Source organism: Eucyclogobius newberryi, unplaced genomic scaffold, assembly GCF_026437365.1.
Source record: "Eucyclogobius newberryi isolate DKJ021-1_F unplaced genomic scaffold, fEucNew1.0.hap1 SCAF_18, whole genome shotgun sequence".
NCBI classification, from domain to species: domain Eukaryota; kingdom Metazoa; phylum Chordata; class Actinopteri; order Gobiiformes; family Gobiidae; genus Eucyclogobius; species Eucyclogobius newberryi.
The window spans coordinates 1,160,227-1,427,726 of NW_027315812.1; the positions used below are offsets into that span (position 1 = coordinate 1,160,227).

At 47.4% G+C, this 267,500-nt stretch overlaps 5 protein-coding genes across 5 annotated transcripts in view; 1 reads left to right on the forward strand and 4 right to left on the reverse strand.

Moving 5' to 3' along the window:
- Positions 1 to 7,276: 7,276 nt before the first annotated feature.
- Positions 7,277 to 24,317, reverse strand: riok3 (RIO kinase 3 (yeast)). The gene is made up of 13 exons (XM_072450377.1): positions 24,000 to 24,317; positions 22,831 to 22,946; positions 20,812 to 20,954; positions 13,767 to 13,874; positions 12,154 to 12,263; positions 11,480 to 11,623; positions 9,393 to 9,520; positions 9,141 to 9,323; positions 8,443 to 8,602; positions 8,253 to 8,333; positions 8,051 to 8,140; positions 7,581 to 7,691; positions 7,277 to 7,507 (listed from the first exon to the last, which is right to left on the reverse strand). The coding sequence occupies exons 1-13, from the start codon at positions 24,027 to 24,029 to the stop codon at positions 7,397 to 7,399; spliced, it is 1,515 nt and encodes a 504-aa protein (XP_072306478.1). The 5' UTR covers positions 24,030 to 24,317; the 3' UTR covers positions 7,277 to 7,396.
- A 5,291-nt stretch (positions 24,318 to 29,608) lies between these two features.
- clvs2 (clavesin 2) lies at positions 29,609 to 142,418 on the forward strand. Its single transcript, XM_072451252.1, has 7 exons — positions 29,609 to 29,725; positions 63,918 to 64,088; positions 66,707 to 66,825; positions 88,096 to 88,270; positions 141,407 to 141,517; positions 141,882 to 142,069; positions 142,319 to 142,418. The coding sequence occupies exons 1-7, from the start codon at positions 29,627 to 29,629 to the stop codon at positions 142,395 to 142,397; spliced, it is 942 nt and encodes a 313-aa protein (XP_072307353.1). The 5' UTR covers positions 29,609 to 29,626; the 3' UTR covers positions 142,398 to 142,418.
- Positions 142,419 to 148,636: 6,218 nt separating this feature from the next.
- LOC140364905 (aspartyl/asparaginyl beta-hydroxylase-like) lies at positions 148,637 to 196,006 on the reverse strand. Its single transcript, XM_072451286.1, has 19 exons — positions 195,938 to 196,006; positions 195,805 to 195,889; positions 195,123 to 195,164; positions 193,591 to 193,623; positions 193,488 to 193,523; positions 193,290 to 193,325; positions 193,166 to 193,213; positions 192,804 to 192,884; positions 160,238 to 160,323; positions 159,993 to 160,079; positions 157,560 to 157,710; positions 156,238 to 156,374; positions 155,585 to 155,683; positions 155,407 to 155,496; positions 153,107 to 153,247; positions 150,978 to 151,113; positions 150,739 to 150,830; positions 150,086 to 150,219; positions 148,637 to 148,841 (listed from the first exon to the last, which is right to left on the reverse strand). The coding sequence occupies exons 1-19, from the start codon at positions 196,004 to 196,006 to the stop codon at positions 148,691 to 148,693; spliced, it is 1,734 nt and encodes a 577-aa protein (XP_072307387.1). The 3' UTR covers positions 148,637 to 148,690.
- A 9,154-nt stretch (positions 196,007 to 205,160) lies between these two features.
- LOC140364285 (uncharacterized) lies at positions 205,161 to 206,576 on the reverse strand. The gene has a single exon (XM_072450378.1). The coding sequence runs from the start codon at positions 206,501 to 206,503 to the stop codon at positions 205,229 to 205,231; it is 1,275 nt and encodes a 424-aa protein (XP_072306479.1). The 5' UTR covers positions 206,504 to 206,576; the 3' UTR covers positions 205,161 to 205,228.
- LOC140364906 (uncharacterized) overlaps positions 206,500 to 267,500 on the reverse strand; it is a 65,017-nt gene continuing 4,016 nt past the window's right edge. Inside the window, exons 2-8 of the mRNA XM_072451287.1 lie at positions 247,979 to 248,182; positions 243,259 to 243,303; positions 216,336 to 216,404; positions 214,716 to 214,948; positions 214,359 to 214,620; positions 210,196 to 212,129; positions 206,500 to 208,770 (exon numbers count right to left, since the gene is read on the reverse strand). Of these exons, the coding sequence (XP_072307388.1) occupies positions 206,590 to 208,770; positions 210,196 to 212,129; positions 214,359 to 214,620; positions 214,716 to 214,948; positions 216,336 to 216,404; positions 243,259 to 243,303; positions 247,979 to 248,182 (4,928 nt within the window). The 3' untranslated portion in view covers positions 206,500 to 206,589. The remainder of the gene's footprint in view (positions 208,771 to 210,195; positions 212,130 to 214,358; positions 214,621 to 214,715; positions 214,949 to 216,335; positions 216,405 to 243,258; positions 243,304 to 247,978; positions 248,183 to 267,500) is intronic.

Genomic DNA, 267,500 nt, shown 5'->3' on the forward strand with positions numbered 1-267,500 from the left:
ACCCTCATAGTCATGACGACTCCACCCTCATCACCACGACAACACCACCCTCATCACCATGACGACGCCACCCTCATCACCATGACGACACCACCCTCATCACCATGACGACACCACCCTCATCACCATGACGACGCCATCCTCATCACCATGACGACGCCACCCTCATCACCATGACGACGCCACCCTCATCACCATGACGACACCACCCTCATCACCATGACGACGCCACCCTCATCACCATGACGACGCCACCCTCATCACCATGACGACGCCACCCTCCATCACCATGACGGTACCACCCTCATCGTCATGACGGTACCACCCTCATCACCATGACGACACCACCCTCATCACCATGACGGTACCACCCTCATCGTCATGACGACACCACCCTCATCACCATGACGACACCACCCTCATCACCATGACGACACCACCCTCATCACCATGACGACACCACCCTCATCACCATGACGGTACCACCCTCATCACCATGACGACACCAACCTCATCACCATGACGACACCACCCTCATCACCATGACGACACCACCCTCATCACCATGACGACACCACCCTCATCACCATGACGACACCACCCTCATCGTCATGACGACACCACCCTCATCACCATGACGACACCCCCCTCATCACCATGACGACACCACCTCATCGACATGATGACGCCACCCTCATTACCATGACGACGCCACCCTCATCACCATGACGACGCCACCCTCATCACCATGACGACACCACCCTCATCACCATGACGACACCACCCTCATCACCATGACGACGCCACCCTCATCACCATGACGACACCACCCTCATCACCATGACGGTACCACCCTCATCACCATGACGACGCCACCCTCATCACCATGACGACACCACCCTCATCACCATGACGACACCACCCTCATCACCATGACGACGCCACCCTCATCACCATGACGACGCCACCCTCATCACCATGACGACACCACCCTCATCGTCATGACGACACCACCCTCATCACCATGACGACACCACCCTCATCGTCATGACGACACCACCCTCATCACCATGACGACACCACCCTCATCACCATGACGACACCCCCCTCATCGTCATGGCGACACCACCCTCATCACCATGACGACACCACCCTCATCACCACGACGACACCACCCTCATCACCATGACGACACCACCCTCATCGTCATGACGACACCACCCTCATCACCATGACGACGCCACCCTCATCACCATGACGACGCCACCCTCATCACCATGACGACACCACCCTCATCACCATGACGACGCCACCCTCATCACCATAACGACACCACCCTCATCACCATGACGACACCACCATCATCACCATGACGACACCACCCTCATCGAAATCCATCACCTCCTCCATCACCTCCTCCTTCACCTCCTCCATCACCTCCTCCATCACTTCTTCCATCACCTCTTCCATCATCTCCTCCATCACCTCCTCCTTCACCTCCTCCATCACCTCTTCCATCACCTCCTCCGTCACCTCCTCCGTCACCTCCTCTGTCACTTTCTCCATCACCTCCTCCATCACCTCTTCCATCACCTTCTCCATCACCTCCTCCTTCACCTCCTCCATCACCTCCTCCTTCACCTCCTCCATCACCTCTTCCATCACCTCCTCCTTCACCTCCTCCATCACCTCCTCCTTCACCTCCTCCATCACCTCTTCCATCACCTCTTCCATCACCTCCTCCATCACCTCTTCCATCACCTCCTCCATCACCTCCTCCACCACCTCTTCCATCATCTCCTCCATAACATCCTCCATCACCTCCATCACCTCTTCCATCACCTCCTCCATCACCTCCTCCATCACCTCCTCCATCACCTCCTACTTCACCTCCTCCATCACCTCTTCAATCACCTCCTCCATTACCTCCTCCATCACCTCCTCCATCACCTCCTCCATCACCTCTTCTATCACCTCCTCCATCACCTCCTCCGTCACTTCCTCCATCACATCCTCCATCACTTCCTCCATCACATCCTCCATCACCTCCTCCATCACCTCCATCACCTATTCCTTCACCTCCTCCATCACTTCCTCCTTCACCTCCTCCATCACCTCTTCCATCACCTCCTCCTTCACCTCCTCCATCACCTCCTCCGTCACCTCCTCCTTCACCTTAACTTCATCCGTCACCTCCTCCGTTACTTCCTCCATCACCTCCTCCATCACCTCTTTCGTCACCTCCTCCGTCACCTCCTCCATCACCTCCTCCATCACCTCTTCCATCACCTCCTCCATCACCTCCTCCATCACCTCCTCCATCACCTCCTCCATCACCTCTTCAATCACCTCTTCCATCACCTCCTCCATCACCTCCTCCATCACCTCCTCCATCACCTCCTCATCCATCACCTCCTCGTCACCTCCTCCATCACTTCCTCCATCACCTCCTCCATCACCTCCTCATCCATCACCTCCTCATCCATCACCTCCTCGTCACCTCTTCCATCACCTCCTCATCACCTCTTCCGTCACCTCCTTCACTTCCTCCATCACTTCCTCCATCACCTCCTCCATCACCTCCTCGTCACCTCCTCCATCACCTCCTCCATCACCTCTTCATCACCTCTTCCATCACCTCCTCCATCACCTCCTCAATCACCTCCTCCATCACTTCCTCCATCACTTCCTCCATCACCTCCTCCGTCACCTCCTCCATCACCTCTTCCGTCACCTCCTCCGTCACATCCTCCATCACCTCCTCCACCTCCTCCTTCACCTCCTCCTTCACCTCTTCCATCACCTCCTCGTCACCTCCTCCATCACCTCCTCCATCACCTCCTCCTTCACCTCTTCCATCACCTCCTCCGTCACCTCCTCCGTCACCTCCTCCATCACCTCCTCCATCACCTCTTCTATCACCTCCTCCATCACCTCCTCCGTCACTTCCTCCATCACATCCTCCATCACTTCCTCCATCACATCCTCCGTCACCTCCTCCATCACCTCCATCACCTATTCCTTCACCTCCTCCATCACTTCCTCCTTCACCTCCTCCATCACCTCCTCCATCACCTCTTCCATCACCTCCTCCGTCACCTCCTCCGTCACCTCCTCCATCACCTCCTCCATCACCTCTTCTATCACCTCCTCCATCACCTCCTCCGTCACTTCCTCCATCACATCCTCCATCACTTCCTCCATCACATCCTCCGTCACCTCCTCCATCACCTCATCACCTCTTCCATCACCTCCTCCATCACTTCCTCCTTCACCTCCTCCATCACCTCCTCCGTCACCTCCTCCGCTACTTCCTCCATCACCTCCTCCATCACCTCCTCCGTCACCTCCTCCGTCACCTCCTCCGTCACCTCCTCCATCACCTCCATCACATCCTCATCACCTCTTCCATCACCTCTTCCATCACCTCTTCCATCACCTCCTCCATCACCTCCTCCATCACCTCTTCCATCACCTCCTCCATCACCTCCTCCATCACCTCTTCCATCACCTCCATCACCTCCTTCATCACCTCCTCCATCACCTCCTCCATCACCTCCTCCGTCACCTCCTCCGTCACCTCCTCTGTCACTTTCTCCATCACCTCCTCCATCACCTCTTTCATCACCTCCTCCTTCACCTCCTCCATCACCTCCTCCTTCACCTCCTCCATCACCTCTTCCATCACCTCCTCCATCACCTCCTCCTTCACCTCCTCCATCACCTCCTCCTTCACCTCCTCCATCACCTTTCATCACCTCTTCCATCACCTCCTCCATCACCTCCTCCTTCACCTCCTCCATCACCTCCATCACCTCCATCACCTCCTCCATCACCTCCTCCATCACCTCATCCATCACCTCCTCCATCACCTCTTCTATCACCTCCTCCGTCACTTCCTCCATCACATCCTCCATCACATCCTCCATCACCTCCTCCATCACCTCCATCACCTATTCCTTCACCTCCTCCATCACTTCCTCCTTCACCTCCTCCATCACCTCCTCATCACCTCTTCCATCACCTCCTCCTTCACCTCCTCCATCACCTCCTCCTTCACCTCCTCCATCACCTTTCATCACCTCTTCCATCACCTCCTCCATCACCTCCTCCTTCACCTCCTCCATCACCTCCATCACCTCCATCACCTCCTCCATCACCTCCTCCATCACCTCATCCATCACCTCCTCCATCACCTCTTCTATCACCTCCTCCGTCACTTCCTCCATCACATCCTCCATCACATCCTCCATCACCTCCTCCATCACCTCCATCACCTATTCCTTCACCTCCTCCATCACTTCCTCCTTCACCTCCTCCATCACCTCTTCATCACCTCTTCCATCACCTCCTCCATCACCTCCTCAATCACCTCCTCCATCACTTCCTCCATCACTTCCTCCATCACCTCCTCCGTCACCTCCTCCATCACCTCTTCCGTCACCTCCTCCGTCACATCCTCCATCACCTCCTCCACCTCCTCCTTCACCTCCTCCTTCACCTCTTCCATCACCTCCTCGTCACCTCCTCCATCACCTCCTCCATCACCTCCTCCTTCACCTCTTCCATCACCTCCTCCGTCACCTCCTCCGTCACCTCCTCCATCACCTCCTCCATCACCTCTTCTATCACCTCCTCCATCACCTCCTCCGTCACTTCCTCCATCACATCCTCCATCACTTCCTCCATCACATCCTCCGTCACCTCCTCCATCACCTCCATCACCTATTCCTTCACCTCCTCCATCACTTCCTCCTTCACCTCCTCCATCACCTCCTCCATCACCTCTTCCATCACCTCCTCCATCACTTCCTCCTTCACCTCATCACCTCTTCCATCACCTCCTCCATCACTTCCTCCTTCACCTCCTCCATCACCTCCTCCGTCACCTCCTCCGCTACTTCCTCCATCACCTCCTCCATCACCTCCTCCGTCACCTCCTCCGTCACCTCCTCCGTCACCTCCTCCATCACCTCCATCACATCCTCATCACCTCTTCCATCACCTCTTCCATCACCTCTTCCATCACCTCCTCCATCACCTCCTCCATCACCTCTTCCATCACCTCCTCCATCACCTCCTCCATCACCTCTTCCATCACCTCCATCACCTCCTTCATCACCTCCTCCATCACCTCCTCCATCACCTCCTCCGTCACCTCCTCCGTCACCTCCTCTGTCACTTTCTCCATCACCTCCTCCATCACCTCTTTCATCACCTCCTCCTTCACCTCCTCCATCACCTCCTCCTTCACCTCCTCCATCACCTCTTCCATCACCTCCTCCATCACCTCCTCCTTCACCTCCTCCATCACCTCCTCCTTCACCTCCTCCATCACCTTTCATCACCTCTTCCATCACCTCCTCCATCACCTCCTCCTTCACCTCCTCCATCACCTCCATCACCTCCATCACCTCCTCCATCACCTCCTCCATCACCTCATCCATCACCTCCTCCATCACCTCTTCTATCACCTCCTCCGTCACTTCCTCCATCACATCCTCCATCACATCCTCCATCACCTCCTCCATCACCTCCATCACCTATTCCTTCACCTCCTCCATCACTTCCTCCTTCACCTCCTCCATCACCTCCTCATCACCTCTTCCATCACCTCCTCCATCACTTCCTCCATCACCTCCTCCGTCACCTCCTCCGTCACCTCCTCCGTCACCTCCTCCGTCACCTCCTCCGTCACTTCCTCCATCACCTCCTCCATCACTTCTTCCATCACCTCCTCCGTCACCTCCTCCATCACCTCTTCCATCACCTCCTCCATCACCTCCTCCATCACCTCTTCCATCACCTCCTCCATCACCTCCTCCATCACCTCCTCCATCACCTCTTCAATCACCTCTTCCATCACCTCCTCCATCACCTCCTCCATCACTTCCTCCATCACTTCCTCCATCACCTCCTCCATCACCTCCTCCATCACCTCCTCATCCATCACCTCCTCGTCACCTCTTCCATCACCTCCTCCATCACCTCTTCCGTCACCTCCTTCACTTCCTCCATCACTTCCTCCATCACCTCCTCCGTCACCTCCTCCGTCACCTCCATCACCTCTTCAATCACCTCTTCCGTCACCTCCTCCGTCACATCCTCCATCACCTCCTCCACCTCCTCCTTCACCTCTTCCATCACCTCCTCCGTCACCTCCTCCATCACCTCCTCCATCACCTCTTCAATCACCTCCTCCATTACCTCTTCCATCACCTCCATCACCTCCATCACCTCTTCCATCACTTCCTCCATCACCTCCTCATCCATCACCTCCTCGTCACCTCTTCCATCACCTCCTCCATCACCTTTTCCGTCACCTCCTTCACTTCCTCCGTCACTTCCTCCATCACCTCCTCCGTCACCTCCTCCATCACCTCTTCCGTCACCTCCTCCGTCACATCCTCCATCACCTCCTCCACCTCCACCTCTTCCGTCACCTCCTCCATCACCTCCTCCATTACCTCTTTCATCACCTCCTCCATCACCTCCTCCATTACCTCTTCCGTCACCTCCTCCATCACCTCTTCCATCACTTCCTCCATCACCTCCTCGTCACCTCTTCCAGGCCGTGTGACTCATGAACACTGTCACTTTCTGCTCTTCATCTTTAAATGTTCTGAACATTTAAATATTTTTTTATTCATAGAACCTGTAACGCTCCCGTGACTCCCTCTGGTGGTCAGAGCCTGTAACGCTCCCGTGACTCCCTCTGGTGGTCAGAGCCTGTAACGCTCCCGTGACTCCCTCTGGTGGTCAGAGCCTGTAACGCTCCCGTGACTCCCTCTGGTGGTCAGAGCCTGTAACGCTCCCGTGACTACCTCTGGTGGTCAGAGCCTGTAACGCTCCCGTGACTACCTCTGGTGGTCAGAGCCTGTAACGCTCGCGTGACTCCCTCTGGTGGTCAGAGCCTGTAACGCACCTGGACTGACTATTCAATTCTATTTTTGTGATGCACAAAATCACAATTCGTTTCCTCGACAGTAAAAAACAGATGAAACAATGTTCAGAGTCCTCTGCCCTTAGCCCCTCCCCCTGGAGGTGAAGAGATCTAACTCACGGATAAATATAATAAACGACACAAACACAATGTTTTGTAGATTTTATCAGTTTTTCTTGACGTGATCAACACAAAACAGGTTCAAGTCGACATTTGGCCCTTTGGCCTTTTCACCTTTAATAAAGACATTTTATCTCTTTAACCCTTAAACATCCGTTTAAAGCTTTATTTTGGACGTTCTCACGTTTTTCATATTCAAACCGTTATAAATCTAGAGCTGAGATACTGGTCAGCCATTGGACGGGGGGCGTCATGTGACCTGTTGGCTGGCTCTGATTGGCCGCAGATGAGGAAGTCCTCTCTCGTTAGACGTCTTCGTTAGCGTGTTTGTTGTTAGTCGTCAGAGTCGGGTTTGAGCGGACGATCGTCTTCACTGTTCACGGGAAACGTCTTCTTCCCTCGTCTCTGAACGTGATCCTCGTTTCTCTTCTCCAGCGCCACGATCTGCACAGGAAGTGAGGTCAGCACACACAGGAAGTGAGGTGAGCACACACAGCTCAGAGGGAGGAGCTTGTACCTGGGACATGAAGCCGGCCTCGTCGTCGCAGATGGACAGATCCAAACCTGAGACAGCGTTAAACAAGTGGAACTCACTCAGAGCGTCGGACACGCCCCTGCGCCGGAAGAACTGAACACAACAACAACAACAACAACAACAACAACAACAACATCAGTGGCTGAAGCGTCTGGGGAGAGAAGTTCTTCGACACTGAGAACATTAAAGCTGTTTAACTTTTGTAATCGAGCTTTAGATTGGTTTAGATGAGTGTGTGACACGTCCAGGGGGCCCGGGGGGCCCCGAGGGCCCATTTTGGGTCTGCTACTTTTCTGCTCATGTCAGAAATGTGCGAAGACACTAAATGTGTCCAAACAGGCCGTTGCCATGACGACTTCCTCTGGAGAGTCACATTCAGACATATTCTCTCTTCAGTCACATGTGTTTCAATATTAGATTCATCGTTGCAGAGTTCAGTTTGTCGTCGTTACCGTGGCGACGTTCCGACAGTCTCTGAAGAGGAACTCCAGTCCGTGAGGATGAGTCGGCTCCACGGACTGGCTCACATCGATCACCCAAACCTGAAACACCACCAAGTGTTAGAGCTGGGGCCCGTCCGGCCCCTCCCCCTCTGGCCCCTCCCCCTCTGGCCCCTCCCCCTCTGGCCCCTCCCCCTCTGGCCCCTCCTCTTACCTTCCCCTGGTGCCACAGCAGGTTGTACTCGCTCAGATCAGCGTGGACCAGATTACACTCAGAGAACATGGTCTTCATCATCTGAAAACACCAGAGTCAGTGAAGCAGCACGTCCCTGTCCCTTATCCCGCCCCCTGTCCCTTATCCCGCCCCCTGTCCCTTATCCCGCCCCCTTGTCCCCGTCCCTCACGTGCAGGACTTGGTGGTAGGCCGTGGTCATGTCGTCCTCGTTCAGTCTGGCGTCCTTGAGTTTTGGCGCTGGGACGTGTCCTGCTCCGATGAAGGACATGACGAGGACGTGTTTCTTCAGCAGAACCACATCAGGACACGAGATGTGGGCCCGCCTCAGTCTGGAACCAGAACATGAACACGTGGTCAGGGCGTGGTCAGGGCGTGGTCAGGACGTGGTCAGGACATGGTGAGGACGTGGTCAGGACGTGGTCAGGACGTGGTCAGGACATGGTGAGGACGTGGTCAGGACGTGGTCAGGGCGTGGTCAGGACGTGGTCAGTACCTGGTCAGGACGTGGTGAGGACGTGGTCAGGACATGGTCAGGGCGTGGTCAGTACCTGGTCAGGAGGTGGTCAGGACATGGTCAGGGCGTGGTCAGGGCGTGGTCAGTACATGGTCAGTACCTGGTCAGGAGGTGGTCAGGACATGGTCAGGGCGTGGTCAGGGCGTGGTCAGGGCGTGGTCAGTACATGGTCAGTACCTGGTCAGGAGGTGGTCAGGACATGGTCAGGGCGTGGTCAGGGCGTGGTCAGTACATGGTCAGGAGGTGGTCAGGACATGGTCAGGGCGTGGTCAGGGCGTGGTCAGTACATGGTCAGTACCTGGTCAGGAGGTGGTCAGGACATGGTGAGGACATGGTCAGGGCGTGGTCAGTACCTGGTCAGGTTGTGCATCTCCTTCTCCGCCCACAGGCGGATCACCTTCCTGGGGTTGAGTTTGCTGAATCGTTCCTTAAAGCGATAATCGTCTTTGATGTAGCGGTCGCGGTTCTTAAACTCGTTCAGAGTCGTTTTAAACACTTTCAGCACCACCTCCGACGGAACAGGCTCCTCCTCCAGGCTGTGGGCGGGACAGAGAGAGACTTAATACATGCCCCGCCCCCTCGTGCACACAGGCCCCGCCCCTCACCTTCCCCCGTCGGCGTGGAACACCACGGACTCTTTCCCGGTGCTGATGCAGCCGTTAATATTCTCCAACACGCCGGAGCTCACCATCTTATACATGAGGAGGCGAGTGCGAGGGTCCACGGCCTGTTCCTATGGCAACAGAGGCAACACACATGAGGCCGCGCCCACATCACACATGAGTCCACGCCTTCAGTCACACACACAACATGAGGCCACGCCTTTAGTCACACACACACACATCACAGAGGCCACGCCTTCAGTCACACACACAACATGAGGCCACGCCTTCAGTCACACACACACACATCACAGAGGCCACGCCTTCAGTCACACACACAACATGAGGCCACGCCTTCAGTCACACACACAACATGAGGCCACGCCTTCAGTCACACACACATCACAGAGGCCACGCCTTCAGTCCCACACACAACACAGAGGCCACGCCTTCAGTCCCACACACAACATGAGGCCACGCCTTTAGTCACACACACATCAGAGGCCACGCCTTCAGTCCCACACACATCACAGAGGCCACGCCTTCAGTCCCACACACAACATGAGGCCACGCCTTCAGTCACACACACATAACATGAGGCCACGCCTTCAGTCCCACACACAACATGAGGCCACGCCTTCAGTCACACACACATAACATGAGGCCACGCCTTCAGTCCCACACACATCACAGAGGCCACGCCTTCAGTCCCACACACAACATGAGGCCACGCCTTTAGTCACACACACACAACATGAGGCCACGCCTTTAGTCACACACACACCTCACAGAGGCCACGCCTTCAGTCCCACACACATCACAGAGGCCACGCCTTCAGTCACACACACAACATGAGGCCACGCCTTCAGTCACACACACATCACAGAGGCCACGCCTTCAGTCACACACACATCACAGAGGCCACGCCTTCAGTCACACACACAACATGAGGCCACGCCTTCAGTCACACACACATAACATGAGGCCACGCCTTCAGTCCCACACACAACATGAGGCCACGCCTTCAGTCACACACACATAACATGAGGCCACGCCTTCAGTCCCACACACAACATGAGGCCACGCCTTCAGTCCCACACACATCACAGAGGCCACGCCTTCAGTCCCACACACAACATGAGGCCACGCCTTTAGTCACACACACAACATGAGGCCACGCCTTTAGTCACACACACACATCACAGAGGCCACGCCTTCAGTCCCACACACATCACAGAGGCCACGCCTTCAGTCACACACACAACATGAGGCCACGCCTTCAGTCACACACACATCACAGAGGCCACGCCTTCAGTCACACACACAACACAGAGGCCACGCCTTCAGTCACACACACAACATGAGGCCACGCCTTCAGTCACACACACATCACAGAGGCCACGCCTTCAGTCCCACACACATCACAGAGGCCACGCCTTCAGTCACACACACAACATGAGGCCACGCCTTCAGTCACACACACATCACAGAGGCCACGCCTTCAGTCCCACACACAACACAGAGGCCACGCCTTCAGTCACACACACATCACAGAGGCCACGCCATTAGTCCCACACACATCACAGAGGCCACGCCTTCAGTCCCACACACATCACAGAGGCCACGCCTTCAGTCCCACACATCACAGAGGCCACGCCTTTAGTCACACACACAACATGAGGCCACGCCTTTAGTCACACACACAACATGAGGCCACGCCTTTAGTCACACACACAACATGAGGCCACGCCTTTAGTTACACACACAACATGAGGCCACGCCTTTAGTCACACACACAACATGAGGCCACGCCTTTAGTTACACACACAACATGAGGCCACGCCTTTAGTCACACACACAACATGAGGCCACGCCTTTAGTCACACACACAACATGAGGCCACGCCTTTAGTCACAGACAGAACATGAGACCACGCCTTTAGTCACACACACAACATGAGGCCACGCCTTCAGTCACACACACAACAAACATGAGGCCACTTTGACCTTAATATAGTGACTCAACCAACACGAGCAGAGGTCAACGGTCAAAGGTCTGGTGTGTGGTGCAGATGTGGAGGTGCTACGTACGGCGGTGGAGTGCTCCTTCTTGTCATGCACTCGAGCGCTGCGTCTCTGCTCACTGTGCACGTGCTCCTTCAGAGAGTTAAACACCTGATTGGACAACTTCAGATCCATCCCCAAACCATCTCCAACCTGCACCTCCGGAGCAAACTGTGGAGAGACCAGGAGAAGGAGGTCAGAGGAGCAAACTGTGGAGAGAGACCAGGAGAAGGAGGTCAGAGGAGCAAACTGTGGAGAGACCAGGAGAAGGAGGTCAGAGGAGCAAACTGTGGAGAGAGACCAGGAGAAGGAGGTCAGATGAGCAAACTGTGGAGAGACCAGGAGAAGGAGGTCAGAGGAGCAAACTGTGGAGAGAGACCAGGAGAAGGAGGTCAGAGGAGCAAACTGTGGAGAGAGACCAGGAGAAGGAGGTCAGAGGAGCAAACTGTGGAGAGAGACCAGGAGAAGGAGGTCAGAGGAGCAAACTGTGGAAAGAGACCAGGAGAAGGAGGTCAGAGGAGGTCAGAGGTGGTCCCGAGAAGAGGTCGTTAGAAGGAGGTCAGAGAAGGTCAGGAGAAGAGGTCGTCAGAAGTAGGAGGTCAGAGGTCAGGAGAAGGAGGTCAGGAGAAGAGGAGGTCAGGAGAAGGAGGTCAGAGGAGGTCAAGAGAAGGAGGTCAGAGGAGGTCAGTGTGTTGTCTCACATGGTCCATTCTGGCCGTGTTCTTGCGTCCACACACGACCTCGTCATGTTTGGTGGTGATGTTCTTTCCTTTTCCCACAAAACCTTTACGAGGAGTCATCTGAGGCTTCACTGCAGCACAAACCACATCATTAGCACCTTATTACTTTATTATTTTATTATTGTATTACTTTCTTATGTTATTACTTTATTATTTAATGAAGCATCGTCAAGTTTTCGCCTTTTTGACTCCAGGACGAAAAAAACAAAGTGTTCTTAGTCTCGCCACCTCCCTCAGAGGAGGTGCAGTTCCATACCTGGCCTGTAGGAGGTGCATGTAGGAGGTGCAGTTCCATACCTGGCCTCTAGGAGGTGCATGTAGGAGGTGTCGTTCCATACCTGGCCTGTAGGAGGTGTCGTTCCATACCTGGCCTCTAGGAGGTGCATGTAGGAGGTGTCGTTCCATACCTGGCCTGTAGGAGGTGCATGTAGGAGGTGCAGTTCCATACCTGGCCTGTAGGCGGTGCATGTAGGAGGTGTCGTTCCATACCTGGCCTGTAGGAGGTGCAGTTCCATACCTGGCCTCTAGGAGGTGCATGTAGGAGGTGTCGTTCATTACCTGGCCTGTAGGAGGTGCATGTAGGAGGTGCAGTTCCATACCTGGCCTGTAGGAGGTGCATGTAGGAGGTGCAGTTCCATACCTGGCCTGTAGGAGGTGCAGTTCCATACCTGGTCTGTAGGAGGTGCATGTAGAAGGTGTAGTTCCATACCTGGCCTGTAGGAGGTGCATGTAGGAGGTGCAGTTCCATACCTGGCCTGTAGGAGGTGCATGTAGGAGGTGTAGTTCCATACCTGGCCTGTAGGAGGTGCATGTAGGAGGTGCAGTTCCATACCTGGCCTGTAGGAGGTGCAGTTCCATACCTGGTCTGTAGGAGGTGCATGTAGGAGGTGCAGTTCCATACCTGGCCTGTAGGAGGTGCATGTAGAAGGTGTAGTTCCATACCTGGCCTGTAGGAGGTGCATGTAGGAGGTGCAGTTCCATACCTGGCCTGTAGGAGGTGCATGTAGGAGGTGCAGTTCCATACATGGCCTGTAGGAGGTGCATGTAGAAGGTGTAGTTCCATACCTGGCCTGTAGGAGGTGCATGTAGAAGGTGTAGTTCCATACCTGGCCTGTAGGAGGTGCATGTAGGAGGTGCAGTTCCATACCTGGCCTGTAGGAGGTGCATGTAGGAGGTGTAGTTCCATACCTGCCCTGTAGGAGGTGCATGTAGGAGGTGTAGTTCCATACCTGGCCTGTAGGAGGTGTAGTTCCATACCTGGCCTGTAGGAGGTGCATGTAGGAGGTGTAGTTCCATACCTGGCCTGTAGGAGGTGTAGTTCCATACCTGGCCTGTAGGAGGTGCATGTAGAAGGTGTAGTTCCATACCTGGCCTGTAGGAGGTGTAGTTCCATACCTGGCCTGTAGGAGGTGCATGTAGAAGGTGTAGTTCCATACCTGGCCTGTAGGAGGTGCATGTAGGAGGTGTAGTTCCATACCTGGCCTGTAGGAGGTGTAGTTCCATACCTGGCCTGTAGGAGGTGCATGTAGGAGGTGTAGTTCCATACCTGGCCTGTAGGAGGTGTAGTTCCATACCTGGCCTGTAGGGGTCGTGCCTGGTGTCCTGCCAGTCCACCTCGTCCTCAGAGCTGTCACTGTCCTCGTAAGGATGGACCATGCGGTAATTCTCAAAGGAAATGGACACTGGACAGAAGAGAGGGGTCAGAACAGAGGGGTCAGAACAGAGGGGTCAGAATAGCACTTCCTGTCTTAATCGTGGACTTCCTGTCTTAATCGTGGACTTCCTGTCTTAATCGCGGACTTCTCGGTTCATCGCGGACTTCCCGTCTTAATCGTGCACTTCCCGCCATAATCGCACACTTCCCGTCATAATCGCGCACTTCCCGTCATAATCGCGCACTTCCCGTCATAATCGCGCACTTCCCGTCATAATCGCGCACTTCCCGTAATAATCGCGCACTTCCCGTCATAATCGCAAACTTCCCGTCTTAATCGTGCACCTTCCCGTCTTAATCGGGCACTTCCCGTCTTAATCGCGGACTTCCCGTCTTAATCGTGCACCTTCCCGTCATAATCGCGCACTTCCCGTCATAATCGCGCACTTCCCGTCATAATCGCGCACTTCCCGTAATAATCGCGCACTTCCCGTCATAATCGCGGACTTCCCGTCTTAATCGTGCACCTTCCCGTCTTAATCGGGCACTTCCCGTCTTAATCGCGGACTTCCCGTCTTAATCGTGCACCTTCCCGTCTTAATCGTGCACTTCCCGTCTTAATCGGGCACTTCCCGTCTTAATCGCGCACTTCCCGTCATAATCGCGGACTTCCCGTCTTAATTGTGCACCTTCCCGTCTTAATCGGGCACTTCCCGTCTTAATCGGGCACTTCCCGTCTTAATCGCGCACTTCCCGTCATAATCGCGGACTTCCCGTCTTAATTGTGCACCTTCCCGTCTTAATCGGGCACTTCCCGTCTTAATCGGGCACTTCCCGTCTTAATCGCGCACTTCCTGTTTAATCGCGCACTTCCTGTTTAATCGCGGACTTCCCGTCTTAATCGTGAACTTTCCGTCTTAATCATGCTCTCCTGTTTAAAGATGCCATAACGTGCTTTTGTTCACGTTTCGTAGTCTATCCTAAGTGTATCATTGATAATAATAAGTGTTGTGCAACACCCTTAACATAATAGTTCAGAAATATCACCCAGACCTTGGACCCTTCACCAACCCGGAAATGCAGACGGCTTGGTTTGATATTCGCCCCCACCCTTGCGAAGAGCCATCTGGCTCCCCGGCCCAACCCGTGACGTAGTCTCAGAGCGCGCGTGTGCCCCGCCCACCCGTGACGTAGTCTCAGAGCGCGCGTGTGCCCCGCCCACCCGTGACGTAGTCTCAGAGCGCGCGTGTGCCCCGCCCACCCGTGACGTAGTCTCAGAGCGCGCGTGTGCCCCGCCCACCCGTGACGTAGTCTCAGAGCGCGCGTGCCCCGCCCACCCGTGACGTAGTCTCAGAGCGCGCGTGTGCCCCGCCCACCCGTGACGTAGTCTCAGAGCGCGTGTGCCCCGCCCACCCGTGACGTAGTCTCAGAGCGCGTGTGCCCCGCCCACTCGTGACGTAGTCTCAGAGCGCGCGTGTGCCCCGCCCACCCGTGACGTAGTCTCAGAGCGCGCGTGTGCCCCGCCCACCCGTGATGTAGTCTCAGAGCGCGTGTGCCCCGCCCACCCGTGACGTAGTCTCAGAGCGCGCGTGTGCCCCGCCCACCCGTGACGTAGTCTCAGAGCGCGTGTGCCCCGCCCACCCGTGACGTAGTCTCAGAGCGCGCGTGTGCCCCGCCCACCCGTGACGTAGTCTCAGAGCGCGTGTGCCCCGCCCACCCGTGACGTAGTCTCAGAGCGCGCGTGTGCCCCGCCCACCCGTGACGTAGTCTCAGAGCGCGTGTGCCCCGCCCACCCGTGACGTAGTCTCAGAGCGCGCGTGTGCCCCGCCCACCCGTGACGTAGTCTCAGAGCGCGTGTGCCCCGCCCACCCGTGACGTAGTCTCAGAGCGCGCGTGTGCCCCGCCCACCCGTGACGTAGTCTCAGAGCGCGCGTGTGCCCCGCCCACCCGTGACGTAGTCTCAGAGCGCGCGTGTGCCCCGCCCACCCGTGACGTAGTCTCAGAGCGCGCGTGTGCCCCGCCCACCCGTGACGTAGTCTCAGAGCGCGCGTGTGCCCCGCCCACCCGTGACGTAGTCTCAGAGCGCGTGTGCCCCGCCCACCCGTGACGTAGTCTCAGAGCGCGCGTGTGCCCCGCCCACCCGTGACGTAGTCTCAGAGCGCGCGTGTGCCCCGCCCACCCGTGACGTAGTCTCAGAGCGCGCGTGTGCCCCGCCCACCCGTGACGTAGTCTCAGAGCGCGCGTGTGCCCCGCCCACCCGTGACGTAGTCTCAGAGCGCGCGTGTGCCCCGCCCACCCGTGACGTAGTCTCAGAGCGCGTGTGCCCCGCCCACCCGTGACGTAGTCTCAGAGCGCGTGTGCCCCGCCCACCCGTGACGTAGTCTCAGAGCGCGCGTGTGCCCCGCCCACCTGTGACGTAGTCTCAGAGCGCGTGTGCCCCGCCCACCCGTGACGTAGTCTCAGAGCGCGTGTGCCCCGCCCACCCGTGACGTAGTCTCAGAGCGCGCGTGTGCCCCGCCCACCCGTGACGTAGTCTCAGAGCGCGCGTGTGCCCCGCCCACCCGTGACGTAGTCTCAGAGCGCGTGTGCCCCGCCCACCCGTGACATAGTCTCAGAGCGCGCGTGTGCCCCGCCCACCCGTGACGTAGTCTCAGAGCGCGCGTGTGCCCCGCCCACCCGTGACGTAGTCTCAGAGCGCGCGTGCCCCGCCCACCCGTGACGTAGTCTCAGAGCGCGCGTGTGCCCCGCCCACCCGTGACGTAGTCTCAGAGCGCGTGTGCCCCGCCCACCCGTGACGTAGTCTCAGAGCGCGTGTGCCCCGCCCACTCGTGACGTAGTCTCAGAGCGCGCGTGTGCCCCGCCCACCCGTGACGTAGTCTCAGAGCGCGTGTGCCCCGCCCACCCGTGACGTAGTCTCAGAGCGCGCGTGTGCCCCGCCCACCCGTGACGTAGTCTCAGAGCGCGTGTGCCCCGCCCACCCGTGACGTAGTCTCAGAGCGCGCGTGTGCCCCGCCCACCCGTGACGTAGTCTCAGAGCGCGTGTGCCCCGCCCACCCGTGACGTAGTCTCAGAGCGCGCGTGTGCCCCGCCCACCCGTGACGTAGTCTCAGAGCGCGTGTGCCCCGCCCACCCGTGACGTAGTCTCAGAGCGCGCGTGTGCCCCGCCCACCCGTGACGTAGTCTCAGAGCGCGTGTGCCCCGCCCACCCGTGACGTAGTCTCAGAGCGCGCGTGTGCCCCGCCCACCCGTGACGTAGTCTCAGAGCGCGTGTGCCCCGCCCACCCGTGACGTAGTCTCAGAGCGCGCGTGTGCCCCGCCCACCCGTGACGTAGTCTCAGAGCGCGTGTGCCCCGCCCACCCGTGACGTAGTCTCAGAGCGCGCGTGTGCCCCGCCCACCCGTGACGTAGTCTCAGAGCGCGCGTGTGCCCCGCCCACCCGTGACGTAGTCTCAGAGCGCGCGTGTGCCCCGCCCACCCGTGACGTAGTCTCAGAGCGCGCGTGTGCCCCGCCCACCCGTGACGTAGTCTCAGAGCGCGTGTGCCCCGCCCACCCGTGACGTAGTCTCAGAGCGCGCGTGTGTCCCGCCCACCCGTGATGTAGTCTCAGAGCGCGCGTGTGCCCCGCCCACCCGTGACGTAGTCTCAGAGCGCGCGTGTGCCCCGCCCACCCGTGACGTAGTCTCAGAGCGCGCGTGTGCCCCGCCCACCCGTGACGTAGTCTCAGAGCGCGCGTGTGCCCCGCCCACCCGTGACGTAGTCTCAGAGCGCGTGTGCCCCGCCCACCCGTGACGTAGTCTCAGAGCGCGTGTGCCCCGCCCACCCGTGACGTAGTCTCAGAGCGCGCGTGTGCCCCGCCCACCTGTGACGTAGTCTCAGAGCGCGTGTGCCCCGCCCACCCGTGACGTAGTCTCAGAGCGCGTGTGCCCCGCCCACCCGTGACGTAGTCTCAGAGCGCGCGTGTGCCCCGCCCACCCGTGACGTAGTCTCAGAGCGCGCGTGTGCCCCGCCCACCCGTGACGTAGTCTCAGAGCGCGTGTGCCCCGCCCACCCGTGACATAGTCTCAGAGCGCGCGTGTGCCCCGCCCACCCGTGACGTAGTCTCAGAGCGCGCGTGTGCCCCGCCCACCCGTGACGTAGTCTCAGAGCGCGTGTGCCCCGCCCACCCGTGACGTAGTCTCAGAGTGCGCGTGTGCCCCGCCCACCCGTGACGTAGGCCCCACAGCTGTCCATAGATAGATAGATAGATAGATATCGAATGATCGATATCTATCTATCTATCTATATCTATATCATAGTAGAAAAAGATATAAGTTCAGGTCCACAGAGTGCCGTGCATCTCCATCTTGAAGCCTCTAATCACTCGTTTGAAGACGGTGAGGTGAAGGTTTTAAGCAGGAGAAAAGATGGTTTGAAAGAGGAGTTAAGGAAGCTATTTTTGTTAAAAAAGAAAGACCTTCTTTAAACAGAAACGGAGGGCTAAGATTCAACCTTCCTGTAGTTTACAATGGGATCCTGAACCCCTGGAGAGGTAGAGGACCAGTACCAGGACATTTAGATGTTAATCAGGTCCTCAGGGTGAGCCAGGGTCTCACAAAGACAAAGAGGAGACTAATAGGTTTGAATAGGCTCGGTAGATACCAAGAGGGTAAGTTTCTGTTGTAACAAACAACTCTTTCCTCTTCAGGAGGCTCCGCCCAATGGGCTGGACTTACCACAGAATAGTATAAATATCGGAGTTCTCGACCTAAATTCTTTTATTGACAATGACTCTTGGATGAGAGTCGAAACGTCTATTTTTTCTAACTGAGTCCAGATGAAACAACTGAAGCTTTTTCTACGATGGAACACGCCTGGACGAATGAGGGATATATCTATATATAGATATATCTATATCTATATCTATATATAGATATATGTCCATCGCGCTCTTATTTCCTGGTTTTTCGGTATCGGATAGAACTTCCCTCCGTCTATTTTCCCGTTGCTGCATCAACTGCCACATAAACCTTCACCATTGTGATAATAGTAAAGAGTGTGATATCATGAATGACATTTTGGGCCTCTTTGAACCGTGTTTCCTCGTAAATCGAAGCAGAAAAACTCCGGAATGGGCTTGTGGGGAGACAGCAGCGCGGAGCCGGGGGGAAGGGGGCGGGAGGCGGCAGGCAGGAGGGGAGGGGGGTGGAGAGGGGGGATGGTGACGCGTGCTTGCCCTTATGACGGGGTCTTGCACCCACCCACCGTCAGTTTGGAGATTTGAGGAAAGGAGATAGTCTGTACTATAGCTAAACACGGCAGGAATCAATCTAAAAAACACTCTGGACATATATGAAGCACAAATAGCAGTGTAAGAAGGTTAAAAGCTCTGAAAAGTCGATTTTGCATGTTATGGGACCTTTAATCGTGGACTTCCCTGTTAACCTGTTACCACCCACCTGTCCGCCGGCGAGCATTTTCTATATCTCAAATATTCTCTTACATCATCACTTTTATTTCCGTGGTCAATACCAGCAAGCCATACATCATTTTAAAGCTTATTTTCTCAACAAAACGAATATGTCATTGATTTACATTGAATAATATGCCCCAAGAAGCAATTGCCAATAGTTTGTGAGAAAGTCTCAACTTTTACAAACGCATGTCCTGTTTGCTGTTTATGACGGACGAAACGGCTTTAATTCTGTACATCCTTGTGCTCAGTCTGTCCGTAAGGAACCATTGAAAAACAATATCCACTTGTATTTTTCCTGAAGTTTTCCCATTTTGAGATATTGTCAAGTAAACAAACTTTTCTTCGTTTCTCGCCGGACGAGAATGCGCTTGTCCGGCGCATTTCTCCGTCCATAACAAATGACCTGTTCGACCTATAAAATAATGTTAAAGACGTAGCAGGCTTTGATTGACATATTATTCTATCCAATCAGATTAGCTTTCGAAAGAGGGGCGGGACAAAGGCCTTATTGACACAGAATCTTCTGTATTCTCGTGCGTAAGGCTCCGGGAAGGCTGTAAAGAGCCAGATTTCACGGCAGGATTTTGCGCATAACGTTTTCTGAGTTTATTAGCCTTTTGGACGTGCATTTTGTTAGATATATGTATTATTATACCAATACAAAAATAAAATAAAAATATTATAATTTTTTTTTTTTTTTTTAACCTCTATATGGGAAATTCATGGGTAAACTCATTTACACATTTTCACATATATTGTTTTTAGCAGTTATAATTGCTATTAGTGGCCTACAAAACATCAAAATGTATGTTTTATGATCATAGAGGAGCTAAAATTGTAATAAAACAGTTTGGCACAGTTGGCACATATTTGGATCACTTGTTCCGAATATACTTTTTGATACAAAAAGGTCAACAGCACCAAAATGCCTGTTCCTAGAGATCTGAAACTGTACACAGTTGTTGTCATGACAACAGCATGTACAGTGAACAGCATATGCACACAATAAAGTATGTCCTGCTCAGGACCATTACAGATGGACAATATTCAGGCGAGATTAAAAAAGGATGTTTTGTTTATGTTTGGGCCTCTGTAGTGTAAGTTCTGAAGCCCTAACAGTGTTCATGTGCACATCTGCAGAAACTAGAAGGCCTAAGCTTTCTAATGATGCATCACACTCACATGTGGAACATAAGATCCTCTTTTAATAAGCAATGCCATTTGGGTCCAACCATTGTGCACAGGGCGAAAGAGGTGGATGGTAACAGGTTAATCGTGCACTTCCTGTCTTAATCGTGCACTTCCTGTCTTAATCGTGCACTTCCTGTCTTAATCGTGCACTTCCTGTCTTAATCGTGCACTTCCCGGTTAACCGTGCACTTCCCGGTTAATCGTGCACTTCCCGGTTAATCGTGGACTTCCCGGTTAATCGTGGACTTCCCGGTTAATCGTGGACTTCCCGGTTAATCGTGGACTTCCCGGTTAATCGTGGACTTCCTGGTTATAGACACACCTTTGCTGTCTCCGTTGAACTTTCGCTCCTCCCTCTTGAGTTGGTCGTCAAACTCTCGGTCGAACTGCATCTGAAGCATCTGAGCCAACATCAGGTCTGAGTCGGTCTCCGGGCCGTCCTCCAGGGGGCGCTCCAAGACCAGCCTGAGGCACATCAGGGGACAGAACTATGAGACGCCATCTACTGGCAGCATGGTGACGAGACGGAATGAGATGAGGGACAAGGTAATGAAGATGAGGGACAGAGTGATGAAGATGAGGGACAGAGTGATGAAGATGAGGGACAGAGTGATGAAGATGAGGGACAGAGTGATGAAGATGAGGGACAGAGTGATGTGATGAGGGACAGAGTGATGAAGATGAGGGACAGAGTGATGAAGATGAGGGACAGAGTGATGAAGATGAGGGACAGATGAGGGACAGAGTGATGAAGATGAGGGACAGAGTGATGAAGATGAGGGACAGAGTGATGAAGATGAGGGACAGAGTGATGAAGATGAGGGACAGAGTGATGTGATGAGGGACAGAGTGATGAAGATGAGGGACAGAGTGATGAAGATGAGGGAGAGTGATGAAGATGAGGGAGAGTGATGTGATGAGGGACAGAGTGATGAAGATGAGGGACAGAGTGATGAAGATGAGGGACGGAGTGATGAAGATGAGGGACAGAGTGATGAAGATGAGGGACAGAGTGATGAAGATGAGGGACAGAGTGATGAAGATGAGGGACAGAGTGATGAAGATGAGGGACAGAGTGATGTGATGAGGGACAGAGTGATGAAGATGAGGGACAGAGTGATGAAGATGAGGGACAGAGTGATGAAGATGAGGGACGGAGTGATGAAGATGAGGGACAGAGTGATGAAGATGAGGGACAGAGTGATGAAGATGAGGGACAGAGTGATGAAGATGAGGGACAGAGTGATGAAGATGAGGGACAGAGTGATGTGATGAGGGACAGAGTGATGAAGATGAGGGACAGAGTGATGAAGATGAGGGACAGAGTGATGAAGATGAGGGACAGAGTGATGAAGATGAGGGACGGAGTGATGAAGATGAGGGACAGAGTGATGTGATGAGGGACAGAGTGATGAAGATGAGGGACAGAGTGATGTGATGAGGGACAGAGTGATGAAGATGAGGGACAGAGTGATGAAGATGAGGGACAGAGTGATGAAGATGAGGGAGAGTGATGAAGATGAGGGAGAGTGATGAAGATGAGGGACAGAGTGATGAAGATGAGGGACAGAGTGATGAAGATGAGGGACGGAGTGATGAAGATGAGGGACAGAGTGATGAAGATGAGGGACAGAGTGATAAAGATGGACAGAGTGATGAAGATGAGGGACAGAGTGATGAAGATGAGGGACGGAGTGATGAAGATGAGGGACAGAGTGATGAAGATGAGGGACAGAGTGATAAAGATGGACAGAGTGATGAAGATGAGGGACAGAGTGATAAAGATGGACAGAGTGATGAAGATGAGGGACAGAGTGATGTGATGAGGGACAGAGTGATGAAGATGAGGGACAGAGTGATGAAGATGAGGGACAGAGTGATGAAGATGAGGGACAGAGTGATGAAGATGAGGGACAGAGTGATAAAGATGGACAGAGTGATGAAGATGAGGGACAGAGTGATGAAGATGAGGGACAGAGTGATGAAGATGAGGGACAGAGTGATAAAGATGGACAGAGTGATGAAGATGAGGGACAGAGTGATGAAGATGAGGGACAGAGTGATGTGATGAGGGACAGAGTGATGAAGATGAGGGACAGAGTGATAAAGATGGACAGAGTGATGAAGATGAGGGACAGAGTGATGAAGATGAGGGACAGAGTGATGTGATGAGGGACAGAGTGATGAAGATGAGGGACAGAGTGATAAAGATGGACAGAGTGATGAAGATGAGGAACAGAGTGATAAAGATGGACAGAGTGATGAAGATGGACAGAGTGATGAAGATGAGGGACGGAGTGATGAAGATGAAGGACAGAGAGATGAAGATGATCATAATTACTCAGAGGGTTGGATGAAGAGCACGTTCTCCTCGTCCAGTTGTTTGGCCAGCTCTTCACTCATGACGTCAGACAGCGAGGAGGCAGGGGGCGCCACTGAGACACAAGCCCACGGACTCTGAAGCAAACACACATTACGTCACCATCTGAAGCCCCTCCCCTAGAGGAGGAGTCTGCTCCAGATGCCCCACCTCAGACTCGTCTGCAGATCATCTGCCTGAGGACTCTCTCCGCTCCGCTCTAGATGAACCTCCCTCTTCTCCGCTCTAGATGAACCTCCCTCTCCGCTCCGCTCTAGATGAACCTTCCTCTCCGCTCTAGATGAACCTGCCTCTTCTCCGCTCCAGATGAACCTGCCTCTTCTCCGCTCTAGATGAACCTCCCTCTTCTCCGCTCTAGATGAATCTCCCTCTTCTCCGCTCTAGATGAACCTCCCTCTTCTCCGCTCCAGATGAACCTGCCTCTTCTCCGCTCTAGATGAACCTCCCTCTTCCCCGCTCTAGATGAACCTGCCTCTTCTCCGCTCTAGATGAACCTCCCTCTTCTCCGCTCTAGATGAACCTCCCTCTTCCCCGCTCTAGATGAACCTCCCTCTTCTCCGCTCTAGATGAACCTCCCTCTTCTCCGCTCTAGATGAACCTCCCTCTTCTCCGCTCTAGATGAACCTCCCTCTTCTCCTTGAAGTTAAATGCGTTTATTGTGACGTCACTGCGTCAGACGTGTCCAGACATGTCCACTACAGCCACGCCCACCCCGTGACGTCACCGAGCCTCAAACTAAAGTTATTTCATCAAATGAAATTGATTTGAAAGATTGTTGTGATTAAATGTGTTTAATAATTCAGATAAATAAGTGAAGCTGAATATTAAAATAACATTATCAGGGTTAAATCATGTAAGAGTTCAGAGTGAGTTTAAATGTGTTTAATCTCTGCAATATTAAACATGTTTCTGTAAATGTCAGTTTTATTAAACACCATTTTCACACATATTTCACCAATATTCAGCCTGAGTCAATAAAGTGTCACGTCTGAACGAGCTAAGTCAAGCTAATGCTATTTCTAGATTTTGTAAATTATTGAGTGTGTGTATATGAGTTATATATATAATGTCCAGACCCGGGGACATGTCCAGACCCGGGGACAGGTCCAGACCCGGGGACATGTTCTTACCTTTGGAGCCGCGAGCCCAGCTTGATCCATGATTTTATGAGTGTTTTTTACGCGTTTGTTGGAGAAAAAGAGAGATGCTAGTTAGCCTCGGAGCTAACGTGAAGCTAACGTGAAGCTAGCAGAGAAGTACGGCACAAAAATCTCACTTTCAAAGGGCAAAACAGAGACTTTTCCACGTGACAGGCACAAAACGCGGCAGCTCCGACTTCACTTCACGCGATTATAAAGTTCCACAAAACGAGTTATAGGTTTTAGAGCGAGTTTTAAAGGTTTAAAACGAGGTAGTTTAAAGAGACGTGAGCTCAGCGTCAGCGAAGGACTGTGTCATCACGCAGCCCCGCCCACCGCTAAAATAAATCAATCATTTATTAATTTATGAAAAATTGATTAACAAATAACCTACTTCACAACTTCAGCTCCTCCTTCTATGATTGATGTATATTTATGGAAACAAGTCAATGTCATTATTTATGATATATATATAAATATAAATATGATGAGATATGAATGACGTAGAGAGGGAAGTGTCTGGGGAGGGGGAAGTCTGGAAGTCCTGTTGAGACCAGAGACCAGAGAAAATAAATCTAGGATTTCGCACTTGAAAATAACCCATAACTATTATTTATTTCCTGAACGTGAAATAAAATCATACATTTGATTGGACTTCAACAGCATCTGCCTCTTTCATATTTATTCATTGTAGAAAGTAAACAAAACCGTCTTTTCGCTTTTATTTTGTCGGTTTTGACCGGATGTGGAAGTATGAGTATAAATAAAGCTCTAGAGAGACAGTCGCCATGGTAACCAATTCCAGCTCCAGCAGCCGCCATGTTCTGACCAGACGTGAGCAGGACCAACGTAATTACGATGAATGTTAATATCACAGAATTATATTTATATTTAGACTTTTAATATCGTGAATAAGTTCCACGTTAAAACTGCTGTTCATGAATTGTACTTTGTTACAAGTTGAAACAATCTAACCAAGAACATTGTGGATAAGAAGTTTGTATTGTCCCATTTAGTCTGACTAGTTTTGATTCTAAACTGACAACATTAATTAAGTACTTTATTAAATGTTACTTTTACGCGTTATTAGCATGTTCCTGTACTTCAAAATCCAAGATGGCCGCGGCGGTTACCAGGGCAACAGCGCCCTCTGTGGCTCTAGTGTTCTATAGCAGTCCGTGTCCTCAGCATCCTTTTCTCCCGAGCATCCTCCGTCTGCGTCCCGCGCTACGCAGCTCCGCGTCCTCCGCGTCCTCTGCGTCCTCCGCGTCCTCCGCGTCCTCCGCGTCCTCTGCGTCCTCCGCGTCCTCCGCCTTCACCCCGGCCTCAGGCGGCCTCAGCGCGGCCTCCTCTCCGCTTCGCTCGGTGCGTTTGTCCGGTGGTCTCGGGTCTTCTCCGGGGCTTTCTCCGATGGCCGGGCCCAGCAGCCACAGCGCGCCCGCGGACAGAGCACCAGACGCGGCCGCGGATGAGACGGTGAGTCGCCCTCGTTTCAAACAAAAGCTCCACAATAAACGTCAAATCCTCAAGTTATTTTATGAAAATAATTCAAAACGAAACGAGGAAAAGTTTAATGAGAAAATATGATTCCATCGTGTGACATGTTAGCATGAAATGTAGCTTTGTATGCTAACTCAGGACTAAACCAGGTCTAAACCAGGTCTAAACCAGGTCTAAACCAGGTCCAAACCAGGTCTAAACCAGGTCTAAACCAGGTCCAAACCAGGTCTAAACCAGGTCTAACTCAGGACTAAACCAGGTCTAAACCAGGTCTAAACCAGGTCTAAACCAGGTCCAAACCAGGTCTAAACCAGGTCTAACTCAGGACTAAACCAGGTCTAAACCAGGTCTAAACCAGGTCTAAACCAGGTCCAAACCAGGTCTAAACCAGGTCTAAACCAGGTCTAAACCAGGTCCAAACCAGGTCTAAACCAGGTCTAACTCAGGACTAAACCAGGTCTAAACCAGGTCTAAACCAGGTCCAAACCAGGTCTAAACCAGGTCTAACTCAGGACTAAACCAGGTCTAAACCAGGTCTAAACCAGGTCCAAACCAGGTCTAAACCAGGTCTAACTCAGGACTAAACCAGGACTAAACCAGGTCTAAACCAGGTCTAAACCAGGTCCAAACCAGGTCTAAACCAGGTCTAACTCAGGACTAAACCAGGTCTAAACCAGGTCTAAACCAGGTCTAACTCAGGACTAAACCGGGTCTAAACCGGGACTAAACCGGGACTAAACCGGGACTAAACCGGGACTAAACCGGGTCTAAACCGGGACTAAACCGGGTCTAAACCGGGACTAAACCGGGACTAAACCGGGTCTAAACCGGGTCTAAACCGGGTCTAAACCAGGTCTAAACCAGGACTAAACCAGGACTAAACCAGGACTAAACCAGGTCTAAACCAGGTCTAAACCGGAACTAAACCGGGACTAAACCGGGACTAAACCGGGTCTAAACCGGGACTAAACCGGGTCTAAACCGGGTCTAAACCGGGTCTAAACCGGGACTAAACCGGGACTAAACCGGGACTAAACCGGGACTAAACCGGGACTAAACCGGGTCTAAACCGGGTCTAAACTAGGTCTAAACCAGGACTAAACCAGGACTAAACCAGGTCTAAACCAGGTCTAAACCAGAACTAAACCAGGACTAAACCAGGACTAAACCAGGTCTAAACCAGGACTAAACCAGGTCTAAACCAGGACTAAACCAGGTCTAAACCAGGACTAAACCAGGTCTAAACCAGGTCCAAACCAGGTCTAAACCGGGTCAAAACCGGGACTAAACCGGATCTAAACCGGATCTAAACCGGGACTAAACCGGGTCTAAACCGGGTCTAGCCCGGGTCAAAACCGGGTCAAACCCGGGTCAAACCCGGGTCAAAACCAGGACTAAACCAAGTCTAAACCAGGTCTAAACCAGGACTAAACCAGGTCTAAACCAGGTCTAAACCAGGTCCAAACCAGGTCTAAACCAGGTCTAACTCAGGACTAAACCAGGACTAAACCAGGTCTAAACCAGGTCTAACTCAGGACTAAACCAGGTCTAAACCAGGTCTAACTCAGGACTAAACCAGGACTAAACCAGGTCTAAACCAGGTCTAACTCAGGACTAAACCAGGTCTAAACCAGGTCTAAACCAGGTCTAAACCAGGTCTAACTCAGGACTAAACCAGGACTAAACCAGGTCTAAACCAGGTCTAACTCAGGACTAAACCAGGACTAAACCAGGTCTAAACCAGGTCTAACTCAGGACTAAACCAGGTCTAAACCAGGTCTAAACCAGGTCTAAACCAGGTCTAAACCAGGTCTAAACCAGGTCTAACTCAGGACTAAACCAGGTCTAAACCAGGTCTAACTCAGGACTAAACCAGGTCTAAACCAGGTCTAACTCAGGACTAAACCAGGTCTAAACCAGGACTAAACCAGGTCTAAACCAGGTCTAACTCAGGACTAAACCAGGTCTAAACCAGGTCTAAACCAGGTCTAAACCAGGTCTAAACCAGGTCTAACTCAGGACTAAACCAGGTCTAAACCAGGTCTAACTCAGGACTAAACCAGGTCTAAACCAGGTCTAAACCAGGTCTAAACCAGGTCTAACTCAGGACTAAACCAGGTCTAAACCAGGTCTAACTCAGGACTAAACCAGGTCTAAACCAGGTCTAACTCAGGACTAAACCAGGACTAAACCAGGTCTAAACCAGGTCTAAACCAGGTCTAAACCAGGTCTAAACCAGGACTAAACCAGGACTAAACCAGGTCTAAACCAGGTCTAAACCAGGTCTAACTCAGGACTAAACCAGGTCTAAACCAGGTCTAAACCAGGTCTAAACCAGGTCTAACTCAGGACTAAACCAGGTCTAAACCAGGTCTAAACCAGGTCTAACTCAGGACTAAACCGGGTCTAAACCGGGACTAAACCGGGACTAAACCGGGACTAAACCGGGACTAAACCGGGTCTAAACCGGGACTAAACCAGGTCTAAACCGGGACTAAACCGGGACTAAACCGGGTCTAAACCGGGTCTAAACCGGGTCTAAACCGGGTCTAAACCGGGTCTAAACCAGGTCTAAACCAGGACTAAACCAGGACTAAACCAGGTCTAAACCAGGTCTAAACCGGAACTAAACCGGGACTAAACCGGGACTAAACCGGGTCTAAACCGGGACTAAACCGGGTCTAAACCGGGTCTAAACCGGGTCTAAACCGGGACTAAACCGGGACTAAACCGGGACTAAACCGGGACTAAACCGGGTCTAAACTAGGTCTAAACCAGGACTAAACCAGGACTAAACCAGGTCTAAACCAGGTCTAAACCAGAACTAAACCAGGACTAAACCAGGACTAAACCAGGACTAAACCAGGTCTAAACCAGGACTAAACCAGGTCTAAACCAGGTCTAAACCAGGACTAAACCAGGTCTAAACCAGGACTAGACCAGGTCTAAACCAGGACTAAACCAGGTCTAAACCAGGTCCAAACCAGGTCTAAACCGGGTCAAAACCGGGACTAAACCGGATCTAAACCGGATCTAAACCGGGACTAAACCGGGTCTAAACCGGGTCTAGCCCGGGTCAAAACCGGGTCAAACCCGGGTCAAACCCGGGTCAAAACCAGGACTAAACCAAGTCTAAACCAGGTCTAAACCAGGACTAAACCAGGTCCAAACCAAGACTAAACCAGGTCTAAACCAGGACTAAACCAGGTCTAAACCAGGACTAAACCGGGTCTAACCCGGGACTAACTCGGGACTAAACCGGGTCTAAACCAGGACTAAACCAGGTCCAAACCAAGACTAAACCAGGTCCAAACCAGGTCTAAACCAGGACTAAACCAGGACTAAACCAGGACTAACTCGGGACTAAACCGGGTCTAAACCGGGACTAAACCAGGTCCAAACCAGATCTAAACCAAGTCTAAACCAGGACTAAACCAAGACTAAACTAAGTCTGAACCAGGTCTAAACCAGGTCTAAAGCAGGACTAAACCGGGACTAAACCGGGACTAAACCGGGACTAAACCAGGACTAAACCGGATCCAAACCAGGACTAAACCGGGTCTAGACCAGGACTAAACCAGGACTAAACCAGGTCTAACTTGTTTCTTCTTCTGTTTTCAGAAAGCTTCAGAGCGACTCTTCCGTCTTTGAACTCAACGACACAAACTTTATGAATGTATCAAAAACGATGTAGAAATGATGCTGTAAAATCTGTAAAAATCCACAAATCTGAATGGATTTCTAAATTCTGAATGTTCCTGACACAAAACTGTAGAAACTTCCAGAAGAAACCCACGATTGTCTTCAAAGCCTCTCGCTCACGTTAAAGCGTTCAGGAACGATATCACACGTCTGGATTGTACTCAAGTGGTTTGGAACATCTGGACGTTTGAAACATCTGGACGTTTGAAACATCTGGACGTTTGAAACATCTGGACGTTTGGAACATCTGGACGTTTGGAACATCTGGACGTTTGAAACATCTGGACGTTTGGAACATCTGGACGTTTGGAACATCTGGACGTTTGGAACATCTGGACGTTTGAAACATCTGGACGTTTGAAACATCTGGACGTTTGAAACATCTGGACGTTTGGAACATCTGGACGCTGTTGAAAATGAGTAAACCTCACTCGGGTCTGAGCTCCGAGGCCACGGAAAAGGCCCGACTGGAGCTGAACGAAAACCCGGACACACTTCACCACGACATCCAACAGGTCAGTCTGCTCGTCACGTGTGTAATGTACGTGTGTAATGTACGTGTAATGTACGTGTGTAATGTACGTGTGTAATGTATGTGTGTAATGCGTCGTCGCGTGTGTAATGTACGTGTGTAATGCGTCGTCGCGTGTGTAATGTACGTGTGTAACGCGTCGTCGCGTGTGTAATGTACGTGTGTAATGCGTCGTCGCGTGTGTAATGTACGTGTGTAACGCGTCGTCGCGTGTGTAATGTACGTGTGTAACGCGTCGTCACGTTTGTAATGTACGTGTGTAATGCGTCGTCACGTGTTTAATGTATGTGTGTAATGCGTCGTCACGTGTTTAATGTATGTGTGTAATGCGTCGTCACGTGTTTAATGTATGTGTGTAATGCGTCGTCACGTGTTTAATGTATGTGTGTAATGCGTCGTCACGTGTGTAAGGTACGTGTGTAACGCGTCGTCGCGTGTGTAATGTACGTGTGTAACGCGTCGTCACGTGTGTAATGTACGTGTGTAATGCGTCGTCACGTGTTTAATGTATGTGTGTAATGCGTCGTCGCGTGTGTAAGGTACGTGTGTAACGCGTCGTCGCGTGTGTAATGTACGTGTGTAACGCGTCGTCGCGTGTGTAATGTACGTGTGTAACGCGTCGTCACGTTTGTAATGTACGTGTGTAATGCGTCGTCACGTGTTTAATGTATGTGTGTAATGCGTCGTCACGTGTTTAATGTATGTGTGTAATGCGTCGTCGCGTGTGTAATGTACGTGTGTAATGTACGTGTGTAACGCGTCGTCGCGTGTGTAATGTACGTGTGTAACGCGTCGTCGCGTGTGTAATGTACGTGTGTAATGCGTCGTCACGTGTGTAATGTACGTGTGTAACGCGTCGTCACGTTTGTAATGTACGTGTGTAATGCGTCGTCACGTGTGTAATGTATGTGTGTAATGCGTCGTCGCATGTGTAATGTACGTGTGTAATGCGTCGTCACGTGTTTAATGTATGTGTGTAATGCGTCGTCGCGTGTGTAATGTATGTGTGTAATGCGTCGTCACGTTTGTAATGTACGTGTGTAATGCGTCGTCGCGTGTGTAATGTACGTGTGTAATGCGTCGTCGCGTGTGTAATGTATGTGTGTAATGCGTCGTCACGTTTGTAATGTACGTGTGTAATGCGTCGTCGCGTGTGTAATGTACGTGTGTAATGCGTCGTCGCGTGTGTAATGTACGTGTGTAATGCGTCGTCGCGTGTGTAATGTACGTGTGTAACGCGTCGTCGCGTGTGTAATGTATGTGTGTAACGCGTCGTCGCGTGTGTAATGTACGTGTGTAACGCGTCGTCGCGTGTGTAATGTACGTGTGTAACGCGTTGTCGCGTGTGTAAGGTACGTGTGTAACGCGTCGTCGCGTGTGTAATGTACGTGTGTAACGCGTCGTCGCGTGTGTAATGTACGTGTGTAACGCGTTGTCGCGTGTGTAATGTACGTGTGTAATGCGTCGTCGCGTGTGTAATGTACGTGTGTAATGTACGTGTGTAACGCGTCGTCGCGTGTGTGATGTATGTGTGTAATGCGTCGTCGCGTGTGTAACACGTCGTCGCGTGTGTAATGTACGTGTGTAATGCGTCGTCGCGTGTGTAATGTACGTGTGTAACGCGTCGTCGCGTGTGTAATGTACGTGTAACGCGTCGTCGCGTGTGTAATGTACGTGTGTAACGCGTCGTCGCGTGTGTAATGTACGTGTGTAACGCGTCGTCGCGTGTGTAATGTACGTGTGTAACGCGTCGTCGCGTGTGTAATGTATGTGTGTAATGCGTCATCGCGTGTGTGATGTATGTGTGTAATGCGTTGTCGCGTGTGTAATGTACGTGTGTAACGCGTCGTCGCGTGTGTAATGTACGTGTGTAAAGCGTCGTTGCGTGTGTAATGTACGTGTGTAACGCGTCGTCGCGTGTGTGATGTATGTGTGTAATGCGTCGTCACGTTTGTAATGTACGTGTGTAATGCGTCGTCGCGTGTGTAATGTACGTGTGTAACGCGTCGTCACGTTTGTAATGTACGTGTGTAATGCGTCGTCACGTGTTTAATGTACGCGTGTAACGCGTCGTCGCGTGTGTAATGTACGTGTGTAATGCGTCGTCGCGTGTGTAATGTACGTGTGTAACGCGTCGTCGCGTGTGTAACACGTCGTCGCGTGTGTAATGTACGTGTGTAACACGTCGTCGCGTGTGTAATGTACGTGTGAAACGCGTCGTCGCGTGTGTAATGTACGTGTGTAACGCGTCGTCGCGTGTGTAATGTACGTGTGTAACGCGTCGTCGCGTGTGTAATGTACGTGTGTAACGCGTCGTCGCGTGTGTAATGTACGTGTGTAACGCGTTGTCGCGTGTGTAATGTACGTGTGTAACGCGTTGTCGCGTGTGTAATGTACGTGTGTAATGCGTCGTCACGTGTGTAATGTACGTGTGTAATGCGTCGTCGCGTGTGTGATGTATGTGTGTAACGCGTCGTCGCGTGTGTAATGTACGTGTGTAACGCACGTGTGTAACGCGTCGTCGCGTGTGTAATATACGTGTGTAACGCGTCGTCGCGTGTGTAATGTATGTGTGTAATGCGTCGTCGCGTGTGTAATGTACGTGTGTAATGCGTCGTCGCGTGTGTAACGCGTCGTCGCGTGTGTAACACGTCGTCGCGTGTGTAATGTATGTGTGTAACGCGTCGTCGCGTGTGTAATGTACGTGTGTAACGCGTCGTCGCGTGTGTAATGTACGTGTGAAACGCGCCGTCGCGTGTGTAATGTATGTGTGTAACGCGTCGTCGCGTGTGTAAGGTACGTGTGTAACGCGTCGTCGCGTGTGTAATGTACGTGTGAAACGCGTCGTCGCGTGTGTAATGTATGTGTGTAACGCGTCGTCGCGTGTGTAATGTATGTGTGTAACGCGTCGTCGCGTGTGTAAGGTACGTGTGTAACGCGTCGTCGCGTGTGTAATGTATGTGTGAAACGCGTCGTCGCGTGTGTAATGTACGTGTGTAACGCGTCGTCGCGTGTGTAATGTACGTGTGAAACGCGTCGTCGCGTGTGTAATGTATGTGTGTAACGCGTCGTCGCGTGTGTAATGTATGTGTGTAACGCGTCGTCGCGTGTGTAAGGTACGTGTGTAACGCGTCGTCGCGTGTGTAATGTATGTGTGTAACGCGTCGTCGCGTGTGTAAGGTACGTGTGTAATGCGTTGTCGCGTGTGTAATGTACGTGTGTAATGCGTCGTCGCGTGTGTAATGTACGTGTGTAATGCGTTGTCACGTTTTTTAATGTACGTGTGTAATGCGTCGTCACGTGTGTAATGTACGTGTGTAACGCGTCGTCGCGTGTGTGATGTATGTGTAATGCGTCGTCGCGTGTGTAATGTATGTGTGTAACGCGTCGTCGCGTGTGTGATGTATGTGTGTAATGCGTCGTCGCGTGTGTAACACGTCGTCGCGTGTGTAATGTATGTGTGTAACGCGTCGTCGCGTGTGTGATGTATGTGTGTAATGCGTCGTCGCGTGTGTAACGCATCGTCGCGTGTGTAATGTACGTGTGTAACGCGTCGTCGCGTGTGTAATGTACGTGTGTAACGCGTCGTCGCGTGTAATGTACGTGTGTAACGCGTCGTCGCGTGTGTAATGTACGTGTGTAACGCGTCGTCGCGTGTGTAATGTACGTGTGTAACGCGTCGTCGCGTGTAATGTACGTGTGTAACGCGTCGTCGCGTGTGTAATGTATGTGTGTAATGCGTCGTCGCGTGTGTGATGTATGTGTGTAATGCGTCGTCGCGTGTGTAATGTATGTGTGTAATGCGTCGTCACGTTTGTAATGTACGTGTGTAACGCGTCGTCGCGTGTGTAATGTACGTGTGTAACGCGTCGTCGCGTGTGTAATGTATGTAACGCGTCGTCGCGTGTGTAATGTATGTGTGTAATGCGTCGTCACGTTTGTAATGTACGTGTGTAATGCGTCGTCGCGTGTGTAATGTACGTGTGTAACGCGTCGTCGCGTGTGTAATGTACGTGTGTAATGCGTCGTCGCGTGTGTAATGTACGTGTGTAACGCGTCGTCGCGTGTGTAATGTATGTGTGTAACGCGTCGTCGCGTGTGTAATGTACGTGTGTAACGCGTCGTCGCGTGTGTAATGTACGTGTGAAACGCGTCGTCGCGTGTGTAATGTATGTGTGTAACGCGTTGTCGCGTGTGTAATGTACGTGTGTAACGCGTCGTCGCATGTGTAATGTACGTGTGTAACGCGTTGTCGCGTGTGTAATGTACGTGTGTAATGCGTCGTCACGTGTGTAATGTACGTGTGTAATGTACGTGTGTAACGCGTCGTCGCGTGTGTGATGTATGTGTGTAATGCGTCGTCGCGTGTGTAACACGTCGTCGCGTGTGTAATGTACGTGTGTAATGCGTCGTCGCGTGTGTAATGTACGTGTGTAACGCGTCGTCGCGTGTGTAATGTACGTGTAACGCGTCGTCGCGTGTGTAATGTACGTGTGTAACGCGTCGTCGCGTGTGTAATGTACGTGTGTAACGCGTCGTCGCGTGTGTAATGTACGTGTGTAACGCGTCGTCGCGTGTGTAATATATGTGTGTAATGCGTCATCGCGTGTGTGATGTATGTGTGTAATGCGTTGTCGCGTGTGTAATGTACGTGTGTAACGCGTCGTCGCGTGTGTAATGTACGTGTGTAAAGCGTCGTTGCGTGTGTAATGTACGTGTGTAACGCGTCGTCGCGTGTGTAATGTACGTGTGTAACGCGTCGTCGCGTGTGTAATGTATGTGTGTAATGCGTCGTCGCGTGTGTGATGTATGTGTGTAATGCGTCGTCACGTTTGTAATGTACGTGTGTAATGCGTCGTCGCGTGTGTAATGTACGTGTGTAACGCGTCGTCACGTTTGTAATGTACGTGTGTAATGCGTCGTCACGTGTTTAATGTATGTGTGTAATGCGTCGTCGCGTGTGTAATGTACGTGTGTAATGCGTCGTCGCGTGTGTAATGTACGTGTGTAACGCGTCGTCGCGTGTGTAACACGTCGTCGCGTGTGTAATGTACGTGTGTAACACGTCGTCGCGTGTGTAATGTACGTGTGTAACGCGTCGTCGCGTGTGTGATGTATGTGTGTAATGCGTCGTCGCGTGTGTAACACGTCGTCGCGTGTGTAATGTACGTGTGTAACGCGTCGTCGCGTGTGTAATGTACGTGTGTAACGCGTCGTCGCGTGTGTAATGTACGTGTGTAACGCGTCGTCGCGTGTGTAATGTACGTGTGTAACGCGTCGTCGCGTGTGTAATGTATGTGTGTAATGCGTCGTCGCGTGTGTGATGTATGTGTGTAATGCGTTGTCGCGTGTGTAATGTACGTGTGTAACGCGTCGTCGCGTGTGTAATGTACGTGTGTAACGCGTCGTCGCGTGTGTAATGTATGTGTGTAATGCGTCGTCGCGTGTGTGATGTATGTGTGTAATGCGTCGTCACGTTTGTAATGTACGTGTGTAATGCGTCGTCGCGTGTGTAATGTACGTGTGTAACGCGTCGTCACGTTTGTAATGTACGTGTGTAACGCGTCGTCGCGTGTGTAACACGTCGTCGCGTGTGTAATGTACGTGTGTAACACGTCGTCGCGTGTGTAATGTACGTGTGAAACGCGTCGTCGCGGGTGTAATGTATGTGTGTAACGCGTCGTCGCGTGTGTAATGTACGTGTGTAACGCGTCGTCGCGTGTGTAATGTACGTGTGTAACGCGTCGTCGCGTGTGTAATGTACGTGTGTAACGCGTTGTCGCGTGTGTAATGTACGTGTGTAACGCGTTGTCGCGTGTGTAATGTACGTGTGTAATGCGTCGTCACGTGTGTAATGTACGTGTGTAATGTACGTGTGTAACGCGTCGTCGCGTGTGTGATGTATGTGTGTAACGCGTCGTCGCGTGTGTAATGTATGTGTGTAACGCACGTGTGTAACGCGTCGTCGCGTGTGTAATATACGTGTGTAACGCGTCGTCGCGTGTGTAACACTTCGTCGCGTGTGTAATGTATGTGTGTAACGCGTCGGCGCGTGTGTAATGTACGTGTGTAACGCGTCGTCGCGTGTGTAATGTACGTGTGTAACGCGTCGTCGCGTGTGTAATGTACGTGTGAAACGCGTCGTCGCGTGTGTAATGTATGTGTGTAACGCGTCGTCGCGTGTGTAAGGTACGTGTGTAACGCGTCGTCGCGTGTGTAATGTACGTGTGTAACGCGTCGTCGCGTGTGTAATGTACGTGTGTAACGCGTTGTCGCGTGTGTAATGTACGTGTGTAATGCGTCGTCGCGTGTGTAATGTACGTGTGTAATGCGTTGTCACGTTTTTTAATGTACGTGTGTAATGCGTCGTCACGTGTGTAATGTACGTGTGTAATGTACGTGTGTAACGCGTCGTCGCGTGTGTGATGTATGTGTAATGCGTCGTCGCGTGTGTAATGTATGTGTGTAACGCGTCGTCGCGTGTGTGATGTATGTGTGTAATGCGTCGTCGCGTGTGTAACACGTCGTCGCGTGTGTAATGTATGTGTGTAACGCGTCGTCGCGTGTGTGATGTATGTGTGTAATGCGTCGTCGCGTGTGTAACACGTCGTCACGTGTGTAATGTACGTGTGTAACGCGTCGTCGCGTGTGTAATGTACGTGTAACGCGTCGTCGCGTGTGTAATGTACGTGTGTAACGCGTCGTCGCGTGTGTAATGTACGCGTGTAACGCGTCGTCGCGTGTGTAATGTACGTGTGTAATGCGTCGTCGCGTGCGTGATGTACGTGTGTAACGCGTCGTCGCGTGTGTAACACGTCGTCGCGTGTGTAATGTACGTGTGTAACACGTCGTCGCGTGTGTAATGTACGTGTGAAACGCGTCGTCGCGTGTGTAATGTACGTGTGTAACGCGTCGTCGCGTGTGTAATGTACGTGTGTAACGCGTCGTCGCGTGTGTAATGTACGTGTGTAACGCGTCGTCGCGTGTGTAATGTACGTGTGTAACGCGTTGTCGCGTGTGTAATGTACGTGTGTAACGCGTTGTCGCGTGTGTAATGTACGTGTGTAATGCGTCGTCACGTGTGTAATGTACGTGTGTAATGTACGTGTGTAACGCGTCGTCGCGTGTGTGATGTATGTGTGTAACGCGTCGTCGCGTGTGTAATATACGTGTGTAACGCGTCGTCGCGTGTGTAATGTATGTGTGTAATGCGTCGTCGCGTGTGTAATGTACGTGTGTAATGCGTCGTCGCGTGTGTAACGCGTCGTCGCGTGTGTAATGTACGTGTGTAACGCGTCGTCGCGTGTGTAATGTACGTGTGTAACGCGTCGTCGCGTGTGTAATGTACGTGTGTAATGCGTCGTCGCGTGTGTAATGTATGTATGTAACGCGTCGTCGCGTGTGTAATGTATGTGTGTAATGCGTCGTCACGTTTGTAATGTACGTGTGTAATGCGTCGTCGCGTGTGTAATGTACGTGTGTAATGCGTCGTCGCGTGTGTAATGTACGTGTGTAATGCGTCGTCGCGTGTGTAATGTACGTGTGTAATGCGTCGTCGCGTGTGTAATGTACGTGTGTAACGCGTCGTCGCGTGTGTAACACGTCGTCGCGTGTGTAATGTACGTGTGTAATGCGTCGTCGCGTGTGTAATGTACGTGTGTAATGCGTCGTCGCGTGTGTAATGTACGTGTGTAACGCGTCGTCGCGTGTGTAACACGTCGTCGCGTGTGTAATGTATGTGTGTAACGCGTCGGCGCGTGTGTAATGTACGTGTGTAACGCCTCGTCGCGTGTGTAATGTACGTGTGTAACGCGTCGTCGCGTGTGTAATGTACGTGTGAAACGCGTCGTCGCGTGTGTAATGTATGTGTGTAACGCGTCGTCGCGTGTGTAAGGTACGTGTGTAACGCGTCGTCGCGTGTGTAATGTACGTGTGTAACGCGTCGTCGCGTGTGTAATGTACGTGTGTAACGCGTTGTCGCGTGTGTAATGTACGTGTGTAATGCGTCGTCGCGTGTGTAATGTACGTGTGTAATGCGTTGTCACGTTTTTTAATGTACGTGTGTAATGCGTCGTCACGTGTGTAATGTACGTGTGTAATGTACGTGTGTAACGCGTCGTCGCGTGTGTGATGTATGTGTAATGCGTCGTCGCGTGTGTAATGTATGTGTGTAACGCGTCGTCGCGTGTGTGATGTATGTGTGTAATGCGTCGTCGCGTGTGTAACACGTCGTCGCGTGTGTAATGTATGTGTGTAACGCGTCGTCGCGTGTGTGATGTATGTGTGTAATGCGTCGTCGCGTGTGTAACACGTCGTCGCGTGTGTAATGTACGTGTGTAACGCGTCGTCGCGTGTGTAATGTACGTGTAACGCGTCGTCGCGTGTGTAATGTACGTGTGTAACGCGTCGTCGCGTGTGTAATGTACGCGTGTAACGCGTCGTCGCGTGTGTAATGTACGTGTGTAATGCGTCGTCGCGTGCGTGATGTACGTGTGTAACGCGTCGTCGCGTGTGTAACACGTCGTCGCGTGTGTAATGTACGTGTGTAACACGTCGTCGCGTGTGTAATGTACGTGTGAAACGCGTCGTCGCGTGTGTAATGTATGTGTGTAACGCGTCGTCGCGTGTGTAATGTACGTGTGTAACGCGTCGTCGCGTGTGTAATGTACGTGTGTAACGCGTCGTCGCGTGTGTAATGTACGTGTGTAACGCGTTGTCGCGTGTGTAATGTACGTGTGTAACGCGTTGTCGCGTGTGTAATGTACGTGTGTAATGCGTCGTCACGTGTGTAATGTACGTGTGTAACGCGTCGTCGCGTGTGTGATGTATGTGTGTAACGCGTCGTCGCGTGTGTAATGTACGTGTGTAACGCACGTGTGTAACGCGTCGTCGCGTGTGTAATATACGTGTGTAACGCGTCGTCGCGTGTGTAATGTATGTGTGTAATGCGTCGTCGCGTGTGTAATGTACGTGTGTAATGCGTCGTCGCGTGTGTAACGCGTCGTCGCGTGTGTAATGTACGTGTGTAACGCGTCGTCGCGTGTGTAATGTACGTGTGTAACGCGTCGTCGCGTGTGTAATGTACGTGTGTAATGCGTCGTCGCGTGTGTAATGTATGTATGTAACGCGTCGTCGCGTGTGTAATGTATGTGTGTAATGCGTCGTCACGTTTGTAATGTACGTGTGTAATGCGTCGTCGCGTGTGTAATGTACGTGTGTAATGCGTCGTCGCGTGTGTAATGTACGTGTGTAATGCGTCGTCGCGTGTGTAATGTACGTGTGTAATGCGTCGTCGCGTGTGTAATGTACGTGTGTAACGCGTCGTCGCGTGTGTAACACGTCGTCGCGTGTGTAATGTATGTGTGTAACGCGTCGTCGCGTGTCTAATGTACGTGTGTAACGCGTCGTCGCGTGTGTAATGTACGTGTGTAACGCGTCGTCGCGTGTTTAATGTACGTGTGAAACGCGTCGTCGCGTGTGTAATGTATGTGTGTAACGCGTCGTCGCGTGTGTAAGGTACGTGTGTAACGCGTCGTCGCGTGTGTAATGTACGTGTGTAACGAGTTATCGCGTGTGTAATGTACGTGTGTAACGCGTTGTCGCGTGTGTAATGTACGTGTGTAATGCGTCGTCGCGTGTGTAATGTACGTGTGTAATGCGTTGTCACGTTTTTTAATGTACGTGTGTAATGCGTCGTCACGTGTGTAATGTACGTGTGTAATGTACGTGTGTAACGCGTCGTCGCGTGTGTGATGTATGTGTAATGCGTCGTCGCGTGTGTAATGTACGTGTGTAATGTATGTGTGTAACGCGTCGTCGCGTGTGTGATGTATGTGTGTAATGCGTCGTCGCGTGTGTAACACGTCGTCGCGTGTGTAATGTATGTGTGTAACGCGTCGTCGCGTGTGTGATGTACGTGTGTAATGCGTCGTCGCGTGTGTAATGTATGTGTGTAACGCGTCGTCGCGTGTGTAATGTACGTGTGTAACGCGTCGTCGCGTGTGTAATGTACGTGTGTAACGCGTCGTCGCGTGTGTAATGTACGTGTGTAACGCGTTGTCGCGTGTGTAATGTACGTGTGTAACGCGTTGTCGCGTGTGTAATGTACGTGTGTAATGCGTCGTCACGTGTGTAATGTACGTGTGTAATGTACGTGTGTAACGCGTCGTCGCGTGTGTGATGTATGTGTGTAACGCGTCGTCGCGTGTGTAATGTACGTGTGTAACGCACGTGTGTAACGCGTCGTCGCGTGTGTAATATACGTGTGTAACGCGTCGTCGCGTGTGTAATGTATGTGTGTAATGCGTCGTCGCGTGTGTAATGTACGTGTGTAATGCGTCGTCGCGTGTGTAACGCGTCGTCGCGTGTGTAATGTACGTGTGTAACGCGTCGTCGCGTGTGTAATGTACGTGTGTAACGCGTCGTCGCGTGTGTAATGTACATGTGTAATGCGTCGTCGCGTGTGTAATGTATGTATGTAACGCGTCGTCGCGTGTGTAATGTATGTTTGTAATGTACGTGTGTAATGCGTCGTCGCGTGTGTAATGTACGTGTGTAACACGTCGTCGCGTGTGTAATGTACGTGTGAAACGCGTCGTCGCGTGTGTAATGTATGTGTGTAACGCGTCGTCGCGTGTGTAATGTACGTGTGTAACGCGTCGTCGCGTGTGTAATGTACGTGTGTAACGCGTCGTCGCGTGTGTAATGTACGTGTGTAACGCGTCGTCGCGTGTGTAATGTACGTGTGTAACGCGTCGTCGCGTGTGTAATGTACGTGTGTAACGCGTCGTCGCGTGTTTAATGTACGTGTGAAACGCGTCGTCGCGTGTGTAATGTATGTGTGTAACGCGTCGTCGCGTGTGTAAGGTACGTGTGTAACGCGTCGTCGCGTGTGTAATGTACGTGTGTAACGCGTCATCGCGTGTGTAATGTACGTGTGTAACGCGTTGTCGCGTGTGTAATGTACGTGTGTAATGCGTCGTCGCGTGTGTAATGTACGTGTGTAATGCGTTGTCACGTTTTTTAATGTACGTGTGTAATGCGTCGTCACGTGTGTAATGTACGTGTGTAATGTACGTGTGTAACGCGTCGTCGCGTGTGTGATGTATGTGTAATGCGTCGTCGCGTGTGTAATGTACGTGTGTAATGTATGTGTGTAACGCGTCGTCGCGTGTGTGATGTATGTGTGTAATGCGTCGTCGCGTGTGTGATGTACGTGTGTAATGCGTCGTCGCGTGTGTAATGTATGTGTGTAACGCGTCGTCGCGTGTGTAATGTACGTGTGTAACGCGTCGTCGCGTGTGTAATGTACGTGTGTAACGCGTCGTCGCGTGTGTAATGTACGTGTGTAACGCGTTGTCGCGTGTGTAATGTACGTGTGTAACGCGTTGTCGCGTGTGTAATGTACGTGTGTAATGCGTCGTCACGTGTGTAATGTACGTGTGTAATGTACGTGTGTAACGCGTCGTCGCGTGTGTGATGTATGTGTGTAACGCGTCGTCGCGTGTGTAATGTACGTGTGTAACGCACGTGTGTAACGCGTCGTCGCGTGTGTAATATACGTGTGTAACGCGTCGTCGCGTGTGTAATGTATGTGTGTAATGCGTCGTCGCGTGTGTAATGTACGTGTGTAATGCGTCGTCGCGTGTGTAACGCGTCGTCGCGTGTGTAATGTACGTGTGTAACGCGTCGTCGCGTGTGTAATGTACGTGTGTAACGCGTCGTCGCGTGTGTAATGTACATGTGTAATGCGTCGTCGCGTGTGTAATGTATGTATGTAACGCGTCGTCGCGTGTGTAATGTATGTTTGTAATGTACGTGTGTAATGCGTCGTCGCGTGTGTAATGTACGTGTGTAACACGTCGTCGCGTGTGTAATGTACGTGTGAAACGCGTCGTCGCGTGTGTAATGTATGTGTGTAACGCGTCGTCGCGTGTGTAATGTACGTGTGTAACGCGTCGTCGCGTGTGTAATGTACGTGTGTAACGCGTCGTCGCGTGTGTAATGTACGTGTGTAACGCGTTGTCGCGTGTGTAATGTACGTGTGTAACGCGTTGTCGCGTGTGTAATGTACGTGTGTAATGCGTCGTCACGTGTGTAATGTACGTGTGTAATGTACGTGTGTAACGCGTCGTCGCGTGTGTGATGTATGTGTGTAACGCGTCGTCGCGTGTGTAATGTACGTGTGTAACGCACGTGTGTAACGCACGTGTGTAACGCGTCGTCGCGTGTGTAATATACGTGTGTAACGCGTCGTCGCGTGTGTAATGTATGTGTGTAATGCGTCGTCGCGTGTGTAATGTACGTGTGTAATGCGTTGTCGCGTGTGTAACGCGTCGTCGCGTGTGTAATGTACGTGTGTAACGCGTCGTCGCGTGTGTAATGTACGTGTGTAACGCGTCGTCGCGTGTGTAATGTACGTGTGTAATGCGTCGTCGCGTGTGTAATGTATGTATGTAACGCGTCGTCGCGTGTGTAATGTATGTGTGTAATGCGTCGTCACGTTTGTAATGTACGTGTGTAATGCGTCGTCGCGTGTGTAATGTACGTGTGTAATGCGTCGTCGCGTGTGTAATGTACGTGTGTAATGCGTCGTCGCGTGTGTAATGTACGTGTGTAATGCGTCGTCGCGTGTGTAATGTACGTGTGTAATGCGTCGTCGCGTGTGTAATGTACGTGTGTAACGCGTCGTCGCGTGTGTAACACGTCGTCGCGTGTGTAATGTATGTGTGTAACGCGTCGTCGCGTGTGTAATGTACGTGTGTAACGCGTCGTCGCGTGTGTAATGTACGTGTGTAACGCGTCGTCGCGTGTGTAATGTACGTGTGAAACGCGTCGTCGCGTGTGTAATGTATGTGTGTAACGCGTCGTCGCGTGTGTAAGGTACGTGTGTAACGCGTCGTCGCGTGTGTAATGTACGTGTGTAACGCGTCATCGCGTGTGTAATGTACGTGTGTAACGCGTTGTCGCGTGTGTAATGTACGTGTGTAATGCGTCGTCGCGTGTGTAATGTACGTGTGTAATGCGTTGTCACGTTTTTTAATGTACGTGTGTAATGCGTCGTCACGTGTGTAATGTACGTGTGTAATGTACGTGTGTAACGCGTCGTCGCGTGTGTGATGTATGTGTAATGCGTCGTCGCGTGTGTAATGTATGTGTGTAACGCGTCGTCGCGTGTGTGATGTATGTGTGTAATGCGTCGTCGCGTGTGTAACACGTCGTCGCGTGTGTAATGTATGTGTGTAACGCGTCGTCGCGTGTGTGATGTATGTGTGTAATGCGTCGTCGCGTGTGTAACACGTCGTCGCGTGTGTAATGTACGTGTGTAACGCGTCGTCGCGTGTGTAATGTACGTGTAACGCGTCGTCGCGTGTGTAATGTACATGTGTAACGCGTCGTCGCGTGTGTAATGTACGTGTGTAACGCGTCGTCGCGTGTGTAATGTACGTGTGTAATGCGTCGTCGCGTGTGTGATGTATGTGTGTAATGCGTCGTCGCGTGTGTAATGTACGTGTGTAACGCGTCGTCGCGTGTCTAATGTACGTGTGTAACGCGTCGTCGCGTGTGTAATGTACGTGTGTAAAGCGTCGTTGCGTGTGTAATGTACGTGTGTAACGCGTCGTCGCGTGTGTAATGTACGTGTGTAACGCGTCGTCGCGTGTGTAATGTATGTGTGTAATGCGTCGTCGCGTGTGTGATGTATGTGTGTAATGCGTCGTCGCGTGTGTAATGTACGTGTGTAACGCGTCGTCGCGTGTGTAATGTACGTGTGTAAAGCGTCGTTGCGTGTGTAATGTACGTGTGTAACGCGTCGTCGCGTGTGTAATGTACGTGTGTAACGCGTCGTCGCGTGTGTAATGTATGTGTGTAATGCGTCGTCGCGTGTGTGATGTATGTGTGTAATGCGTCGTCACGTTTGTAATGTACGTGTGTAATGCGTCGTCGCGTGTGTAATATACGTGTGTAACGCGTCGTCACGTTTGTAATGTACGTGTAATGCGTCGTCACGTGTTTAATGTATGTGTGTAATGCGTCGTCGCGTGTGTAATGTACGTGTGTAATGCGTCGTCGCGTGTGTAATGTACGTGTGTAACGCGTCGTCGCGTGTGTAATGTATGTGTGTAACGCGTCGTCGCGTGTGTAATGTACGTGTGTAACGCGTCGTCGCGTGTGTAATGTACGTGTGTAACACGTCGTCGCGTGTGTAATGTACGTGTGAAACGCGTCGTCGCGTGTGTAATGTACGTGTGTAACGCGTCGTCGCGTGTGTAATGTACGTGTGTAACGCGTCGTCGCGTGTGTAATGTACGTGTGTAACGCATCGTCGCGTGTGTAATGTACGTGTGTAACGCGTTGTCGCGTGTGTAATGTACGTGTGTAACGCGTTGTCGTGTGTGTAATGTACGTGTGTAATGCGTCTTCACGTGTGTAATGTACGTGTGTAATGTACGTGTGTAACGCGTCGTCGCGTGTGTGATGTATGTGTGTAACGCGTCGTCGCGTGTGTAATGTACGTGTGTAACGCACGTGTGTAACGCGTCGTCGCGTGTGTAATATATGTGTGTAACGCGTCGTCGCGTGTGTAATGTATGTGTGTAACGCACGTGTGTAATGCGTCGTCGCGTATGTAATGTACGTGTGTAACGCGTCGTCGCGTGTGTAATGTACGTGTGTAACGCGCCGTCGCGTGTGTAATGTACGTGTGTAACGCGTCGTCGCGTGTGTAATGTACGTGTGTAACGCGTCGTCGCGTGTGTAATGTACGTGTGTAACGCGTCGTCGCGTGTGTAATGTATGTGTGTAACGCGTCGTCGCGTGTGTAATGTACGTGTGTAACGCGTCGTCGCGTGTGTAATGTACGTGTGTAACACGTCGTCGCGTGTGTAATGTACGTGTGAAACGCGTCGTCGCGTGTGTAATGTACGTGTGTAACGCGTCGTCGCGTGTGTAATGTACGTGTGTAACGCGTCGTCGCGTGTGTAATGTACGTGTGTAACGCGTCGTCGCGTGTGTAATGTACGTGTGTAACGCGTTGTCGCGTGTGTAATGTACGTGTGTAACGCGTTGTCGTGTGTGTAATGTACGTGTGTAATGCGTCGTCACGTGTGTAATGTACGTGTGTAATGTACGTGTGTAACGCGTCGTCGCGTGTGTGATGTATGTGTGTAACGCGTCGTCGCGTGTGTAATGTACGTGTGTAACGCACGTGTGTAACGCGTCGTCGCGTGTGTAATATATGTGTGTAACGCGTCGTCGCGTGTGTAATGTATGTGTGTAACGCACGTGTGTAATGCGTCGTCGCGTATGTAATGTACGTGTGTAACGCGTCGTCGCGTGTGTAATGTACGTGTGTAACGCGCCGTCGCGTGTGTAATGTACGTGTGTAACGCGTCGTCGCGTGTGTAATGTACGTGTGTAACGCGTCGTCGCGTGTGTAATGTACGTGTGTAACGCGTCGTCGCGTGTGTAATGTACGTGTGTAACGCGTCGTCGCGTGTGTAATGTACGTGTGTAACGCGTCGTCGCGTGTGTAATGTATGTGTGTAACGCGTCGTCGCGTGTGTAATGTACGTGTGTAACGCGTCGTCGCGTGTGTAATGTACGTGTGTAACGCGTCGTCGCGTGTGTAATGTATGTGTGTAATGCGTCGTCGCGTGTGTAATGTACGTGTGTAATGCGTCGTCGCGTGTGTAACGCGTCGTCGCGTGTGTAATGTACGTGTGTAACGCGTCGTCGCGTGTGTAATGTACGTGTGAAACGCGTCGTCGCGTGTGTAATGTACGTGTGTAACGCGTCGTCGCGTGTGTAATGTACGTGTGTAACGCGTCGTCGCGTGTGTAATGTACGTGTGTAACGCGTCGTCGCGTGTGTAATGTACGTATGTAACGCGTTGTCGCGTGTGTAATGTACGTGTGTAACGCGTTGTCGTGTGTGTAATGTACGTGTGTAATGCGTCTTCACGTGTGTAATGTACGTGTGTAATGTACGTGTGTAACGCGTCGTCGCGTGTGTGATGTATGTGTGTAACGCGTCGTCGCGTGTGTAATGTACGTGTGTAACGCACGTGTGTAACGCGTCGTCGCGTGTGTAATATATGTGTGTAACGCGTCGTCGCGTGTGTAATGTATGTGTGTAACGCACGTGTGTAATGCGTCGTCGCGTATGTAATGTACGTGTGTAACGCGTCGTCGCGTGTGTAATGTACGTGTGTAACGCGCCGTCGCGTGTGTAATGTACGTGTGTAACGCGTCGTCGCGTGTGTAATGTACGTGTGTAATGCGTCGTCGCGTGTGTAATGTACGTGTGTAACGCGTCGTCGCGTGTGTAATGTATGTGTGTAACGCGTCGTCGCGTGTGTAATGTACGTGTGTAACGCGTCGTCGCGTGTGTAATGTACGTGTGTAACACGTCGTCGCGTGTGTAATGTACGTGTGAAACGCGTCGTCGCGTGTGTAATGTACGTGTGTAACGCGTCGTCGCGTGTGTAATGTACGTGTGTAACGCGTCGTCGCGTGTGTAATGTACGTGTGTAACGCGTCGTCGCGTGTGTAATGTACGTGTGTAACGCGTTGTCGCGTGTGTAATGTACGTGTGTAACGCGTTGTCGTGTGTGTAATGTACGTGTGTAATGCGTCGTCACGTGTGTAATGTACGTGTGTAATGTACGTGTGTAACGCGTCGTCGCGTGTGTGATGTATGTGTGTAACGCGTCGTCGCGTGTGTAATGTACGTGTGTAACGCACGTGTGTAACGCGTCGTCGCGTGTGTAATATATGTGTGTAACGCGTCGTCGCGTGTGTAATGTATGTGTGTAACGCACGTGTGTAATGCGTCGTCGCGTATGTAATGTACGTGTGTAACGCGTCGTCGCGTGTGTAATGTACGTGTGTAACGCGCCGTCGCGTGTGTAATGTACGTGTGTAACGCGTCGTCGCGTGTGTAATGTACGTGTGTAACGCGTCGTCGCGTGTGTAATGTACGTGTGTAACGCGTCGTCGCGTGTGTAATGTACGTGTGTAACGCGTCGTCGCGTGTGTAATGTACGTGTGTAACGCGTCGTCGCGTGTGTAATGTACGTGTGTAACGCGTCGTCGCGTGTGTAATGTATGTGTGTAACGCGTCGTCGCGTGTGTAATGTACGTGTGTAACGCGTCGTCGCGTGTGTAATGTACGTGTGTAACGCGTCGTCGCGTGTGTAATGTATGTGTGTAATGCGTCGTCGCGTGTGTAATGTACGTGTGTAATGCGTCGTCGCGTGTGTAACGCGTCGTCGCGTGTGTAATGTACGTGTGTAACGCGTCGTCGCGTGTGTAATGTACGTGTGTAACGCGTCGTCGCGTGTGTAATGTACGTGTGTAACGCGTCGTCGCGTGTGTAATGTACGTGTGTAACGCGTCGTCGCGTGTGTAATGTACGTGTGTAACGCGTCGTCGCGTGTGTAATGTACGTGTGTAACGCGTCGTCGCGTGTGTAATGTACGTGTGTAACACGTCGTCGCGTGTGTAATGTATGTGTGTAATGCGTCGTCGCGTGTGTAATGTACGTGTGTAATGCGTCGTCGCTCGTGTAACACGTCGTCGCGTGTGTAATGTATGTGTGTAACGCGTCGTCGCGTGTGTAATGTACGTGTGTAACGCGTCGTCGCGTGTGTAATGTACGTGTGTAACGCGTCGTCGCGTGTGTAATGTACGTGTGTAACGCGTCGTCGCGTGTGTAATGTACGTGTGTAACGCGTCGTCGCGTGTGTAATGTACGTGTGTAACGCGTCGTCGCGTGTGTAATGTACGTGTGTAACGCGTCGTCGCGTGTGTAATGTATGTGTGTAACGCGTCGTCGCGTGTGTAATGTACGTGTGTAACACGTCGTCGCGTGTGTAATGTATGTGTGTAATGCGTCGTTGCGTGTGTAATGTACGTGTGTAATGCGTCGTCGCTCGTGTAACACGTCGTCGCGTGTGTAATGTACGTGTGTAACGCGTCGTCACGTGTTTAATGTATGTGTGTAATGCGTCGTCGCGTGTGTAATGTACGTGTGTAACGCGTCGTCGCGTGTGTAACACGTCGTCGCGTGTGTAATGTATGTGTGTAACGCGTCGTCGCGTGTGTAATGTACGTGTGTAACGCGTCGTCGCGTGTGTAATGTACGTGTGTAACGCGCCGTCGCGTGTGTAATGTACGTGTGTAACGCGTCGTCGCGTGTGTAATGTACGTGTGTAACGCGTCGTCGCGTGTGTAATGTACGTGTGTAACGCGTCGTCGCGTGTGTAATGTACGTGTGTAACGCGTCGTCGCGTGTGTAATGTACGTGTGTAACGCGTCGTCGCGTGTGTAATGTACGTGTGTAACACGTCGTCGCGTGTGTAATGTATGTGTGTAACGCGTCGTCGCGTGTGTAATGTACGTGTGTAACGCGTCGTCGCGTGTGTAATGTACGTGTGTAACGCGTCGTCGCGTGTGTAATGTATGTGTGTAACGCGTCGTCGCGTGTGTAATGTACGTGTGTAATGCGTCGTCGCGTGTGTAACGCGTCGTCGCGTGTGTAATGTACGTGTGTAACGCGTCGTCGCGTGTGTAATGTACGTGTGTAACGCGTCGTCGCGTGTGTAATGTACGTGTGTAACGCGTCGTCGCGTGTGTAATGTACGTGTGTAACGCGTCGTCGCGTGTGTAATGTACGTGTGTAACGCGTCGTTGCGTGTGTAATGTACGTGTGTAACGCGTCGTCGCGTGTGTAATGTACGTGTGTAACACGTCGTCGCGTGTGTAATGTATGTGTGTAATGCGTCGTCGCGTGTGTAATGTACGTGTGTAATGCGTCGTCGCTTGTGTAACACGTCGTCGCGTGTGTAATGTATGTGTGTAACGCGTCGACGCGTGTGTAATGTACGTGTGTAACGCGTCGTCGCGTGTGTAATGTACGTGTGTAACGCGTCGTCGCGTGTGTAATGTACGTGTGTAACGCGTCGTCGCGTGTGTAATGTACGTGTGTAACGCGTCGTCGCGTGTGTAATGTACGTGTGTAACGCGTCGTCACGTGTTTAATGTATGTGTGTAATGCGTCGTCGCGTGTGTAATGTACGTGTGTAACGCGTCGTCGCGTGTGTAACACGTCGTCGCGTGTGTAATGTATGTGTGTAACGCGTCGTCGCGTGTGTAATGTACGTGTGTAACGCGTCGTCGCGTGTGTAATGTACGTGTGTAACGCGTCGTCGCGTGTGTAATGTAAGTGTGTAACGCGTCGTCGCGTGTGTAATGTACGTGTGTAATGCGTCGTCGCGTGTGTAATGTACGTGTGTAATGCGTCGTCACGTTTTTTAATGTACGTGTGTAATGCGTCGTCACGTGTGTAATGTACGTGTGTAATGTACGTGTGTAACGCGTCGTCGCGTGTGTGATGTATGTGTGTAATGCGTCGTCGCGTGTGTAATGTATGTGTGTAACGCGTCGTCGCGTGTGTAATGTACGTGTGTAACGCGTCGTCGCGTGTGTAATGTACGTGTGTAACGCGTCGTCGCGTGTGTAATGTACGTGTGTAACGCGTCGTCGCGTGTGTGATGTATGTGTGTAATGCGTCGTCGCGTGTGTAATGTATGTGTGTAACGCGTCTTCGCGTCTGTGATGTATGTGTGTAATGCGTCATCGCGTGTGTAACACGTCGTCGCGTGTGTAATGTATGTGTGTAATGCGTCGTCGCGTGTGTAATGTACGTGTGTAATGCGTCGTCACGTTTGTAATGTACGTGTGTAATGCGTCGTCACGTGTGTAATGTACGTGTGTAACGCGTCGTCGCGTGTGTGATGTATGTGTGTAATGCGTCGTCGCGTGTGTAATGTACGTGTGTAACGCACGTGTGTAACGCGTCGTCGCGTGTGTAATGTACGTGTGTAACGCGTCGTCGCGTGTGTAATGTACGTGTGTAACGCGTCGTCGCGTGTGTAATGTACGTGTGTAACGCACGTGTGTAACGCGTCGTCGCGTGTGTAATGTACGTGTGTAACGCGTCGTCGCGTGTGTAATGTATGTGTGTAACGCACGTGTGTAATGCGTCGTCGCGTGTGTAATGTATGTGTGTAATGCGTCGTCGCGTGTGTGATGTATGTGTGTAACGCGTCGTCGCGTGTGTAATGTACGTGTGTAACGCGTCGTCGCGTGTGTAATGTATGTGTGTAACGCACGTGTGTAATGCGTCGTCGCGTGTGTAATGTATGTGTGTAATGCGTCGTCGCGTGTGTGATGTATGTGTGTAATGCGTTGTCGCATGTGTAATGTACGTGTGTAACGCGTCATCGCGTGTGTAATGTATGTGTGTAACGCGTCGTCGCGTGTGTAATGTACGTGTGTAACGCGTCGTCGCGTGTGTAATGTACGTGTGTAACGCGTCGTCGCGTGTGTAATGTACGTGTGTAACGCGTCGTCGCGTGTGTAATGTACGTGTGAAACGCGTCGTCGCGTGTGTAATGTACGTGTGTAACGCGTCGTCGCGTGTGTAATGTACGTGTGTAACGCGTCGTCACTTTGTAATGTACGTGTGTAATCCGTCGTCACGTGTGTAATGTACGTGTGTAACGCGTCGTCGCGTGTGTGATGTATGTGTGTAATGCGTTGTCGCGTGTGTAATGTACGTGTGTAACGCGTCGTCGCGTGTGTAATGTACGTGTGTAACGCGTCGTCGCGTGTGTAATGTACGTGTGTAACGTGTCGTCGCGTGTGTAATGTACGTGTGTAACGCGTCGTCACGTTTGTAATGTACGTGAGTAATGCGTCGTCACGTGTTTAATGTACGTGTGTAATGCGTCGTCGCGTGTGTAATGTACGTGTGTAATGCGTCGTCACGTTTTTTAATGTACGTGTGTAATGCGTCGTCACGTGTGTAATGTACGTGTGTAATGTACGTGTGTAACGCGTCGTCGCGTGTGTGATGTATGTGTGTAATGCGTCGTCGCGTGTGTAATGTATGTGTGTAACGCGTCGTCGCGTGTGTAATGTACGTGTGTAACGCGTCGTCGCGTGTGTAATGTACGTGTGTAATGCGTCGTCACGTTTGTAATGTACGTGTGTAATGCGTCGTCACGTGTGTAATGTACGTGTGTAACGCGTCGTCGCGTGTGTGATGTATGTGTGTAATGCGTCGTCGCGTGTGTAATGTACGTGTGTAACGCACGTGTGTAACGCGTCGTCGCGTGTGTAATGTACGTGTGTAACGCGTCGTCGCGTGTGTAATGTACGTGTGTAACGCGTCGTCGCGTGTGTAATGTACGTGTGTAATGCGTCGTCGCGTGTGTAATGTACGTGTGTAATGCGTCGTCACGTTTTTTAATGTACGTGTGTAATGCGTCGTCACGTGTGTAATGTACGTGTGTAATGTACGTGTGTAACGCGTCGTCGCGTGTGTGATGTATGTGTGTAATGCGTCGTCGCGTGTGTAATGTATGTGTGTAACGCGTCGTCGCGTGTGTAATGTACGTGTGTAACGCGTCGTCGCGTGTGTAATGTACGTGTGTAACGCGTCGTCGCGTGTGTAATGTACGTGTGTAACGCGTCGTCGCGTGTGTGATGTATGTGTGTAATGCGTCGTCGCGTGTGTAATGTATGTGTGTAACGCGTCTTCGCGTCTGTGATGTATGTGTGTAATGCGTCATCGCGTGTGTAACACGTCGTCGCGTGTGTAATGTATGTGTGTAATGCGTCGTCGCGTGTGTAATGTACGTGTGTAATGCGTCGTCACGTTTGTAATGTACGTGTGTAATGCGTCGTCACGTGTGTAATGTACGTGTGTAACGCGTCGTCGCGTGTGTGATGTATGTGTGTAATGCGTCGTCGCGTGTGTAATGTACGTGTGTAACGCACGTGTGTAACGCGTCGTCGCGTGTGTAATGTACGTGTGTAACGCGTCGTCGCGTGTGTAATGTACGTGTGTAACGCGTCGTCGCGTGTGTAATGTACGTGTGTAACGCACGTGTGTAACGCGTCGTCGCGTGTGTAATGTACGTGTGTAACGCGTCGTCGCGTGTGTAATGTATGTGTGTAACGCACGTGTGTAATGCGTCGTCGCGTGTGTAATGTATGTGTGTAATGCGTCGTCGCGTGTGTGATGTATGTGTGTAACGCGTCGTCGCGTGTGTAATGTACGTGTGTAACGCGTCGTCGCGTGTGTAATGTATGTGTGTAACGCACGTGTGTAATGCGTCGTCGCGTGTGTAATGTATGTGTGTAATGCGTCGTCGCGTGTGTGATGTATGTGTGTAATGCGTTGTCGCATGTGTAATGTACGTGTGTAACGCGTCATCGCGTGTGTAATGTATGTGTGTAACGCGTCGTCGCGTGTGTAATGTACGTGTGTAACGCGTCGTCGCGTGTGTAATGTACGTGTGTAACGCGTCGTCGCGTGTGTAATGTACGTGTGTAACGCGTCGTCGCGTGTGTAATGTACGTGTGAAACGCGTCGTCGCGTGTGTAATGTACGTGTGTAACGCGTCGTCGCGTGTGTAATGTACGTGTGTAACGCGTCGTCACTTTGTAATGTACGTGTGTAATCCGTCGTCACGTGTGTAATGTACGTGTGTAACGCGTCGTCGCGTGTGTGATGTATGTGTGTAATGCGTTGTCGCGTGTGTAATGTACGTGTGTAACGCGTCGTCGCGTGTGTAATGTACGTGTGTAACGCGTCGTCGCGTGTGTAATGTACGTGTGTAACGTGTCGTCGCGTGTGTAATGTACGTGTGTAACGCGTCGTCACGTTTGTAATGTACGTGAGTAATGCGTCGTCACGTGTTTAATGTACGTGTGTAATGCGTCGTCGCGTGTGTAACACGTCGTCGCGTGTGTAATGTATGTGTGTAATGCGTCGTCGCGTGTGTAATGTACGTGTGTAATGCGTCGTCGCGTGTATAACACGTCGTCGCGTGTGTAATGTACGTGTGTAACGCGTCGTCGCGTGTGTAATGTACGTGTGTAACGCGTCGTCGCGTGTGTAATGTACGTGTGTAACGCGTCGTCGCGTGTGTAATGTACGTGTGAAACGCGTCGTCGCGTGTGTAATGTACGTGTGTAACGCGTCGTCGCGTGTGTAATGTACGTGTGAAACGCGTCGTCGCGTGTGTAATGTACGTGTGTAATGCGTCGTCGCGTGTGTAATGTACGTGTGTAATGCGTCGTCACGTTTGTAATGTACGTGTGTAATGCGTCGTCACGTGTGTGATGTATGTGTGTAATGCGTCGTCGCGTGTGTAATGTATGTGTGTAACGCGTCGTCGCGTGTGTGATGTATGTGTGTAATGCGTCGTCGCGTGTGTAATGTACGTGTGTAATATGTCGTCACGTTTGTAATGTACGTGTGTAATGCGTCGTCACGTGTGTAATGTACGTGTGTAACGCGTCGTCGCGTGTGTGATGTATGTGTGTAATGCGTCGTCGCGTGTGTAATGTACGTGTGTAACGCGTCGTCGCGTGTGTAATGTACGTGTGTAACGCGTCGTCGCGTGTGTAATGTACGTGTGTAACGCGTCGTCGCGTGTGTAATGTATGTGTGTAACGCGTCGTCGCGTGTGTAATGTACGTGTGTAACGCACGTGTGTAACGCGTCGTCGCGTGTGTAATGTACGTGTGTAACGCGTCGTCGCGTGTGTAATGTATGTGTGTAACGCACGTGTGTAATGCGTCGTCGCGTGTGTGATGTATGTGTGTAACGCGTCGTCGCGTGTGTGATGTACGTGTGTAACGCGTCGTCGCGTGTGTAATGTACGTGTGTAACGCGTCGTCGCGTGTGTAATGTATGTGTGTAACGCGACGTCGCGTGTGTAATGTACGTGTGTAACGCACGTGTGTAACGCGTCGTCGCGTGTGTAATGTACGTGTGTAACGCGTCGTCGCGTGTGTAATGTATGTGTGTAACGCACGTGTGTAATGCGTCGTCGCGTGTGTAATGTATGTGTGTAATGCGTCGTCGCGTGTGTGATGTATGTGTGTAATGCGTTGTCGCGTGTGTAATGTACGTGTGTAACGCGTCGTCGCGTGTGTAATGTACGTGTGTAACGCGTCGTCGCGTGTGTAATGTACGTGTGTAACGCGTCGTCGCGTGTGTAATGTACGTGTGTAACGCGTCGTCGCGTGTGTAATGTATGTGTGTAACGCGTCGTCGCGTGTGTAATGTATGTGTGTAATGCGTCGTCGCGTGTGTAATGTATGTGTGTAACGCGTCGTCGCGTGTGTGATGTATGTGTGTAATGCGTCGTCGCGTGTGTAATGTATGTGTGTAACGCGTCTTCGCGTGTGTGATGTATGTGTGTAATGCGTCATCGCGTGTGTAACACGTCGTCGCGTGTGTAATGTATGTGTGTAATGCGTCGTCGCGTGTGTAATGTACGTGTGTAATGCGTCGTCACGTTTGTAATGTACGTGTGTAATGCGTCGTCACGTGTGTAATGTACGTGTGTAACGCGTCGTCGCGTGTGTGATGTATGTGTGTAATGCGTCGTCGCGTGTGTAATGTACGTGTGTAACGCACGTGTGTAACGCGTCGTCGCGTGTGTAATGTACGTGTGTAACGCGTCGTCGCGTGTGTAATGTACGTGTGTAACGCGTCGTCGCGTGTGTAATGTACGTGTGTAACGCACGTGTGTAACGCGTCGTCGCGTGTGTAATGTACGTGTGTAACGCGTCGTCGCGTGTGTAATGTATGTGTGTAACGCACGTGTGTAATGCGTCGTCGCGTGTGTAATGTATGTGTGTAATGCGTCGTCGCGTGTGTGATGTATGTGTGTAACGCGTCGTCGCGTGTGTAATGTACGTGTGTAACGCGTCGTCGCGTGTGTAATGTATGTGTGTAACGCACGTGTGTAATGCGTCGTCGCGTGTGTAATGTATGTGTGTAATGCGTCGTCGCGTGTGTGATGTATGTGTGTAATGCGTTGTCGCATGTGTAATGTACGTGTGTAACGCGTCATCGCGTGTGTAATGTACGTGTGTAACGCGTCGTCGCGTGTGTAATGTACGTGTGTAACGCGTCGTCGCGTGTGTAATGTACGTGTGTAACGCGTCGTCGCGTGTGTAATGTACGTGTGAAACGCGTCGTCGCGTGTGTAATGTACGTGTGTAACGCGTCGTCGCGTGTGTAATGTACGTGTGTAACGCGTCGTCACTTTGTAATGTACGTGTGTAATCCGTCGTCACGTGTGTAATGTACGTGTGTAACGCGTCGTCGCGTGTGTGATGTATGTGTGTAATGCGTTGTCGCGTGTGTAATGTACGTGTGTAACGCGTCGTCGCGTGTGTAATGTACGTGTGTAACGCGTCGTCGCGTGTGTAATGTACGTGTGTAACGTGTCGTCGCGTGTGTAATGTACGTGTGTAACGTGTCGTCGCGTGTGTAATGTACGTGTGTAACGCGTCGTCGCGTTTGTAATGTACGTGAGTAATGCGTCGTCACGTGTTTAATGTACGTGTGTAATGCGTCGTCGCGTGTGTAACACGTCGTCGCGTGTGTAATGTATGTGTGTAATGCGTCGTCGCGTGTGTAATGTACGTGTGTAATGCGTCGTCGCGTGTATAACACGTCGTCGCGTGTGTAATGTACGTGTGTAACGCGTCGTCGCGTGTGTAATGTACGTGTGTAACGCGTCGTCGCGTGTGTAATGTACGTGTGAAACGCGTCGTCGCGTGTGTAATGTACGTGTGTAACGCGTCGTCGCGTGTGTAATGTACGTGTGAAACGCGTCGTCGCGTGTGTAATGTACGTGTGTAATGCGTCGTCGCGTGTGTAATGTACGTGTGTAATGCGTCGTCACGTTTGTAATGTACGTGTGTAATGCGTCGTCACGTGTGTGATGTATGTGTGTAATGCGTCGTCGCGTGTGTAATGTATGTGTGTAACGCGTCGTCGCGTGTGTGATGTATGTGTGTAATGCGTCGTCGCGTGTGTAATGTACGTGTGTAACGCGTCGTCGCGTGTGTAATGTACGTGTGTAACGCGTCGTCGCGTGTGTAATGTACGTGTGTAACGCGTCGTCGCGTGTGTAATGTATGTGTGTAACGCGTCGTCGCGTGTGTAATGTACGTGTGTAACGCACGTGTGTAACGCGTCGTCGCGTGTGTAATGTACGTGTGTAACGCGTCGTCGCGTGTGTAACACGTCGTCGCGTGTGTAATGTATGTGTGTAACGCACGTGTGTAATGCGTCGTCGCGTGTGTAATGTATGTGTGTAATGCATCGTCGCGTGTGTGATGTATGTGTGTAATGCGTTGTCGCGTGTGTAATGTACGTGTGTAATATGTCGTCACGTTTGTAATGTACGTGTGTAATGCGTCGTCACGTGTGTAATGTACGTGTGTAATATGTCGTCACGTTTGTAATGTACGTGTGTAATGCGTCGTCACGTGTGTAATGTACGTGTGTAACGCGTCGTCGCGTGTGTGATGTATGTGTGTAACGCGTCGTCGCGTGTGTAATGTACGTGTGTAACGCGTCGTCGCGTGTGTAATGTACGTGTGTAACGCGTCGTCGCGTGTGTAATGTACGTGTGTAACGCGTCGTCGCGTGTGTAATGTATGTGTGTAACGCGTCGTCGCGTGTGTAATGTACGTGTGTAACGCACGTGTGTAACGCGTCGTCGCGTGTGTAATGTACGTGTGTAACGCGTCGTCGCGTGTGTAACACGTCGTCGCGTGTGTAATGTATGTGTGTAACGCACGTGTGTAATGCGTCGTCGCGTGTGTAATGTATGTGTGTAATGCATCGTCGCGTGTGTGATGTATGTGTGTAATGCGTTGTCGCGTGTGTAATGTACGTGTGTAACGCGTCGTCGCGTGTGTAATGTACGTGTGTAACGCGTCGTTGCGTGTGTAATGTACGTGTGTAACGCGTCGTCGCGTGTGTAATGTACGTGTGTAACGCGTCGTTGCGTGTGTAATGTACGTGTGTAACGCGTCGTCGCGTGTGTAATGTACGTGTGTAACGCGTCGTCGCGTGTGTAATGTATGTGTGTAATGCGTCGTCGCGTGTGTAATGTACGTGAGTAATGCGTCGTCACGTGTTTAATGTATGTGTGTAATGCGTCGTTGCATGTGTAATGTACGTGTGTAATGCGTCTTCGCGTGTGTAACGCGTCGTCGCGTGTGTAATGTACGTGTGTAACGCGTCGTCGCGTGTGTAATGTACGTGTGTAACGCGTCGTCGCGTGTGTAATGTACGTGTGTAACGCGTCGTCGCGTGTGTAATGTACGTGTGTAACGCGTCGTCGCGTGTGTAATGTACGTGTGTAACGCGTCGTCGCGTGTGTAATGTATGTGTGTAATGCGTCGTCGCGTGTGTAATATACGTGTGTAATGCGTCGTCACGTTTGTAATGTACGTGTGTAACGCGTCGTCGCGTGTGTGATGTATGTGTGTAATGCGTCGTCGCGTGTGTAATGTATGTGTGTAACGCGTCGTCGCGTGTGTGATGTATGTGTGTAATGCGTCGTCGCGTGTGTAACACGTCGTCGCGTGTGTAATGTATGTGTGTAACGCGTCGTCGCGTGTGTAACACGTCGTCGCGTGTGTAATGTACGTGTGTAACGCGTCGTCGCGTGTGTAATGTACGTGTGTAACGCGTCGTCGCGTGTGTAACACGTCGTCGCGTGTGTAATGTACGTGTGTAACGCGTCGTCGCGTGTGTAATGTATGTGTGTAACGCGTCGTCGCGTGTGTAATGTACGTGTGTAACGCGTCGTCGCGTGTGTAATGTACGTGGTAACGCGTCGTCGCGTGTGTAATGTACGTGTGTAACGCGTCGTCGCGTGTGTAATGTACGTGTGTAACGCGTCGTCGCGTGTGTAATGTACGTGTGTAACGCGTCGTCGCGTGTGTAATGTACGTGTGTAACGCGCCGTCGCGTGTGTAATGTACGTGTGTAACGCGTCGTCGCGTGTGTAATGTACGTGTGTAACGCGTCGTCGCGTGTGTAATGTACGTGTGTAACGCGTCGTCGCGTGTGTAATGTACGTGTGTAACGCGTCGTCGCGTGTGTAATGTACGTGTGTAATGCGTCGTCGCGTGTGTAATGTACGTGTGTAATGCGTCGTCACGTTTGTAATGTACGTGTGTAACGCGTCGTCGCGTGTGTGATGTATGTGTGTAATGCGTCGTCGCGTGTGTAATGTATGTGTGTAACGCGTCGTCGCGTGTGTGATGTATGTGTGTAATGCGTCGTCGCGTGTGTAACATGTCGTCGCGTGTGTAATGTATGTGTGTAACGCGTCGTCGCGTGTGTAATGTACGTGTGTAACGCGTCGTCGCGTGTGTAATGTACGTGTGTAACGCGTCGTCGCGTGTGTAATGTACGTGTGTAACGCGTCGTCGCGTGTGTAATGTACGTGTGAAACGCGTCGTCGCGTGTGTAATGTACGTGTGTAACGCGTCGTCGCGTGTGTAATGTACGTGTGAAACGCGTCGTCGCGTGTGTAATGTACGTGTGTAATGCGTCGTCGCGTGTGTAATGTACGTGTGTAATGCGTCGTCACGTTTGTAATGTACGTGTGTAATGCGTCGTCACGTGTGTGATGTATGTGTGTAATGCGTCGTCGCGTGTGTAATGTATGTGTGTAACGCGTCGTCGCGTGTGTGATGTATGTGTGTAATGCGTCGTCGCGTGTGTAATGTACGTGTGTAATATGTCGTCACGTTTGTAATGTACGTGTGTAATGCGTCGTCACGTGTGTAATGTACGTGTGTAACGCGTCGTCGCGTGTGTGATGTATGTGTGTAACGCGTCGTCGCGTGTGTAATGTACGTGTGTAACGCGTCGTCGCGTGTGTAATGTACGTGTGTAACGCGTCGTCGCGTGTGTAATGTACGTGTGTAACGCGTCGTCGCGTGTGTAATGTATGTGTGTAACGCGTCGTCGCGTGTGTAATGTACGTGTGTAACGCACGTGTGTAACGCGTCGTCGCGTGTGTAATGTACGTGTGTAACGCGTCGTCGCGTGTGTAACACGTCGTCGCGTGTGTAATGTATGTGTGTAACGCACGTGTGTAATGCGTCGTCGCGTGTGTAATGTATGTGTGTAATGCATCGTCGCGTGTGTGATGTATGTGTGTAATGCGTTGTCGCGTGTGTAATGTACGTGTGTAACGCGTCGTCGCGTGTGTAATGTACGTGTGTAACGCGTCGTTGCGTGTGTAATGTACGTGTGTAACGCGTCGTCGCGTGTGTAATGTACGTGTGTAACGCGTCGTTGCGTGTGTAATGTACGTGTGTAACGCGTCGTCGCGTGTGTAATGTACGTGTGTAACGCGTCGTCGCGTGTGTAATGTATGTGTGTAATGCGTCGTCGCGTGTGTAATGTACGTGAGTAATGCGTCGTCACGTGTTTAATGTATGTGTGTAATGCGTCGTCGCATGTGTAATGTACGTGTGTAATGCGTCTTCGCGTGTGTAACGCGTCGTCGCGTGTGTAATGTACGTGTGTAACGCGTCGTCGCGTGTGTAATGTACGTGTGTAACGCGTCGTCGCGTGTGTAATGTACGTGTGTAACGCGTCGTCGCGTGTGTAATGTACGTGTGTAACGCGTCGTCGCGTGTGTAATGTACGTGTGTAACGCGTCGTCGCGTGTGTAATGTATGTGTGTAATGCGTCGTCGCGTGTGTAATATACGTGTGTAATGCGTCGTCACGTTTGTAATGTACGTGTGTAACGCGTCGTCGCGTGTGTGATGTATGTGTGTAATGCGTCGTCGCGTGTGTAATGTATGTGTGTAACGCGTCGTCGCGTGTGTGATGTATGTGTGTAATGCGTCGTCGCGTGTGTAACACGTCGTCGCGTGTGTAATGTATGTGTGTAACGCGTCGTCGCGTGTGTAACACGTCGTCGCGTGTGTAATGTACGTGTGTAACGCGTCGTCGCGTGTGTAATGTACGTGTGTAACGCGTCGTCGCGTGTGTAACACGTCGTCGCGTGTGTAATGTACGTGTGTAACGCGTCGTCGCGTGTGTAATGTATGTGTGTAACGCGTCGTCGCGTGTGTAATGTACGTGTGTAACGCGTCGTCGCGTGTGTAATGTACGTGGTAACGCGCCGTCGCGTGTGTAATGTACGTGTGTAACGCGTCGTCGCGTGTGTAATGTACGTGTGTAACGCGTCGTCGCGTGTGTAATGTACGTGTGTAACGCGTCGTCGCGTGTGTAATGTACGTGTGTAACGCGCCGTCGCGTGTGTAATGTACGTGTGTAACGCGTCGTCGCGTGTGTAATGTACGTGTGTAACGCGTCGTCGCGTGTGTAATGTACGTGTGTAACGCGTCGTCGCGTGTGTAATGTACGTGTGTAACGCGTCGTCGCGTGTGTAATGTACGTGTGTAATGCGTCGTCGCGTGTGTAATGTACGTGTGTAATGCGTCGTCACGTTTGTAATGTACGTGTGTAACGCGTCGTCGCGTGTGTGATGTATGTGTGTAATGCGTCGTCGCGTGTGTAATGTATGTGTGTAACGCGTCGTCGCGTGTGTGATGTATGTGTGTAATGCGTCGTCGCGTGTGTAACATGTCGTCGCGTGTGTAATGTATGTGTGTAACGCGTCGTCGCGTGTGTGATGTATGTGTGTAATGCGTCGTCGCGTGTGTAACACGTCGTCGCGTGTGTAATGTACGTGTGTAACACGTCGTCGCGTGTGTAATGTACGTGTGTAACGCGTCGTCGCGTGGGTAACGTACGTGTGTAACGCGTCGTCGCTTGTGTAATGTACGTGTGTAACGCGTCGTCGCGTGTGTAATGTACGTGTGTAACGCGTCGTCGCGTGTGTAATGTATGTGTGTAACGCGTCGTCGCGTGTGTAATGTACGTGTGTAACGCGTCGTCGCGTGTGTAATGTACGTGTGTAACGCGCCGTCGCGTGTGTAATGTACGTGTGTAACGCGTCGTCGCGTGTGTAATGTACGTGTGTAACGCGTCGTCGCGTGTGTAATGTACGTGTGTAACGCGTCGTCGCGTGTGTAATGTACGTGTGTAATGCGTCGTCGCGTGTGTAATGTACGTGTGTAATGCGTCGTCACGTTTGTAATGTACGTGTGTAATGCGTCGTCACGTGTGTAATGTACGTGTGTAACGCGTCGTCGCGTGTGTGATGTATGTGTGTAATGCGTCGTCGCGTGTGTAATGTACGTGTGTAACGCGTCGTCGCGTGGGTAACGTACGTGTGTAACGCGTCGTCGCTTGTGTAATGTACGTGTGTAACGCGTCGTCGCGTGTGTAATGTACGTGTGTAACGCGTCGTCGCGTGTGTAATGTATGTGTGTAACGCGTCGTCGCGTGTGTAATGTATGTGTGTAACGCGTCGTCGCGTGTGTAATGTACGTGTGTAACGCACGTGTGTAACGCGTCGTCGCGTGTGTAATGTACGTGTGTAACGCGTCGTCGCGTGTGTAATGTATGTGTGTAACGCGTCGTCGCGTGTGTAATGTACGTGTGTAACGCGTCGTCGCGTGTGTAATGTACGTGTGTAACGCGTCGTCGCGTGTGTAATGTACGTGTGTAACGCGTCGTCGCGTGTGTAATGTACGTGTGTAATGCGTCGTCACGTGTGTAATGTACGTGTGTAACGCGTCGTCGCGTGTGTAATGTACGTGTGTAACGCGTCGTCGCGTGTGTGATGTATGTGTGTAATGCGTCGTCGCGTGTGTAATGTATGTGTGTAACGCGTCGTCGCGTGACTCGTTACTGCAGTATTTGTGGATGTAGTAGTAGTATTTATACGTGTACTTGCGCTCACAGGTGCGGGACATGATGGGGACTCATTACTGCAGTATTTGTGGTTGTTGTAGTAGTAGTATTTATACGTGTATTTGCGCTTACAGGTGCGGGACATGATGGGGACTCGTTACTGCAGTATTTGTGGTTGTTGTAGTAGTAGTATTTATACGTGTACTTGCGCTCACAGGTGCGGGACATGATGGGGACTCGTTACTGCAGTATTTGTGGATGTAGTAGTAGTATTTATATGTGTACTTGCGCTCACAGGTGCGGGACATGATGGGGACTCGTTACTGCAGTATTTGTGGTTGTTGTAGTAGTAGTATTTATACGTGTACTTGCGCTCACAGGTGCGGGACATGATGGGGACTCGTTACTGCAGTATTTGTGGTTGTTGTAGTAGTAGTATTTATACGTGTACTTGCGCTCACAGGTGCGGGACATGATGGGGACTCGTTACTGCAGTATTTGTGGTTGTTGTAGTAGTAGTATTTATACGTGTATTTGCGCTCACAGGTGCGGGACATGATGGGGACTCGTTACTGCAGTATTTGTGGTTGTTGTAGTAGTAGTATTTATACGTGTACTTGCGCTCACAGGTGCGGGACATGATGGGGACTCGTTACTGCAGTATTTGTGGTTGTTGTAGTAGTAGTATTTATACGTGTATTTGCGCTCACAGGTGCGGGACATGATGGGGACTCGTTACTGCAGTATTTGTGGTTGTTGTAGTAGTAGTATTTATACGTGTATTTGCGCTCACAGGTGCGGGACATGATGGGGACTCGTTACTGCAGTATTTGTGGTTGTTGTAGTAGTAGTATTTATACGTGTATTTGCGCTCACAGGTGCGGGACATGATGGGGACTCGTTACTGCAGTATTTGTGGTTGTTGTAGTAGTAGTATTTATACGTGTACTTGCGCTCACAGGTGCGGGACATGATGGGGACTCGTTACTGCAGTATTTGTGGTTGTTGTAGTAGTAGTATTTATACGTGTACTTGCGCTCACAGGTGCGGGACATGATGGGGACTCGTTACTGCAGTATTTGTGGTTGTTGTAGTAGTAGTATTTATACGTGTACTTGCGCTCACAGGTGCGGGACATGATGGGGACTCGTTACTGCAGTATTTGTGGTTGTTGTAGTAGTAGTATTTATACGTGTATTTGCGCTCACACGTGCGGGACATGATGGGGACTCGTTACTGCAGTATTTGTGGATGTAGTAGTAGTATTTATACGTGTATTTGCGCTCACAGGTGCGGGACATGATGGGGACTCGTTACTGCAGTATTTGTGGATGTAGTAGTAGTATTTATACGTGTATTTGCGCTCACAGGTGCGGGACATGATGGGGACTCGTTACTGCAGTATTTGTGGATGTAGTAGTAGTATTTATACGTGTACTTGCGCTCACAGGTGCGGGACATGATGGGGACTCGTTACTGCAGTATTTGTGGATGTAGTAGTAGTATTTATACGTGTATTTGCGCTCACAGGTGCGGGACATGATGGGGACTCGTTACTGCAGTATTTGTGGATGTAGTAGTAGTATTTATACGTGTATTTGCGCTCACAGGTGCGGGACATGATGGGGACTCGTTACTGCAGTATTTGTGGATGTAGTAGTAGTATTTATACGTGTATTTGCGCTCACAGGTGCGGGACATGATGGGGACTCGTTACTGCAGTATTTGTGGATGTAGTAGTAGTATTTATACGTGTACTTGCGCTCACAGGTGCGGGACATGATGGGGACTCGTTACTGCAGTATTTGTGGATGTAGTAGTAGTATTTATACGTGTACTTGCGCTCACAGGTGCGGGACATGATGGGGACTCGTTACTGCAGTATTTGTGGATGTAGTAGTAGTATTTATACGTGTACTTGCGCTCACAGGTGCGGGACATGATGGGGACTCGTTACTGCAGTATTTGTGGATGTAGTAGTAGTATTTATACGTGTACTTGCGCTCACAGGTGCGGGACATGATGGGGACTCGTTACTGCAGTATTTGTGGATGTAGTAGTAGTATTTATACGTGTACTTGCGCTCACAGGTGCGGGACATGATGGGGACTCGTTACTGCAGTATTTGTGGATGTAGTAGTAGTATTTATACGTGTACTTGCGCTCACAGGTGCGGGACATGATGGGGACTCGTTACTGCAGTATTTGTGGATGTAGTAGTAGTATTTATACGTGTACTTGCGCTCACAGGTGCGGGACATGATGGGGACTCGTTACTGCAGTATTTGTGGATGTAGTAGTAGTATTTATACGTGTACTTGCGCTCACAGGTGCGGGACATGATGGGGACTCGTTACTGCAGTATTTGTGGATGTAGTAGTAGTATTTATACGTGTACTTGCGCTCACAGGTGCGGGACATGATGGGGACTCGTTACTGCAGTATTTGTGGATGTAGTAGTAGTATTTATACGTGTACTTGCGCTCACAGGTGCGGGACATGATCGTCACTCGTCCGGACATCGGTTTCCTCAGAACAGACGACGACTTCATTCTTCGTTTTCTTCGAGCGCGGAAATTCAACCAATCAGAGTCGTTCAGGCTGTTGAGTCAGTACTTCCTGTTCCGCCAGCAGCATCTGCACATCTTCCACAGCTTCAAGGTGAGAACACTCTGTCTCCATGACAACAGCATCACAATCACAAAAGGTTCAGTGCCAATGAACAGAATTCACAAACACAGGAACATGAATACGTTTAAGTTGAATCTGCTGAAGGATCAAAACAACAATAAGGCTTCAAAAGTTCACTAAATATACGCCTGAGGGGAGTGGCCTCCTGCCTGAGGGGAGTGGCCTCCTGCCTGAGGGGTGTGGCCTCCTGCCTGAGGGGAGTGGCCTCCTGCCTGAGGGGAGTGGCCTCCTGCCTGAGGGGAGTGGCCTCCTGCCTGAGGGGTGTGGCCTCCTGCCTGAGGGGAGTGGCCTCCTGCCTGAGGGGTGTGGCCTCCTGCCTGAGGGGAGTGGCCTCCTGCCTGAGGGGTGTGGCCTCCTGCCTGAGGGGAGTGGCCTCCTGCCTGAGGGGTGTGGCCTCCTGCCTGAGGGGAGTGGCCTCCTGCAGAGATGGAAGTCTGCAGCTGATCACCTCAGCAGAGGGCGCTGTAGTCTCTGTTTGTCCCTGTCTGTGGCTCCAGCGTACTGTGATGGAGGAGGTGATGGAGGAGGTAACGGAAGAGGTGACGGAGGAGGTGATGGAGGAGGTGACGGAAGAGGTGATGGAGGAGGTGATGGAAGAGGTGACGGAGGAGGTGACGGAGGAGGTGACGGAAGAGGTGATGGAGAAGGTGATGGAGGAGGTGACGGAAGAGGTGACGGAGGAGGTGATGGAGGAGGTGATGGAAGCGGTGATGGAGGAGGTGATGGAGGAGGTGACGGAAGAGGTGATGGAGGAGGTGACGGAAGAGGTGATGGAGGAGGTGATGGAAGAGGTGATGGAGGAGGTGATGGAGGAGGTGACGGAAGAGGTGATGGAGAAGGTGATGGAGGAGGTGACGGAAGAGATGATGGAAGAGGTGACGGAGGAGGTGATGGAAGAGGTGATGGAGGAGGTGACGGAAGAGGTGACGGAGGAGGTGATGGAAGAGGTGATGGAGGAGGTGATGAGATGATGGAAGAGGTGACGGAGGAGGTGATGGAAGAGGTGATGGAGGAGGTGATGAGATGATGGAAGAGGTGACGGAGGAGGTGATGGAAGAGGTGATGGAGGAGGTGATGAGATGATGGAAGAGGTGACAGAGGTGATGGAAGAGGTGATGGAGGAGGTGATGAGATGATGGAAGAGGTGACAGAGGTGATGGAAGAGGTGACGGAGGAGGTGATGAGATGATGGAAGAGGTGACAGAGATGATGGAAGAGGTGACAGAGGTGATGGAAGAGGTGATGGAGGAGGTGATGAGATGATGGAAGAGGTGACGGAGGAGGTGATGGAAGAGGTGATGGAGGAGGTGATGAGATGATGGAAGAGGTGACAGAGGTGATGGAAGAGGTGATGGAGGAGGTGATGAGATGATGGAAGAGGTGACAGAGGTGATGGAAGAGGTGATGGAGGAGGTGATGAGATGATGGAAGAGGTGACGGAGGAGGTGATGGAAGAGGTGATGGAGGAGGTGATGAGATGATGGAAGAGGTGACAGAGGTGATGGAAGAGGTGATGGAGGAGGTGATGAGATGATGGAAGAGGTGACGGAGGAGGTGATGGAAGAGGTGATGGAGGAGGTGATGAGATGATGGAAGAGGTGACAGAGGTGATGGAAGAGGTGACGGAGGAGGTGATGAGATGATGGAAGAGGTGACAGAGATGATGGAAGAGGTGACAGAGGTGATGGAAGAGGTGATGGAGGAGGTGATGAGATGATGGAAGAGGTGACAGAGGTGATGGAAGAGGTGATGGAGGAGGTGATGAGATGATGGAAGAGGTGACGGAGGAGGTGATGGAAGAGGTGATGGAGGAGGTGATGAGATGATGGAAGAGGTGACAGAGGTGATGGAAGAGGTGACGGAGGAGGTGATGAGATGATGGAAGAGGTGACAGAGGTGATGGAAGAGGTGACGGAGGAGGTGATGAGATGATGGAAGAGGTGACAGAGATGATGGAAGAGGTGATGGAGGAGGTGATGAGATGATGGAAGAGGTGACAGAGGTGATGGAAGAGGTGATGGAGGAGGTGATGAGATGATGGAAGAGGTGACGGAGGAGGTGATGGAAGAGGTGATGGAGGAGGTGATGAGATGATGGAAGAGGTGACAGAGGTGATGGAAGAGGTGATGGAGGAGGTGATGAGATGATGGAAGAGGTGACGGAGGAGGTGATGGAAGAGGTGATGGAGGAGGTGATGAGATGATGGAAGAGGTGACAGAGGTGATGGAAGAGGTGACGGAGGAGGTGATGAGATGATGGAAGAGGTGACAGAGGTGATGGAAGAGGTGATGGAGGAGGTGATGAGATGATGGAAGAGGTGACGGAGGAGGTGATGGAAGAGGTGATGGAGGAGGTGATGAGATGATGGAAGAGGTGACAGAGGTGATGGAAGAGGTGACGGAGGAGGTGATGAGATGATGGAAGAGGTGACAGAGGTGATGGAAGAGGTGACGGAGGAGCTCCCTCCTCACTGATGACATCACAATGCCCTGGGCGTGGCTTCAGCACGCTGTTATGCACCAGTGGAGGATTCTTAAAGCTGCAGTTCTCTATCAAAGCTGAGGCTAACACGTGACCTTTGACCTCAGGTGGACGACCCGGGCATCAAGCGCGCCCTCATGGACGGGTTTCCTGGAGTTCTGGAGACGCCGGACCAACACGGACGAAAGATCCTGCTGCTGTTCGCCTCCAACTGGGACCAGAACAGGTAAGAACTGACCAGAACCTCCTCAGACTCTGACCTCCTCTCTGCTCCTCAGACTCTGACCTCCTCTCTCCTCCTCAGACTCTGACCTCCTCAGACTCTGACCTCCTCTCTGCTCCTCAGACTCTGACCTCCTCTCTCCTCCCCAGACTCTGACCTCCTCAGACTCTGACCTCCTCTCTCCTCCTCAGACTCTGACCTCCTCTCTCCTCCTCAGACTCTGACCTCCTCAGACTCTGACCTCCTCTCTGCTCCTCAGACTCTGACCTCCTCTCTCCTCCTCAGACTCTGACCTCCTCAGACTCTGACCTCCTCTCTGCTCCTCAGACTCTGACCTCCTCTCTCCTCCTTAGACTCTGACCTTCTCAGACTCTGACCTCCTCTCTGCTCCTCAGACTCTGACCTCCTCTCTCCTCCTCAGACTCACCTCCTCACTCCTCCTCAGACTCACCTCCTCAGACTCACCTCCTCTCCTCCTCAGACTCACCTCCTCTCTCCTCCTCAGACTCACCTCTCTCCTCCTCAGACTCACCTCCTCTCTGCTCCTCACTCACCTCCTCTCTCCTCCTCAGACTCACCTCCTCTTTGCTCCTCAGACTCACCTCCTCTCTCCTCCTCAAACTCTGACCTCCTCTCTCCTCCTCAGACTCACCTCCTCTTTGCTCCTCAGACTCACCTCCTCAGACTCACCTCCTCTCTCCTCCTCAGACTCACCTCCTCTCTCCTCAGACTCACCTCTCTCCTCCTCAGACTCACCTCCTCAGACTCACCTCTCTCCTCCTCAGACTCACCTCCTCTCTCCTCCTCAGACTCACCTCCTCTCTGCTCCTCACTCACCTACTCTCTCCTCCTCAGACTCACCTCCTCTCTCCGCCTCAGACTCACCTCCTCTCTCCTCCTCAGACTCACCTCCTCTCTCCTCCTCAGACTCACCTCCTCTCTGCTCCTCAGACTCTGACCTCCTCTCTCCTCCTCACTCACCTCCTCTCTCCTCCTCAGACTCACCTCCTTTCTCCTCCTCAGACTCACCTCCTCTTCTCTGCTCCTCAGACTCACCTCCTCTCTGCTCCTCAGACTCACCTCCTCTCTCCTCCTCAGACTCACCTCCTCTCTCCTCCTCAGACTCACCTCCTCTCTCCACCTCAGACTCACCTCCTCTCTGCTCCTCACTCACCTCTCTCCTCCTCAGACTCACCTCCTCTCTCCTCCTCAGACTCACCTACTCTCTGCTCCTCAGACTCGCCTCTCTTCCTCTCTGCTCCTCAGACTCACCTCCTCTCTGCTCCTCAGACTCACCTCCTCTCTCCTCCTCAGACTCACCTCGCTCCTCCTCAGACTCACCTCCTCTCTCCTCCTCAGACTCACCTCCTCTCTCCTCCTCAGACTCACCTCCTCTCTGCTCCTCAGACTCACCTCCTCTCTGCTCCTCAGACTCACCTCCTCTCTCCTCCTCAGACTCACCTCTCTCCTCAGACTCACCTCCTCTCTCCTCCTCAGACTCACCTCCTCTCTGCTCCTCAGACTCGCCTCCTCTCTCCTCCTCAGACTCGCCTCCTCTCTGCTCCTCAGACTCGCCTCCTCTCTCCTCCTCAGACTCACCTCCTCTATCCTCCTCAGACTCACCTCCTCTCTCCTCAGACTCATCTCCTCTCTCCTCCTCAGACTCACCTCCTCTCTGCTCCTCAGACTCGCCTCTCTTCCTCTCTGCTCCTCAGACTCACCTCCTCTCTCCTCCTCAGACTCACCTCCTCTCTCCTCCTCAGACTCACCTCCTCTCCCCTCCTCAGACTCACCTCCTCTCTCCTCCTCAGACTCACCTCTCTGCTCCTCAGACTCACCTCCTCTCTCCTCCTCAGACTCACCTCCTCTCTGCTCCTCAGACTCACCTCCTCTCTCCTCCTCAGACTCACCTCCTTTCTCCTCCTCAGACTCACCACTCACCTCCTCAGACTCACCTCCTCAGACTCACCTCCTCTCTCCTCCTCAGACTCACCTCCTTTCTCCTCCTCAGACTCACCACTCACCTCCTCAGACTCACCTCCTCAGACTCACCTCCTCAGACTCACCTCCTCTCTCCTCCTCAGACTCACCTCCTCTCTGCTCCTCAGACTCACCTCCTCTCTCCTCCTCAGACTCACCTCTCTCCTCCTCAGACTCACCTCCTCTCTCCTCAGACTCACCTCCTCTCTCCTCCTCAGACTCACCTCCTCTCTGCTCCTCAGACTCGCCTCTCTTCCTCTCTGCTCCTCAGACTCACCTCCTCTCTCCTCCTCAGACTCACCTCTCTCCTCCTCAGACTCGCCTCCTCTCTGCTCCTCAGACTCACCTCCTCTTTGCTCCTCACTCACCTCTCTCCTCCTCAGACTCACCTCCTCAGACTCACCTCCTTTCTCCTCCTCAGACTCACCTCCTCTCTCCTCCTCAGACTCACCTCCTCTCTGCTCCTCAGACTCACCTCCTCTCTCCTCCTCAGACTCACCTCCTCTCTCCTCCTCAGACTCACCTCCTCTCTCCTCCTCAGACTCACCTCCTCTTTGCTCCTCACTCACCTCTCTCCTCCTCAGACTCACCTCCTCTCACCTCCTCAGACTCACCTCCTCAGACTCACCTCCTCTCTCCTCCTCAGACTCACCTCCTCTTTGCTCCTCAGACTCACCTCCTCAGACTCACCTCCTCTCTCCTCCTCAGACTCACCTCCTCTCTCCTCCTCAGACTCACCTCCTCTCTCCTCAGACTCACCTCTCTCCTCCTCAGACTCACCTCCTCAGACTCACCTCTCTCCTCCTCAGACTCACCTCCTCTCTCCTCCTCAGACTCACCTCCTCTCTGCTCCTCACTCACCTACTCTCTCCTCCTCAGACTCACCTCCTCTCTCCGCCTCAGACTCACCTCCTCTCTCCTCCTCAGACTCACCTCCTCTCTCCTCCTCAGACTCACCTCCTCTCTGCTCCTCAGACTCTGACCTCCTCTCTCCTCCTCACTCACCTCCTCTCTCCTCCTCAGACTCACCTCCTTTCTCCTCCTCAGACTCACCTCCTCTTCTCTGCTCCTCAGACTCACCTCCTCTCTGCTCCTCAGACTCACCTCCTCTCTCCTCCTCAGACTCACCTCCTCTCTCCTCCTCAGACTCACCTCCTCTCTCCACCTCAGACTCACCTCCTCTCTGCTCCTCACTCACCTCTCTCCTCCTCAGACTCACCTCCTCTCTCCTCCTCAGACTCACCTCCTCTCTGCTCCTCAGACTCACCTCCTCTCTCCTCCTCAGACTCACCTCGCTCCTCCTCAGACTCACCTCCTCTCTCCTCCTCAGACTCACCTCCTCTCTCCTCCTCAGACTCACCTCCTCTCTGCTCCTCAGACTCACCTCCTCTCTGCTCCTCAGACTCACCTCCTCTCTCCTCCTCAGACTCACCTCTCTCCTCAGACTCACCTCCTCTCTCCTCCTCAGACTCACCTCCTCTCTGCTCCTCAGACTCGCCTCCTCTCTCCTCCTCAGACTCGCCTCCTCTCTGCTCCTCAGACTCGCCTCCTCTCTCCTCCTCAGACTCACCTCCTCTATCCTCCTCAGACTCACCTCCTCTCTCCTCAGACTCATCTCCTCTCTCCTCCTCAGACTCACCTCCTCTCTGCTCCTCAGACTCGCCTCTCTTCCTCTCTGCTCCTCAGACTCACCTCCTCTCTCCTCCTCAGACTCACCTCCTCTCTCCTCCTCAGACTCACCTCCTCTCCCCTCCTCAGACTCACCTCCTCTCTCCTCCTCAGACTCACCTCTCTGCTCCTCAGACTCACCTCCTCTCTCCTCCTCAGACTCACCTCCTCTCTGCTCCTCAGACTCACCTCCTCTCTCCTCCTCAGACTCACCTCCTTTCTCCTCCTCAGACTCACCACTCACCTCCTCAGACTCACCTCCTCAGACTCACCTCCTCTCTCCTCCTCAGACTCACCTCCTTTCTCCTCCTCAGACTCACCACTCACCTCCTCAGACTCACCTCCTCAGACTCACCTCCTCAGACTCACCTCCTCTCTCCTCCTCAGACTCACCTCCTCTCTGCTCCTCAGACTCACCTCCTCTCTCCTCCTCAGACTCACCTCTCTCCTCCTCAGACTCACCTCCTCTCTCCTCAGACTCACCTCCTCTCTCCTCCTCAGACTCACCTCCTCTCTGCTCCTCAGACTCGCCTCTCTTCCTCTCTGCTCCTCAGACTCACCTCCTCTCTCCTCCTCAGACTCACCTCTCTCCTCCTCAGACTCGCCTCCTCTCTGCTCCTCAGACTCACCTCCTCTTTGCTCCTCACTCACCTCTCTCCTCCTCAGACTCACCTCCTCAGACTCACCTCCTTTCTCCTCCTCAGACTCACCTCCTCTCTCCTCCTCAGACTCACCTCCTCTCTGCTCCTCAGACTCACCTCCTCTCTCCTCCTCAGACTCACCTCCTCTCTCCTCCTCAGACTCACCTCCTCTCTCCTCCTCAGACTCACCTCCTCTTTGCTCCTCACTCACCTCTCTCCTCCTCAGACTCACCTCCTCTCACCTCCTCAGACTCACCTCCTCAGACTCACCTCCTCTCTCCTCCTCAGACTCACCTCCTCTTTGCTCCTCAGACTCACCTCCTCAGACTCACCTCCTCTCTCCTCCTCAGACTCACCTCCTCTCTCCTCCTCAGACTCACCTCCTCTCTCCTCAGACTCACCTCTCTCCTCCTCAGACTCACCTCCTCAGACTCACCTCTCTCCTCCTCAGACTCACCTCCTCTCTCCTCCTCAGACTCACCTCCTCTCTGCTCCTCACTCACCTACTCTCTCCTCCTCAGACTCACCTCCTCTCTCCGCCTCAGACTCACCTCCTCTCTCCTCCTCAGACTCACCTCCTCTCTCCTCCTCAGACTCACCTCCTCTCTGCTCCTCAGACTCTGACCTCCTCTCTCCTCCTCACTCACCTCCTCTCTCCTCCTCAGACTCACCTCCTTTCTCCTCCTCAGACTCACCTCCTCTTCTCTGCTCCTCAGACTCACCTCCTCTCTGCTCCTCAGACTCACCTCCTCTCTCCTCCTCAGACTCACCTCCTCTCTCCTCCTCAGACTCACCTCCTCTCTCCACCTCAGACTCACCTCCTCTCTGCTCCTCACTCACCTCTCTCCTCCTCAGACTCACCTCCTCTCTCCTCCTCAGACTCACCTACTCTCTGCTCCTCAGACTCGCCTCTCTTCCTCTCTGCTCCTCAGACTCACCTCCTCTCTGCTCCTCAGACTCACCTCCTCTCTCCTCCTCAGACTCACCTCGCTCCTCCTCAGACTCACCTCCTCTCTCCTCCTCAGACTCACCTCCTCTCTCCTCCTCAGACTCACCTCCTCTCTGCTCCTCAGACTCACCTCCTCTCTGCTCCTCAGACTCACCTCCTCTCTCCTCCTCAGACTCACCTCTCTCCTCAGACTCACCTCCTCTCTCCTCCTCAGACTCGCCTCCTCTCTCCTCCTCAGACTCACCTCCTCTATCCTCCTCAGACTCACCTCCTCTCTCCTCAGACTCATCTCCTCTCTCCTCCTCAGACTCACCTCCTCTCTGCTCCTCAGACTCGCCTCTCTTCCTCTCTGCTCCTCAGACTCACCTCCTCTCTCCTCCTCAGACTCACCTCCTCTCTCCTCCTCAGACTCACCTCCTCTCCCCTCCTCAGACTCACCTCCTCTCTCCTCCTCGGACTCACCTCTCTGCTCCTCAGACTCACCTCCTCTCTCCTCCTCAGACTCACCTCCTCTCTGCTCCTCAGACTCACCTCCTCTCTCCTCCTCAGACTCACCTCCTTTCTCCTCCTCAGACTCACCACTCACCTCCTCAGACTCACCTCCTCAGACTCACCTCCTCTCTCCTCCTCAGACTCACCTCCTCTTCTCTGCTCCTCAGACTCACCTCCTCTCTGCTCCTCAGACTCACCTCCTCTCTCCTCCTCAGACTCACCTCCTCTCTCCTCCTCAGACTCACCTCCTCTCTCCACCTCAGACTCACCTCCTCTCTGCTCCTCACTCACCTCTCTCCTCCTCAGACTCACCTCCTCTCTGCTCCTCAGACTCACCTCCTCTCTGATCCTCAGACTCACCTCCTCTCTCCTCCTCAGACTCACCTCTCTCCTCAGACTCACCTCCTCTCTCCTCCTCAGACTCACCTCCTCTCTGCTCCTCAGACTCGCCTCCTCTCTCCTCCTCAGACTCGCCTCCTCTCTCCTCCTCAGACTCACCTCCTCTATCCTCCTCAGACTCACCTCCTCTCTCCTCAGACTCATCTCCTCTCTCCTCCTCAGACTCACCTCCTCTCTGCTCCTCAGACTCGCCTCTCTTCCTCTCTGCTCCTCAGACTCACCTCCTCTCTCCTCCTCAGACTCACCTCCTCTCTCCTCCTCAGACTCACCTCCTCTCCCCTCCTCAGACTCACCTCCTCTCTCCTCCTCAGACTCACCTCTCTGCTCCTCAGACTCACCTCCTCTCTCCTCCTCAGACTCACCTCCTCTCTGCTCCTCAGACTCACCTCCTCTCTCCTCCTCAGACTCACCTCCTTTCTCCTCCTCAGACTCACCACTCACCTCCTCAGACTCACCTCCTCAGACTCACCTCCTCTCTCCTCCTCAGACTCACCTCCTTTCTCCTCCTCAGACTCACCACTCACCTCCTCAGACTCACCTCCTCAGACTCACCTCCTCAGACTCACCTCCTCTCTCCTCCTCAGACTCACCTCCTCTCTGCTCCTCAGACTCACCTCCTCTCTCCTCCTCAGACTCACCTCTCTCCTCCTCAGACTCACCTCCTCTCTCCTCAGACTCACCTCCTCTCTCCTCCTCAGACTCACCTCCTCTCTGCTCCTCAGACTCGCCTCTCTTCCTCTCTGCTCCTCAGACTCACCTCCTCTCTCCTCCTCAGACTCACCTCTCTCCTCCTCAGACTCGCCTCCTCTCTGCTCCTCAGACTCACCTCCTCTTTGCTCCTCACTCACCTCTCTCCTCCTCAGACTCACCTCCTCAGACTCACCTCCTTTCTCCTCCTCAGACTCACCTCCTCTCTCCTCCTCAGACTCACCTCCTCTCTGCTCCTCAGACTCACCTCCTCTCTCCTCCTCAGACTCACCTCCTCTCTCCTCCTCAGACTCACCTCCTCTCTCCTCCTCAGACTCACCTCCTCTTTGCTCCTCACTCACCTCTCTCCTCCTCAGACTCACCTCCTCTCACCTCCTCTCCTCAGACTCACCTCCTCTCTGCTCCTCAGACTCACCTCGCTCCTCCTCAGACTCACCTCTCTCCTCCTCAGACTCACCTCCTCTCTCCTCCTCAGACTCACCTCCTCTGTTCCTCAGACTTGCCTCTCTTCCTCTGCTCCTCAGACTCACCTCCTCTCTCCTCCTCACCTCCTCTCTCCTCCTCACCTCCTCTCTGCTCCTCAGACTCACCTCCTCTCTCCTCCTCAGACTCACCTCCTCTCTGCTCCTCAGACTCGCCTCTCTTCCTCTCTGCTCCTCAGACTCACCTCCTCTCTCCTCCTCAGACTCACCTCTCTCCTCCTCAGACTCGCCTCCTCTCTGCTCCTCAGACTCACCTCCTCTTTGCTCCTCACTCACCTCTCTCCTCCTCAGACTCACCTCCTCAGACTCACCTCCTCTCTCCTCCTCAGACTCACCTCCTCTCTCCTCCTCAGACTCACCTCCTCTCTGCTCCTCAGACTCACCTCCTCTCTCCTCCTCAGACTCACCTCCTCTCTCCTCCTCAGACTCACCTCCTCTCTCCTCCTCAGACTCACCTCCTCTTTGCTCCTCACTCACCTCTCTCCTCCTCAGACTCACCTCCTCTCACCTCCTCAGACTCACCTCCTCAGACTCACCTCCTCTCTGCTCCTCAGACTCACCTCGCTCCTCCTCAGACTCACCTCTCTCCTCCTCAGACTCACCTCCTCTCTCCTCCTCAGACTCACCTCCTCTGTTCCTCAGACTTGCCTCTCTTCCTCTGCTCCTCAGACTCACCTCCTCTCTCCTCCTCACCTCCTCTCTGCTCCTCAGACTCACCTCCTCTCTCCTCCTCAGACTCACCTCCTCTCTGCTCCTCAGACTCACCTCTTTGCTCCTCAGACTCACCTCCTCTCTCCTCCTCAGACTCACCTCCTCTCTCCTCCTCAGACTCACCCCCTCTCTGCTCCTCAGACTTGCCTCTCTTCCTCTCTGCTCCTCAGACTCACCTCCTCTCTCCTCCTCAGACTCACCTCCTCTCTGCTCCTCAGACTCACCTCCTCTCTCCTCCTCAGACTCACCTCCTCTCTCCTCCTCAGACTCACCTCCTCTCTCCACCTCAGACTCACCTCCTCTCTGCTCCTCACTCACCTCTCTCCTCCTCAGACTCACCTCCTCTCTCCTCCTCAGACTCACCTACTCTCTGCTCCTCAGACTCGCCTCTCTTCCTCTCTGCTCCTCAGACTCACCTCCTCTCTGCTCCTCAGACTCACCTCCTCTCTCCTCCTCAGACTCACCTCGCTCCTCCTCAGACTCACCTCCTCTCTCCTCCTCAGACTCACCTCCTCTCTCCTCCTCAGACTCACCTCCTCTCTGCTCCTCAGACTCACCTCCTCTCTGCTCCTCAGACTCACCTCCTCTCTCCTCCTCAGACTCACCTCTCTCCTCAGACTCACCTCGCTCCTCCTCAGACTCACCTCCTCTCTCCTCCTCAGACTCACCTCCTCTCTCCTCCTCAGACTCACCTCCTCTCTGATCCTCAGACTCACCTCCTCTCTCCTCCTCAGACTCACCTCTCTCCTCAGACTCACCTCCTCTCTCCTCCTCAGACTCACCTCCTCTCTGCTCCTCAGACTCGCCTCCTCTCTCCTCCTCAGACTCGCCTCCTCTCTGCTCCTCAGACTCGCCTCCTCTCTCCTCCTCAGACTCACCTCCTCTCTGCTCCTCAGACTCACCTCCTCTCTCCTCCTCAGACTCACCTCTCTCCTCAGACTCACCTCGCTCCTCCTCAGACTCACCTCCTCGCTCCTCCTCGGACTCACCTCCTCTCTCCTCCTCAGACTCACCTCCTCTCTGCTCCTCAGACTCACCTCCTCTCTGCTCCTCAGACTCACCTCCTCTCTCCTCCTCAGACTCACCTCTCTCCTCAGACTCACCTCCTCTCTCCTCCTCAGACTCGCCTCCTCTCTCCTCCTCAGACTCACCTCCTCTATCCTCCTCAGACTCACCTCCTCTCTCCTCAGACTCATCTCCTCTCTCCTCCTCAGACTCACCTCCTCTCTGCTCCTCAGACTCGCCTCTCTTCCTCTCTGCTCCTCAGACTCACCTCCTCTCTCCTCCTCAGACTCACCTCCTCTCTCCTCCTCAGACTCACCTCCTCTCCCCTCCTCAGACTCACCTCCTCTCTCCTCCTCGGACTCACCTCTCTGCTCCTCAGACTCACCTCCTCTCTCCTCCTCAGACTCACCTCCTCTCTGCTCCTCAGACTCACCTCCTCTCTCCTCCTCAGACTCACCTCCTTTCTCCTCCTCAGACTCACCACTCACCTCCTCAGACTCACCTCCTCAGACTCACCTCCTCTCTCCTCCTCAGACTCACCTCCTCTTCTCTGCTCCTCAGACTCACCTCCTCTCTGCTCCTCAGACTCACCTCCTCTCTCCTCCTCAGACTCACCTCCTCTCTCCTCCTCAGACTCACCTCCTCTCTCCACCTCAGACTCACCTCCTCTCTGCTCCTCACTCACCTCTCTCCTCCTCAGACTCACCTCCTCTCTCCTCCTCAGACTCACCTACTCTCTGCTCCTCAGACTCGCCTCTCTTCCTCTCTGCTCCTCAGACTCACCTCCTCTCTGCTCCTCAGACTCACCTCCTCTCTCCTCCTCAGACTCACCTCGCTCCTCCTCAGACTCACCTCCTCTCTCCTCCTCAGACTCACCTCCTCTCTCCTCCTCAGACTCACCTCCTCTCTGCTCCTCAGACTCACCTCCTCTCTGATCCTCAGACTCACCTCCTCTCTCCTCCTCAGACTCACCTCTCTCCTCAGACTCACCTCCTCTCTCCTCCTCAGACTCACCTCCTCTCTGCTCCTCAGACTCGCCTCCTTTCTCCTCCTCAGACTCACCACTCACCTCCTCAGACTCACCTCCTCAGACTCACCTCCTCTCTCCTCCTCAGACTCACCTCCTTTCTCCTCCTCAGACTCACCACTCACCTCCTCAGACTCACCTCCTCAGACTCACCTCCTCAGACTCACCTCCTCTCTCCTCCTCAGACTCACCTCCTCTCTGCTCCTCAGACTCACCTCCTCTCTCCTCCTCAGACTCACCTCTCTCCTCCTCAGACTCACCTCCTCTCTCCTCAGACTCACCTCCTCTCTCCTCCTCAGACTCACCTCCTCTCTGCTCCTCAGACTCGCCTCTCTTCCTCTCTGCTCCTCAGACTCACCTCCTCTCTCCTCCTCAGACTCACCTCTCTCCTCCTCAGACTCGCCTCCTCTCTGCTCCTCAGACTCACATCCTCTTTGCTCCTCACTCACCTCTCTCCTCCTCAGACTCACCTCCTCAGACTCACCTCCTTTCTCCTCCTCAGACTCACCTCCTCTCTCCTCCTCAGACTCACCTCCTCTCTGCTCCTCAGACTCACCTCCTCTCTCCTCCTCAGACTCACCTCCTCTCTCCTCCTCAGACTCACCTCCTCTCTCCTCCTCAGACTCACCTCCTCTTTGCTCCTCACTCACCTCTCTCCTCCTCAGACTCACCTCCTCTCACCTCCTCAGACTCACCTCCTCAGACTCACCTCCTCTCTGCTCCTCAGACTCACCTCGCTCCTCCTCAGACTCACCTCTCTCCTCCTCAGACTCACCTCCTCTCTCCTCCTCAGACTCACCTCCTCTGTTCCTCAGACTTCCCTCTCTTCCTCTGCTCCTCAGACTCACCTCCTCTCTCCTCCTCACCTCCTCTCTGCTCCTCAGACTCACCTCCTCTCTGCTCCTCAGACTCACCTCCTCTCTCCTCCTCAGACTCACCTCCTCTCTGCTCCTCAGACTCGCCTCTCTTCCTCTCTGCTCCTCAGACTCACCTCCTCTCTCCTCCTCAGACTCACCTCTCTCCTCCTCAGACTCGCCTCCTCTCTGCTCCTCAGACTCACCTCCTCTTTGCTCCTCACTCACCTCTCTCCTCCTCAGACTCACCTCCTCAGACTCACCTCCTTTCTCCTCCTCAGACTCACCTCCTCTCTCCTCCTCAGACTCACCTCCTCTCTGCTCCTCAGACTCACCTCCTCTCTCCTCCTCAGACTCACCTCCTCTCTCCTCCTCAGACTCACCTCCTCTCTCCTCCTCAGACTCACCTCCTCTTTGCTCCTCACTCACCTCTCTCCTCCTCAGACTCACCTCCTCTCACCTCCTCAGACTCACCTCCTCAGACTCACCTCCTCTCTGCTCCTCAGACTCACCTCGCTCCTCCTCAGACTCACCTCTCTCCTCCTCAGACTCACCTCCTCTCTCCTCCTCAGACTCACTTCCTCTGTTCCTCAGACTTGCCTCTCTTCCTCTGCTCCTCAGACTCACCTCCTCTCTCCTCCTCACCTCCTCTCTGCTCCTCAGACCCACCTCCTCTCTCCTCCTCAGACTCACCTCCTCTCTGCTCCTCAGACTCACCTCTTTGCTCCTCAGACTCACCTCCTCTCTCCTCCTCAGACTCACCTCCTCTCTCCTCCTCAGACTCACCCCCTCTCTGCTCCTCAGACTTGCCTCTCTTCCTCTCTGCTCCTCAGACTCACCTCCTCTCTCCTCCTCAGACTCACCTCCTCTCTGCTCCTCAGACTCACCTCCTCTCTCCTCCTCAGACTCACCTCCTCTCTCCTCCTCAGACTCACCTCCTCTCTGCTCCTCACTCACCTACTCTCTCCTCCTCAGACTCACCTCTCTCTCCTCCTCAGACTCACCTCTCTCTCCTCCTCAGACTCACCTCTCTCCTCCTCAGACTCACCTCCTCTCTGCTCCTCAGACTCACCTCCTCTCTCCTCCTCAGACTCACCTCCTCTCCTCCTCAGACTCACCTCTTCTCTGCTCCTCAGACTCACCTCTCTCCTCCTCAGACTCACCTCCTCTCTGCTCCTCAGACTCACCTCCTCTCTCCTCCTCAGACTCACCTCCTCTCTGCTCCTCAGACTCACCTCCTCTCTCCTCCTCAGACTCACCTCCTCTTTGCTCCTCACTCACCTCTCTCCTCCTCAGACTCACCTCCTCTCACCTCCTCAGACTCACCTCCTCAGACTCACCTCCTCTCTGCTCCTCACTCACCTCTCTCCTCCTCAGACTCACCTCCTCTCACCTCCTCAGACTCACCTCCTCAGACTCACCTCCTCTCTGCTCCTCAGACTCACCTCGCTCCTCCTCAGACTCACCTCTCTCCTCCTCAGACTCACCTCCTCTCTCCTCCTCAGACTCACCTCCTCTGTTCCTCAGACTTGCCTCTCTTCCTCTGCTCCTCAGACTCACCTCCTCTCTCCTCCTCACCTCCTCTCTGCTCCTCAGACTCACCTCCTCTCTGCTCCTCAGACTCACCTCCTCTCTCCTCCTCAGACTCACCTCCTCTCTGCTCCTCAGACTCGCCTCTCTTCCTCTCTGCTCCTCAGACTCACCTCCTCTCTCCTCCTCAGACTCACCTCTCTCCTCCTCAGACTCGCCTCCTCTCTGCTCCTCAGACTCACCTCCTCTTTGCTCCTCACTCACCTCTCTCCTCCTCAGACTCACCTCCTCAGACTCACCTCCTTTCTCCTCCTCAGACTCACCTCCTCTCTCCTCCTCAGACTCACCTCCTCTCTGCTCCTCAGACTCACCTCCTCTCTCCTCCTCAGACTCACCTCCTCTCTCCTCCTCAGACTCACCTCCTCTCTCCTCCTCAGACTCACCTCCTCTTTGCTCCTCACTCACCTCTCTCCTCCTCAGACTCACCTCCTCTCACCTCCTCAGACTCACCTCCTCAGACTCACCTCCTCTCTGCTCCTCAGACTCACCTCGCTCCTCCTCAGACTCACCTCTCTCCTCCTCAGACTCACCTCCTCTCTCCTCCTCAGACTCACCTCCTCTGTTCCTCAGACTTGCCTCTCTTCCTCTGCTCCTCAGACTCACCTCCTCTCTCCTCCTCACCTCCTCTCTGCTCCTCAGACTCACCTCCTCTCTCCTCCTCAGACTCACCTCCTCTCTGCTCCTCAGACTCACCTCTTTGCTCCTCAGACTCACCTCCTCTCTCCTCCTCAGACTCACCTCCTCTCTCCTCCTCAGACTCACCCCCTCTCTGCTCCTCAGACTTGCCTCTCTTCCTCTCTGCTCCTCAGACTCACCTCCTCTCTCCTCCTCAGACTCACCTCCTCTCTGCTCCTCAGACTCACCTCCTCTCTCCTCCTCAGACTCACCTCCTCTCTCCTCCTCAGACTCACCTCCTCTCTGCTCCTCACTCACCTACTCTCTCCTCCTCAGACTCACCTCTCTCTCCTCCTCAGACTCACCTCTCTCTCCTCCTCAGACTCACCTCTCTCCTCCTCAGACTCACCTCCTCTCTGCTCCTCAGACTCACCTCCTCTCTCCTCCTCAGACTCACCTCCTCTCCTCCTCAGACTCACCTCCTCTCCTCCTCAGACTCACCTCTTCTCTGCTCCTCAGACTCACCTCTCTCCTCCTCAGACTCACCTCCTCTCTGCTCCTCAGACTCACCTCCTCTCTCCTCCTCAGACTCACCTCCTCTCTGCTCCACAGACTCACCTCCTCTCTCCTCCTCAGACTCACCTCCTCTTTGCTCCTCACTCACCTCTCTCCTCCTCAGACTCACCTCCTCTCACCTCCTCAGACTCACCTCCTCAGACTCACCTCCTCTCTGCTCCTCAGACTCACCTCGCTCCTCCTCAGACTCACCTCTCTCCTCCTCAGACTCACCTCCTCTCTCCTCCTCAGACTCACCTCCTCTGTTCCTCAGACTTGCCTCTCTTCCTCTGCTCCTCAGACTCACCTCTCTCCTCCTCACCTCCTCTCTGCTCCTCAGACTCACCTCCTCTCTCCTCCTCAGACTCACCTCCTCTCTGCTCCTCAGACTCACCTCTTTGCTCCTCAGACTCACCTCCTCTCTCCTCCTCAGACTCACCTCCTCTCTCCTCCTCAGACTCACCCCCTCTCTGCTCCTCAGACTTGCCTCTCTTCCTCTCTGCTCCTCAGACTCACCTCCTCTCTCCTCCTCAGACTCACCTCCTCTCTGCTCCTCAGACTCACCTCCTCTCTCCTCCTCAGACTCACCTCCTCTCTCCTCCTCAGACTCACCTCCTCTCTGCTCCTCACTCACCTACTCTCTCCTCCTCAGACTCACCTCTCTCTCCTCCTCAGACTCACCTCTCTCTCCTCCTCAGACTCACCTCTCTCCTCCTCAGACTCACCTCCTCTCTGCTCCTCAGACTCACCTCCTCTCTCCTCCTCAGACTCACCTCCTCTCCTCCTCAGACTCACCTCTTCTCTGCTCCTCAGACTCACCTCTCTCCTCCTCAGACTCACCTCCTCTCTGCTCCTCAGACTCACCTCCTCTCTCCTCCTCAGACTCACCTCCTCTCTGCTCCTCAGACTCACCTCCTCTCTCCTCCTCAGACTCACCTCCTCTCTGCTCCTCAGACTCACCTCTCTCCTCCTCAGACTTACCTCTCTCCTCCTCAGACTCACCTCTCTCCTCCTCAGGCTCACCTCCTCTCTCCTCCTCAGACTCACCTCTCTCCTCCTCAGACTCGCCTCCTATCTGCTCCTCAGACTCTGACCTCCTCTCTCCTCCTCACTCACCTCCTCTCTCCTCCTCGGACTCACCTCCTCAGACTCACCTCCTTTCTCCTCCTCAGACTCACCTCCTCTCTCCTCCTCAGACTCACCTCCTCTCTGCTCCTCAGACTCACCTCCTCTCTCCTCCTCAGACTCACCTCCTCTCTCCTCCTCACACTCACCTCCTCTCTCCTCCTCAGACTCACCTCCTCTTTTCTCCTCACTCACCTCTCTCCTCCTCAGACTCACCTCCTCTCACCTCCTGAGACTCACCTCCTCTCTGCTCCTCAGACTCACCTCCTCTCTGCTCCTCAGACTCACCTCGCTCCTCCTCAGACTCACCTCTCTCCTCCTCAGACTCACCTCTCTCCTCCTCAGACTAACCTCCTCTCTCCTCCTCAGACTCACCTCCTCTCTCCTCCTCAGACTCACCTCCTCTCTGCTCCTCAGACTTGCCTCTCTTCCTCTCTGCTCCTCAGACTCACCTCCTCTCTCCTCCTCAGACTCACCTCCTCTCTGCTCCTCAGACTCACCTCCTCTCTGCTCCTCAGACTCACCTCCTCTCTGCTCCTCAGACTCACCTCCTCTCTGCTCCTCAGACTCACCTCCTCTCTGCTCCTCAGACTCACCTCCTCTCTGCTCCTCGGACTCACCTCCTCTCTCCTCCTCAGACTCACCTCCTCTCTGCTCCTCAGACTCACCTCCTCTCTGCTTCTCAGACTCACCTCCTCTCTCCTCCTCAGACTCACCTCCTCTCTGCTCCTCAGACTCGCCTCCTCTCTCCTCCTCAGACTCGCCTCCTCTCTGCTCCTCAGACTCGCCTCCTCTCTCCTCCTCAGACTCACCTCCTCTATCCTCCTCAGACTCACCTCCTCTCTCCTCAGACTCATCTCCTCTCTCCTCCTCAGACTCACCTCCTCTCTGCTCCTCAGACTCGCCTCTCTTCCTCTCTGCTCCTCAGACTCACCTCCTCTCTCCTCCTCAGACTCACCTCCTCTCTCCTCCTCAGACTCACCTCCTCTCCCCTCCTCAGACTCACCTCCTCTCTCCTCCTCAGACTCACCTCTCTGCTCCTCAGACTCACCTCCTCTCTCCTCCTCAGACTCACCTCCTCTCTGCTCCTCAGACTCACCTCCTCTCTCCTCCTCAGACTCACCTCCTTTCTCCTCCTCAGACTCACCACTCACCTCCTCAGACTCACCTCCTCAGACTCACCTCCTCTCTCCTCCTCAGACTCACCTCCTTTCTCCTCCTCAGACTCACCACTCACCTCCTCAGACTCACCTCCTCAGACTCACCTCCTCAGACTCACCTCCTCTCTCCTCCTCAGACTCACCTCCTCTCTGCTCCTCAGACTCACCTCCTCTCTCCTCCTCAGACTCACCTCTCTCCTCCTCAGACTCACCTCCTCTCTCCTCAGACTCACCTCCTCTCTCCTCCTCAGACTCACCTCCTCTCTGCTCCTCAGACTCGCCTCTCTTCCTCTCTGCTCCTCAGACTCACCTCCTCTCTCCTCCTCAGACTCACCTCTCTCCTCCTCAGACTCGCCTCCTCTCTGCTCCTCAGACTCACCTCCTCTTTGCTCCTCACTCACCTCTCTCCTCCTCAGACTCACCTCCTCAGACTCACCTCCTTTCTCCTCCTCAGACTCACCTCCTCTCTCCTCCTCAGACTCACCTCCTCTCTGCTCCTCAGACTCACCTCCTCTCTCCTCCTCAGACTCACCTCCTCTCTCCTCCTCAGACTCACCTCCTCTCTCCTCCTCAGACTCACCTCCTCTTTGCTCCTCACTCACCTCTCTCCTCCTCAGACTCACCTCCTCTCACCTCCTCAGACTCACCTCCTCAGACTCACCTCCTCTCTGCTCCTCAGACTCACCTCGCTCCTCCTCAGACTCACCTCTCTCCTCCTCAGACTCACCTCCTCTCTCCTCCTCAGACTCACCTCCTCTGTTCCTCAGACTTGCCTCTCTTCCTCTGCTCCTCAGACTCACCTCCTCTCTCCTCCTCACCTCCTCTCTGCTCCTCAGACTCACCTCCTCTCTGCTCCTCAGACTCACCTCCTCTCTCCTCCTCAGACTCACCTCCTCTCTGCTCCTCAGACTCGCCTCTCTTCCTCTCTGCTCCTCAGACTCACCTCCTCTCTCCTCCTCAGACTCACCTCCTCTCTCCTCCTCAGACTCACCTCCTCTCTCCTCCTCAGACTCACGTCCTCTTTGCTCCTCACTCACCTCTCTCCTCCTCAGACTCACCTCCTCTCACCTCCTCAGACTCACCTCCTCAGACTCACCTCCTCTCTGCTCCTCAGACTCACCTCGCTCCTCCTCAGACTCACCTCTCTCCTCCTCAGACTCACCTCCTCTCTCCTCCTCAGACTCACCTCCTCTGTTCCTCAGACTTGCCTCTCTTCCTCTGCTCCTCAGACTCACCTCCTCTCTCCTCCTCACCTCCTCTCTGCTCCTCAGACTCACCTCCTCTCTCCTCCTCAGACTCACCTCCTCTCTGCTCCTCAGACTCACCTCTTTGCTCCTCAGACTCACCTCCTCTCTCCTCCTCAGACTCACCTCCTCTCTCCTCCTCAGACTCACCCCCTCTCTGCTCCTCAGACTTGCCTCTCTTCCTCTCTGCTCCTCAGACTCACCTCCTCTCTCCTCCTCAGACTCACCTCCTCTCTGCTCCTCAGACTCACCTCCTCTCTCCTCCTCAGACTCACCTCCTCTCTCCTCCTCAGACTCACCTCCTCTCTGCTCCTCACTCACCTACTCTCTCCTCCTCAGACTCACCTCTCTCTCCTCCTCAGACTCACCTCTCTCTCCTCCTCAGACTCACCTCTCTCCTCCTCAGACTCACCTCCTCTCTGCTCCTCAGACTCACCTCCTCTCTCCTCCTCAGACTCACCTCCTCTCCTCCTCAGACTCACCTCTTCTCTGCTCCTCAGACTCACCTCTCTCCTCCTCAGACTCACCTCCTCTCTGCTCCTCAGACTCACCTCCTCTCTCCTCCTCAGACTCACCTCCTCTCTGCTCCTCAGACTCACCTCCTCTCTCCTCCTCAGACTCACCTCCTCTCTGCTCCTCAGACTCACCTCTCTCCTCCTCAGACTTACCTCTCTCCTCAGACTCACCTCTCTCCTCCTCAGGCTCACCTCCTCTCTCCTCCTCAGACTCACCTCTCTCCTCCTCAGACTCGCCTCCTATCTGCTCCTCAGACTCTGACCTCCTCTCTCCTCCTCACTCACCTCCTCTCTCCTCCTCGGACTCACCTCCTCAGACTCACCTCCTTTCTCCTCCTCAGACTCACCTCCTCTCTCCTCCTCAGACTCACCTCCTCTCTGCTCCTCAGACTCACCTCCTCTCTCCTCCTCAGACTCACCTCCTCTCTCCTCCTCACACTCACCTCCTCTCTCCTCCTCAGACTCACCTCCTCTTTTCTCCTCACTCACCTCTCTCCTCCTCAGACTCACCTCCTCTCACCTCCTGAGACTCACCTCCTCTCTGCTCCTCAGACTCACCTCCTCTCTGCTCCTCAGACTCACCTCGCTCCTCCTCAGACTCACCTCTCTCCTCCTCAGACTCACCTCCTCTCTCCTCCTCAGACTCACCTCCTCTCTGCTCCTCAGACTTGCCTCTCTTCCTCTCTGCTCCTCAGACTCACCTCCTCTCTCCTCCTCAGACTCACCTCCTCTCTGCTCCTCAGACTCACCTCCTCTCTGCTCCTCAGACTCACCTCCTCTCTGCTCCTCAGACTCACCTCCTCTCTGCTCCTCAGACTCACCTCCTCTCTGCTCCTCGGACTCACCTCCTCTCTCCTCCTCAGACTCACCTCCTCTCTGCTCCTCAGACTCACCTCCTCTCTGCTTCTCAGACTCACCTCCTCTCTCCTCCTCAGACTCACCTCCTCTCTGCTCCTCAGACTCGCCTCCTCTCACCTCCTCAGACTCGCCTCCTCTCTGCTCCTCAGACTCGCCTCCTCTCTCCTCCTCAGACTCACCTCCTCTATCCTCCTCAGACTCACCTCCTCTCTCCTCAGACTCATCTCCTCTCTCCTCCTCAGACTCACCTCCTCTCTGCTCCTCAGACTCGCCTCTCTTCCTCTCTGCTCCTCAGACTCACCTCCTCTCTCCTCCTCAGACTCACCTTCTCTCTCCTCCTCAGACTCACCTCCTCTCCCCTCCTCAGACTCACCTCCTCTCTCCTCCTCAGACTCACCTCTCTGCTCCTCAGACTCACCTCCTCTCTCCTCCTCAGACTCACCTCCTCTCTGCTCCTCAGACTCACCTCCTCTCTCCTCCTCAGACTCACCTCCTTTCTCCTCCTCAGACTCACCACTCACCTCCTCAGACTCACCTCCTCAGACTCACCTCCTCTCTCCTCCTCAGACTCACCTCCTTTCTCCTCCTCAGACTCACCACTCACCTCCTCAGACTCACCTCCTCAGACTCACCTCCTCAGACTCACCTCCTCTCTCCTCCTCAGACTCACCTCCTCTCTGCTCCTCAGACTCACCTCCTCTCTCCTCCTCAGACTCACCTCTCTCCTCCTCAGACTCACCTCCTCTCTCCTCAGACTCACCTCCTCTCTCCTCCTCAGACTCACCTCCTCTCTGCTCCTCAGACTCGCCTCTCTTCCTCTCTGCTCCTCAGACTCACCTCCTCTCTCCTCCTCAGACTCACCTCTCTCCTCCTCAGACTCGCCTCCTCTCTGCTCCTCAGACTCACCTCCTCTTTGCTCCTCACTCACCTCTCTCCTCCTCAGACTCACCTCCTCAGACTCACCTCCTTTCTCCTCCTCAGACTCACCTCCTCTCTCCTCCTCAGACTCACCTCCTCTCTGCTCCTCAGACTCACCTCCTCTCTCCTCCTCAGACTCACCTCCTCTCTCCTCCTCAGACTCACCTCCTCTCTCCTCCTCAGACTCACCTCCTCTTTGCTCCTCACTCACCTCTCTCCTCCTCAGACTCACCTCCTCTCACCTCCTCAGACTCACCTCCTCAGACTCACCTCCTCTCTGCTCCTCAGACTCACCTCGCTCCTCCTCAGACTCACCTCTCTCCTCCTCAGACTCACCTCCTCTCTCCTCCTCAGACTCACCTCCTCTGTTCCTCAGACTTGCCTCTCTTCCTCTGCTCCTCAGACTCACCTCCTCTCTCCTCCTCACCTCCTCTCTGCTCCTCAGACTCACCTCCTCTCTGCTCCTCAGACTCACCTCCTCTCTCCTCCTCAGACTCACCTCCTCTCTGCTCCTCAGACTCGCCTCTCTTCCTCTCTGCTCCTCAGACTCACCTGCTCTCTCCTCCTCAGACTCACCTCCTCTCTGCTCCTCAGACTCACCTCCTCTTTGCTCCTCACTCACCTCTCTCCTCCTCAGACTCACCTCCTCAGACTCACCTCCTTTCTCCTCCTCAGACTCACCTCCTCTCTCCTCCTCAGACTCACCTCCTCTCTGCTCCTCAGACTCACCTCCTCTCTCCTCCTCAGACTCACCTCCTCTCTCCTCCTCAGACTCACCTCCTCTCTCCTCCTCAGACTCACCTCCTCTTTGCTCCTCACTCACCTCTCTCCTCCTCAGACTCACCTCCTCTCACCTCCTCAGACTCACCTCCTCAGACTCACCTCCTCTCTGCTCCTCAGACTCACCTCCTCTCTGCTCCTCAGACTTGCCTCTCTTCCTCTCTGCTCCTCAGACTCACCTCCTCTCTGCTCCTCAGACTCACCTCCTCTCTGCTCCTCGGACTCACCTCCTCTCTCCTCCTCGGACTCACCTCCTCTCTGCTCCTCAGACTCACCTCCTCTCTGCTCCTCAGACTCACCTCCTCTCTGCTCCTCAGACTCACCTCCTCTCTGCTCCTCAGACTCACCTCTCTCATCCTCAGACTCACCTCCTCTCTGCTCCTCAGACTCACCTCCTCTCTCCTCCTAGGACTCACCTCCTCTCTGCTCCTCAGACTCACCTCCTCTCTGCTCCTCAGACTCACCTCCTCTCTGCTCCTCAGACTCACCTCCTCTCTCCTCCTCAGACTCACCTCCTCTCTGCTCCTCAGACTCGCCTCCTCTCTGTTCCTCAGACTCGCCTCTCTTCCTCTCTGCTCCTCAGACTCACCTCCTCTCTCCTCCTCAGACTCACCTCCTCTCTCCTCCTCAGACTCACCTCCTCTCTGCTCCTCAGACTCACCTCTCTCCTCCTCAAAATCACCTCCTCTCTGCTCCTCAGACTCACCTCCTCTCTCCTCCTCAGACTCACCTCCTCTCTGCTCCTCAGACTCACCTCTCTGCTCCTCAGACTCACCTACTCTCTGCTCCTCAGACTCACCTCCTCTCCCCTCCTCAGACTCACCTCCTCTCTGCTCCTCAGACTCACCTCCTCTCTCCTCAGACTTACCTCCTCTCCTCCTCAGACTCACCTCCTCTCTCCTCCTCAGACTTACCTCCTCTCCTCCTCAGACTCACCTCTCTCCTCCTCAGACTCACCTCCTCTCTGCTCCTCACTCACCTCCTCTCTCCTCCTCAGACACTCCTTCATGGACATCCTCAGAGCGATCCTCCTCTCTCTGGAGGTGCTGATAGAAAACCCGGAGCTCCAGGTGAACGGCTTCATCCTGATCATCGACTGGAGCAACTTCTCCTTCAAACAAGCCTCAAAGCTCACGCCCAACGTGCTGCGGCTCGCCATCGAGGGGCTGCAGGTACGCCCAGGAGGAGCAGGAGGAGGACATGCAGGAGGAAGACATGCAGGAAGATCCTCACGTTCTCCTCATCAGTCTTTGCTCCTCCTCCTCATGAGTCTTTGCTCCTCCTCCTCATGAGTCTTTGCTCCTCCTCCTCATGAGTCTTTGCTCCTCCTCCTCATGAGTCTTTGCTCCTCCTCATGAGTCTTTGCTCCTCCTGATGAGTCTTTGCTCCTCCTCATGAGTCTTTTCTCCTCCTCATGAGTCTTTGGTCCTCCTCATGAGTCTTTGCTCCTCCTCCTCATGAGTCTTTGCTCCTCCTCCTCATGAGTCTTTGCTCCTCCTCCTCATGAGTCTTTGCTCCTCCTCCTCATGAGTCTTTGCTCCTCCTCATGAGTCTCTGCTCCTCCTCATGAGACTTTGCTCCTCCTCCTCATGAGACTTTGCTCCTCCTCCTCATGAGTCTTTGCTCCTCCTTCATTATGAGTCTTTGCTCCTCCTCATGAGACTTTGCTCCTCCTCCTCATGAGTCTTTGCTCCTCCTCCTCATGAGTCTTTGCTCCTCCTCATGAGTCTTTGCTCCTCCTCCTCATGAGTCTTTGCTCCTCCTCCTCATGAGTCTTTGCTCCTCCTCCTCATGAGTCTTTGCTCCTCCTCCTCATGAGTCTTTGCTCCTCCTCTTCATCAGTCTTTGCTCCTCCTCCTCATGAGTCTTTGCTCCTCCTTTTCATGAGTCTTTGCTCCTCCTCATGAGTCTTTGCTCCTCCTCATGAGTCTTTGCTCCTCCTGATGAGTCTTTGCTCCTCCTCATTAGTCTTTTCTCCTCCTCATGAGTCTTTGCTCCTCCTCATGAGTCTTTGCTCCTCCTCATGAGTCTTTGCTCCTCCTCCTCATGAGTCTTTGCTCCTCCTCCTCATGAGTCTTTGCTCCTCCTCCTCATGAGTCTTTGCTCCTCCTCATGAGACTTTGCTCCTCCTCCTCATGAGACTTTGCTCCTCCTCCTCATAAGTCTTTGCTCCTCCTTCATTATGAGTCTTTGCTCCTCCTCATGAGACTTTGCTCCTCATCATGAGTCTTTGCTCCTCCTCCTCATGAGTCTTTGCTCCTCCTCCTCATGAGTCTTTGCTCCTCCTCATGAGACTTTGCTCCTCCTCATAAGTCTTTGCTTCTCCTTCATTATGAGTCTTTGCTCCTCCTCATCATGAGTCTTTGCTCCTCCTCCTCATGAGTCTTTGCTCCTCCTCTTCATGAGTCTTTGCTCCTCCTCTTCATGAGTCTTTGCTCCTCCTCCTCATGAGTCTTTGCTCCTCCTCCTCATGAGTCTTTGCTCCTCCTCCTCATGAGTCTTTGCTCCTCCTCCTCATGAGTCTTTGCTCCTCCTCCTCATGAGTCTTTGCTCCTCCTCTTCATGAGTCTTTGCTCCTCCTCATGAGTCTTTGCTCCTCCTCCTCATGAGTCTTTGCTCCTCCTCCTCATGAGTCTTTGCTCCTCCTCATGAGTCTTTGCTCCTCCTCCTCATGAGTCTTTGCTCCTCCTCATGAGTCTTTGCTCCTCCTCCTCATGAGTCTTTGCTCCTCCTCCTCATGAGTCTTTGCTCCTCCTCCTCATGAGTCTTTGCTCCTCCTCCTCATGAGTCTTTGCTCCTCCTCTTCATCAGTCTTTGCTCCTCCTCCTCATGAGTCTTTGCTCCTCCTTTTCATGAGTCTTTGCTCCTCCTCATGAGTCTTTGCTCCTCCTGATGAGTCTTTGCTCCTCCTCATTAGTCTTTTCTCCTCCTCATGAGTCTTTGCTCCTCCTCATGAGTCTTTGCTCCTCCTCATGAGTCTTTGCTCCTCCTCCTCATGAGTCTTTGCTCCTCCTCCTCATGAGTCTTTGCTCCTCCTCCTCATGAGTCTTTGCTCCTCCTCATGAGACTTTGCTCCTCCTCCTCATGAGACTTTGCTCCTCCTCCTCATAAGTCTTTGCTCCTCCTTCATTATGAGTCTTTGCTCCTCCTCATGAGACTTTGCTCCTCATCATGAGTCTTTGCTCCTCCTCCTCATGAGTCTTTGCTCCTCCTCCTCATGAGTCTTTGCTCCTCCTCATGAGACTTTGCTCCTCCTCATAAGTCTTTGCTTCTCCTTCATTATGAGTCTTTGCTCCTCCTCATCATGAGTCTTTGCTCCTCCTCCTCATGAGTCTTTGCTCCTCCTCTTCATGAGTCTTTGCTCCTCCTCTTCATGAGTCTTTGCTCCTCCTCCTCATGAGTCTTTGCTCCTCCTCCTCATGAGTCTTTGCTCCTCCTCCTCATGAGTCTTTGCTCCTCCTCCTCATGAGTCTTTGCTCCTCCTCCTCATGAGTCTTTGCTCCTCCTCTTCATGAGTCTTTGCTCCTCCTCATGAGTCTTTGCTCCTCCTCCTCATGAGTCTTTGCTCCTCCTCCTCATGAGTCTTTGCTCCTCCTCATGAGTCTTTGCTCCTCCTGATGAGACTTTGCTCCTCCTCCTCATGAGTCTTTGCTCCTCCTCCTCATGAGTCTTTGCTCCTCCTCCTCATGAGTCTTTGCTCCTCCTCATGAGTCTTTGCTCCTCCTCATGAGACTTTGCTCCTCCTCCTAATGAGACTTTGCTCCTCCTCCTTATGAGTCTTTGCTCCTCCTTCATTATGAGTCTTTGCTCCTCCTCATGAAACTTTGCTCCTCCTCCTCATGAGTCTTTGCTCCTCCTCCTCATGAGTCTTTGCTCCTCCTCCTCATGAGTCTTTGCTCCTCCTCCTCATGAGTCTTTGCTCCTCCTCCTCATGAGTCTTTGCTCCTCCTCTTCATGAGTCTTTGCTCCTCCTCTTCATGAGTCTTTGCTCCTCCTCCTCATGAGTCTTTGCTCCTCCTCCTCATGAGTCTTTGCTCCTCCTCCTCATGAGTCTTTGCTCCTCCTCCTCATGAGTCTTTGCTCCTCCTCCTCATGAGTCTTTGCTCCGCCTCCTCATGAGTCTTTGCTCCTCCTCTTCATGAGTCTTTGCTCCTCCTCCTCATGAGTCTTTGCTCCTCCTCATGAGTCTTTGCTCCTCCTCCTCATGAGTCTCCTCCTCCTCATGAGTCTTTGCTCCTCCTCCTCATGAGACTTTGCTCCTCCTCCTCATGAGTCTTTGCTCCTCCTCCTCATGAGTCTTTGCTCCTCCTCCTGAGTCTTTGCTCCTCCTCCTCATGAGTCTTTGCTCCTCCTCTTCATGAGTCTTTGCTCCTCCTCCTCATGAGTCTTTGCTCCTCCTCCTCATGAGTCTTTGCTCCTCCTCCTCATGAGTCTTTGCTCCTCCTCCTCATGAGTCTTTGCTCCTCCTCCTGATGAGTCTTTGCTCCTCCTCATTAGTCTTTTCTCCTCCTCATGAGTCTTTGCTCCTCCTCATGAGTCTTTGCTCCTCCTCATGAGTCTTTGCTCCTCCTCCTCATGAGTCTTTGCTCCTCCTCCTCATGAGTCTTTGCTCCTCCTCCTCATGAGTCTTTGCTCCTCCTCCTCATGAGACTTTGCTCCTCCTCCTCATGAGTCTTTGCTCCTCCTCCTCATGAGTCTTTGCTCCTCCTCCTCATGAGTCTTTGCTCCTCCTCCTCATGAGACTTTGCTCCTCCTCCTCATGAGTCTTTGCTCCTCCTCCTCATGAGTCTTTGCTCCTCCTCCTCATGAGTCTTTGCTCCTCCTCTTCATGAGTCTTTGCTCCTCCTCCTCATGAGTCTTTGCTCCTCCTCCTCATGAGTCTTTGCTCCTCCTCCTCATGAGTCTTTGCTCCTCCTCCTCATGAGTCTTTGCTCCTCCTCATGAGTCTTTGATCCTCCTCCTCATGAGTCTTTGCTCCTCCTCCTCATGAGTCTTTGCTCCTCCTCCTCATGAGTCTTTGCTCCTCCTCCTCATGAGTCTTTGCTCCTCCTCTTCATGAGTCTTTGCTCCTCCTCATGAGTCTTTGCTCCTCCTCTTCATGAGTCTTTGCTCCTCCTCTTCATGAGTCTTTGCTCCTCCTCCTCATGAGTCTTTGCTCCTCCTCCTCATGAGTCTTTGCTCCTCCTCCTAATGAGTCTTTGCTCCTCCTCCTCATGAGTCTTTGCTCCTCCTCTTCATGAGTCTTTGCTCCTCCACATGAGTCTTTGCTCCTCCTCCTCATGAGTCTTTGCTCCTCCTCCTCCTCATGAGTCTTTGCTCCTCCTCCTCATGAGTCTTTGCTCCTCCTGATGAAACTTTGCTCCTCCTCCTCATGAATCTTTGCTCCTCCTCCTCATGAGTCTTTGCTCCTCCTCCTCATGAGTCTTTGCTCCTCCTCCTCATGAGTCTTTGCTCCTCCTCCTCATGAGTCTTTGCTCCTCCTCCTCATGAGTCTTTGCTCCTCCTCCTCATGAGTCTTTGCTCCTCCTCATGAGTCTTTGCTCCTCCTCCTAATGAGACTTTGCTCCTCCTCCTCATGAGTCTTTGCTCCTCCTCCTCATGAGTCTTTGCTCCTCCTCTTCATGAGTCTTTGCTCCTCCTCATGAGTCTTTGCTCCTCCTCATGAGTCTTTGCTCCTCCTCCTCATGAGTCTTTGCTCCTCCTCCTCATGAGTCTTTGCTCCTCCTCCTCATGAGTCTTTGCTCCTCCTCTTCATGAGTCTTTGCTCCTCCTCATGAGTCTTTGCTCCTCCTCCTCATGAGTCTTTTCTCCTCCTCCTCATGAGTCTTTGCTCCTCCTCCTCATGAGTCTTTGCTCCTCCTCATGAGTCTTTGCTCCTCCTCCTCCTCATGAGTCTTTGCTCCTCCTCCTCATGAGTCTTTGCTCCTCCTCCTCATGAGTCTTTGCTCCTCCTCCTCATGAGTCTTTGCTCCTCCTCCTCATGAGTCTTTGCTCCTCCTCCTCATGAGTCTTTGCTCCTCCTCATGAGTCTTTGCTCCTCCTCCTCATGAGTCTTTGCTCCTCCTCCTCATGAGTCTTTGCTCCTCCTCCTCATGAGTCTTTGCTCCTCCTCCTCATGAGTCTTTGCTCCTCCTCCTCATGAGTCTTTGCTCCTCCTCCTCATGAGTCTTTGCTCCTCCTCCTCATGAGTCTTTGCTCCTCCTCCTCATGAGTCTTAGCTCCTCCTCTTCATGAGTCTTAGCTCCTCCTCTTCATGAGTCTTAGCTCCTCCTCTTCATGAGTCTTAGCTCCTCCTCTTCATGAGTCTTTGCTCCTCTTCATGAGTCTTTGCCCCTCCTCATGAGTCTTTGCTCCTCCTCATGAGTCTTTGCTCCTCCTCCTCATGAGTCTTTGCTCCTCCTCCTCATGAGTCTTTGCTCCTCCTCCTCCTCATGTGTCTTTGCTCCTCCTCTTCATGAGTCTTTGCTCCTCCTCATGAGTCTTTGCTCCTCCTCATGAGTCTTTGCTCCTCCTGATGAGTCTTTGCTCCTCCTCCTCATGAGTCTTTGCTCCTCCTCCTCATGAGTCTTTGCTCCTCCTCCTCATGAGTCTTTGCTCCTCCTCCTCATGAGTCTTTTCTCCTCCTCATGAGTCTTTGCTCCTCCTCCTCATGAGTCTTTGCTCCTCCTCCTCATGAGTCTTTGCTCCTCCTCCTCATGAGTCTTTGCTCCTCCTCCTCATGAGTCTTTGCTCCTCCTCATGAGACTTTGCTCCTCCTCCTCATGAGACTTTGCTCCTCCTCCTCATAAGTCTTTGCTCCTCCTTCATTATGAGTCTTTGCTCCTCCTCATGAGACTTTGCTCCTCATCATGAGTCTTTGCTCCTCCTCCTCATGAGTCTTTGCTCCTCCTCCTCATGAGTCTTTGCTCCTCCTCATGAGACTTTGCTCCTCCTCCTCATGTGACTTTGCTCCTCCTCATAAGTCTTTGCTCCTCCTTCATTATGAGTCTTTGCTCCTCCTCATGAGACTTTGCTCCTCCTCATAAGTCTTTGCTCCTCCTTCATTATGAGTCTTTGCTCCTCCTCATCATGAGTCTTTGCTCCTCCTCCTCATGAGTCTTTGCTCCTCCTCCTCATGAGTCTTTGCTCCTCCTCTTCATGAGTCTTTGCTCCTCCTCTTCATGAGTCTTTGCTCCTCCTCCTCATGAGTCTTTGCTCCTCCTCCTCATGAGTCTTTGCTCCTCCTCCTCATGAGTCTTTGCTCCTCCTCCTCATGAGTCTTTGCTCCTCCTCATGAGTCTTTGCTCTTCCTCCTCATGAGTCTTTGCTCCTCCTCCTCATGAGTCTTTGCTCCTCCTCATGAGTCTTTGCTCCTCCTCCTCATGAGTCTTTGCTCCTCCTGATGAGACTTTGCTCCTCCTCCTCATGAGTCTTTGCTCCTCCTCCTCATGAGTCTTTGCTCCTCCTCCTCATGAGTCTTTGCTCCTCCTCATGAGTCTTTGCTCCTCCTCATGAGACTTTGCTCCTCCTCCTAATGAGACTTTGCTCCTCCTCCTTATGAGTCTTTGCTCCTCCTTCATTATGAGTCTTTGCTCCTCCTCATGAAACTTTGCTCCTCCTCCTCATGAGTCTTTGCTCCTCCTCCTCATGAGTCTTTGCTCCTCCTCCTCATGAGTCTTTGCTCCTCCTCCTCATGAGTCTTTGCTCCTCCTCTTCATGAGTCTTTGCTCCTCCTCTTCATGAGTCTTTGCTCCTCCTCTTCATGAGTCTTTGCTCCTCCTCATGAGTCTTTGCTCCTCCTCATGAGTCTTTGCTCCTCCTCCTCATGAGTCTTTGCTCCTCCTCCTCATGAGTCTTTGCTCCTCCTCCTCATGAGTCTTTGCTCCGCCTCCTCATGAGTCTTTGCTCCTCCTCTTCATGAGTCTTTGCTCCTCCTCCTCATGAGTCTTTGCTCCTCCTCATGAGTCTTTGCTCCGCCTCCTCATGAGTCTTTGCTCCTCCTCTTCATGAGTCTTTGCTCCTCCTCCTCATGAGACTTTGCTCCTCCTCATCATGAGTCTTTGCTCCTCCTCTTCATGAGTCTTTGCTCCTCCTCCTCATGAGTCTTTGCTCCTCCTCATCATGAGTCTTTGCTCCTCCTCTTCATGAGTCTTTGCTCCTCCTCATGAGTCTTTGCTCCTCCTCTTCATGAGTCTTTGCTCCTCCTCCTCATGAGTCTTTGCTCCTCCTCCTCATGAGTCTTTGCTCCTCCTCCTCATGAGTCTTTGCTCCTCCTCCTCATGAGTCTTTGCTCCTCCTCCTAATGAGTCTTTGCTCCTCCTCCTCATGAGTCTTTGCTCCTCCTCTTCATGAGTCTTTGCTCCTCCACATGAGTCTTTGCTCCTCCTCCTCATGAGTCTTTGCTCCTCCTCCTCCTCATGAGTCTTTGCTCCTCCTCATGAGTCTTTGCTCCTCCTCCTCATGAGTCTTTGCTCCTCCTGATGAGACTTTGCTCCTCCTCCTCATGAATCTTTGCTCCTCCTCCTCATGAGTCTTTGCTCCTCCTCCTCATGAGTCTTTGCTCCTCCTCCTCATGAGTCTTTGCTCCTCCTCCTCATGAGTCTTTGCTCCTCCTCCTCATGTGTCTTTGCTCCTCCTCTTCATGAGTCTTTGCTCCTCCTCATGAGTCTTTGCTCCTCCTCATGAGTCTTTGCTCCTCCTCCTCCTCATGAGTCTTTGCTCCTCCTCCTCATGAGTCTTTGCTCCTCCTCCTCATGAGTCTTTGCTCCTCCTCCTCATGAGTCTTTGCTCCTCCTCCTCATGAGTCTTTGCTCCTCCTCCTCATGAGTCTTAGCTCCTCCTCTTCATGAGTCTTAGCTCCTCCTCTTCATGAGTCTTAGCTCCTCCTCTTCATGAGTCTTAGCTCCTCCTCCTCATGAGTCTTTGCTCCTCCTCCTCATGAGTCTTTGCTCCTCCTCTTCATGAGTCTTTGCTCCTCTTCATGAGTCTTTGCTCCTCCTCATGAGTCTTTGCTCCTCCTCTTCATGAGTCTTTGCTCCTCCTCATGAGTCTTTGCTCCTCCTCATGAGTCTTTGCTCCTCCTCCTCATGAGTCTTTGCTCCTCCTCCTCATGAGTCTTTGCTCCTCCTCATGAGTCTTTGCTCCTCCTCCTCATGAGTCTTTGCTCCTCCTGATGAGACTTTGCTCCTCCTCCTCATGAGTCTTTGCTCCTCCTCATGAGTCTTTGCTCCTCCTCATGAGTCTTTGCTCCTCCTCCTCATGAGTCTTTGCTCCTTCTCCTCATGAGTCTTTGCTCCTACTCATGAGTCTTTGCTCCTCCACCTCATGAGACTTTGCTCCTCCTCCTCATGAGTCTTTGCTCCTCCTTCATTATGAGTCTTTGCTCCTCCTCATGAGACTTTGCTCCTCCTCCTCATGAGTCTTAGCTCCTCCTCTTCATGAGTCTTAGCTCCTCCTCTTCATGAGTCTTTGCTCCTCCTCATGAGTCTTTGCTCCTCCTCCTCATGAGACTTTGCTCCTCCTCCTCATGAGTCTTTGCTCCTCCTCCTCATGAGTCTTTGCTCCTCCTCCTCATGAGTCTTTGCTCCTCCTCCTCATGAGTCTTTTCTCCTCCTCATGAGTCTTTGCTCCTCCTCCTCATGAGTCTTTGCTCCTCCTCCTCATGAGTCTTTGCTCCTCCTCCTGATGAGTCTTTGCTCCTCCTCATGAGTCTTTTCTCCTCCTCATGAGTCTTTGCTCCTCCTCATGAGTCTTTGCTCCTCCTCATGAGTCTTTGCTCCTCCTCCTCATGAGTCTTTGCTCCTCCTCATGAGTCTTTGCTCCTCCTCCTCATGAGACTTTGCTCCTCCTCCTCATGAGTCTTTGCTCCTCCTCCTCATGAGTCTTTGCTCCTCCTCCTCATGAGTCTTTGCTCCTCCTCCTCATGAGTCTTTGCTCCTCCTCCTCATGAGTCTTTGCTCCTCCTCCTCATGAGTCTTTGCTCCTCCTCCTCATGAGTCTTTGCTCCTCCTCCTCATGAGTCTTTGCTCCTCCTCTTCATGAGTCTTTGCTCCTCCTCTTCATGAGTCTTTGCTCCTCCTCCTCATGAGTCTTTGCTCCTCCTCCTCATGAGTCTTTGCTCCTCCTCCTCATGAGTCTTTGCTCCTCCTCCTCATGAGTCTTTGCTCCTCCTCCTCATGAGTCTTTGCTCCTCCTCTTCATGAGTCTTTGCTCCTCCTCATGAGTCTTTGCTCCTCCTCCTCATGAGTCTTTGCTCCTCCTCCTCATGAGTCTTTGCTCCTCCTCCTCATGAGTCTTTGCTCCTCCTCCTCATGAGTCTTTGCTCCTCCTCCTCATGAGTCTTTGCTCCTCCTCATGAGTCTTTGCTCCTCCTCATGAGTCTTTTCTCCTCCTCCTCATGAGTCTTTGCTCCTCCTCCTCATGAGTCTTTGCTCCTCCTCCTCATGAGTCTTTGCTCCGCCTCCTCATGAGTCTTTGCTCCTCCTCTTCATGAGTCTTTGCTCCTCCTCCTCATGAGTCTTTGCTCCTCCTCATGAGTCTTTGCTCCTCCTCCTCATGAGTCTCCTCCTCCTCATGAGTCTTTGCTCCTCCTCCTCATGAGACTTTGCTCCTCCTCCTCATGAGTCTTTGCTCCTCCTCCTCATGAGTCTTTGCTCCTCCTCCTGAGTCTTTGCTCCTCCTCCTCATGAGTCTTTGCTCCTCCTTTTCATGAGTCTTTGCTCCTCCTCCTCATGAGTCTTTGCTCCTCCTCCTCATGAGTCTTTGCTCCTCCTCCTCATGAGTCTTTGCTCCTCCTCCCCATGAGTCTTTGCTCCTCCTCATTAGTCTTTTCTCCTCCTCATGAGTCTTTGCTCCTCCTCATGAGTCTTTGCTCCTCCTCCTCATGAGTCTTTGCTCCTCCTCCTCATGAGTCTTTGCTCCTCCTCCTCATGAGACTTTGCTCCTCCCCCTCATGAGTCTTTGCTCCTCCTCCTCATGAGTCTTTGCTCCTCCTCCTCATGAGTCTTTGCTCCTCCTCATGAGTCTTTGCTCCTCCTCCTCATGAGACTTTGCTCCTCCTCCTCATGAGTCTTTGCTTCTCCTCCTCATGAGTCTTTGCTCCTCCTCCTCATGAGTCTTTGCTCCTCCTCTTCATGAGTCTTTGCTCCTCCTCATGAGTCTTTGCTCCTCCTCCTCATGAGTCTTTGCTCCTCCTCGTCACGAGTCTTTGCTCCTCCTCCTCACGAGTCTTTGCTCCTCCTCCTCATGAGTCTTTGCTCCTCCTCATGAGTCTTTGCTCCTCCTCCTCATGAGTCTTTGCTCCTCCTCCTCATGAGTCTTTGCTCCTCCTCCTCATGAGTCTTTGCTCCTCCTCATCATGAGTCTTTGCTCCTCCTCTTCATGAGTCTTTGCTCCTCCTCATGAGTCTTTGCTCCTCCTCTTCATGAGTCTTTGCTCCTCCTCCTCATGAGTCTTTGCTCCTCCTCCTCATGAGTCTTTGCTCCTCCTCCTCATGAGTCTTTGCTCCTCCTCCTAATGAGTCTTTGCTCCTCCTCCTCATGAGTCTTTGCTCCTCCTCTTCATGAGTCTTTGCTCCTCCACATGAGTCTTTGCTCCTCCTCCTCATGAGTCTTTGCTCCTCCTCCTCCTCATGAGTCTTTGCTCCTCCTCATGAGTCTTTGCTCCTCCTCCTCATGAGTCTTTGCTCCTCCTGATGAGACTTTGCTCCTCCTCCTCATGAATCTTTGCTCCTCCTCCTCATGAGTCTTTGCTCCTCCTCCTCATGAGTCTTTGCTCCTCCTCCTCATGAGTCTTTGCTCCTCCTCCTCATGAGTCTTTGCTCCTCCTCCTCATGTGTCTTTGCTCCTCCTCTTCATGAGTCTTTGCTCCTCCTCATGAGTCTTTGCTCCTCCTCATGAGTCTTTGCTCCTCCTCCTCCTCATGAGTCTTTGCTCCTCCTCCTCATGAGTCTTTGCTCCTCCTCCTCATGAGTCTTTGCTCTCCTCCTCATGAGTCTTTGCTCCTCCTCCTCATGAGTCTTTGCTCCTCCTCCTCATGAGTCTTAGCTCCTCCTCTTCATGAGTCTTAGCTCCTCCTCTTCATGAGTCTTAGCTCCTCCTCTTCATGAGTCTTAGCTCCTCCTCTTCATGAGTCTTAGCTCCTCCTCTTCATGAGTCTTAGCTCCTCCTCTTCATGAGTCTTTGCTCCTCCTCATGAGTCTTTGCCCCTCATGAGTCTTTGCTCCTCCTCCTCATGAGTCTTTGCTCCTCCTCCTCATGAGTCTTTGCTCCTCCTCTTCATGAGTCTTTGCTCCTCTTCATGAGTCTTTGCTCCTCCTCATGAGTCTTTGCTCCTCCTCTTCATGAGTCTTTGCTCCTCCTCATGAGTCTTTGCTCCTCCTCATGAGTCTTTGCTCCTCCTCCTCATGAGTCTTTGCTCCTCCTCCTCATGAGTCTTTGCTCCTCCTCATGAGTCTTTGCTCCTCCTCCTCATGAGTCTTTGCTCCTCCTGATGAGACTTTGCTCCTCCTCCTCATGAGTCTTTGCTCCTCCTCATGAGTCTTTGCTCCTCCTCATGAGTCTTTGCTCCTCCTCCTCATGAGTCTTTGCTCCTTCTCCTCATGAGTCTTTGCTCCTACTCATGAGTCTTTGCTCCTCCACCTCATGAGACTTTGCTCCTCCTCCTCATGAGTCTTTGCTCCTCCTTCATTATGAGTCTTTGCTCCTCCTCATGAGACTTTGCTCCTCCTCCTCATGAGTCTTAGCTCCTCCTCTTCATGAGTCTTAGCTCCTCCTCTTCATGAGTCTTAGCTCCTCCTCTTCATGAGTCTTAGCTCCTCCTCTTCATGAGTCTTTGCTCCTCCTCTTCATGAGTCTTTGCTCCTCCTCATGAGTCTTTGCCCCTCCTCATGAGTCTTTGCTCCTCCTCCTCATGAGTCTTTGCTCCTCCTCCTCATGAGTCTTTGCTCCTCCTCCTCATGAGTCTTTGCTCCTCCTCCTGATGAGTCTTTGCTCCTCCTCATGAGTCTTTTCTCCTCCTCATGAGTCTTTGCTCCTCCTCATGAGTCTTTGCTCCTCCTCATGAGTCTTTGCTCCTCCTCCTCATGAGTCTTTGCTCCTCCTCATGAGTCTTTGCTCCTCCTCCTCATGAGACTTTGCTCCTCCTCCTCATGAGTCTTTGCTCCTCCTCCTCATGAGTCTTTGCTCCTCCTCCTCATGAGTCTTTGCTCCTCCTCATGAGACTTTGCTCCTCCTCCTCATGAGACTTTGCTCCTCCTCCTCATGAGACTTTGCTCCTCATCATGAGTCTTTGCTCCTCCTCCTCATGAGTCTTTGCTCCTCCTCCTCATGAGTCTTTGCTCCTCCTCCTCATGAGTCTTTGCTCCTCCTCTTCATGAGTCTTTGCTCCTCCTCTTCATGAGTCTTTGCTCCTCCTCTTCATGAGTCTTTGCTCCTCCTCTTCATGAGTCTTTGCTCCTCCTCCTCATGAGACTTTGCTCCTCCTCCTCATGAGTCTTTGCTCCTCCTCCTAATGAGTCTTTGCTCCTCCTCCTCATGAGTCTTTGCTCCTCCTCTTCATGAGTCTTTGCTCCTCCTCATGAGTCTTTGCTCCTCCTCCTCATGAGTCTTTGCTCCTCCTCCTCATGAGTCTTTGATCCTCCTCCTCATGAGTCTTTGCTCCTCCACCTCATGAGTCTTTGCTCCTCCTCATGAGTCTTTGCTCCTCCTCCTCATGAGTCTTTGCTCCTCCTCCTCATGAGTCTTTGCTCCTCCTCCTCATGAGTCTTTGCTCCTCCTCATCATGAGTCTTTGCTCCTCCTCATCATGAGTCTTTGCTCCTCCTCTTCATGAGTCTTTGCTCCTCCTCCTCATGAGTCTTTGCTCCTCCTCCTCATGAGACTTTGCTCCTCCTCCTCATGAGTCTTTGCTCCTCCTCCTCATGAGTCTTTGCTCCTCCTCCTCATGAGTCTTTGCTCCTCCTCATGAGTCTTTGCTCCTCCTCCTCATGAGACTTTGCTCCTCCTCATGAGTCTTTGCTCCTCCTTCATTATGAGTCTTTGCTCCTCCTCATGAGACTTTGCTCCTCATCATGAGTCTTTGCTCCTCCTCCTCATGAGTCTTTGCTCCTCCTCCTCATGAGTCTTTGCTCCTTCTCTTCATGAGACTTTGCTCCTCCTCTTCATGAGTCTTTGCTCCTCCTCTTCATGAGTCTTTGCTCCTCCTCTTCATGAGTCTTTGCTCCTCCTCCTCATGAGTCTTTGCTCCTCCTCCTCATGAGTCTTTGCTCCTCCTCCTCATGAGTCTTTGCTCCTCCTCCTCATGAGTCTTTGCTCCTCCTCATGAGTCTTTGCTCCTCCTCCTCATGAGTCTTTGCTCCTCCTGATGAGACTTTGCTCCTCCTCCTCATGAATCTTTGCTCCTCCTCCTCCTCATGAGTGTTTGCTCCTCCTCCTCATGAGTCTTTGCTCCTCCTCATGAGTCTTTGCTCCTCCTCATGAGACTTTGCTCCTCCTCCTAATGAGACTTTGCTCCTCCTCCTCATGAGTCTTTGCTCCTCCTCCTCATGAGTCTTTGCTCCTCCTCTTCATGAGTCTTTGCTCCTCCTCATGAGTCTTTGCTCCTCCTCCTCATGAGTCTTTGCTCCTCCTCCTCATGAGTCTTTGCTCCTCCTCCTCATGAGTCTTTGCTCCTCCTCATGAGTCTTTGCTCCTCCTCCTCATGAGTCTTTGCTCCTCCTCTTCATGAGTCTTTGCTCCTCCTCATGAGTCTTTGCTCCTCCTCCTCATGAGTCTTTGCTCCTCCTCCTCATGAGTCTTTGCTCCTCCTCTTCATGAGTCTTTGCTCCTCCACATGAGTCTTTGCTCCTCCTCCTCATGAGTCTTTGCTCCTCCTCCTCCTCATGAGTCTTTGCTCCTCCTCCTCATGAGTCTTTGCTCCTCCTGATGAGACTTTGCTCCTCCTCCTCATGAATCTTTGCTCCTCCTCCTCATGAGTCTTTGCTCCTCCTCTTCATGAGTCTTTGCTCCTCCACATGAGTCTTTGCTCCTCCTCCTCATGAGTCTTTGCTCCTCCTCCTCCTCATGAGTCTTTGCTCCTCCTCATGAGTCTTTGCTCCTCCTCCTCATGAGTCTTTGCTCCTCCTGATGAGACTTTGCTCCTCCTCCTCATGAATCTTTGCTCCTCCTCCTCATGAGTCTTTGCTCCTCCTCCTCATGAGTCTTTGCTCCTCCTCCTCATGAGTCTTTGCTCCTCCTCCTCATGAGTCTTTGCTCCTCCTCCTCATGTGTCTTTGCTCCTCCTCTTCATGAGTCTTTGCTCCTCCTCATGAGTCTTTGCTCCTCCTCATGAGTCTTTGCTCCTCCTCCTCCTCATGAGTCTTTGCTCCTCCTCCTCATGAGTCTTTGCTCCTCCTCCTCATGAGTCTTTGCTCCTCCTCCTCATGAGTCTTTGCTCCTCCTCCTCATGAGTCTTTGCTCCTCCTCCTCATGAGTCTTAGCTCCTCCTCTTCATGAGTCTTAGCTCCTCCTCTTCATGAGTCTTAGCTCCTCCTCTTCATGAGTCTTAGCTCCTCCTCTTCATGAGTCTTAGCTCCTCCTCTTCATGAGTCTTTGCTCCTCCTCATGAGTCTTTGCCCCTCCTCATGAGTCTTTGCTCCTCCTCATGAGTCTTTTCTCCTCCTCCTCATGAGTCTTTGCTCCTCCTCCTCATGAGTCTTTGCTCCTCCTCTTCATGAGTCTTTGCTCCTCTTCATGAGTCTTTGCTCCTCCTCATGAGTCTTTGCTCCTCCTCTTCATGAGTCTTTGCTCCTCCTCATGAGTCTTTGCTCCTCCTCATGAGTCTTTGCTCCTCCTCCTCATGAGTCTTTGCTCCTCCTCATGAGTCTTTGCTCCTCCTCCTCATGAGTCTTTGCTCCTCCTGATGAGACTTTGCTCCTCCTCCTCATGAGTCTTTGCTCCTCCTCATGAGTCTTTGCTCCTCCTCATGAGTCTTTGCTCCTCCTCCTCATGAGTCTTTGCTCCTTCTCCTCATGAGTCTTTGCTCCTACTCATGAGTCTTTGCTCCTCCACCTCATGAGACTTTGCTCCTCCTCCTCATGAGTCTTTGCTCCTCCTTCATTATGAGTCTTTGCTCCTCCTCATGAGACTTTGCTCCTCCTCCTCATGAGTCTTAGCTCCTCCTCTTCATGAGTCTTAGCTCCTCCTCTTCATGAGTCTTAGCTCCTCCTCTTCATGAGTCTTAGCTCCTCCTCTTCATGAGTCTTAGCTCCTCCTCTTCATGAGTCTTTGCTCCTCCTCTTCATGAGTCTTTGCTCCTCCTCATGAGTCTTTGCCCCTCCTCATGAGTCTTTGCTCCTCCTCCTCATTAGTCTTTGCTCCTCCTCCTCATGAGTCTTTGCTCCTCCTCCTCATGAGTCTTTGCTCCTCCTCCTCATGAGTCTTTGCTCCTCCTCCTGATGAGTCTTTGCTCCTCCTCATGAGTCTTTTCTCCTCCTCATGAGTCTTTGCTCCTCCTCATGAGTCTTTGCTCCTCCTCCTCATGAGTCTTTGCTCCTCCTCCTCATGAGTCTTTGCTCCTCCTCCTCATGAGTCTTTGCTCCTCCTCCTCATGAGTCTTAGCTCCTCCTCTTCATGAGTCTTAGCTCCTCCTCTTCATGAGTCTTAGCTCCTCCTCTTCATGAGTCTTAGCTCCTCCTCTTCATGAGTCTTAGCTCCTCCTCTTCATGAGTCTTAGCTCCTCCTCTTCATGAGTCTTTGCTCCTCCTCATGAGTCTTTGCCCCTCCTCATGAGTCTTTGCTCCTCCTCATGAGTCTTTGCTCCTCCTCCTCATGAGTCTTTGCTCCTCCTCCTCATGAGTCTTTGCTCCTCCTCTTCATGAGTCTTTGCTCCTCTTCATGAGTCTTTGCTCCTCCTCATGAGTCTTTGCTCCTCCTCTTCATGAGTCTTTGCTCCTCCTCATGAGTCTTTGCTCCTCCTCATGAGTCTTTGCTCCTCCTCCTCATGAGTCTTTGCTCCTCCTCATGAGTCTTTGCTCCTCCTCCTCATGAGTCTTTGCTCCTCCTGATGAGACTTTGCTCCTCCTCCTCATGAGTCTTTGCTCCTCCTCATGAGTCTTTGCTCCTCCTCATGAGTCTTTGCTCCTCCTCCTCATGAGTCTTTGCTCCTTCTCCTCATGAGTCTTTGCTCCTACTCATGAGTCTTTGCTCCTCCACCTCATGAGACTTTGCTCCTCCTCCTCATGAGTCTTTGCTCCTCCTTCATTATGAGTCTTTGCTCCTCCTCATGAGACTTTGCTCCTCCTCCTCATGAGTCTTAGCTCCTCCTCTTCATGAGTCTTAGCTCCTCCTCTTCATGAGTCTTAGCTCCTCCTCTTCATGAGTCTTAGCTCCTCCTCTTCATGAGTCTTAGCTCCTCCTCTTCATGAGTCTTTGCTCCTCCTCTTCATGAGTCTTTGCTCCTCCTCATGAGTCTTTGCCCCTCCTCATGAGTCTTTGCTCCTCCTCCTCATGAGTCTTTGCTCCTCCTCCTCATGAGTCTTTGCTCCTCCTCCTCATGAGTCTTTGCTCCTCCTCCTCATGAGTCTTTGCTCCTCCTCCTGATGAGTCTTTGCTCCTCCTCATGAGTCTTTTCTCCTCCTCATGAGTCTTTGCTCCTCCTCATGAGTCTTTGCTCCTCCTCATGAGTCTTTGCTCCTCCTCCTCATGAGTCTTTGCTCCTCCTCATGAGTCTTTGCTCCTCCTCCTCATGAGACTTTGCTCCTCCTCCTCATGAGTCTTTGCTCCTCCTCCTCATGAGTCTTTGCTCCTCCTCCTCATGAGTCTTTGCTCCTCCTCATGAGACTTTGCTCCTCCTCCTCATGAGACTTTGCTCCTCCTCATGAGTCTTTGCTCCTCCTCCTCATGAGTCTTTGCTCCTCCTCCTCATGAGTCTTTGCTCCTCCTCCTCATGAGTCTTTGCTCCTCCTCTTCATGAGTCTTTGCTCCTCCTCTTCATGAGTCTTTGCTCCTCCTCTTCATGAGTCTTTGCTCCTCCTCTTCATGAGTCTTTGCTCCTCCTCTTCATGAGTCTTTGCTCCTCCTCCTCATGAGACTTTGCTCCTCCTCCTCATGAGTCTTTGCTCCTCCTCCTAATGAGTCTTTGCTCCTCCTCCTCATGAGTCTTTGCTCCTCCTCTTCATGAGTCTTTGCTCCTCCTCATGAGTCTTTGCTCCTCCTCATGAGTCTTTGCTCCTCCTCCTCATGAGTCTTTGCTCCTCCTCCTCATGAGTCTTTGATCCTCCTCCTCATGAGTCTTTGCTCCTCCACCTCATGAGTCTTTGCTCCTCCTCATGAGTCTTTGCTACTCCTCCTCATGAGTCTTTGCTCCTCCTCCTCATGAGTCTTTGCTCCTCCTCCTCATGAGTCTTTGCTCCTCCTCATCATGAGTCTTTGCTCCTCCTCTTCATGAGTCTTTGCTCCTCCTCATGAGTCTTTGCTCCTCCTCCTCATGAGTCTTTTCTCCTCCTCCTCATGAGACTTTGCTCCTCCTCCTCATGAGTCTTTGCTCCTCCTCCTCATGAGTCTTTGCTCCTCCTCCTCATGAGTCTTTGCTCCTCCTCATGAGTCTTTGCTCCTCCTCCTCATGAGACTTTGCTCCTCCTCATGAGTCTTTGCTCCTCCTTCATTATGAGTCTTTGCTCCTCCTCATGAGACTTTGCTCCTCATCATGAGTCTTTGCTCCTCCTCCTCATGAGTCTTTGCTCCTCCTCCTCATGAGTCTTTGCTCCTTCTCTTCATGAGACTTTGCTCCTCCTCTTCATGAGTCTTTGCTCCTCCTCTTCATGAGTCTTTGCTCCTCCTCTTCATGAGTCTTTGCTCCTCCTCCTCATGAGTCTTTGCTCCTCCTCCTCATGAGTCTTTGCTCCTCCTCCTCATGAGTCTTTGCTCCTCCTCATGAGTCTTTGCTCCTCCTCCTCATGAGTCTTTGCTCCTCCTGATGAGACTTTGCTCCTCCTCCTCATGAATCTTTGCTCCTCCTCCTCCTCATGAGTGTTTGCTCCTCCTCCTCATGAGTCTTTGCTCCTCCTCATGAGTCTTTGCTCCTCCTCATGAGACTTTGCTCCTCCTCCTAATGAGACTTTGCTCCTCCTCCTCATGAGTCTTTGCTCCTCCTCCTCATGAGTCTTTGCTCCTCCTCTTCATGAGTCTTTGCTCCTCCTCATGAGTCTTTGCTCCTCCTCCTCATGAGTCTTTGCTCCTCCTCCTCATGAGTCTTTGCTCCTCCTCCTCATGAGTCTTTGCTCCTCCTCATGAGTCTTTGCTCCTCCTCATGAGTCTTTGCTCCTCCTCCTCATGAGTCTTTGCTCCTCCTCTTCATGAGTCTTTGCTCCTCCTCATGAGTCTTTGCTCCTCCTCCTCATGAGTCTTTGCTTCTCCTCCTCATGAGTCTTTGCTCCTCCTCCTCATGAGTCTTTGCTCCTCCTCCTCATGAGTCTTTGCTCCTTCTCTTCATGAGACTTTGCTCCTCCTCTTCATGAGTCTTTGCTCCTCCTCTTCATGAGTCTTTGCTCCTCCTCATGAGTCTTTGCTCCTCCTCCTCATGAGTCTTTGCTCCTCCTCCTCATGAGACTTTGCTCCTCATCATGAGTCTTTGCTCCTCCTCCTCATGAGTCTTTGCTCCTCCTCCTCATGAGTCTTTGCTCCTTCTCTTCATGAGACTTTGCTCCTCCTCTTCATGAGTCTTTGCTCCTCCTCTTCATGAGTCTTTGCTCCTCCTCTTCATGAGTCTTTGCTCCTCCTCCTCATGAGTCTTTGCTCCTCCTCCTCATGAGTCTTTGCTCCTCCTCCTCATGAGTCTTTGCTCCTCCTCCTCATGAGTCTTTGCTCCTCCTCATGAGTCTTTGCTCCTCCTCCTCATGAGTCTTTGCTCCTCCTCCTCATGAGTCTTTGCTCCTCCTCCTCATGAGTCTTTGCTCCTCCTCCTGATGAGACTTTGCTCCTCCTCCTCATGAATCTTTGCTCCTCCTCCTCCTCATGAGTGTTTGCTCCTCCTCCTCATGAGTCTTTGCTCCTCCTCATGAGTCTTTGCTCCTCCTCATGAGACTTTGCTCCTCCTCCTAATGAGACTTTGCTCCTCCTCCTCATGAGTCTTTGCTCCTCCTCCTCATGAGTCTTTGCTCCTCCTCTTCATGAGTCTTTGCTCCTCCTCATGAGTCTTTGCTCCTCCTCCTCATGAGTCTTTGCTCCTCCTCCTCATGAGTCTTTGCTCCTCCTCCTCATGAGTCTTTGCTCCTCCTCATGAGTCTTTGCTCCTCCTCATGAGTCTTTGCTCCTCCTCATGAGTCTTTGCTCCTCCTCCTCATGAGTCTTTGCTCCTCCTCATGAGTCTTTGCTCCTCCTCCTCATGAGACTTTGCTCCTCCTCCTCATGAGTCTTTGCTCCTCCTCCTCATGAGTCTTATCTCCTCCTCCTCATGAGTCTTTGCTCCTCCTCATGAGTCTTTGTTCCTCCTCCTCATGAGACTTTGCTCCTCCTCCTCATGAGACTTTGCTCCTCACCATGAGTCTTTGCTCCTCCTCCTCATGAGTCTTTGCTCCTCCTCCTCATGAGTCTTTGCTCCTCCTCCTCATGAGTCTTTGCTCCTCCTCCTCATGAGTCTTTGCTCCTCCTCCTCATGAGTCTTTGCTCCTCCTCTTCATGAGTCTTTGCTCCTCCTCTTCATGAGTCTTTGCTCCTCCTCTTCATGAGTCTTTGCTCCTCCTCTTCATGAGTCTTTGCTCCTCCTCTTCATGAGTCTTTGCTCCTCCTCCTCATGAGACTTTGCTCCTCCTCCTCATGAGTCTTTGCTCCTCCTCCTAATGAGTCTTTGCTCCTCCTCCTCATGAGTCTTTGCTCCTCCTCTTCATGAGTCTTTGCTCCTCCTCATGAGTCTTTGCTCCTCCTCATGAGTCTTTGCTCCTCCTCCTCATGAGTCTTTGCTCCTCCTCCTCATGAGTCTTTGATCCTCCTCCTCATGAGTCTTTGCTCCTCCACCTCATGAGTCTTTGCTCCTCCTCATGAGTCTTTGCTCCTCCTCCTCATGAGTCTTTGCTCCTCCTCCTCATGAGTCTTTGCTCCTCCTCCTCATGAGTCTTTGCTCCTCCTCATCATGAGTCTTTGCTCCTCCTCTTCATGAGTCTTTGCTCCTCCTCATGAGTCTTTGCTCCTCCTCCTCATGAGTCTTTGCTCCTCCTCCTCATGAGACTTTGCTCCTCCTCCTCATGAGTCTTTGCTCCTCCTCCTCATGAGTCTTTGCTCCTCCTCCTCATGAGTCTTTGCTCCTCCTCATGAGTCTTTGCTCCTCCTCCTCATGAGACTTTGCTCCTCCTAATGAGTCTTTGCTCCTCCTTCATTATGAGTCTTTGCTCCTCCTCATGAGACTTTGCTCCTCATCATGAGTCTTTGCTCCTCCTCCTCATGAGTCTTTGCTCCTCCTCCTCATGAGTCGTTGCTCCTTCTCTTCATGAGACTTTGCTCCTCCTCTTCATGAGTCTTTGCTCCTCCTCTTCATGAGTCTTTGCTCCTCCTCTTCATGAGTCTTTGCTCCTCCTCCTCATGAGTCTTTGCTCCTCCTCCTCATGAGTCTTTGCTCCTCCTCCTCATGAGTCTTTGCTCCTCCTCCTCATGAGTCTTTGCTCCTCCTCATGAGTCTTTGCTCCTCCTCCTCATGAGTCTTTGCTCCTCCTGATGAGACTTTGCTCCTCCTCCTCATGAATCTTTGCTCCTCCTCCTCCTCATGAGTGTTTGCTCCTCCTCCTCATGAGTCTTTGCTCCTCCTCATGAGTCTTTGCTCCTCCTCATGAGACTTTGCTCCTCCTCCTAATGAGACTTTGCTCCTCCTCCTCATGAGTCTTTGCTCCTCCTCCTCATGAGTCTTTGCTCCTCCTCTTCATGAGTCTTTGCTCCTCCTCATGAGTCTTTGCTCCTCCTCCTCATGAGTCTTTGCTCCTCCTCCTCATGAGTCTTTGCTCCTCCTCCTCATGAGTCTTTGCTCCTCCTCATGAGTCTTTGCTCCTCCTCCTCATGAGTCTTTGCTCCTCCTCTTCATGAGTCTTTGCTCCTCCTCATGAGTCTTTGCTCCTCCTCCTCATGAGTCTTTGCTCCTCCTCCTCATGAGTCTTTGCTCCTCCTCCTCATGAGTCTTTGCTCCTCCTCCTCATGAGTCTTTGCTCCTCCTCCTCATGAGTCTTTGCTCCTTCTCTTCATGAGACTTTGCTCCTCCTCTTCATGAGTCTTTGCTCCTCCTCTTCATGAGTTTTTGCTCCTCCTCATGAGTCTTTGCTCCTCCTCCTCATGAGTCTTTGCTCCTCCTCCTCATGAGACTTTGCTCCTCATCATGAGTCTTTGCTCCTCCTCCTCATGAGTCTTTGCTCCTCCTCCTCATGAGTCTTTGCTCCTTCTCTTCATGAGACTTTGCTCCTCCTCTTCATGAGTCTTTGCTCCTCCTCTTCATGAGTCTTTGCTCCTCCTCTTCATGAGTCTTTGCTCCTCCTCCTCATGAGTCTTTGCTCCTCCTCCTCATGAGTCTTTGCTCCTCCTCCTCATGAGTCTTTGCTCCTCCTCCTCATGAGTCTTTGCTCCTCCTTATGAGTCTTTGCTCCTCCTCCTCATGAGTCTTTGCTCCTCCTGATGAGACTTTGCTCCTCCTCCTCATGAATCTTTGCTCCTCCTCCTCCTCATGAGTGTTTGCTCCTCCTCCTCATGAGTCTTTGCTCCTCCTCATGAGTCTTTGCTCCTCCTCCTAATGAGACTTTGCTCCTCCTCCTCATGAGTCTTTGCTCCTCCTCCTCATGAGTCTTTGCTCCTCCTCCTCATGAGTCTTTGCTCCTCCTCTTCATGAGTCTTTGCTCCTCCTCATGAGTCTTTGCTCCTCCTCCTCATGAGTCTTTGCTCCTCCTCCTCATGAGTCTTTGCTCCTCCTCCTCATGAGTCTTTGCTCCTCCTCATGAGTCTTTGCTCCTCCTCCTCATGAGTCTTTGCTCCTCCTCTTCATGAGTCTTTGCTCCTCCTCATGAGTCTTTGCTCCTCCTCCTCATGAGTCTTTGCTCCTCCTCCTCATGAGTCTTTGCTCCTCCTCCTCATGAGTCTTTGCTCCTCCTCCTCATGAGTCTTTGCTCCTCCTCATGAGTCTTTGCTCCTCCTCATGAGTCTTTGCTCCTCCTCCTCATGAGTCTTTGCTCCTCCTCCTCATGAGTCTTTGCTCCTCCTCATGAGTCTTTGCTCCTCCTCATGAGTCTTTGCTCCTCCTCATGAGACTTTGCTCCTCCTCCTAATGAGACTTTGCTCCTCCTCCTCATGAGTCTTTGCTCCTCCTCCTCATGAGTCTTTGCTCCTCCTCCTCATGAGTCTTTGCTCCTCCTCTTCATGAGTCTTTGCTCCTCCTCTTCATGAGTCTTTGCTCCTCCTCATGAGTCTTTGCTCCTCCTCCTCATGAGTCTTTGCTCCTCCTCCTCATGAGTCTTTGCTCCTCCTCCTCATGAGTCTTTGCTCCTCCTCCTCATGAGTCTTTGCTCCTCCTCTTCATGAGTCTTTGCTCCTCCTCATGAGTCTTTGCTCCTCCTCATGAGTCTTTGCTCCTCCTCTTCATGAGTCTTTGCTCCTCCTCATGAGTCTTTGCTCCTCCTCATGAGTCTTTGCTCCTCCTCCTCATGAGTCTTTGCTCCTCCTCCTCATGAGTCTTTGATCCTCCTCCTCATGAGTCTTTGCTCCTCCACCTCATGAGTCTTTGCTCCTCCTCATGAGTCTTTGCTACTCCTCCTCATGAGTCTTTGCTCCTCCTCCTCATGAGTCTTTGCTCCTCCTCCTCATGAGTCTTTGCTCCTCCTCATCATGAGTCTTTGCTCCTCCTCTTCATGAGTCTTTGCTCCTCCTCATGAGTCTTTGCTCCTCCTCCTCATGAGTCTTTGCTCCTCCTCCTCATGAGACTTTGCTCCTCCTCCTCATGAGTCTTTGCTCCTCCTCCTCATGAGTCTTTGCTCCTCCTCCTCATGAGTCTTTGCTCCTCCTCATGAGTCTTTGCTCCTCCTCCTCATGAGACTTTGCTCCTCCTCATGAGTCTTTGCTCCTCCTTCATTATGAGTCTTTGCTCCTCCTCATGAGACTTTGCTCCTCATCATGAGTCTTTGCTCCTCCTCCTCATGAGTCTTTGCTCCTCCTCCTCATGAGTCTTTGCTCCTTCTCTTCATGAGACTTTGCTCCTCCTCTTCATGAGTCTTTGCTCCTCCTCTTCATGAGTCTTTGCTCCTCCTCTTCATGAGTCTTTGCTCCTCCTCCTCATGAGTCTTTGCTCCTCCTCCTCATGAGTCTTTGCTCCTCCTCCTCATGAGTCTTTGCTCCTCCTCATGAGTCTTTGCTCCTCCTCCTCATGAGTCTTTGCTCCTCCTGATGAGACTTTGCTCCTCCTCCTCATGAATCTTTGCTCCTCCTCCTCCTCATGAGTGTTTGCTCCTCCTCCTCATGAGTCTTTGCTCCTCCTCATGAGTCTTTGCTCCTCCTCATGAGACTTTGCTCCTCCTCCTAATGAGACTTTGCTCCTCCTCCTCATGAGTCTTTGCTCCTCCTCCTCATGAGTCTTTGCTCCTCCTCTTCATGAGTCTTTGCTCCTCCTCATGAGTCTTTGCTCCTCCTCCTCATGAGTCTTTGCTCCTCCTCCTCATGAGTCTTTGCTCCTCCTCCTCATGAGTCTTTGCTCCTCCTCATGAGTCTTTGCTCCTCCTCATGAGTCTTTGCTCCTCCTCCTCATGAGTCTTTGCTCCTCCTCTTCATGAGTCTTTGCTCCTCCTCATGAGTCTTTGCTCCTCCTCCTCATGAGTCTTTGCTCCTCCTCCTCATGAGTCTTTGCTCCTCCTCCTCATGAGTCTTTGCTCCTCCTCCTCATGAGTCTTTGCTCCTTCTCTTCATGAGACTTTGCTCCTCCTCTTCATGAGTCTTTGCTCCTCCTCTTCATGAGTCTTTGCTCCTCCTCATGAGTCTTTGCTCCTCCTCCTCATGAGTCTTTGCTCCTCCTCCTCATGAGACTTTGCTCCTCATCATGAGTCTTTGCTCCTCCTCCTCATGAGTCTTTGCTCCTCCTCCTCATGAGTCTTTGCTCCTTCTCTTCATGAGACTTTGCTCCTCCTCTTCATGAGTCTTTGCTCCTCCTCTTCATGAGTCTTTGCTCCTCCTCTTCATGAGTCTTTGCTCCTCCTCCTCATGAGTCTTTGCTCCTCCTCCTCATGAGTCTTTGCTCCTCCTCCTCATGAGTCTTTGCTCCTCCTCCTCATGAGTCTTTGATCCTCCTCATGAGTCTTTGCTCCTCCTCCTCATGAGTCTTTGCTCCTCCTCCTCATGAGTCTTTGCTCCTCCTCCTCATGAGTCTTTGCTCCTCCTCCTGATGAGACTTTGCTCCTCCTCCTCATGAATCTTTGCTCCTCCTCCTCCTCATGAGTGTTTGCTCCTCCTCCTCATGAGTCTTTGCTCCTCCTCATGAGTCTTTGCTCCTCCTCATGAGACTTTGCTCCTCCTCCTAATGAGACTTTGCTCCTCCTCCTCATGAGTCTTTGCTCCTCCTCCTCATGAGTCTTTGCTCCTCCTCTTCATGAGTCTTTGCTCCTCCTCATGAGTCTTTGCTCCTCCTCCTCATGAGTCTTTGCTCCTCCTCCTCATGAGTCTTTGCTCCTCCTCCTCATGAGTCTTTGCTCCTCCTCATGAGTCTTTGCTCCTCCTCATGAGTCTTTGCTCCTCCTCATGAGTCTTTGCTCCTCCTCCTCATGAGTCTTTGCTCCTCCTCATGAGTCTTTGCTCCTCCTCCTCATGAGACTTTGCTCCTCCTCCTCATGAGTCTTTGCTCCTCCTCCTCATGAGTCTTATCTCCTCCTCCTCATGAGTCTTTGCTCCTCCTCATGAGTCTTTGTTCCTCCTCCTCATGAGACTTTGCTCCTCCTCCTCATGAGACTTTGCTCCTCACCATGAGTCTTTGCTCCTCCTCCTCATGAGTCTTTGCTCCTCCTCCTCATGAGTCTTTGCTCCTCCTCCTCATGAGTCTTTGCTCCTCCTCCTCATGAGTCTTTGCTCCTCCTCTTCATGAGTCTTTGCTCCTCCTCTTCATGAGTCTTTGCTCCTCCTCTTCATGAGTCTTTGCTCCTCCTCTTCATGAGTCTTTGCTCCTCCTCTTCATGAGTCTTTGCTCCTCCTCCTCATGAGACTTTGCTCCTCCTCCTCATGAGTCTTTGCTCCTCCTCCTAATGAGTCTTTGCTCCTCCTCCTCATGAGTCTTTGCTCCTCCTCTTCATGAGTCTTTGCTCCTCCTCATGAGTCTTTGATCCTCCTCCTCATGAGTCTTTGCTCCTCCACCTCATGAGTCTTTGCTCCTCCTCATGAGTCTTTGCTCCTCCTCCTCATGAGTCTTTGCTCCTCCTCCTCATGAGTCTTTGCTCCTCCTCCTCATGAGTCTTTGCTCCTCCTCATCATGAGTCTTTGCTCCTCCTCTTCATGAGTCTTTGCTCCTCCTCATGAGTCTTTGCTCCTCCTCCTCATGAGACTTTGCTCCTCCTAATGAGTCTTTGCTCCTCCTTCATTATGAGTCTTTGCTCCTCCTCATGAGACTTTGCTCCTCATCATGAGTCTTTGCTCCTCCTCCTCATGAGTCTTTGCTCCTCCTCCTCATGAGTCGTTGCTCCTTCTCTTCATGAGACTTTGCTCCTCCTCTTCATGAGTCTTTGCTCCTCCTCTTCATGAGTCTTTGCTCCTCCTCTTCATGAGTCTTTGCTCCTCCTCCTCATGAGTCTTTGCTCCTCCTCCTCATGAGTCTTTGCTCCTCCTCCTCATGAGTCTTTGCTCCTCCTCCTCATGAGTCTTTGCTCCTCCTCATGAGTCTTTGCTCCTCCTCCTCATGAGTCTTTGCTCCTCCTGATGAGACTTTGCTCCTCCTCCTCATGAATCTTTGCTCCTCCTCCTCCTCATGAGTGTTTGCTCCTCCTCCTCATGAGTCTTTGCTCCTCCTCATGAGTCTTTGCTCCTCCTCATGAGACTTTGCTCCTCCTCCTAATGAGACTTTGCTCCTCCTCCTCATGAGTCTTTGCTCCTCCTCCTCATGAGTCTTTGCTCCTCCTCTTCATGAGTCTTTGCTCCTCCTCATGAGTCTTTGCTCCTCCTCCTCATGAGTCTTTGCTCCTCCTCCTCATGAGTCTTTGCTCCTCCTCCTCATGAGTCTTTGCTCCTCCTCATGAGTCTTTGCTCCTCCTCCTCATGAGTCTTTGCTCCTCCTCTTCATGAGTCTTTGCTCCTCCTCATGAGTCTTTGCTCCTCCTCCTCATGAGTCTTTGCTCCTCCTCCTCATGAGTCTTTGCTCCTCCTCCTCATGAGTCTTTGCTCCTCCTCCTCATGAGTCTTTGCTCCTCCTCCTCATGAGTCTTTGCTCCTTCTCTTCATGAGACTTTGCTCCTCCTCTTCATGAGTCTTTGCTCCTCCTCTTCATGAGTTTTTGCTCCTCCTCATGAGTCTTTGCTCCTCCTCATGAGTCTTTGCTCCTCCTCCTCATGAGACTTTGCTCCTCATCATGAGTCTTTGCTCCTCCTCCTCATGAGTCTTTGCTCCTCCTCCTCATGAGTCTTTGCTCCTTCTCTTCATGAGACTTTGCTCCTCCTCTTCATGAGTCTTTGCTCCTCCTCTTCATGAGTCTTTGCTCCTCCTCTTCATGAGTCTTTGCTCCTCCTCCTCATGAGTCTTTGCTCCTCCTCCTCATGAGTCTTTGCTCCTCCTCCTCATGAGTCTTTGCTCCTCCTCCTCATGAGTCTTTGCTCCTCCTCATGAGTCTTTGCTCCTCCTCCTCATGAGTCTTTGCTCCTCCTGATGAGACTTTGCTCCTCCTCCTCATGAATCTTTGCTCCTCCTCCTCCTCATGAGTGTTTGCTCCTCCTCCTCATGAGTCTTTGCTCCTCCTCATGAGTCTTTGCTCCTCCTCCTAATGAGACTTTGCTCCTCCTCCTCATGAGTCTTTGCTCCTCCTCCTCATGAGTCTTTGCTCCTCCTCCTCATGAGTCTTTGCTCCTCCTCTTCATGAGTCTTTGCTCCTCCTCATGAGTCTTTGCTCCTCCTCCTCATGAGTCTTTGCTCCTCCTCCTCATGAGTCTTTGCTCCTCCTCCTCATGAGTCTTTGCTCCTCCTCATGAGTCTTTGCTCCTCCTCCTCATGAGTCTTTGCTCCTCCTCTTCATGAGTCTTTGCTCCTCCTCATGAGTCTTTGCTCCTCCTCCTCATGAGTCTTTGCTCCTCCTCCTCATGAGTCTTTGCTCCTCCTCCTCATGAGTCTTTGCTCCTCCTCCTCATGAGTCTTTGCTCCTCCTCATGAGTCTTTGCTCCTCCTCATGAGTCTTTGCTCCTCCTCCTCATGAGTCTTTGCTCCTCCTCCTCATGAGTCTTTGCTCCTCCTCATGAGTCTTTGCTCCTCCTCATGAGTCTTTGCTCCTCCTCATGAGACTTTGCTCCTCCTCCTAATGAGACTTTGCTCCTCCTCCTCATGAGTCTTTGCTCCTCCTCCTCATGAGTCTTTGCTCCTCCTCCTCATGAGTCTTTGCTCCTCCTCTTCATGAGTCTTTGCTCCTCCTCTTCATGAGTCTTTGCTCCTCCTCATGAGTCTTTGCTCCTCCTCCTCATGAGTCTTTGCTCCTCCTCCTCATGAGTCTTTGCTCCTCCTCCTCATGAGTCTTTGCTCCTCCTCCTCATGAGTCTTTGCTCCTCCTCTTCATGAGTCTTTGCTCCTCCTCATGAGTCTTTGCTCCTCCTCATGAGTCTTTGCTCCTCCTCCTCGTGAGTCTTTGCTCCTCCTCCTCATGAGTCTTTGCTCCTCCTCCTCATGAGTCTTTGCTCCTCCTCATAAGTCTTTGCTCCTCCTCCTCATGAGACTTTGCTCCTCCTCCTCATGAGTCTTTGCTCCTCCTCCTCATGAGTCTTTGCTCCTCCTCCTCATGAGTCTTTGCTCCTCCACTTCATGAGTCTTTGCTCCTCCTCATGAGTCTTTGCTCCTCCTCATGAGTCTTTGCTCCTCCTCCTCATGAGTCTTTGCTCCTCCTCCTCATGAGTCTTTGCTCCTCCTCATAAGTCTTTGCTCCTCCTCCTCATGAGTCTTTGCTCCTCCTCCTCATGAGTCTTTGCTCCTCCTCCTCATGAGTCTTTGCTCCTCCTCATGAGTCTTTGCTCCTCCTCCTCCTCATGAGTCTTTGCTCCTCCTCCTCATGAGTCTTTGCTCCTCCTCCTCATGAGTCTTTGCTCCTCCTCATCATGAGTCTTTGCTCCTCCTCTTCATGAGTCTTTGCTCCTCCTCATGAGTCTTTGCTCCTCCTCCTCATGAGTCTTTGCTCCTCCTCCTCATGAGACTTTGCTCCTCCTCCTCATGAGTCTTTGCTCCTCCTCCTCATGAGTCTTTGCTCCTCCTCCTCATGAGTCTTTGCTCCTCCTCATGAGTCTTTGCTCCTCCTCCTCATGAGACTTTGCTCCTCCTCCTCATGAGTCTTTGCTCCTCCTCATGAGACTTTGCTCCTCATCATGAGTCTTTGCTCCTCCTCCTCATGAGTCTTTGCTCCTCCTCTTCATGGGTCTTTGCTCCTCCTCTTCATGAGTCTTTGCTCCTCCTCTTCATGAGTCTTTGCTCCTCCTCTTCATGAGTCTTTGCTCCTCCTCTTCATGAGTCTTTGCTCCTCCTCCTCATGAGTCTTTGCTCCTCCTCCTCATGAGTCTTTGCTCCTCCACCTCATGAGTCTTTGCTCCTCCTCATGAGTCTTTGCTCCTCCTCCTCATGAGTCTTTGCTCCTCCTGATGAGACTTTGCTCCTCCTCCTCATGAGTCTTTGCTCCTCCTCCTCCTCATGAGTGTTTGCTCCTCCTCCTCATGAGTCTTTGCTCCTCCTGATGAGACTTTGCTCCTCCTCCTCATGAGTCTTTGCTCCTCCTCCTCCTCATGAGTCTTTGCTCCTCCTCCTCATGAGTCTTTGCTCCTCCTCTTCATGAGTCTTTGCTCCTCCTCATGAGTCTTTGCTCCTCCTCATGAGTCTTTGCTCCTCCTCCTCATGAGTCTTTGCTCCTCCTCTTCATGAGTCTTTGCTCCTCCTCCTCATGAGTCTTTGCTCCTCCTCCTCATGAGTCTTTGCTCCTCCTCCTCATGAGTCTTTGCTCCTCCTCCTCATGAGTCTTTGCTCCTCCACCTCATGAGTCTTTGCTCCTCCTCATGAGTCTTTGCTCCTCCTCCTCATGAGTCTTTGCTCCTCCTGATGAGACTTTGCTCCTCCTCCTCATGAATCTTTGCTCCTTCTCCTCCTCATGAGTCTTTGCTCCTCCTCCTTATGAGTCTTTGCTCCTCCTCCTCATGAGTCTTTGCTCCTCCTCATGAGTCTTTGCTCCTCCTCATGAGACTTTGCTCCTCCTCCTCATGAGTCTTTGCTCCTCCTCCTCATGAGTCTTTGCTCCTCCTCTTCATGAGTCTTTGCTCCTCCTCATGAGTCTTTGCTCCTCCTCATGAGTCTTTGCTCCTCCTCCTCATGAGTCTTTGCTCCTCCTCCTCATGAGTCTTTGCTCCTCCTCATGAGACTTTGCTCCTCCTCCTCATGAGTCTTTGCTCCTCCTCTTCATGAGTCTTTGCTCCTCCTCATGAGTCTTTGCTTCTCCTCCTCATGAGTCTTTGCTCCTCCTCCTCATGAGTCTTTGCTCCTCCTCATGAGTCTTTGCTCCTCCTCCTCATGAGTCTTTGCTCCTCCTCTTCATGAGTCTTTGCTCCTCCTCATGAGTCTTTGCTCCTCCTCCTCATGAGTCTTTGCTCCTCCTCCTCATGAGTCTTTGCTCCTCCTCATGAGTCTTTGCTCCTCCTCATGAGTCTTTGCTCCTCCTCATGAGTCTTTGCTCCTCCTCATGAGTCTTTGCTCCTCCTCATGAGTCTTTGCTCCTCCTCATGAGTCTTTGCTCCTCCTCCTCATGAGTCTTTGCTCCTCCTCCTCATGAGTCTTTGCTCCTCCTCCTCCTCATGAGTCTTTGCTCCTCCTCCTCATGAGTCTTTGCTCCTCCTCATGAGTCTTTGCTCCTCCTCCTCATGAGTCTTTGCTCCTCTTCCTCATGAGTCTTTGCTCCTCCTCCTCATGAGTCTTTGCTCCTCCTCCTCATGAGTCTTTTCTCCTCCTCCTCATGAGTCTTTGCTCCTCCTCCTCATGAGTCTTTGCTCCTCCTCCTCATGAGTCTTTGCTCCTCCTCCTCATGAGTCTTTGCTCCTCCTCATGAGTCTTTGCTCCTCCTCATGAGTCTTTGCTCCTCCTCCTCATGAGTCTTTGCTCCTCTCCTCGTGAGTCTTTGCTCCTCCTCCTCATGAGTCTTTGCTCCTCCTCATGAGTCTTTTCTCCTCCTCATGAGTCTTTGCTCCTCCTCCTCATGAGTCTTTGCTCCTCCTCATGAGTCTTTTCTCCTCCTCATGAGTCTTTGCTCCTCCTCCTCATGAGTCTTTGCTCCTCCTCTTCATGATTCTTTGCTCCTCCTCATGAGTCTTTGCTCCTCCTCCTCCTGAGTCTTTGCTCCTCCTCATGAGTCTTTGCTCCTCCTCATGAGTCTTTGCTCCTCCTCCTCCTCATGAGTCTTTGCTCCTCCTCCTCATGAGTCTTTGCTCCTCCTCCTCATGAGTCTTTGCTCCTCCTCATGAGTCTTTGCTCCTCCTCCTCATGAGTCTTTGCTCCTCCTCATGATTCTTTACGCCTCCTCTTCATGAGTCTTTGCTCCTCGTCTTCATGAGTCTTTGCTCCTCCTCATGATTCTTTACGCCTCCTCTTCATGAGTCTTTGCTCCTCCTCATGAGTCTTTGCTCCTCATGAGTCTTTGCTCCTCCTCCTCATGAGTCTTTGCTCCTCCTCCTCCTCATGAGTCTTTGCTCCTCCTCCTCATGAGTCTTTGCTCCTCTTCTTCATGAGTCTTTGCTCCTCATCTTCATGAGTCTTTGCTCCTCCTCTTCATGAGTCTTTGCTCCTCCTCATGAGTCTTTGCTCCTCCTCCTCGTGAGTCTTTGCTCCTCCTCTTCATGAGTCTTTGCTCCTCCTCATGAGTCTTTGCTCCTCCTCCTCATGAGTCTTTGCTCCTCCTCCTCATGAGTCTTTGCTCCTCCTCCTCATGAGTCTTTGCTCCTCCTCATGAGTCTTTGCTCCTCCTCATGAGTCTTTGCTCCTCCTCCTCATGAATCTTTGCTCCTCCTCATGAGTCTTTGCTCCTCCTCCTCATGAGTCTTTGCTCCTCCTCATGGGTCTTTGCTCCTCCTCATGAGTCTTTGCTCCTCCTCTTCATGAGTCTTTGCTCCTCCTCCTCATGAGTCTTTGCTCCTCCTCCTCATGAGTCTTTTCTCCTCCTCCTCATGAGTCTTTGCTCCTCCTCCTCATGAGTCTTTGCTCCTCCTCCTCATGAGTCTTTGCTCCTCCTCATGAGTCTTTGCTCCTCCTCATGAGTCTTTGCTCCTCCTCCTCATGAGTCTTTGCTCCTCCTCATGAGTCTTTGCTCCTCCTCCTCATGAGTCTTTGCTCCTCCTCTTCATGAGTCTTTGCTCCTCCTCATGAGTCTTTGCTCCTCCTCCTCATGAGTCTTTGCTCCTCCTCCTCATGAGTCTTTGCTCCTCCTCCTCATGAGTCTTTGCTCCTCCTCATGAGTCTTTGCTCCTCCTCATGAGTCTTTGCTCCTCCTCATGAGTCTTTGCTCCTCCTCCTCATGAGTCTTTGCTCCTCCTCCTCATGAGTCTTTGCTCCTCCTCCTCCTCATGAGTCTTTGCTCCTCCTCCTCATGAGTCTTTGCTCCTCCTCATGAGTCTTTGCTCCTCCTCCTCATGAGTCTTTGCTCCTCTTCCTCATGAGTCTTTGCTCCTCCTCCTCATGAGTCTTTGCTCCTCCTCCTCATGAGTCTTTTCTCCTCCTCCTCATGAGTCTTTGCTCCTCCTCCTCATGAGTCTTTGCTCCTCCTCCTCATGAGTCTTTGCTCCTCCTCCTCATGAGTCTTTGCTCCTCCTCATGAGTCTTTGCTCCTCCTCCTCATGAGTCTTTGCTCCTCCTCTTCATGAGTCTTTGCTCCTCCTCCTCATGAGTCTTTGCTCCTCCTCCTCATGAGTCTTTGCTCCTCCTCCTCATGAGTCTTTGCTCCTCCTCCTCATGAGTCTTTGCTCCTCCTCATGAGTCTTTGCTCCTCCTCATGAGTCTTTGCTCCTCCTCATGAGTCTTTGCTCCTCCTCCTCATGAGTCTTTGCTCCTCCTCCTCATGAGTCTTTGCTCCTCCTCCTCCTCATGAGTCTTTGCTCCTCCTCCTCATGAGTCTTTGCTCCTCCTCATGAGTCTTTGCTCCTCCTCCTCATGAGTCTTTGCTCCTCTTCCTCATGAGTCTTTGCTCCTCCTCCTCATGAGTCTTTGCTCCTCCTCCTCATGAGTCTTTTCTCCTCCTCCTCATGAGTCTTTGCTCCTCCTCCTCATGAGTCTTTGCTCCTCCTCCTCATGAGTCTTTGCTCCTCCTCCTCATGAGTCTTTGCTCCTCCTCATGAGTCTTTGCTCCTCCTCATGAGTCTTTGCTCCTCCTCCTCATGAGTCTTTGCTCCTCTCCTCGTGAGTCTTTGCTCCTCCTCCTCATGAGTCTTTGCTCCTCCTCATGAGTCTTTTCTCCTCCTCATGAGTCTTTGCTCCTCCTCCTCATGAGTCTTTGCTCCTCCTCTTCATGAGTCTTTGCTCCTCCTCATGAGTCTTTGCTCCTCCTCCTCCTGAGTCTTTGCTCCTCCTCATGAGTCTTTGCTCCTCCTCATGAGTCTTTGCTCCTCCTCCTCCTCATGAGTCTTTGCTCCTCCTCCTCATGAGTCTTTGCTCCTCCTCCTCATGAGTCTTTGCTCCTCCTCATGAGTCTTTGCTCCTCCTCCTCATGAGTCTTTGCTCCTCCTCATGATTCTTTACGCCTCCTCTTCATGAGTCTTTGCTCCTCGTCTTCATGAGTCTTTGCTCCTCCTCATGATTCTTTACGCCTCCTCTTCATGAGTCTTTGCTCCTCCTCATGAGTCTTTGCTCCTCATGAGTCTTTGCTCCTCCTCCTCATGAGTCTTTGCTCCTCCTCCTCCTCATGAGTCTTTGCTCCTCCTCCTCATGAGTCTTTGCTCCTCTTCTTCATGAGTCTTTGCTCCTCATCTTCATGAGTCTTTGCTCCTCCTCTTCATGAGTCTTTGCTCCTCCTCATGAGTCTTTGCTCCTCCTCCTCGTGAGTCTTTGCTCCTCCTCTTCATGAGTCTTTGCTCCTCCTCATGAGTCTTTGCTCCTCCTCCTCATGAGTCTTTGCTCCTCCTCCTCATGAGTCTTTGCTCCTCCTCCTCATGAGTCTTTGCTCCTCCTCCTCATGAGTCTTTGCTCCTCCTCATGAGTCTTTGCTCCTCCTCATGAGTCTTTGCTCCTCCTCCTCATGAATCTTTGCTCCTCCTCATGAGTCTTTGCTCCTCCTCCTCATGAGTCTTTGCTCCTCCTCATGGGTCTTTGCTCCTCCTCATGAGTCTTTGCTCCTCCTCTTCATGAGTCTTTGCTCCTCCTCCTCATGAGTCTTTGCTCCTCCTCCTCATGAGTCTTTTCTCCTCCTCCTCATGAGTCTTTGCTCCTCCTCCTCATGAGTCTTTGCTCCTCCTCCTCATGAGTCTTTGCTCCTCCTCATGAGTCTTTGCTCCTCCTCATGAGTCTTTGCTCCTCCTCCTCATGAGTCTTTGCTCCTCCTCATGAGTCTTTGCTCCTCCTCCTCATGAGTCTTTGCTCCTCATGAGTCTTTGCTCCTCCTCCTCATGAGTCTTTGCTCCTCCTCCTCCTCATGAGTCTTTGCTCCTCCTCCTCATGAGTCTTTGCTCCTCTTCTTCATGAGTCTTTGCTCCTCATCTTCATGAGTCTTTGCTCCTCCTCTTCATGAGTCTTTGCTCCTCCTCATGAGTCTTTGCTCCTCCTCCTCGTGAGTCTTTGCTCCTCCTCTTCATGAGTCTTTGCTCCTCCTCATGAGTCTTTGCTCCTCCTCCTCATGAGTCTTTGCTCCTCCTCCTCATGAGTCTTTGCTCCTCCTCATGAGTCTTTGCTCCTCCTCATGAGTCTTTGCTCCTCCTCCTCATGAATCTTTGCTCCTCCTCATGAGTCTTTGCTCCTCCTCATGAGTCTTTGCTCCTCCTCCTCATGAGTCTTTGCTCCTCCTCATGAGTCTTTGCTCCTCCTCATGAGTCTTTGCTCCTCCTCTTCATGAGTCTTTGCTCCTCCTCCTCATGAGTCTTTGCTCCTCCTCCTCATGAGTCTTTTCTCCTCCTCCTCATGAGTCTTTGCTCCTCCTCCTCATGAGTCTTTGCTCCTCCTCCTCATGAGTCTTTGCTCCTCCTCATGAGTCTTTGCTCCTCCTCATGAGTCTTTGCTCCTCCTCATGAGTCTTTGCTCCTCCTCCTCATGAGTCTTTGCTCCTCCTCATGAGTCTTTGCTCCTCCTCCTCATGAGTCTTTGCTCCTCCTCCTCGTGAGTCTTTGCTCCTCCTCCTCATGAGTCTTTGCTCCTCCTCTTCATGAGTCTTTGCTCCTCCTCATGAGTCTTTGCTCCTCCTCCTCATGAGTCTTTGCTCCTCCTCATGAGTCTTTGCTCCTCCTCATGAGTCTTTGCTCCTCCTCATGAGTCTTTGCTCCTCCTCCTCATGAGTCTTTGCTCCTCCTCCTCATGAGTCTTTGCTCCTCCTCATGAGTCTTTGCTCCTCCTCCTCATGAGTCTTTGCTCCTCCTCCTCATGAGTCTTTGCTCCTCCTCATGATTCTTTACGCCTCCTCTTCATTAGTCTTTGCTCCTCCTCATGAGTCTTTGCTCCTCATGAGTCTTTGCTCCTCCTCCTCATGAGTCTTTGCTCCTCCTCCTCCTCATGAGTCTTTGCTCCTCCTCCTCATGAGTCTTTGCTCCTCTTCTTCATGAGTCTTTGCTCCTCATCTTCATGAGTCTTTGCTCCTCCTCCTCATGAGTCTTTGCTCCTCCTCATGAGTCTTTGCTCCTCCTCATGAGTCTTTGCTCCTCCTCTTCATGAGTCTTTGCTCCTCCTCCTCATGAGTCTTTGCTCCTCCTCCTCATGAGTCTTTTCTCCTCCTCCTCATGAGTCTTTGCTCCTCCTCCTCATGAGTCTTTGCTCCTCCTCCTCATGAGTCTTTGCTCCTCCTCATGAGTCTTTGCTCCTCCTCATGAGTCTTTGCTCCTCCTCCTCATGAGTCTTTGCTCCTCCTCATGAGTCTTTGCTCCTCCTCCTCATGAGTCTTTGCTCCTCCTCCTCGTGAGTCTTTGCTCCTCCTCCTCATGAGTCTTTGCTCCTCCTCATGAGTCTTTTCTCCTCCTCATGAGTCTTTGCTCCTCCTCCTCATGAGTCTTTGCTCCTCCTCTTCATGAGTCTTTGCTCCTCCTCTTCATGAGTCTTTGCTCCTCCTCATGAGTCTTTGCTCCTCCTCCTCATGAGTCTTTGCTCCTCCTCATGAGTCTTTGCTCCTGCTCCTCCTCATGAGTCTTTGCTCCTCCTCCTCCTAATGAGTCTTTGCTCCTCCTCCTCATGAGTCTTTGCTCCTCCTCCTCATGAGTCTTTGCTCCTCCTCCTCATGAGTCTTTGCTCCTCCTCATGAGTCTTTGCTCCTCCTCATGAGTCTTTGCTCCTCCTCATTAGTCTTTGCTCCTCCTCATGATTCTTTACGCCTCCTCTTCATTAGTCTTTGCTCCTCCTCATGAGTCTTTGCTCCTCATGAGTCTTTGCTCCTCCTCCTCATGAGTCTTTGCTCCTCCTCCTCCTCATGAGTCTTTGCTCCTCCTCCTCATGAGTCTTTGCTCCTCTTCTTCATGAGTCTTTGCTCCTCATCTTCATGAGTCTTTGCTCCTCCACCTCATGAGTCTTTGCTCCTCCTCATGAGTCTTTGCTCCTCCTCCTCATGAGTCTTTGCTCCTCCTGATGAGACTTTGCTCCTCCTCCTCATGAATCTTTGCTCCTTCTCCTCCTCATGAGTCTTTGCTCCTCCTCCTCATGAGTCTTTGCTCCTCCTCCTCATGAGTCTTTGCTCCTCCTCATGAGTCTTTGCTCCTCCTCATGAGACTTTGCTCCTCCTCCTCATGAGACTTTGCTCCTCCTCCTCATGAGTCTTTGCTCCTCCTCCTCATGAGTCTTTGCTCCTCCTCTTCATGAGTCTTTGCTCCTCCTCATGAGTCTTTGCTCCTCCTCATGAGTCTTTGCTCCTCCTCCTCATGAGTCTTTGCTCCTCCTCCTCATGAGTCTTTGCTCCTCCTCCTCATGAGTCTTTGCTCCTCCTCCTCATGAGTCTTTGCTCCTCCTCATGAGACTTTGCTCCTCCTCCTAATGAGACTTTGCTCCTCCTCCTCATGAGTCTTTGCTCCTCCTCTTCATGAGTCTTTGCTCCTCCTCATGAGTCTTTGCTTCTCCTCCTCATGAGTCTTTTCTCCTCCTCCTCATCCTCATGAGTCTTTGCTCCTCCTCCTCATGAGTCTTTGCTCCTCCTCATGAGTCTTTGCTCCTCCTCCTCATGAGTCTTTGCTCCTCCTCTTCATGAGTCTTTGCTCCTCCTCATGAGTCTTTGCTCCTCCTCCTCATGAGTCTTTGCTCCTCCTCCTCATGAGTCTTTGCTCCTCCTCCTCATGAGTCTTTGCTCCTCCTCCTCATGAGTCTTTGCTCCTCCTCATGAGTCTTTGCTCCTCCTCATGAGTCTTTGCTCCTCCTCATGAGTCTTTGCTCCTCCTCATGAGTCTTTGCTCCTCCTCATGAGTCTTTGCTCCTCCTCCTCATGAGTCTTTGCTCCTCCTCCTCATGAGTCTTTGCTCCTCCTCCTCCTCATGAGTCTTTGCTCCTCCTCCTCATGAGTCTTTGCTCCTCCTCATGAGTCTTTGCTCCTCCTCCTCATGAGTCTTTGCTCCTCTTCCTCATGAGTCTTTGCTCCTCCTCCTCATGAGTCTTTGCTCCTCCTCCTCATGAGTCTTTTCTCCTCCTCCTCATGAGTCTTTGCTCCTCCTCCTCATGAGTCTTTGCTCCTCCTCCTCATGAGTCTTTGCTCCTCCTCCTCATGAGTCTTTGCTCCTCCTCATGAGTCTTTGCTCCTCCTCATGAGTCTTTGCTCCTCCTCCTCATGAGTCTTTGCTCCTCTCCTCGTGAGTCTTTGCTCCTCCTCCTCATGAGTCTTTGCTCCTCCTCATGAGTCTTTTCTCCTCCTCATGAGTCTTTGCTCCTCCTCCTCATGAGTCTTTGCTCCTCCTCATGAGTCTTTTCTCCTCCTCATGAGTCTTTGCTCCTCCTCCTCATGAGTCTTTGCTCCTCCTCTTCATGATTCTTTGCTCCTCCTCATGAGTCTTTGCTCCTCCTCCTCCTGAGTCTTTGCTCCTCCTCATGAGTCTTTGCTCCTCCTCATGAGTCTTTGCTCCTCCTCCTCCTCATGAGTCTTTGCTCCTCCTCCTCATGAGTCTTTGCTCCTCCTCCTCATGAGTCTTTGCTCCTCCTCATGAGTCTTTGCTCCTCCTCCTCATGAGTCTTTGCTCCTCCTCATGATTCTTTACGCCTCCTCTTCATGAGTCTTTGCTCCTCGTCTTCATGAGTCTTTGCTCCTCCTCATGATTCTTTACGCCTCCTCTTCATGAGTCTTTGCTCCTCCTCATGAGTCTTTGCTCCTCATGAGTCTTTGCTCCTCCTCCTCATGAGTCTTTGCTCCTCCTCCTCCTCATGAGTCTTTGCTCCTCCTCCTCATGAGTCTTTGCTCCTCATCTTCATGAGTCTTTGCTCCTCCTCTTCATGAGTCTTTGCTCCTCCTCATGAGTCTTTGCTCCTCCTCCTCGTGAGTCTTTGCTCCTCCTCTTCATGAGTCTTTGCTCCTCCTCATGAGTCTTTGCTCCTCCTCCTCATGAGTCTTTGCTCCTCCTCCTCATGAGTCTTTGCTCCTCCTCCTCATGAGTCTTTGCTCCTCCTCATGAGTCTTTGCTCCTCCTCATGAGTCTTTGCTCCTCCTCCTCATGAATCTTTGCTCCTCCTCATGAGTCTTTGCTCCTCCTCCTCATGAGTCTTTGCTCCTCCTCATGGGTCTTTGCTCCTCCTCATGAGTCTTTGCTCCTCCTCTTCATGAGTCTTTGCTCCTCCTCCTCATGAGTCTTTGCTCCTCCTCCTCATGAGTCTTTTCTCCTCCTCCTCATGAGTCTTTGCTCCTCCTCCTCATGAGTCTTTGCTCCTCCTCCTCATGAGTCTTTGCTCCTCCTCATGAGTCTTTGCTCCTCCTCATGAGTCTTTGCTCCTCCTCCTCATGAGTCTTTGCTCCTCCTCATGAGTCTTTGCTCCTCCTCCTCATGAGTCTTTGCTCCTCCTCTTCATGAGTCTTTGCTCCTCCTCATGAGTCTTTGCTCCTCCTCCTCATGAGTCTTTGCTCCTCCTCCTCATGAGTCTTTGCTCCTCCTCCTCATGAGTCTTTGCTCCTCCTCATGAGTCTTTGCTCCTCCTCATGAGTCTTTGCTCCTCCTCATGAGTCTTTGCTCCTCCTCCTCATGAGTCTTTGCTCCTCCTCCTCATGAGTCTTTGCTCCTCCTCCTCCTCATGAGTCTTTGCTCCTCCTCCTCATGAGTCTTTGCTCCTCCTCATGAGTCTTTGCTCCTCCTCCTCATGAGTCTTTGCTCCTCTTCCTCATGAGTCTTTGCTCCTCCTCCTCATGAGTCTTTGCTCCTCCTCCTCATGAGTCTTTTCTCCTCCTCCTCATGAGTCTTTGCTCCTCCTCCTCATGAGTCTTTGCTCCTCCTCCTCATGAGTCTTTGCTCCTCCTCCTCATGAGTCTTTGCTCCTCCTCATGAGTCTTTGCTCCTCCTCCTCATGAGTCTTTGCTCCTCCTCTTCATGAGTCTTTGCTCCTCCTCATGAGTCTTTGCTCCTCCTCCTCATGAGTCTTTGCTCCTCCTCCTCATGAGTCTTTGCTCCTCCTCCTCATGAGTCTTTGCTCCTCCTCCTCATGAGTCTTTGCTCCTCCTCATGAGTCTTTGCTCCTCCTCATGAGTCTTTGCTCCTCCTCATGAGTCTTTGCTCCTCCTCCTCATGAGTCTTTGCTCCTCCTCCTCATGAGTCTTTGCTCCTCCTCCTCCTCATGAGTCTTTGCTCCTCCTCCTCATGAGTCTTTGCTCCTCCTCATGAGTCTTTGCTCCTCCTCCTCATGAGTCTTTGCTCCTCTTCCTCATGAGTCTTTGCTCCTCCTCCTCATGAGTCTTTGCTCCTCCTCCTCATGAGTCTTTTCTCCTCCTCCTCATGAGTCTTTGCTCCTCCTCCTCATGAGTCTTTGCTCCTCCTCCTCATGAGTCTTTGCTCCTCCTCCTCATGAGTCTTTGCTCCTCCTCATGAGTCTTTGCTCCTCCTCATGAGTCTTTGCTCCTCCTCCTCATGAGTCTTTGCTCCTCTCCTCGTGAGTCTTTGCTCCTCCTCCTCATGAGTCTTTGCTCCTCCTCATGAGTCTTTTCTCCTCCTCATGAGTCTTTGCTCCTCCTCCTCATGAGTCTTTGCTCCTCCTCTTCATGAGTCTTTGCTCCTCCTCATGAGTCTTTGCTCCTCCTCCTCCTGAGTCTTTGCTCCTCCTCATGAGTCTTTGCTCCTCCTCATGAGTCTTTGCTCCTCCTCCTCCTCATGAGTCTTTGCTCCTCCTCCTCATGAGTCTTTGCTCCTCCTCCTCATGAGTCTTTGCTCCTCCTCATGAGTCTTTGCTCCTCCTCCTCATGAGTCTTTGCTCCTCCTCATGATTCTTTACGCCTCCTCTTCATGAGTCTTTGCTCCTCGTCTTCATGAGTCTTTGCTCCTCCTCATGATTCTTTACGCCTCCTCTTCATGAGTCTTTGCTCCTCCTCATGAGTCTTTGCTCCTCATGAGTCTTTGCTCCTCCTCCTCATGAGTCTTTGCTCCTCCTCCTCCTCATGAGTCTTTGCTCCTCCTCCTCATGAGTCTTTGCTCCTCTTCTTCATGAGTCTTTGCTCCTCATCTTCATGAGTCTTTGCTCCTCCTCTTCATGAGTCTTTGCTCCTCCTCATGAGTCTTTGCTCCTCCTCCTCGTGAGTCTTTGCTCCTCCTCTTCATGAGTCTTTGCTCCTCCTCATGAGTCTTTGCTCCTCCTCCTCATGAGTCTTTGCTCCTCCTCCTCATGAGTCTTTGCTCCTCCTCCTCATGAGTCTTTGCTCCTCCTCCTCATGAGTCTTTGCTCCTCCTCATGAGTTTTTGCTCCTCCTCATGAGTCTTTGCTCCTCCTCCTCATGAATCTTTGCTCCTCCTCATGAGTCTTTGCTCCTCCTCCTCATGAGTCTTTGCTCCTCCTCATGGGTCTTTGCTCCTCCTCATGAGTCTTTGCTCCTCCTCTTCATGAGTCTTTGCTCCTCCTCCTCCTCATGAGTCTTTGCTCCTCCTCCTCATGAGTCTTTTCTCCTCCTCCTCATGAGTCTTTGCTCCTCCTCCTCATGAGTCTTTGCTCCTCCTCCTCATGAGTCTTTGCTCCTCCTCATGAGTCTTTGCTCCTCCTCATGAGTCTTTGCTCCTCCTCCTCATGAGTCTTTGCTCCTCCTCCTCCTGAGTCTTTGCTCCTCCTCATGAGTCTTTGCTCCTCCTCATGAGTCTTTGCTCCTCCTCCTCCTCATGAGTCTTTGCTCCTCCTCCTCATGAGTCTTTGCTCCTCCTCCTCATGAGTCTTTGCTCCTCCTCATGAGTCTTTGCTCCTCCTCCTCATGAGTCTTTGCTCCTCCTCATGATTCTTTACGCCTCCTCTTCATGAGTCTTTGCTCCTCGTCTTCATGAGTCTTTGCTCCTCCTCATGATTCTTTACGCCTCCTCTTCATGAGTCTTTGCTCCTCCTCATGAGTCTTTGCTCCTCATGAGTCTTTGCTCCTCCTCCTCATGAGTCTTTGCTCCTCCTCCTCCTCATGAGTCTTTGCTCCTCCTCCTCATGAGTCTTTGCTCCTCTTCTTCATGAGTCTTTGCTCCTCATCTTCATGAGTCTTTGCTCCTCCTCTTCATGAGTCTTTGCTCCTCCTCATGAGTCTTTGCTCCTCCTCCTCGTGAGTCTTTGCTCCTCCTCTTCATGAGTCTTTGCTCCTCCTCATGAGTCTTTGCTCCTCCTCCTCATGAGTCTTTGCTCCTCCTCCTCATGAGTCTTTGCTCCTCCTCCTCATGAGTCTTTGCTCCTCCTCATGAGTCTTTGCTCCTCCTCATGAGTCTTTGCTCCTCCTCCTCATGAATCTTTGCTCCTCCTCATGAGTCTTTGCTCCTCCTCCTCATGAGTCTTTGCTCCTCCTCATGGGTCTTTGCTCCTCCTCATGAGTCTTTGCTCCTCCTCTTCATGAGTCTTTGCTCCTCCTCCTCATGAGTCTTTGCTCCTCCTCCTCATGAGTCTTTTCTCCTCCTCCTCATGAGTCTTTGCTCCTCCTCCTCATGAGTCTTTGCTCCTCCTCCTCATGAGTCTTTGCTCCTCCTCATGAGTCTTTGCTCCTCCTCATGAGTCTTTGCTCCTCCTCCTCATGAGTCTTTGCTCCTCCTCATGAGTCTTTGCTCCTCCTCCTCATGAGTCTTTGCTCCTCCTCTTCATGAGTCTTTGCTCCTCCTCATGAGTCTTTGCTCCTCCTCCTCATGAGTCTTTGCTCCTCCTCCTCATGAGTCTTTGCTCCTCCTCCTCATGAGTCTTTGCTCCTCCTCCTCATGAGTCTTTGCTCCTCCTCATGAGTCTTTGCTCCTCCTCATGAGTCTTTGCTCCTCCTCATGAGTCTTTGCTCCTCCTCATGAGTCTTTGCTCCTCCTCCTCATGAGTCTTTGCTCCTCCTCCTCCTCATGAGTCTTTGCTCCTCCTCCTCATGAGTCTTTGCTCCTCCTCATGAGTCTTTGCTCCTCCTCCTCATGAGTCTTTGCTCCTCTTCCTCATGAGTCTTTGCTCCTCCTCCTCATGAGTCTTTGCTCCTCCTCCTCATGAGTCTTTTCTCCTCCTCCTCATGAGTCTTTGCTCCTCCTCCTCATGAGTCTTTGCTCCTCCTCCTCATGAGTCTTTGCTCCTCCTCCTCATGAGTCTTTGCTCCTCCTCATGAGTCTTTGCTCCTCCTCCTCATGAGTCTTTGCTCCTCCTCTTCATGAGTCTTTGCTCCTCCTCATGAGTCTTTGCTCCTCCTCCTCATGAGTCTTTGCTCCTCCTCCTCATGAGTCTTTGCTCCTCCTCCTCATGAGTCTTTGCTCCTCCTCCTCATGAGTCTTTGCTCCTCCTCATGAGTCTTTGCTCCTCCTCATGAGTCTTTGCTCCTCCTCATGAGTCTTTGCTCCTCCTCCTCATGAGTCTTTGCTCCTCCTCCTCATGAGTCTTTGCTCCTCCTCCTCCTCATGAGTCTTTGCTCCTCCTCCTCATGAGTCTTTGCTCCTCCTCATGAGTCTTTGCTCCTCCTCCTCATGAGTCTTTGCTCCTCTTCCTCATGAGTCTTTGCTCCTCCTCCTCATGAGTCTTTGCTCCTCCTCCTCATGAGTCTTTTCTCCTCCTCCTCATGAGTCTTTGCTCCTCCTCCTCATGAGTCTTTGCTCCTCCTCCTCATGAGTCTTTGCTCCTCCTCCTCATGAGTCTTTGCTCCTCCTCATGAGTCTTTGCTCCTCCTCATGAGTCTTTGCTCCTCCTCCTCATGAGTCTTTGCTCCTCTCCTCGTGAGTCTTTGCTCCTCCTCCTCATGAGTCTTTGCTCCTCCTCATGAGTCTTTTCTCCTCCTCATGAGTCTTTGCTCCTCCTCCTCATGAGTCTTTGCTCCTCCTCTTCATGAGTCTTTGCTCCTCCTCATGAGTCTTTGCTCCTCCTCCTCCTGAGTCTTTGCTCCTCCTCATGAGTCTTTGCTCCTCCTCATGAGTCTTTGCTCCTCCTCCTCCTCATGAGTCTTTGCTCCTCCTCCTCATGAGTCTTTGCTCCTCCTCCTCATGAGTCTTTGCTCCTCCTCATGAGTCTTTGCTCCTCCTCCTCATGAGTCTTTGCTCCTCCTCATGATTCTTTACGCCTCCTCTTCATGAGTCTTTGCTCCTCGTCTTCATGAGTCTTTGCTCCTCCTCATGATTCTTTACGCCTCCTCTTCATGAGTCTTTGCTCCTCCTCATGAGTCTTTGCTCCTCATGAGTCTTTGCTCCTCCTCCTCATGAGTCTTTGCTCCTCCTCCTCCTCATGAGTCTTTGCTCCTCCTCCTCATGAGTCTTTGCTCCTCTTCTTCATGAGTCTTTGCTCCTCATCTTCATGAGTCTTTGCTCCTCCTCTTCATGAGTCTTTGCTCCTCCTCATGAGTCTTTGCTCCTCCTCCTCGTGAGTCTTTGCTCCTCCTCTTCATGAGTCTTTGCTCCTCCTCATGAGTCTTTGCTCCTCCTCCTCATGAGTCTTTGCTCCTCCTCCTCATGAGTCTTTGCTCCTCCTCCTCATGAGTCTTTGCTCCTCCTCCTCATGAGTCTTTGCTCCTCCTCATGAGTCTTTGCTCCTCCTCATGAGTCTTTGCTCCTCCTCCTCATGAATCTTTGCTCCTCCTCATGAGTCTTTGCTCCTCCTCCTCATGAGTCTTTGCTCCTCCTCATGGGTCTTTGCTCCTCCTCATGAGTCTTTGCTCCTCCTCTTCATGAGTCTTTGCTCCTCCTCCTCCTCATGAGTCTTTGCTCCTCCTCCTCATGAGTCTTTTCTCCTCCTCCTCATGAGTCTTTGCTCCTCCTCCTCATGAGTCTTTGCTCCTCCTCCTCATGAGTCTTTGCTCCTCCTCATGAGTCTTTGCTCCTCCTCATGAGTCTTTGCTCCTCCTCCTCATGAGTCTTTGCTCCTCCTCATGAGTCTTTGCTCCTCCTCCTCATGAGTCTTTGCTCCTCATGAGTCTTTGCTCCTCCTCCTCATGAGTCTTTGCTCCTCCTCCTCCTCATGAGTCTTTGCTCCTCCTCCTCATGAGTCTTTGCTCCTCTTCTTCATGAGTCTTTGCTCCTCATCTTCATGAGTCTTTGCTCCTCCTCATGAGTCTTTGCTCCTCCTCCTCGTGAGTCTTTGCTCCTCCTCTTCATGAGTCTTTGCTCCTCCTCATGAGTCTTTGCTCCTCCTCCTCATGAGTCTTTGCTCCTCCTCCTCATGAGTCTTTGCTCCTCCTCATGAGTCTTTGCTCCTCCTCATGAGTCTTTGCTCCTCCTCATGAGTCTTTGCTCCTCCTCCTCATGAATCTTTGCTCCTCCTCATGAGTCTTTGCTCCTCCTCATGAGTCTTTGCTCCTCCTCATGAGTCTTTGCTCCTCCTCTTCATGAGTCTTTGCTCCTCCTCCTCATGAGTCTTTGCTCCTCCTCCTCATGAGTCTTTTCTCCTCCTCCTCATGAGTCTTTGCTCCTCCTCCTCATGAGTCTTTGCTCCTCCTCCTCATGAGTCTTTGCTCCTCCTCATGAGTCTTTGCTCCTCCTCATGAGTCTTTGCTCCTCCTCATGAGTCTTTGCTCCTCCTCCTCATGAGTCTTTGCTCCTCCTCATGAGTTTTTGCTCCTCCTCCTCATGAGTCTTTGCTCCTCCTCCTCGTGAGTCTTTGCTCCTCCTCCTCATGAGTCTTTGCTCCTCCTCTTCATGAGTCTTTGCTCCTCCTCATGAGTCTTTGCTCCTCCTCCTCATGAGTCTTTGCTCCTCCTCATGAGTCTTTGCTCCTCCTCATGAGTCTTTGCTCCTCCTCATGAGTCTTTGCTCCTCCTCCTCATGAGTCTTTGCTCCTCCTCCTCATGAGTCTTTGCTCCTCCTCCTCATGAGTCTTTGCTCCTCCTCATGATTCTTTACGCCTCCTCTTCATTAGTCTTTGCTCCTCCTCATGAGTCTTTGCTCCTCATGAGTCTTTGCTCCTCCTCCTCATGAGTCTTTGCTCCTCCTCCTCCTCATGAGTCTTTGCTCCTCCTCCTCATGAGTCTTTGCTCCTCTTCTTCATGAGTCTTTGCTCCTCATCTTCATGAGTCTTTGCTCCTCCTCCTCATGAGTCTTTGCTCCTCCTCATGAGTCTTTGCTCCTCCTCATGAGTCTTTGCTCCTCCTCTTCATGAGTCTTTGCTCCTCCTCCTCATGAGTCTTTGCTCCTCCTCCTCATGAGTCTTTTCTCCTCCTCCTCATGAGTCTTTGCTCCTCCTCCTCATGAGTCTTTGCTCCTCCTCCTCATGAGTCTTTGCTCCTCCTCATGAGTCTTTGCTCCTCCTCATGAGTCTTTGCTCCTCCTCCTCATGAGTCTTTGCTCCTCCTCATGAGTCTTTGCTCCTCCTCCTCATGAGTCTTTGCTCCTCCTCCTCGTGAGTCTTTGCTCCTCCTCCTCATGAGTCTTTGCTCCTCCTCATGAGTCTTTTCTCCTCCTCATGAGTCTTTGCTCCTCCTCCTCATGAGTCTTTGCTCCTCCTCTTCATGAGTCTTTGCTCCTCCTCTTCATGAGTCTTTGCTCCTCCTCATGAGTCTTTGCTCCTCCTCCTCATGAGTCTTTGCTCCTCCTCATGAGTCTTTGCTCCTGCTCCTCCTCATGAGTCTTTGCTCCTCCTCCTCCTCATGAGTCTTTGCTCCTCCTCCTCATGAGTCTTTGCTCCTCCTCCTCATGAGTCTTTGCTCCTCCTCCTCATGAGTCTTTGCTCCTCCTCATGAGTCTTTGCTCCTCCTCATGAGTCTTTGCTCCTCCTCATGAGTCTTTGCTCCTCCTCATGATTCTTTACGCCTCCTCTTCATTAGTCTTTGCTCCTCCTCATGAGTCTTTGCTCCTCATGAGTCTTTGCTCCTCCTCCTCATGAGTCTTTGCTCCTCCTCCTCCTCATGAGTCTTTGCTCCTCCTCCTCATGAGTCTTTGCTCCTCTTCTTCATGAGTCTTTGCTCCTCATCTTCATGAGTCTTTGCTCCTCCTCATGAGTCTTTGCTCCTCCTCCTCGTGAGTCTTTGCTCCTCCTCTTCATGAGTCTTTGCTCCTCCTCATGAGTCTTTGCTCCTCCTCCTCATGAGTCTTTGCTCCTCTTCCTCATGAGTCTTTGCTCCTCTTCCTCATGAGTCTTTGCTCCTCCTCCTCATGAGTCTTTGCTCCTCCTCATGAGTCTTTGCTCCTCCTCATGAGTCTTTGCTCCTCCTCCTCATGAATCTTTGCTCCTCCTCATGAGTCTTTGCTCCTCATGAGTCTTTGCTCCTCCTCCTCATGAGTCTTTGCTCCTCCTCCTCCTCATGAGTCTTTGCTCCTCCTCCTCCTCATGAGTCTTTGCTCCTCCTCCTCATGAGTCTTTGCTCCTCATCTTCATGAGTCTTTGCTCCTCCTCTTCATGAGTCTTTGCTCCTCCTCATGAGTCTTTGCTCCTCCTCCTCGTGAGTCTTTGCTCCTCCTCTTCATGAGTCTTTGCTCCTCCTCATGAGTCTTTGCTCCTCCTCCTCATGAGTCTTTGCTCCTCCTCCTCATGAGTCTTTGCTCCTCCTCCTCATGAGTCTTTGCTCCTCCTCATGAGTCTTTGCTCCTCCTCCTCATGAGTCTTTGCTCCTCATGAGTCTTTGCTCCTCCTCCTCATGAGTCTTTGCTCCTCCTCCTCATGAGTCTTTGCTCCTCCTCTTCATGAGTCTTTGCTCCTCCTCATGAGTCTTTGCTCCTCCTCCTCGTGAGTCTTTGCTCCTCCTCTTCATGAGTCTTTGCTCCTCCTCATGAGTCTTTGCTCCTCCTCCTCATGAGTCTTTGCTCCTCCTCATGAGTCTTTGCTCCTCCTCATGAGTCTTTGCTCCTCCTCCTCATGAATCTTTGCTCCTCCTCATGAGTCTTTGCTCCTCCTCCTCATGAGTCTTTGCTCCTCCTCATGAGTCTTTGCTCCTCCTCTTCATGAGTCTTTGCTCCTCCTCCTCATGAGTCTTTGCTCCTCCTCCTCATGAGTCTTTTCTCCTCCTCCTCATGAGTCTTTGCTCCTCCTCCTCATGAGTCTTTGCTCCTCCTCCTCATGAGTCTTTGCTCCTCCTCATGAGTCTTTGCTCCTCCTCATGAGTCTTTGCTCCTCCTCATGAGTCTTTGCTCCTCCTCCTCATGAGTCTTTGCTCCTCCTCATGAGTCTTTGCTCCTCCTCCTCATGAGTCTTTGCTCCTCCTCCTCGTGACTCTTTGCTCCTCCTCATGAGTCTTTTCTCCTCCTCATGAGTCTTTGCTCCTCCTCATGAGTCTTTGCTCCTCCTCTTCATGAGTCTTTGCTCCTCCTCATGAGTCTTTGCTCCTCCTCCTCATGAGTCTTTGCTCCTCCTCATGAGTCTTTGCTCCTCCTCATGAGTCTTTGCTCCTCCTCCTCCTCATGAGTCTTTGCTCTTCCTCCTCATGAGTCTTTGCTCCTCCTCCTCATGAGTCTTTGCTCCTCCTCCTCATGAGTCTTTGCTCCTCCTCATGAATCTTTGCTCCTCCTCCTCATGAGTCTTTGCTCCTCCTCATGAGTCTTTGCTCCTCCTCATGATTCTTTACGCCTCCTCTTCATGAGTCTTTGCTCCTCCTCTTCATTAGTCTTTGCTCCTCCTCATGAGTCTTTGCTCCTCATGAGTCTTTGCTCCTCCTCCTCATGAGTCTTTGCTCCTCCTCCTCCTCATGAGTCTTTGCTCCTCCTCCTCATGAGTCTTTGCTCCTCTTCTTCATGAGTCTTTGCTCCTCATCTTCATGAGTCTTTGCTCCTCCTCTTCATGAGTCTTTGCTCCTCCTCATGAGTCTTTGCTCCTCCTCCTCGTAAGTCTTTGCTCCTCCTCTTCATGAGTCTTTGCTCCTCCTCATGAGTCTTTGCTCCTCCTCCTCATGAGTCTTTGCTCCTCTTCCTCATGAGTCTTTGCTCCTCCTCCTCATGAGTCTTTGCTCCTCCTCATGAGTCTTTGCTCCTCCTCATGAGTCTTTGCTCCTCCTCCTCATGAATCTTTGCTTCTCCTCCTCATGAGTCTTTGCTCCTCCTCCTCATGAGTCTTTGCTCCTCCTCATGAGTCTTTGCTCCTCCTCATGAGTCTTTGCTCCTCCTCTTCATGAGTCTTTGCTCCTCCTCTTCATGAGTCTTTGCTCCTCCTCTTCATGAGTCTTTGCGCCTCCTCATGAGTCTTTTCTCCTCCTCATGAGTCTTTGCTCCTCCTCATGAGTCTTTGCTCCTCCTCCTCATGAGTCTTTGCTCCTCCTCCTCATGAGTCTTTGCTCCTCCTCCTCATGAGTCTTTGCTCCTCCTCCTCATGAGTCTTTGCTCCTCCTCCTCATGAGTCTTTGCTCCTCCTCATGAGTCTTTGCTCCTCCTCATGAGTCTTTGCTCCTCCTCCTCATGAGTCTTTGCTCCTCCTCCTCATGAGTCTTTGCTCCTCCTCATGAGTCTTTGCTCCTCCTCCTCATGAGTCTTTGCTCCTCTTCATGAGTCTTTGCTCCGCCTCATGAGTCTTTGCTCCTCCTCCTCCTCATGAGTCTTTGCTCCTCCTCCTCATGAGTCTTTGCTCCTCCTCCTCATGAGTCTTTGCTCCTCCTCCTCATGAGTCTTTGCTCCTCCTCTTCATGAGTCTTTGCTCCTCCTCATGAGTCTTTGCTCCTCCTCCTCATGAGTCTTTGCTCCTCCTCATGAGTCTTTGCTCCTCCTCATGAGTCTTTGCGCCTCCTCTTCATGAGTCTTTGCTCCTCGTCCTCATGAGTCTTTGCTCCTCGTCCTCATGAGTCTTTGCTCCTCCTCCTCATGAGTCTTTGCTCCTCCTCCTCATGAGTCTTTGCTCCTCCTCCTCATGAGTCTTTGCTCCTCTTCTTCATGAGTCTTTGCTCCTCATCTTCATGAGTCTTTGCTCCTCCTCTTCATGAGTCTTTGCTCCTCCTCATGAGTCTTTGCTCCTCCTCCTCATGAGACTTTGCTCCTCCTCCTCATGAGTCTTTGCTCCTCCTCCTCATGAGTCTTTGCTCCTCCTCCTCATGAGTCTTTGCTCCTCCTCCTCATGAGTCTTTGCTCCTCCTCATGAGTCTTTTCTCCTCCTCCTCATGAGTCTTTTCTCCTCCTCCTCATGAGTCTTTGCTCCTCCTCCTCATGAGTCTTTGCTCCTCCTCTTCATGAGTCTTTGCTCCTCCTCTTCATGAGTCTTTGCTCCTCCTCTTCATGAGTCTTTGCTCCTCCTCATGAGTCTTTGCTCCTCCTCCTCATGAGTCTTTTCTCCTCCTCCTCATGAGTCTTTGCTCCTCCTCCTCATGAGTCTTTGCTCCTCTTCCTCATGAGTCTTTGCTCCTCCTCATGAGTCTTTGCTCCTCCTCCTCCTCATGAGTCTTTGCTCCTCCTCCTCATGAGTCTTTGCTCCTCCTCCTCATGAGTCTTTGCTCCTCCTCCTCATGAGTCTTTGCTCCTCCTCCTCATGAGTCTTTGCTCCTCCTCCTCATGAGTCTTTGCTCCTCCTCCTCATGAGTCTTTGCTCCTCCTCCTCATGAGTCTTTGCTCCTCCTCCTCATGAGTCTTTGCTCCTCCTCCTCATGAGTCTTTGCTCCTCCTCCTCATGAGTCTTAGCTCCTCCTCTTCATGAGTCTTAGCTCCTCCTCTTCATGAGTCTTAGCTCCTCCTCTTCATGAGTCTTAGCTCCTCCTCTTCATGAGTCTTAGCTCCTCCACTTCATGAGTCTTTGCTCCTCCTCATGAGTCTTTGCCCCTCCTCATGAGTCTTTGCTCCTCCTCATGAGTCTTTGCTCCTCCTCCTCATGAGTCTTTGCTCCTCCTCCTCATGAGTCTTTGCTCCTCCTCCTCATGAGTCTTTGCTCCTCCTCCTCCTCATGTGTCTTTGCTCCTCCTCTTCATGAGTCTTTGCTCCTCCTCATGAGTCTTTGCTCCTCCTCATGAGTCTTTGCTCCTCCTGATGAGTCTTTGCTCCTCCTCATTAGTCTTTTCTCCTCCTCATGAGTCTTTGCTCCTCCTCCTCATGAGTCTTTGCTCCTCCTCCTCATGAGTCTTTGCTCCTCCTCCTCATGAGTCTTTGCTCCTCCTCCTCATGAGTCTTTGCTCCTCCTCATGAGACTTTGCTCCTCCTCCTCATGAGACTTTGCTCCTCCTCCTCATAAGTCTTTGCTCCTCCTTCATTATGAGTCTTTGCTCCTCCTCATGAGACTTTGCTCCTCATCATGAGTCTTTGCTCCTCCTCCTCATGAGTCTTTGCTCCTCCTCCTCATGAGACTTTGCTCCTCCTCCTCATGTGACTTTGCTCCTCCTCCTCATAAGTCTTTGCTCCTCCTTCATTATGAGTCTTTGCTCCTCCTCATGAGACTTTGCTCCTCCTCATAAGTCTTTGCTCCTCCTTCATTATGAGTCTTTGCTCCTCCTCATCATGAGTCTTTGCTCCTCCTCCTCATGAGTCTTTGCTCCTCCTCCTCATGAGTCTTTGCTCCTCCTCTTCATGAGTCTTTGCTCCTCCTCTTCATGAGTCTTTGCTCCTCCTCCTCATGAGTCTTTGCTCCTCCTCCTCATGAGTCTTTGCTCCTCCTCCTCATGAGTCTTTGCTCCTCCTCCTCATGAGTCTTTGCTCCTCCTCTTCATGAGTCTTTGCTCCTCCTCATGAGTCTTTGCTCCTCCTCCTCATGAGTCTTTGCTCCTCCTCCTCATGAGTCTTTGCTCCTCCTCATGAGTCTTTGCTCCTCCTCCTCATGAGTCTTTGCTCCTCCTGATGAGACTTTGCTCCTCCTCCTCATGAGTCTTTGCTCCTCCTCCTCATGAGTCTTTGCTCCTCCTCCTCATGAGTCTTTGCTCCTCCTCATGAGTCTTTGCTCCTCCTCATGAGACTTTGCTCCTCCTCCTAATGAGACTTTGCTCCTCCTCCTTATGAGTCTTTGCTCCTCCTTCATTATGAGTCTTTGCTCCTCCTCATGAAACTTTGCTCCTCCTCCTCATGAGTCTTTGCTCCTCCTCCTCATGAGTCTTTGCTCCTCCTCCTCATGAGTCTTTGCTCCTCCTCTTCATGAGTCTTTGCTCCTCCTCTTCATGAGTCTTTGCTCCTCCTCTTCATGAGTCTTTGCTCCTCCTCATGAGTCTTTGCTCCTCCTCATGAGTCTTTGCTCCTCCTCCTCATGAGTCTTTGCTCCTCCTCCTCATGAGTCTTTGCTCCTCCTCCTCATGAGTCTTTGCTCCTCCTCCTCATGAGTCTTTGCTCCGCCTCCTCATGAGTCTTTGCTCCTCCTCTTCATGAGTCTTTGCTCCTCCTCCTCATGAGTCTTTGCTCCTCCTCATGAGTCTTTGCTCCTCCTCCTCATGAGTCTTTGCTCCTCCTCCTCATGAGACTTTGCTCCTCCTCCTCATGAGTCTTTGCTCCTCCTCCTCATGAGTCTTTGCTCCTCCTCCTCATGAGTCTTTGCTCCTCCTCCTCATGAGTCTTTGCTCCTCCTCCTCATGAGTCTTTGCTCCTCCTTTTCATGAGTCTTTGCTCCTCCTCCTAATGAGTCTTTGCTCCTCCTCCTCATGAGTCTTTGCTCCTCCTCCTCATGAGTCTTTGCTCCTCCTCCTCATGAGTCTTTGCTCCTCCTCCTCATGAGTCTTTGCTCCTCCTCATTAGTCTTTTCTCCTCCTCATGAGTCTTTGCTCCTCCTCATGAGTCTTTGCTCCTCCTCATGAGTCTTTGCTCCTCCTCCTCATGAGTCTTTGCTCCTCCTCCTCATGAGTCTTTGCTCCTCCTCCTCATGAGACTTTGCTCCTCCTCCTCATGAGTCTTTGCTCCTCCTCCTCATGAGTCTTTGCTCCTCCTCCTCATGAGTCTTTGCTCCTCCTCATGAGTCTTTGCTCCTCCTCCTCATGAGACTTTGCTCCTCCTCCTCATGAGTCCTATCTCCTCCTCCTCATGAGTCTTTGCTCCTCCTCCTCATGAGTCTTTGCTCCTCCTCCTCATGAGACTTTGCTCCTCCTCCTCATGAGTCTTTGCTCCTCCTCCTCATGAGTCTTTGCTCCTCCTCCTCATGAGTCTTTGCTCCTCCTCCTCATGAGTCTTTGCTCCTCCTCCTCATGAGTCTTTGCTCCTCCTCCTCATGAGTCTTTGCTCCTCCTCCTCATGAGTCTTTGCTCCTCCTCCTCATGAGTCTTTGCTCCTCCTCCTCATGAGTCTTTGCTCCTCCTCCTCATGAGTCTTTGCTCCTCCTCCTCATGAGTCTTTGCTCCTCCTCCTCATGAGTCTTTGCTCCTCCTCCTCATGAGTCTTTGCTCCTTCTCCTCATGAGTCTTTGCTCCTCCTCCTCATGAGTCTTTGCTCCTCCTCCTCATGAGTCTTTGCTCCTCCTCCTCATGAGTCTTTGCTCCTCCTCCTCATGAGTCTTTGCTCCTCCTCCTCATGAGTCTTTGCTCCTCCTCCTCATGAGTCTTTGCTCCTCCTCCTCATGAGTCTTTGCTCCTCCTCCTCATGAGTCTTTGCTCCTCCTCCTCATGAGTCTTTGCTCCTCCTCCTCATGAGTCTTTGCTCCTCCTCCTCATGAGTCTTTGCTCCTCCTCCTCATGAGTCTTTGCTCCTCCTCCTCATGAGTCTTTGCTCCTTCTCCTCATGAGTCTTTGCTCCTCCTCCTCATGAGTCTTTGCTCCTCCTCCTCATGAGTCTTTGCTCCTCCTCCTCATGAGTCTTTGCTCCTCCTCCTCATGAGTCTTTGCTCCTCCTCCTCATGAGTCTTTGCTCCTCCTCCTCATGAGTCTTTGCTCCTCCTCCTCATGAGTCTTTGCTCCTCCTCCTCATGAGTCTTTGCTCCTCCTCCTCATGAGTCTTTGCTCCTCCTCCTCATGAGTCTTTGCTCCTTCTCCTCATGAGTCTTTGCTCCTCCTCCTCATGAGTCTTTGCTCCTCCTCCTCATGAGTCTTTGCTCCTCCTCCTCATGAGTCTTTGCTCCTCCTCCTCATGAGTCTTTGCTCCTCCTCCTCATGAGTCTTTGCTCCTCCTCCTCATGAGTCTTTGCTCCTCCTCCTCATGAGTCTTTGCTCCTCCTCCTCATGAGTCTTTGCTCCTCCTCCTCATGAGTCTTTGCTCCTCCTCCTCATGAGTCTTTGCTCCTCCTCCTCATGAGTCTTTGCTCCTCCTCCTCATGAGTCTTTGCTCCTTCTCCTCATGAGTCTTTGCTCCTCCTCCTCATGAGTCTTTGCTCCTCCTCCTCATGAGTCTTTGCTCCTCCTCCTCATGAGTCTTTGCTCCTCCTCCTCATGAGTCTTTGCTCCTCCTCCTCATGAGTCTTTGCTCCTCCTCCTCATGAGTCTTTGCTCCTCCTCCTCATGAGTCTTTGCTCCTCCTCCTCATGAGTCTTTGCTCCTCCTCCTCATGAGTCTTTGCTCCTCCTCCTCATGAGTCTTTGCTCCTCCTCCTCATGAGTCTTTGCTCCTCCTCCTCATGAGTCTTTGCTCCTCCTCCTCATGAGTCTTTGCTCCTCCTCCTCATGAGTCTTTGCTCCTCCTCAGGACAGTTTCCCGGCGCGTTTTGGAGGAATCCATTTTGTGAACCAGCCGTGGTACATCCAGGCCATGTACACCATCATCAAGCCTTTCCTGAAGGACAAGACACGCAAACGGGTTTGTACCTCCTCCTCTCTCCTCTCCCCTCCTCACCCCTCCCTCCTCCTCCCCCCTCTTCCCTCTCCTCCCCCTCCTTTCCTCTCTCCTCCCCCCTTTCCCCTCCCTCCTCCCCCCCTCGCCTCCTCTCTCTCCTCCCCCCTCTCCCCTCCTCACCCCTCCCTCCTCCTCCCCCCTCTTCCCTCTCCTCCCCCTCTTTTCCTCTCTCCTCCCCCCTTTCCCCTCCTCCTCTGCTCCCCCTCCCTCCTCTGCTCCCCCCCTCGCCTCCTCTCTCTCCTCCTCCTCTCCTCTCCCCCTCGCCTCCTCCTCCCCTCCTCACCCCTCTCCTCCTCCCCCTTCCTCACAGTGTGTGTGTGTGTTTCAGATCTATCTCCATGGTAACAACCTGACGTCCCTGCAGCAGCTCATTGGTGTAGAGTGTCTTCCTTCAGAGTTCGGTGGAGCTCTTCCTCCGTACGACGTCGGCCTCTGGGCCAGAACTCTGCTCGGTCCAGACTTCAGCGACGAGTCCGAGTACACGCTGACCTACGACGCCCTGCACGTCATCAACAGGTGCTGACCAGACCCAGGTCCAGACCCAGGTCCAGACCCAGGTCCAGACCCAGGTCCAGACCCAGGTCCAGACCCAGGTCCAGACCCAGGTCCAGGTGCTGACCAGACCCAGGTCCAGGTCCAGGTCCAGACCCAGGTCCAGACCCAGGTCCAGACCCAGGTCCAGACCCAGGTCCAGGTGCTGACCAGACCCAGGTCCAGGTCCAGGTCCAGACCCGGTCTCTTGTTAACCCTGTTCTTCTGTTCCAGGTCTCAGTCGGTGGTGGAACCTGGCACTCTGAAATCTGCCGACAGAGAAACCAGCACTCCTCTGCTCGCTCTGGACTGAAAGTATCACATTCTGCCACAAGTACTTCATAACGCCCCAAAAGTACACATCAAGTCTTAACGGAGGACTTTTGTGTCGCCTGATTCACCTTTAGTCCAGAAATGTAAAGTCACAACTGCTTTAGACCGGGTTTAGACCGGGTTTAGACCCGGGTTTTGACCGGGTTTAGACCCGGGTTTAGACCCGGGTTTAGACCCGGTTTGGACCCGGTTTGGACCCGGTTTAGACCCGGGTTAGACCCGGTTTAGACCCGGTTTAGACCCGGTTTAGACCGGGTTTAGACCCGGTTTAGACCCGGGTTTAGACCCGGGTTTAGACCCGGGTTTAGACCCGGTTTGGACCCGGTTTGGACCCGGTTTAGACCCGGTTTAGACCCGGGTTAGACCCGGTTTAGACCCGGTTTAGACCGGGTTTAGACCCGGTTTAGACCCGGTTTAGACCCGGGTTTAGACCCGGGTTTAGACCCGGTTTGGACCCGGTTTGGACCCGGTTTAGACCGGGTTTAGACCCGGTTTAGACCCGGTTTAGACCCGGGTTTAGACCCGGGTTTAGACCTGGGTCCTCTCTTGTATTGTAAACGTGTGTCTCTGAGTGAAAGTGGCGCTGCCGTAAAGTGGGATCAAAGCGAAGCTGAACTCCTCCCGGTAACGCCCTCGCGCTTGGCTCTGATTGGCTGAAAGCTGCCCCGCCCTCACACACAAACCTCAGCCGTGGAAACGTGTACAAACCCTGTAAAATGTACAAAGTAAAGCTCCCGTTTTCTGTCACACGGACTTGTTCTCACGTCGACTCAAAACACTCTGTTCCACCTGGTGATGTCATCAAGTGGAGAGTCAGGACGTGTTTGTGTTTTAAGGCGAGACGCTGCAGGTGAAGAAGAAAACATCTCACATTTAGTACATTTAGTACATTTAGAGACCACATGTCTGACTCAAACATATTTACAGAGGATTTTGGACTAAACTAGATGAAAATGTCTCTGTGGGAGGAGCATATCTCTGTGGGAGGAGCCTGTCTTTGTGGGAGGAGCGTCTCTCTGTGGGAGGAACCTGTCTCTGTGGGAGGAGCGTGTCTTTGTGGGAGGAGCGTCTCTCTGTGGGAGGAACCTGTCTCTGTGGGAGGAGCATGTCTCTGTGGGAGGAGCTACATGTCGCGTCTCGCCTTAAATCCTCGCAGCTATTGTTTGTCGCCTCATTGTGTTGTTTGTGTTCTCGTTCCTTTAAAGTCAGATGCAGAGAAACTGGAGCTTTAAATGTCCGAGTGTTTCGTCCCAGTATTAAACACTTTAGAGCGAATGATGCCAAACTTCTGAAGATTGTTTGAAATGTATTTATTTATTTATTGCTAAGATTGTATTTATGGTGAAAGTATTACACTGTACTACACTGTACAAACTGTATTACACTGTACTACACTGTACTACACTGTACTACACTGTACTACACTGTACTACACTGTACTACACTGTACTACACTGTATTACACTGTATTACACTGTATTACACTGTACTACACTGTATTACACTGTATTACACTGTATTACACTGTATTACACTGTATTACACTGTATTACACTGTACTACACTGTACTACACTGTACTACACTGTACTACACTGTACTACACTGTATTACACTGTATTACACTGTATTACACTGTACAAACTGTACTACACTGTACAAACTGTACTACACTGTACTACACTGTACTACACTGTACTACACTGTACTACACTGTACTACACTGTACTACACTGTATTACACTGTACAAACTGTACAAACTGTACTACACTGTACAAACTGTATTACACTGTACTACACTGTACTACACTGTACTACACTGTACTACACTGTATTACACTGTATTACACTGTACTACACTGTACTACACTGTACTACACTGTATTACACTGTACTACACTGTACTACACTGTATTACACTGTATTACACTGTACTACACTGTATTACACTGTACTACACTGTACTACACTGTATTACACTGTACAAACTGTATTACACTGTACTACACTGTATTACACTGTATTACACTGTACTACACTGTACTACACTGTACTACACTGTACTACACTGTACTACACTGTATTACACTGTATTACACTGTATTACACTGTATTACACTGTACAAACTGTATTACACTGTACAAACTGTATTACACTGTATTACACTGTATTACACTGTATTACACTGTACAAACTGTATTACACTGTATTACACTGTACAAACTGTATTACACTGTATTACAGTGTACAAACTGTACTACACTGTACTACACTGTACTATACTGTACTACACTGTAAAAACTGTACTACACTGTACAACACTGTACTACACTGTATTACACTGTATTACACTGTACAAACTGTATTACACTGTATTACACTGTATTACACTGTACAAACTGTATTACACTATTACACTGTACAAACTGTACTACACTGTACTATACTGTACTACACTGTACAAACTGTACAACACTGTATTACACTGTATTACACTGTACAAACTGTACTACACTGTATTACACTGTACTACACTGTATTACACTGTACAAACTGTATTACACTGTACTACACTGTACTACACTGTATTACACTGTACAAACTGTATTACACTGTATTACACTGTACTACACTGTACTACACTGTACAAACTGTATTACACTGTATTACACTGTATTACACTGTACAAACTGTATTACACTGTATTACACTGTATTACACTGTACAAACTGTATTACACTGTATTACACTGTATTACACTGTACAAACTGTATTACACTGTACAAACTGTACTACACTGTACTACACTGTACTACACTGTACTACACTGTACAAACTGTATTACACTGTACTACACTGTACTACACTGTACTACACTGTACTACACTGTACAAACTGTACAAACTGTATTACACTGTACAAACTGTATTACACTGTACAAACTGTATTACACTGTACAAACTGTATTACACTGTACTACACTGTACAAACTGTACAAACTGTATTACACTGTACTACACTGTACTACACTGTACTACACTGTACAAACTGTACTACACTGTACTACACTGTACTACACTGTACTACACTGTACTACACTGTATTACACTGTACTACACTGTACTACACTGTACTACACTGTATTACACTGTATTACACTGTATTACACTGTATTACACTGTACAAACTGTACAAACTGTACAAACTGTACAAACTGTATTACACTGTATTACACTGTATTACACTGTACTACACTGTACTACACTGTACTACACTGTACTACACTGTATTACACTGTACTACACTGTACTACACTGTACAAACTGTATTACACTGTACTACACTGTACTACACTGTACAAACTGTATTACACTGTACAAACTGTACTACACTGTACTACACTGTATTACACTGTACTACACTGTACTACACTGTACAAACTGTACTACACTGTACTACACTGTATTACACTGTACTACACTGTACTACACTGTACAAACTGCAGCAGCGCGAGCCTTGGTCTGACTCACTCTTAAAACACTTTATTCTTGTTCAGCTCCTCCCCGTTTCTAAAGCCTCAGTGGAACATGCTGTCTGTGAACGTCCTCCAGGGGGCGCTGGGCTGTCTGTGATAGTACTTTGAGGACAGTGATAGTACTTTGAGGACAGTGATAGTACTTTGAGGACAGTGATAGTACTTTGAGGATAGTAATAGTACTTTGAGGACAGTGATAGTACTTTGAGGACAGTGATAGTACTTTGAGGACAGTGATAGTACTTTGAGGACAGTGATAGTATTTTGAGGATAGTAATAGTACTTTGAGGACAGTGATAGTACTTTGAGGACAGTGATAGTACTTTGAGGACAGTGATAGTACTTTGAGGACAGTGATAGTACTTTGAGGACAGTGATAGTACTTTGAGGACAGTGATAGTACTTTGAGGACAGTGATAGTATTTTGAGGACAGTAATAGTACTTTCTTGACGTTATAGAGAGTATAAAGTTTCACAAACTCAGACCGGGTTTAGATCGGGTTTAGACCAGCTTTAGATCGGGTTTAGACCGGGTTTAAACTCGTCCCAGTTCAGTCCTGATCGTGTGGATTCATGGCTCTAACCAAGGCTTCTTCTGTCACACCGTCTTTATCGAATGTACAATAAACGTTTACAACACAAACACAAGCCGGACTTCTCTTCTCTGGTTCAGACCGGGTACAGACCGGGTACAGACCAGGTCCAGACCGGGTACAGACCGGGTCCAGACCAGGTCCAGACCGGGTACAGACCGGGTACAGACCAGAAGGTTTGAGTACAGAACAGAAGTTTCACTCCGGACGACACTTCCTGTATCGGCTCCGGACATGTGACCTGTGCCACCGGCGGCCATCTTGGGTCTGGTCCTAATGTAAACAAAATATAAACGGCTCATGTTTTAACAGCATTTGAATGTGACTTCTTAATCTACTCCTGACTTCTCTCACCACCAGTGTGGGCTGAACATGTCAGTTCCAGTCTCCACCACAAGGGGTCCCTCAGAGTGGGTCAGGATCAGGGGTCCCTCAGAGTGGGTCAGGGGTCCCTCAGAGTGGGTCAGGATCAGGGGTCCCTCAGAGTGGGTCAGGGGTCCCTCAGAGTGGGTCAGGATCAGGGGTCCCTCAGAGTGGGTCAGGGGTCCCTCAGAGTGGGTCAGGATCAGGGGTCCCTCAGAGTGGGTCAGGGGTCCCTCAGAGTGGGTCAGGGGTCCCTCAGAGTGGGTCAGGATCAGGGGTCCCTCAGAGTGGGTCAGGGGTCCCTCAGAGTGAGTCAGGGGTCCCTCAGAGTGGGTCAGGATCAGGGGTCCCTCAGAGTGGGTCAGGATCAGGGGTCCCTCAGAGTGGGTCAGGGGTCCCTCAGAGTGAGTCAGGGGTCCCTCAGAGTGGGTCAGGGGTCCCTCAGAGTGAGTCAGGGGTCCCTCAGAGTGGGTCAGGATCAGGGGTCCCTCAGAGTGGGTCAGGATCAGGGGTCCCTCAGAGTGAGTCAGGGGTCCCTCAGAGTGGGTCAGGATCAGGGGTCCCTCAGAGTGAGTCAGGGGTCCCTCAGAGTGGTTTGCATCAGATCCACAGCTTCAGTGTAGAAAGTGAGAGCGCCTCCTGGTGGAGCAAATACATTTATCACAGTTACACACTTCCATGATCAAAGGCTGTTCTGCAAAGAGCCCACAGACTGATCCTAAAAGAGATCAGAGATAAAAAACATTTTCTAGGTAAGAAAGACCCTTTGGTACAGTTGATATTGGGCAAACCAAAGTTGGCCCACGCTGGCCCACGCTGGCCGACACTGGCCGACGCTGGCCCACGCTGGCCCACTCTGGCCCACATTGGGCACATACTCACATATCTCAGTGCCGACGTCTCTTCAGCTGAAGAGACACTTCTAATCTTCCCGTTGATCCTCAGCGTTTATAAAGCAGAGCGATGGAGACGGTCAGAGTCACTTTGGTTTGAAGAGACAAGAAAACTTTGATCTCAAATTGTTTCATCTGTTTTTCACTGTCGCCGGGGCAACGGCTGTTGAGATTGTGTGTGTAAATTGAATTGAAGCAGAACATTTAAATGTTTTCAGTCATAAAAGATCAGGAAAAGTCAGTTTTTATTGAACATAAAGCAGAGGATTAAAGAAAGTTCCAGGACAATGAGTTTAAAAGCTTTTTCCACTAGAACGTTTATTACAAATATAAACATCTCAAACATGGGACAGAAATAAACAGTTTTTCAGAATAAACAGAACATACTTTTCCTCAGCACCAACAACCGACTTCTTCATTTGAAACGTTCAGTCAAACGGCAACAAAAGAGTTGGATTTGAGAAACATTTGAGATCTTTAAAGTCTAAATGTTTCACTGAGTTTCTTTCCTTTTCCACGTCGTGTTTTCTTCAGTCGTAAAGTTCAACATCATCAAAAACAAACAAAAATCCTTCAGTTTATCCATGAAAACATTTGAAACATTGAAACTCGTGAAGCTCCAGTTTCACTTCTGGACCTAAAGCTCTTGAGCGTTTTTGAGCCCAGTTTAGTTCTTTAGCTCAGAATTTAACATATTTTTTGCACAGTTTATTTTTTTTTTAGCTCAGTTTGGTTTTTTTGCAAAAATTGTTTTGTTGCACGTAGAATTTTTTTTTATTTTTTTTGCACAGAGCTCAGTTTTTGGAGCTCAGAGTTGGGGTTTTGGAGCTCAGAGTTGGGGTTTTGCAGTCAATTGGGTTTTTTGCATTCAGAGTAGTTTTTTCCCGCTCAGATGGGGCTGAGCGTCTGTCGCTGATACGTGGTGAGCTCCGGATGCCACACGTCCACGATGAGGATGAGACGAAGAGAATCCGCCTCCTGCCAAACCTCGTGTTCGAACGAGTCGTCGAAAATCAGCACCTTTCCCTCCTCCCACTCCCTGCACACACGCAACACATCACATGATCTTCACATGATCTTCACATGATCATCACATGATCATCACATGATCCTCACATGATCTTCACATGATCCTCACATGATCCTCACATGATCTTCACATGATCTTCACATGATCCTCACATGATCCTCACATGATCTTCACATGATCATCACATGATCATCACATGATCCTCACATGATCCTCACATGATCTTCACATGATCCTCACATGATCCTCACATGATCTTCACATGATCCTCACATGATCTTCACATGATCTTCACATGATCATCACATGATCATCACATGATCCTCACATGATCTTCACATGATCCTCACATGATCCTCACATGATCTTCACATGATCATCACATGATCATCACATGATCCTCACATGATCCTCACATGATCTTCACATGATCATCACATGATCATCACATGATCCTCACATGATCTTCACATGATCCTCACATGATCCTCACATGATCTTCACATGATCCTCACATGATCCTCACATGATCCTCACATGATCCTCACATGATCCTCACATGATCTTCACATGATCATCACATGATCTTCACATGATCATCACATGATCCTCACATGATCTTCACATGATCCTCACATGATCCTCACATGATCTTCACATGATCTTCACATGATCCTCACATGATCATCACATGATCTTCACATGATCATCACATGATCCTCACATGATCATCACATGATCCTCACATGATCCTCACATGATCATCACATGATCTTCACATGATCTTCACATGATCCTCACATGATCATCACATGATCCTCACATGATCCTCACATGATCATCACATGATCCTCACATGATCATCACATGATCATCACATGATCCTCACATGATTCTCACATGATCATCACATGATCATCTGATAATTATGATAATTAAGTGTGTAAGTGACAGGTCTTCTGCCCGTTCATAAAAGCCACTGAACACGACGCAGCTTAAACCGCTCTCCTCCCCGTCACCAGGAGGTTGTGGGTTGGTTACCTGTGTGTCCTCCCCGTCACCAGGAGGTTGTGGGTTGGTTACCTGTGTGTCCTCCCCGTCACCAGGAGGTTGTGGGTTGGTTACCTGTGTGTCCTCTCGGACACCAGGAGGTTGTGGGTTGGTTACCTGGTGTGTCCTCCCCGTCACCAGGAGGTTGTGGGTTGGTTAACTGGTGTGTCCTCCCCGTCACCAGGAGGATGTGGGTTAGTTACCTGGTGGAGTCGGTGCAGCGGATGCGACAGCCGCTCCTCGGGACGATGAGGCCCAGGTGCATTCTCAGTCTGCAGTTTGTGGGTCCAGTGTGAGGCCAGACGTGAGTCCCAGGATGCATCACAGAAAACTTGATCTGCAGACAAGGGTCAGGCTCAGGTCAACACCAGAGAAGCGTGCTCAGACGAGGTCACTGAGAGGTCAAGATTAGACTTATGGGGCAGCTCAAAACGAGATACAGTTTATATCAAAATATGACAAATACATCCATTTAAGGGGCTGACCTGTCCTAGTGCTGACCTCTGACCTGTCCTGGCATCGACCTCTGACCTGTCCTGGCGTCGACCTCTGACCTGTCCTGGCGTCGACCTCTGTCCTGGCGTCAACCTCTGACCTGTCCTGGCATCGAACTCTGACCTAGGTCGGCTCTGACCTAGCGTCAACCTCTGACCTGTCCTAGCGTCAACCTCTGTCCAAGCGTCGACCTCTGTCCAAGCGTCGACCTCTGTCCTAGCGTCGACCTCTGTCCTACCCTCGACCCTTAAACCTAGCGTCGACCTCTGACCTAGCGCTGATCTCTGACCTAGCGCTGACCTCTGTAGTGGCATCGACCTCTAACCTAGCATCGACCTCTGTCCTAGCGTTGACCTCTGACCTGTCCTCTCTTGCAGCCGGTGGCCTCTGGAAACCTCTCCATGAGGGCACAGGTCTTTGGGACGTTCTGACATGCACCTCCAGCTTTTTTCCCTGAAACACAAACACATGAGATGAGCAGAACGACCTCGAGACACGAGTCCGGCACAAAACATCGGAAAAACATCAGAAACACATCGGAAAAACATCAGAAAAACATCAAAAAAATCAGAAAGACCGGATTAAGACTCGGTCCAGTACCTTGTTGCCACAGGGTGTACTGGCCCCACTCTCCGGTCTCTCTCAGGTTTTCCTCTTCCGGCAGGAAAAGTCCAGACTTCAGATCCATCACAGCCAAAGCTTCATCTCGGATCAACTTCCAGTTTCTCTCAAGCGTCTGAAACACAAAGTCCAGATGACAGTAAAGCTCATCCACACAGTCCAGATGACAGTAAAGCTCATCCACACAGTCCAGATGACAGTAAAGCTCATCCACACAGTCCAGATGACAGTAAAACTCATCCACACAGTCCAGATGACAGTAAAGCTCATCCACACAGTCCAGATGACAGTAAAGCTCATCCACACAGTCCAGATGACAGTAAAGCTCATCCACACAGTCCAGATGACAGTAAAGCTCATCCACACAGTCCAGATGACAGTAAAGCTCATCCACACAGTCCAGATGACAGTAAAACTCATCCACACAGTCCAGATGACAGTAAAGCTCATCCACACAGTCCAGATGACAGTAAAGCTCATCCACACAGTCCAGATGACAGTAAAACTCATCCACACAGTCCAGATGACAGTAAAGCTCATCCACACAGTCCAGATGACACTAATGCTCATCCACACAGCCCAGAGGACAGTAAGGCTCATCCACACAGTCCAGATGACAGTAAAGCTCATCCACACAATCCAGATGACACTAATGCTCATCCACACAGCCCAGAGGACAGTAAGGCTCATCCACACAGTCCAGATGACAGTAAAACTCAACCATACAGTCCAGATGAAAGTAAAGCTCATCCACACAGTCCAGATGACAGTAAAGCTCATCCACACAGTCCAGATGACACTAATGCTCATCCACACAGTCCAGATGACAGTAAAGCTCATCCACACAGTCCAGATGACAGTAAAGCTCATCCACACAGTCCAGATGACAGTAAAGCTCATCCACACAGTCCAGATGACAGTAAAACTCATCCACACAGTCCAGATGACAGTAAAGCTCATCCACACAATCCAGATGACACTAATGCTCATCCACACAGCCCAGAGGACAGTAAGGCTCATCCACACAGTCCAGATGACAGTAAAACTCAACCATACAGTCCAGATGAAAGTAAAGCTCATCCACACAGTCCAGATGACAGTAAAGCTCATCCACACAATCCAGATGACAGTAAAACTCAACCATACAGTCCAGATGACACTAAAGCTCATCCACACAGTCCAGATGACACTAATGCTCATCCACACAGTCCAGATGACACTAATGCTCATCCACACAGTCCAGATGACACTAATGCTCATCCACACAGTCCAGATGACAGTAAAGCTCATCCACACAGTCCAGATGACAGTAAAGCTCATCCACACAGTCCAGATGACACTAATGCTCATCCACACAGTCCAGATGACAGTAAAGCTCATCCACACAGTCCAGATGACAGTAAAGCTCATCCACACAGTCCAGATGACAGTAAAGCTCATCCACACAGTCCAGATGGCAGTAAAGCTCATCCACACAGTCCAGATGACACTAATGCTCATCCACACAGTCCAGATGACAGTAAAGCTCATCCACACAGTCCAGATGACACTACTGCTCATCCACACAGTCCAGATGACAGTAAAGCTCATCCACACAGTCCAGATGACAGTAAAGCTCATCCACACAGTCCAGATGACAGTAAAGCTCATCCACACAGTCCAGATGACAGTAAAACTCATCCACACAGTCCAGATGACAGTAAAGCTCATCCACACAGTCCAGATGACACTACTGCTCATCCACACAGTCCAGATGGCAGTAAAGCTCATCCACACAGTCCAGATGACACTACTGCTCATCCACACAGTCCAGATGACAGTAAAGCTCATCCACACAGTCCAGATGACACTACTGCTCATCCACACAGTCCAGATGACAGTAAAGCTCATCCACACAGACCAGATGACACTAAAGCTCATCCACACAGTCCAGATGACAGTAAAGCTCATCCACACAGTCCCAAACACATGTGCTTTATATTCTCCTCTCAGTGTTTAATATGATCAACTGTTTTTTATGTGTTTTCAAGCTCCAAAACAACTGTTGATATTCCGTCTTTGTACATGCCCTGCTCTGATTGGCTGTTGCTCTGCTCTGATTGGCTCACCTTGACCAGGTCGCTGTAGCCCGTCTCTCGTGGGCTCCACCAGGGCTGGGCCTTCAGACCGTTCACGTTGTACAAAGACCTCTGCCACACGGACGAGAAGTGCCCCCTCTGGTGGCCGCGCTCGTACCAACTGTGAGCCTCCTGCAGGGTTAGAACAGAACCTTTAAACAAGAGTTAGAACAGATCCTTTAAACAACAAGGGTTAGAACAGATCCTTTAAACAACAAGGGTTAGAACAGATCCTTTAAACAACAAGGGTTAGAACAGAACCTTTAAACAAGAGTTAGAACAGATCCTTTAAACAACAAGAGTTAGAACAGATCCTTTAAACAACAAGGGTTAGAACAGATCCTTTAAACAACAAGGGTTAGAACAGATCCTTTAAACAACAAGGGTTAGAACAGATCCTTTACACAACAAGGGTTAGAACAGATCCTTTAAACAACAAGGGTTAGAACAGATCCTTTACACAACGAGGGTTAGAACAGATCCTTTAAACAACGAGGGTTAGAACAGATCCTTTACACAACGAGGGTTAGAACAGATCCTTTAAACAACGAGGGTTAGAACAGATCCTTTAAACAACAAGGGTTAGAACAGATCCTTTAAACAACAAGGGTTAGAACAGATCCTTTAAACAACAAGGGTTAGAACAGATCCTTTAAACAACAAGAGTTAGAACAGATCCTTTAAACAACGAGGGTTAGAACAGATCCTTTAAACAACAAGGGTTAGAACAGATCTTTTAAACAAGGGTTAGAACAGATCCTTTAAACAACAAGAGTTAGAACAGATCCTTTAAACAACGAGGGTTAGAACAGATCCTTTAAACAACAAGGGTTAGAACAGAGCCTTTAAACAACAAGAGTTAGAACAGATCCTTTAAACAACAAGGGTTAGAACAGATCCTTTAAACAACGAGGGTTAGAACAGATCCTTTAAACAACAAGGGTTAGAACAGATCCTTTAAACAACAAGGGTTAGAACAGATCCTTTAAACAACAAGAGTTAGAACAGATCCTTTAAACAACAAGGGTTGGAACAGATCCTTTAAACAACAAGGGTTAGAACAGATCCTTTAAACAAGGGTTAGAACAGATCCTTTAAACAACAAGAGTTAGAACAGATCCTTTAAACAACAAGGGTTAGAACAGATCCTTTAAACAACGAGGGTTAGAAAAGATCCTTTAAATAACAAGGGTTAGAACAGATCCTTTAAACAAGGGTTAGAACAGATCCTTTACACAACGAGGGTTGGAACAGATCCTTTACACAACGAGGGTTAGAACAGATCCTTTAAACAACGAGGGTTAGAACAGATCCTTTAAACAACGAGGGTTAAAACAGATCCTTTAAACAAGGGTTAGAACAGATCCTTTAAACAACGAGGGTTGGAACAGATCCTTATAACAAGGGTTAGAACAGATCCTTTAAACAACGAGGGTTGGAACAGATCCTTTAAACAACGAGGGTTAAAACAGATCCTTTAAACAAGGGTTAGAACAGATCCTTTAAACAACGAGGGTTGGAACAGATCCTTTACACAACGAGGGTTGGAACAGATCCTTTAAACAACGAGGGTTAAAACAGATCCTTTACACAACGAGGGTTAAAACAGATCCTTTACACAACGAGGGTTAAAACAGATCCTTTAAACAACGAGGGTTGGAACAGATCCTTTAAACAACGAGGGTTAAAACAGATCCTTTAAACAAGGGTTAGAACAGATCCTTTAAACAACGAGGGTTAAAACAGATCCTTTAAACAAGGGTTAGAACAGATCCTTTACACGAGGGTTGGAACAGATCCTTTAGACAACGAGGGTTAGAACAGATCCTTTACACAACGAGGGTTAAAACAGATCCTTTACACAACGAGTATTGTTTCCATCTTTTGTAACAGAAAAGCTAAATTGTTCTTAAACGCGTCAGTATTAAGCTGTATTTTGTCACCTTTAGCCTCTATTCTAATCTCCATCTTATATTTATCAATGAAACACAGTCGACTTAGAGCCGGAAAAATGTTGAATTTAGAAAATATTGTGAAAGTTGTTTTTAATTTATAGCAAAAAATGCTGTAAAACAGTGGATTCAAATGATAATTTATTTATATTTATTTATCATCATATATAATATTTCAGTTAACCCTGCGACTGTCCCTGTCCTGGGTGAACCCGCCTAAGGCCCAAAGTCCCTGGCACAGGCCCCAGTCCCACACGACCCTGAACGGGAACAAGCAGCAGACATTGTGACGTTTTAAGGACTTTTAATTTGAAGCTGAAAAGACAAACTCTGTCCCACCTCTCGCTGTCCCACTCTCAGCAGAGCGTCTCCCAGATGGAAATAGAACCTTCCATCGTCTGTGCCCGGCTCTCCAGACTCCAGGCCCCCCTGAAACACATCGGACCCGGTTTAGACCCGGTTTAGTCTCGGTTTAGTCCTGGTTCAGGTGGAAGCGTCTGGGGAGAGCGAGTCTTACCCTGAGGTATGGAATACTCTCTGCGATCTGGTTTTCTGATTTCAGGATGAAGCCGTAGTGAACTTTGGCAAAACCATTGTCCGGAGCAACCGACAGAACCTGAGCAAAACAAACAAATCCACATCAGTCCCTGTCCCTGTCCCGGTCCAGGTCCGGGTCCGGGTCCTTTGTCCCGCTCCCTGTCCAGGTCCCGGTCCTTTGTCCCGCTCCCTGTCCAGGTCCCGGTTCTTTGTCCCGGTCCTGCTCCCTGTCCAGGTCCCGGTTCTTTGTCCCGGTCCTGCTCCCTGTCCAGGTCCCGGTCCTTTGTCCCGGTCCTGCTCCCTGTCCAGGTCCCGGTCCTTTGTCCCGCTCCCTGTCCAGGTCCCGGTTCTTTGTCCCGGTCCTGCTCCCTGTCCAGGTCCCGGTTCTTTGTCCCGGTCCTGCTCCCTGTCCAGGTCCCGGTCCTTTGTCCCGGTCCTTTGTCCCGGTCCTTTGTCCCGGTCCTGCTCCCTGTCCAGGTCCCGGTCCTTTGTCCCGGTCCCGCTCCCGGTCCCGCTCCCAGTCCCGCTCCCTGTCCCGCTCCCTGTCCCGCTCCCTGTCCCGCTCCCTGTCCCGCTCCCTGTCCCGCTCCCAGTCCCGCTCCCTGTCCCGCTCCCAGTCCCTGTCCCGCTCACCTGTTCGTACACGGCCTTCGCTCCCTTGTTGTCCCCGAGCAGAAGGTGCGAGACTCCAAGTTCATTTTTCAGGGAATAATCTTCAGGAAACAACTGCACGAGTCGCTCCAGAGTCATGAGCGAACCCCGAGTCCGACCTGGACACAACACGCTCTGAGTCTGCTTTCGGGTCAAATGCACGAGGTAAACCTGCTCAGAGTCTGGTTTGGGGTCAAATGCACCAGGTAAACCTGCTCAGAGTCTGGTTTGGGGTCAAATGCACCAGGTAAACCTGCTCAGAGTCTGGTTTTGGGTCAAATACACCAGGTAAACCTGCTCAGAGTCTGGTTTTGGGTCAAATACACCAGGTAAACCTGCTCAGAGTCTGGTTTTGGGTCAAATGCACAAGGTAAACCTGCTCAGAGTCTGCTTTTGTGTCAAATGCACGAGGTAAACCTGCTCAGAGTCTGGTTTTGGGTCAAATACACCAGGTAAACCTGCTCAGAGTCTGGTTTTGGGTCAAATACACCAGGTAAACCTGCTCAGAGTCTGGTTTTGGGTCAAATGCACAAGGTAAACCTGCTCAGAGTCTGCTTTTGTGTTAAATGCACGAGGTAAACCTGCTCAGAGTCTGGTTTGGGGTCAAATGCACCAGGTAAACCTGCTCAGAGTCTGGTTTGGGGTCAAATGCACCAGGTAAACCTGCTCAGAGTCTGGTTTTGGGTCAAATACACCAGGTAAACCTGCTCAGAGTCTGGTTTTGGGTCAAATACACCAGGTAAACCTGCTCAGAGTCTGGTTTTGGGTCAAATGCACAAGGTAAACCTGCTCAGAGTCTGCTTTTGTGTCAAATGCACGAGGTAAACCTGCTCAGAGTCTGGTTTTGGGTCAAATACACCAGGTAAACCTGCTCAGAGTCTGGTTTTGGGTCAAATACACCAGGTAAACCTGCTCAGAGTCTGGTTTTGGGTCAAATGCACAAGGTAAACCTGCTCAGAGTCTGCTTTTGTGTTAAATGCACGAGGTAAACCTGCTCAGAGTCTGGTTTTGTGTTAAATGCACGAGGTAAACCTGCTCAGAGTCTGGTTTTGGGTCAAATACACCAGGTAAACCTGCTCAGAGTCTGGTTTTGGGTCAAATACACCAGGTAAACCTGCTCAGAGTCTTCTTTTGGGTCAAATGCACGAGGTAAACCTGCTCAGAGTCTTCTTTTGGGTCAAATACACCAGGTAAACCTGCTCAGAGTCTTCTTTTGGGTCAAATGCACGAGGTAAACCTGCTCAGAGTCTGGTTTTAGAGACGCTTTAAGAGGAGGAAGCGTCTGGGTAGAGGGAGGGTTATACCTAAAAACTGCTGCCTTTCTGCTCGTCTCTTCAGCGCCGCCTTGATGAGATCAAGAGTAACAGCCGGCAGCTCTGAAGCTTCTCTGTACGTGTTTATGGCCTTCTGCAACATCTCGTTACTGCGGCGCTTTTCAGCCACGTCGTCCTCCGCCTGAAACAACATAATCATGGGCAAAGAACCACAAGCAAAGAACCATGAGGAAGAACCATGAGCAAAAAGAATCATGGGCAAAGAACCACGAGCAAAGAACCATGAGGAAGAACCATGAGCAAAAAGAATCATGGGCAAAGAACCACGAGCAAAGAACCATGAGCAAAAAGAATCATGGGCAAAGAACCATGAGCAAAGAACCATGAGCAAAAAGAATCATGGGCAAAGAACCATGAGCAAAGAACCATGAGCAAAAAGAATCATGGGCAAAGAACCATGAGCAAAGAACCATGAGCAAAAAGAATCATGGGCAAAGAACCATGAGCAAAGAACCATGAGGAAGAACCATGGGCAAAGAACCATGAGCAAAGAACCATGAGCAAAGAACCATGAGCAATAATAATAAACTTAATATACATGATAAACATGATGATAAACATGATGATAAACATGATATACATGATAAACATCATGATAAACATGATGATTAACATGATAAACATCATGATTATTAACATGATAAACATCATGATAAACGATAAACATGATAAACATCATGATAAACATGTTACACATGATATACATGATGATAAACATGATAAACATGATGATAAACACGATATACATGATGATATACATGATAAACATGATGATAAACATGATATACATGATGATATACATGATAAACATGATGATAAACATGATATACATGATGATATACATGATAAACATGATGATAAACATGATATACATGATGATATAAATGATAAACATCATGATAAACATGATGATTAACATCATGATAAACATCATGATAAACATGATATACATGATGATATACATGATAAACATCATGATAAACATGATAAACATGATGATTAACATGATAAACATGATGATAAACACGATATACATGATGATAAACATAATGATAAACATGATGATTAACATGATGATTAACATGATGATAAACATCATGATAAACATGTTATAGATGATATACATGATGATAAACATGATGATAAACATGACGATAAACATGATAAACATAATGATAAACACGATATACATGATGATATACATGATAAACATGATGATAAACATGATGATAAACATCATGATAAACATCATGATAAACATGTTCTAGATGATATACATGATGATAAACATGATGATAAACATGATGATAAACATCATGATAAACATGTTCTAGATGATATACATGATGATAAACATGATGATAAACATGATAAACATAATGATAAACACAATATACATGATGATATACATGATAAACATGATGATAAACATGATAAACATCATGATTAACATGATGATTAACATGATAAACATCATGATAAACATGATAATCATGATAAACATGTTATACATGTTATACATGATGATAAACATGATAAACATGATAAACATGATGAACATGATGAACATGATGAACATGATGATTAACATGATGATAAACATGATGATAAACATGATAAACATGATGATAAACATGTTATACATGATAAACATGATGATACCCATGATGATAAACATGATAAACATTATGATAAACATCATGAAAAACATGTTATACATGATAAACATGATGATAAACATGATGATAAACATGTTATACATGCTAAACATGATGCTAAACATGATAAACATCATGATAAACATGTTATACATGATAAACATGATGATAAACATGATAAACATGATGATAAACATGATGATAAACATGATAAACATCATGATAAACATCATGACAAAACATGTTATACATGATAAACATGATAAACATGATGATAAACATGATAAACATGATGATAAACATGTTATACATGATAAACATGATGATAAACATGATGATAAACATGATGATAAACATCATGATAAACATGATAAACATGATGATAAACATGATGATAAACATGATGATAAACATGATAAACATGATGATAAACATCATGACAAAACATGTTATACATGATAAACATGATGATAAACATGATGATAAACATCATGATAAACATCATGATAAACATGATAAACATGATGATAAACATGATAAACATGTTATACATGATAAACATGATGATAAACATGATGATAAACATGATGATAAACATCATGATAAACATCATGATAAACATCATGATAAACATGATAAACATGATGATAAACATGTTATACATGATAAACATGATGATAAACATGATGATAAACATCATGATAAACATCATGATAAACATCATGATAAACATGATAAACATTACCTGAGCTTTTCCGTATCTGGCTCTGGGACTTTGTGGATATTTTTGAACCAAAGCCTCAAACGCCTGCAGCGCCTCCTCTAGTTTACCCTGGAATAAACAAATAAATTTTACCCTGGAATAAACAGAATTAACATAAAACAAAGATAATAATTAGAGAACACAATTACACATAAAATGAAAACACACTTTAATATTTATATCTACAACATTTTATTTACTTTAAAAATCTTCAAAAGTGTTTGTACCTTTTTCCTGAGTTTTTCTGCTGCGTCAATCTCACTTTTGATGTTTTTGTCGAATTTATTAAACAGTTTTGGTTTCTTCTTTTTTACTATGAATAAAAAGCAGAATGTTTAAGATCCTTTAATGATGACACTTTTAATGAGTGTATGATAATGATGAGACTTTTAATGAGTGTTTGATAATGATGAGACTTTTAATGAGTGTATGATAATGATGAGACTTTTAATGAGTGTTTGATAATGATGAGACTTTTAATGAGTGTTTGATAATGATGAGACTTTTAATGAGTGTATGATAATGATGAGACTTTTAATGAGTGTTTGATAATGATGAGACTTTTAATGAGTGTTTGATAATGATGAGACTTTTAATGAGTGTATGATAATGATGAGACTTTTAATGAGTGTTTGATAATGATGAGACTTTTAATGAGTGTATGATAATGATGAGACTTTTAATGAGTGTATGATAATGATGAGACTTTTAATGAGTGTTTGATAATGATGAGACTTTTAATGAGTGTTTGATAATGATGAGACTTTTAATGAGTGTATGATAATGATGAGACTTTTAATGAGTGTTTGATAATGATGAGACTTTTAATGAGTGTATGATAATGATGAGACTTTTAATGAGTGTATGATAATGATGAGACTTTTAATGAGTGTATGATAATGATGAGACTTTTAATGAGTGTATGATAATGATGAGACTTTTAATGAGTGTGTGATAATGATGAGACTTTTAATGAGTGTGTGATAATGATGAGGCTTTTAATGAGTGTATGATAATGATGAGACTTTTAATGAGTGTTTGATAATGATGAGGCTTTTTAATGAGTGTTTGATAATGATGAGACTTTTAATGAGTGTTTGATAATGATGAGGCTTTTTAATGAGTGTTTGATAATGATGAGACTTTTAATGAGTGTTTGATAATGATGAGACTTTTAATGAGTGTTTGATAATGATGAGACTTTTAATGAGTGTATGATAATGATGAGACTTTTAATGAGTGTGTGATAATGATGAGGCTTTTAATGAGTGTTTGATAATGATGAGGCTTTTTAATGAGTGTATGATAATGATGGGACTTTTAATGAGTGTATGATAATGATGAGGCTTTTAATGAGTGTATGATAATGATGATACTTTTAATGAGTGTTTGATAATGATGCGACTTTTAATGAGTGTTTGATAATGATGAGACTTTTAATGAGTGTTTGATAATGATGAGACTTTTAATGAGTGTATGATAATGATGAGACTTTTAATGAGTGTGTGATAATGATGAGGCTTTTAATGAGTGTTTGATAATGATGAGGCTTTTTAATGAGTGTATGATAATGATGAGACTTTTAATGAGTGTGTGATAATGATGAGACTTTTAATGAGTGTTTGATAATGATGAGGCTTTTTAATGAGTGTTTGATAATGATGAGACTTTTAATGAGTGTATGATAATGATGAGACTTTTAATGAGTGTATGATAATGATGAGGCTTTTAATGAGTGTTTGATAATGATGAGGCTTTTTAATGAGTGTGTGATAATGATGAGACTTTTAATGAGTGTTTGATAATGATGAGACTTTTAATGAGTGTATGATAATGATGAGACTTTTAATGAGTGTATGATAATGATGAGACTTTTAATGAGTGTTTGATAATGATGAGACTTTTAATGAGTGTATGATAATGATGAGACTTTTAATGAGTGTATGATAATGATGAGACTTTTAATGAGTGTTTGATAATGATGAGACTTTTAATGAGTGTATGATAATGATGAGACTTTTAATGAGTGTTTGATAATGAGACTTTTAATGAGTGTATGATAATGATGAGACTTTTAATGAGTGTATGATAATGATGAGACTTTTAATGAGTGTATGATAATGATGAGACTTTTAATGAGTGTTTGATAATGATGAGGCTTTTAATGAGTGTTTGATAATGATGAGACTTTTAATGAGTGTATGATAATGATGACACTTTTAATGAGTGTTTGATAATGATGCGACTTTTAATGAGTGTTTGATAATGATGAGACTTTTAATGAGTGTTTGATAATGATGAGACTTTTAATGTGTATGCTAATGATGAGACTTTTAATGAGTATGCTAATGATGAGACTTTTAATGAGTATGCTAATGATGAGACTTTTAATGAGTATATGATAATGAGACTTTTAATGAGTGTATGCTAATGATGAGACTTTTAATGTGTATGCTAATGATGAGACTTTTAATGAGTATATGATAATGAGACTTTTAATGAGTGTATGATAATGATGAGGCTTTTAATGAGTGTGTGATAATGATGAAACTTTTAATGAGTGTTTGATAATGATGAGGCTTTTAATGAGTGTATGATAATGATGAGGCTTTTAATGAGTGTATGCTAATGATGAGACTTTTAATGAGTGTATGATAATGAGACTTTTAATGAGTGTTTGATAATGATGAGACTTTTAATGAGTGTTTGATAATGATGAGACTTTTAATGAGTGTATGCTAATGATGAGACTTTTAATGAGTGTTTGATAATGATGAGACTTTTAATGAGTGTTTGATAATGATGAGGCTTTTAATGAGTGTTTGATAATGATGAGACTTTTAATGAGTGTTTGATAATGATGAGACTTTTAATGAGTGTTTGATAATGATGAGACTTTTAATGAGTGTTTGATAATGATGAGACTTTTAATGAGTGTATGATAATGATGAGACTTTTAATGAGTGTTTGATAATGATGAGACTTTTAACGAGTGTTTGATAATGATGAGACTTTTAACGAGTGTTTGATAATGATGAGACTTTTAACGAGTGTATGATAATGATGAGACTTTTAATGAGTGTATGCTAATGATGAGACTTTTAATGAGTGTATGATAATGAGACTTTTAATGAGTGTTTGATAATGATGCGACTTTTAATGAGTGTTTGATAATGATGAGACTTTTAATGAGTGTTTGATAATGATGAGGCTTTTAATGAGTGTATGATAATGATGAGACTTTTAATGAGTGTGTGATAATGATGACACTTTTAATGAGTGTTTGATAATGATGAGACTTTTAATGAGTGTTTGATAATGATGAGACTTTTAATGAGTGTATGATAATGATGAGACTTTTAATGAGTGTATGATAATGATGAGGCTTTTAATGAGTGTTTGATAATGATGAGGCTTTTTAATGAGTGTATGATAATGATGAGACTTTTAATGAGTGTTTGATAATGATGAGACTTTTAATGAGTGTATGATAATGATGAGACTTTTAATGAGTGTTTGATAATGATGAGACTTTTAATGAGTGTTTGATAATGATGACACTTTTAATGAGTGTTTGATAATGATGAGACTTTTAATGAGTGTATGATAATGATGAGACTTTTAATGAGTGTTTGATAATGATGAGGCTTTTAATGAGTGTATGATAATGATGACACTTTTAATGAGTGTTTGATAATGATGAGACTTTTAATGAGTGTATGATAATGATGACACTTTTAATGAGTGTTTGATAATGATGAGACTTTTAATGTGTATGCTAATGATGAGACTTTTAATGAGTATGCTAATGATGAGACTTTTAATGAGTATGCTAATGATGAGACTTTTAATGAGTATATGATAATGAGACTTTTAATGAGTGTATGCTAATGATGAGACTTTTAATGTGTATGCTAATGATGAGACTTTTAATGAGTATATGATAATGAGACTTTTAATGAGTGTGTGATAATGATGAAACTTTTAATGAGTGTTTGATAATGATGAGGCTTTTAATGAGTGTATGATAATGATGAGGCTTTTAATGAGTGTATGCTAATGATGAGACTTTTAATGAGTGTATGATAATGAGACTTTTAATGAGTGTTTGATAATGATGAGACTTTTAATGAGTGTTTGATAATGATGAGACTTTTAATGAGTGTATGCTAATGATGAGACTTTTAATGAGTGTTTGATAATGATGAGACTTTTAATGAGTGTTTGATAATGATGAGGCTTTTAATGAGTGTTTGATAATGATGAGACTTTTAATGAGTGTTTGATAATGATGAGACTTTTAATGAGTGTTTGATAATGATGAGACTTTTAATGAGTGTTTGATAATGATGAGACTTTTAATGAGTGTATGATAATGATGAGACTTTTAATGAGTGTTTGATAATGATGAGACTTTTAACGAGTGTTTGATAATGATGAGACTTTTAACGAGTGTTTGATAATGATGAGACTTTTAACGAGTGTATGATAATGATGAGACTTTTAATGAGTGTATGCTAATGATGAGACTTTTAATGAGTGTATGATAATGAGACTTTTAATGAGTGTTTGATAATGATGAGACTTTTAATGAGTGTATGATAATGATGAGACTTTTAATGAGTGTTTGATAATGATGCGACTTTTAATGAGTGTTTGATAATGATGAGACTTTTAATGAGTGTTTGATAATGATGAGGCTTTTAATGAGTGTATGATAATGATGAGACTTTTAATGAGTGTGTGATAATGATGACACTTTTAATGAGTGTTTGATAATGATGAGACTTTTAATGAGTGTTTGATAATGATGAGACTTTTAATGAGTGTATGATAATGATGAGACTTTTAATGAGTGTGTGATAATGATGACACTTTTAATGAGTGTTTGATAATGATGGGACTTTTAATGAGTGTATGCTAATGAGACTTTTAATGAGTGTATGATAATGAGACTTTTAATGAGTGTTTGATAATGATGAGACTTTTAATGAGTGTTTGATAATGATGAGACTTTTAATGAGTGTTTGATAATGATGAGGCTTTTTAATGAGTGTTTGATAATGATGAGACTTTTAATGAGTGTTTGATAATGATGAGACTTTTAATGAGTGTATGATAATGATGAGACTTTTAATGAGTGTTTGATAATGATGAGACTTTTAATGAGTGTATGATAATGATGAGACTTTTAATGAGTGTATGATAATGATGAGACTTTTAATGAGTGTTTGATAATGATGAGACTTTTAATGAGTGTATGATAATGATGAGACTTTTAATGAGTGTGTGATAATGATGACACTTTTAATGAGTGTTTGATAATGATGAGGCTTTTAATGAGTGTTTGATAATGATGAGACTTTTAATGAGTGTATGATAATGATGAGACTTTTAATGAGTGTGTGATAATGATGACACTTTTAATGAGTGTTTGATAATGATGGGACTTTTAATGAGTGTATGCTAATGAGACTTTTAATGAGTGTATGATAATGAGACTTTTAATGAGTGTTTGATAATGATGAGACTTTTAATGAGTGTTTGATAATGATGAGACTTTTAATGAATGTTTGATAATGATGAGGCTTTTTAATGAGTGTTTGATAATGATGAGACTTTTAATGAGTGTTTGATAATGATGAGACTTTTAATGAGTGTGTGATAATGATGAGGCTTTTTAATGAGTGTATGATAATGATGAGACTTTTAATGAGTGTTTGATAATGATGAGACTTTTAATGAGTGTTTGATAATGATGAGACTTTTAATGAGTGTTTGATAATGATGAGGCTTTTTAATGAGTGTTTGATAATGATGAGACTTTTAATGAGTGTTTGATAATGATGAGACTTTTAATGAGTGTATGATAATGATGAGACTTTTAATGAGTGTGTGATAATGATGAGGCTTTTAATGAGTGTTTGATAATGATGAGGCTTTTTAATGAGTGTATGATAATGATGGGACTTTTAATGAGTGTATGATAATGATGAGGCTTTTAATGAGTGTATGATAATGATGAGACTTTTAATGAGTGTTTGATAATGATGAGACTTTTAATGAGTGTTTGATAATGATGAGACTTTTAATGAGTGTTTGATAATGATGAGGCTTTTTAATGAGTGTTTGATAATGATGAGACTTTTAATGAGTGTTTGATAATGATGAGACTTTTAATGAGTGTATGATAATGATGAGACTTTTAATGAGTGTTTGATAATGATGAGACTTTTAATGAGTGTATGATAATGATGAGACTTTTAATGAGTGTATGATAATGATGAGACTTTTAATGAGTGTGTGATAATGATGAGACTTTTAATGAGTGTTTGATAATGATGAGACTTTTAATGAGTGTTTGATAATGATGAGGCTTTTTAATGAGTGTTTGATAATGATGAGACTTTTAATGAGTGTATGATAATGATGAGACTTTTAATGAGTGTTTGATAATGATGAGACTTTTAATGAGTGTGTGATAATGATGAGGCTTTTAATGAGTGTTTGATAATGATGAGGCTTTTTAATGAGTGTATGATAATGATGAGACTTTTAATGAGTGTTTGATAATGATGAGACTTTTAATGAGTGTTTGATAATGATGAGACTTTTAATGAGTGTTTGATAATGATGAGACTTTTAATGAGTGTATGATAATGATGAGACTTTTAATGAGTGTGTGATAATGATGAGGCTTTTAATGAGTGTTTGATAATGATGAGGCTTTTAATGAGTGTATGATAATGATGAGACTTTTAATGAGTGTTTGATAATGATGACACTTTTAATGAGTGTGTGATAATGATGAGGCTTTTAATGAGTGTTTGATAATGATGAGGCTTTTTAATGAGTGTATGATAATGATGAGACTTTTAATGAGTGTTTGATAATGATGAGACTTTTAATGAGTGTTTGATAATGATGAGACTTTTAATGAGTGTTTGATAATGATGAGGCTTTTTAATGAGTGTTTGATAATGATGAGACTTTTAATGAGTGTTTGATAATGATGAGACTTTTAATGAGTGTTTGATAATGATGAGACTTTTAATGAGTGTGTGATAATGATGAGACTTTTAATGAGTGTGTGATAATGTGCCGAACAGCAGTGCAGAGTACCCGGCCTTCTTGGAGTCCTTGGGAGGGGTACTGGACAGTGCACCGACCGGGGACTCCGTTGTTCTACTGGGGGACTTCAACGCCCACGTGGGCAATGACAGTGACACCTGGAGAGGGGTGATCGGGAAGAACGGCTTCCCCGATCTGAACCCGAGCGGTGTTCAGTTATTGGACTTCTGTGCTAGCCACGGATTGTCCATAACGAACACCATGTTCAAGCACAAGGGTGTCCATCAGTGCACGTGGCACCAGGACACCCTAGGCCGGAGGTCAATGATCGACTTAGTTGTCGTGTCATCAGACCTCCGGCCGCGTGTCTTGGACACTCGGGTGAAGAGAGGGGCAGAGTTGTCAACCGATCACCACCTGGTGTTGAGTTGGATCCGCTGGCGGAGGAGGAAGCCGGACAGACTTGGCAGACCCAAGCGCATTGTGAGGGTCTGTTGGGAACGTCTAGTGGAGCCCTCTGTCAGTAGGGTATTCAACTCGCACCTCCGGGAGAGCTTCTCCCATGTCCCGGGGGAGGCTGGGGACATTGAGTCCGAGTGGACCATGTTCTCCGCCTCCATTGTTGATGCGGCTGCTCGGAGCTGTGGTCGCAAGGTCTCCGGTGCCTGTCGTGGCGGCAACCCCCGAACCCGGTGGTGGACACCGGAAGTAAGGGATGCCGTCAGACTAAAGAAGGAGGCCTATCAGGCCACTCTGGCTTGTAGGTCTCCGGAGGTCATCGACGGGTATCGGCAGGCCAAGCGAGCCGCGGCTCGCGCTGTCGCAGAGGCAAAAACCCGGGCCTGGGAGGAGTTCGGGGAGGCCATGGAGGAGGACTATCGGTCGGCACCAAAGAAATTCTGGCAAACCGTCCGGCGCCTCAGAAAGGGGAAGCAGTGTCTCACAAACACCGTTTACGGTGCGGGTGGAGGCCTGCTGACCTCAACTGGGGATGTCGTCGGACGGTGGAAGGAATACTTTGAGGATCTCCTTAATCCCTCAGTCACGTCTTCTGAAGAGGAAGTAGAGACCGGGGACTCGGAGGCTGGCTCATCCATCACCCAAGCTGAAGTTACTGAGGTTGTCCGCAAACTCCTCGGTGGCAGGGCTCCGGGGGTGGATGAGATCCGCCCTGAGTACCTAAAGTATCTGGATGTTGTAGGACTGTCTTGGTTGACACGTCTCTGCAACATCGCGTGGCGTTCGGGGACCGTGCCTCTGGACTGGCAGACCGGGGTGGTGGTCCCTCTGTTCAAGAAGGGGGACCGGAGGGTGTGTTCCAACTACAGAGGGATCACACTCCTCAGCCTCCCGGGTAAGGTCTATTCCAAGGTACTGGAGAGGAGAATCCGACCGATAGTCGAACCTCGGATTCAGGAGGAGCAGAGTGGTTTTCGTCCCGGTCGTGGAACACTGGACCAGCTCTATACCCTCCATCGGGTGCTCGAGGGTTCATGGGAGTTTGCCCAACCAGTCCACATGTGCTTTGTGGATCTGGAGAAGGCTTTTGACCGTGTCCCTCGGGGTGTCCTTTGGGGGGTGCTCCGGGAGTACGGGGTCCGGGGCCCTTTGCTCAGGGCTGTCCGGTCCCTGTATGACCGGAGCAGGAGCTGTGTTCGCATTGCCGGCAGTAAGTCAGACCTGTTCCCAGTGCATGTTGGACTCCGCCAGGGCTGCCCTGTGTCACCGGTTCTGTTCATAATTTTTATGGACAGAATTTCTAGGCGCAGTCAGGGGTCGGAGGGTGTCCGGTTTGGGGACCACAGGATCTCATCTCTGCTGTTTGCAGACGATGTTGTCCTGATGGCTCCATCAAACCCGGACCTGCAACATGCACTGGGACGGTTTGCAGCCGAGTGTGAAGCGGCTGGGATGAGAATCAGCACCTCCAAATCCGAGGCCATGGTTCTCGACCGGAAAAAGGTGGCTTGCCCTCTCCAGGTGGGTGGGGTGTCCTTGCCCCAAGTGGAGGAGTTCAAGTATCTCAGGGTCTTGTTCACGAGTGAGGGAAGGATGGAGCGTGAGATCGACAGGCGGATCGGTGCAGCGGCTGCAGTGATGCAGTCGCTGCATCGGACCGTTGTGGTAAAGAGGGAGCTGAGCCGAAAGGCAAAGCTCTCTATTTACCGGTCGGTCTACGTTCCTACCCTCACCTATGGTCATGAGCTTTGGGTAGTGACCGAAAGAACAAGATCGCGGATACAGGCGGTCGAAATGAGTTTCCTCCGCCAGGTGGCTGGGCGCTCCCTTAGAGATAAGGTGAGGAGCTCGGCCACACGGGGGGAGCTCGGAGTAGAGCCGCTGCTCCTCCACGTCGAGAGGAGCCAGCTGAGGTGGCTCGGGCATCTGTTCCGGATGCCTCCTGGGCGCCTCCCTCGGGAGGTGTTTCAGGCATGTCCCACCGGGAAGAGGCCCCGGGGAAGACCCAGGACACGCTGGAGAGACTATGTCTCTCGGCTGGCCTGGGAACGCCTCGGGATCCCCCCGGAGGAGTTAGAGGAAGTGTCTGGGGAGAAGGAAGTCTGGGAGTCCCTGCTCAGACTGCTGCCCCCGCGACCCGGCCCCGGATAAAGCGGCAGAAGATGGATGGATGGATGGATGGTGATAATGATGAGGCTTTTAATGAGTGTTTGATAATGATGAGGCTTTTTAATGAGTGTATGATAATGATGGGACTTTTAATGAGTGTATGATAATGATGAGGCTTTTAATGAGTGTATGATAATGATGAGACTTTTAATGAGTGTTTGATAATGATGAGACTTTTAATGAGTGTTTGATAATGATGAGACTTTTAATGAGTGTTTGATAATGATGAGGCTTTTTAATGAGTGTTTGATAATGATGAGACTTTTAATGAGTGTTTGATAATGATGAGACTTTTAATGAGTGTATGATAATGATGAGACTTTTAATGAGTGTTTGATAATGATGAGACTTTTAATGAGTGTATGATAATGATGAGACTTTTAATGAGTGTATGATAATGATGAGACTTTTAATGAGTGTATGATAATGATGAGACTTTTAATGAGTGTTTGATAATGATGAGACTTTTAATGAGTGTTTGATAATGATGAGACTTTTAATGAGTGTTTGATAATGATGAGGCTTTTTAATGAGTGTTTGATAATGATGAGACTTTTAATGAGTGTATGATAATGATGAGACTTTTAATGAGTGTTTGATAATGATGAGACTTTTAATGAGTGTATGATAATGATGAGACTTTTAATGAGTGTTTGATAATGATGAGACTTTTAATGAGTGTGTGATAATGATGAGACTTTTAATGAGTGTTTGATAATGATGAGACTTTTAATGAGTGTGTGATAATGATGAGGCTTTTAATGAGTGTTTGATAATGATGAGGCTTTTTAATGAGTGTATGATAATGATGAGACTTTTAATGAGTGTTTGATAATGATGAGACTTTTAATGAGTGTTTGATAATGATGAGACTTTTAATGAGTGTTTGATAATGATGAGACTTTTAATGAGTGTATGATAATGATGAGACTTTTAATGAGTGTATGATAATGATGAGACTTTTAATGAGTGTTTGATAATGATGAGACTTTTAATGAGTGTGTGATAATGATGAGGCTTTTAATGAGTGTTTGATAATGATGAGGCTTTTTAATGAGTGTATGATAATGATGAGACTTTTAATGAGTGTTTGATAATGATGAGACTTTTAATGAGTGTTTGATAATGATGAGACTTTTAATGAGTGTTTGATAATGATGAGACTTTTAATGAGTGTTTGATAATGATGAGACTTTTAATGAGTGTTTGATAATGATGAGACTTTTAATGAGTGTATGATAATGATGAGACTTTTAATGAGTGTTTGATAATGATGAGACTTTTAATGAGTGTGTGATAATGATGAGGCTTTTAATGAGTGTTTGATAATGATGAGGCTTTTTAATGAGTGTATGATAATGATGAGACTTTTAATGAGTGTTTGATAATGATGAGACTTTTAATGAGTGTTTGATAATGATGAGACTTTTAATGAGTGTTTGATAATGATGAGACTTTTAATGAGTGTATGATAATGATGAGACTTTTAATGAGTGTATGATAATGATGAGACTTTTAATGAGTGTGTGATAATGATGAGGCTTTTAATGAGTGTTTGATAATGATGAGGCTTTTTAATGAGTGTATGATAATGATGGGGCTTTTAATGAGTGTATGATAATGATGAGGCTTTTAATGAGTGTATGATAATGATGAGACTTTTAATGAGTGTTTGATAATGATGCGACTTTTAATGAGTGTTTGATAATGATGAGACTTTTAATGAGTGTTTGATAATGATGAGACTTTTAATGAGTGTATGATAATGATGAGACTTTTAATGAGTGTGTGATAATGATGAGGCTTTTAATGAGTGTTTGATAATGATGAGGCTTTTTAATGAGTGTATGATAATGATGAGACTTTTAATGAGTGTGTGATAATGATGATACTTTTAATGAGTGTTTGATAATGATGAGGCTTTTTAATGAGTGTTTGATAATGACGAGACTTTTAATGAGTGTATGATAATGATGAGACTTTTAACGAGTGTATGATAATGATGAGGCTTTTAATGAGTGTTTGATAATGATGAGGCTTTTTAATGAGTGTATGATAATGATGAGACTTTTAATGAGTGTTTGATAATGATGAGACTTTTAATGAGTGTTTGATAATGATGAGACTTTTAATGAGTGTATGATAATGATGAGACTTTTAATGAGTGTATGATAATGATGAGACTTTTAATGAGTGTATGATAATGATGAGGCTTTTTAATGAGTGTTTGATAATGATGAGACTTTTAATGAGTGTATGATAATGATGAGACTTTTAATGAGTGTTTGATAATGATGAGACTTTTAATGAGTGTGTGATAATGATGAGGCTTTTAATGAGTGTTTGATAATGATGAGACTTTTAATGAGTGTTTGATAATGATGAGACTTTTAATGAGTGTATGATAATGATGAGACTTTTAATGAGTGTGTGATAATGATGAGGCTTTTAATGAGTGTTTGATAATGATGAGACTTTTAATGAGTGTTTGATAATGATGAGGCTTTTTAATGAGTGTTTGATAATGATGAGACTTTTAATGAGTGTTTGATAATGATGAGACTTTTAATGAGTGTATGATAATGATGAGACTTTTAATGAGTGTTTGATAATGATGAGACTTTTAATGAGTGTATGATAATGATGAGACTTTTAATGAGTGTATGATAATGATGAGGCTTTTAATGAGTGTATGATAATGATGAGACTTTTAATGAGTGTTTGATAATGATGAGACTTTTAATGAGTGTTTGATAATGATGAGACTTTTTAATGAGTGTTTGATAATGATGAGACTTTTAATGAGTGTTTGATAATGATGAGACTTTTAATGAGTGTATGATAATGATGAGACTTTTAATGAGTGTTTGATAATGATGAGACTTTTAATGAGTGTTTGATAATGATGAGGCTTTTTAATGAGTGTATGATAATGATGGGACTTTTAATGAGTGTATGATAATGATGAGGCTTTTAATGAGTGTATGATAATGATGAGACTTTTAATGAGTGTTTGATAATGATGAGACTTTTAATGAGTGTTTGATAATGATGAGACTTTTAATGAGTGTTTGATAATGATGAGGCTTTTTAATGAGTGTTTGATAATGATGAGACTTTTAATGAGTGTTTGATAATGATGAGACTTTTAATGAGTGTATGATAATGATGAGACTTTTTAATGAGTGTTTGATAATGATGAGACTTTTAATGAGTGTTTGATAATGATGAGACTTTTAATGAGTGTTTGATAATAATGAGGCTTTTTAATGAGTGTATGATAATGATGAGACTTTTAATGAGTGTATGATAATGATGAGACTTTTAATGAGTGTATGATAATGATGAGACTTTTAATGAGTGTGTGATAATGATGAGGCTTTTAATGAGTGTTTGATAATGATGAGGCTTTTTAATGAGTGTATGATAATGATGGGACTTTTAATGAGTGTATGATAATGATGAGGCTTTTAATGAGTGTATGATAATGATGAGACTTTTAATGAGTGTTTGATAATGATGCGACTTTTAATGAGTGTTTGATAATGATGAGACTTTTAATGAGTGTATGATAATGATGAGACTTTTAATGAGTGTATGATAATGATGAGACTTTTAATGAGTGTTTGATAATGATGAGACTTTTAATGAGTGTATGATAATGATGAGACTTTTAATGAGTGTATGATAATGATGAGACTTTTAATGAGTGTTTGATAATGATGAGACTTTTAATGAGTGTTTGATAATGATGAGACTTTTAATGAGTGTATGATAATGATGAGACTTTTAATGAGTGTGTGATAATGATGAGGCTTTTAATGAGTGTTTGATAATGATGAGGCTTTTTAATGAGTGTATGATAATGATGAGACTTTTAATGAGTGTGTGATAATGATGATACTTTTAATGAGTGTTTGATAATGATGAGGCTTTTTAATGAGTGTATGATAATGATGGGACTTTTAATGAGTGTATGATAATGATGAGGCTTTTAATGAGTGTATGATAATGATGAGACTTTTAATGAGTGTTTGATAATGATGAGACTTTTAATGAGTGTTTGATAATGATGAGACTTTTAATGAGTGTTTGATAATGATGAGGCTTTTTAATGAGTGTTTGATAATGATGAGACTTTTAATGAGTGTTTGATAATGATGAGACTTTTAATGAGTGTATGATAATGATGAGACTTTTAATGAGTGTTTGATAATGATGAGACTTTTAATGAGTGTATGATAATGATGAGACTTTTAATGAGTGTATGATAATGATGAGACTTTTAATGAGTGTATGATAATGATGAGACTTTTAATGAGTGTTTGATAATGATGAGACTTTTAATGAGTGTATGATAATGATGAGACTTTTAATGAGTGTATGATAATGATGAGACTTTTAATGAGTGTATGATAATGATGAGGCTTTTAATGAGTGTTTGATAATGATGAGGCTTTTTAATGAGTGTATGATAATGATGAGACTTTTAATGAGTGTTTGATAATGATGAGACTTTTAATGAGTGTTTGATAATGATGAGACTTTTAATGAGTGTATGATAATGATGAGACTTTTAATGAGTGTATGATAATGATGAGGCTTTTAATGAGTGTTTGATAATGATGAGGCTTTTTAATGAGTGTATGATAATGATGAGACTTTTAATGAGTGTTTGATAATGATGAGACTTTTAATGAGTGTATGATAATGATGAGACTTTTAATGAGTGTTTGATAATGATGAGACTTTTAATGAGTGTTTGATAATGATGACATTTTTAATGAGTGTTTGATAATGATGAGACTTTTAATGAGTGTTTGATAATGATGAGACTTTTAATGAGTGTTTGATAATGATGAGACTTTTAATGAGTGTTTGATAATGATGAGACTTTTAATGAGTGTTTGATAATGATGAGACTTTTAATGAGTGTTTGATAATGATGAGACTTTTAATGAGTGTTTGATAATGATGAGACTTTTAATGAGTGTATGATAATGATGAGACTTTTAATGAGTGTTTGATAATGATGAGACTTTTAATGAGTGTTTGATAATGATGAGACTTTTAATGAGTGTGTGATAATGATGACACTTTTAATGAGTGTTTGATAATGATGAAACTTTTAATGAGTGTATGATAATGATGAGACTTTTAATGAGTGTATGATAATGATGACACTTTTAATGAGTGTATGATAATGATGAGACTTTTAATGAGTGTATGCTAATGATGAGACTTTTAATGAGTGTATGATAATGACACTTTTAATGAGTGTATGATAATGATGAGACTTTTAATGAGTGTATGCTAATTATGAGACTTTTAATGAGTATATGATAATGAGACTTTTAATGAGTGTATGATAATGATGAGACTTTTAATGAGTGTATGATAATGATGAGACTTTTAATGAGTGTATGCTAATGATGAGACTTTTAATGAGTGTATGATAATGAGACTTTTAATGAGTGTTTGATAATGATGAGACTTTTAATGAGTGTATGCTAATGATGAGACTTTTAATGAGTGTTTGATAATGATGAGACTTTTAAGGAGTGTTTGATAATGATGAGGCTTTTTAATGAGTGTTTGATAATGATGAGACTTTTAATGAGTGTTTGATAATGATGAGACTTTTAATGAGTGTATGATAATGATGAGACTTTTTAATGAGTGTTTGATAATGATGAGACTTTTAATGAGTGTTTGATAATGATGAGACTTTTAATGAGTGTTTGATAATAATGAGGCTTTTTAATGAGTGTATGATAATGATGAGACTTTTAATGAGTGTATGATAATGATGAGACTTTTAATGAGTGTATGATAATGATGAGACTTTTAATGAGTGTGTGATAATGATGAGGCTTTTAATGAGTGTTTGATAATGATGAGGCTTTTTAATGAGTGTATGATAATGATGGGACTTTTAATGAGTGTATGATAATGATGAGGCTTTTAATGAGTGTATGATAATGATGAGACTTTTAATGAGTGTATGATAATGATGACACTTTTAATGAGTGTATGATAATGATGAGACTTTTAATGAGTGTATGCTAATGATGAGACTTTTAATGAGTGTATGATAATGACACTTTTAATGAGTGTATGATAATGATGAGACTTTTAATGAGTGTATGCTAATTATGAGACTTTTAATGAGTATATGATAATGAGACTTTTAATGAGTGTATGATAATGATGAGACTTTTAATGAGTGTATGATAATGATGAGACTTTTAATGAGTGTATGCTAATGATGAGACTTTTAATGAGTGTATGATAATGAGACTTTTAATGAGTGTTTGATAATGATGAGACTTTTAATGAGTGTATGCTAATGATGAGACTTTTAATGAGTGTTTGATAATGATGAGACTTTTAAGGAGTGTTTGATAATGATGAGGCTTTTTAATGAGTGTTTGATAATGATGAGACTTTTAATGAGTGTTTGATAATGATGAGACTTTTAATGAGTGTATGATAATGATGAGACTTTTTAATGAGTGTTTGATAATGATGAGACTTTTAATGAGTGTTTGATAATGATGAGACTTTTAATGAGTGTTTGATAATAATGAGGCTTTTTAATGAGTGTATGATAATGATGAGACTTTTAATGAGTGTATGATAATGATGAGACTTTTAATGAGTGTATGATAATGATGAGACTTTTAATGAGTGTGTGATAATGATGAGGCTTTTAATGAGTGTTTGATAATGATGAGGCTTTTTAATGAGTGTATGATAATGATGGGACTTTTAATGAGTGTATGATAATGATGAGGCTTTTAATGAGTGTATGATAATGATGAGACTTTTAATGAGTGTTTGATAATGATGCGACTTTTAATGAGTGTTTGATAATGATGAGACTTTTAATGAGTGTTTGATAATGATGAGACTTTTAATGAGTGTATGATAATGATGAGACTTTTAATGAGTGTGTGATAATGATGAGGCTTTTAATGAGTGTTTGATAATGATGAGGCTTTTTAATGAGTGTATGATAATGATGAGACTTTTAATGAGTGTGTGATAATGATGATACTTTTAATGAGTGTTTGATAATGATGAGGCTTTTTAATGAGTGTATGATAATGATGGGACTTTTAATGAGTGTATGATAATGATGAGGCTTTTAATGAGTGTATGATAATGATGAGACTTTTAATGAGTGTTTGATAATGATGAGACTTTTAATGAGTGTTTGATAATGATGAGACTTTTAATGAGTGTTTGATAATGATGAGGCTTTTTAATGAGTGTTTGATAATGATGAGACTTTTAATGAGTGTTTGATAATGATGAGACTTTTAATGAGTGTATGATAATGATGAGACTTTTAATGAGTGTTTGATAATGATGAGACTTTTAATGAGTGTATGATAATGATGAGACTTTTAATGAGTGTATGATAATGATGAGACTTTTAATGAGTGTATGATAATGATGAGACTTTTAATGAGTGTTTGATAATGATGAGACTTTTAATGAGTGTATGATAATGATGAGACTTTTAATGAGTGTATGATAATGATGAGACTTTTAATGAGTGTATGATAATGATGAGGCTTTTAATGAGTGTTTGATAATGATGAGGCTTTTTAATGAGTGTATGATAATGATGAGACTTTTAATGAGTGTTTGATAATGATGAGACTTTTAATGAGTGTTTGATAATGATGAGACTTTTAATGAGTGTATGATAATGATGAGACTTTTAATGAGTGTATGATAATGATGAGGCTTTTAATGAGTGTTTGATAATGATGAGGCTTTTTAATGAGTGTATGATAATGATGAGACTTTTAATGAGTGTTTGATAATGATGAGACTTTTAATGAGTGTATGATAATGATGAGACTTTTAATGAGTGTTTGATAATGATGAGACTTTTAATGAGTGTTTGATAATGATGACACTTTTAATGAGTGTTTGATAATGATGACACTTTTAATGAGTGTTTGATAATGATGAGACTTTTAATGAGTGTTTGATAATGATGAGACTTTTAATGAGTGTTTGATAATGATGAGACTTTTAATGAGTGTTTGATAATGATGAGACTTTTAATGAGTGTTTGATAATGATGAGACTTTTAATGAGTGTTTGATAATGATGAGACTTTTAATGAGTGTATGATAATGATGAGACTTTTAATGAGTGTTTGATAATGATGAGACTTTTAATGAGTGTTTGATAATGATGAGACTTTTAATGAGTGTGTGATAATGATGACACTTTTAATGAGTGTTTGATAATGATGAAACTTTTAATGAGTGTATGATAATGATGAGACTTTTAATGAGTGTATGATAATGATGACACTTTTAATGAGTGTATGATAATGATGAGACTTTTAATGAGTGTATGCTAATGATGAGACTTTTAATGAGTGTATGATAATGACACTTTTAATGAGTGTATGATAATGATGAGACTTTTAATGAGTGTATGCTAATTATGAGACTTTTAATGAGTATATGATAATGAGACTTTTAATGAGTGTATGATAATGATGAGACTTTTAATGAGTGTATGATAATGATGAGACTTTTAATGAGTGTATGCTAATGATGAGACTTTTAATGAGTGTATGATAATGAGACTTTTAATGAGTGTTTGATAATGATGAGACTTTTAATGAGTGTATGCTAATGATGAGACTTTTAATGAGTGTATGATAATGAGACTTTTAAGGAGTGTGTGATAATGATGAGACTTTTAATGAGTGTTTGATAATGATGAGACTTTTAATGAGTGTTTGATAATGATGAGGCTTTTTAATGAGTGTATGATAATGATGAGACTTTTAATGAGTGTTTGATAATGATGAGACTTTTAATGAGTGTTTGATAATGATGAGGCTTTTTAATGAGTGTATGATAATGATGAGACTTTTAATGAGTGTATGATAATGATGAGACTTTTAATGAGTGTATGATAATGATGAGACTTTTAATGAGTGTTTGATAATGATGAGACTTTTAATGAGTGTATGATAATGATGAGACTTTTAATGAGTGTATGATAATGATGAGACTTTTAATGAGTGTATGATAATGATGAGACTTTTAATGAGTGTTTGATAATGATGAGACTTTTAATGAGTGTTTGATAATGATGAGACTTTTAATGAGTGTGTGATAATGATGACACTTTTAATGAGTGTTTGATAATGATGAAACTTTTAATGAGTGTATGATAATGATGAGACTTTTAATGAGTGTATGATAATGATGAGACTTTTAATGAGTGTATGATAATGATGAGACTTTTAATGAGTGTATGATAATGATGAGACTTTTAATGAGTGTATGATAATGATGAGACTTTTAATGAGTGTTTGATAATGACACTTTTAATGAGTGTATGATAATGATGAGACTTTTAATGAGTGTATGCTAATTATGAGACTTTTAATGAGTATATGATAATGAGACTTTTAATGAGTGTATGATAATGATGAGACTTTTAATGAGTGTATGCTAATTATGAGACTTTTAATGAGTATATGATAATGAGACTTTTAATGAGTGTATGATAATGATGAGACTTTTAATGAGTGTATGATAATGATGAGACTTTTAATGAGTGTATGCTAATGATGAGACTTTTAATGAGTGTATGATAATGAGACTTTTAATGAGTGTTTGATAATGATGAGACTTTTAATGAGTGTATGCTAATGATGAGACTTTTAATGAGTGTATGATAATGAGACTTTTAAGGAGTGTGTGATAATGATGAGACTTTTAATGAGTGTTTGATAATGATGAGACTTTTAATGAGTGTTTGATAATGATGAGGCTTTTTAATGAGTGTATGATAATGATGAGACTTTTAATGAGTGTTTGATAATGATGAGACTTTTAATGAGTGTTTGATAATGATGAGGCTTTTTAATGAGTGTATGATAATGATGAGACTTTTAATGAGTGTATGATAATGATGAGACTTTTAATGAGTGTATGATAATGATGAGACTTTTAATGAGTGTTTGATAATGATGAGACTTTTAATGAGTGTATGATAATGATGAGACTTTTAATGAGTGTATGATAATGATGAGACTTTTAATGAGTGTATGATAATGATGAGACTTTTAATGAGTGTTTGATAATGATGAGACTTTTAATGAGTGTTTGATAATGATGAGACTTTTAATGAGTGTTTGATAATGATGAGACTTTTAATGAGTGTTTGATAATGATGAGACTTTTAATGAGTGTATGATAATGATGAGGCTTTTAATGAGTGTTTGATAATGATGAGGCTTTTTAATGAGTGTATGATAATGATGAGACTTTTAATGAGTGTGTGATAATGATGAGACTTTTAATGAGTGTTTGATAATGATGAGGCTTTTTAATGAGTGTTTGATAATGATGAGACTTTTAATGAGTGTTTGATAATGATGAGACTTTTAATGAGTGTATGATAATGATGAGACTTTTAATGAGTGTATGATAATGATGAGACTTTTAATGAGTGTATGATAATGATGAGGCTTTTAATGAGTGTTTGATAATGATGAGGCTTTTTAATGAGTGTATGATAATGATGAGACTTTTAATGAGTGTTTGATAATGATGAGACTTTTAATGAGTGTTTGATAATGATGAGACTTTTAATGAGTGTATGATAATGATGAGACTTTTAATGAGTGTATGATAATGATGAGGCTTTTAATGAGTGTTTGATAATGATGAGGCTTTTTAATGTGTGTATGATAATGATGAGACTTTTAATGAGTGTTTGATAATGATGAGACTTTTAATGAGTGTATGATAATGATGAGACTTTTAATGAGTGTTTGATAATGATGAGACTTTTAATGAGTGTTTGATAATGATGAGACTTTTAATGAGTGTTTGATAATGATGAGACTTTTAATGAGTGTTTGATAATGATGAGACTTTTAATGTGTATGCTAATGATGAGACTTTTAATGAGTATGCTAATGATGAGACTTTTAATGAGTATGCTAATGATGAGACTTTTAATGAGTATATGATAATGAGACTTTTAATGAGTGTATGCTAATGATGAGACTTTTAATGTGTATGCTAATGATGAGACTTTTAATGAGTATATGATAATGAGACTTTTAATGAGTGTGTGATAATGATGACACTTTTAATGAGTGTTTGATAATGATGAGACTTTTAATGAGTGTATGCTAATGATGAGACTTTTAATGAGTGTTTGATAATGATGACACTTTTAATGAGTGTTTGATAATGATGAGGCTTTTAATGAGTGTTTGATAATGATGAGACTTTTAATGAGTGTTTGATAATGATGAGACTTTTAATGAGTGTTTGATAATGATGAGACTTTTAATGAGTGTTTGATAATGATGAGACTTTTAATGAGTGTATGATAATGATGAGACTTTTAATGAGTGTTTGATAATGATGAGACTTTTAACGAGTGTTTGATAATGATGAGACTTTTAACGAGTGTTTGATAATGATGAGACTTTTAACGAGTGTATGATAATGATGAGACTTTTAATGAGTGTATGCTAATGATGAGACTTTTAATGAGTGTATGATAATGAGACTTTTAATGAGTGTTTGATAATGATGCGACTTTTAATGAGTGTTTGATAATGATGAGACTTTTAATGAGTGTTTGATAATGATGAGGCTTTTAATGAGTGTATGATAATGATGAGACTTTTAATGAGTGTGTGATAATGATGACACTTTTAATGAGTGTTTGATAATGATGAGACTTTTAATGAGTGTTTGATAATGATGAGACTTTTAATGAGTGTTTGATAATGATGAGACTTTTAATGAGTGTTTGATAATGATGAGGCTTTTAATGAGTGTATGATAATGATGAGACTTTTAATGAGTGTGTGATAATGATGACACTTTTAATGAGTGTTTGATAATGATGAGACTTTTAATGAGTGTTTGATAATGATGAGACTTTTAATGAGTGTATGATAATGATGAGACTTTTAATGAGTGTTTGATAATGATGAGACTTTTAATGAGTGTTTGATAATGATGAGACTTTTAACGAGTGTTTGATAATGATGAGACTTTTAACGAGTGTATGATAATGATGAGACTTTTAATGAGTGTATGCTAATGATGAGACTTTTAATGAGTGTATGATAATGAGACTTTTAATGAGTGTTTGATAATGATGCGACTTTTAATGAGTGTTTGATAATGATGAGACTTTTAATGAGTGTTTGATAATGATGAGGCTTTTTAATGAGTGTTTGATAATGATGAGACTTTTAATGAGTGTTTGATAATGATGAGACTTTTAATGAGTGTTTGATAATGATGAGACTTTTAATGAGTGTATGATAATGATGAGACTTTTAATGAGTGTTTGATAATGATGAGACTTTTAATGAGTGTTTGATAATGATGAGACTTTTAATGAGTGTTTGATAATGATGAGACTTTTAATGAGTGTTTGATAATGATGAGGCTTTTAATGAGTGTGTGATAATGATGACACTTTTAATGAGTGTTTGATAATGATGAAACTTTTAATGAGTGTATGATAATGATGAGACTTTTAATGAGTGTATGATAATGATGAGACTTTTAATGAGTGTATGCTAATGATGAGACTTTTAATGAGTGTATGATAATGACACTTTTAATGAGTGTATGATAATGATGAGACTTTTAATGAGTGTATGCTAATTATGAGACTTTTAATGAGTATATGATAATGAGACTTTTAATGAGTGTATGATAATGATGAGACTTTTAATGAGTGTATGATAATGATGAGACTTTTAATGAGTGTATGCTAATGATGAGACTTTTAATGAGTGTATGATAATGAGACTTTTAATGAGTGTTTGATAATGATGAGACTTTTAATGAGTGTTTGATAATGATGAGACTTTTAATGAGTGTATGATAATGATGAGACTTTTAATGAGTGTGTGATAATGATGAGGCTTTTAATGAGTGTTTGATAATGATGAGGCTTTTTAATGAGTGTATGATAATGATGAGACTTTTAATGAGTGTGTGATAATGATGATACTTTTAATGAGTGTTTGATAATGATGAGGCTTTTTAATGAGTGTTTGATAATGACGAGACTTTTAATGAGTGTATGATAATGATGAGACTTTTAATGAGTGTTTGATAATGATGAGACTTTTAATGAGTGTGTGATAATGATGAGGCTTTTAATGAGTGTTTGATAATGATGAGACTTTTAATGAGTGTTTGATAATGATGAGACTTTTAATAAGTGTATGATAATGATGAGACTTTTAATGAGTGTGTGATAATGATGAGGCTTTTAATGAGTGTTTGATAATGATGAGACTTTTAATGAGTGTTTGATAATGATGAGACTTTTAATGAGTGTTTGATAATGATGAGACTTTTAATGAGTGTATGATAATGATGAGACTTTTAATGAGTGTATGATAATGATGAGACTTTTAATGAGTGTATGATAATGATGAGGCTTTTTAATGAGTGTTTGATAATGATGAGACTTTTAATGAGTGTATGATAATGATGAGACTTTTAATGAGTGTTTGATAATGATGAGACTTTTAATGAGTGTGTGATAATGATGAGGCTTTTAATGAGTGTTTGATAATGATGAGACTTTTAATGAGTGTTTGATAATGATGAGACTTTTAATAAGTGTATGATAATGATGAGACTTTTAATGAGTGTGTGATAATGATGAGGCTTTTAATGAGTGTTTGATAATGATGAGACTTTTAATGAGTGTTTGATAATGATGAGGCTTTTTAATGAGTGTTTGATAATGATGAGACTTTTAATGAGTGTTTGATAATGATGAGACTTTTAATGAGTGTATGATAATGATGAGACTTTTAATGAGTGTTTGATAATGATGAGACTTTTAATGAGTGTATGATAATGATGAGACTTTTAATGAGTGTATGATAATGATGAGGCTTTTAATGAGTGTTTGATAATGATGAGACTTTTAATGAGTGTTTGATAATGATGAGACTTTTTAATGAGTGTTTGATAATGATGAGACTTTTAATGAGTGTTTGATAATGATGAGACTTTTAATGAGTGTATGATAATGATGAGACTTTTAATGAGTGTGTGATAATGATGAGGCTTTTAATGAGTGTTTGATAATGATGAGGCTTTTTAATGAGTGTATGATAATGATGGGACTTTTAATGAGTGTATGATAATGATGAGGCTTTTAATGAGTGTATGATAATGATGAGACTTTTAATGAGTGTTTGATAATGATGCGACTTTTAATGAGTGTTTGATAATGATGAGACTTTTAATGAGTGTTTGATAATGATGAGACTTTTAATGAGTGTATGATAATGATGAGACTTTTAATGAGTGTGTGATAATGATGAGGCTTTTAATGAGTGTTTGATAATGATGAGGCTTTTTAATGAGTGTATGATAATGATGAGACTTTTAATGAGTGTGTGATAATGATGATACTTTTAATGAGTGTTTGATAATGATGAGGCTTTTTAATGAGTGTATGATAATGATGGGACTTTTAATGAGTGTATGATAATGATGAGGCTTTTAATGAGTGTATGATAATGATGAGACTTTTAATGAGTGTTTGATAATGATGAGACTTTTAATGAGTGTTTGATAATGATGAGACTTTTAATGAGTGTTTGATAATGATGAGGCTTTTTAATGAGTGTTTGATAATGATGAGACTTTTAATGAGTGTTTGATAATGATGAGACTTTTAATGAGTGTATGATAATGATGAGACTTTTAATGAGTGTTTGATAATGATGAGACTTTTAATGAGTGTATGATAATGATGAGACTTTTAATGAGTGTATGATAATGATGAGACTTTTAATGAGTGTATGATAATGATGAGACTTTTAATGAGTGTTTGATAATGATGAGACTTTTAATGAGTGTATGATAATGATGAGACTTTTAATGAGTGTATGATAATGATGAGACTTTTAATGAGTGTATGATAATGATGAGGCTTTTAATGAGTGTTTGATAATGATGAGGCTTTTTAATGAGTGTATGATAATGATGAGACTTTTAATGAGTGTTTGATAATGATGAGACTTTTAATGAGTGTTTGATAATGATGAGACTTTTAATGAGTGTATGATAATGATGAGACTTTTAATGAGTGTATGATAATGATGAGGCTTTTAATGAGTGTTTGATAATGATGAGGCTTTTTAATGAGTGTATGATAATGATGAGACTTTTAATGAGTGTTTGATAATGATGAGACTTTTAATGAGTGTATGATAATGATGAGACTTTTAATGAGTGTTTGATAATGATGAGACTTTTAATGAGTGTTTGATAATGATGACACTTTTAATGAGTGTTTGATAATGATGAGACTTTTAATGAGTGTTTGATAATGATGAGACTTTTAATGAGTGTTTGATAATGATGAGACTTTTAATGAGTGTTTGATAATGATGAGACTTTTAATGAGTGTTTGATAATGATGAGACTTTTAATGAGTGTTTGATAATGATGAGACTTTTAATGAGTGTTTGATAATGATGAGACTTTTAATGAGTGTATGATAATGATGAGACTTTTAATGAGTGTTTGATAATGATGAGACTTTTAATGAGTGTTTGATAATGATGAGACTTTTAATGAGTGTGTGATAATGATGACACTTTTAATGAGTGTTTGATAATGATGAAACTTTTAATGAGTGTATGATAATGATGAGACTTTTAATGAGTGTATGATAATGATGACACTTTTAATGAGTGTATGATAATGATGAGACTTTTAATGAGTGTATGCTAATGATGAGACTTTTAATGAGTGTATGATAATGACACTTTTAATGAGTGTATGATAATGATGAGACTTTTAATGAGTGTATGCTAATTATGAGACTTTTAATGAGTATATGATAATGAGACTTTTAATGAGTGTATGATAATGATGAGACTTTTAATGAGTGTATGATAATGATGAGACTTTTAATGAGTGTATGCTAATGATGAGACTTTTAATGAGTGTATGATAATGAGACTTTTAATGAGTGTTTGATAATGATGAGACTTTTAATGAGTGTATGCTAATGATGAGACTTTTAATGAGTGTATGATAATGAGACTTTTAAGGAGTGTGTGATAATGATGAGACTTTTAATGAGTGTTTGATAATGATGAGACTTTTAATGAGTGTTTGATAATGATGAGGCTTTTTAATGAGTGTATGATAATGATGAGACTTTTAATGAGTGTTTGATAATGATGAGACTTTTAATGAGTGTTTGATAATGATGAGGCTTTTTAATGAGTGTATGATAATGATGAGACTTTTAATGAGTGTATGATAATGATGAGACTTTTAATGAGTGTATGATAATGATGAGACTTTTAATGAGTGTTTGATAATGATGAGACTTTTAATGAGTGTATGATAATGATGAGACTTTTAATGAGTGTATGATAATGATGAGACTTTTAATGAGTGTATGATAATGATGAGACTTTTAATGAGTGTTTGATAATGATGAGACTTTTAATGAGTGTTTGATAATGATGAGACTTTTAATGAGTGTGTGATAATGATGACACTTTTAATGAGTGTTTGATAATGATGAAACTTTTAATGAGTGTATGATAATGATGAGACTTTTAATGAGTGTATGATAATGATGAGACTTTTAATGAGTGTATGATAATGATGAGACTTTTAATGAGTGTATGATAATGATGAGACTTTTAATGAGTGTATGATAATGATGAGACTTTTAATGAGTGTTTGATAATGACACTTTTAATGAGTGTATGATAATGATGAGACTTTTAATGAGTGTATGCTAATTATGGGACTTTTAATGAGTATATGATAATGAGACTTTTAATGAGTGTATGATAATGATGAGACTTTTAATGAGTGTATGATAATGATGAGACTTTTAATGAGTGTATGCTAATGATGAGACTTTTAATGAGTGTATGATAATGAGACTTTTAATGAGTGTTTGATAATGATGAGACTTTTAATGAGTGTATGCTAATGATGAGACTTTTAATGAGTGTATGATAATGAGACTTTTAAGGAGTGTGTGATAATGATGAGACTTTTAATGAGTGTTTGATAATGATGAGACTTTTAATGAGTGTTTGATAATGATGAGGCTTTTTAATGAGTGTATGATAATGATGAGACTTTTAATGAGTGTTTGATAATGATGAGACTTTTAATGAGTGTTTGATAATGATGAGACTTTTAATGAGTGTATGATAATGATGAGACTTTTAATGAGTGTATGATAATGATGAGACTTTTAATGAGTGTATGATAATGATGAGACTTTGAATGAGTGTTTGATAATGATGAGACTTTTAATGAGTGTTTGATAATGATGAGACTTTTAATGAGTGTTTGATAATGATGAGACTTTTAATGAGTGTTTGATAATGATGAGACTTTTAATGAGTGTATGATAATGATGAGGCTTTTAATGAGTGTTTGATAATGATGAGGCTTTTTAATGAGTGTATGATAATGATGAGACTTTTAATGAGTGTGTGATAATGATGAGACTTTTAATGAGTGTTTGATAATGATGAGGCTTTTTAATGAGTGTTTGATAATGATGAGACTTTTAATGAGTGTTTGATAATGATGAGACTTTTAATGAGTGTATGATAATGATGAGACTTTTAATGAGTGTATGATAATGATGAGACTTTTAATGAGTGTATGATAATGATGAGGCTTTTAATGAGTGTTTGATAATGATGAGGCTTTTTAATGAGTGTATGATAATGATGAGACTTTTAATGAGTGTTTGATAATGATGAGACTTTTAATGAGTGTTTGATAATGATGAGACTTTTAATGAGTGTATGATAATGATGAGACTTTTAATGAGTGTATGATAATGATGAGGCTTTTAATGAGTGTTTGATAATGATGAGGCTTTTTAATGTGTGTATGATAATGATGAGACTTTTAATGAGTGTTTGATAATGATGAGACTTTTAATGAGTGTATGATAATGATGAGACTTTTAATGAGTGTTTGATAATGATGAGACTTTTAATGAGTGTTTGATAATGATGAGACTTTTAATGAGTGTTTGATAATGATGAGACTTTTAATGAGTGTTTGATAATGATGAGACTTTTAATGTGTATGCTAATGATGAGACTTTTAATGAGTATGCTAATGATGAGACTTTTAATGAGTATGCTAATGATGAGACTTTTAATGAGTATATGATAATGAGACTTTTAATGAGTGTATGCTAATGATGAGACTTTTAATGTGTATGCTAATGATGAGACTTTTAATGAGTATATGATAATGAGACTTTTAATGAGTGTGTGATAATGATGACACTTTTAATGAGTGTTTGATAATGATGAGACTTTTAATGAGTGTATGCTAATGATGAGACTTTTAATGAGTGTTTGATAATGATGACACTTTTAATGAGTGTTTGATAATGATGAGGCTTTTAATGAGTGTTTGATAATGATGAGACTTTTAATGAGTGTTTGATAATGATGAGACTTTTAATGAGTGTTTGATAATGATGAGACTTTTAATGAGTGTTTGATAATGATGAGACTTTTAATGAGTGTATGATAATGATGAGACTTTTAATGAGTGTATGCTAATGATGAGACTTTTAATGAGTGTATGATAATGAGACTTTTAATGAGTGTTTGATAATGATGCGACTTTTAATGAGTGTTTGATAATGATGAGACTTTTAATGAGTGTTTGATAATGATGAGGCTTTTAATGAGTGTATGATAATGATGAGACTTTTAATGAGTGTGTGATAATGATGACACTTTTAATGAGTGTTTGATAATGATGAGACTTTTAATGAGTGTTTGATAATGATGAGACTTTTAATGAGTGTTTGATAATGATGAGACTTTTAATGAGTGTTTGATAATGATGAGGCTTTTAATGAGTGTATGATAATGATGAGACTTTTAATGAGTGTGTGATAATGATGACACTTTTAATGAGTGTTTGATAATGATGAGACTTTTAATGAGTGTTTGATAATGATGAGACTTTTAATGAGTGTATGATAATGATGAGACTTTTAATGAGTGTTTGATAATGATGAGACTTTTAATGAGTGTTTGATAATGATGAGACTTTTAACGAGTGTTTGATAATGATGAGACTTTTAACGAGTGTATGATAATGATGAGACTTTTAATGAGTGTATGCTAATGATGAGACTTTTAATGAGTGTATGATAATGAGACTTTTAATGAGTGTTTGATAATGATGCGACTTTTAATGAGTGTTTGATAATGATGAGACTTTTAATGAGTGTTTGATAATGATGAGGCTTTTTAATGAGTGTTTGATAATGATGAGACTTTTAATGAGTGTTTGATAATGATGAGACTTTTAATGAGTGTTTGATAATGATGAGACTTTTAATGAGTGTATGATAATGATGAGACTTTTAATGAGTGTTTGATAATGATGAGACTTTTAATGAGTGTTTGATAATGATGAGACTTTTAATGTGTTTGATAATGATGAGGCTTTTAATGAGTGTGTGATAATGATGACACTTTTAATGAGTGTTTGATAATGATGAAACTTTTAATGAGTGTATGATAATGATGAGACTTTTAATGAGTGTATGATAATGATGAGACTTTTAATGAGTGTATGCTAATGATGAGACTTTTAATGAGTGTATGATAATGACACTTTTAATGAGTGTATGATAATGATGAGACTTTTAATGAGTGTATGCTAATTATGAGACTTTTAATGAGTATATGATAATGAGACTTTTAATGAGTGTATGATAATGATGAGACTTTTAATGAGTGTATGATAATGATGAGACTTTTAATGAGTGTATGCTAATGATGAGACTTTTAATGAGTGTATGATAATGAGACTTTTAATGAGTGTTTGATAATGATGAGACTTTTAATGAGTGTATGCTAATGATGAGACTTTTAATGAGTGTATGATAATGAGACTTTTAATGAGTGTGTGATAATGATGAGACTTTTAATGAGTGTTTGATAATGATGAGACTTTTAATGAGTGTTTGATAATGATGAGGCTTTTTAATGAGTGTATGATAATGATGAGACTTTTAATGAGTGTTTGATAATGATGAGACTTTTAATGAGTGTTTGATAATGATGAGACTTTTAATGAGTGTGTGATAATGATGACACTTTTAATGAGTGTTTGATAATGATGAGGCTTTTAATGAGTGTATGATAATGATGAGACTTTTAATGAGTGTTTGATAATGATGAGACTTTTAATGAGTGTTTGATAATGATGAGACTTTTAATGAGTGTTTGATAATGATGAGACTTTTAATGAGTGTTTGATAATGATGAGGCTTTTTAATGAGTGTTTGATAATGATGAGACTTTTAATGAGTGTTTGATAATGATGAGACTTTTAATGAGTGTTTGATAATGATGAGACTTTTAATGAGTGTTTGATAATGATGAGACTTTTAATGAGTGTTTGATAATTATGAGGCTTTTAATGAGTGTGTGATAATGATGACACTTTTAATGAGTGTTTGATAATGATGAAACTTTTAATGAGTGTATGATAATTATGAGACTTTTAATGAGTGTATGATAATGATGACACTTTTAATGAGTGTATGATAATGATGAGACTTTTAATGAGTGTATGATAATGATGAGACTTTTAATGAGTGTATGATAATGACACTTTTAATGAGTGTATGATAATGATGAGACTTTTAATGAGTGTATGCTAATTATGAGACTTTTAATGAGTATATGATAATGAGACTTTTAATGAGTGTATGATAATGATGAGACTTTTAATGAGTGTATGATAATGATGAGACTTTTAATGAGTGTATGCTAATGATGAGACTTTTAATGAGTGTATGATAATGAGACTTTTAATGAGTGTTTGATAATGATGAGACTTTTAATGAGTGTCTGCTAATTATGAGACTTTTAATGAGTATATGATAATGAGACTTTTAATGAGTGTATGATAATGATGAGACTTTTAATGAGTGTATGATAATGATGAGACTTTTAATGAGTGTATGCTAATGATGAGACTTTTAATGAGTGTATGATAATGAGACTTTTAATGAGTGTGTGATAATGATGAGACTTTTAATGAGTGTTTGATAATGATGAGACTTTTAATGAGTGTTTGATAATGATGAGGCTTTTTAATGAGTGTATGATAATGATGAGACTTTTAATGAGTGTTTGATAATGATGAGACTTTTAATGAGTGTTTGATAATGATGAGACTTTTAATGAGTGTATGATAATGATGAGACTTTTAATGAGTGTTTGATAATGATGAGACTTTTAATGAGTGTTTGATAATGATGAGGCTTTTTAATGAGTGTTTGATAATGATGAAACTTTTAATGAGTGTATGATAATGATGAGACTTTTAATGAGTGTATGATAATGATGAGACTTTTAATGAGTGTGTGATAATGATGAGGCTTTTAATGAGTGTTTGATAATGATGAGGCTTTTAATGAGTGTTTGATAATGATGAGACTTTTTAATGAGTGTATGATAATGATGAGACTTTTAATGAGTGTATGATAATGATGAGACTTTTAATGAGTGTTTGATAATGATGAGACTTTTAATGAGTGTATGATAATGATGAGACTTTTAATGAGTGTTTGATAATGATGAGACTTTTAATGAGTGTTTGATAATGATGAGACTTTTAATGAGTGTGTGATAATGATGAGGCTTTTAATGAGTGTTTGATAATGATGAGACTTTTTAATGAGTGTATGATAATGATGAGACTTTTAATGAGTGTATGATAATGATGAGACTTTTAATGAGTGTTTGATAATGATGAGACTTTTAATGAGTGTTTGATAATGATGAGACTTTTAATGAGTGTTTGATAATGATGAGACTTTTAATGAGTGTATGATAATGATGAGACTTTTAATGAGTGTTTGATAATGATGAGACTTTTTAATGAGTGTTTGATAATGATGAGACTTTTAATGAGTGTATGATAATGATGAGACTTTTAATGAGTGTTTGATAATGATGAGACTTTTAATGAGTGTTTGATAATGATGAGACTTTTAATGAGTGTATGATAATGATGAGACTTTTAATGAGTGTTTGATAATGATGAGACTTTTAATGAGATGCCCTCCCTGTGGGTCAGATGCCCTCCCTGTGTGGGTCAGATGCCCTCCCTGTGTGGGTCAGATGCCCTCCCTGTGGGTCAGATGCCCTCCCTGTGTGGGTCAGATGTCCTCCCTGTGTGTCAGATGTCCTCCCTGTGGGTCAGATGCCCTCCCTGTGTGGGTCAGATGCCCTCCCTGTGGGTCAGATGTCCTCCCCGTGGGTCAGATGCCCTCCCTGTGTGGGTCAGATGCCCTCCCTGTGGGTCAGATGTCCTCCCTGTGGGTCAGATGTCCTCCCTGTGGGTCAGATGTCCTCCCTGTGGGTCAGATGTCCTCCCCGTGGGTCAGATGTCCTCCCTGTATGTCAGATGCCCTCCCTGTGGGTCAGATGCCCTCCCTGTATGTCAGATGCCCTCCCTGTGGGTCAGATGCCCTCCCTGTGGGTCAGATGCCCTCCCTGTGGGTCAGATGCCCTCCTTGTGTGTCAGATGTCCTCCCTGTGGGTCAGATGCCCTCCCTGTATGTCAGATGCCCTCCCTGTGTGGTCAGATGCCCTCCCTGTATGTCAGATGCCCTCCCTGTGGGTCAGATGCCCTCCCTGTGGGTCAGATGCCCTCCCTGTGGGTCAGATGCCCTCCCTGTGTGTCAGATGCCCTCCCTGTGTGTCAGATGTCCTCCCTGTGTGTCAGATGTCCTCCCTGTGGGTCAGATGCCCTCCCTGTGGGTCAGATGCCCTCCCTGTGTGTCAGATGTCCTCCCTGTGTGTCAGATGTCCTCCCTGTGGGTCAGATGCCCTCCCTGTGGGTCAGATGCCCTCCCTGTGGGTCAGATGCCCTCCCTGTGGGTCAGATGCCCTCCCTGTGGGTCAGATGCCCTCCCTGTGGGTCAGATGCCCTCCCTGTGGGTCAGATGCCCTCCCTGTTTGTTCCTTCTCACCGTCAGACTCTGTTTTCTCCTCGGTCTGTTCTGTTTTCTCAGGTTCTGGTTCAGTTTTGGGCTCTTTCTTTTCTGCAGCTTCTGAAATAAAAAAAGATAAAAACAACAAGTTAGAAAAACAATCACATAAAAAAGTTATATTTTCTTAGAGAAAAGATACAAATATAATAAATTCTACTTAAACAATCCGGGACTAATCCAGATCTAAACTGGGTCTAAACCGGGTCTAAACCGGGTCTAAACCGGGTCTAAACTGGGTCTAAACCGGGTCTAAACCGGGTCTAAACTGGGTCTAAACCGGGTCTAAACCGGGTCTAAACCGGGTCTAAACTGGGTCTAAACTGGGTCTACACGTTTCTCACCTTCTTCCAGAGTGATTCTGGAGCTGGACAGAAACTGTCCAGATTCCACTGAAAAAAAGACAAAACTTTCACAATTCTTATTGAAATGTCAAACGATCTTCTTGTTAGTCGTCCTCAGACTCACCCACAGTTTCCTGAGGCAGAGGCTCTTCCACTAACACTGGAAACAAAGATTGGATTAAAGTTTATTTAGTGGTGTTGTGCGTGAAAACCAGCAGTTTATGTGTTTTAAACTCAGATTTAACCATTAAAGCAAAAGCAAATGTATAAATTCTCTAAGGCAAAACTAAAGTTAAATTGATCAAGATGTGGGGAAACTGACCTCCAGTTGAGTCGATCACTAGTTTCTCTTCTGAAACTGAAAACAAAGTCATTTTAATGTTCAATTCATTTGTAAAACTTTTGAAAAGTTAAGTTTGACCGACCGTGAGAGAAACCACTTTCTCCTCTAGTGTCATCTGAAACACAACAATTACTATTATCATCATTATTATTCATATTATTATTCATATTATTATTCATATTATTAGGCCCGAGCGCCACAAGCTGCGAGAGGCCTATTAATCTCGTAAGGCTGTGCGAAGCACGGCTGCGAAAGTGCGCACGTAGTGCGCACGAAATCGAGTGCGAAGCGCTCGCCCACTTCCAAACACTCACTAACGCACTCCTCCACTCACGCACGCCCCGTGCAGACTAATTAGTAGTAGGAAAATGGAACATTACCGTTGTAAACGGGCGAAGCAAAAGTGAGCACTAAACGAGCACTTTACATTCCCCATATAAAGCACTCATTTGCACTAAGTAGCTCACGAATACGTTCCATCTCTTGCATGTTCCGTTCATATAAACATGTAATGCAAAAATTGAACATTATTACTGTATAGAGGGCCAAAAACACAAAGTGGGCGGAGCCCACTCAAAATTAACGAAAGTACCCGTCAGTGACCAGGGACCCACACCATGAGTTCGGAAAGCGCGAGCGCTTTCCGAACTCATGTTCACATCTCTAAAGATCGTGCCTCTACATTTTGGCTATTTCCCTTTTGTAAAATAAAAAAGATTTGCACGTCAGCGCCCCCAAATGTACCAAAAATGCATTGAGAGATAGGTGGTCTAATCTGATGGTAGAACATGAAATTTGGCGCAGAGGTAGATGGCGACAAGAGAAGTAAAAAATATTATTACGGCAACGCCGTCCGCCCAACAAAATGTCGGCCATATTGCTTCAGAAATGGCTAAGCATGACTCGGGAGTTTTTCCAGACGTGGTACTTTTATGAACTCCTCTCAGGGCGTTGTCTCTAAAAAGCTGAAATTGTGTGAAAATGGTGCTGAGAAGTGGGACATCAAAAGTTATTTAAATGACTTTGACCCTGTCACAGTTTCTGTGGGTTTGGGCGAAGCCACAAACTGTAGCAAGAATTTCAGAAATCTCCCAAATTTAACATTTCTGTCGTTTGCGCAGATAAAGTCTGAATTGCGTCAAATTAGAATCAGTTGTTAAACTCTTTGCCCTAAACTTACTTGAAGTGAAATAAATTCATTTGGCGCCACAGCGCCCCCTACAGAGTTTATATGGAGGTTAAATGTTTAGAACATGTTTACACTTTATACTTTCACAAACTCCTCCCCCTCAGGGCGTCAGCCCTATTAACCTGATGAAATGTGGTGAGACTCATCTTCAGGACCATCAAAAGTTAAACACATTTTTATTCAAAGAGTCAAAGTGTCTGTGCAGCAGAGCCGCACATTTTGCCAAGAATTCAAAATAAAATGTCTTTTTGATGTAAAACAAAGTGAGAAGATGTGACAGCGTCACAGATTCAGCAGTAGGCGTAATAAAAGGACAATTGGGGCGCGTTAGCCACGCCCCCTCCTCTTGCGGCGTGGCAAGGGCCGATCATTGCCGCTTGCGGCTTTAATTATCATTATTATTATTCATATGAATAGAAACTGACCCGGTATGAAACTGTCGGCAGGAGACGGCAGAAACACGGCTTCTGCAAAGAGACAGAACACATAAACCAGGTCTAAACCAGGACTAAAGAGGGTCTAAAGCAGGTCTAAACCAGGACTAAAGAGGGTCTAAACCAGGTCTAAACCAGGACTAAAGAGGGTCTAAAGCAGGTCTAAACCAGGACTAAACCAGGACTAAAGAGGGTCTAAACCAGGACTAAACCAGGTCTAAACCAGGACTAAACCAGGACTAAACCAGGTCTAAACCAGGTCTAAACCAGGTCTAAACCAGGACTAAACCAGGTCTAAACCAGGACTAAACCAGGACTAAACCAGGTCTAAACCAGGTCTAAACCAGGTCTAAACCAGGTCTAAACCAGGACTAAACCAGGTCTAAACCAGGTCTAAACCAGGTCTAAACCAGGTCTAAACCAGGACTAAACCAGGACTAAACCAGGTCTAAACCAGGTCTAAACCAGGTCTAAACCAGGACTAAACCAGGTCTAAACCAGGTCTAAACCAGGTCTAAACCAGGACTAAACCAGGTCTAAACCAGGTCTAAACCAGGTCTAAACCAGGTCTAAACCAGGTCTAAACCAGGACTAAACCAGGTCTAAACCAGGACTAAACCAGGTCTAAACCAGGTCTAAACCAGGACTAAACCAGGACTAACCCAGGACTAACCTTGTATGTCTGATTCCACATCATTCTGTGATTCTGAGTCAAAGACAAAACAAACAGTATTAAACTTCAGCCAATCAGAGCGCAGCTTTCATCATCAGCAGTTTGAACTCTGATTGGTCATCGAGCAAAACACTTGAGTGAAGGTCAGTCCAGGAGTCGTTTCATCTGGACAGTGATGTTCTGACTCTCTTCCAAGAGTCATTCTCAATCTGTGGACCTAGTCTGAGAACTCAGATATTTATGAGTAAGCACCGCCCACTTGACTGAGCCTCCTGATAAAAGCCTGTCATGGTTATCTATGTGTTGGCACAGTTTACAGTTTGCCCTGACTCTAATCTTCTTTGTTACCCTGACAGCCCTGTCATGGGCCATATAAATCCTATTGTTAGCTGCTGCAGCTCCTCATCACTGATGAGTATCTGATCACCATCTGAATGACCAGAGCTGATGTATTACATACATAAATGCTGTTGTATATCACATATATATAACATGTACATTACCACTAAACTGAATCTTAAACATTTGTGTTTCAAGAGGATTCTCTTTCTGAACAGTTTGTCTCTTTAACTCTTTCTCTTCATCTTTTGTCCTGCTCAGACTCTTGTCCTCCAGTGCTTTGTGTCTTTAAGATGAAGCTGCACGACGCTCTGTGGTCCTGAACTCCAGTGTCTGACGTGTGAGAGAGCCTCTGGTGCAGTGGCTCTTTAGTCTCACTATGTGGCTCTTTAGTCTCACTATGTGGCTCTCTTTAGTCTCACTATGTGGCTCTCTTTAGTCTCACTATGTGGCTCTCTTTAGTCTCACTATGTGGCTCTCTTTAGTCTCACTATGTGGCTCTCTTTAGTCTCACTATGTGGCTCTCTTTAGTCTCACTATGTGGCTCTTTAGTCTCACTATGTGGCTGTTTAGTCTCACTATGTGGCTCTTTAGGCTCACTATGTGGCTCTTTAGGCTCACTATGTGGCTCTTTAGTCTCACTATGTGGCTCTTTAGTCTCACTATGTGGCTCTCTTTAGTCTCACTATGTGGCTCTTTAGTCTCACTATGTGGCTCTCTTTAGTCTCACTATGTGGCTCTCTTTAGTCTCACTATGTGGCTCTTTAGTCTCACTATGTGGCTCTTTAGTCTCACTATGTGGCTCTTTAGGCTCACTATGTGGCTCTCTTTAGTCTCACTATGTGGCTCTTTAGTCTCACTATGTGGCTCTTTAGTCTCACTATGTGGCTCTCTTTAGTCTCACTATGTGGCTCTTTAGTCTCACTATGTGGCTCTTTAGTCTCACTATGTGGCTCTCTTTAGTCTCACTATGTGGCTCTTTAGTCTCACTATGTGGCTCTTTAGTCTCACTATGTGGCTCTTTAGTCTCACTATGTGGCTCTTTAGTCTCACTATGTGGCTCTCTTTAGTCTCACTATGTGGCTCTTTAGTCTCACTATGTGGCTCTCTTTAGTCTCACTATGTGGCTCTCTTTAGTCTCACTATGTGGCTCTCTTTAGTCTCACTATGTGGCTCTCTTTAGTCTCACTATGTGGCTCTTTAGTCTCACTATGTGGCTCTCTTTAGTCTCACTATGTGGCTCTCTTTAGTCTCACTATGTGGCTCTCTTTAGTCTCACTATGTGGCTCTTTAGTCTCACTATGTGGCTCTTTAGTCTAACTATGTGGCTCTTTAGTCTCACTATGTGGCTCTTTAGTCTCACTATGTGGCTCTCTTTAGTCTCACTATGTGGCTCTCTTTAGTCTCACTATGTGGCTCTTTAGTCTCACTATGTGGCTCTCTTTAGTCTCACTATGTGGCTCTTTAGTCTCACTATGTGGCTCTCTTTAGTCTCACTATGTGGCTCTCTTTAGTCTCACTATGTGGCTCTCTTTAGTCTCACTATGTGGCTCTTTAGTCTCACTATGTGGCTCTTTAGTCTCACTATGTGGCCCTTTAGTCTCACTATGTGGCTCTCTTTAGTCTCACTATGTGGCTCTTTAGTCTCACTATGTGGCTCTTTAGGCTCACTATGTGGCTCTCTTTAGTCTCACTATGTGGCTCTTTAGTCTCACTATGTGGCTCTTTAGTCTCACTATGTGGCTCTTTAGTCTCACTATGTGGCTCTTTAGTCTCACTATGTGGCTCTTTAGTCTCACTATGTGGCTCTTTAGTCTCACTATGTGGCTCTTTAGTCTCACTATGTGGCTCTTTAGTCTCACTATGTGGCTCTTTAGTCTCACTATGTGGCTCTTTAGTCTCACTATGTGGCTCTTTAGTCTCACTATGTGGCTCTCTTTAGTCTCACTATGTGGCTCTCTTTAGTCTCACTATGTGGCTCTTTAGGCTCACTATGTGGCTCTTTAGTCTCACTATGTGGCTCTCTTTAGTCTCACTATGTGGCTCTTTAGTCTCACTATGTGGCTCTTTAGTCTCACTATGTGGCTCTCTTTAGTCTCACTATGTGGCTCTCTTTAGTCTCACTATGTGGCTCTCTTTAGTCTCACTATGTGGCTCTTTAGTCTCACTATGTGGCTCTCTTTAGTCTCACTATGTGGCTCTCTTTAGTCTCACTATGTGGCTCTTTAGTCTCACTATGTGGCCCTTTAGTCTCACTATGTGGCTCTCTTTAGTCTCACTATGTGGCTCTTTAGTCTCACTATGTGGCTCTTTAGTCTCACTATGTGGCTCTTTAGTCTCACTATGTGGCTCTTTAGTCTCACTATGTGGCTCTCTTTAGTCTCACTATGTGGCTCTTTAGGCTCACTATGTGGCTCTCTTTAGTCTCACTATGTGGCTCTCTTTAGTCTCACTATGTGGCTCTCTTTAGTCTCACTATGTGGCTCTTTAGTCTCACTATGTGGCTCTTTAGTCTCACTATGTGGCTCTTTAGTCTCACTATGTGGCTCTTTAGTCTCACTATGTGGCTCTTTAGTCTCACTATGTGGCTCTTTAGTCTCACTATGTGGCTCTTTAGTCTCACTATGTGGCTCTCTTTAGTCTCACTATGTGGCTCTTTAGTCTCACTATGTGGCTCTCTTTAGTCTCACTATGTGGCTCTTTAGTCTCACTATGTGGCTCTTTAGTCTCACTATGTGGCTCTCTTTAGTCTCACTATGTGGCTCTTTAGTCTCACTATGTGGCTCTTTAGTCTCACTATGTGGCTCTCTTTAGTCTCACTATGTGGCTCTTTAGTCTCACTATGTGGCTCTTTAGTCTCACTATGTGGCTCTTTAGTCTCACTATGTGGCTCTCTTTAGTCTCACTATGTGGCTCTCTTTAGTCTCACTATGTGGCTCTCTTTAGTCTCACTATGTGGCTCTTTAGGCTCACTATGTGGCTCTCTTTAGTCTCACTATGTGGCTCTCTTTAGTCTCACTATGTGGCTCTTTAGTCTCACTATGTGGCTCTTTAGTCTCACTATGTGGCTCTTTAGTCTCACTATGTGGCTCTTTAGTCTCACTATGTGGCTCTTTAGTCTCACTATGTGGCTCTCTTTAGTCTCACTATGTGGCTCTTTAGTCTCACTATGTGGCTCTCTTTAGTCTCACTATGTGGCTCTTTAGTCTCACTATGTGGCTCTTTAGTCTCACTATGTGGCTCTTTAGTCTCACTATGTGGCTCTTTAGTCTCACTATTTGGCTCTTTAGTCTCACTATGTGGCTCTTTAGTCTCACTATGTGGCTCTCTTTAGTCTCACTATAGTCTCACTATGTGGCTCTTTAGTCTCACTATGTGGCTCTCTTTAGTCTCACTATGTGGCTCTTTAGTCTCACTATGTGGCTCTTTAGTCTCACTATGTGGCTCTTTAGTCTCACTATGTGGCTCTTTAGTCTCACTATGTGGCTCTTTAGTCTCACTATGTGGCTCTCTTTAGTCTCACTATGTGGCTCTTTAGTCTCACTATGTGGCTCTTTAGTCTCACTATGTGGCTCTCTTTAGTCTCACTATGTGGCTCTCTTTAGTCTCGTTTTAGTACAGACTCACCTGTGTGTTTTCCAGGCGTGTGTTTTCCAGGTGTGTGTTCTCCAGGTGTGTGTTTTCCAGGTGTGTGTTTTCCAGGTGTGTGTTCTCCAGGCGTGTGTTTTCCAGGTGTGTGTTCTCCAGGCGTGTGTTTTCCAGGTGTGTGTTCTCCAGGTGTGTGTTCTCCAGGTGTGTGTTCTCCAGGTGTGTGTTTTCCAGGCGTGTGTTTTCCAGGCGTGTGTTTTCCAGGCGTGTGTTCTCCAGGTGTGTGTTCTCCAGGTGTGTGTTCTCCAGGCGTGTGTTTTCCAGGTGTGTGTTCTCCAGGTGTGTGTTCTCCAGGTGTGTGTTCTCCAGGTGTGTGTTCTCCAGGTGTGTGTTTTCCAGGCGTGTGTTCTCCAGGCGTGTGTTTTCCAGGTGTGTGTTCTCCAGGTGTGTGTTCTCCAGGTGTGTGTTCTCCAGGTGTGTGTTCTCCAGGTGTGTGTTCTCCAGGCGTGTGTTCTCCAGGCGTGTGTTCTCCAGGTGTGTGTTTTCCAGGTGTGTGTTCTCCAGGCGTGTGTTCTCCAGGCGTGTGTTCTCCAGGTGTGTGTTCTCCAGGCGTGTGTTCCTCCGTATGTCTCTCTGCGCTCTTCAGTCCTGTTTCAAAACCAACCAATCAGAATCCTCACATCACAACACTTCCTGATTAGCAGCCAATCACAGCAGCTTAACATCTCAGTACTTCATAATGTGATGTTCTTTGACTTTCAATTACTCTCACCAGCCTCCTGCTAGTGCCAGAGTCAGGACTAAACATGGACCGGCCTCCTGCTAGTGCCAGAGTCAGGACTAAACATGGACCGGCCTCCTGCTAGTGCCAGAGTCAGGACTAAACATGGACCGGCCTCCTGCTGGTGCCAGAGTCAGGACTAAACATGGACCGGCCTCCTGCTGGTGCCAGAGTCAGGACTAAACATGGACCGGCCTCCTGCTAGTGCCAGAGTCAGGACTAAACATGGACCGGCCTCCTGCTGGTGCCAGAGTCAGGACTAAACATGGACCGGCCTCCTGCTAGTGCCAGAGTCAGGACTAAACATGGACCGGCCTCCTGCTAGTGCCAGAGTCAGGACTAAACATGGACCGGCCTCCTGCTGGTGCCAGAGTCAGGACTAAACATGGACCGGCCTCCTGCTGGTGCCAGAGTCAGGACTAAACATGGACCAGCCTCCTGCTGGTGCCAGAGTCAGGACTAAACATGGACCGGCCCCCCGCTGGTGCCAGAGTCAGGACTAAACATGGACCGGCCTCCTGCTGGTGCCAGAGTCAGGACTAAACATGGACCGGCCCCCCGCTGGTGCCAGAGTCAGGACTAAACATGGACCGGCCTCCCGCTGGTGTCAGAGTCAGGACTAAACATGGACCGGCCTCCTGCTGGTGCCAGAGTCAGGACTAAACATGGACCGGCCCCCCGCTGGTGCCAGAGTCAGGACTAAACATGGACCGGCCTCCCGCTGGTGCCAGAGTCAGGACTAAACATGGACCGGCCTCCTGCTGGTGCCAGAGTCAGGACTAAACATGGACCGGCCCCCCGCTGGTGCCAGAGTCAGGACTAAACATGGACCAGCCTCCTGCTGGTGCCAGAGTCAGGACTAAACATGGACCGACCTCCTGCTGGTGCCAGAGTCAGGACTAAACATGGACCGGCCTCCTGCTGGTGCCAGAGTCAGGACTAAACATGGACCGGCCCCCCGCTGGTGCCAGAGTCAGGACTAAACATGGACCGGCCTCCCGCTGGTGTCAGAGTCAGGACTAAACATGGACCGGCCTCCCGCTGGTGCCAGAGTCAGGACTAAACATGGACCAGCCTCCTGCTGGTGCCAGAGTCAGGACTAAACATGGACCGGCCTCCTGCTGGTGCCAGAGTCAGGACTAAACATGGACTGGCCTCCTGCTGGTGCCAGAGTCAGCACTAAACATGGACCGGCCTCCTGCTGGTGCCAGAGTCAGGACTAAACATGGACCGGCCTCCTGCTGGTGCCAGAGTCAGAACTTAACCTGGACCGGCCTCCTGCTGGTGCCAGAGTCAGGACTAAACATGGACCGGCCTCCTGCTGGTGCCAGAGTCAGGACTAAACATGGACCGGCCTCCTGCTGGTGCCAGAGTCAGCACTAAACATGGACCGGCCTCATGCTGGTGCCAGAGTCAGCACTAAACATGGACCGGCCTCCTGCTGGTGCCAGAGTCAGGACTAAACATGGACCGGCCTCCTGCTGGTGCCAGAGTCAGGACTAAACATGGACCGGCCTCCTGCTGGTGCCAGAGTCAGGACTAAACCTGGACCGGCCTCCTGCTGGTGCCAGAGTCAGGACTAAACATGGACCGGCCTCCTGCTGGTGCCAGAGTCAGGACTAAACATGGACCGGCCTCCTGCTGGTGCCAGAGTCAGGACTAAACATGGACCGGCCTCCTGCTGGTGCCAGAGTCAGGACTAAACATGGACCGGCCTCCTGCTGGTGCCAGAGTCAGGACTAAACATGGACCGGCCTCCTGCTGGTGCCAGAGTCAGAACTTAACCTGGACCAGCCTCCTGCTGGTGCCAGAGTCAGGACTAAACCTGGACCGGCCTCCTGCTGGTGCCAGAGTCAGGACTAAACATGGACCGGCCTCCTGCTGGTGCCAGAGTCAGGACTAAACATGGACCGGCCTCCTGCTGGTGCCAGAGTCAGGACTAAACATGGACCGGCCTCCTGCTGGTGCCAGAGTCAGGACTAAACATGGACCGGCCTCCTGCTGGTGCCAGAGTCAGGACTAAACATGGACCGGCCTCCTGCTGGTGCCAGAGTCAGGACTAAACATGGACCGGCCTCCTGCTGGTGCCAGAGTCAGGACTAAACATGGACCGGCCTCCTGCTGGTGCCAGAGTCAGGACTAAACATGGACCGGCCTCCTGCTGGTGCCAGAGTCAGGACTAAACATGGACCGGCCTCCTGCTGGTGCCAGAGTCAGGACTAAACATGGACCGGCCTCCTGCTGGTGCCAGAGTCAGGACTAAACATGGACCGGCCTCCTGCTGGTGCCAGAGTCAGGACTAAACATGGACCGGCCTCCTGCTGGTGCCAGAGTCAGGACTAAACATGGACCGGCCTCCTGCTGGTGCCAGAGTCAGGACTAAACATGGACCGGCCTCCTGCTGGTGCCAGAGTCAGGACTAAACATGGACCGACCTCCTGCTGGTGCCAGAGTCAGGACTAAACATGGACCGGCCTCCTGCTGGTGCCAGAGTCAGGACTAAACATGGACCGGCCTCCTGCTGGTGCCAGAGTCAGGACTAAACATGGACCGGCCTCCTGCTGGTGCCAGAGTCAGGACTAAACATGGACCGGCCTCCTGCTGGTGCCAGAGTCAGGACTAAACATGGACCGGCCTCCTGCTGGTGCCAGAGTCAGGACTAAACATGCACCGGCCTCCTGCTGGTGCCAGAGTCAGGACTAAACATGGACCGGCCTCCTGCTGGTGCCAGAGTCAGGACTAAACATGGACCAGCCTCCTGCTGGTGCCAGAGTCAGGACTAAACATGGACCAGCCTCCTGCTGGTGCCAGAGTCAGGACTAAACATGGACCAGCCTCCTGCTGGTGCCAGAGTCAGGACTAAACATGGACCGGCCTCCTGCTGGTGCCAGAGTCAGGACTAAACATGGACCGGCCTCCTGCTGGTGCCAGAGTCAGGACTAAACATGGACCGGCCTCCTGCTGGTGCCAGAGTCAGGACTAAACCTGGACCGGCCTCCTGCTGGTGCCAGAGTCAGGACTAAACATGGACCGGCCTCCTGCTGGTGCCAGAGTCAGGACTAAACATGGACCGGCCTCCTGCTGGTGCCAGAGTCAGGACTAAACATGGACCGGCCTCCTGCTGGTGCCAGAGTCAGGACTAAACATGGACCGGCCTCCTGCTGGTGCCAGAGTCAGGACTAAACATGGACCGACCTCCTGCTGGTGCCAGAGTCAGGACTAAACATGGACCGGCCTCCTGCTGGTGCCAGAGTCAGGACTAAACCTGGACCAGCCTCCTGCTGGTGCCAGAGTCAGGACTAAACATGGACCAGCCTCCTGCTGGTGCCAGAGTCAGGACTAAACATGGACCGGCCTCCTGCTGGTGCCAGAGTCAGGACTAAACATGGACCGGCCTCCTGCTGGTGCCAGAGTCAGGACTAAACATGGACCGGCCTCCTGCTGGTGCCAGAGTCAGGACTAAACATGGACCAGCCTCCTGCTGGTGCCAGAGTCAGGACTAAACATGGACCGGCCTCCTGCTGGTGCCAGAGTCAGGACTAAACATGGACCGGCCTCCTGCTGGTGCCAGAGTCAGGACTAAACATGGACCGGCCTCCTGCTGGTGCCAGAGTCAGGACTAAACATGGACCGGCCTCCTGCTGGTGCCAGAGTCAGGACTAAACATGGACCAGCCTCCTGCTGGTGCCAGAGTCAGGACTAAACATGGACCGGCCTCCTGCTGGTGCCAGAGTCAGGACTAAACATGGACCGGCCTCCTGCTGGTGCCAGAGTCAGGACTAAACATGGACCAGCCTCCTGCTGGTGCCAGAGTCAGGACTAAACATGGACCGGCCTCCTGCTGGTGCCAGAGTCAGGACTAAACATGGACCGGCCTCCTGCTGGTGCCAGAGTCAGGACTAAACATGGACCAGCCTCCTGCTGGTGCCAGATCCAGCTGATCTTTATATTTTTGTCTGATACGTTTTTTGTAAAATATGAAAATGCTAAGGTTTCTGTTGCTTCTAGAACTTTCTAAACGGAGCAGAATCTGAGGAAATGATTTAGAAAAAGATTCAGAAAAAGAGACGTTTCAGTCGTGTTTTACAGTCAGAGCGTTTATGATGAACATTTCACAGTTTGAAAGGAACAAATCCAGTTTAAGTCTGAAACACACTCAAGTCCAAAGACCAAACCTTCAGCACAAACATTGACATGAATATTTACACGAGAACAGCACCACTAAGAGGACAAAAGAAGAAGTGCAGGCTCCACTTCTGAACACGGATGAGCCTGTTGTGAAACTATCACTGAACGGGAAGGTTTATTTTAAAGCCGGAATCCGGGATTTTCAAACCGTAAAAAGGAGAATTTAAACATCGATACAGAAGCTTTTCTTTCACCGTTTTCCCTTTACTCGTCCAAACCTTAGATATCTGATTAAAATCGATACATTTTGATGTCTCTGTCGATATTAGAGCTGCGACTAACGATGATTTCACTTCCACAGTATTTTCCTCACAATCGAAACTTCAGCTGTGGAAGACTTATTATTCCTGCCCAAACATCAGATCAACAACAAACGCAAACACACTTTTACACCGTCAAACAGAGCTGAACCACGCCCCTGTTGGCCCCTCCCCCCGTTGGCCCCTCCCCCGTTGGCCCCTTCCGTGTGATTTAGGCTTTCCTCAGATAAATCCACAGAAACTTTAGACGTCCATTTTGTGGCTGCCCTTATGTCACTTTTACTTGTTTTAAAATGGCCGTCTTTGCTGGTTCTTTTCCAGCTTGTACGTTCACCCGTCGTTCTTGTCCCACAGTCGTCTGAAAAACTCGTTTTTTAATGATCTCAGCCTGTTTTGCCGTCTCTTCGGCGAGACGTTCCTTCCCAGTTTGTTGTCCTTTAGACTGGATCGTCACTTCTTTTCCTTTGCCAACCGTTTTCTCTACGTTTCCTAAAATGGACGCCTTCTGTTCCGTCTTAGCTCGTTGGAACTTAGCAGTTTCCTCTTGGTTTTTTGGTTTGGTTCCATTCTGCTCCGGCTCAAACCCTTTACCCGTTTGTCCTCGTTCCTTCACAGCGTTCGGGTTACTTCTCGCTGGTTTGGTTGCATTCTGTTTGTTTTGTCCAACAGCTTCAGGTTTGGTCTGGTCTCGATGGACCTTCACCACGTGCTCCTGTCCTGTCTTTTTCATCATTTGTTCTTTAGAGACGACTGGCTTGGCTTGTCCCGACACGTTCTCCTTTTCTCGTCCCTTCGCAGCTTCTTGTCCTTTCAAACTTTGCTCTACGTTAGCTTTATTCACTGGATCGCTTTGTCCAACCATCTTATTATTAACAGTTTCTTTTCCCGACGATTTCAAAATCACGTTCGTTTGGTCTCTTGGAGCTTGACGGATCGTCACCGTTGGCTTCTGTCCCACAATCTTTTTCGCCGTCTGTTCTTTGGCGATTATTTTGTTAGTCTGACCCAAAATGGCTGCCGTTTGTCGTTCCTTCTCAGCTTCTCGTCCCGTCACCATTTGCTCCTGTCTAACTTGCTCTTCTTTAGCTTTATTCACTAGTTTTGTTGCGTTGCGTTTGTCTCGCCCCGGCATGATTCGAACTCCTACAGTATTTTTACCCGATTGTTCTTCAGCGACGTCTTTCTTAACCGCGTTCAGCTTCATTAGTTCCTTTTCGTCTTGTACTTTCTCCACTTTTCGCTCCCGTCCAACAATCTTTCCAACATTTTGGTCGGTTGCTGTCGTTTTTATGTGTAGTTTATTGTTCACTTGCTTTTCTGCTTTGCCGTTCTGTGCGTTCTGATTTCCCTCTTGACGTACCGTCCTTTGACCTTTGGCCGTGTCTTTTAGAGTCAAAATGTCTGACTTTGTGTTGTCAAGTTGGTGTAATTTCACTGCTCGTCGTTCTACTGTTTGTTTTCTACCGTCATCTTTTGGAATAGCCAGTTTGGAATCGCTTTGTACGTTCACCACACGCTCGTGCTGCGCGTCCGTTTGAAGCATTTTGTCTTCATTAGACGCTTCTTTCTCTCGTCCATCTGGAATGGAAGACTTCACCGACACTTTCCTTGCGTCGGTTCTGCTTTGTCTCAAACCTTCTCGTTCTTGTCCTTTTCTTTGTTTAAAATGTTCAAATTAGAATGGTCACCTTGTCCTTTCACCACCTTCCCTTGCCCCGCGTTGTCGGTTTGAACGATCTGCCCTGGAGCCACGGTTTTCCGAGCCTTTGTTAAAGCTTCAACCTTTGCCTGTTTCAGATTCACTACTTTTTCTTGTTGAACGAGTTCATTTTCAGGTTTGGTTGCGTTTTGTTTTGTTCCCAGTCGCTCCGGCCCTACGTTCTTTTTGACCTCAACCTTCACCGGCTTTTCTTGACCAACGATCTTTTTCACCATTGGCACGTTAGCAACACTCGTCTTTGTCGCTCCTGAAACGTCCGCCGTCCCTTGATCTGGTCCTAGGATCTTTTTAACAATCTGTTCTTTGGAAACCACAGTCTTTGTCCGTCCTGGAACGGCTTTATCCGTTTGCACCTTCTTCGTTTGTTGTAATTTCAGCGTCATTTCTTGTTGAGTTTGATCTTTTGCCAGTTTTATACCTTTTTCTTTCAATTGTTCTGGACTTTCTACTTTCCCCGCTGGTCCTAAAATGGTCTTCTCTGTTTGTTCTTTGTCCGTTTGTTGTAACTTCACCACCTTTTCTTGCTGAATTGTTTTTTTCTCCAGATTTACGAGGGTTCTGTTCTGAACACTCAACACTTTATCCCGTCCTACAGTCTTTTGAACAGCTTTCCCAGGATGCTCGTCTTTGTCCCTCGTAAGACTTTCCTTCTCAGATTGTACTTTAAACACTTGTTGTTCCGTTTGGTGGTTTCTTTGCTTCTCTTTTGTCACTATTTGCTCCGGTTCTTCAATCTTTTTAACGGTATGTCCTGGAGCAACGGGCTTTTCTGCAGCTTTGGTTTGTTCGCTTTTTGTTGCGTTCTGTTCCTTTATCACTCGTTCTTGTCCTTTGACTGTTTTTATCGTTGTTCTTTGAGCGACTGCTTCCTTTGACTGTCTCAAAATGTCCGCTTCCTCTGCATTCTGTTTCTTTAGTTCCCTCGTCTCTTCTACATTCTTTTTAAACATTTGCTTTTCTTCTTGTCCATCTCGTTTAGCCGGATTAATCCCTTTTTGTCCCACTTCCTCTTCAGAACTCCTCAGCTTTGGAATGGTCTTTTCAGATGCTGGTTCAGAATTCTCTTTTGCCGAACGTTGGTTTTCTTGTAGTTTCCTCTTCATCACAGTTGTATTTTCTTGTGCCATAACTGTAGATGCTGCTGCTTCCACCGGTTTGACCTTTTTATTTTGATCTGGTCCAATCCTGTCCTTTTCCACAGTTTGTGGTTGTTTTTTAGCTGATAACTCTCTCTCAGCTCGCTCTTTTTCAGCTTCCTTCTTCATCTTTTCCCTTTCTACCACATTGTTTCGTATCCATGTTCGGACCGTTTGTTTTTCTTCCGGTCTCTGTTTAGCCTCTCGCTCCTTAACGTCGAGAAGGTCCATTTTGGTGGCATGTTCTTCAGCCTTTTCAGACGGTTGTTTCAGTCTGAATGTTGCTCTTATTTCTGGCTCTATTTTGGCTTTTTCTTTAGAAATCCCAACTTTTTGAATTCGCTCTTGATCAGTTCTTTCATGTTCGACCTTCTGCTGCTGTTCCACCAACTCTCCAGAGACTTCCCCTGGTTCACCTGGCTCTGATCTGGACACTTTTACAATCTTCGCCGCCTGCTCTTTCGCCGTCAGTTCCTTCGCCGTCAGTTCCTTCGCCGCCTGATTCTTCGCCGCCTGATTCTTCGCCGCCTGATTCTTCGCCGCCTGATTCTTCGCCGCCTGATTCTTCGCCGCCTGATCCTTCGCCGCCTGCTCTTTTGCTGCCTGCTCCTTTGCCGCCTGCTCTTTTGCCGCCTGCTCTTTTGCCGCCTGCTCTTTTGCCGCCTGCTCCTTTGCCGCCTGCTCTTTTGCCGCCTGCTCTTTTGCCGCCTGCTTTTTTGCCGCCTGCTCCTTTGCCGCCTGCTCTTTTGCCGCCTGCTCTTTTGCCGCCTGCTCTTTTGTCGCCTGCTCTTTTGTCGCCTGATCCTTTGTCGCCTGATCCTTTGCCGCCTGCTCTTTTGCCGCCTGATCCTTTGCCGCCTGCTCTTTTGCCGCCTGTTCCTTTGCCGCCTGCTCCTTTGCCGCCTGCTCTTTTGCCACCTGATCCTTTGCCCCCTGCTCTTTTGCCACCTGATCCTTTGCCGCCTGCTCTTTTGCGTCGGTTCTCTTTTGTTGGTGTATCGTTTCTTCTTCAAGGTTCAAGGCTTTAGGTTTTTTCACTCCTTCCTGTTCTAAGTTCTCTTTCAAAAGCCTCTCCTCTTCTACCTGTTTTTTCAGTTTATCTTCCTCTTTTCCGGTTCTCGCTTTCACCCCACTCTTTGCTTTATTCTCTCGTTCCCTTTCTTCTTCCGTTTGGACATTTTCTTGCTCCTCTCGTCGTTTCCGCTCCTCATTTTCCCATTTGAGTCTAATCTGGTCTTCTTCTTGATCTTTCTCAGCACTCATGTTCTTTTCCTCCATTTGTTGTTCCTCCACCTGAACTTTAGCGTCCCTCTCTTCCTCCACCTGAACTTTAGCGTCCCTCTCTTCCTCCACCTGAACTTTAGCGTCCCTCTCTTCCTCCACCTGAACTTTAGCGTCCCTCTCTTCCTCCACCTGAACTTTAGCGTCTCTCTCTTCCTCCACCTGAACTTTAGCGTCCCTCTCTTCCTCCACCTGAACTTTAGCGTCCCTCTCTTCCTCCACCTGAACTTTAGCGTCTCTCTCTTCCTCCACCTGAACTTTAGCGTCCCTCTCTTCCTCCACCTGAACTTTAGCGTCTCTCTCTTCCTCCACCTGAACTTTAGCGTCTCTCTCTTCCTCCACCTGAACTTTAGCGTCCCTCTCTTCCTCCACCTGAACTTTAGCGTCCCTCTCTTCCTCCACCTGAACTTTAGCGTCCCTCTCTTCCTCCACCTGAACTTTAGCGTCACTCTCTTCCTCCACCTGAACTTTAGCGTCCCTCTCTTCCTCCACCTGAACTTTAGCGTCCCTCTCTTCCTCCACCTGAACTTTAGCGTCCCTCTCTTCCTCCACCTGAACTTTAGCGTCCCTCTCTTCCTCCACCTGAACTTTAGCGTCACTCTCTTCCTCCACCTGAACTTTAGCGTCTCTCTCTTCCTCCACCTGAACTTTAGCGTCTCTCTCTTCCTCCACCTGAACTTTAGCGTCCCTCTCTTCCTCCACCTGAACTTTAGCGTCCCTCTCTTCTTCCACCTGAACTTTAGCGTCCCTCTCTTCCTCCACCTGAACTTTAGCGTCCCTCTCTTCCTCCACCTGAACTTTAGCGTCTCTCTCTTCCTCCACCTGAACTTTAGCGTCCCTCTCTTCCTCCACCTGAACTTTAGCGTCCCTCTCTTCCTCCACCTGAACTTTAGCGTCTCTCTCTTCCTCCACCTGAACTTTAGCGTCCCTCTCTTCCTCCACCTGAACTTTAGCGTCTCTCTCTTCCTCCACCTGAACTTTAGCGTCCCTCTCTTCCTCCACCTGAACTTTAGCGTCCCTCTCTTCCTCCACCTGAACTTTAGCGTCCCTCTCTTCCTCCACCTGAACTTTAGCGTCACTCTCTTCCTCCACCTGAACTTTAGCGTCTCTCTCTTCCTCCACCTGAACTTTAGCGTCTCTCTCTTCCTCCACCTGAACTTTAGCGTCCCTCTCTTCCTCCACCTGAACTTTAGCGTCTCTCTCTTCCTCCACCTGAACTTTAGCGTCCCTCTCTTCCTCCACCTGAACTTTAGCGTCCCTCTCTTCCTCCACCTGAACTTTAGCGTCTCTCTCTTCCTCCACCTGAACTTTAGCGTCCCTCTCTTCCTCCACCTGAACTTTAGCGTCTCTCTCTTCCTCCACCTGAACTTTAGCGTCCCTCTCTTCCTCCACCTGAACTTTAGCGTCACTCTCTTCCTCCACCTGAACTTTAGCGTCCCTCTCTTCCTCCACCTGAACTTTAGCGTCTCTCTCTTCCTCCACCTGAACTTTAGCGTCCCTCTCTTCCTCCACCTGAACTTTAGCGTCTCTCTCTTCCTCCACCTGAACTTTAGCGTCCCTCTCTTCCTCCACCTGAACTTTAGCGTCCCTCTCTTCCTCCACCTGAACTTTAGCGTCCCTCTCTTCCTCCACCTGAACTTTAGCGTCTCTCTCTTCCTCCACCTGAACTTTAGCGTCCCTCTCTTCCTCCACCTGAACTTTAGCGTCTCTCTCTTCCTCCACCTGAACTTTAGCGTCCCTCTCTTCCTCCACCTGAACTTTAGCGTCTCTCTCTTCCTCCACCTGAACTTTAGCGTCTCTCTCTTCCTCCACCTGAACTTTAGCGTCCCTCTCTTCCTCCACCTGAACTTTAGCGTCCCTCTCTTCCTCCACCTGAACTTTAGCGTCTCTCTCTTCCTCCACCTGAACTTTAGCGTCCCTCTCTTCCTCCACCTGAACTTTAGCGTCTCTCTCTTCCTCCACCTGAACTTTAGCGTCCCTCTCTTCCTCCACCTGAACTTTAGCGTCTCTCTCTTCCTCCACCTGAACTTTAGCGTCTCTCTCTTCCTCCACCTGAACTTTAGCGTCCCTCTCTTCCTCTACCTGAACTTTAGCGTCCCTCTCTTCCTCCACCTGAACTTTAGCGTCCCTCTCTTCCTCCACCTTTGACAAACGTTCTTCCTCGGATTTCTCGCGTTCAAATCCCTCGAAGTCTTTACCTTTTTTCTCCTCCGTCTTCTTCTGTCGCTCGTCTTTTACGTCTAGTTCTTCCTCCTTTTTTACCTTCCATTTTTCAGCACCAAACTCAACGGCATTTTCAGAGTTTACATTTTTTTTGGTCCTTTGCTCCATCTTTATTTCCTCTTTAGCCGAAGCGTCTTCCTTCTCTTCTCGTTTAGGTCCAAATTGAACCATTTTCTCTGGTTTCTTTTGCTCTAGTTTGTGTTTTATTTGAGACGCTCGTTCCTTTTCACCCTTCTCCTTTCGCTCAGTCTCTCTCGACAGTCGTTTTTTTCGTTTCATTCGTTTGTTCTTTTCCTCCGCACGTTTCAATTCCACGATACGTTCTCTCTTCTTGACTTTCACCATCTCGACTTTAACCTTCCTTTCTTGCTTCAGTGGTTCAAGTTTTTCCTTTTGTTTTCCCAAATCTCTGGGCACTTTTCTGGCCTTCTCCTTTTCTCTTGTGACCTCCTTTTGTCCGATGCGTTCCACCTTTCCTCCCTCTTCTGTCGTCTGATTATCGCGGCGCTCGTTTCCGGTTTGTTGAGTTCGTGGTTGGTTTTCCCCTCGTCCCTCACACACTTCCACCATTTCCTGGTTAGCGGTTTGTTCCGTCGCTCTCTCCCTCTTTTCCTCCTCTTCTTCCTCCTTCAGCGCTTCTCTAAACGCCGTCAGGAGGATCTGACTGAGTCGTTTGGCTTCCATCGCGCGGTGAAGATCGCGGACTTCCTGTTTCAGCGCCGATCGCAGTCTCACGCCGCGAAGGGAGCGCTCTGAAGTCACAGAACAACCTTTAGGACTTTGAAATGTGTCGAGGGTTTGAGTTTGTGCCGTTGTTAATGACCAGATGCACATGACAAGGGTTTAGTCCCGGTTTATAGTTAGTTGTTTTACATGTAATTGGTTTATGCACGATCAAAGGCCGCGTGCAGATCGTGGCACAGCTTGTAACACCGTTAGTACTTGTAAATGTGTTGTTTATCCAACCCAAAGGCCACAGAAAACCTGGCTCTCAGACTCTTTTTACCTGTGGCGTTTCTCCCTCGTCGCAGCTCGTCTGACACAACAGACAAAAGCAGAAGAGGCGTGAGGGCGTGGTCGCAAAAACATGACACTTTCTTTGTGTTTAACGTCTTTTGTCACGACGAGACCCCGCCCAAAGTCACGGCAGAAAACACAGACTCGGACACAAAAACTGAAGCAAAGAAGATGCATTTTACACCAGACGTTTGTACAATGGTTCTACCTCAGGAGTGAGACCAGGTTTGGACCGGTCCAGATGTTCTCAGGAGTGAGACCAGGTTTGGACCGGTCCAGATGTTCTCAGGAGTGAGACCAGGTTTGGACCGGTCCAGATGTTCTCAGGAGTGAGACCAGGTTTGGACCGGTCCAGATGTTCTCAGGAGTGAGACCAGGTTTGGACCGGTCCAGATGTTCTCAGGAGTGAGACCAGGTTTGGACCGGTCCAGATGTTCTCAGGAGTGAGACCAGGTTTGGACCGGTCCAGATGTTCTCAGGAGGTTCAGAATCTGCTCCAAAACCTGGTTCAGTCCCACTTTTTCATCCTGGTTCAATCTGCTCTTCCCACATGTGACGCCGTGTTTCCACTGATGCCAACTTATATGTGGAGCCTTAGCAACACAAAGCTAGCAAAGCACATTAGCAACAGCCGTTTCCTGTTTATGGCACTCGCTTTGTCAAGAGCCATAATCTGATATTTCCAGCTCATAAAGCGTCTGACATGATCCAAAGCCAAAGACATAAAGAGAGGTTCAAACTGTAGTGTAGAGGCTTTGAGAAGTCAAAGACATGAGGCAAAACTGTTCCTGTCCACACTAGCTTTAGCCACGCCCCTCACACACACTAGCTTTAGACACGCCCCTCACACACACTAGCTTTAGACACGCCCCTCACACACACTAGCTTTAGCCACGCCCCTCACACACACTAGCTTTAGACACGCCCCTCACACACACTAGCTTTAGACACGCCCCTCACACACACTAGCTTTAGCCACGCCCCTCACACACACTAGCTTTAGCCACGCCCCTCACACACACTAGCTTTAGTCACGCCCCTCACACACACTAGCTTTAGCCACGCCCCTTACATACACTAGCTTTAGCCACGCCCCTCACACACACTAGCTTTAGACACGCCCCTCACACACACTAGCTTTAGACACGCCCCTCACACACACTAGCTTTAGACACGCCCCTCACACACACTAGCTTTAGCCACGCCCCTCACACACACTAGCTTTAGACACGCCCCTCACACACACTAGCTTTAGCCACGCCCCTCACACACACTAGCTTTAGCCACGCCCCTCACACACACTAGCTTTAGCCACGCCCCTCACACACACACTAGCTTTAGCCACGCCCCTCACACCCACTAGCTTTAGCCACGCCCCTCACACACGCTAGCTTTAGCCACGCCCCTCACACACGCTAGCTTTAGCCACGCCCCTCACACACGCTAGCTTTAGCCACGCCCCTCACACACGCTAGCTTTAGCCACGCCCCTCACACATACTAGCTTTAGCCACGCCCCTCACACATACTAGCTTTAGCCACGCCCCTCACACAATACCTTTAGCCACGCCCCTCACACCACTAGCTTTAGCCACGCCCCTCACACCACTAGCTTTAGCCACGCCCCTCACACACACTAGCTTTAGACACGCCCCTCACACACACTAGCTTTAGACACGCCCCTCACACACACTAGCTTTAGCCACGCCCCTCACACATACTAGCTTTAGCCACGCCCCTCACACCACTAGCTTTAGCCACGCCCCTCACACCACTAGCTTTAGCCACGCCCCTCACACCACTAGCTTTAGCCACGCCCCTCACACATACTAGCTTTAGCCACGCCCCTCACACCACTAGCTTTAGCCACGCCCCTCACACATACTAGCTTTAGCCACGCCCCTCACACCACTAGCTTTAGCCACGCCCCTCACACTCACACACTGGAATGACTAAACGATTGTTTGTGACTCGCTCAGATGACCTCAGGGTTAGAAAGTGTCTGGATGTTCCAAGACAAACAGGGATAAGAGCCAGTCAAAACATGGTTCGGTCCCGGGCTCGGTCCCGGGCTCGGTCCCGGGTTCGGTCCCGGGTTCGGTCCCGGGTTCGGTTCGGTCCCGGGCTCGGTCCCGGGCTCGGTCCCGGGTTCGGTCCCGGGCGCGGTCCCGGGTTCGGTCCCGGGCTCGGTCCCGGGTTCGGTTCGGTCCCGGGCTCGGTCCCGGGTTCGGTCCCGGGCGCGGTCCCGGGCTCGGTACTGGTTTAAGTTCGTACTCTCGTTCGTCTGGTTTGTTTCTCGAGGTTAAAATGTTCACAAAGTAAAAGCGAAACATAAAAAGAGCTGAATAATAATGTCTCTTTTCTTCTGTTGGTTGCTTAATTGTCCTGCTCTCCTGTGATTGGTCCTTGCTCCGCCTGCTCTGCACTGATTGGCTCCTGGTCGTCTGATACATGTCGGTCTTTTCCCTGGGTTTTAACGTCTGGCGCCGTCACTACGTCAAACAGGAAGCTGAAGAACCCGAACAGCCAATCAGAGCCTTCGTCCGACAAAACGCTTATCACCTCCTCCAATGACGACTCTGCATTTTCTGCACCGGCATCTTTGTTCAGGCCTAACGCAGGAGACGAGGAAGGAGGTGAAAAAGGAGGTGAGGAAGGAAACAAGGGAAGGAGACAAGGGAAGGAGGCAAGGGAAGGAGACAAGGGGGAGAAGAGAGGTGGCAAGGAAGTGGAAGGAGGAAGAGGATGTGGAAGGAGGATGTGGAAGGAGGAAGAGGATGTGGAAGAAGGAAGAGGAAAGAGGAAGTGGAAGGAGGAAGAGGATGTGGAAAGAGTAAGAGGAAGGAGGAAGAGGATGTGGAAAGAGGAAGAGGATGTGGAAGGAGGAAGAGGATGTGGAAGGAGGAAGAGGAAGGAGAAAGTGGAAGGAGGAAGAGGAAGTGGAAGGAGGAAGTGGAAGGAGGAAGAGGATGTGGAAAGAGTAAGAGGAAGGAGGAAGAGGATGTGGAAGGAGGAAGAGGATGTGGAAGGAGGAAGAGGAAGGAGGAAGTGGAAGGAGAAAGTGGAAGGGGAAAGAGGATGTGGAAGGAGGAAGAGGAAGTGGAAGGAGGAAGAGGATGTGGAAGGAGGAAGAGGAAGGAGGACATGGAAGCAGGAAGAGGAAGGAAGAAGTGGAAGGAGAAAGTGGAAGCAGGAAGAGGAAGGAAGAAGTGGAAGGAGTAGGAGGAAGTGGAAGGAGGAAGTGGAAGGAGGAAGTGGAAGGACGAAGTGTTGTGGTGTAAAACAAAGTATAAAATATAAAAGATGAAAAATGGTTTAAAAAATAAACAAATGGAGAAAGAGAAAAGAGTGAGTCATGACTAAATACAAGCGTCACTTCCTGTCTCACCATCCTCACGTCCTGTCTCACCATCCTCACTTCCTGTCTCACCATCCTCACGTCCTGTCTCACCATCCTCACTTCCTGTCTCACCGTCCTCACTTCCTGTCTCACCGTCCTCACTTCCTGTCTCACCGTCCTCACTTCCTGTCTCACCGTCCTCACTTCCTGTCTCACCGTCCTCACTTCCTGTCTCACCATCCTCACTTCCTGTCTCACCATCCTCACTTCCTGTCTCACCGTCCTCACTTCCTGTCTCACCATCCTCACTTCCTGTCTCACCGTCCTCACTTCCTGTCTCACCATCCTCACTTCCTGTCTCACCGTCCTCACTTCCTGTCTCACCATCCTCACTTCCTGCCTCTTAAATTTGATTTGATTTACCAACCTTTTTTTCCTTAAAAATTCCCCAGAGTGCTTTTTATTTCATTCACGTGTTTTTGGCGCCTCGGCCCCGCCTCGGCCGCGCCCCGGCCCCGCCTCCGCCCCCGCCTCCGCCCGCCTCCGCCTCGGCCCCGCCCATCCTCTACATCACATGTTCCTCCAGATAAACCTCTGACTGTGTAAACACCACGTTAAACCCAAAGAAAAACTGTTTTAAAGTTAAAGAAAAAACTTACCGAGCAAAACTTTAGCGTCGTCCAAGTCGAAGTCTCCGTCTCCATCAGAGTCGTACTGCGAGAGTTTCCCTGGAAACCAGTTCATCTGTAATTAAACCAGGTCTAAACCAGGACTAAACCAGGTTTAAACCAGGTTTAAACCAGGAATAAACCAGGTTTAAACCAGGTTTAAACCAGGAATAAACCAGGTTTAAACCAGGACTAAACCAGGTTTAAACCAGGACTAAACCAGGAATAAACCAGGTTTAAACCAGGTCTAAACCAGGACTAAACCAGGTTTAAACCAGGTTTAAACCAGGAATAAACCAGGTTTAAACCAGGTTTAAACCAGGAATAAACCAGGTTTAAACCAGGACTAAACCAGGTTTAAACCAGGACTAAACCAGGAATAAACCAGGTTTAAACCAGGTCTAAACCAGGACTAAACCAGGTCTAAACCAGGACTAAACCAGGAATAAACCAGGTTTAAACCAGGTCTAAACCAGGACTAAACCAGGTCTAAACCAGGACTAAACCAGGAATAAACCAGGTTTAAACCAGGACTAAACCAGGTTTAAACCAGGTCTAAATCAGGACTAAACCAGGTCTAAATCAGGACTAAACCAGGACTAAACCAGGTCTAAACCAGGACTAAACCAGGTCTAAACCAGGTCTAAACCAGGACTAAACCAGGACTAAACCAGGTCTAAACCAGGAATAAACCAGGACTAAACCAGGACTAAACCAGGTCTAAACCAGGAATAAACCAGGACTAAACCAGGTTTAAACCAGGTCTAAACCAGGACTAAACCAGGACTAAACCAGGTCTAAACCAGGAATAAACCAGGACTAAACCAGGTTTAAACCAGGACTAAACCAGGAATAAACCAGGACTAAACCAGGACTAAACCAGGACTAAACCAGGATTAAACCAGGACTAAACCAGGTCTAAACCAGGATTAAACCAGGTTTAAACCAGGACTAAACCAGGTTTAAACCAGGACTAAACCAGGACTAAACCAGGACTAAACCAGGTCCAAACCAGGATTAAACCAGGTTTAAACCAGGACTAAACCAGGTCTAAACCAGGATTAAACCAGGTTTAAACCAGGACTAAACCAGGAATAAACCAGGTTTAAACCAGGACTAAACCAAGACTAAACCAGGACTAAACCAGGTTTAAACCAGGACTAAACCAGGTTTAAACCAGGACTAAACCAGGAATAAACCAGGACTAAACCAGGACTAAACCAGGTTTAAACCAGGACTAAACCAGGTCTAAACCAGGTCTAAACCAGGTCTAAACCAGGATTAAACCAGGTTTAAACCAGGACTAAACCAGGAATAAACCAGGTTTAAACCAGGACTAAACCAAGACTAAACCAGGACTAAACCAGGTTTAAACCAGGACTAAACCAGGTTTAAACCAGGACTAAACCAGGAATAAACCAGGACTAAACCAGGACTAAACCAGGTTTAAACCAGGACTAAACCAGGACTAAACCAGGTTTAAACCAGGACTAAACCAGGACTAAACCAGGACTAAACCAGGTCTAAACCAGGACTAAACCAGGAATAAACCAGGTCTAAACCAGGACTAAACCAGGAATAAACCAGGTCTAAACCAGGACTAAACCAGGTTTAAACCAGGACTAAACCAGGAATAAACCAGGTTTAAACCAGGTCTAAACCAGGACTAAACCAGGTCTAAACCAGGACTAAACCAGGAATAAACCAGGTTTAAACCAGGTCTAAACCAGGACTAAACCAGGTCTAAACCAGGACTAAACCAGGAATAAACCAGGTTTAAACCAGGACTAAACCAGGTTTAAACCAGGTCTAAATCAGGACTAAACCAGGTCTAAATCAGGACTAAACCAGGACTAAACCAGGTCTAAACCAGGACTAAACCAGGTCTAAACCAGGTTTAAACCAGGTCTAAACCAGGACTAAACCAGGACTAAACCAGGTCTAAACCAGGAATAAACCAGGACTAAACCAGGACTAAACCAGGTCTAAACCAGGAATAAACCAGGACTAAACCAGGTTTAAACCAGGTCTAAACCAGGACTAAACCAGGACTAAACCAGGTCTAAACCAGGAATAAACCAGGTTTAAACCAGGACTAAACCAGGAATAAACCAGGACTAAACCAGGACTAAACCAGGACTAAACCAGGATTAAACCAGGACTAAACCAGGTCTAAACCAGGATTAAACCAGGTTTAAACCAGGACTAAACCAGGTTTAAACCAGGACTAAACCAGGACTAAACCAGGACTAAACCAGGACTAAACCAGGTCCAAACCAGGATTAAACCAGGTTTAAACCAGGACTAAACCAGGTTTAAACCAGGACTAAACCAGGAATAAACCAGGTTTAAACCAGGACTAAACCAAGACTAAACCAGGACTAAACCAGGTTTAAACCAGGACTAAACCAGGTTTAAACCAGGACTAAACCAGGAATAAACCAGGACTAAACCAGGACTAAACCAGGTTTAAACCAGGACTAAACCAGGTCTAAACCAGGTCTAAACCAGGATTAAACCAGGTTTAAACCAGGTCTAAACCAGGACTAAACCAGGACTAAACCAGGACTAAACCAGGACTAAACCAGGTCTAAACCAGGACTAAACCAGGTCTAAACCAGGACTAAACCAGGTCTAAACCAGGACTAAACCAGGTCTAAACCAGGACTAAACCAGAATAAACCAGGTTTAAACCAGGACTAAACCAAGACTAAACCAGGACTAAACCAGGTTTAAACCAGGATTAAACCAGGTTTAAACCAGGACTAAACCAGGTTTAAACCAGGACTAAACCAGGACTAAACCAGGACTAAACCAGGACTAAACCAGGTCTAAACCAGGATTAAACCAGGTTTAAACCAGAACTAAACCAGGTTTAAACCAGGACTAAACCAGGACTAAACCAGGACTAAACCAGGTCTAAACCAGGTTTAAACCAGGACTAAACCAGGTTTAAACCAGGACTAAACCAGGTTCAAACCAGGACTAAACCAGGTTTAAACCAGGACTAAACCAGGTTTAAACCAGGACTAAACCAGGAATAAACCAGGTTTAAACCAGGACTAAACCAAGACTAAACCAGGACTAAACCAGGTTTAAACCAGGACTAAACCAGGACTAAACCAGGTTTAAACCAGGTCTAAACCAGGACTAAACCAGGACTAAACCAGGTCTAAACCAGGACTAAACCAGGTTTAAACCAGGACTAAACCAGGAATAAACCAGGACTAAACCAGGACTAAACCAGGACTAAACCAGGTTTAAACCAGGATTAAACCAGGTTTAAACCAGGACTAAACCAGGTTTGAACCAGGACTAAACCAGGACTAAACCAGGACTAAACCAGGTCTAAACCAGGATTAAACCAGGTTTAAACCAGGACTAAACCAGGTCTAAACCAGGACTAAAACAGGTCTAAACCAGGACTAAACCAGGTTTAAACCAGGACTAAACCAGGACTAAACCAGGACTAAACCAGGTTTAAACCAGGACTAAACCAGGTCTAAACCAGGATTAAACCAGGACTAAACCAGGACTAAACCAGGTTTAAACCAGGACTAAACCAGGACTAAACCAGGTTTAAACCAGGACTAAACCAGGAATAAACCAGGACTAAACCAGGACTAAACCAGGTCTAAACTAGGACTAAACCAGGTTTAAACCAGGACTAAACCAGGACTAAACCAGGTTTAAACCAGGACTAAACCAGGACTAAACCAGGTTTAAACCAGGACTAAACCAGGAATAAACCAGGACTAAACCAGGACTAAACCAGGTCTAAACTAGGACTAAACCAGGTTTAAACCAGGACTAAACCAGGAATAAACCAGGACTAAACCAGGACTAAACCAGGACTAAACCAGGTCTAAACCAGGACTAAACCAGGTTTAAACCAGGACTAAACCAGGAATAAACCAGGACTAAACCAGGATTAAACCAGGACTAAACCAGGACTAAACCAGGTTTAAACCAGGACTAAACCAGGTATAAACCAGGACTAAACCAGGACTAAACCAGGACTAAACCAGGACTAAACCAGGACTAAACCAGGACTAAACCAGGTCTAAACCAGGACTAAACCAGGACTAAACCAGGACTAAACCAGGAATAAACCAGGACTAAACCAGGACTAAACCAGGTTTAAACCAGGACTAAACCAGGACTAAACCAGGACTAAACCAGGTCTAAACCAGGACTAAACCAGGACTAAACCAGGACTAAACCAGGTCTAAACCAGGACTAAACCAGGACTAAACCAGGTTTAAACCAGGACTAAACCAGGTTTAAACCAGGACTAAACCAGGAATAAACCAGGACTAAACCAGGACTAAACCAGGACTAAACCAGGACTAAACCAGGTTTAAACCAGGACTAAACCAGGACTAAACCAGGACTAAACCAGGTCTAAACCAGGTTTAAACCAGGACTAAACCAGGACTAAACCAGGACTAAACCAGGACTAAACCAGGTTTAAACCAGGACTAAACCAGGTTTAAACCAGGACTAAACCAGGAATAAACCAGGACTAAACCAGGTCTAAACCAGGTCTAAACCAGGATTAAACCAGGTTTAAACCAGGACTAAACCAGGTTTAAACCAGGACTAAACCAGGACTAAACCAGGACTAAACCAGGTCCAAACCAGGATTAAACCAGGTTTAAACCAGGACTAAACCAGGTTTAAACCAGGACTAAACCAGGAATAAACCAGGTTTAAACCAGGACTAAACCAAGACTAAACCAGGACTAAACCAGGTTTAAACCAGGACTAAACCAGGTTTAAACCAGGACTAAACCAGGAATAAACCAGGAATAAACCAGGACTAAACCAGGACTAAACCAGGTTTAAACCAGGACTAAACCAGGTCTAAACCAGGTCTAAACCAGGTCTAAACCAGGATTAAACCAGGTTTAAACCAGGTCTAAACCAGGACTAAACCAGGACTAAACCAGGACTAAACCAGGACTAAACCAGGTCTAAACCAGGACTAAACCAGGTCTAAACCAGGACTAAACCAGGTTTAAACCAGGATTAAACCAGGTTTAAACCAGGACTAAACCAAGACTAAACCAGGACTAAACCAGGTTTAAACCAGGATTAAACCAGGTTTAAACCAGGACTAAACCAGGTTTAAACCAGGACTAAACCAGGACTAAACCAGGACTAAACCAGGACTAAACCAGGTCTAAACCAGGATTAAACCAGGTTTAAACCAGGACTAAACCAGGTTTAAACCAGGACTAAACCAGGACTAAACCAGGACTAAACCAGGTCTAAACCAGGATTAAACCAGGACTAAACCAGGTCTAAACCAGGATTAAACCAGGATTAAACCAGGTTTAAACCAGGACTAAACCAGGTTTAAACCAGGACTAAACCAGGTTTAAACCAGGACTAAACCAGGAATAAACCAGGTTTAAACCAGGACTAAACCAAGACTAAACCAGGACTAAACCAGGTTCAAACCAGGACTAAACCAGGTTTAAACCAGGACTAAACCAGGTTTAAACCAGGACTAAACCAGGAATAAACCAGGTTTAAACCAGGACTAAACCAAGACTAAACCAGGACTAAACCAGGTTTAAACCAGGACTAAACCAGGACTAAACCAGGTTTAAACCAGGTCTAAACCAGGACTAAACCAGGACTAAACCAGGTCTAAACCAGGACTAAACCAGGTTTAAACCAGGACTAAACCAGGAATAAACCAGGACTAAACCAGGACTAAACCAGGACTAAACCAGGTTTAAACCAGGATTAAACCAGGTTTAAACCAGGACTAAACCAGGTTTGAACCAGGACTAAACCAGGACTAAACCAGGACTAAACCAGGTCTAAACCAGGATTAAACCAGGTTTAAACCAGGACTAAACCAGGTCTAAACCAGGACTAAAACAGGTCTAAACCAGGACTAAACCAGGTTTAAACCAGGACTAAACCAGGACTAAACCAGGACTAAACCAGGTTTAAACCAGGACTAAACCAGGTCTAAACCAGGATTAAACCAGGACTAAACCAGGACTAAACCAGGTTTAAACCAGGACTAAACCAGGACTAAACCAGGTTTAAACCAGGACTAAACCAGGAATAAACCAGGACTAAACCAGGACTAAACCAGGTCTAAACTAGGACTAAACCAGGTTTAAACCAGGACTAAACCAGGACTAAACCAGGTTTAAACCAGGACTAAACCAGGACTAAACCAGGTTTAAACCAGGACTAAACCAGGAATAAACCAGGACTAAACCAGGACTAAACCAGGTCTAAACTAGGACTAAACCAGGTTTAAACCAGGACTAAACCAGGAATAAACCAGGACTAAACCAGGACTAAACCAGGACTAAACCAGGTCTAAACCAGGACTAAACCAGGTTTAAACCAGGACTAAACCAGGAATAAACCAGGACTAAACCAGGATTAAACCAGGACTAAACCAGGACTAAACCAGGACTAAACCAGGACTAAACCAGGACTAAACCAGGTTTAAACCAGGACTAAACCAGGACTAAACCAGGACTAAACCAGGTCTAAACCAGGACTAAACCAGGACTAAACCAGGTTTAAACCAGGACTAAACCAGGAATAAACCAGGACTAAACCAGGACTAAACCAGGTTTAAACCAGGACTAAACCAGGACTAAACCAGGACTAAACCAGGTCTAAACCAGGACTAAACCAGGACTAAACCAGGTTTAAACCAGGACTAAACCAGGTTTAAACCAGGACTAAACCAGGAATAAACCAGGACTAAACCAGGACTAAACCAGGACTAAACCAGGTCTAAACCAGGATTAAACCAGGACTAAACCAGGACTAAACCAGGTTTAAACCAGGACTAAACCAGGTTTAAACCAGGACTAAACCAGGTTTAAACCAGGACTAAACCAGGACTAAACCAGGACTAAACCAGGTCTAAACCAGGTTTAAACCAGGACTAAACCAGGACTAAACCAGGACTAAACCAGGTCTAAACCAGGATTAAACCAGGTTTAAACCAGGACTAAACCAGGTTTAAACCAGGACTAAACCAGGTTTAAACCAGGACTAAACCAGGACTAAACCAGGTCTAAACCAGGATTAAACCAGGTTTAAACCAGGACTAAACCAGGTCTAAACCAGGACTAAACCAGGTCTAAACCAGGACTAAACCAGGTCTAAACCAGGATTAAACCAGGTTTAAACCAGGACTAAACCAGGAATAAACCAGGTTTAAACCAGGACTAAACCAGGTTTAAACCAGGACTAAACCAGGAATAAACCAGGACTAAACCAGGTCTAAACCAGGACTAAACCAGGTTTAAACCAGGACTAAACCAGGAATAAACCAGGTTTAAACCAGGACTAAACCAAGACTAAACCAGGACTAAACCAGGTTTAAACCAGGACTAAACCAGGTTTAAACCAGGACTAAACCAGGAATAAACCAGGTTTAAACCAGGACTAAACCAAGACTAAACCAGGACTAAACCAGGTTTAAACCAGGACTAAACCAGTTTTAAACCAGGACTAAACCAGGTTTAAACCAGGACTAAACCAGGAATAAACCAGGACTAAACCAGGATTAAACCAGGTTTAAACCAGGACTAAACCAGGTTTAAACCAGGACTAAACCAGGTTTAAACCAGGACTAAACCAGGAATAAACCAGGACTAAACCAGGATTAAACCAGGTTTAAACCAGGACTAAACCAGGACTAAACCAGGTTTAAACCAGGACTAAACCAGGTCTAAACCAGGAATAAACCAGGACTAAACCAGGACTAAACCAGGTCTAAACCAGGATTAAACCAGGTTTAAACCAGGAATAAACCAGGTCTAAACCAGGAATAAACCAGGACTAAACCAGGACTAAACCAGGTCTAAACCAGGATTAAACCAGGTTTAAACCAGGACTAAACCAGGTTTAAACCAGGACTAAACCAGGAATAAACCAGGTTTAAACCAGGACTAAACCAGGATTAAACCAGGACTAAACCAGGACTAAACCAGGACTAAACCAGGTTTAAACCAGGTCTAAACCAGGACTAAACCAGGACTAAACCAGGTCTAAACCAGGACTAAACCAGGACTAAACCAGGTTTAAACCAGGACTAAACCAGGTTTAAACCAGGACTAAACCAGGACTAAACCAGGACTAAACCAGGTCTAAACCAGGATTAAACCAGGTTTAAACCAGGACTAAACCAGGACTAAACCAGGACTAAACCAGGACTAAACCAGGACTAAACCAGGACTAAACCAGGTTTAAACCAGGATTAAACCAGGTTTAAACCAGGTCTAAACCAGGATTAAACCAGGTTTAAACCAGGACTAAACCAGGTTTAAACCAGGACTAAACCAGGTTTAAACCAGGACTAAACCAGGACTAAACCAGGACTAAACCAGGTTTAAACCAGGACTAAACCAGGACTAAACCAGGATTAAACCAGGTTTAAACCAGGTCTAAACCAGGATTAAACCAGGTTTAAACCAGGTCTAAACCAGGATTAAACCAGGTTTAAACCAGGACTAAACCAGGTTTAAACCAGGACTAAACCAGGTTTAAACCAGGACTAAATCAGGACTAAACCAGGACTAAACCAGGTTTAAACCAGGACTAAACCAGGTCTAAACCAGGATTAAACCAGGACTAAACCAGGTTTAAACCAGGACTAAACCAGGTCTAAACCAGGATTAAACCAGGACTAAACCAGGACTAAACCAGGTTTAAACCAGGACTAAACCAGGACTAAACCAGGTTTAAACCAGGACTAAACCAGGAATAAACCAGGACTAAACCAGGACTAAACCAGGTCTAAACTAGGACTAAACCAGGTTTAAACCAGGACTAAACCAGGACTAAACCAGGTTTAAACCAGGACTAAACCAGGACTAAACCAGGTTTAAACCAGGACTAAACCAGGAATAAACCAGGACTAAACCAGGACTAAACCAGGTCTAAACTAGGACTAAACCAGGTTTAAACCAGGACTAAACCAGGAATAAACCAGGACTAAACCAGGACTAAACCAGGACTAAACCAGGTCTAAACCAGGACTAAACCAGGTTTAAACCAGGACTAAACCAGGAATAAACCAGGACTAAACCAGGATTAAACCAGGACTAAACCAGGACTAAACCAGGACTAAACCAGGTTTAAACCAGGACTAAACCAGGTATAAACCAGGACTAAACCAGGACTAAACCAGGACTAAACCAGGTTTAAACCAGGACTAAACCAGGACTAAACCAGGACTAAACCAGGTCTAAACCAGGACTAAACCAGGACTAAACCAGGTTTAAACCAGGACTAAACCAGGAATAAACCAGGACTAAACCAGGACTAAACCAGGTTTAAACCAGGACTAAACCAGGACTAAACCAGGACTAAACCAGGTCTAAACCAGGACTAAACCAGGACTAAACCAGGTTTAAACCAGGACTAAACCAGGTTTAAACCAGGACTAAACCAGGAATAAACCAGGACTAAACCAGGACTAAACCAGGACTAAACCAGGTCTAAACCAGGATTAAACCAGGACTAAACCAGGACTAAACCAGGTTTAAACCAGGACTAAACCAGGTTTAAACCAGGACTAAACCAGGTTTAAACCAGGACTAAACCAGGACTAAACCAGGACTAAACCAGGTCTAAACCAGGTTTAAACCAGGACTAAACCAGGACTAAACCAGGACTAAACCAGGACTAAACCAGGACTAAACCAGGTCTAAACCAGGATTAAACCAGGTTTAAACCAGGACTAAACCAGGTTTAAACCAGGACTAAACCAGGTTTAAACCAGGACTAAACCAGGACTAAACCAGGACTAAACCAGGTCTAAACCAGGATTAAACCAGGTTTAAACCAGGACTAAACCAGGTCTAAACCAGGACTAAACCAGGTCTAAACCAGGACTAAACCAGGTCTAAACCAGGATTAAACCAGGTTTAAACCAGGACTAAACCAGGAATAAACCAGGTTTAAACCAGGACTAAACCAGGTTTAAACCAGGACTAAACCAGGAATAAACCAGGACTAAACCAGGTCTAAACCAGGACTAAACCAGGTTTAAACCAGGACTAAACCAGGAATAAACCAGGTTTAAACCAGGACTAAACCAAGACTAAACCAGGACTAAACCAGGTTTAAACCAGGACTAAACCAGGTTTAAACCAGGACTAAACCAGGAATAAACCAGGTTTAAACCAGGACTAAACCAAGACTAAACCAGGACTAAACCAGGTTTAAACCAGGACTAAACCAGTTTTAAACCAGGACTAAACCAGGTTTAAACCAGGACTAAACCAGGAATAAACCAGGACTAAACCAGGATTAAACCAGGTTTAAACCAGGACTAAACCAGGACTAAACCAGGTTTAAACCAGGACTAAACCAGGTCTAAACCAGGAATAAACCAGGACTAAACCAGGACTAAACCAGGTCTAAACCAGGATTAAACCAGGTTTAAACCAGGAATAAACCAGGTCTAAACCAGGAATAAACCAGGACTAAACCAGGACTAAACCAGGTCTAAACCAGGATTAAACCAGGTTTAAACCAGGACTAAACCAGGTTTAAACCAGGACTAAACCAGGAATAAACCAGGTTTAAACCAGGACTAAACCAGGATTAAACCAGGACTAAACCAGGACTAAACCAGGACTAAACCAGGTTTAAACCAGGTCTAAACCAGGACTAAACCAGGACTAAACCAGGTCTAAACCAGGACTAAACCAGGACTAAACCAGGTTTAAACCAGGACTAAACCAGGTTTAAACCAGGACTAAACCAGGACTAAACCAGGACTAAACCAGGTCTAAACCAGGATTAAACCAGGTTTAAACCAGGACTAAACCAGGACTAAACCAGGACTAAACCAGGACTAAACCAGGACTAAACCAGGTTTAAACCAGGATTAAACCAGGTTTAAACCAGGTCTAAACCAGGATTAAACCAGGTTTAAACCAGGACTAAACCAGGTTTAAACCAGGACTAAACCAGGTTTAAACCAGGACTAAACCAGGACTAAACCAGGACTAAACCAGGTTTAAACCAGGACTAAACCAGGACTAAACCAGGATTAAACCAGGTTTAAACCAGGTCTAAACCAGGATTAAACCAGGTTTAAACCAGGACTAAACCAGGTTTAAACCAGGACTAAACCAGGTTTAAACCAGGACTAAATCAGGACTAAACCAGGACTAAACCAGGTTTAAACCAGGACTAAACCAGGTCTAAACCAGGATTAAACCAGGACTAAACCAGGAAAAAACCAGGTTTAAACCAGGACTAAACCAGGACTAAACCAGGTTTAAACCAGGACTACACCAGGTTTAAACCAGGACTAAACCAGGACTAAACCAGGTCTAAACTAGGACTAAACCAGGTTTAAACCAGGACTAAACCAGGAATAAACCAGGACTAAACCAGGACTAAACCAGGACTAAACCAGGTCTAAACCAGGACTAAACCAGGTTTAAACCAGGTCTAAACCAGGATTAAACCAGGTTTAAACCAGGACTAAACCAGGTTTAAACCAGGACTAAACCAGGACTAAACCAGGACTAAACCAGGACTAAACCAGGTCTAAACCAGGATTAAACCAGGTTTAAACCAGGACTAAACCAGGTCTAAACCAGGACTAAACCAGGTCTAAACCAGGACTAAACCAGGTCTAAACCAGGATTAAACCAGGTTTAAACCAGGAATAAACCAGGTCTAAACCAGGAATAAACCAGGACTAAACCAGGACTAAACCAGGTCTAAACCAGGATTAAACCAGGTTTAAACCAGGACTAAACCAGGATTAAACCAGGACTAAACCAGGACTAAACCAGGACTAAACCAGGTTTAAACCAGGTCTAAACCAGGACTAAACCAGGACTAAACCAGGTCTAAACCAGGACTAAACCAGGACTAAACCAGGTTTAAACCAGGACTAAACCAGGTTTAAACCAGGACTAAACCAGGACTAAACCAGGACTAAACCAGGTCTAAACCAGGATTAAACCAGGTTTAAACCAGGACTAAACCAGGACTAAACCAGGACTAAACCAGGACTAAACCAGGACTAAACCAGGTTTAAACCAGGATTAAACCAGGTTTAAACCAGGTCTAAACCAGGATTAAACCAGGTTTAAACCAGGACTAAACCAGGTTTAAACCAGGACTAAACCAGGTTTAAACCAGGACTAAACCAGGACTAAACCAGGACTAAACCAGGTTTAAACCAGGACTAAACCAGGACTAAACCAGGATTAAACCAGGTTTAAACCAGGTCTAAACCAGGATTAAACCAGGTTTAAACCAGGACTAAACCAGGTTTAAACCAGGACTAAACCAGGTTTAAACCAGGACTAAATCAGGACTAAACCAGGACTAAACCAGGTTTAAACCAGGACTAAACCAGGTCTAAACCAGGATTAAACCAGGACTAAACCAGGAAAAAACCAGGTTTAAACCAGGACTAAACCAGGACTAAACCAGGTTTAAACCAGGACTACACCAGGTTTAAACCAGGACTAAACCAGGACTAAACCAGGTCTAAACTAGGACTAAACCAGGTCTAAACCAGGACTAAACCAGGAATAAACCAGGACTAAACCAGGACTAAACCAGGACTAAACCAGGTCTAAACCAGGACTAAACCAGGTTTAAACCAGGTCTAAACCAGGATTAAACCAGGTTTAAACCAGGACTAAACCAGGTTTAAACCAGGACTAAACCAGGACTAAACCAGGACTAAACCAGGACTAAACCAGGTCTAAACCAGGATTAAACCAGGTTTAAACCAGGACTAAACCAGGTCTAAACCAGGACTAAACCAGGTCTAAACCAGGACTAAACCAGGTCTAAACCAGGAATAAACCAGGTTTAAACCAGGACTAAACCAGGACTAAACCAGGTTTAAACCAGGACTAAACCAGGAATAAACCAGGTTTAAACCAGGTTTAAACCAGGACTAAACCAGGTTTAAACCAGGACTAAACCAGGAATAAACCAGGTTTAAACCAGGACTAAACCAAGACTAAACCAGGACTAAACCAGGTTTAAACCAGGACTAAACCAGGTTTAAACCAGGACTAAACCAGGAATAAACCAGGTTTAAACCAGGACTAAACCAAGACTAAACCAGGACTAAACCAGGTTTAAACCAGGACTATACCAGTTTTAAACCAGGACTAAACCAGGTTTAAACCAGGACTAAACCAGGAATAAACAAGGACTAAACCAGGATTAAACCAGGACTAAACCAGGACTAAACCAGGTCTAAACCAGGAATAAACAAGGACTAAACCAGGATTAAACCAGGACTAAACCAGGTTTAAACCAGGACTAAACCAGGAATAAACAAGGACTAAACCAGGATTAAACCAGGACTAAACCAGGACTAAACCAGGACTAAACCAGGTTTAAACCAGGACTAAACCAGGAATAAACCAGGACTAAACCAGGATTAAACCAGGTTTAAACCAGGACTAAACCAGGACTAAACCAGGTTTAAACCAGGACTAAACCAGGTCTAAACCAGGAATAAACCAGGAATAAACCAGGACTAAACCAGGACTAAACCAGGACTAAACCAGGTCTAAACCAGGACTAAACCAGGTTTAAACCAGGTCTAAACCAGGATTAAACCAGGTTTAAACCAGGACTAAACCAGGTTTAAACCAGGACTAAACCAGGACTAAACCAGGACTAAACCAGGACTAAACCAGGTCTAAACCAGGATTAAACCAGGTTTAAACCAGGACTAAACCAGGTCTAAACCAGGACTAAACCAGGTCTAAACCAGGAATAAACCAGGTTTAAACCAGGACTAAACCAGGACTAAACCAGGTTTAAACCAGGACTAAACCAGGAATAAACCAGGTTTAAACCAGGTTTAAACCAGGACTAAACCAGGTTTAAACCAGGACTAAACCAGGAATAAACCAGGTTTAAACCAGGACTAAAACAAGACTAAACCAGGACTAAACCAGGTTTAAACCAGGACTAAACCAGGTTTAAACCAGGACTAAACCAGGAATAAACCAGGTTTAAACCAGGACTAAACCAAGACTAAACCAGGACTAAACCAGGTTTAAACCAGGACTAAACCAGTTTTAAACCAGGACTAAACCAGGAATAAACAAGGACTAAACCAGGATTAAACCAGGTTTAAACCAGGACTAAACCAGGACTAAACCAGGTTTAAACCAGGACTAAACCAGGTCTAAACCAGGAATAAACCAGGACTAAACCAAGACTAAACCAGGTCTAAACCAGGACTAAACCAGGACTAAACCAGGTTTAAACCAGGACTAAACCAGGTTTAAACCAGGACTAAACCAGGAATAAACCAGGACTAAACCAGGACTAAACCAGGACTAAACCAGGTCTAAACCAGGATTAAACCAGGACTAAACCAGGACTAAACCAGGTTTAAACCAGGACTAAACCAGGTTTAAACCAGGACTAAACCAGGACTAAACCAGGACTAAACCAGGTCTAAACCAGGTTTAAACCAGGACTAAACCAGGACTAAACCAGGACTAAACCAGGACTAAACCAGGTCTAAACCAGGATTAAACCAGGTTTAAACCAGGACTAAACCAGGTTTAAACCAGGACTAAACCAGGTTTAAACCAGGACTAAACCAGGACTAAACCAGGTCTAAACCAGGATTAAACCAGGTTTAAACCAGGACTAAACCAGGTCTAAACCAGGACTAAACCAGGTCTAAACCAGGACTAAACCAGGTCTAAACCAGGACTAAACCAGGAATAAACCAGGACTAAACCAGGATTAAACCAGGTTTAAACCAGGACTAAACCAGGACTAAACCAGGTTTAAACCAGGACTAAACCAGGTCTAAACCAGGAATAAACCAGGACTAAACCAGGACTAAACCAGGTCTAAACCAGGACTAAACCAGGACTAAACCAGGTTTAAACCAGGACTAAACCAGGTTTAAACCAGGACTAAACCAGGAATAAACCAGGACTAAACCAGGACTAAACCAGGACTAAACCAGGTCTAAACCAGGATTAAACCAGGACTAAACCAGGACTAAACCAGGTTTAAACCAGGACTAAACCAGGTTTAAACCAGGACTAAACCAGGACTAAACCAGGACTAAACCAGGTCTAAACCAGGTTTAAACCAGGACTAAACCAGGACTAAACCAGGACTAAACCAGGACTAAACCAGGTCTAAACCAGGATTAAACCAGGTTTAAACCAGGACTAAACCAGGTTTAAACCAGGACTAAACCAGGTTTAAACCAGGACTAAACCAGGACTAAACCAGGTCTAAACCAGGATTAAACCAGGTTTAAACCAGGACTAAACCAGGTCTAAACCAGGACTAAACCAGGTCTAAACCAGGACTAAACCAGGTCTAAACCAGGATTAAACCAGGTTTAAACCAGGACTAAACCAGGAATAAACCAGGTTTAAACCAGGACTAAACCAGGTTTAAACCAGGACTAAACCAGGAATAAACCAGGACTAAACCAGGTCTAAACCAGGACTAAACCAGGTTTAAACCAGGACTAAACCAGGAATAAACCAGGTTTAAACCAGGACTAAACCAAGACTAAACCAGGACTAAACCAGGTTTAAACCAGGACTAAACCAGGTTTAAACCAGGACTAAACCAGGAATAAACCAGGTTTAAACCAGGACTAAACCAAGACTAAACCAGGACTAAACCAGGTTTAAACCAGGACTAAACCAGTTTTAAACCAGGACTAAACCAGGTTTAAACCAGGACTAAACCAGGAATAAACCAGGACTAAACCAGGATTAAACCAGGTTTAAACCAGGACTAAACCAGGTTTAAACCAGGACTAAACCAGGAATAAACCAGGACTAAACCAGGATTAAACCAGGTTTAAACCAGGACTAAACCAGGACTAAACCAGGTTTAAACCAGGACTAAACCAGGTCTAAACCAGGAATAAACCAGGACTAAACCAGGACTAAACCAGGTCTAAACCAGGATTAAACCAGGTTTAAACCAGGAATAAACCAGGTCTAAACCAGGAATAAACCAGGACTAAACCAGGACTAAACCAGGTCTAAACCAGGATTAAACCAGGTTTAAACCAGGACTAAACCAGGTTTAAACCAGGACTAAACCAGGAATAAACCAGGTTTAAACCAGGACTAAACCAGGATTAAACCAGGACTAAACCAGGACTAAACCAGGACTAAACCAGGTTTAAACCAGGTCTAAACCAGGACTAAACCAGGACTAAACCAGGTCTAAACCAGGACTAAACCAGGACTAAACCAGGTTTAAACCAGGACTAAACCAGGACTAAACCAGGTTTAAACCAGGACTAAACCAGGAATAAACCAGGTTTAAACCAGGACTAAACCAAGACTAAACCAGGACTAAACCAGGTTTAAACCAGGACTAAACCAGTTTTAAACCAGGACTAAACCAGGTTTAAACCAGGACTAAACCAGGAATAAACCAGGACTAAACCAGGATTAAACCAGGTTTAAACCAGGACTAAACCAGGTTTAAACCAGGACTAAACCAGGAATAAACCAGGACTAAACCAGGATTAAACCAGGTTTAAACCAGGACTAAACCAGGACTAAACCAGGTTTAAACCAGGACTAAACCAGGTCTAAACCAGGAATAAACCAGGACTAAACCAGGACTAAACCAGGTCTAAACCAGGATTAAACCAGGTTTAAACCAGGAATAAACCAGGTCTAAACCAGGAATAAACCAGGACTAAACCAGGACTAAACCAGGTCTAAACCAGGATTAAACCAGGTTTAAACCAGGACTAAACCAGGTTTAAACCAGGACTAAACCAGGACTAAACCAGGTTTAAACCAGGACTAAACCAGGATTAAACCAGGACTAAACCAGGACTAAACCAGGACTAAACCAGGTTTAAACCAGGTCTAAACCAGGACTAAACCAGGACTAAACCAGGTCTAAACCAGGACTAAACCAGGACTAAACCAGGTTTAAACCAGGACTAAACCAGGTTTAAACCAGGACTAAACCAGGACTAAACCAGGACTAAACCAGGTCTAAACCAGGATTAAACCAGGTTTAAACCAGGACTAAACCAGGACTAAACCAGGACTAAACCAGGACTAAACCAGGACTAAACCAGGACTAAACCAGGTCTAAACCAGGATTAAACCAGGTTTAAACCAGGACTAAACCAGATTTAAACCAGGACTAAACCAGGTTTAAACCAGGACTAAACCAGGACTAAACCAGGACTAAACCAGGTTTAAACCAGGACTAAACCAGGACTAAACCAGGATTAAACCAGGTTTAAACCAGGTCTAAACCAGGATTAAACCAGGTTTAAACCAGGACTAAACCAGGTTTAAACCAGGACTAAACCAGGTTTAAACCAGGACTAAATCAGGACTAAACCAGGACTAAACCAGGTTTAAACCAGGACTAAACCAGGTCTAAACCAGGATTAAACCAGGACTAAACCAGGAAAAAAACAGGTTTAAACCAGGACTAAACCAGGACTAAACCAGGTTTAAACCAGGACTACACCAGGTTTAAACCAGGACTAAACCAGGACTAAACCAGGTCTAAACTAGGACTAAACCAGGTTTAAACCAGGACTAAACCAGGAATAAACCAGGACTAAACCAGGACTAAACCAGGACTAAACCAGGTCTAAACCAGGACTAAACCAGGTTTAAACCAGGACTAAACCAGGTTTAAACCAGGACTAAACCAGGACTAAACCAGGACTAAACCAGGACTAAACCAGGACTAAACCAGGATTAAACCAGGTTTAAACCAGGACTAAACCAGGTCTAAACCAGGACTAAACCAGGTCTAAACCAGGACTAAACCAGGTCTAAACCAGGAATAAACCAGGTTTAAACCAGGACTAAACCAGGACTAAACCAGGTTTAAACCAGGACTAAACCAGGAATAAACCAGGTTTAAACCAGGTTTAAACCAGGACTAAACCAGGTTTAAACCAGGACTAAACCAGGAATAAACCAGGTTTAAACCAGGACTAAACCAAGACTAAACCAGGACTAAACCAGGTTTAAACCAGGACTAAACCAGGTTTAAACCAGGACTAAACCAGGAATAAACCAGGTTTAAACCAGGACTAAACCAAGACTAAACCAGGACTAAACCAGGTTTAAACCAGGACTAAACCAGTTTTAAACCAGGACTAAACCAGGTTTAAACCAGGACTAAACCAGGAATAAACAAGGACTAAACCAGGATTAAACCAGGTTTAAACCAGGACTAAACCAGGTTTAAACCAGGACTAAACCAGGACTAAACCAGGACTAAACCAGGATTAAACCAGGTTTAAACCAGGACTAAACCAGGACTAAACCAGGTTTAAACCAGGACTAAACCAGGTCTAAACCAGGAATAAACCAGGACTAAACCAGGACTAAACCAGGTCTAAACCAGGATTAAACCAGGTTTAAACCAGGACTAAACCAGGTTTCAACCAGGACTAAACCAGGACTAAACCAGGATTAAACCAGGTTTAAACCAGGACTAAACCAGGTTTAAACCAGGACTAAACCAGGAATAAACCAGGTTTAAACCAGGACTAAACCAGGACTAAACCAGGACTAAACCAGGACTAAACCAGGACTAAACCAGGTTTAAACCAGGTCTAAACCAGGACTAAACCAGGACTAAACCAGGTCTAAACCAGGACTAAACCAGGTTTAAACCAGGACTAAACCAGGTTTAAACCAGGACTAAACCAGGACTAAACCAGGACTAAACCAGGTCTAAACCAGGATTAAACCAGGTTTAAACCAGGACTAAACCAGGACTAAACCAGGACTAAACCAGGACTAAACCAGGTCTAAACCAGGATTAAACCAGGTTTAAACCAGGACTAAACCAGGTTTAAACCAGGACTAAACCAGGTCTAAACCAGGATTAAACCAGGACTAAACCAGGACTAAACCAGGTTTAAACCAGGACTAAACCAGGACTAAACCAGGTCTACACCAGGTTTAAACCAGGACTAAACCAGGACTAAACCAGGTCTAAACTAGGACTAAACCAGGTTTAAACCAGGACTAAACCAGGAATAAACCAGGACTAAACCAGGACTAAACCAGGACTAAACCAGGTCTAAACCAGGACTAAACCAGGTTTAAACCAGGACTAAACCAGGAATAAACCAGGACTAAACCAGGATTAAACCAGGTTTAAACCAGGACTAAACCAGGTTTAAACCAGGACTAAACGAGGTTTAAACCAGGACTAAACCAGGACTAAACCAGGTTTAAACCAGGACTAAACCAGGACTAAACCAGGACTAAACCAGGTCTAAACCAGGTCTAAACCAGGACTAAACCAGGTTTAAACCAGGACTAAACCAGGAATAAACCAGGACTAAACCAGGACTAAACCAGGACTAAACCAGGATTAAACCAGGACTAAACCAGGACTAAACCAGGTTTAAACCAGGACTAAACCAGGACTAAACCAGGTTTAAACCAGGACTAAACCAGGACTAAACCAGGTCTAAACCAGGTTTAAACCAGGACTAAACCAGGACTAAACCAGGACTAAACCAGGACTAAACCAGGACTAAACCAGGTCTAAACCAGGATTAAACCAGGTTTAAACCAGGACTAAACCAGGTTTAAACCAGGACTAAACCAGGTTTAAACCAGGACTAAACCAGGACTAAACCAGGTCTAAACCAGGATTAAACCAGGTTTAAACCAGGACTAAACCAGGTCTAAACCAGGACTAAACCAGGTCTAAACCAGGACTAAACCAGGTCTAAACCAGGATTAAACCAGGTTTAAACCAGGACTAAACCAGGAATAAACCAGGTTTAAACCAGGACTAAACCAGGTTTAAACCAGGACTAAACCAGGAATAAACCAGGACTAAACCAGGTCTAAACCAGGACTAAACCAGGTTTAAACCAGGACTAAACCAGGAATAAACCAGGTTTAAACCAGGACTAAACCAAGACTAAACCAGGACTAAACCAGGTTTAAACCAGGACTAAACCAGGTTTAAACCAGGACTAAACCAGGAATAAACCAGGTTTAAACCAGGACTAAACCAAGACTAAACCAGGACTAAACCAGGTTTAAACCAGGACTAAACCAGTTTTAAACCAGGACTAAACCAGGTTTAAACCAGGACTAAACCAGGAATAAACCAGGACTAAACCAGGATTAAACCAGGTTTAAACCAGGACTAAACCAGGTTTAAACCAGGACTAAACCAGGAATAAACCAGGACTAAACCAGGATTAAACCAGGTTTAAACCAGGACTAAACCAGGACTAAACCAGGTTTAAACCAGGACTAAACCAGGTCTAAACCAGGAATAAACCAGGACTAAACCAGGACTAAACCAGGTCTAAACCAGGATTAAACCAGGTTTAAACCAGGAATAAACCAGGTCTAAACCAGGAATAAACCAGGACTAAACCAGGACTAAACCAGGTCTAAACCAGGATTAAACCAGGTTTAAACCAGGACTAAACCAGGTTTAAACCAGGACTAAACCAGGAATAAACCAGGTTTAAACCAGGACTAAACCAGGATTAAACCAGGACTAAACCAGGACTAAACCAGGACTAAACCAGGTTTAAACCAGGTCTAAACCAGGACTAAACCAGGACTAAACCAGGTCTAAACCAGGACTAAACCAGGACTAAACCAGGTTTAAACCAGGACTAAACCAGGACTAAACCAGGTTTAAACCAGGACTAAACCAGGAATAAACCAGGTTTAAACCAGGACTAAACCAAGACTAAACCAGGACTAAACCAGGTTTAAACCAGGACTAAACCAGTTTTAAACCAGGACTAAACCAGGTTTAAACCAGGACTAAACCAGGAATAAACCAGGACTAAACCAGGATTAAACCAGGTTTAAACCAGGACTAAACCAGGTTTAAACCAGGACTAAACCAGGAATAAACCAGGACTAAACCAGGATTAAACCAGGTTTAAACCAGGACTAAACCAGGACTAAACCAGGTTTAAACCAGGACTAAACCAGGTCTAAACCAGGAATAAACCAGGACTAAACCAGGACTAAACCAGGTCTAAACCAGGATTAAACCAGGTTTAAACCAGGAATAAACCAGGTCTAAACCAGGAATAAACCAGGACTAAACCAGGACTAAACCAGGTCTAAACCAGGATTAAACCAGGTTTAAACCAGGACTAAACCAGGTTTAAACCAGGACTAAACCAGGACTAAACCAGGTTTAAACCAGGACTAAACCAGGATTAAACCAGGACTAAACCAGGACTAAACCAGGACTAAACCAGGTTTAAACCAGGTCTAAACCAGGACTAAACCAGGACTAAACCAGGTCTAAACCAGGACTAAACCAGGACTAAACCAGGTTTAAACCAGGACTAAACCAGGTTTAAACCAGGACTAAACCAGGACTAAACCAGGACTAAACCAGGTCTAAACCAGGATTAAACCAGGTTTAAACCAGGACTAAACCAGGACTAAACCAGGACTAAACCAGGACTAAACCAGGACTAAACCAGGACTAAACCAGGTCTAAACCAGGATTAAACCAGGTTTAAACCAGGACTAAACCAGGTTTAAACCAGGACTAAACCAGGTTTAAACCAGGACTAAACCAGGACTAAACCAGGTTTAAACCAGGACTAAACCAGGACTAAACCAGGATTAAACCAGGTTTAAACCAGGTCTAAACCAGGATTAAACCAGGTTTAAACCAGGACTAAACCAGGTTTAAACCAGGACTAAACCAGGTTTAAACCAGGACTAAATCAGGACTAAACCAGGACTAAACCAGGTTTAAACCAGGACTAAACCAGGTCTAAACCAGGATTAAACCAGGACTAAACCAGGAAAAAACCAGGTTTAAACCAGGACTAAACCAGGACTAAACCAGGTTTAAACCAGGACTACACCAGGTTTAAACCAGGACTAAACCAGGACTAAACCAGGTCTAAACTAGGACTAAACCAGGTTTAAACCAGGACTAAACCAGGAATAAACCAGGACTAAACCAGGACTAAACCAGGACTAAACCAGGTCTAAACCAGGACTAAACCAGGTTTAAACCAGGACTAAACCAGGTTTAAACCAGGACTAAACCAGGACTAAACCAGGACTAAACCAGGACTAAACCAGGACTAAACCAGGTCTAAACCAGGATTAAACCAGGTTTAAACCAGGACTAAACCAGGTCTAAACCAGGACTAAACCAGGTCTAAACCAGGACTAAACCAGGTCTAAACCAGGAATAAACCAGGTTTAAACCAGGACTAAACCAGGACTAAACCAGGTTTAAACCAGGACTAAACCAGGAATAAACCAGGTTTAAACCAGGTTTAAACCAGGACTAAACCAGGTTTAAACCAGGACTAAACCAGGAATAAACCAGGTTTAAACCAGGACTAAACCAAGACTAAACCAGGACTAAACCAGGTTTAAACCAGGACTAAACCAGGTTTAAACCAGGACTAAACCAGGAATAAACCAGGTTTAAACCAGGACTAAACCAAGACTAAACCAGGACTAAACCAGGTTTAAACCAGGACTAAACCAGTTTTAAACCAGGACTAAACCAGGTTTAAACCAGGACTAAACCAGGAATAAACAAGGACTAAACCAGGATTAAACCAGGTTTAAACCAGGACTAAACCAGGTTTAAACCAGGACTAAACCAGGAATAAACCAGGACTAAACCAGGATTAAACCAGGTTTAAACCAGGACTAAACCAGGACTAAACCAGGTTTAAACCAGGACTAAACCAGGTCTAAACCAGGAATAAACCAGGACTAAACCAGGACTAAACCAGGTCTAAACCAGGATTAAACCAGGTTTAAACCAGGACTAAACCAGGTTTCAACCAGGACTAAACCAGGACTAAACCAGGATTAAACCAGGTTTAAACCAGGACTAAACCAGGTTTAAACCAGGACTAAACCAGGAATAAACCAGGTTTAAACCAGGACTAAACCAGGACTAAACCAGGACTAAACCAGGACTAAACCAGGACTAAACCAGGTTTAAACCAGGTCTAAACCAGGACTAAACCAGGACTAAACCAGGTCTAAACCAGGACTAAACCAGGTTTAAACCAGGACTAAACCAGGTTTAAACCAGGACTAAACCAGGACTAAACCAGGACTAAACCAGGTCTAAACCAGGATTAAACCAGGTTTAAACCAGGACTAAACCAGGACTAAACCAGGACTAAACCAGGACTAAACCAGGTCTAAACCAGGATTAAACCAGGTTTAAACCAGGACTAAACCAGGTTTAAACCAGGACTAAACCAGGTCTAAACCAGGATTAAACCAGGACTAAACCAGGACTAAACCAGGTTTAAACCAGGACTAAACCAGGACTAAACCAGGTCTACACCAGGTTTAAACCAGGACTAAACCAGGACTAAACCAGGTCTAAACTAGGACTAAACCAGGTTTAAACCAGGACTAAACCAGGAATAAACCAGGACTAAACCAGGACTAAACCAGGACTAAACCAGGTCTAAACCAGGACTAAACCAGGTTTAAACCAGGACTAAACCAGGACTAAACCAGGTTTAAACCAGGACTAAACGAGGTTTAAACCAGGACTAAACCAGGACTAAACCAGGTTTAAACCAGGACTAAACCAGGACTAAACCAGGACTAAACCAGGTCTAAACCAGGTCTAAACCAGGACTAAACCAGGTTTAAACCAGGACTAAACCAGGAATAAACCAGGTTTAAACCAGGAATAAACCAGGTCTAAACCAGGACTAAACCAGGACTAAACCAGGACTAAACCAGGTCTAAACCAGGTCTAAACCAGGACTAAACCAGGTTTAAACCAGGACTAAACCAGGTCTAAACCAGGACTAAACCAGAGCTAAACCAGGACTAAACCAGGACTAAACCAGGACTAAACCAGGACTAAACCAGGTTTAAACCAGGACTAAACCAGGAATAAACCAGGACTAAACCAGGACTAAACCAGGTCTAAACCAGGATTAAACCAGGTTTAAACCAGGACTAAACCAGGTTTAAACCAGGTTTAAACCAGGACTAAACCAGGACTAAACCAGGACTAAACCAGGACTAAACCAGGTCTAAACCAGGACTAAACCAGGTCTAAACCAGGATTAAACCAGGTTTAAACCAGGACTAAACCAGGAATAAACCAGGTTTAAACCAGGACTAGACCAAGACTAAACCAGGACTAAACCAGGTTTAAACCAGGACTAAACCAGGTTTAAACCAGGACTAAACCAGGAATAAACCAGGTTTAAACCAGGACTAAACCAGGAATAAACCAGGTTTAAACCAGGACTAAACCAAGACTAAACCAGGTTTAAACCAGGACTAAACCAGGACTAAACCAGGTTTAAACCAGGTCTAAACCAGGACTAAACCAGGACTAAACCAGGTCTAAACCAGGACTAAACCAGGACTAAACCAGGTTTAAACCAGGACTAAACCAGGTTTAAACCAGGACTAAACCAGGAATAAACCAGGACTAAACCAGGACTAAACCAGGACTAAACCAGGTTTAAACCAGGACTAAACCAGGTTTAAACCAGGACTAAACCAGGACTAAACCAGGACTAAACCAGGTCTAAACCAGGATTAAACCAGGACTAAACCAGGTCTAAACCAGGACTAAACCAGGTCTAAACCAGGATTAAACCAGGTTTAAACCAGGACTAAACCAGGTTTAAACCAGGACTAAACCAGGTTTAAACCAGGACTAAACCAGGAATAAACCAGGTTTAAACCAGGACTAAACCAAGACTAAACCAGGACTAAACCAGGTTTAAACCAGGACTAAACCAGGTTTAAACCAGGACTAAACCAGGACTAAACCTGGAATAAACCAGGTTTAAACCAGGACTAAACCAAGACTAAACCAGGACTAAACCAGGTTTAAACCAGGACTAAACCAGGACTAAACCAGGTTTAAACCAGGTCTAAACCAGGTTTAAACCAGGACTAAACCAGGAATAAACCAGGACTAAACCAGGACTAAACCAGGACTAAACCAGGTCTAAACCAGGATTAAACCAGGTTTAAACCAGGACTAAACCAGGTTTAAACCAGGACTAAACCAGGACTAAACCAGGACTAAACCAGGACTAAACCAGGTCTAAACCAGGATTAAACCAGGTTTAAACCAGGACTAAACCAGGTCTAAACCAGGACTAAACCAGGTCTAAACCAGGATTAAACCAGGTTTAAACCAGGACTAAACCAGGTTTAAACCAGGACTAAACCAGGACTAAACCAGGACTAAACCAGGTTTAAACCAGGACTAAACCAGGTCTAAACCAGGATTAAACCAGGACTAAACCAGGACTAAACCAGGTTTAAACCAGGACTAAACCAGGACTAAACCAGGTTTAAACCAGGACTAAACCAGGAATAAACCAGGACTAAACCAGGACTAAACCAGGTCTAAACTAGGACTAAACCAGGACTAAACCAGGAATAAACCAGGACTAAACCAGGACTAAACCAGGTCTAAACCAGGACTAAACCAGGTTTAAACCAGGACTAAACCAGGAATAAACCAGGACTAAACCAGGACTAAACCAGGACTAAACCAGGTTTGAACCAGGACTAAACCAGGACTAAACCAGGACTAAACCAGGTCTAAACCAGGATTAAACCAGGTTTAAACCAGGACTAAACCAGGACTAAACCAGGACTAAACCAGGACTAAACCAGGTTTAAACCAGGACTAAACCAGGTTTAAACCAGGACTAAACCAGGACTAAACCAGGTTTAAACCAGGACTAAACCAGGACTAAACCAGGTCTAAATCAGGACTAAATCAGGTCTAAATCAGGTCTAAATCAGGACTAAATCAGGTCTAAACCAGGTCTAAACCAAGTCTAAACCAGGACTAAAGTGAAGGTTTGTCTGGACTTTTAGAACAAACATTTTTAAATCAAAATGTGACAAAAGAATCAAAACAAATCAGATTTTCTTCAATAAAACTTTTAAAACTTTAAATACTTTAAAGGTGGTATGGACGATTTTTTTCAGCAAATGTTTTATCATATTTCCTCGTGTCATGGATAAATCATTTGTCCTGCCACGTGTCAATCATAAAACGCACCTGTCGCTCACCTGCAGCCGCGTCAGGCTCGTCCTCACGTTTCCGCGTGCCTAAGCGCATGGATCTATCATAATATAGTTCCCTCAGTGAACGGGGCAAAATGAAGACGGAGAAAGACAGTTCGAGCTGACGCAGAAGTGGACAGAAATCTACGGGAGACGAGAGATGCGATGCGCTCCGTTGCGCTAATAAACAAACGCACGTGTGTGTTGTATCAATCCACACGGGGGAGGGGCATGTGCACGGGGGAGTGGCATGTGCACGGGGGAGTGGCACGAGCACGGGGGAGTGGCATGTGCACGGGGGAGTGGCACGAGCACGGGGGAGTGTCATGTAAACGGGGGAGTGGCATGTGCACGGGGGAGTGTCATGTGCACGGGGGAGTGGCATGTGCACGGGGGAGTGGCATGTGCACGGGGGAGTGGCACGAGCACGGGGGAGTGGCACGAGCACGGGGGAGTGGCATGTGCACGGGGGAGTGGCATGTACACGGGGGAGGGGCATGTGCACGGGGGAGTGGCATGTACACGGGGGAGTGGCATGTGCACGGGGGAGTGGCATGAGCACGGGGGAGTGGCATGCGCACGGGGGAGTGGCATGTGCACGGGGGAGGGGCATGTGCACGGGGGAGTGGCATGTGCACGGGGGAGTGGCATGTGCACGGGGGAGGGGCATTTGCACGGGGGAGGGGCATGAGCACGGGGGAGGGGCATGTGCACGGGGGAGTGGCATGTGCACGGGGGAGGGGCATGTGCACGGGGGAGGGGCATGAGCACGGGGGAGGGGCATGTGCACTTCCACGTCCATACCGCCTTTAAATACTTTAAATACAAACTCTTTGTACCTTGTAAAACGTTTGGAAAGTTTTGCCGGAACTCCTTTGCTCGGGCTGCAAACAAGAAGTAACAGTTACTGTACAGTATGAGGGGGAGGAAGTAACTGAACAAGCTCTGAGGAAGTAACTGAACACGCTCAGAGGAAGTAACTGAACACGCTCTGAGGAAGTAACTGAACAAGCTCTGAGGAAGTAACTGAACAAGCTCTGAGGAAGTAACTGAACAAGCTCTGAGGAAGTAACTGAACACGCTCAGAGGAAGTAACTGAACACGCTCAGAGGAAGTATCTGAACATGCTCAGAGGAAGTAACTGAACACGCTCAGAGGAAGTAACTGAACATGCTGTGAGGAAGTAACTGAACACGCTGTGAGGAAGTAACTGAACACGCTCAGAGGAAGTAACTGAACGCGCTCAGAGGAAGTAACTGAACACGCTGTGAGGAAGTATCTGAACACCCTGTGAGGAAGTATCTGAACACGCTGTGAGGAAGTAACTGAACACGCTGTGAGGAAGTAACTGAACACGCTCAGAGGAAGTAACTGAACACGCTGTGAGGAAGTATCTGAACACGCTCAGAGAAAGTATCTGAACACGCTCAGAGAAAGTATCTGAACACGCTGTGAGGAAGTATCTGAACACGCTGTGAGGAAGTATCTGAACACGCTGTGAGGAAGTATCTGAACACGCTGTGAGGAAGTATCGAACACGCTGTGAGGAAGTATTTGAGGAAGTATCTGAACACGCTGTGAGGAAGTATCTGAACACGCTGTGAGGAAGTAACTGAACACGCTCAGAGGAAGTAACTGAACACGCTGTGAGGAAGTAACTGAACACGCTCAGAGGAAGTAACTGAACACGCTGTGAGGAAGTAACAGAACACGCTCAGAGGAAGTAACAGAACACGCTGTGAGGAAGTAACTGAACACGCTCAGAGGAAGTATCTGAACACGCTGTGAGGAAGTAACTGAACACGCTCAGAGGAAGTATCTGAACGCCCTTAGAGGAAGTAACTGAACACGCTGTGAGGAAGTATCTGAACACGCTGTGAGGAAGTATCTGAACACGCTCAGAGGAAGTAACTGAACGCGCTCAGAGGAAGTAACTGAACACGCTGTGAGGAAGTATCTGAACACGCTGTGAGGAAGTATCTGAACACGCTCAGAGGAAGTAACTGAACAAGCTGTGAGGAAGTATCTGAACACGCTGTGAGGAAGTAACTGAACACGCTGTGAGGAAGTAACTGAACACGCTCAGAGGAAGTAACTGAACACGCTGTGAGGAAGTATCTGAACACGCTCAGAGGAAGTATCTGAACACGCTGTGAGGAAGTATCTGAACACGCTGTGAGGAAGTATCTGAACACGCTGTGAGGAAGTATCTGAGGAAGTATCTGAACACGCTGTGAGGAAGTATCTGAACACGCTCAGAGGAAGTATCTGAACACGCTGTGAGGAAGTAACTGAACACGCTGTGAGGAAGTATCTGAGGAAGTATCTGAACATGCTGTGAGGAAGTATCTGAGGAAGTATCTGAACACGCTGTGAGGAAGTATCTGAACACGCTCAGAGGAAGTATCTGAACACGCTGTGAGGAAGTATCTGAACACGCTGTGAGGAAGTAACTGAACATGCTCAGGGGAAGTATCTGAACACGCTGTGAGGAAGTAACTGAACACGCTCAGAGGAAGTATCTGAACACGCTGTGAGGAAGTAACTGAACATGCTCAGAGGAAGTATCTGAACACGCTGTGAGGAAGTAACTGAACATGCTCAGAGGAAGTATCTGAACACGCTGTGAGGAAGTAACTGAACACGCTGTGAGGAAGTATCTGAGGAAGTATCTGAACACGCTGTGAGGAAGTATCTGAGGAAGTATCTGAACACGCTGTGAGGAAGTATCTGAGGAAGTATCTGAACACGCTGTGAGGAAGTATCTGAACACGCTCAGAGGAAGTATCTGAACACGCTGTGAGGAAGTAACTGAACATGCTCTGAGGAAGTATCTGAAAACGCTGTGAGGAAGTATCTGAGGAAGTATCTGAACACGCTGTGAGGAAGTAACTGAACATGCTCTGAGGAAGTATCTGAACACGCTGTGAGGAAGTAACTGAACACGCTGTGAGGAAGTATCTGAGGAAGTATCTGAACACGCTGTGAGGAAGTATCTGAACACGCTGTGAGGAAGTATCTGAGGAAGTATCTGAACACGCTGTGAGGAAGTATCTGAACACGCTCAGAGGAAGTATCTGAACACGCTGTGAGGAAGTATCTGAACACGCTGTGAGGAAGTATCTGAGGAAGTATCTGAACACGCTGTGAGGAAGTATCTGAACACGCTCAGAGGAAGTATCTGAACACGCTGTGAGGAAGTAACTGAACACGCTGTGAGGAAGTATCTGAGGAAGTATCTGAACACGCTGTGAGGAAGTATCTGAACACGCTGTGAGGAAGTATCTGAGGAAGTATCTGAACACGCTGTGAGGAAGTATCTGAACACGCTCAGAGGAAGTATCTGAACACGCTGTGAGGAAGTATCTGAGGAAGTATCTGAACACGCTGTGAGGAAGTATCTGAACACGCTCAGAGGAAGTATCTGAACACGCTGTGAGGAAGTAACTGAACACGCTGTGAGGAAGTAACTGAACACGCTCAGAGGAAGTAACTGAACATGCTCTGAGGAAGTATCTGAACACACTGTGAGGAAGTAACTGAACACGCTGTCAGGAAGTATCTGAGGAAGTATCTGAACACGCTGTGAGGAAGTAACTGAACACGCTGTGAGGAAGTATCTGAGGGAGTATCTGAACACGCTGTGAGGAAGTATCTGAACACGCTGTGAGGAAGTATCTGAGGAAGTATCTGAACACGCTGTGAGGAAGTATCTGAACACGCTCAGAGGAAGTATCTGAACACGCTGTGAGGAAGTATCTGAACACGCTGTGAGGAAGTAACTGAACACGCTGTGAGGAAGTAACTGAACACGCTCAGAGGAAGTAACTGAACATGCTCTGAGGAAGAATCTGAACACGCTGTGAGGAAGTAACTGAACACGCTGTGAGGAAGTAACTGAACACGCTCAGAGGAAGTAACTGAACACGCTGTGAGGAAGTATCTGAGGAAGTATCTGAACACGCTGTGAGGAAGTAACTGAACACGCTGTGAGGAAGTAACTGAACACGCTCAGAGGAAGTAACTGAACATGCTCTGAGGAAGTATCTGAACACGCTGTGAGGAAGTAACTGAACACGCTGTGAGGAAGTATCTGAGGAAGTATCTGAACACGCTGTGAGGAAGTATCTGAGGAAGTATCTGAACACGCTGTGAGGAAGTATCTGAACACGCTCAGAGGAAGTATCTGAACACGCTGTGAGGAAGTAACTGAACATGCTCTGAGGAAGTATCTGAAAACGCTGTGAGGAAGTATCTGAGGAAGTATCTGAACACGCTGTGAGGAAGTAACTGAACATGCTCTGAGGAAGTATCTGAACACGCTGTGTGGAAGTAACTGAACACGCTGTGAGGAAGTATCTGAGGAAGTATCTGAACACGCTGTGAGGAAGTATCTGAAGACGCTGTGAGGAAGTATCTGAAGAAGTATCTGAACACGCTGTGAGGAAGTATCTGAACACGCTCAGAGGAAGTATCTGAACACGCTGTGAGGAAGTAACTGAACACGCTGTGAGGAAGTAACTGAACACGCTCAGAGGAAGTAACTGAACATGCTCTGAGGAAGTATCTGAACACACTGTGAGGAAGTAACTGAACACGCTGTGAGGAAGTATCTGAGGAAGTATCTGAACACGCTGTGAGGAAGTAACTGAACATGCTCTGAGGAAGTATCTGAACACGCTGTGAGGAAGTAACTGAACACGCTGTGAGGAAGTATCTGAGGAAGTATCTGAACACGCTGTGAGGAAGTATCTGAACACGCTGTGAGGAAGTATCTGAGGAAGTATCTGAACACGCTGTGAGGAAGTATCTGAACACGCTCAGAGGAAGTATCTGAACACGCTGTGAGGAAGTATCTGAACACGCTGTGAGGAAGTAACTGAACACGCTGTGAGGAAGTAACTGAACACGCTCAGAGGAAGTAACTGAACATGCTCTGAGGAAGAATATGAACACGCTGTGAGGAAGTAACTGAACACGCTGTGAGGAAGTAACTGAACACGCTCAGAGGAAGTAACTGAACACGCTGTGAGGAAGTATCTGAGGAAGTATCTGAACACGCTGTGAGGAAGTAACTGAACACGCTGTGAGGAAGTAACTGAACACGCTCAGAGGAAGTAACTGAACATGCTCTGAGGAAGTATCTGAACACGCTGTGAGGAAGTAACTGAACACGCTGTGAGGAAGTATCTGAGGAAGTATCTGAACACGCTGTGAGGAAGTATCTGAGGAAGTATCTGAACACGCTGTGAGGAAGTATCTGAACACGCTCAGAGGAAGTATCTGAACACGCTGTGAGGAAGTAACTGAGGAAGTATCTGAACACGCTGTGAGGAAGTATCTGAACACGCTGGGCAGGGCTTACTTAGAGTAGGATAAATATCTTTCTCAGACTAGGTCCACAGATTGAGAATGTTCTTGCACAGTGGAACCCTCCTGGACAAACGAGGCATTACACCCACTGGACAGTTAAAGAAGGTTTAGAATGTTTACAGTCTTTAAATCTAAAACAAAGATATGAAAGTTTCATGTTTGTGATGAAAGTCATGTGTAACTCACCCAGAACGCTGTCGTAGTCCACCACGTCGAAGTAAACCACGGCCATGGAGCTCCAGAGTCCCACCAGAGCCAGGACTAGAACCAGACTGAACCAGGACCCGCCCGGACCTGGACCTGAACCTGAACCTGGACCTGGACCTGGATCTGAGGCGGTGTCACCGGACTCTGAGGGACGACCGTTTTTACTGTGGGACGACTTCACATCTGCAAAAAGAGACCAGAGTTAGTCCTGCTTTAGACCTGCTTTAGTCCTGCTTTAGACCTGCTTTAGTCCTGGTTTAGTCCTGCTTTAGACCTGCTTTAGTCCTGCTTTAGACCTGCTTTAGTCCTGCTTTAGTCCTGCTTTAGACCGGCTTTAGTCCTGCTTTAGTCCTGCTTTAGACCTGCTTTAGTCCTGCTTTAGTCCTGCTTTAGACCTGCTTTAGTCCTGCTTTAGACCTGCTTTAGTCCTGCTTTAGTCCTGCTTTAGACCTGCTTTAGACCTGCTTTAGACCTGCTTTAGACCTGCTTTAGACCTGCTTTAGACCTGCTTTAGACCTGCTTTAGTCCTGCTTTAGACCTGCTTTAGTCCTGCTTTAGTCCTGCTTTAGACCTGCTTTAGACCTGTTTTAGTCCTGCTTTAGTCCTGCTTTAGTCCTGCTTTAGACCTGCTTTAGACCTGCTTTAGTCCTGCTTTAGACCTGATTTAGTCCTGCTTTAGACCTGCTTTAGACCTGCTTTAGACCTGCTTTAGCCCTGCTTTAGCCCTGCTTTAGCCCTGCTTTAGTCCTGCTTTAGTCCTGCTTTAGACCTGCTTTAGCCCTGCTTTAGTCCTGCTTTAGTCCTGCTTTAGTCCTGCTTTAGTCCTGCTTTAGTCCTGCTTTAGACCCGCTTTAGTCCCGCTTTAGACCCGCTTTAGTCCCGCTTTAGACCCGCTTTAGACCCGCTTTAGTCCTGCTTTAGTCCTGCTTTAGACCTGATTTAGTCCTGCTTTAGACCTGCTTTAGTCCTGCTTTAGTCCTGCTTTAGTCCTGCTTTAGACCTGCTTTAGTCCTGCTTTAGACCTGCTTTAGTCCTGCTTTAGTCCTGCTTTAGTCCTGCTTTAGACCTGCTTTAGTCCTGCTTTAGACCTGCTTTAGACCTGCTTTAGTCCTGCTTTAGACCTGCTTTAGACCTGCTTTAGACCTGCTTTAGACCTGCTTTAGACCTGCTTTAGTCCTGCTTTAGTCCTGCTTTAGTCCTGCTTTAGTCCTGCTTTAGACCTGCTTTAGACCTGCTTTAGTCCTGCTTTAGTCCTGCTTTAGACCTGCTTTAGTCCTGCTTTAGTCCTGCTTTAGACCTGCTTTAGACCTGCTTTAGTCCTGCTTTAGTCCTGCTTTAGACCTGCTTTAGTCCTGCTTTAGACCTGCTTTAGTCCTGCTTTAGTCCTGCTTTAGTCCTGTTTTAGTCCTGCTTTAGTCCTGCTTTAGACCTGCTTTAGTCCTGCTTTAGTCCTGCTTTAGACCTGCTTTAGACCTGCTTTAGACCTGCTTTAGTCCTGCTTTAGTCCTGCTTTAGACCTGCTTTAGTCCTGCTTTAGACCTGCTTTAGTCCTGCTTTAGACCTGCTTTAGTCCTGCTTTAGACCTGCTTTAGACCCGCTTTAGTCCCGCTTTAGTCCCGCTTTAGTCCCGCTTTAGTCCCGCTTTAGTCCCGCTTTAGACCCGCTTTAGTCCCGCTTTAGTCCCGCTTTAGACCCGCTTTAGACCGGCTTTAGTCCTGCTTTAGTCCCGCTTTAGACCCGCTTTAGACCGGCTTTAGTCCTGCTTTAGTCCCGCTTTAGTCCCGCTTTAGACCCGCTTTAGACCCGCTTTAGACCCGCTTTAGACCCGCTTTAGACCCGCTTTAGACCCGCTTTAGACCCGCTTTAGTCCTGCTTTAGACCTGCTTTAGACCTGCTTTAGTCCTGCTTTAGACCTGCTTTAGACCTGCTTTAGTCCTGCTTTAGACCTGCTTTAGACCTGCTTTAGTCCTGCTTTAGTCCTGCTTTAGACCTGCTTTAGACCTGCTTTAGTCCTGCTTTAGTCCTGCTTTAGTCCTGCTTTAGACCTGCTTTAGTCCTGCTTTAGTCCTGCTTTAGTCCTGCTTTAGACCTGCTTTAGTCCTGCTTTAGTCCTGCTTTAGTCCTGCTTTAGTCCTGCTTTAGACCTGCTTTAGTCCTGCTTTAGACCTGCTTCAGTCCTGCTTTAGACCTGCTTTAGTCCTGGTTTAGTCCTGCTTTAGTCCTGGTTTAGTCCTGGTTTAGTCCTGGTTTAGTCCTGCTTTAGTCCTGCTTTAGTCCTGGCTTAGTCCTGCTTTAGTCCTGCTTTAGTCCTGGTTTGGTCCTGCTTTAGACCTGCTTTAGACCTGCTTTAGTCCTGGTTTAGTCCTGGTTTAGTCCTGCTTTAGACCTGCTTTAGACCTGCTTTAGTCCTGCTTTAGTCCTGGTTTGGTCCTGCTTTAGACCTGCTTTAGACCTGCTTTAGTCCTGGTTTAGTCCTGGTTTAGTCCTGCTTTAGTCCTGGCTTAGTCCTGCTTTAGTCCTGCTTTAGTCCTGGTTTGGTCCTGCTTTAGACCTGCTTTAGACCTGCTTTAGTCCTGGTTTAGTCCTGGTTTAGACCTGCTTTAGTCCTGCTTTAGACCTGCTTTAGACCTGCTTTAGTCCTGCTTTAGTCCTGCTTTAGACCTGCTTTAGCCCTGCTTTAGTCCTGCTTTAGTCCTGGTTTAGTCCTGCTTTAGACCTGCTTTAGCCCTGCTTTAGCCCTGCTTTAGTCCTGCTTTAGACCTGCTTTAGTCCTGCTTTAGACCTGCTTTAGTCTTGCTTTAGACCTGATTTAGTCCTGCTTTAGACCTGCTTTAGACCTGCTTTAGACCTGATTTAGTCCTGCTTTAGACCTGATTTAGTCCTGCTTTAGACCTGCTTTAGTCCTGCTTTAGACCTGCTTTAGTCCTGCTTTAGACCTGCTTTAGACCGGCTTTAGTCCTGCTTTAGTCCTGCTTTAGTCCTGCTTTAGACCTGCTTTAGTCTTGCTTTAGACCTGATTTAGTCCTGCTTTAGACCTGCTTTAGACCTGCTTTAGACCTGATTTAGTCCTGCTTTAGTCCTGCTTTAGACCTGCTTTAGTCTTGCTTTAGACCTGCTTTAGTCCTGCTTTAGACCTGCTTTAGTCCTGCTTTAGACCTGATTTAGTCCTGCTTTAGACCTGCTTTAGTCCTGCTTTAGACCTGCTTTAGTCCTGCTTTAGACCTGCTTTAGACCGGCTTTAGTCCTGCTTTAGTCCTGCTTTAGACCTGCTTTAGACCTGCTTTAGACCTGATTTAGTCCTGCTTTAGACCTGATTTAGTCCTGCTTTAGACCTGCTTTAGTCCTGCTTTAGACCTGCTTTAGTCCTGCTTTAGACCTGCTTTAGACCGGCTTTAGTCCTGCTTTAGTCCTGCTTTAGTCCTGCTTTAGACCTGCTTTAGTCTTGCTTTAGACCTGATTTAGTCCTGCTTTAGACCTGCTTTAGACCTGCTTTAGACCTGATTTAGTCCTGCTTTAGTCCTGCTTTAGACCTGCTTTAGTCTTGCTTTAGACCTGCTTTAGTCCTGCTTTAGACCTGCTTTAGTCCTGCTTTAGACCTGATTTAGTCCTGCTTTAGACCTGCTTTAGTCCTGCTTTAGACCTGCTTTAGTCCTGCTTTAGACCTGCTTTAGACCGGCTTTAGTCCTGCTTTAGTCCTGCTTTAGTCCTGCTTTAGACCTGCTTTAGTCCTGCTTTAGTCCTGCTTTAGTCCTGCTTTAGACCTGCTTTAGACCTGATTTAGTCCTGCTTTAGACCTGCTTTAGTCCTGCTTTAGACCTGCTTTAGTCCTGCTTTAGTCCTGCTTTAGTCCTGCTTTAGACCTGCTTTAGACCTGATTTATTCCTGCTTTAGACCTGCTTTAGTTCTGCTTTAGACCTGATTTAGTCCTGCTTTAGACCTGCTTTAGTCCTGCTTTAGACCTGATTTAGTCCTGCTTTAGACCTGATTTAGTCCCGCTTTAGACCCGCTTTAGACCCGCTTTAGTCCTGCTTTAGTCCTGCTTTAGTCCTGCTTTAGGCCTGCTTTAGTCCTGGTTTAGTCCTGGTTTAGTCCTGGTTTAGTCCTGGTTTAGTCCTGGTTTAGTCCTGGTTTAGTCCTGCTTTAGACCTGCTTTAGACCTGCTTTAGACCTGCTTTAGTCCTGGTTTAGTCCTGCTTTAGTCCTGCTTTAGTCCTGGTTTGGTCCTGCTTTAGACCTGCTTTAGACCTGCTTTAGTCCTGGTTTAGTCCTGGTTTAGTAATGGTTTAGTCCTGCTTTAGACCTGCTTTAGACCTGCTTTAGTCCTGGTTTAGTCCTGGTTTAGTAATGGTTTAGTCCTGCTTTAGACCTGCTTTAGACCTGCTTTAGACCTGCTTTAGTCCTGCTTTAGACCTGCTTTAGACCTGCTTTAGTCCTGCTTTAGTCCTGCTTTAGTCCTGGTTTAGTCCTGGTTTAGTCCTGGTTTAGTCCTGGTTTAGTCCTGGTTTAGTCCTGGTTTAGACCTGGTTTAGACCTGCTTTAGACCTGCTTTAGACCTGCTTTAGCCCTGCTTTAGTCCTGCTTTAGACCTGCTTTAGTCCTGCTTTAGACCTGCTTTAGCCCTGCTTTAGTCCTGCTTTAGTCCTGCTTTAGTCCTGCTTTAGTCCTGCTTTAGCCCTGCTTTAGTCCTGCTTTAGACCTGCTTTAGCCCTGCTTTAGTCCTGCTTTAGTCCTGCTTTAGACCTGCTTTAGTCCTGCTTTAGTCCTGCTTTGGACCTGCTTTAGTCCTGCTTTAGTCCTGCTTTAGACCTGCTTTAGTCCTGCTTTAGTCCTGCTTTAGACCTGCTTTAGTCCTGCTTTAGTCCTGCTTTAGACCTGCTTTAGACCTGCTTTAGACCTGCTTTAGTCCTGCTTTAGTCCTGCTTTAGACCTGATTTAGTCCTGCTTTAGACCAGCTTTAGACCTGCTTTAGACCTGCTTTAGTCCTGCTTTAGACCTGCTTTAGACCTGCTTTAGTCCTGCTTTAGACCTGCTTTAGACCTGCTTTAGTCCTGCTTTAGACCTGCTTTAGTCCTGCTTTAGACCTGCTTTAGACCTGATTTAGACCTGATTTAGACCTGCTTTAGACCTGCTTTAGACCTGCTTTAGTCCTGCTTTAGACCTGCTTTAGACCTGCTTTAGTCCTGCTTTAGTCCTGCTTTAGTCCTGCTTTAGTCCTGCTTTAGTCCTGCTTTAGACCTGCTTTAGACCTGCTTTAGTCCTGCTTTAGACCTGCTTTAGTCCTGCTTTAGTCCTGCTTTAGACCTGCTTTAGACCTGCTTTAGTCCTGCTTTAGTCCTGCTTTAGTCCTGCTTTAGACCTGCTTTAGTCCTGCTTTAGACCTGCTTTAGACCTGCTTTAGTCCTGCTTTAGACCTGCTTTAGTCCTGCTTTAGACCTGCTTTAGACCTGCTTTAGTCCTGCTTTAGACCTGCTTTAGTCCAGCTTTAGACCCGCTTTAGTCCCGCTTTAGTCCCGCTTTAGACCCGCTTTAGTCCTGCTTTAGACCAGCTTTAGACCTGCTTTAGTCCTGCTTTAGTCCTGCTTTAGTCCTGCTTTAGACCTGCTTTAGACCTGCTTTAGACCTGCTTTAGTCCTGCTTTAGTCCTGCTTTAGACCTGCTTTAGACCTGCTTTAGACCTGCTTTAGACCTGCTTTGGACCTGCTTTTGACCTGCTTTAGACCTGCTTTAGTCCTGCTTTAGACCTGCTTTAGTCCTGCTTTAGTCCTGCTTTAGTCCTGCTTTAGACCTGCTTTAGACCTGCTTTAGACCTGCTTCAGACCTGTTTTAGACCTGTTTTAGACCTGCTTTAGTCCTGCTTTAGACCTGCTTTAGACCTGCTTTAGACCTGCTTTAGTCCTGCTTTAGACCTGCTTTAGTCCTGCTTTAGTCCTGCTTTAGTCCTGCTTTAGACCTGCTTTAGTCCTGCTTTAGTCCTGCTTTAGTCCTGCTTTAGTCCTGCTTTAGACCTGCTTTAGTCCTGCTTTAGTCCTGCTTTAGTCCTGCTTTAGTCCTGCTTTAGACCTGCTTTAGTCCTGCTTTAGTCCTGCTTTAGACCTGCTTTAGTCCTGCTTTAGTCCTGCTTTAGACCTGCTTTAGTCCTGCTTTAGACCTGCTTTAGTCCTGCTTTAGTCCTGCTTTAGTCCTGCTTTAGACCTGCTTTAGTCCTGGTTTAGTCCTGCTTTAGTCCTGGTTTAGTCCTGGCTTAGTCCTGCTTTAGTCCTGCTTTAGTCCTGGTTTGGTCCTGCTTTAGTCCTGCTTTTGTCCTGGTTTGGTCCTGCTTTAGACCTGCTTTAGTCCTGGTTTAGTCCTGGTTTAGTAATGGTTTAGTCCTGCTTTAGACCTGCTTTAGACCTGCTTTAGTCCTGGTTTAGTCCTGGTTTAGTCCTGCTTTAGACCTGCTTTAGACCTGCTTTAGTCCTGCTTTAGACCTGCTTTAGACCTGCTTTAGTCCTGCTTTAGTCCTGCTTTAGACCTGCTTTAGCCCTGCTTTAGTCCTGCTTTAGTCCTGGTTTAGTCCTGGTTTAGTCCTGCTTTAGTCCTGCTTTAGTCCTGCTTTAGACCTGCTTTAGTCCTGCTTTAGACCTGCTTTAGTCCTGCTTTAGACCTGCTTTAGACCTGCTTTAGTCCTGCTTTAGTCCTGCTTTAGACCTGCTTTAGTCCTGCTTTAGTCCTGCTTTAGTCCTGCTTTAGACCTGCTTTAGTCCTGCTTTAGTCCTGCTTTAGACCTGATTTAGTCCTGCTTTAGACCTGCTTTAGTCCTGCTTTAGTCCTGCTTTAGTCCTGCTTTAGACCTGCTTTAGTCCTGCTTTAGACCTGCTTTAGTCCTGCTTTAGTCCTGCTTTAGTCCTGCTTTAGACCTGCTTTAGTCCTGCTTTAGACCTGCTTTAGACCTGCTTTAGTCCTGCTTTAGACCTGCTTTAGACCTGCTTTAGTCCTGCTTTAGTCCTGCTTTAGACCTGCTTTAGTCCTGCTTTAGTCCTGCTTTAGACCTGCTTTAGACCTGCTTTAGTCCTGCTTTAGACCTGCTTTAGACCTGCTTTAGTCCTGCTTTAGTCCTGCTTTAGACCTGCTTTAGTCCTGCTTTAGACCTGCTTTAGTCCTGCTTTAGTCCTGCTTTAGTCCTGTTTTAGTCCTGCTTTAGTCCTGCTTTAGTCCTGCTTTAGTCCTGCTTTAGTCCTGCTTTAGACCTGCTTTAGTCCTGCTTTAGACCTGCTTTAGTCCTGCTTTAGACCTGCTTTAGACCCGCTTTAGTCCCGCTTTAGTCCCGCTTTAGTCCCGCTTTAGTCCCGCTTTAGTCCCGCTTTAGACCCGCTTTAGTCCCGCTTTAGTCCCGCTTTAGACCCGCTTTAGACCGGCTTTAGTCCTGCTTTAGTCCCGCTTTAGACCCGCTTTAGACCGGCTTTAGTCCTGCTTTAGTCCCGCTTTAGACCCGCTTTAGTCCTGCTTTAGTCCCGCTTTAGTCCCGCTTTAGTCCCGCTTTAGACCCGCTTTAGACCCGCTTTAGACCCGCTTTAGACCCGCTTTAGACCGGCTTTAGACCTGCTTTAGACCTGCTTTAGTCCTGCTTTAGACCTGCTTTAGACCTGCTTTAGTCCTGCTTTAGACCTGCTTTAGACCTGCTTTAGTCCTGCTTTAGACCTGCTTTAGACCTGCTTTAGTCCTGCTTTAGTCCTGCTTTAGACCTGCTTTAGACCTGCTTTAGTCCTGCTTTAGTCCTGCTTTAGTCCTGCTTTAGACCTGCTTTAGTCCTGCTTTAGTCCTGCTTTAGTCCTGCTTTAGACCTGCTTTAGTCCTGCTTTAGTCCTGCTTTAGTCCTGCTTTAGTCCTGCTTTAGTCCTGCTTTAGACCTGCTTTAGTCCTGCTTTAGACCTGCTTCAGTCCTGCTTTAGACCTGCTTTAGTCCTGGTTTAGTCCTGCTTTAGTCCTGGTTTAGTCCTGGTTTAGTCCTGGTTTAGTCCTGCTTTAGTCCTGCTTTAGTCCTGCTTTAGTCCTGGTTTGGTCCTGCTTTAGACCTGCTTTAGACCTGCTTTAGTCCTGGTTTAGTCCTGGTTTAGTCCTGCTTTAGACCTGCTTTAGACCTGCTTTAGCCCTGCTTTAGTCCTGCTTTAGACCTGCTTTAGACCTGCTTTAGTCCTGCTTTAGTCCTGCTTTAGACCTGCTTTAGCCCTGCTTTAGTCCTGCTTTAGTCCTGGTTTAGTCCTGCTTTAGACCTGCTTTAGACCTGCTTTAGCCCTGCTTTAGTCCTGCTTTAGTCCTGCTTTAGACCTGCTTTAGTCCTGCTTTAGACCTGCTTTAGACCTGCTTTAGACCTGCTTTAGCCCTGCTTTAGCCCTGCTTTAGTCCTGCTTTAGTCCTGCTTTAGACCTGCTTTAGCCCTGCTTTAGCCCTGCTTTAGTCCTGCTTTAGACCTGCTTTAGTCCTGCTTTAGACCTGCTTTAGTCTTGCTTTAGACCTGATTTAGTCCTGCTTTAGACCTGCTTTAGACCTGCTTTAGACCTGATTTAGTCCTGCTTTAGACCTGATTTAGTCCTGCTTTAGACCTGCTTTAGTCCTGCTTTAGACCTGCTTTAGTCCTGCTTTAGACCTGCTTTAGACCTGATTTAGTCCTGCTTTAGACCTGCTTTAGTCCTGCTTTAGACCTGCTTTAGTCCTGCTTTAGTCCTGCTTTAGTCCTGCTTTAGACCTGCTTTAGACCTGATTTATTCCTGCTTTAGACCTGCTTTAGTTCTGCTTTAGACCTGATTTAGTCCTGCTTTAGACCTGCTTTAGTCCTGCTTTAGACCTGATTTAGTCCTGCTTTAGACCTGATTTAGTCCCGCTTTAGACCCGCTTTAGACCCGCTTTAGTCCTGCTTTAGTCCTGCTTTAGTCCTGCTTTAGGCCTGCTTTAGTCCTGGTTTAGTCCTGCTTTAGTCCTGGTTTAGTCCTGGTTTAGTCCTGGTTTAGTCCTGGTTTAGTCCTGGTTTAGTCCTGCTTTAGACCTGCTTTAGTCCTGGTTTAGTCCTGCTTTAGTCCTGCTTTAGTCCTGGTTTGGTCCTGCTTTAGACCTGCTTTAGACCTGCTTTAGTCCTGGTTTAGTCCTGGTTTAGTAATGGTTTAGTCCTGCTTTAGACCTGCTTTAGACCTGCTTTAGTCCTGGTTTAGTCCTGGTTTAGTAATGGTTTAGTCCTGCTTTAGACCTGCTTTAGACCTGCTTTAGACCTGCTTTAGTCCTGCTTTAGACCTGCTTTAGACCTGCTTTAGTCCTGCTTTAGTCCTGCTTTAGTCCTGGTTTAGTCCTGGTTTAGTCCTGGTTTAGTCCTGGTTTAGACCTGCTTTAGACCTGCTTTAGACCTGCTTTAGACCTGCTTTAGCCCTGCTTTAGTCCTGCTTTAGACCTGCTTTAGTCCTGCTTTAGACCTGCTTTAGCCCTGCTTTAGTCCTGCTTTAGTCCTGCTTTAGTCCTGCTTTAGCCCTGCTTTAGTCCTGCTTTAGACCTGCTTTAGACCTGCTTTAGTCCTGCTTTAGTCCTGCTTTAGTCCTGCTTTGGTCCTGCTTTGGACCTGCTTTAGACCTGCTTTAGACCTGCTTTAGTCCTGCTTTAGACCTGCTTTAGTCCTGCTTTAGTCCTGATTTAGACCTGATTTAGTCCTGCTTTAGACCTGCTTTAGTCCTGCTTTAGTCCTGCTTTAGTCCTGCTTTAGACCTGCTTTAGTCCTGCTTTAGTCCTGCTTTAGTCCTGCTTTAGACCTGCTTTAGACCTGCTTTAGTCCTGCTTTAGTCCTGCTTTAGTCCTGCTTTAGTCCTGCTTTAGACCTGCTTTAGACCTGCTTTAGACCTGCTTTAGACCTGCTTTAGACCTGCTTTAGTCCTGCTTTAGTCCTGCTTTAGTCCTGCTTTAGACCTGCTTTAGTCCTGCTTTAGACCTGCTTTAGTCCTGCTTTAGACCTGCTTTAGTCCTGCTTTAGACCAGCTTTAGACCCGCTTTAGTCCCGCTTTAGTCCCGCTTTAGACCCGCTTTAGTCCCGCTTTAGACCCGCTTTAGTCCTGCTTTAGTCCTGCTTTAGACCTGCTTTAGTCCTGCTTTAGACCTGCTTTAGTCCTGCTTTAGACCAGCTTTAGACCAGCTTTAGACCCGCTTTAGTCCCGCTTTAGTCCCGCTTTAGACCCGCTTTAGTCCTGCTTTAGACCTGCTTTAGTCCTGCTTTAGTCCTGCTTTAGACCAGCTTTAGACCTGCTTTAGTCCTGCTTTAGTCCTGCTTTAGTCCTGCTTTAGACCTGCTTTAGACCTGCTTTAGACCTGCTTTAGTCCTGCTTTAGTCCTGCTTTAGACCTGCTTTAGACCTGCTTTAGACCTGCTTTAGACCTGCTTTAGACCTGCTTTGGACCTGCTTTTGACCTGCTTTAGACCTGCTTTAGTCCTGCTTTAGACCTGCTTTAGTCCTGCTTTAGTCCTGCTTTAGTCCTGCTTTAGACCTGCTTTAGACCTGCTTTAGACCTGCTTCAGACCTGTTTTAGACCTGTTTTAGACCTGTTTTAGACCTGCTTTAGTCCTGCTTTAGACCTGCTTTAGACCTGCTTTAGACCTGCTTTAGACCTGCTTTAGACCTGCTTTAGTCCTGCTTTAGACCTGCTTTAGTCCTGCTTTAGTCCTGGCTTAGTCCTGCTTTAGTCCTGCTTTAGTCCTGGTTTGGTCCTGCTTTAGACCTGCTTTAGACCTGCTTTAGTCCTGGTTTAGTCCTGGTTTAGTAATGGTTTAGTCCTGCTTTAGACCTGCTTTAGACCTGCTTTAGTCCTGGTTTAGTCCTGGTTTAGTCCTGCTTTAGACCTGCTTTAGACCTGCTTTAGCCCTGCTTTAGTCCTGCTTTAGACCTGCTTTAGTCCTGCTTTAGTCCTGCTTTAGTCCTGCTTTAGTCCTGCTTTAGACCTGCTTTAGACCTGCTTTAGACCTGCTTTAGACCTGCTTTAGTCCTGCTTTAGTCCTGCTTTAGTCCTGCTTTAGACCTGCTTTAGACCTGCTTTAGACCTGCTTTAGACCTGGTTTAGTCCTGCTTTAGACCTGCTTTAGACCTGCTTTAGACCTGCTTTAGTCCTGCTTTAGTCCTGCTTTAGACCTGCTTTAGCCCTGCTTTAGTCCTGCTTTAGTCCTGGTTTAGTCCTGGTTTAGACCTGCTTTAGACCTGCTTTAGACCTGCTTTAGTCCTGCTTTAGACCTGCTTTAGTCCTGGTTTAGTCCTGGTTTAGTCCTGCTTTAGACCTGATTTAGTCCTGCTTTAGTCCCGCTTTAGACCTGCTTTAGTCCTGCTTTAGACCTGCTTTAGACCTGGTTTGGTCCTGCTTTAGTCCTGCTTTAGTCCTGGTTTGGTCCTGCTTTAGACCTGCTTTAGTCCTGCTTTAGACCTGCTTTAGTCCTGCTTTAGACCTGCTTTAGTCCTGGCTTAGTCCTGCTTTAGTCCTGCTTTAGTCCTGGTTTGGTCCTGCTTTAGACCTGCTTTAGACCTGCTTTAGTCCTGGTTTAGTCCTGGTTTAGTAATGGTTTAGTCCTGCTTTAGACCTGCTTTAGACCTGCTTTAGTCCTGGTTTAGTCCTGGTTTAGTCCTGCTTTAGACCTGCTTTAGACCTGCTTTAGCCCTGCTTTAGTCCTGCTTTAGACCAGCTTTAGACCTGCTTTAGTCCTGCTTTAGTCCTGCTTTAGTCCTGCTTTAGACCTGCTTTAGACCTGCTTTAGACCTGCTTTAGTCCTGCTTTAGTCCTGCTTTAGACCTGCTTTAGACCTGCTTTAGACCTGCTTTAGACCTGCTTTAGACCTGCTTTGGACCTGCTTTTGACCTGCTTTAGACCTGCTTTAGTCCTGCTTTAGACCTGCTTTAGTCCTGCTTTAGTCCTGCTTTAGTCCTGCTTTAGACCTGCTTTAGACCTGCTTTAGACCTGCTTCAGACCTGTTTTAGACCTGTTTTAGACCTGTTTTAGACCTGCTTTAGTCCTGCTTTAGACCTGCTTTAGACCTGCTTTAGACCTGCTTTAGACCTGCTTTAGACCTGCTTTAGTCCTGCTTTAGACCTGCTTTAGTCCTGCTTTAGTCCTGGCTTAGTCCTGCTTTAGTCCTGCTTTAGTCCTGGTTTGGTCCTGCTTTAGACCTGCTTTAGACCTGCTTTAGTCCTGGTTTAGTCCTGGTTTAGTAATGGTTTAGTCCTGCTTTAGACCTGCTTTAGACCTGCTTTAGTCCTGGTTTAGTCCTGGTTTAGTCCTGCTTTAGACCTGCTTTAGACCTGCTTTAGCCCTGCTTTAGTCCTGCTTTAGACCTGCTTTAGTCCTGCTTTAGTCCTGCTTTAGTCCTGCTTTAGTCCTGCTTTAGACCTGCTTTAGACCTGCTTTAGACCTGCTTTAGACCTGCTTTAGTCCTGCTTTAGTCCTGCTTTAGTCCTGCTTTAGACCTGCTTTAGACCTGCTTTAGACCTGCTTTAGACCTGGTTTAGTCCTGCTTTAGACCTGCTTTAGACCTGCTTTAGACCTGCTTTAGTCCTGCTTTAGTCCTGCTTTAGACCTGCTTTAGCCCTGCTTTAGTCCTGCTTTAGTCCTGGTTTAGTCCTGGTTTAGACCTGCTTTAGACCTGCTTTAGACCTGCTTTAGTCCTGCTTTAGACCTGCTTTAGTCCTGGTTTAGTCCTGGTTTAGTCCTGCTTTAGACCTGATTTAGTCCTGCTTTAGTCCCGCTTTAGACCTGCTTTAGTCCTGCTTTAGACCTGCTTTAGACCTGGTTTGGTCCTGCTTTAGTCCTGCTTTAGTCCTGGTTTGGTCCTGCTTTAGACCTGCTTTAGTCCTGCTTTAGACCTGCTTTAGTCCTGCTTTAGACCTGCTTTAGTCCTGGCTTAGTCCTGCTTTAGTCCTGCTTTAGTCCTGGTTTGGTCCTGCTTTAGACCTGCTTTAGACCTGCTTTAGTCCTGGTTTAGTCCTGGTTTAGTAATGGTTTAGTCCTGCTTTAGACCTGCTTTAGACCTGCTTTAGTCCTGGTTTAGTCCTGGTTTAGTCCTGCTTTAGACCTGCTTTAGACCTGCTTTAGCCCTGCTTTAGTCCTGCTTTAGACCTGCTTTAGTCCTGCTTTAGTCCTGCTTTAGTCCTGCTTTAGTCCTGCTTTAGACCTGCTTTAGACCTGCTTTAGACCTGCTTTAGACCTGCTTTAGTCCTGCTTTAGTCCTGCTTTAGTCCTGCTTTAGACCTGCTTTAGACCTGCTTTAGACCTGCTTTAGACCTGCTTTAGACCTGGTTTAGTCCTGCTTTAGACCTGCTTTAGACCTGCTTTAGACCTGCTTTAGTCCTGCTTTAGTCCTGCTTTAGACCTGCTTTAGCCCTGCTTTAGTCCTGCTTTAGTCCTGGTTTAGTCCTGGTTTAGACCTGCTTTAGACCTGCTTTAGACCTGCTTTAGTCCTGCTTTAGACCTGCTTTAGTCCTGGTTTAGTCCTGGTTTAGTCCTGCTTTAGACCTGATTTAGTCCTGCTTTAGTCCTGCTTTAGACCTGCTTTAGTCCTGCTTTAGACCTGCTTTAGACCTGATTTAGTCCTGCTTTAGACCTGCTTTAGTCCTGCTTTAGACCTGCTTTAGACCTGCTTTAGTCCTGCTTTAGACCTGCTTTAGACCTGCTTTAGTCCTGCTTTAGTCCTGCTTTAGTCCTGCTTTAGACCTGATTTATTCCTGCTTTAGACCTGCTTTAGTTCTGCTTTAGACCTGATTTAGTCCTGCTTTAGACCTGCTTTAGTCCTGCTTTAGACCTGATTTAGTCCTGCTTTAGACCTGATTTAGTCCCGCTTTAGACCCGCTTTAGACCCGCTTTAGTCCTGCTTTAGTCCTGCTTTAGTCCTGCTTTAGTCCTGCTTTAGGCCTGCTTTAGTCCTGCTTTAGTCCTGGTTTAGTCCTGGTTTAGTCCTGGTTTAGTCCTGGTTTAGTCCTGGTTTAGACCTGCTTTAGACCTGCTTTAGTCCTGGTTTAGTCCTGCTTTAGTCCTGCTTTAGTCCTGGTTTGGTCCTGCTTTAGACCTGCTTTAGACCTGCTTTAGTCCTGGTTTAGTCCTGGTTTAGTAATGGTTTAGTCCTGCTTTAGACCTGCTTTAGACCTGCTTTAGTCCTGGTTTAGTCCTGGTTTAGTATTGGTTTAGTCCTGCTTTAGACCTGCTTTAGACCTGCTTTAGACCTGCTTTAGTCCTGCTTTAGACCTGCTTTAGACCTGCTTTAGTCCTGCTTTAGTCCTGCTTTAGTCCTGGTTTAGTCCTGGTTTAGTCCTGGTTTAGTCCTGGTTTAGACCTGGTTTAGACCTGCTTTAGTCCTGCTTTAGTCCTGCTTTAGACCTGCTTTAGCCCTGCTTTAGTCCTGCTTTAGACCTGCTTTAGTCCTGCTTTAGTCCTGCTTTAGACCTGCTTTAGTCCTGCTTTAGTCCTGCTTTAGTCCTGCTTTAGTCCTGCTTTAGTCCTGCTTTAGACCTGCTTTAGTCCTGCTTTAGTCCTGCTTTAGTCCTGCTTTAGACCTGCTTTAGTCCTGCTTTAGACCTGCTTTAGTCCTGCTTTAGACCTGCTTTAGACCTGCTTTAGTCCTGCTTTAGACCTGCTTTAGACCTGCTTTAGTCCTGCTTTAGTCCTGCTTTAGACCTGCTTTAGACCTGCTTTAGACCTGCTTTAGACCTGCTTTAGTCCTGCTTTAGACCTGCTTTAGACCTGCTTTAGACCTGCTTTAGTCCTGCTTAAGACCTGCTTTAGACCTGCTTTAGTCCTGCTTTAGACCTGCTTTAGTCCTGCTTTAGTCCTGCTTTAGACCTGCTTTAGTCCTGCTTTAGACCTGCTTTAGTCCTGCTTTAGTCCTGCTTTAGACCTGCTTTAGTCCTGCTTTAGACCTGCTTTAGTCCTGCTTTAGTCCTGCTTTAGTCCTGCTTTAGTCCTGCTTTAGACCTGCTTTAGTCCTGCTTTAGTCCTGCTTTAGACCTGCTTTAGACCTGCTTTAGTCCTGCTTTAGTCCTGCTTTAGACCTGCTTTAGTCCTGCTTTAGTCCTGCTTTAGTCCTGCTTTAGACCTGCTTTAGTCCTGCTTTAGTCCTGCTTTAGTCCTGCTTTAGACCTGCTTTAGTCCCGCTTTAGACCCGCTTTAGTCCCGCTTTAGTCCCGCTTTAGTCCCGCTTTAGACCCGCTTTAGTCCTGCTTTAGACCTGCTTTAGTCCTGCTTTAGTCCTGCTTTAGACCTGCTTTAGTCCTGCTTTAGACCTGCTTTAGTCCTGCTTTAGTCCTGCTTTAGACCTGCTTTAGTCCTGCTTTAGACCTGCTTTAGTCCTGCTTTAGACCTGCTTTAGACCTGCTTTAGACCTGCTTTAGTCCTGCTTTAGACCTGCTTTAGACCCGCTTTAGTCCCGCTTTAGTCCCGCTTTAGTCCCGCTTTAGTCCCGCTTTAGTCCCGCTTTAGACCCGCTTTAGACCCGCTTTAGACCGGCTTTAGTCCTGCTTTAGTCCTGCTTTAGTCCCGCTTTAGTCCCGCTTTAGACCCGCTTTAGACCCGCTTTAGACCCGCTTTAGACCGGCTTTAGACCTGCTTTAGACCTGCTTTAGTCCTGCTTTAGACCTGCTTTAGACCTGCTTTAGTCCTGCTTTAGACCTGCTTTAGACCTGCTTTAGACCTGCTTTAGTCCTGCTTTAGACCTGCTTTAGACCTGCTTTAGTCCTGCTTTAGTCCTGCTTTAGACCTGCTTTAGACCTGCTTTAGTCCTGCTTTAGACCTGCTTTAGTCCTGCTTTAGTCCTGCTTTAGTCCTGCTTTAGACCTGCTTTAGTCCTGCTTTAGTCCTGCTTTAGTCCTGCTTTAGTCCTGCTTTAGACCTGCTTTAGTCCTGCTTTAGACCTGCTTCAGTCCTGCTTTAGACCTGCTTTAGTCCTGCTTTAGACCTGCTTTAGTCCTGCTTTAGTCCTGCTTTAGACCTGGTTTAGTCCTGGTTTAGTCCTGGTTTAGACCTGGTTTAGACCTGGTTTAGTCCTGGTTTAGTCCTGGTTTAGTCCTGGTTTTAGTCCTGCTTTAGTCCTGCTTTAGTCCTGCTTTAGCCCTGCTTTAGTCCTGCTTTAGTCCTGCTTTAGCCCTGCTTTAGTCCTGCTTTAGTCCTGCTTTAGTCCTGCTTTAGACCTGCTTTAGCCCTGGTTTTAGTCCTGCTTTAGTCCTGCTTTAGTCCTGCTTTAGCCCTGCTTTAGCCCTGCTTTAGTCCTGCTTTAGCCCTGCTTTAGCCCTGCTTTAGTCCTGCTTTAGTCCTGCTTTAGTCCTGCTTTAGTCCTGCTTTAGTCCTGCTTTAGACCTGCTTTAGCCCTGGTTTTAGTCCTGCTTTAGTCCTGCTTTAGTCCTGCTTTAGTCCTGCTTTAGCCCTGCTTTAGTCCTGCTTTAGTCCTGCTTTAGTCCTGCTTTAGCCCTGCTTTAGACCTGCTTTAGTCCTGCTTTAGCCCTGCTTTAGTCCTGCTTTAGTCCTGCTTTAGTCCTGCTTTAGCCCTGGTTTTAGTCCTGCTTTAGTCCTGCTTTAGCCCTGCTTTAGTCCTGCTTTAGTCCTGCTTTAGCCCTGCTTTAGTCCTGCTTTAGTCCTGCTTTAGTCCTGCTTTAGTCCTGCTTTAGACCTGCTTTAGCCCTGCTTTAGTCCTGCTTTAGTCCTGCTTTAGCCCTGCTTTAGTCCTGCTTTAGTCCTGCTTTAGCCCTGCTTTAGTCCTGCTTTAGTCCTGCTTTAGACCTGCTTTAGTCCTGCTTTAGTCCTGCTTTAGTCCTGCTTTAGACCTGCTTTAGACCTGCTTTAGTCCTGCTTTAGACCTGCTTTAGACCTGCTTTAGCCCTGCTTTAGTCCTGCTTTAGTCCTGCTTTAGTCCTGCTTTAGCCCTGCTTTAGTCCTGCTTTAGTCCTGCTTTAGCCCTGCTTTAGTCCTGCTTTAGTCCTGCTTTAGTCCTGCTTTAGACCTGCTTTAGTCCTGCTTTAGTCCTGCTTTAGACCTGGTTTAGTCCTGGTTTAGTCCTGGTTTAGTCCTGCTTTAGACCTGCTTTAGACCTGCTTTAGTCCTGCTTTAGACCTGCTTTAGACCTGCTTTAGCCCTGCTTTAGTCCTGCTTTAGTCCTGCTTTAGTCCTGCTTTAGCCCTGCTTTAGTCCTGCTTTAGTCCTGCTTTAGCCCTGCTTTAGTCCTGCTTTAGTCCTGCTTTAGTCCTGCTTTAGACCTGCTTTAGACCTGCTTTAGTCCTGCTTTAGACCTGCTTTAGACCTGCTTTAGTCCTGCTTTAGTCCTGCTTTAGTCCTGCTTTAGTCCTGCTTTAGTCCTGGTTCTGGTTTAGGTCTCCACAGAGGGTTTTATGGAGGGCAATAAAGTTTTAAAAAGAGTTTAAAATGACAGAAGTGGAGCTGAATCCCTCTGTGATGTCATCAATGTGCGACAGACAGTTTACACATGTTATCATGGTGTGTTGCTTTGTTTAGTTAAATCAGAATGTGAAAAGGTTTAAATGAACAGAACATAAAACACTGAACAATGATAAAACAAACTAAACAAGCCACAACGTCACAAAGAGAAACTACTTAAATGTGCCACAAGAACATTTAGTCATGAAGAAAGTGCAGAGTGTTCAGAAGTGTGTGTGTATATATATATACACGTGTATATATATATATATATATATATATATATGTGTATACCTCTCCTTGAACCGACACCTTAACGTGGTGGAGGGGTTTGAGGGCCCGAATGATCCAAGAGCTATGTTGTCGGGGGCTTCATGCCCCTGGTAGGGTCTCCCAAGGCAAACAGGTCCTAGGTGACAGGTCAGACAAAGATCGGTTCAGAAGCCTCTTATGACGACGACACAATCAAGGCAGTTTACGTCGCCCGGATCGGCGTCACCGGGGCCCAATCCTGGAGCCAGGCCTGGGATGGGTGCTCAATGGCGAGCGCCTGGTGGCCGGGTCTTACCCCACGGGGCCCGGCCGGGCACAGCCCAAAAGAGCGACGTGGGGCCACCCTCCCGTGGGCCCACCACCCGCAGGAGGATCCATAAGGGGCCGGTGCAGAGAGATCTGGGCGGCAGTCGACGGCAGGGGCCTCGGCGACCAGATCTCCAGACACAGAGACTAACTCTGGGGACATGGAATGTCACCTCGCTGGGGGGGAAAGAGCCTGAGCTCGTGCGGGAGGTTGAGCGATACCGACTAGATATAGTCGGCCTCACCTCCAGCACAGTTTGGGCTCTGGAACCATCTCCTCGAGAGGGGCTGGACGCTCCACTTCTCTGGGGTTGCCCGTGGGGAGAGGCGGCGGGCTGGTGTGGGCGGGGCTGGTGTTGGCGGGGCTGGTGTGGGCTTATAGCCCCTCAGCTCAGCCGCCACGTGTTGGGAGTTCACCCCGGTGAACGAGAGGGTCGCGTCCCTCCGCCTTCGGGTGGGGGACAGGTCTCTCACTGTTGTGGCGGCCTACGGGCCGAACAGCAGTGCAGAGTACCCGGCCTTCTTGGAGTCCTTGGGAGGAGTACTGGACAGTGCACCGACCGGGGACTCCGTTGTTCTACTGGGGGACTGCAACGCCCACGTGGGCAATGACAGTGACACCTGGAGAGGGGTGATCGGGAAGAACGGCTTCCCCGATCTGAACCCGAGCGGTGTTCAGTTATTGGACTTCTGTGCCACGGATTGTCCATAACGAACACCATGTTCAAGCACAAGGGTGTTCATCAGTGCACATGGCACCAGGACACCCTAGGCCGGAGGTCAATGATCGACTTTGTTGCCGTGTCATCAGACCTCCGGCCGCGTGTCTTGGACACTCGGGTGAAGAGAGGGGCAGAGTTGTCAACCGATCACCACCTGGTGGTGAGTTGGATCCGCTGGCGGAGGAGGAAGCCAGACAGACTTGGCAGACCCAAGCGCATTGTGAGGGTCTGTTGGGAACGTCTAGTGGAGCCCTCTGTCAGTAGGGTATTCAACTCGCACCTCCGGGAGAACTTCTCCCATGTCCCGGGGGAGGTTGGGGACATTGAGTCCGAGTGGACCATGTTCTCCGCCTCCATTGTTGATGCGGCTGCTCGGACTTGTGGTCGCAAGGTCTCTGGCGCCTGTCGTGGCGGCCCCCGAACCCGGTGGTGGACACCGGAAGTAAGGGATGTCATCAGACTGAAGAAGGAGGCCTATCAGGCCACTCTGGCTAGTGGGTCTCCGGAGGTCATCGACAGGTATCGGCAGGCCAAGCGAGCCGCGGCTCGTGCTGTCGCAGAGGCAAAAACCCGGGCCTGGGAGGAGTTCGGGGAGGCCATGGACGAGGACTATCGGTCGGCACCAAAGAAATTCTGGGAAACCGTCCGGCGCCTCAGGAGGGGGAAGCAGTGCCTCACCAACACCGTTTACGGTGCGGGTGGAGGCCTGCTGACCTCGACTGGGGATGTCGTCGGACGGTGGAAGGAAAACTTTGAGGATCTCCTTAATCCCTCAGTCACGTCTTCCGAAGAGGAAGTAGAGAC

Bases quoted from the DNA above. Each gene is read 5' to 3' on its own strand.
- riok3 (XM_072450377.1), bottom strand. From the start codon at position 24,029: ATGGATCAAGCTGGGCTCGCGGCTCCAAAG. The intron at 22,947-23,999 runs GTAAGAACATGT...TGTTTGCTTCAG, and splicing joins CTGGGCTCGCGGCTCCAAAG to AGTCCGTGGGCTTGTGTCTC. The intron at 7,508-7,580 runs GTACAAGCTCCT...CTTCCTGTGCAG, and splicing joins AGGCCGGCTTCATGTCCCAG to ATCGTGGCGCTGGAGAAGAG.
- clvs2 (XM_072451252.1), top strand. From the start codon at position 29,627: ATGAGTAAACCTCACTCGGGTCTGAGCTCCGAGGCCACGGAAAAGGCC. The intron at 29,726-63,917 runs GTCAGTCTGCTC...TTGCGCTCACAG, and splicing joins TTCACCACGACATCCAACAG to GTGCGGGACATGATCGTCAC. The intron at 64,089-66,706 runs GTGAGAACACTC...CTTTGACCTCAG, and splicing joins ACATCTTCCACAGCTTCAAG to GTGGACGACCCGGGCATCAA.
- LOC140364905 (XM_072451286.1), bottom strand. From the start codon at position 196,006: ATGACTCTTGGAAGAGAGTCAGAACATCACTGTCCAGATGAAACGACT. The intron at 193,214-193,289 runs GTGAGTCTGAGG...TCTTTTTTTCAG, and splicing joins TCTGCCTCAGGAAACTGTGG to TGGAATCTGGACAGTTTCTG. The intron at 156,375-157,559 runs GTATAACCCTCC...TGTTGTGTCCAG, and splicing joins AGAAAGGCAGCAGTTTTTAG to GTCGGACTCGGGGTTCGCTC.
- LOC140364285 (XM_072450378.1), bottom strand. From the start codon at position 206,503: ATGCTTCAAACGGACGCGCAGCACGAGCGTGTGGTGAACGTACAAAGC.